The sequence below is a fragment of the Ochotona curzoniae genome, unplaced genomic scaffold (assembly GCF_017591425.1).
Source record: "Ochotona curzoniae isolate NIBS_2020 unplaced genomic scaffold, NIBS_Ocur_1.0 patch58, whole genome shotgun sequence".
Taxonomy (NCBI): Eukaryota; Metazoa; Chordata; class Mammalia; order Lagomorpha; family Ochotonidae; genus Ochotona; species Ochotona curzoniae.
The window spans coordinates 356,675-645,032 of record NW_024467037.1 but is presented as its reverse complement, the minus strand read 5'-3'; the positions used below and the strand labels follow the sequence as shown (position 1 = coordinate 645,032).

Below are 288,358 nucleotides of genomic sequence, written 5' to 3'. Positions count from 1 at the left end.
CAAAGAACACAGGAATTCAAGATGGATGGAGTTGCTGAATTTTCAGTCCTTTTTTCTTTTCTCTTTTTTTTCAGAAAGGAAACAGACCAGAGAGCTGTGGCCTGAAAAACTGTGTGCTCCCCAGATCTGTACGTTTACATTCTCATCACCACAATCATGCTGTCAGGAAGTAGGGCCTCCTGGGAGGTGAAGAGGTCAGAATAGGGGGAACCCTCATGAATGGGGTCAGTGTCCTTCCTTTTTTTTTTTTCAACATAAAAATTTTAAGAAAAAAGGTACAAAAATGAATATGTGTTGAAATATACTATTTTCCAGGCACAAAAATAACTTTTTAAATTCAAAAATTGAATAGTGACATAGTTTGGGCAGGGAATCTATTTTTTGCTAAGGGCTAATTCATAGATTACTTTCCATTATATGTATATACATATATAAACATATATAAATATATGTTTAATAAATAAATAAATATATGTTTATATATGTACACACATATACACACATATACAGACTACTTATATACACACATATACACACAGACTACTTTTATATATACACACATATACATACAACTTTTCCATTATATATAATATATAATAAAATATAATAATACATATATTATGTAAAATTATATATTATATAATTTCTCATTATATATATAACTTTTTAAAATTTCATTTTATGACACAGTTTCAATAGGCTCTGGGATTCCCCCAAATTCTCCCCGCAAGTATCAGTGTCCTTCTAAAAGAGGCCCAAGACAGACCCTTGTCCCTCCCACATTGTAAGGAAAGAGCCAGAAGGTGCCATCCATGAGTCAGAAAACATAGGCCTGAGCAGACACCAAGTGGGTCTTGGCCTTAAGCTTCCCAGCCTCCAGATGCATGAGAAATAAACTTTTGTACTTTCTAAATGAACTCATTAAGAGTATTTTGCATTATAAGCCCAAATGGACTCAGATAAGAGAGAAATACTATTTATATAAATAGAAATTTACAAGGATGGGCTGGTAACAGTGGCTCAATTGGGTTATCCTCCATTTGCTAGTGTTAGCATCCCATATGAGAGCTGTTTCTAGTCTTGGCACCACTTTTGAACTAGCTTCCTGCTTATGGCCTGGGAAAGCAGTGGAGGATGACCCAAATCATTGAGCCCCCGGCACCCACATGGGGGCATCCAGCGGAGGCTCCTAGCTCCTGGTTCCTCGCTTCAGATTGGCTCAGCTCCAGCAGTTGTGACCATTTGGAGAGTGAACCAGTAGATAGAAGATCTCTGTCTCTCATCTCTGCAATTCTGCCTTTAAATTTTTTTAAGTATAATCACAGAAAATTTATCATGGCAACATGTCCAACCCATAATACTCATTCAATTTAGCAGTTTCTGCCTAATTTTTTCCCCAGTACTTATCATCTGTTTTATTCTTCCTAAAGATTTATTTATTTGTGTAAAGGGGAAAGTAACAGACAGAGACAGATAGATCTTTTATCTGTTGGGTCACTCCAAAGGGTCAAAACCTGAGCAAAGACAGGATCCTGGAGCTCCATCCACATCTCCCACATGGGTACTTATTCCACCTCTGAGCTTAGCCCTTTGTTCCACAACAGGGCCCCAGCACTTACCACCTTTTAACACACTGGCATTTTTTATTTTTATGCTTATAGGTCTCTGTCTCTTACCCACTGGGGGAATACACATTTTGTGGGGGTGGAGATTACAGGTCAGTGTCTGGTTGAATCAACAAGCAAGACCACAAACATGTGAACCCAAAGATCCGCTGAAAAGAATCAAGAATCACTGCCTGTGGAGTGAGGAAAAGGAATGATTCATGGGTCAATACAAGAAATCATTATTAAAACCTTAAAAAAGAGCATGCAGTCCATCCTTAAGAGCTAGGCCAAGACAGACATGAGGAGGGAAGGAAGCAGGCAAGAGGCTGTGCTGTACTGAATATCCTGATCTCTTGCCTGTCAGTGGCTTCCCACTCACATTGCCTCCCCAGTAACAGTGGCTGGCCTTGCCCATGCTTGACTTTTGTGTGTTCAATAACACACCCAATGATGCTACAAGTTCCTGTTGTTGGAGATGTCTAAGGAGCTCCAGGAGAATGGCCTCCCCAAGCCCACCTTGGCTGGAGCAATATGCCCTGAGGACCACTCAGGCCCTATAGAAGTGTGGCCAATCCTCAGATTTGGAATCCCCACCTGGTTCTCAGATAGGAGCAGGTATATAACAAAACAAAGACTGGATTGGTGCCAGGAGGGATCTTGCCAGCTGTCAGTTTCCCCACCAGTGGCATGGGCAATTCCAGAAGAGCTCTGGAAAACACAAATTCTTCAGCCTGACCCCAGTGGAAGCTCAGCTGCAGAAGATCTTGGGGCACACAGGAATGCATTTTGTTTTTCAGTTCCCCAGGTAACTGTGACCCATAGCTGCCCACTCCCCAGCTGGGCTCTCAGAATGCCAGTTTGTCTTGGGCCAACTTGGCTCCCCTGCTGGGGGCGGGAGCAGGAAATCCTTGCTTCCCTCCATCACCCCACTGGGAATGCTGCAGGGGGCTTCCGGGCTCCAGGCCTGGGGAGACTCTGGGTGCAGGTGGGCAGAGATAATGGACCCAAACACCCCCTCAGCCCAGCTCTGGTATCAACATTCCAGGCCCACCCACCTGGCCCTTGGTCACTAGGAGACCTCACGCGTACACACAGGCTACAACCTGCCCCAGCCCGGATCTTTCCCAAGCTGCTCGCCAAGCCTGTGGTGAACAAAGGCGATTGTTCTCCTAGGAATGTACAGTGGGGAATTCTTGGTCCATCATTTCTCTCCCTCTCTCCCCATCACTCCTCTCTCTGTGCCCATCTTTAATGCCTGGGAGGGAAGCTGTTCTAACAAGGACGGCTCTGGACTACCTTTTGCCTCTCCCGGTGCCGGCCAGCCACCCCCCAAACACTCCCTCCTGCTGGAGCCTCCTCCCCGCCTGAGAGCCACATTTTTGCACGCGGGAGATACAGGCAGAGCAAGGATTTTTCTTTCTTTTTTCTTTTTTTTAAATATATATATGGAGTAACTGACCATCCTGGGGGAAGGATCCTATTCTTTAAAAAAAAAAAAATCCATCTGTCCCTGCCCCCACCTGATACAACAGTAAATTGTAACAAGAGAATCTGGCCAAACAAGTTTCCGATTCAAACTGTTATCTTGTGGACAAAGAAGCCTTTGAATATGGCTTCTGTGTTTGGCTGGCTGCTAGTGATGGAGTGGAAAGTTGAGTTTTCACTGCCACTGGAATTCTCTCTTCAGCTGTGTCCCACAATGTGGGGGAGGGAGGACACTGAGGTGGGGAATGGTGTGAGGGGGTGGACCTCCCTGAGCATGGGGGCAGGGCAGCCACGTGGCAGCAGCGCTTCGGCCGGGCCACTTCCTGCCCATTCACACATGGATATTGATCATATTTCTCTTTGGGAAGCTGCCATGGATCCGGTCTGCCTGCCCCTTTCAGGTCACCATGTCATCAGTAAGCAGAAGCCTTCTGAAAGAATTCATAACCCAAACACACTGGGGTCAGGTGATGGATAAAAAGCTCCCCTCTTAAAAGGGGTCCAAACCTAAACAGAATGTGTCTGGTAACTGACACAACTCCATTAGCCTCTGCTGGAGAACTCCCTCCCCACCCCCCCACGACTGAATGCCAAGTGGGAGTCACAGACCCGATAGAAACTCAGCCACACATTCTCTGTGATTATTCATGGTGAGTTTAATGTTGTTATATGTTTGTCCCAATCTGGTGCACTGTGTAAGTGATTATTTTTATATCTGTCTTTTGGTTGGACACTGAAGGTCAATGTCCAATAGGCTCTGAATGAAGACCCCCAGAGACCCAGGTTCTTTTTTTTTTAAGATTTATCTATTTTTATTGGAAAGTCAGATTTAGAAGAGAAGAAAAAACAGAAAGATCTTTCATCCATTGACCCACTCCCCAAGAGGCTACAGTGTCCAGAGATGAGCCGATCCAAAGCCAGGAGCCAGAAACTTCCTCTGAGTGTTCCATGCGGATGCAGGGCCCCAAGGCTTTGTGCCATCCTCCACTGCTGTCCCAGGCCACAGGCAGGGAGCTGGAAGGGAGCTGGAGTAGCCAAGACACAAACTGGTACCCATATGGAATCTGGCACATCCAACGCAAGGATTTTACCTACTGAGCCATTGTGCCGAGGCCCTCTCTATATTTTTTTAACTCTCTCCTCTGGTTTCTCCATAGGAATATGATAACCAGGCTGCCCAAGAGAGGAAGAAAAGATAGAAACTCTCCCCTGGGTTCTGAGGGTCTCTCCCCGCCTCCCAGGGCCCAGCACATACTCTCATTCACCTTTCCTTGCCCACGGAAGCAAGGCTAATGCAGCAGAAAGAGGAAAAAGCCGTGGCAGATTTCATATCAGCCGACAAGGGATCCCCAGATCCAGGAGATATCAGCAGCATTTCTGCTTCAAGGCAACACAGCCATGGGCTCTGAGAGGGAGCAGAGGTGTCAGCCTTCAGGGGAAGAGGGAAAAAGCCACCTCTGGATTCCCAGTGCCTGTTCGCTGGCAAGGGAGATAGAAATGCTGAGACACAGCCTCCAGAGAGGAGGGGAAGCCCTCCCTGCATTGCGAAAGACAAAAGATGGTGTACCAAAAGTGCTGCAGCCCAGAAAGGAAAGAAAAAATCTGTGCCTCCAGGTGCTTCCGACCCGGGAGTCTAGAATTTCCAATTCTGCGGGTTGTATTTGTGAAGCGTTCAGCTGGAATGATGGCCTCCCTGGAGACCCAAACCTCAACAAGAACGCCCCTCTCATTCCTTTGAAGCTGCTTGCGAAATCCCTTTCCGGGAAGGGAAGCGTTCCTACATCCTCTACACCCCTCTTGGTTACATCTGTGGATGCTGGCCAGCAAGGCCAGCTGGACCCCGCCTCAACCCTGTTCAGAAGAGAGATGTTGCCAGCATGGCGTCGTATCTGGGAGAGACTGGATTCCAATCAATGGGTTAAGGAGGTACTCTAGGGAAGGTGTGCATCCTGTCCTCTCACCCCCGTTGTGCACCCACCCCCCACCTCCCAGCAGCAACCTGGGTGTCTTCTCAGGAGAGCAGCACGGTGCACGCAAGGCTGCAGGTTCCCAGGACTTGGCAAGGCTGCTCGGCTTCAAGGCAATAGCCTTTCCATCACACTGTCATCACGGCACAAAGAGCAGCCGGAGCAGCCCAGCTGCAGGACTGCTGTCAGCATAGAGCTGACCGCACAGAGGGAAGGTCCTCGCCAACCGCCGAGGGCCCTCACAGCCTTCCCAGCCCATATCTGCAGCATTAGACCACCGGCTTGTTCCAGGGCCCTGGCAGGTCAATAGCCACCACACTGGACAGCCCCATGGCGACCTTGCACCCCCGGTGTTGCCAAGATGAACTCTGGCACGTGACCCTTGCCATGGTCACCAAGGCCATATGTCCCTTGACCACCCCTAGCATATCCAAGAGTCCTCTCATACCTTCTCTCAACAAGATTGGCATTTCTTTTTCATTTTTTTTTAAGATTTATTTATTTGAAAGTCAGAGTTACAGAAAGAGAGAGGGAAAGACACTGGTTCACTCCCCAAATGGCCACAATGGCCAGAGCTGGGTCAGGAAAACAAACTCACAGGTAAAATCAGGAATTGCTGCAAATCGCAGTTTTATTGCTTAGTCTTTATGAGAGACTCAGCCATTGAACATCTCTGAATTCAAATTTCCTCTTTTGTAAAATGACAATAGTATGCCTTTCTTATGGTTCAACTAACTTATCTTCTGCCTGCCAAGATATCCCATATGGACATTGGTTCATGTCCTGGCTGTTCCAGTTCCCATCCAGCTCCTTGTTTATGGCCTGGGAAAGCAGTGGAGGATGGTCCAAAGCTTTGTGACCCTGCATCTGCATGGGAGACCTGGAAGAAGCTCCTGGCTCCTGGCTTCAGACTGACTCAGCTCTGGCAGTTGCAGCCATTTTGGGAGTAGCAGATGCAAGATCTTCCTCTCTGTCTCTTTCTTTCTGTAAATATGCCTTTTCAATAAAAATATAGAATAACATAGAATATAGTATAGAGAGAATATATATGTATATATATGTTCTATATATATAGAATCTATATATTTATATAGAATAACATACCTTCTCTTTTTTAAAGATTTATTTATCTCTATTGAATAGGCAGATATGCAGAGAGAAGAGACAGAAAGGAAGATCTTTCATCCATTGATTCACTCCCCAAATGGCCGCAATGGTCAGAGCTGAGCCCATTTGAAGCCAGAATCCAGGAGCTTATTCCAGGTCTCACATGCAGGTGCAGAATTCAAAGATTTGGACCATCCTCTACTGCTTTCCCAGGGGGCAAGCAGGGAGCTGGATGGGAAGTAGGGCCACCGGGATTAGAACTGGCGCCCATATGGGATCCCAGCATGTGCAAGGCAAGGACTTTAGCCACTAGGCTACCACACCGGGCCCATAATAGACCTTCTTAACTGATGTTTATCATCATAATGGTGGTTTTATGAGGGTAATTAAAAAAGCTCATGGAAAACCAGAGTTGAAAGTATGAGATTAGGGAAAATCAATGCTGAGCTATAGCGCACTAATCTTCTGCCTGCAGCACAAGCATTCCATATGGGTGTCAGCTTGAGTTCCAGCTGCTCCATTTCCAATCCACTCCCTTCTAGTGACCTGAGAAAGTGTGGAGGATGGTCCAGTGCTTTGGGCCCCTGTACCCACGTGGGAGACCCAGAAGAGGTTCCTGGCTCCTGGCTTCAGAGGGGCTCAGCTCTGACCATTGCTACTATTTTGGGAGTGAAACAGAAGATGGAAGATCTCTTTGTCTTTTCCCCCGCTCTCTGTAATTCTGACTTTCCAGCAAAAATAAATAGTAAAATCTTTAGAACAAAGAAGCATATGAGTTTGTGGGGTGGATATTGGCAAAACATCGTTAGCATAACATCGTTAGCATGCCACTTGGGATGCCCACATCCCAAGGTGAAGTTCCTGGGTGCCAGTCCTTGCTCTACTCCCAGGATCCAGTTTCCTTTAATGTACACCCAAAGAGGTATTGAGCGATGGCTCAGGTGGTTGGTCCCTACCACCAGCAGGGAAGCCATCCATTGACTTTTTGCTCCTGTTGTCACGGACATTTGGGAAGTAAACCAGGGGACGAGAAATCAGTCTCCCTCTGTCTTTCAAATAACTAAAAAACACAAAGTATGAGTTGATTTGGGTGCAAAAAAAGCTTTCAAAATGTATGAGAACTGCATACCATAAAAGAAAAAATTATACATAGATTTTTTTTTAAATTGGCACCAAAATAAACTCATGATTTTAAAAAGAAATGTATTTGGGAGAATGAGAGACTTACATGCCAGTTCAGCATATTTCCATCTTTCTTGCACAGAAAGAATTTAATTTTTTAATATATTTTTATTTTGGAAATTATGTGGTACAATTTTGTATAGGCTGGGATTTCCCCCAAAACTCCCACCCCACAACAGATTTTCCCCATTTTACTACAATAGTGTAGTCCTTCATAAGGAATCATAATTCTATTAGTCTCTTATTTAAGAATTTAATTTTTAAATAGAAGCTCTAGTTATATATTCTACCTGTTTAGGAATTTGTTCTACCAACACAGCAACTATAAAGCAGTTTTTATAACATTCACTTTCAGATTTTGGTGTTGGCCCCAATTTACAATTCAAGCACAGTTTCCCCCTTTTTATTGCCAATACGTTGAGTCTGTCTATTTCCTGTTGTTTAAATCAGATGGAGAAATTTCATCTAGAATTATTTATTTTTGCTCTTTAATTTGAATTAATGGGCCTCTGGAGAATGTATCTTTTGTGAGGTTCTGTTTCCAAAGCCTAAGGAAAACAGAAGACAAAACGCTATTGGCTAAGGTCCTTTCAAAGGTTGCTTGCAGGGGTCTCTCTCAAACTTTTTTTTTTGGTAAGTCATATTTCAAGTCTTTGATCTTGGCAGCCTGAAATATTACCTTGCAATTACATCATAACTATGAAATGACTTGTATTAGCTTGTGACATGGCTTTTTTTAAGATTTCCACTAAATATACAAATATTACAGTGAAAGGATGTCAGAATATTCCAAATGATTAGTGATAGTATTAAAATTGCCAGTATTGCTATATATTGTACCTCTAAGAAATTCAGAATATTTATGACCAGGCCTTAATCTAAAGAGTCTGACTGTTTTGTTCTCCTTATAAAAACAATTGGTAATTTTTTCTTTTAGCTGTGTCCACATACTTTGCTGTTCCTTTTAGACATTCAAACTGTTGGGGTTTCTTTTTCGAGAATGGGGAAAATAGCTTATAATCAGACAAGAAGCAGTACAATAACAATAAATTATATTAATTTATTCATTCAATAATTGTTCTTATAACATCTCACAAGAATGCTTAAAAAGTTTATAGAAAACTGCAATGAAATGATAAGCACATTTTGGTGCAAAACCAAAATCATGTATGGTGTTTTTATAATATACATTTTCCATTAACTTTTTTAAGCCCCCTCATTTCTTATTTTTATTTATTCACTCAAGAGGCAGAGAGACAGAGGAAGACAGAGGGTGAAAAAAATCTCCTATCCACTGGTTCATTCTCCAAACACCTGCAAGAGCTCAGAACCCAGTTCCGGTCCCCCCAGTGAATGACAGGACCCAACTACTTGAGCCGTCACTGCTGCCTCCTGGAGTACAAGTTAGCAGGAAGCTGGAATCAGAAGGGGAACCAGACCTCCTACGTAAGCATTCCAATACACAACATGGGCATCTCCAGTGGGATTTCACCCACTGCATCAAACATTGATAGGATAATGTGGCCTTAAAATCAGGGCCAGTCAGGCCCGGCAGTGTGGCCTAGCGGCTAAAGTCCTTGCCTTGAACGAGCCTTGCACGCCCGGGATCCCATATGGGCACAGGTTCTAATCCCGGTGGCTCCACTTCCCATCTAGCTCCCTGCCTGTGGCCTGGGAAAGCAGTCGAGGATGGCCTAAAGCTTTTGGACCCTGCACCTGTGTGGGAGACCTGGAAGAAGTTCCTGGATCCCGGCATAGCATCGGCCGTTGTGCTCACTTGGGGAGTGAATCATTGGGCGGAAGATCTTCTTCCCTGTCTCTCCTCTCTGTATATCTGACTTTCCAATAACTAAATAAATCTTTTTTAAAAATTAAAAAAAAAAAATCGGGGCCAGTCATTTCCTCTGGTTCACAATCTAAAACCAAACAGAATGAAATAACAGTCGGATCCTTTGTTGGAAAAACACCCAGCTCTGTCAGACTTAGTAAGGCCTGTCCCTGTTGTAGTCTGTAAGCTACTGAAGGGTTTTTTTCACAGATTATCTTGATTACAAGGTTTATTTTCCCTATAACTCGAGGAGGATGCTCAATGCAGTGCATTCATTAAAATGCACTGGCTGTATACTATGCTCACCACTGAAATTTTACAGGAGAAATTCCCGAGCACTTAGTGATCACTTCAGAGGCGTAAGCACAAGGTTATACACACACGGATGACATGAGAATAAGCCACATTGTTGTAGAGTGGACCAATCTAGAAATGTCCTTTTCTAGCCTAGACTTATGAAGAGTAGATACACATTGTAAAAGTAAGATAAAATAGAAATTTGTTTTTAATCTTAGGAACTAATCATTGCTACAGTTGGAGATGTTGGTAGTGATGTTGGTGGTAATTTTTTTAGAACAAGTTTATGATTTAAAAACAGAAGTATGTAAAGGCAGAAGAGCCTGTGTATTTGCTGATCATTGGCTACTTTGATTAGTGGAAGGCTGTCATCCAAACACCTATAATGTGTATGTATGGGACAGTCCTGAGCCACAACAGCAAACATTCACTACTGCACACTCGCCCGTGCTGGTTCACTTGCTTCTCGTCCCACAAGAGGCTCCATTGCACAAAATGTGAAATGCATCATGCCAAGCATTTGCCCCCTAATTGCTGTAATGAGGGATAGTTTCAAGAAAAGCTAGCACACCTGTTTCTAATTCAGTTCATTACTCCCTTAAGATGATACCCTGCTTGAGCTAGCTCTACCCCACCACTCCCAACACCACCAAGAACAACAACAAAAAAATCTCAATATTCTCTCTTTTACAGTTTCACTACTTTGCAAATAAGTGATCCAGGCAACAGCTGCTCCCATCCCCACCCCAGGCTTCAACTTAAGTTTGATTCAATCTCAGAATAGGCCTTGTTTAAGCAACCAGATTCCCTAAGAGTTTAGAAAATTACATCATCCCATGATCAGGAGAGATGCCAGAAACTTGCACCCAACCCCAAGTCTCATCCTTCCCTCTCCCCATGTGGAATCAGGTGGAAATTGTAAAGGTCATCTGACACACCACCTTCAAGTTGACTTTTTCCATTCAAGAGAAATAGGGGTAACAGGACAAGACCATGACTTTTAGAAAGAGGGCCACCCTGCCTGGGGAGAGTGATGCTGGAGAGATTACAGCAGATCTAAGTAGCTTTGCTTCAGAACTACATAGGGGGGAAAAATGGCAGGAGACACCAAGAGTAAAAAGACTCAAAAACTCACTTGCCCTGTTTAGGATCATTCAAGCTGCCTGTGCCAGATGGCAAATCTGCACATCATTCTTTTAATTGCCTGCAGTTCTTAAATGAGTTTTCATCATTTCACTGGTCTGGTGACAAGCATGCTCTGAACACTACAGCACAGTGCTATCCCGGGGATACCTGGTGGGTAGCATCAGCTAAGAGGAACTGAAGGAAATTGGATGAATACAGTGGTTAATAGTTCTGGAACAAGTCACAGAGTTTGGGGTTTTGTCTCCTCCTCCCACAACATAGGAGTGACTGTCCTCTGACGTGACGACAAATTGGAATCAGGCTCTGGCAAGGGAATGAATCAGGCTCTGGCAAGGTTTGCCCTTGATCAACAAAACTCTGCACAAGGAAGAGTCCCATGCTGCCCTTCCTGCTCTGTTCATCCCTACGCAAAGTACCTTCCTTTCTTCAAGCCTACTAGTCACCTTCCGAGGTGAAAAGCCTTCGATGAAGGCTCCCGTTGCCTGCTGGAGTCTTCAGTCTGAGCTACACATATATCCTTTCTGTGTCTTCTCCTCGGCCATTGGCTGCTGTGCTCCTCTGCACACACCCCAGCCTACGCAATCCACATGACTGGCCCACAACTCCCTGTAAAGCACTCAGCGGAACCCTGGTGTCTCGCTGCAGACTTTGCCCCCAGCTTTGGGTGTGTCCGTTCCCGTCTGAACTTTTCACTCTTTATTCAAAGTCATGGGTGCATGAAACTGTCCCTGGATGCTGCTGGTATTTGAAGCACTGCCTAAATAAATTTGACATCAAAAGTTTGGGGGAAAAAAATTTAAGAAGGAAAGAAAGGATTGGAACTGTTAAAAAAAAAAATCTCTAAAATTCTCTAGCTCTGAACAAGTCCTCCCTGAGTCCCTGGACTTGGCATTGCCTGCAGGAGCCTTGGAAGTTTTCAAGTCTTCATCCTCAGCAGATGGAGGCTGCAAAGCAGAGTCCTTACTGGCTAGCTATTTAGTGTGTCCAGGGCCAGGTGAGGCCCCAGGAAGCACAGGGAGCCATAGGACCCAGTTCCTGCCCTTGATAAGGTCACAGTCTCACGGCAGAGCCAGGCACTGAGGGGCCCAACCCTGGGGCTGCTCTTGAACGGGTGCCATGGTTGCTAGGCAGCTGGCTCAGGACAGTTACTCAAGTCAGGAAGTCAAGTCCTGCTTTTAGCTCTGCAACTTGACCTATGAGATAAGTCACTGGCTGTCTCAGGATCCTCTGCCCACAGTGTAATATATATAATTAGGGAATTTCTTAACTTTTCACCCAGAATGAGCATCAGTTGCACATGCTCAGACATACTTTCATGATTCAAATGAAAACAGAATGCAATTCTGTAACCAGGTCTCCTTGAGTAAAATCTAAGCATCACTTCCCATCCGCTTGTAGCTCCAAAGTACCATTTGGAGCTTTGAGAATAAACAAGACTCAAGAATCTCTCTTGTCTTCCCTTACTACAATGTCTAGCTCTCTCTCTTTTATACAATTTATTTTTGTTTCATTTAAAAGACAGAGAGATAAAAGGAATTGTTCTTCCATTGGCTGGTTCACTCCCCAAATGCTCACCTTGACCAGGCCAAACTCAGAAACCCAAAACTGAATCAGAGTTTAACACATGGATAGCAGAGATCCAAGTACTCGAACCATCATTTGCTGCCTCCAACAATGAGCATTCATTAGCAGGGAATTGGATAGGAAGGGGACTAGCCAGGACTTTAACCAGACACCCCAGTATAGGATATGGGTATCCCAAGTGGTGACATAACTGCCAAGTCCACCCCCAATGTTGAGTTCTTAAACAACTATGCCTTTCATTTTTACGGACATCTGTTGTTTGTGTCTGCTCAGCATCCAGTCCCCTCTCTCTAGTCAGAGCTCCTCCTTTGCCTTTGGGAAACAGTCACTCCCCAATGGATGTAATCACAGTGCATCTTTTATACCATTCCTAGCTAGGCTAGGTCAGAAACACCACATCAGAATTTCAATCTGTTTTTTTAAGGCTAGGAAGGTTATTATTATTATCTGAAGAGCAGAGAAAGAAAACATACTCCCATCTGCAAGCTTATTCCCCAAATGTCTTTAATGACTAGGGCTAGACTAGGGCCAAAGCCAAGAAATAATCCATGTATCCCATATGGATGGAAGGAACCCAATTGCCTGAGCTATCTGAGCTCTCTGCATTCCAGAGTTGTATATTAGCGGAAACTAGAGTTAGGAGCTAGAGTCAGGAATTGAACCTCAAGAACTCTGGGATAGGGGATTGTAAGCATCTGAATTGGTGTCTTAGCCTCTAGGCTAAATGTCCACTCCCTGCAGTTTCAAATTTGAATGGTCTTCAAGTGATCAGAAATCTACTGAAACTATAGAAGGTGAAGAGGTCCTGCAGCTCTCATTCCTGTGCCCTCTCAGCCTGTATTTGCTGCTTTCTTTTATTTCTATGAGCTACCAGTATAAACTTACAGTAAATATGTTTTTGTTTAAAATAACTAGAGCTAGCTTCTGTTGCTTGCAATGGAAGTCCTCTAACTGCTACACACATACCTTCCAAAAAAGAAAAAAAAAAGTCCAGGTCACTAAACTAGGAAACTAAAATAGAAATTTTGGAGGAAAAAAAAAGTCTTCAAGATCTAATCCAATTCTTTTTCTTCTCAGACTATCTGACCCACAGAAGCACAGTGGCTTGACTAAAATCCTACCATTGGGTGGTCAAAGTCAAACTTGGCACCAGGAGGCCCAGCTTCATATCTAGAAAAGCTTCTGCTTTTCCACTCTATTTCCTATCCTCAGATCTATGCTTCTAAGGTTATTGCCATGGCTACTTTTGTGTTACACCAGGGGAATTGAATAGGTGAGACAGAAGACATATAAAAGAATTTTTAAATATTTGTGGAAAAATAGAATTTAAAGATGTTTATTTAGATGCAAAACATTTTTGACACACATATGTACAAATTATGGCTTTTCCTAATTCACATTTTCATAAACTTTATAAAGACCTCTCATACACAGATTTTACATTTTTTGCAACCAAAAAAATTTTTTATTTTCATTTTCCATGAACTTTTTGAGCTACCCTTATATTAAGGACATTAAGCCTAAAATATTTACTACCTAGCCCATTACAGAAAAAGTTCTCTAATACCTGCCATTTCCCATAAATAAATGAATAAGGGTGCTTGTGTTCCAATAAACCTTCACTCCTTGTCTGTAACTCTGCCTTGCCAATAAAAATAAAGAAACTTTATTGATAGGCACTGACATGTTAACTTTATAAAATTTCCAAGTTTCTCAAAGAAAAATTCTTCCGATTTTGTATAAAGATTTGAAAATGTACACACCATGAACTATATAAAAACATGTGGCAAACAGAATTTGACCTACAGGGTACAATGTACCCACCCTTGGTTCACATCAGTTTGAGTTATAATTTCTGCTGCTTACAGTTAAGTGTGACCTGATACAATACAGTCACCCATGTATTTGCTGATTGTTCTCTATGTATGAGGCATATAACTAGGAGTAACAAACAATTCAACTCCTTCCCCTACCCATGAACTTCACAACCTAGTTAGGGATTCAAGGGCCTCCACAGTAATCACCACCATTATTAAGCACCTATTCCAGGTGCTACCCACGTTGCCCTTTAGATGAGTTATGTCATTTGTTCTTCACTAACAATGCTATAAAATGACTTATTCCCATGTGACAGATGAGGATCGTGAGATTCAAAGAGAACCTGTACCTGGATCCAAGTCAGTTGACCAGCAAGTAGTAGAACAAAGATTTGCCATCAAGTTGGGCTACTATGAAACCTGGGGTTCCAACCCCTGTGCCAAGGGAACTCTCTCCAGTGGGCCAGTTGGGACTCCCATCCATGCCAGCTTCCCATTGTCCTTCACCTGTCCCTCTCATCCAGTCTTCCACCCACAGCAGGATACACAGAAACACTGCTCTCACTATCCCAGGTCATCTACTCTCTACCTTCTCCTTCTGCTCACTCACCTTGTGTTTAGGGTATAAGATTTTGATTGTTACTTGTCTTTTCCTGATTGCTCGGTCTTTAAGCTACACATCAGCATCAGCTTCTTGGCAGTACTTAGAGGCAAATCGGCAGTGAATTCCAGTCTAGTCAAAGTTTAAGACTGAAGGAGACAGCAGACAAAGCAAGATGCGATTCAGAACCAAAACATGCAAGGTCTGGGCCCAAAGATAAACTCAGACAATAGTTAAGGGGGCCATAGACATTGTAACATATGAGAGCATTTGGGAAACACACTGAGTCCTCCTCAATATGGAGAAAAGGTAAGGCGGGGAGCGGGGGAGAATTACATCCATTCACTTATTCAGAGACAGGCAGAGTTCCCATTCACTGCTTCACTCTCCAAATGGCTAGGGCTGGCTGAATTGGGAACCAGGAATTTAACACAGGTCTCCCATGTGAGCAACAAGGGCCCATCTATTTGAGACATCATTTACTGCCTCCAGAGTCTATATTAACAGGAAGCAAGAATAGTTTTGTTTGTATGTGAGATTTTTTTTCTTATTGGAGAGGCAGATTTACAGAATGGGGAGACAAAGATCTTCCATCCATTGGTTCACTCCCCAAGTGGCCACAACGGCCAGAACTGAGCCAATTTGAAGCCAGGAGCTTCTTTCACATTTCCTTGCAGGTGAAGGGTCCCAAGGCTTTGGGATATCCTTTACTGCTTTCCCAGGCCACAGGCAGGGAGCTGGATGGGAATTGGAGCAGCCAGGCGACACCCATATGGGATCCTGGCACATGCCACTTGGCCATCATGCTGGGCCCAGAAGGCAGGAATAGGAATAAGAAGACAGCTATCAAATACAGGTATCCTAATACAGAGCATCTTATACACTATGCTAACTGGCCTTTAAAAAAAAGTATTTGATAACAAAGCACAGCCAATTTAGACTGATAGAAAATTAATTATGTGAACATCTTGATAAGAGGACTGTCAGTAAGCATTGAATCCAAATAAATATAGAATGCAGACTAAATCTCTGAAGAAACAAACTAGATGCAAATCAGAATGTATACTCTACAAACCCAAACAAATTTTAAAAATCAGAGCAGTACCAAAAATTGGGAGTCCAAAAGAATGAAAGCACTAAATCATTTTATAACTCAGAAAGAAGTCCATCCAAACCACTCACTCAGCATTTCCATCAATTTTTTTTTAAAGATTTATTTTATTTTTATTGGAAAGGCAGATGTACAGAGAGGAAAGACAGAGAGGAAGATCTTCCATCCAATGATTCACTCCCCAAGTGAGCGCAACGGCCGATGCTATGCCAGGGTCCAAAGCCAGGAGCCTCTTCCGGGTCTCCCATGTGGGTGCAGGGTTCCCAAAGCCTTGGGCCATCCTCAACTGCTTTCCCAGGCCACAGGCAGGAAGCTGGATGGGAAGCGGGGCTGCCGGGATTAGAACCTGTGCCCATATGGGATCCCAGGCATGCAAGGCAAGGACCTTAACCACTGCGCCACCACGCCAGGCCCTCCATCAATTTTTATTACCTATTGTATCTTTCTAGTGCTGCAGGACAGTGGTGAAGCCACTGCTTATGACACTGACATCTCACATCACAGCGATGGCTTAAATTCTGGCTATTTCACTCCTGATGCAGATACCTGTTAATGCACCTGGGAAGGCTGCAAAAGATGACCCAAGTCTTTGGTCCTAGCTCCTAGCTTCAGCTTGGCCCAGCCCTAGCCATCGCTATCATTTAGGGAATGAATAACTGAATATAAGATCTTTTTCTCCCTTGTTGTTGCTCTCCTTTTGAAAGAAATAAATGTTAAAAAGAGAAGAGGGCATTGTGGCACAATGGGTAAAGCCACTGCCAGTATGCCATATGGAAGTGGGTTCAAGTCTTGACTGCTCCACTTGTAGTACAGTTCCCTGCTAATCTGCCTGGATCCCTGCACTAACATGGAAGACCAGAAGGAACTCCTGACACCTCACTGTGGCCTGGTATCACAGTTGTGGCCTACTGTCACCAGTTATGCCCCCGCCCCCAGCAGTTGTGACCATTTGGGGAGTAAACCAGCAAATAGATCTGTCTTTCCCCTTCTCTCCACAACTCTGCCTTTCAAAAACAAAATAAAAAGCAAGAAATATATCTTCTCATTCAGGACCCAATATTTGAAGTTTATTAATTTCACCTAAGTTTCTTTCTTGTATTAAATTCAGGTAAAACCAAGCCTATTATCTTAATATTTTAATATTTCAAATGTATGCATACTATGATCATGGTACTATGAAATTAGAGAAAGGGGTTTGGAATACATATATCAAGTATAATACACTGGTTATTTTTGGACAGTAATAGCAAAATGGTTAGCTTTTTAAAGATTTATTTATTTGAAAGACAGAGGGACCGAGAAAAAGATGAAGAGATATTCCATCCCCCGTTCTACTTCCCAAATGCCCACGACAGTCCATGCTGTGTTAAGCCAAAGCTGAGAGCCAGGAACTCCATCCAGGTTTCCAATGTGGGTGACAGGAGCCGAAGTGCTTGAGTTATCATCTGCTGCCTCACCAGAGCATTAGTAGGGAGCTGGATCAGAGGCAGAGGAACCTGGACTTGAACCAGCACTCTGATATGAGATGCTGGCATCCCAAGCAATGACATAACCCTCTGTGCCACAGTACCTGCTCCAGCTAATTCGTCCATGTGTGCCAAGTATTGTGTTATATTCCTTACCGTGTTTCTACACATTTATTTGTTCAAACACTATCAAGAGGTACATACTATCAGCACACCATTTTTCAGATGAGGAAAATAAGGCAAAAGACTGCTTGTTGGAATCACACAAAAGGTCAGTGGGAGTAGTAAGAGCCAAATCTGGGAATTCAGGTTCCAGAGTATGTGTTCCTAATCACCACCCAGTACAGCTTCTCTGCACAAGGGTGCACACATCATTTGTGGCTTTCCTTGTACATGAATGCTTAATTGAGGAGATGTGTCTTTTTTAAGTCATTACCAGGAACTATGCTTTGGTATACTGAGCAAAGCTACTGCCTGTGATGCTGGCATACCATATGGATGTCAGTTTGTACCCCAGCTGCTCCACTTCTGATCCAGCTCCATGCTAGGGGCCTGGGAATAGCAGAGGGAGATGGCCAAGTGTTCAGGCCCATGCTACCCACATGGGAGATCTCGGTGAGGTTTCTGGCACATGCAAAAAATTCTGGTTTCAGCCTTGCCTTGCCCTGGCTGTTAAGGTCATTTGGGGAGTGAATTAGTAGATGAAAGATCTCTCTTGCTTTCTCCCTCTCTTTATCTTTCAAATATATATAAGTAAATCTTAAAAAAAAAAAAAAGTAAAGACATTACTAATAAAACCAAAGCACTCCTTTTTGGAAAACAAGATAACTAATCTCAGATATTGCCAGCCCAAGAGAGTGGAATCCAAACCATCCTGCCTTCCCGTCTAATCTAGGCCAACTTCTTGGAACAGGTATGATTGTGACACGGTGGGGGGTGGCGGTGGTGCTGGTAGCAGAGGAAGCTTTCACAGGATTAACTCCATAACAACCAGCCCAGGCTTTGGAATAATAGATGGACAAAACAGGAACAATGATCGTTGCAAAAGAGCGATTAGAGATTTGAATCAACCTATCTGTGTTTTATTGGCCATGGGCAGATTAGCCTGAGGAAACAAGCATGCTAACCATCACCTCTGGGAGAGAAGAAATTGTGCAATAAAACATGAGGTCCCAGAGGGCACAGGCATAGGCTGCCAACCATCCTGTACCCACAACCTGCACACATGACTGAGTGCTACATAGAAGGCTGATGGTGATGAACATCTCCCAGGATGATGGAGGAACAGCTGTTGGTGGCACGTGGGGATGGCACTGACCTACAAGTCCCCATCTCTCTTGCCAAGATTCTAAAGTTCTCTTGTCATTGTCCCTTATTCACCAAAAGAATGACTAAAGGGAAGAAGGAGAGGAAATGTCTAGCCCCAGAAAGAGAGGGACAAAGCAAGTTAATAAATAAAACAAGAGCCTGAAGGGAAGAGCTGCTTTGTCAGAATATAAATATTTCCCTTCCCCTTTTATCTTTAATGTAGTGTGAGAAGCTTATTAAAGAGAAACGCGGCATGGTCCCCGGGGCCGGCGCACCAGCCTCTCGGGGAGCTGCCTGCAGAATGGCTGGCCCAGCACTAGCCTACCGGTGTAAGCTCAAAGTGCCCCAGCAATCAGGAAGGGAAGCCGTTGTGGTCATTAGGATGCTTATCTGGATGGGCCGGGTGTCAGGTTATGTTAATGGCTGGCAGATGCTGAGAGACAGAGCAAGACTGCGCAAAGGTTTGGGCCGCATTCTGGGACTCCCGCTTTTCTCTCCATTCTGTTGGCAAAGACAACATCCAGATTCAGACAAAGGGGAATTTGTCCAACAGGGCAGAGCTGCATACCTCCCATCTCCCAGAAGATAGCCAGCATGGGCAGTCCCACAGCCACCAGAATCCTGCAGCACAGGAGATGTCAACCTCTTAACAGCCCTGCAAAGAAGCTGATTCACTGAGAGTCTGCATTGAGCACAGGCTGGCTGGCACAAAGTCTTGCCCATGCCAGGTGCCCCAGGAGTTTGAAAGCCAAGAGGCAGGGACTGCATAAGGCTGGTATACTACCCAATCTGCTGGGCCTGGTCTATGTGACTTCAAATGAATGAATGAACACATATATTTGAACACAAGGGAGGTTTTTTTTTCTCCAGAGGATCTTCATTGTTAGCCAAGATTTGGTTTCTGCCCAGCCTGGGGGCTGTCACATGGTTACCAACCCTTTGGAAATAGTCAGCCATAGGATTATGCAGGGATAAGCCAGTCGCCAGGTGCTGCCCTGGGTGCTCTCATGTCTACCTGTCACATACCTATGCTGTTCTGTCCTCAGCCCCCAAGGTAAGTAGTGGACAGGAGAGACTTTTTCAAATCTGAAATTCCAGCTCTTTTTCTTTTCTTTTTTTTAAAGATTTATTTTATTTTTATTGCAAAGTCAGATATACAGAGAGGAGGGAGAGACAGAGAAGAAGATCTTCTGTCTGTGGATTCACTCCCTAACTGACCGCAACGGCCGGAGCAGTGCTGATCCGAAGCTAGGAGCCAGGAGCTCTTCCGGGTCTCCCATTTGGGTGCACAGTCTCAAGGCTTTGGGCCATCCTCGTCTGCTTTCCCAGGCCACAAGCAGGGAGCTAGAAGGGAAGTAGAGCAGCCGGGATTAGAACTGGTGCTCATATGGGATCCCAATGCGTTCAAAGTGAGGACTTTAGCAGCTAGACCATCGCGCTGGCCCTTCCAGCTCTTTTTTCTAACAGGATTAGGATATTGCTTTATTCTTTCTCTTCACGAGGTCAGCCTCCACATCAGACCCCTACGCACCAATATAAACATTCCTGCTACAGAATCTTCTGCACACACACACACACCATTTTCTGCTGTCTGTCCTGCCCATTTGGACATCCTTTTGGATTCCATTCTCACACTTTTTGCCTTTTCTATTAGCCCCATCAGGTTGGGATAAAGACTAGGCCACAAACCAGAGGGCTCCAGTCACTGCTATTTCACTGTGTTCCCTGCTTTCAGGACCAATGACGTCAAAGGGCTGTGTCTATGTTATGGCAAGTGTGGGGTGCGCTGGTGGTGAGCCACTCCCCCAGGGAATACTGCACCCAGCTTCGAAGTAGTGCCTCCTAGTTGTTCACAATCCCTGATTTATTATTCCATCTCCTGCTTAAGCCCCACCCAGCTTCCCTCTGCTGCAGCCTGCATTTACTTTGGGGGCTTGGAACCTTGAGAGGGCCTGTTTCCAGGATTCTCACCAACGGTGTGGAGGGGGAGGCTGGGGGCAGGCTGGCATGCAGGTGTCTGAGGGGCGGCTGCGTGGGAGCAGGATTAAATGCATACTGTGCAGATCAATGGAAGCCTCAGGGAGGCCAATTTCAGTTCAATTTGATGAAGGACTTTCTGACAATTAAAGCTGTCCAAACCATTCCATGGGAACCTTTACAGAGAGCCGCATCTGCAGGGTTTCAGGCAGAGGTGAGATCTTTCCAGGCAAAGAAGCTCAAGAGCCCAGGACACAAAACCCAACAGGTGTCCAGTGTAGCCAAGTGTCCTCTCCAAGTTCAAATCCCAGCCCTCACAGATACTAGCACCATATAGCAGCTGAATTAGCCTCTCTAAGTCTTCAGTTTAGCATCTTAAAAAAAAATGTAAATGAAGACAGAGAACACAGGCACCATAGTGGGCAATTATGAGGGTTTTTAAATGTTAATCAAAAAGCAGCTGGGTTTTTTTCAACAGTAAGATGGTACCCTAAGCCTTTGGGTACCAAAAGCCATTACTGGGTTCTAGAAATTATCAAAGAGAGGCCACCAATGTTCTCCTTCTATGATCTAGAACAACAATCTTGTAATTAATTGGTTTGGGTGTATTAAAAAGTCATCTGGCAGGGCGTGGCACGGTAGCCTAGTGGCTAAAGCCTTGCACACACCGGGATCCCACATGGGCGCTGGTTCTAATCCCTGCAGCCCTGCTTCCCATCTGGCTCTCTGCTTATGGCCTGGGAAAGCAGTCAAGGATGGCCCAAAACTTTGAGACTGTGCACCCACATGGGAGACCTGAAAGAGGCTCCTGGCTCCTGGCTTCGGATTGGCACAGCTCCAGCCATTGTGGCCATTTGGGGAGTGAATCAACAGACAGAAGATCTTCTTCTCTGTCACTCCCTCCTTTGTGTATATCTGACTTTCCACTAAAAAAATAAATCTTAAAAAAAAAAAAAGAACAAGTCATCTGGCAGCCTTTATTCAAAGGGATCAGGAACTAGGATCACCAAAGACCATGCATTGGGGTCTGCAGCCAAGGCTGGCTCCTGTAATTGTTATTTTACATACACACATAATCACACACTGCAGTGTCTACGCGCTCAGAAATTAGGATGAGGAAACCTATGTTAAACCGACAAATTTAACTGCATAAGGTAAGGAGGCAGAAAGCAGTAATTTATGTATACAACAAATAAACACCCTATGCAAACATTCTTGGAAATACAAATAGCATTTGGACATGGACATTGTCTGCTGGGGACTTGCCAGGTAGCAAAGAACTGCTACCAACCCTCCCACCTTACTAAAGTGTGCAGTGTAAATCTAGAAATGTTCTGATGTTCACAGACTCTGCAAATCTAGAATGTTCTTAAGGAGGGAGGGGATGGATGTTGAATTAGCTTGTGATACAAATGAAATGGTCAGCGTAATAATTCAAACAAGGTTGAAAGATGATGGTGTTGAGTCATGTTAAAGGATTTAAGGGAGACTTAACTCTGTTCCCTCTTTTGCATCAGAAGTTACATTGGTGAATTCTGGGTACCTATCGCCCATGAAAGACAGCAAAAGGTGTTTTATGTTGGTTGGTTGGTTGGTTGATTGATTGGTTGATTTTGTCCTCCCCCCCCACTTTTATACCTAGCACAATCTTTGGTTCTGAAAACCCTGTGACTAAAGGATATTTCTCCTTTGGGTGTCAGCATCCAGAACACGGAAAGCTAACCTTCCACTCAACAGCCTCTGTGGCCTGCAACAATTCATAACATCCAGCGGCTATCCATCATTATAGTCCATCATTAGAGACATTCAGATAAAAACGCAACTTTGCTTTGTCCCTGCCTTTCCTGCAGCCAAGCTACAGCATGCATGCTGAGAGCCTTCTGAGGAAGCAGCTCAGCTGCCACCTGCCTAGGTCTAACAGCCAGCTTTCCACTGTCAGCAGTAATGATTATTCTTTATTGAGCACTTACAGCATCGCTGGTACCAAGTCCATGATCATATCCCACTTGATCTTCACAGTCCCAAAAAGCAGGTGCTGTAAAAGGTTATCACCCATTTTATAGATGAATAAACGAGGTCCATAAATGTAAAGTTGCTCATCCGAAGTTCCTTAACCAACAAGCCACTGAACCAGGATTGAAATCCACAAAACCTGGGCTCTCAGACATGCCTCTACAGAAAACGGAGCAGGGTGGCCAGGATACTAAAAAATAAGAGCTTTCAAAAATGGCCACCAGAGAAACTCCTGTACCACTCCTCTCAGCCCACTGAGAAGTGTGACACAGGCACTGGGGGAGGTGGCCTCCACACCTGGCCCAGCCTCCCACTAGCATACTGGCCCTTTCCCACCCTCTGGGACAGCTGGCTGCAGACCAGTGCCAACTCAAGCAGGGCCCTCCCATGGAGGCTTCCATGGAAAACACAAGCTTGCCCCATCTGTTTGCTCTAAATTTCTTCCCCCTTCTTCCTTTTCCACAACTATTTTCTCTTCAAAGCAAGAACTGGCTTACACGGATTTGTTCTTTTACTTAGCACCTGTGTGCCCTTGGGCCTGGCCAGATCTTGGTTTCCCCAGCTGTACAAGTTGGACGAAATAAAGCGTAGCCACCTTAGAGGGTTGCTTCTGAAGATAAAGATGCAAGGAACCCAGGTGGAGGATCTAGCACTAGCCCTGCTCCTGGGCCACACTTGCAAGATGGTAGCTACTAACACAAATAGTTCCAGCTCTGACGGACATACACTGGCTGACTCTGTACCACTCAGCTGGCAGCCCCAGCCCTGGGTGCCCAAACCCCACAAGGCCAATATGGTCCTCAGAACAAGGGCTTTAGAACAACAGGCCGGACTGGTGTCTCTACAGCCAGGGGAAGAGGAGGAGTGAAGTTTCGCAGGGAAACCAAAGGCCCGTTTGCTGGAGTGACAAGTCTGTCGCCTGCTTACGTTTATCTCTCCTCTGAATCTTCCTGGCTGTTTTTAAAACTGCCCCCTCCTCCATTTTGGTGGCACTTCACAAGTTTGTCCGACGACCAGCCCACACATCCAAGGCGCTCCCCTGCAGCCAGCCCTGGGCAGGGGAGTAGAGGAGGGAGTGTCAGGGAGGCAGTCCTGAACCCTCTTCTCATGCTATCCTGACAAGGCCCAGCTGTGAAGATGGCCTGTGACCCACCAACCACAAACAGGGAGAGCACCAATTCACCAGCTTTCTCATGGGGCTGGCAGACACTCATCTCTCTTGGCCTTCCACAGTCATCTGAAGTGAGCAGGAAGTACAGAAAATATAAACAGGCCACTATGGGCAAGGCTCTTGGATAAAGCAGAGGCCCAGGAGGCTAAACCTGAGAATCCCAGTTCCAGTTCTTTCTGTAAGCCTTTTGACAAACCATTTCACCATCCTGGGTTGTGGTTGTCTTTTTTTTTTTCCCCCACCTCTAAAATAAAGGGAAAGCATTACTGAAATCTGAGATTTCACCTGAAAAATAAATCCCTGAACTACATTTTTTAATGCTTACTGATTCATTTTTATTTCTTTGATTCACACCCAAATGGCCACAAATGACCAGGTGTGGGCCAGGCTCAAATCAGGAGCCAGGAATTCCATCCAGTCTCCGCTATGTGTAGCCCGGACTCCAGGAGTTGAGCCAGCATCTGCTGCCTTCCACTTGCCTTAGCAGGAAGCTTGGATGGGAAGTGGAGATGAGAGTGGATCCTGGGAAACCTAAGCGGCAGGACTTAGCATGCAGCACCACAAAACCTGGCCCATACTTCAACTCCAAGCCTCCTTTCTCACTCCCAGGAGATGCAGGCTCCTAGCCCAGGGCCAAACACCTTCAGTCAATCATTTTGAGACAGACTTGAAGTAATCACACACAAAAAAGAAAGATTCAAGTATCAGTCAATCGCAGGGGCATACATTACCAGCATCTCCTAGAGTATTGCACACAGGGCATGCTGCAAATGCATTGTTTGCAAGTAAACAAAGGCCATGCGGGTAAAACTTGAACTGCGCCCTATTAATTCACTCAAATCAGTCTTGGAGCATTCACTCTGCTTCTCATTGCAGTGTTACTGCACCGGGCTTTAAACACCTGTGACCACTTCTCAACAAAGTATAATTGGAGATGGAGGTAGGGAATTAGATGCAGAAAGAGTTCTCAAAAGGTTAATGAGAACTTGGTTAGCAAATAAAGGCTTTTCTGAGGTGGCATGGTAAGCTAAGCCTCTGCCTGTAACACCGGCATGCCCTATGGATGCCAGTTTGAGTCTCAGTCCCAGGTATTTCACTTTTGATCCAGTTCCCTCATTATGGCTTAGAAAAGCAGCAGAGGCTGGCACAACTCCAGGTCTCTGCCCCTACATGGGAGACCTGGAAGAAGCTCCTGGTTTCTATTAGGCCCACCTCCAGCCATTGCAACCATTTGGGGAATGAATCGGTGAATGGAAGATCTCCCTCTCCTTCTCTCTTGGTAACTCTGCCTTGCCAATAAAAATACGAAAAAAAAAATTTAAGATTTTTTATTAACAAAACAAAGATTTCTCATTCACTCTCTTTCCCCGCCTTCCTCCTACTCCACCATGCCCTGACTTCTGATAGCCAGTTTTTTTTTTTGTTTTGTTTTGTTTTGTTTTTTTTTTATGAAAGTCGCCTTAACCAGCCTTACACAGTCAAGGTCAAAATTCACACCTTCCAGCGGAGGATCCAGATAAACTGGGCAGGTAAGACTCCAGGCAAAAGAAGGTTGCAGCCAAGACCTCTCTCTTCACCGCCCCCTCAACTCCACTTCAGGCTGCCACTTCGCTCAGGGACCCCACCAGGTGGCTCTGGCCTCAGGTGAAGCCGTTCTCAAATTAAATCACAAAAAGGGACTGGCAGTCTGTAATGATCTGTGTTTATTTAGTAAATGGGTTGATTGCCCTCATTTGGGCAGATGAAGGGTTCATTTCCCAACGCAGAGCGAACTGATTTCTTGAAGGGCCACCCCAGATAATTAAGAGGAAAAAACAAAATTCAAACACCTCCCCCACCCCCCAGCCCACCCACCCGCCCCTTCCCAGCCACTTTGGCCTTTCACTGGCCTCCCTGCCAGGTAGCCACAGGCCGGGGGTTCACCGAGGCTGGCAGGAAGGATTTGGTAAACAAAGGCTTAGGAATTCTTTAGGTGCCTTTAACTGACATCTGGCAAATTCGAGATCAAGTAACAGTTTCTCCTCCTCCTTCCACTACCCCCTCGCCAGCTTTGAAAGGCAAATGTTTTTGAGGTTTGTGTTTTCTCCCATTCATGGAGGTTTTAATCAAGTGGAGTCAAACCACTTTGTCTACACCTTAATTGAAGGGCCTAGCTCTAGAGTTCAACATGCTATTTGTAATAATAGGGGAAGATGCAGGCAGAGGAAGAGAGAAGGGGGAAAGGGGGCTAAGTGGAAATGTGAGAGGGGAGACAAGAGACAGGCAAGTGGCCCTCAAGGGTACATTCCAAGTGGGACCAGCAAGCAAACCGCAGCCTCTGAGTCCAGTTCAGGCTTGGAACTGCCCAGGCCCCAGCGGCACTAGGAAGAGACCAGATGGCAAACAACTAGCAAATCCCCACTGGGAGAAGTCTTCACCAGGCAAGGAACTCCTGCACTAAGCCAGGGGCTATCACAGAGCCAGCCCCCTGGGCCCACAGAGCTGAGCCAGCCTGCACAAGAGGCTCAGTGGCTGGGCCGAGGTTGTAGATGTCCTCTGCTGCTCCCGCCCCCGCACCCCGCCGTGCCTGAACCTTCTACCACTGGAGCCTCTCTGAACACAAATGCCCCAGGGGCCCATCTTGCAACAAACAGACTTACACACAATAGGCAATCCGGGAAGACTTGGTCCGTATCTCTCCCAAAGTGATACTCATACTTTCACCTTGTCTTCTCACCAGCTATTTCAGATCCTGGCTGCATTTTAGATTCACCTGAGGAACTTTTAACAGACTCTCCCTGAGTGAGGCCCAGGAAGTGGGTTTTGGGAATTACCACCACCCTCATCTGGGTTACCTTACATACTGCATCCTTGGAGCCACTGAATTGAGTCTGTAACCCAGGCTTATGTCAGAGTGATGCACCATTTCCACCTGTTTGGCTTGTTTATCACTCATGATCCCAGGGTCTTTTGTTTCTAACTAGTCTTTCGTCATGCTGCATCTCTGCAAGTTATATTTCATCTGATTGGTGAGTTGCATGATTTGACTCAGAAAAGCACGAAACTTCAAGAACCTTGCAAGTGAGCTGGTGAAAGAAACTGAATGTTGATGACTATCTACTGTGTGCCAGGCACACTATGACAAAATAGAATGAGGTTTTGCTGTAAAGCATAGCAACATTGAGAATTCTGTTGGCTTAGATAAGACAGTAATTCAATCTCATATTAAAGAGTCCATGGTAGGCTAGCAAATGTGAGGGAACCAGGATCCTTCTAATATTTGCCCCATTACTGACTTCCCATGGCCAGAACACAGTGATTGCCATCAGGGAGAGTAGAAAATGGGATCTTAGATCCCAGCACAACAGCCTAGTGGCTAAAGCCTCACCTTGCATCCACTGGGATCCCATATGGACGCCAGTTCGTATCCCGGTTGCTCCACTTCCCATTCATCTCCCTGCTTGTGGTCTGGGAAAGCAGTAGAGGAATGTCCAAAGCCTTGGGATCCACATGGGAGACCCAGAAGAGGCTCTTGGTTCCTGGCTCCTGCCTTAGGATCAGCTCAGTTCTGCCATTGTGGCCACTTAGGGAGTGAACCAGCAGATGGAAGATCTTTTTCTCTGTCTCTCCTCTCTTTAAATCTGCCTTTCCAATAAAAAAAAAAAAATACATTTTAAAAAAGAAAAAAAATTGGATCTTTATTCCAGACAGTCACATGTCAAGCTAAAGACTGGCAGCCTGTATCACTTTAGAAAAAGAGGAACATGATGTTGGAGGCCCCAGCCACGCTTCTGTGGCACACTGAGCACTTGATACAGGGTTCCTGGACCTTTAGAGGTCATTCTTGTCTTGCAATACTTTGGCAATCACAATTGGCTCAACATCAACTATGGTTCTGAAGCAAATTTCCTGATTCATGACTCTTAGAAAAAGAGGAACATGATGGAGGGGCTGCCTGCCTGAGCCTTGTTGGTCAGCCCTGCATGAACGCCTCTCTCAGCTGAGAGCTGATCCTTTAACTCAGCCTCCTGAAGCTGTGAGCCAGCTGCTCCCCCCAGGGTGGGGTTAGGGAGACTCAGAAAACACTTATGTTTTCACCCTCTTTTAGACTTGGCACTGTGGTTGATAAGGTTCTCTTTAGTTCTAGCAATAGGCAGTCAGGCAGCTTCTCTTATGAGGGTGGGAGGATTCTGAGGAAGACAGCTAGGAGACAGCTCCTATGGTCCGGACCTTTTGCCTTCTGCTTTTGAAACAAGCATTCCTTCTCTCCTTACCTCATTCTTCTCCCTCACCCTCTCCTTCCTCCTTTCCTCTGCTATCTTGTTTTTCCCTCTATTTCTGAGACCATCACCTTATTGCTCTCCACTCATGATACCTTAGCCTCCCAGTTCTCATGACTCCCAAGCTGCTTTTGCTTCCTGGCTTCTGCTTCCTCCCTTCTCCAATTTCTGAGCTTCCGCAAGTCAATTATATACCCAGATCCCCAAATAAAAGTATCTAATAAGGTGACCACTCCGTGTCCAGCAGACACACTGTGGGAGGAACAGCTGTTCCATTTCAGGATAGTCACTGTGAACTTGTAGCAACCCAACATCACATCATTCAACCAGCTCCACTCTTGTAACACACACACACACACACAATTTTACTTCCGTATGGTTCTTATTATTTCCATCCTTGAGTTCAAAATATAATTAAGTAGAGCAAGGGACCGTATGCTGGACTTCAAGGCACTCAACAAAGTAGCTGTGACATGATGCCTTGCTTTGGAACATAGTTGGGATCAGTGGTTTCTAAACCTGATTAATTCACAAGAATCATCTAGTGACTTTTACAAATTACACCCCATCCCCCAGTCTCATGCCAGAGATTTTAACAGAACAGGTAAGAAAGGGGATCAGCCTTCCTAAATTTCCTTTTCTTCCTTCCTCCTTTCTCTCCCCTCTCTCCTTCTCAGGTTCTCCTAATGATCAGCTTTAGCTCCCATCTGTACTCTTCTAGAAGGTTCCTGGGGGCTTTCATCACTATTGAGAGCATGGTTCCTGCAGTTTCTCCTGGTGCTTTGCTGACTGCCATAGCCTATCAATATCCTCTTATAGGAAAAGCCTGGTATATCATCAAAACTCTACCTGCCCCACATCCCCTAATTTCCAGATTTCCACCAGAACTATTTCTACAGTAGGAATTAAATTGTCCCTTGGGAAACTAGAGAAAATAAACAGACTCTTCCAAGTGTAGTGTTTGAAACCTCTATAGATACACACTATTCAGGGGATCATGACTAACCTGACTTGATATCCCAAATCTGGAAATTCTAGTCCATCATTACAATTTTGTAAGGCTTTTGATTAGACATGGCGCAGGCACGGAGCTGGGCTTCCATCTGCCTTCCCATAAGGATACTGGTTCAAGACGCAGCTGCTCCATTTTCCATCCAGCTCCCTGCTTGTGGCCTTGATAAGCAGTAAAAGATTGCCCGTGGCCTTTGGACCCTGCACACATGTGGTAGACCCACAAGAAACTACTGGCTCCTGGCTTCTGATCAGTTCAGCTTTGGCAGTTACAGCCACTTGGAGAGTAAACCAATGAAAGGAAGACCTTTCTTTCTGTCTATCCCTCTCTCTGTAAATCTGCCTTTCTAAAGTAATCTGAAGAAGATAATCTCTAAAAATCCAAAGGTGTTTCTGAGCCAAGTGTTTGGGGAACTGGTTATGTGCATCTTTTACAAATTCCGAGTTCAGTGATATTACATGGGCATGAAATTGGCCTTACACCACAGGAACTGGCAGATGTAAAGATCAGGGCCTCTTTCCTAGAGAACTGATGGTAAACATTTATGAATACAACACTGTTAAACAAATAAATAAATAACAGCTTTAGCAAAGAGCCAGAGCCACAAATTCCAAGGCTAACTTGGCCTTTAGTTTTATTTCCACGCTTTGCATCCATGTAACCATACAGGAATCTGACCATGTATGTAACCATACAGGTGATTTTTTTTTTCTCAAGGACCACAAAGTATATTGTAAGTACTATGCCATGAATTCTCACAACACACTGGAGGAATAAGGCACACACTGGAGGGGAATGAGGGAGGTTAAGTGACTCACCAGGGCCAGAACATGCACATGGATGGTAAAAAGCAGAACAAAACTAGTTTGCATTCACCTCCTCTGTAGGTGTGAGCAGTGTGGTGAGGCAGGTTAATCTGTTGTTTCGGACATCCACAGACTATATCACAGTGCCTGAGATGGAGTCCTGTTTGCTTCTGTCTCTGATCCAGCTTCCTACTAATGTACCTTAGAGGCGGCAGGTAAAGGCCCAAGTAATTGGGTTCCTGCCAGTCACAAGAACAGGATGGAGTTCTTATTTCCCAGCTTTGGCTGGCCCAGCCCCAGTTTTGCAAACATTTGAGGAATGAACCCACGGATGACAGCATTTCTCCCACTACCTACTACCTGTAATGTAGTCACTCTACTACCTGTGTGTCTGTCTTCCCCTGCCCCCGTTATCACACCGCCTTTCAGATGTCATATCATGAGTTGCTTCATGAGAGGCTCACATGGCAAGGAACTGATTTGACTGATAACTGTCCATATCCTTGAAGCAACTGTAGATCCAATCAACATCACCGCGCTCTGTGACAGACCAAGCAGGAGGCCCCAGCTAAGGACACACCTTCCTGACATACAGAAACTATGGGATACTAACTATTCATTGTTTTAAGATCCCAGACTTCCAGTTGTTACACTATAATCCATTTTTAACAAAATGCTCAACAATAAAGAGGTCAACAGATCTAGTGGCCAGAACCTACTAAACAAAGCATCTCTATAGAAAGGGACCCATACTCCTCCAGTAATGAAAACATGGCTCTCCCGGTCTTCAATCTGGACACTTCAGACATTCAGAAAACTTCAAGCTGTTTTGGGGATAAGAATGTTCCCCTCCCAAGGAATGATCAACACCCTACAAAACAATGAGCTCCAATTAGTGGCAACCTGCCATTAATTGACTGAACATTCCAAGTCCTCAAGGTCAAAATGGTCTGGTAAGGGAGGCTGGAATGAGAAGCCCTGTTAAAAGCTAAACTTTCTGGTCATACATGAGTCATTCTTGCAGCTTAAGAGTTTCATTACCACCACACAATTGTGGCACTAAGGAGGTGACCATTTTCAAATCTGACCTGACATCAGAATGTAGATAAACCTGGGATGTGGCCAAAATAAGTAGCATTTGGAAAACCGGAGCCAATGAATACCAACACTTTTCTGTGGAACTCTATGAACAGATGTGAAGAAATAAAGGCCTATGTTATTTTAAAGGGCAGGGAGGACTGGAAGTTTTTTGCTGCAGACAGTTACAAAATTTTCCACCCTGGGCTCTCCAAAGAAGACAGGAATGAGTGGCTTTGGGGGCTGGGTGTGGTAGGCATTGCTTGGAAATAAAGAATTCAGCAGATCCTGGACAGAGAGCACACCAATGTGGCTACATCTGTTGTGGAGCTGCAAACACACTATTTAGCCCCTTATACTGTGAATTGACTTGTTATGATATATTCTCCTTCTTTATGCCTTGAAATCACAGCATTCTATTCCACGCAAAGCATGGATAGCTATGGTACCCACTCACAATCAGCAAAGTCTAATTTGGGGTAGTAATTTTACATGAAGGTTTAGGGGGAAAAACCATCTTTGAAAACAAAACAATCTAAAACAATTTCTCTTAGTGCATATATTTGTGACATTTACCATCTGGGATGGGGTTTCTGTATCCTCTGTGCAGATTTTTTTTTTTTTAAATATCTCATTCATTGTACTTTTAAAGGCTCTCTTTTCTCTTAGTCCCCTTACACTTAACAGCGGTGGGCTTTGGGCTGCAGCATGAGGAGTCCCCGTTCATCAGCTACACTGGTTGTCATTGCACTAGAGACAGCATTTTAGCTGTCAGTTTTCGTTTTATTGACGACAGTGCTCGCCATGTCTCCCTCCCTAAGCAGAGATAACTTAGATCAGTGGCCTGATGAATAAGCACGAAAATCTGATTCAGAAAGGGTGACTACCCTGAGGCTCACGGGGAGAGAAAAGGAACTTGAGGCTCTACCATACACACTCGCAAGGACAAAGCAAAGGGGCCGCATTGTCTTTTAAACAGCCCCCTCTCACAAAATAGCAACGCTCCCTGAGGTTAGGGAACCAAGGTGATAGTTAAAGGAAAGTGGGGTGGGGGGATCCCGTATTACTACTCCTTCATATGACCTTGAGGCAGACATCCCCTCTCCTCCCCCGCAAAAAAACAGTCTGAGACTGAGGGGAAAGTGATGCACGGGAGTGAGAAGGACACTGTTCTGTTTGGGAGAGGGCGAGGAGGCCAGCAGTCTGGCAACCTCGCTGGATTCAAAGCCTGAAGCTCTGTGGATGGATCGGCAGGAGTGGGAAGCGACAAAGAACCGTCAAGTGGGCAGGCTGCCCAGCAGACGTCAGGGATCACAGAAGACAGAGGAAATTCGAGTCTGCTATGGAGGGAACTCCGATGAACACGGTTGAGATTCCAGAATCAGAAGCCGCGCACTGGGGTCGGCAACCTCAGCCGCCGCCCGACTCGGTCAGAAGCTCCTGGGACCCTCGCCAGAAGAAAGAATGGAAAGCAAGGGGTTCTACAGAGAAAGAGCGGCGGCGGGGGCTAGCTTTTCTTCCCCACCCCGATTCTTCCTCAGCACATCACTTACGTAACTTGCCTGCAAGGGATTCCTGGCATCCCCTGCTGCCCCCCCAAAAAGGGGAGAAGCCCCCTCGCCACTTCCGACCCCGCCAGCGCGTGAGCGCCCCCGAGCAAAGTGCAGGAGGCAGATTTGTTCGAGAACAAAAGAACGCTTGCCAATCAGGACGCGCTCCCGGGAACAAGGGGGAACCCCTCTTCGGGGATTTGGAAACACTTTTCTTCTTCCCTTGAGCGATCGTACTGGTGTCTGACACACGCATGGCAACTTTTCTGGGCAGATTCCAAATGCTAAATCAGACTCTTCTCCTTCAACGAAACGGGCTCCCCACAGGCCGCAGGCCCGCAGAAGTTAAGGAGCACCGGGCCACCTCAGAGGCTGTGGGAGGCGGTGCGGAGTGTTCCGAGCACTCGGGCTCAGGTTATTTTCATAACTCCCCCCCACCCCACCCCCCGCGCCGTCTCGGTCTCCTTCTGCCGCGCTCCGGCCACATCAGCGCGGCAGACGCTGGGCCCGGCCGCGCGTGCGGGCGGAGCGGCCTAGGACCCGGGCCCCCCCTTCCCGGCTCTCTCCTGGAGGGTCTGCACTTCCTGCTGCTTTCCCGCGGCCCCCTCGGCCAACTCCGGTTTCTCCTCTGAGGCCGCCCCTCCTCCCCTCTACAACTCGGAGAGGAGGAGGGGAGAGGGGACCGCGGCCTCACGCGGTCTGTTTGGGTTTGGGGTGGAGCGGGGTAGGGGGCTAAAAAGCCATTCTCAAGACGCGCCCCCTTCACATCCCGTCTCGAACCGCACCCTTAGGATTCCGCTGCCCCGAGCCCCCCTCGGCCAAAGCCCACGTTTTCAGCCGGGACCGGGACTGAGGTGACTCCGGGTTCCAGTAGTTCCCCGACCCAGGCGCGGCGTTCTTCTCAGCTCTCCCCGGCAAAAACCCTGTGGCGAACGATCCCTTCTGCCCAGGAGTGTGTATTCAGTGCAGTTAAAAGAGGGACAAATCTTTCACGTAAACTCTCCTTCTGGTGCGTTTTTCTCCCCCTGAGTGAATTCAGGGTAAAAGTTTTTTCCAACTTTTCCCTCCCGGTCCCCCGCCCCTCCCCTCAGGAATCCGCCCAGAGCACCGCAGTCACCGTCCCCACCCCGTTCCCTCGCCCGCCCCTTCCGACTTCCACCCAATCCGGAGGCGACTCCAGAGAAAACAAAGACTGCCATTGGGCTTCTAGGGGGCGCGGGCACCGCCCCCCGGAGTGGTTTGTGAATGGGGGGAGGGGAGGGGGCGGGTCAGCCGAGTCCCGCGAGCCCGACGCTTCTTCAGGCCACCGGCGCGGCTCCCAGGCGTTACTCGGCGCTCCTTCTCGGCGGCCGGCGGCGGCGGGCGGGCGTCGGGACTCCCGAGGGCCAGAGCTGCGCGAGGCCGGAGAGGCCGAGCTCAGGCTGCGGGCGCAGGGGGCCCTCGCTGCTTCAGACGCCGACGGACTGCGCTCCCCCACACGAGTCGCCGGACTCCAGGCTCTGAGGCGCCGGTGGGACTCCGCGAGAGCCAGCCGGTGGGGCTGAAACTTGGGGCCGAAGAAGGGCGCGGGGCGTGGAGGAGGAGGAGGAGGAGGAGGCGGCGGCGGGGAGCCGAGCCTCGAGGCGAGGAGGCGGAGCAGCACCTCCGAGGCGGCGGCGGAGACGACGGCGGCGGCGGCGCCGGCCCGGGCCTGGTGGGGGCCGGACTTGGTGCGGGGGGCGTGCGCGTCACTGTGCACTGGGGCCGGGGGGGGGTGTCGAGAGACTTGGGCAAACTTTGAAGGGGAGCCGGAGACGCTTGTTGCTCCTCGCCGCGGAGAAAGAAGCCGCACCGTTACGTCTCGGCAGAGAAGGCCGGGCCGCCCCCTCCAGCTCCGCGCCCCCTGCCCAAACCGACGAGTTTGGGGGACCCCCGGCGTCGCGCGGGTGCCGGGCGGAGGCGGCTGCGGCGTCCCCGCGGCTGGCGGGCCTCGCCCCCGCGACGCAGGCACCCCAGCGGCAGCGCCCTCGGCTCCGCGCCGCCCACGGCCCGGCCCCGGCGCCTGGAGGACTCTCATGCGCCGGGCGCGGCGGCGCCTCTCCGCAGCCAAGCCTCTCCCAGCCGCCTCGTCTCACTCCCTAGACTGAGAGCGTTGCTGCACTCGGGGCCGGCGATGCGGGGCTCCGGCGCGGCCGTGTCACGTTCGTCCCCGGGCCTGTGCGCCCTGCTGCTGGCGCTGCTGGGCGCTCTGCCCGCGGGCGCCGGGGCGCAGCCCTACCACGGCGAGAAGGGCATCTCGGTGCCGGACCACGGCTTCTGCCAGCCCATCTCCATCCCGCTGTGCACGGACATCGCCTACAACCAGACCATCATGCCCAACCTGCTGGGCCACACGAACCAGGAGGACGCGGGCCTCGAGGTGCACCAGTTCTACCCGCTGGTGAAGGTGCAGTGCTCGCCTGAGCTGCGCTTCTTTCTGTGTTCCATGTACGCTCCCGTGTGCACCGTGCTCGACCAGGCCATCCCGCCGTGCCGCTCTCTGTGCGAGCGTGCTCGCCAGGGCTGCGAGGCGCTCATGAACAAGTTCGGCTTCCAGTGGCCCGAGCGGCTGCGCTGCGAGAACTTCCCGGTGCACGGCGCCGGCGAGATCTGCGTGGGCCAGAACACGTCCGACGGCTCCGGGGGCCCGGGCGGCGGCCCCACCGCCTATCCTACCGCACCCTACCTGCCGGACCTGCCCTTCACCGCGCTGCCCCCAGGGGCTGCGGACGGCAGGGGCCGCTCCTCCTTTCCTTTCTCGTGTCCCCGCCAGCTCAAAGTGCCGCCCTACCTGGGCTACCGCTTCCTGGGTGAGCGCGATTGTGGCGCCCCGTGCGAGCCGGGCCGTGCCAATGGCCTCATGTACTTCAAGGAGGAGGAGAGGCGCTTCGCCCGCCTCTGGGTGGGTGTGTGGTCCGTTCTATGCTGCGCCTCAACGCTCTTCACCGTGCTCACCTACCTAGTGGACATGCGACGCTTCAGCTACCCAGAGCGGCCCATTATCTTCCTGTCGGGCTGCTACTTCATGGTGGCCGTGGCGCACGTGGCGGGCTTCTTGCTGGAGGACCGCGCCGTGTGCGTGGAGCGCTTCTCGGAGGATGGCTACCGCACGGTGGCGCAGGGCACCAAGAAGGAGGGCTGCACCATCCTCTTCATGATGCTCTACTTCTTCGGCATGGCCAGCTCCATCTGGTGGGTCATCCTGTCCCTCACCTGGTTCCTGGCGGCCGGCATGAAGTGGGGCCACGAGGCCATCGAGGCCAACTCCCAGTACTTCCACCTGGCCGCCTGGGCCGTGCCCGCCATCAAGACCATCACCATCCTGGCCATGGGACAGGTGGACGGGGACCTGCTCAGCGGGGTGTGTTACGTGGGCCTGTCGAGCGTGGACGCACTGCGGGGCTTTGTGCTGGCGCCGCTCTTTGTCTACCTGTTCATTGGCACGTCCTTCCTGCTGGCGGGCTTCGTGTCGCTCTTCCGCATCCGCACCATCATGAAGCACGACGGCACCAAGACCGAGAAGCTGGAGAAGCTCATGGTGCGCATCGGCGTGTTCAGCGTGCTCTACACCGTGCCCGCCACCATCGTCATCGCCTGCTACTTCTACGAGCAGGCCTTCCGCGAGCACTGGGAGCGCACCTGGCTCCTGCAGACGTGCAAGAGCTACGCCGTGCCCTGCCCGCCCGGCCACTTCCCGCCCATGAGCCCCGACTTCACGGTCTTCATGATCAAGTACCTGATGACCATGATCGTAGGCATCACCACCGGCTTCTGGATCTGGTCGGGCAAAACCCTGCAGTCGTGGCGCCGCTTCTACCACAGACTCAGCCACAGCAGCAAGGGGGAGACTGCGGTATGAGCCCCGGCCCCTCCCCCGCCCGCCTCCCCCGGAGGGGGAGGGAGACTGCTGCTGGGGGCTTGTTTGGGTCACCCCTCGCCCCTAAACCCCCAGCCCAGAGAAGTGACCTGGGTGGGAGTTATTTACAGATTTGGGGGAGGGAGTTTGGAGGGGTTGGGGTAGGAGTAGGAGTTGGAAGGGAGACCTAGGTGGAAAGTGGTTTGGACAAAAAAAAAAAAAACACTTGTGGCCAAGACTGAGGAAGACGATGATGATGGCGATGAGGCCTCTGATGCTGTGAATGGTGAACGGTATGGCCGGCCTGGGCCTCAGCAGACTGACACTAGTAGAGACTTGTGGGGTTCCCGGCTGCGGGCCCAGCGGGGCCCAGGGCTGTCCCCCGCTGCAAGGCAAGTGGCCTGTCCTCACTGCGGTGAGGCCTGGGGGAGAGGCGCAGCCCCCGCCCTGGCCGGCTGCTTTGTTGAGAAGAGGGAGGGCCTCCTGCAGCGTTCTTGTCAGGCGGTGGTCAAACCATAATCTCTTTTCACTGGGGCCAAACTGGAGCCCAGATGGGTTAATTTCCAGGGTCAGGCATTACCCTCTGTCCCTCCCCGCCCCCTCCCGCCTGTCTGTGCTCCCCGACTCCTTTCAAGTCTTGTAAACCGAGAATGTGGAAGTACTGGGAGGCCTGCCTGGCGGAATCCTAATGTGAAGATGCGAAGGAAATGACAAGAAGGTCTCAGGACGAGCCCGGGGTAACGGAGTGCTTGGGGACATTCTGCTACTTTGTCATCTTTTGGGGAAAGGCAGGAGACTGAAAAGAGGGTGTTTTATTTCCTTTAGGACCCTGAAAAGATGTGGTGACTTGTTGCTTTTCAAAACAGGAATGCATTTCTCCCCCCAACCCCCACTCCTGTCTTTGTTGTAAGAGACAAAAGAGGAAACCAAAGTGTCTCCCTGTGGAAAGGCGTAACTGTGAAGACCGCAACTTTTACAGGCAAAGCAGCGCAAACCTGAGGTTTCCCTTTGGTTGTTAATTTGGTTGAGATAAACATTCCTTTTTAAGGAAAAGTGAAGGACGGTGTGCGTCCACACCCGGTTCAGCCAGAGGTTCTGACTTGGCTGAAGGAAACCTAAGGACGTTTTATTGTTTGTTTTAAGTCAGTTTAATTCAGAACACATGATCCAACAAGCTCTGCTCACATGTTCAGGGAAATCTGCCCCTTCGTTTCTTCCTGCTATAAGCCTACGTGTAGGTTTTCCAATTCCCCCCCCCCTTTCTGATTTGGATCCTTCAAGATAAAAGGAAAAGCATCATGCCCTTCAGCATCATAATCAAAGAAAAGATTTTCTTAAAAAAAAAAAAAGAAAAAAAGCTAGGGAATCAGTTTATCTATTTTATCCTGGTTTCATAAATCTGTTTATAGAACATTGAGTGTGTGTGAGAGTGTGTGTGTGTGTGTGTGTGGACCCCGCCTGCCTCTGCAGTTGGATGGATGTAACTGCTGCAGAAATGCTGGCAAACAGAGACGAAAGTTTGAACCCGGGACCCGTTTTTTATAAAAAGTCATTAGAAGAAGGTAAACTTCAAAGTGATCCTAGAGTTCTTTGAAATGTGCTGGGAGACTTAAAATTTATTCATCTTAAATCATGTACTTTCTTTCTTGGTAGTAGAACTCAGATTCTTTTGCATAATGGTGTCAATCTGAGCAGAGAATCATGGGAGTTAACCTTCCCCCCCACCTTTGACACTACCCTCCAATCTTGCAGGGCTATCCTGTTTCTTAAATGCCAAATCAGAGGGTACTGCCTACGGAACAAGTTACTTGCGGTACGGAGCGCTCAGTTGAGTGGAGCTGCTTCCATATTCAGCAGAGAAAATGGTCTTGTGTTTCAAAGATTTTCATAACTGTCTCGTGTCAGAATTTTTAAACTCCCACTACACCAGTTTTTATCAGCTTTTGCGTTATATCTCTTAAGGTGCATGTGAAATTTGTAAAATAGAGACAAGTGCAGTATGTATATTTTGTAAATCTCCCATTTTTGTAAGAAGATATATATTGTATTTATACGTTTTTACTTTGGAGTTTTGTTTTGCCTTTGAAAGTCTACAATGAAGCCCCACTTTATCACGTGTACAGATCACAAATAAAAAATTTTTTAAATACAAAGTGAACGTTTATTCAGTTTGTTAGTGAACCGAACTTTGTGTTCTGGAAGGAAGGCATGGAAGGACACTACTGGGTGTGTCCCCCAAGAAAAGGACATAAAAGGATGGTATTGATTGTTGAGGTCTTTTCTCTCTGCCTCTTAAAGCTCAGAGCTTAATGAATGCCTGGACTGTCCTTTATTTTATTTTACTTTTTATGTTGTAGATGTTTCCTGTCTCCCTGCACACCACCCCACCACACACACCCCTAACACCCCTAAGCCTTTTCACATCCTGCCTATTGAAAGTACTGAATAAGCATCCCTTTTAGATGCTGTCTGATCTGCGTGTTTACCACCCTTTGGAGAGGGAGTCTGTATTTGAAAGAGGATTTAAAGACGTTTTTGCTATTTTCTGCTTTTCAGGTGTTGTTTTTTTCCTTGGGGAGAATTCTGTGGGTTTTTTTTTGTTTTGTTTTGTGACTGATTGTTTTTGTATTGTTTTTGTGTCCTAACGTGCCTTATCTAAATTGTTAGCTCAGGTGATGGTAGAGGTTTCCTGAGAAGCATTTTTTAGCTCAAGGCTTCACTCTACCTTCTAGGTAAGCTGAACCAGAGGGCAGGCAGCTCCTTGGGATGGCAGTGACTCAGCAGCTGGGCAGGAATAGACTCCACGCCTGACCCTGGCATGGCCTCAGAAGCCACTGACGCTGCCGTGTCCTCTTGTAGAAGAGGCTAACTTTGGAATCAGATTGGGCAGGGAACCACGGCACTGTCCAGGCGTCTGATACTAAAGCAGTCCCTCGGGGAACTGCTCAAGGCATTTGAATACTGGGCAATTTTCTGTCAGCCTTAGGAGCACGGTATTCACCCAGGAGCCTATGTGTCCCACGGCCTCTTGCCATGGTTTCCCTTGCGCCACGTCGACTGGAAGTTTCTGGATTTTAAAGCACAGCAGAACACAGTCCTGGTTTTGTTTTAATTAACAGGCGCACACACCCGGCTGGCATGCTTCACAACCGCGTGCAAAGAAAACCAGCAGCCCTGCACTTCTGTCCAGGAGGGGGAAGCCACAGGGCCAAGAAGCCCTGGGTTTCTTGAAGATTCCCTGGGTTTCCAACATCACAAAGGCTGAGAAGTCATTGTACCCTAGCAAGAGTGTGGCATCAAGGAAGGGAGGGAAAAAAAACAATAACCTCACTTTAGGTTTTGTGGGGTTTATTCAGTTTTTGCTCATAAAATGACACCTTTTAGTCCGGGAACACTGCTTATGTTTGCTTTTAAAGCAGGTGGGAAGTTCCCAAAGGGTTGCTGTTGTTTTATTTTCTTGCAAATGAACTACTGAAGGTACTCAGGCTCTTCCTCTGGGAGCTACAGGGTGCTCACTCAGACAGCAGGTCAGTGTGCCACAGGGGGAACAAAGCCAGCCTCTGAATCAATTGCCATCCCCTGTGTTTTGTAAGAGAAACGTGATCTGTATAATTCCCTTCCCATCGAGGTGAGCTCTCAGACAGGCAATCCTCATCTAAGCATTCTAGAAGATCCGGGATTTTTTTTTTTAAGCACTTGCATCTCGGGCAGAAAATAGGTGTGGAACAGTGTTTGTGAAAGGGCATGTGTAAAGTTTAAGAAAAACATTGGCAAGAGTTTGGTGTTAATCCCCAGATAAGAAGCTGAAACACTTGTGAAAAATTTCTGCAGTTTACAAAACAAAAGCAGTCTACACAGCAACCCCCTATGGGACACCTAATCTTTTTAAGTTAGGTAGGTGAGAAATCTTGGCAAAAAAAAAAATAATAATAATAAAAAGAATGTCCTGTTAACATCTAATCTTTTTAAGTTAGGTAGGTGAGAAATCTTGGCAAATAAATAAATAAATAAAAAGAATGTCCTGTTAACATCTTATCATGAAACAAATAGCTTTTCAGAATGTGCTTGATATACACAGTGATATTAGAACTCCTCTGGGTTGGACCACAGTGGTCTAACAGCTGTAGGTTTGAGCCCTGTAATTATGCTGGGAAAAATCTCTCCTAACTCTGCCATCTTTAATTTCACTGAAAAGGCAGGTAGCTATTTATAGATGGTATATTTTTATATATGCATATGTGGATGGTGAATAGCAGTCCACAGGGCTCCAGGAAATCCTAGAAGGGACCCAAACCACGCCAGTGTGGACTTAAATAAACAAGTCTAGGTCTGTGCTCTTACTTTCTCCTTAGCGGCATTGAACTGATTTCATAAAAACTTGATTTTTCAGTTCTTCTCCATTTGTGACATTTCTTATATCTGAATCTATATTCCTCACATTTCATGCAAAGAAAATAGTTTTAAAGAGTAGGTTTAGAATGGTAGCTCTTTGATAAACCACACTCTATGCCTCCTATTAATATGTGTGTGTTGGGAGAGGCATATAGCCATGCAGAATTTTCTCAATTAGTGCTTCAGTGATGGGAAATGGGGAAGTTGGACCAAGATAACGCTGGCTTATTCTAAGTGAACCTGTTCAACAAGACCAAGGCACCACTACACAGAAGGCCCTCTGAAAGAGACCCAAAGGACGACAGATGAAAGGAAAGAGACCAAATCCACGAAGTAACTCTCGTCGTAGTTCAGAGTGAGGAAGGCATTCCCTGGGGAGGAAAAAAGCAAGTACCTCCACCGCAAGACAGAACCTGGCAAGTATCATATTTAAGTACACACACCATTGGCATGATATTCCCAGGAATTGGGTGGCATTTATTGTTTTTCAAAGCCCCTTTCACAGTCTCTGTTTTCCTCTAGCCTCACAGTTAGCCCAAGCCTGAAATGGGGAGTCATCTGTGCTTTAAAGATAACGGGGCTGTGAGAGGCAAGATTCAGTGGCGCGGGTGGAGGCAACAGTGAGCCTCCTGCCCTGGGTCTGAACCCAGGGTGGGGCCTGGAATCTGCGGGCCAGGGCTCCTGCCCAAGCTGCTGGGCAGGTGCAGCAAATGGGACGACCCATCCAGCAATGAAGAGGTGTCTAGCAAGAAGGTGCTCCCAAGATCCCAGGTTCTAAAAATCCAGTAGGCTCTATGCCCTGGTAAGGCAAAGGCCTCCCGTGGACCCCAGCACCAGTGTTGCAGGCAGTCCCAAGTGGGGGACCTCCAGCTCTCGGCAAATCCCTGTCAAAGCTCTCATCAAATCCCTGGTTGCTTGTCTTCTTCCCCCTGTATAGGTCAGTAAGGTCCACTCTCCAGTTGGCCAACCCAGTGGATGCTCAGTGAAGGAAAAGGAACTTTACTACTGGCCTCTGCAAGTCCAGCTCAAGGGCAAAGTCACCACTGGGCTACTGTCTGCTGAAGCCAAAGCTTGGTGTGTGGCCCTGTCTGCCTGGCTACACCTCCCTCTGCCGGCTCTTGCAGCAAGTGTATTCCCCCAGCTGATAGATCATTTCCCTCAAAACCCAGGGCCTCTCACTAACAGGGATCTTCTCAGGTTGTCTCCAGGACTGTGGCTGTATCTTAGCCAGGTGTGGCCACAGCCTCCTTAGCTCAGCATCTCTGTTGCTAGGGAATTTAGCACCAAATCTGCACTTGTATTGGCTGAAGTGATAGCACAGAGGTTTGGGGTTAGCAGCAGTGATTCTCTCTCACTCTCCCTCTTTAAAAGATGTATTTATTTTTATTGGAAAGTCAGATTTACAGAGAGAAGAAGAGACAGAGAAAGATCCTCCTGGTTCACTCCCTAAGTGGCCACAATGGCCAGTGCTGAGCCAATCTGAAGCCAGGAGTCAGGAGCCTCCTCCGGGTCTCCCATGTGGGTGCTGGGTCCCAAGGCCCTGAGCCATCCTCTACTGCCCTCCCAGGCTTTAAGCAGAGAGCTGGAAGGGAAGTGACAAACCAGGATTAGAACCGCACCCCCATGGGACTCTAGCGCATGCAAGGCAAGGACCCCAGCCACTAGGACTACCATGTGGGGCCCAGGAGCAGTGATTCTCAAAGCAAGAGCTTTTCTAGGATCCTAAACCTTTTTCCCCGAAGACTTCCTGGCCACAATGTAGATATTGTGCTGGGAGCTATAACGGTGGTTCTGCTTCACTTTGGAGAATCCTTTAGGGAGCTCAAGTTCACCTCTTCAGCTGGCTTCCCTTAACACTCCCACCTGCAATGCTCCTTACACTGCAGTTCCGGTACCAGCTTCAGCCCAGATTTTGAGCAGGGGTCTCTAAGAGGTTAATGAATCAGGAGCCAGAAAGGACATTTAGGAGGCAGGGACAAAAAAGGATGAGGAACTAATGTTCCCTGCAACCCACTCGTAAAGACAGGTGTTCAAGTGATCCCACCCAGTGCTACCCAATGTCCTTAGGAAAGGTGATCCCAAGAATTCAGCTGGGCCTAGCAGATTCCAGGAGACAAATTAATCAAAGGAAAAAGTGGGTGGGGGACTGTATGGTGGGACAGGGAATAGGAATTATTAGCAACAATGGAAGAATGGTAGCATAACCAAGTGCCAATTTTACTTTTCCAATTTCCAAGGGGAACACAAATGACACCCAGCATTTCATTCTAGTTTCCAGGAGTGGAGTAGCCGCAAAGAGGGGTGGCTGGCTCCCTGAATGACTGACTTGCTGCTTTGTTTTTTGTGCTTTTTTTAACTTGCTTAGTTTTTAAAAGTTTTGAATGGCTTTGCAATGGCTATAGACAAGTCTTAGAGCTAAAATCCTGAATAACCTCCAGCTCCAGCAGGTGGATTCTCGAGGCTCTGCAATGAGCCAGATGCCAAGCAAGCCCTGTCTTGAGCACAGTGGCTGCTGGGACCTGGTGTCCTGGGATTGTACCAGGACTGCATACAACAAACAGTGCACCTTGCTGGCTGGGCTCACAAGAGATGCGTGAGGAGGGTACGATAACTTTGTGCTTCACAAACTCTTTCTTCACAGCATTCTCAGGAACTGGCAAATGGGCAAGCAACGTCTTTGTCACATCTCGACAATGAGGAAACCAGGTCTGTGAGGCTAAAAGCAGCACTGTTCTGTCACAAGGAAACCCTGGCCAAGCCACAGGGAGGGATCCACCCAGGTGTTTGGTCATCTTTTCCTGCAGAGCAGCAGGATTTGAAGATGTGTCAGAGGCACCTCCGGGGGCACTCCAGCTACACAAGGTGACCTGGAAAGCAGCGAACTCTAGCCTGTGCCCCTAATCACCATGCCACAAACATTTGCTGAGGTCTTAATGTCTTCCATTCTCTATTATTCTTTTTAATTTACCCCAGAACCATTCCAAAAAAGATGGAAATGATTTACATCAGAACAGAGTGGAGTTCACGAGGAAATTTTCAGTGCTAGTCCCCAGGAAGTATTTTGGGTTTTTTGTTTGTTTTTTTCTTAGTGAGAAGCACAAGACTCATAAATGCTGTTTAAATTCTGAGACCCAAACATGGCTTGTTGCTTAGCTGGCCCCCGAGGTCTGGTAGTAGAACGAGCTTGGGGAGATGATTCCCAGATGCCCCTGCCATTTTTGAGGGATTGGCCTAGAGTCCCTGGGAATCTTCATCCCCATTCCTCTGGTTCTGTCCCTGCTGGTTGCTGCCCTAAAGCCCAAGGCAGTCTCCCAAGGCTAGGCCAGGGGCTCAGCAGGAAAGTTCATGCAGCTGGCACATCAGGGCAGGCTGCCTTCCCCCTGGAGGATCAATGGAGTGGGAACAGGAGGCAAATGAACCCCAGCCCCACAGAAACCTGTCTCCAGTGCATGACAGAAACCATTATTGTTCTCACTTCACAATCTCTCAGGAGGAACTTCTGGGATCCTAACCAGCCTGTGAGTCAGACATTGGCTTAACAGCTTAAGAGGGAGCTTTGTGAGTGGCCTGCCCTATGCACCCTTCTAATAAGCCCCAGTTTACAGAATTGGCCACTGAGGCACAGAGAAATTTGTGTGGCCTTTAGGAAGCAGAATGAGGAATGGGAACTGTATTAGATCTGCTTCCCCTCTTTAGTCAACAAGGAAACCCTTTTAGGGAAAGAGTAAAGAGTTTTAAGAATAGAGTTAGGGCCCGGCGCGGTGGCGCAGTAGTTAAGGTCCTTGCCTTGCACACCAGGGATCCCATATGGGCGCCGGTTCTAGTCCTGGCAGCCCCACTTCTCATCCAGCTCCCTGCCTGTGGCCTGGGAAAGCAGTCGAGGACGGCCCAAAGTCCAAAGTTTTGGGACCCTGCACCCGCGTGGGAGCCCGGAAGAGGCTCCTGGCTTTGGATCAGTATAGCATCAGCCGTTGTGCTCACTTGAGGAGTGAATCATCGGACGGAAGATCTTCCTCTCTGTCTCTCCTCTCTGTATATCTGCCTTTCCAATAAAAATAAAAAAATAAATCTCTAAAAAAAAAAAAGAATAGAGATAAATCTACCTATTTTGCCACTCCTACTCTAAGAATTCATACTCTCTGAAAACCACACTTTCTATTGTCATCTCAAAAATAATAACAAATCAGGAAATAATTTCAGGCAATTCAACCAGAAATCCAGTGCATTTGCAGAGAGGAGGAGCATTATCTTTTCTCCTGAGGCCATGGTGACACAGCGTCTTGTCCCCAGGCCCTAAGCATGTCCCCCTTCTGCATTTATGCTTTTGCAGGCTTATGGATGTTCACTACATGGTAACTGGGCTTCCAAGAAAGGGAAATTTTCAGGCACAGGGGACTCTTAGCAGAAATTGGTAAGCCAGAAACCAAAAGGTTTGCCTGGTTCAACTGTCTACTGATTTGCTGATTAAAAACTGATGTTGGCTACCATCACGGGGAACTAGACTTTGCTCTTCAGTTCATCCAGAGCTGAAGGGAGCTGTGTCAGCTTAGGAACTCTAGATCCACACAAATCAAATCATGCACAGAAGAAGTGGAAATCTGGTGGGGTGCATAGTGTGTCTGCATATCCATGTGTGTGCAGACTGTTTTAAACACAAAAAGATGTGCCCAATGTAATAGCCTATTGGACAAATCCTTACCTTGCATATACCAGGATCTCATATGGGTGCCAGTGCATATCCTGGCTGCCCCACTTCCCATTCAGTTCCCTGCTTGTGGCCTGGGAAAGCAGCAGAGGATGGATGGTCCAAAGCCTTAGGACCCTATGCCCACATGGGAGACCCAGAAGTTCCTGGCTCCTGGCTTCAGATCACCTCAGCTCTGGCCATTGAGGTCACTTGGGGAGGAGTGAACCAATAAACAGAAGATCTTTTCCTCTGTCTTTCATTTTCTGAGTAAATCTGACTTTCCAATAAAGATAAATAAATAAATCTTTAAAATAAATGAGTCAACACAAGGAGTCTTGGGTGAAGGGAGGAGGTATAGCCCAAGCTGAATTTTGCTGATCTCACAGCGGTAAAAGGGGAAAAATACAAAAAAAGCAAAATTTTGATTTTAAAATCTTTCTTGTTTCATCCAAGATTCTTACACAAGCATGCATCAGTCCATTCTGTCAGTTCCCCTATCAACACTGAAATGAAATTGCACAGTTACAGCTGTTACTATTTGAAAGGCAAAGTGACAGAAGGAAAGAAAGAGGCAGAGAGAAAAGAAGGGATAGAAGAAGGGAGAAAGAGAGAGAGATGACTTTCACTGGCTCATTCCCCAAATTCTTGCAACAGCCAGGGCTGGGCCAGGTTAAAGCCAGGAGCCAGGATCTCCATCAGCCACAAGGGTGGCAGGGACCCAAGCATCTGAGCCATCTTTTGTTGCTTTCCCAGGTGCATTAGCAGGAAGCTGCAGAAGTCAGGACTTGAACCAGCACTCTGATATGGGGTGCCAGCATCACAAGCGGTGGCTTAAATGGCTGCAATTTAACAGCAGCCCCTACATTTCTTCTTCTTACCTATTTGATTTGTTAAAAAAAAAAAAATGAGAAAACTTAACCCAGGTACAGCTATTTTCACTATTATTTGCATTTTCCATTTCCAAAGATATTTGAATTAGTAAGCAGCACTCTGTTCGGGAAACTCAGTGCCACACCAATTTGCCACCAGCACGGCTAGCGTTCGGACTAGCATGCATATGCCAGGGCTTCTTGTAGCGATCTCCAGAAACCAAATGGTTTGATAAAGCCAGAGGGGCCTCAGGAAAGGAGAACAAATGTTTTCAACCAAACCATCCTCTCAAGTCACAGAGAAGCATCATTTTACTGTCACCCTAAGGGACTGAAAAAGAAGACTAACAGCTTGACTTGGTGAATTCCCCACCTGGAGTCCACTGAGGAGAGTTCCCTCTACAGAGTGGATTCATGTTTCAGTTAAGGGAGGAATCATTTCACTGTAGGAGTTAAGTGAGGCATGGAGGAAATTCAGTTAGTCCACCTCTGATGAGAGGAAGGCAACATATAATTCCCCCATTCACCTAGTGGTTTTTGGTCTACAAGTATACAAAATGTTTGCTTCGGATAACCAAGTCCCCTTTCAGTGCAAGTCCTCCTATTAGACATTTATAACTGCCCAAGTTGGTCTCCCAGGATTACTGAAATCTGTCTGAGCAGTTGAAGTAACTACCAAAAAAGAATCCAAAATCTTACCACTGCTGTTCAATCAGAATGTTACCTATATGCCCTTGTATTATCTTTAATGACAAGACACAATTTCTCCTAGACAGAACACCAGATTTGGATAATTTGGAACATTCAACAGCTTCTGCCTCCAAGACAGTGATTGCAAGGGTCTGTCTCTTAACCCTGGCTATTTGATTTGTAAAATGAAAGAACTAAACCTAGCTACAGTCTTTTGCCTGGGATCAGCCTTCAAGAAACATAGTAGAGCCAGCCTCACTTTCTTTGGGGACACATCTTGTCACCTAAAGATTCTGGAGATATTTCCTCTAACCTAGGCATCCTTCTTAACCTGCTACTGTGAATCAAGAAAAAGGAAGCACAATGAAGGAATGTGGTTTTTAAAAAATCAAAGAAAAACCCCAGTGAGGAAATAGAGCACACATGATAGTGAGAGACAGCTGAATGGAGCTTTGTTCCAGAGCACTTTTATTCAATCATTCTTTTGACGACTATTAATTGACTTCCCATCATTCCTCTTATTCCCTGAACCACAGAGTTACAGTAAGTGGTAGCATTCATAGGGAGTTCTGATGTACCAGAAACATATGTAATGTGTGTGCTAAGCACACTGCACAACTTACTTATTTCTCTCAACCACTATGAGATAATGCTGGTCTTAATACTGTTCTGCCCCTTTTAAAGATTGGGAAACCTTGGTCCAGTGTGATGGCTCAATGGCTAAATCCTCACCTTACAAGCGCCAGCATCTCATATGGGCACCAGTTCATGTCCCAGCTGCTCCACTTTCCCATCCAGCTTCCTACTTATGGTCTGTGAAAGCAGTGGAGGATGGCCCAAAGCCTTGAGACCCTGCACTGTGGGATCAGCTCAACTCTGGTTGTTGCAGCCACTTGGGGAATGAACCAGCAAATGATTTTTCTATGTCTCCTTCTCTCTGAAAATCTGCCTTTCCAATAAAAATAATTTTAAAAGACAGACACTAACACATTAAGTAACTTGCCAAGGACCCCTTGATTTCAACACTGTATAGCATCCCTATTCTTGATATTTCTTCCCAACTATGACTACTGAATTGTTGGTATCCAAAGAATGACCTTGTTTCAGTGATCAGTTCTCCTTGTGATTCAGATCTGTTTATTCCAAGTCATGTGTTACTTGTTAGTGGAAAATTAGATCCTGCTTTTTCCTGACCTATGTTTAAAGTGTGCTAGTCAGAACACTGGGGTGTTACTGCAGGGGTGACAGAGTGTCAGCCACTACTGACAGACAGGAGGATCTCAAGATGGTTCGGGTTTGGTTTCTTTCCTATTTCTTTCTCAGGAGTCCCAGGGGAGCCTGATAGAAGACCTTCACTCCAACCCTGGGGCAAACTGACTCCAGAAGGGCAGGGGCCAAGTCCAGATGACTCACTTGTCTGTGCTTTCCCACTGTCTCCCTCCCCAAGTCCAGTCTCCAATTGGCCCCTGAAGATGGGGAAGATGACAGACACCCTAAGGAGCTTGGGGGTTGCTTGGAAACACTTCTTCCAAGAGTGAAACAAGAGATCACTTGCAGTTGGGGAGACATCTTCAACTCAGCTGTTGAATTGATGGTGCTAAGCTGGTCAAAGAACACCCCACAGTCTATTTGGGCTCCTGCACTCCACAACTTGGGTGCAAGAACAGATATGCTGAAAACTCTGTCAGGGCTGTGGGCAGGCAGCTCACCAACAGAGATAGAAAAGATGGTTCCTTCTAAGACACTTGTATCAGGGGACAGGAGGCAGGTTCTGAGCCAAAAAGACAGTTATGCTATTCCCAATCCTGTCAAGAGTGTGCTGGTTGGTTCCCCCGTGTCCCGTGCAACTCTGTAAGCTCTTGGTGTTTAAGAGGCATGGACTGCTGGAACAAGATGAATGGTGTGGGGTCTGACAGCTTGGTGCAATCTACTTTCTCTGCCAGAAAAAATCATTCATCCTTGACTCTATTTGCGCCCTCTACTCCTACCTTCAGTCAACCACATTAGAGTCTGGATTCTATCCCCTCAAATCCCCTCCTGTGTAGATCACTGTCATGGTCCCTAACTGATCTTGCTCCTTCTATTTTAGTTCATTCTCTAATTCATCCTATACTCATGCAGAAAGAGATCATGAAAATGTGACTAGGACCAAATTTCCTCCATGTTTAAAATCTCAAAGCATGGAAGTTGGCATGGTTGGCTCATCTGCATGCACTGGCATATCATAGGCACTTGTTTGTATCCTGGCTACTACAGCTCTCTGGCCTGGGAACAGTGGTGGGTGGTCCAGGTCCTTGGGCCCCTGCACCTATGTGGCAGACCCAGATGAAGCTTCTGGCTTGAGATTTGCTTAGTTCCAACCATTGTGGCCATTTAGAGAGCAAACCAGTTGTTGGAAGATTCTCCTCTCTCTCTCTCTTTCTCTCTCTCTGTTTTTCCTTCTCTCTGTAAATTTGCCTTTCAGAAAAAAAATGTCTTATAAAAAAAAAACAACCTTAAGCATGGCCCATAAATCTTCCATGATTTCTTTCTAGTCATCCAGCCTCCTCTTCTACAATTCGTCCAAGGTGGAGAGCACTCTTGGTGCTGATCAGTTACAGTTGCCCTTCTCTTCATGTGTCAAACAAGCTCATTTTTTTGGATGAAAGGGAGAATTTGTAGCTGTTTTAACTGTGGAAAACTAATTAAGCTCCTTGCTGGATGTACTCCAGCTCTCTTGCTCCCTATGGAAATGGGTGAGAATGTAAGTCCAAACGCAAATCAAAGAGAAATCTAGACCTCTGATCCTCTTGCATCATTATAGGAAAACTAAAGGGTTTCAAGAAGGGGCGCTACTGGACATACAAACTCAAAAGTGAAACCAAAAGATTAAGTTTTGTTAGTGCCTAGAGAGCAGTGATGGGTCTCACGATTAGTTTTGATGGATTCCCCCTAAATTTCATGTCCTTTCCAGATCCTTGGAATGTGATCTGGTACAGAAAAAGGAACACTGACGATGTAATCATTTGAATTGAGGTTATATGGAAGCAGAGAGGCCCTTAATCCCATGCTCTTGGACTGGGAGGACACCACATGACAACAGAGACAGTCTGGAGTGATGCATCTACATGGCAGGGGGCACCAACCAACCACAGGAAACAAGGAAGAGACAGGCATGCTTTTCGCCTGCTTTCAGCAACAGCAGGGTCCCACTGACACCCTGGCTTCAGATTCCCTGGACTGTCACGGAATAAGTGTGTATGGCCTGTAATTACCCTCACTTGTGGTAATTTGTTACATCAGTCCCAGGAAAGTAATACATTCAGTACATTTTTGGAGGGGGTGGATACATAAGGGAGTGAACAAATGGGTCATCTGTGCAAACTTATTTGGAACCAAGTATTAGCACTCTTAGAAATGTGATGTACAGATAAGTATGATTTAAAGCTAAAATCACTCTCTCCAGCCCCAGGATACCATAACTGTATTAGAGCTGAACATATGGTCGAAACTCCAAATACCAGCAGAGAAGGTAGAAGCTCTGTTATCCACAGAGTTGGGGAACATAACAAAAAGCGCAGAGATTCTTCTCAAGAAATCCTCGATCTTTTGGGATCAGTTCCCAGGGGAAAAAAATGTAAGTACTGGCACCCCCAAACCCACACCCAGTATTTGTAGGGGGGGTTGGTTCCAGGCCCTAATACTCTTGAAGATCTGAAGCTGCTTTGAGCCTGGCACAATGCCCTAATTAGCTAATCCTACCCTTGCAAACACCAAGATCCCACATGGGCACTGGTTCCTGTCCTGGCTACTCCACTTCCTATCCACCTCCATGCTTGATCTGAGAAAGCAGTAGAGGATGGCCCAAAGCCCTGGAACCCTGCACCCTCGTTGGAAACTCAGAAGAAACTCCTGGCTCCTGGCTTTGGATTGGCTCTGCTCTGGCTGCTGCAGCTATTTGGGGAATGAACCAGCAGATGGAGGGTATTTTTCTTTGTCTCTTCTTCTGTTATAAATCTGTCTTTCCAATAAAAAAATGATAAAATAAATCTTTTAAGAAAAATTTGAAGTTGTTCAATCCTTGTATAAAATATAAATACCCTATATAAAATAGGATAGTATTTGCAAGTATTTGCATGTAACCTACATACATCCTCTCTTACACTTTACATCATTACAGATGACTTTTAATACCTGATATGATATAACTGCTATGTAAACAGCCATTATACTATATTGTTTAGGGACTGACATCCAAAAGCCCAAATATAGTCAATTATAGATGCAATTTTTTTTTCGATTATTTTTAGTCCAAAGTAGGTTGAACTCATAGAGGTGGTGGAACTCATACAGGGCTGATACTGTGAGTAGAGCGAAATGAACAGATTGTATCTAACACTTTCTGCCTCTCACTCCCACCACACAAAACTCATTGAATCAAGATTAAGAATTCCCAAATTTGAGGACAGATTTTTGGTGCAGTAGGTAAAGCTACTGTTTGTGACACCAGCATTCCATAAGGGCACCAATTAGAATCCCAGCTGCTTTACTTCGGATCTAACTCTGTTACTGTGCCTGGGAAAGCAGCTGCAAAGGACCCAAGTGGGTTTCCTAAAAGATCTAGAATTCTTTAAGAATCTCTGCGCTTTTTGTTCTGTTCCCCAGCTCTGTGGAAACAGACCTATCTTCTCTGCTGGTGTTTAGAGTTTCAACTGTTTGTTCAGCTCTAATACAGTTACAGGATTCTGGGGCTAGAGAGTGATTTTAGCTTTAAATCATATTTACCTATACATCACATTTCTAAGAGTGCTAATACTTGGCTCCAAATAATTTTGCACAGATGACCCATTCATTTATTACCACCAGCATGGGAGACCCAGATAGAGTTCCAGGCTCCCAGCTTTGGTTTTGACCAGCCCTGGGCTTTGAGGCCATTTGGAGAGTGAACCATTTGTTGGACAATCTCTGGCTCTCCCCACCTCCTTCTATAACTCTGCCTTTCAAATAAATAAATCTTAAACAAGATGAAAAAAAAATGGCTGATTACAAGATAACTGGTAGAATACTGAATATTTTCACCTTTTCTATTGACTTCCTGAAAACAGAAAATAGATATTAAGTTGCTTCTGCTTTTGAAGTCTGGCCACATTACAACATGAAGCCCTCATGCTTTGGAATAAGCTCCAATGGCTCAACAGGGAATGATGCTGAATGACAAGGGGACCCAGGCCTAGACACGCAGGGGCTTGAATTCCAAATCCTGCTTCCCCATTTAATTCTTTTGTTCTTTCTCTGTGTTCTATTCACTCCCAGCCCATCAAATGTGGACGCTTTTAGGGTCAGAGGGTAGGTTAATGAGATAATGCCAGTAAAGCACTTTGCTCCAAGGAAAGGGCTCCTATGTAAACATGAGATATGATTGGACATTGTCAGGCTTCAGCTGTGCCTAAACCCAGTCATGGTAGTGAGTCCTCTTCCTTATCTACTGTTTGGCCAAATTGGGCCCTTTCTCTAAGACAGAGAGTGTGGGAGGTCTTCTGTTGGCTGGCGTGGGGACTCTGATAAGTGGCCCCTATCACCTCCCCTTGAGCAGTGCAAACAGATAATTTGACTGCGTTTGATGAAAGGCGGGTCCTTTGCTAACAGTGGGTCTCCAGGCACTTTGTGTGTATGTACTGAGCCAGTAATCTTCAGGGAAGGCTTTCTTTACTGGGTGTGTTCACTTCAATGTAAATTCAATATGAAAATTTATCAACAGGAAAATCAAGCTCACATCAAGTTTGAGTACTGTGCCTTCCTATTAGCTCTTAGGAATGATTTCCCCTCTATTTCTAGTATTCTTGGCCAATTAAAAAAAAAAGGGGAGGAAAATATGATACCACTGATCTCCAAAGACATTGGTTTCAGAACTTATTAAAAGAAACAAAAGGAAAAGACTAACTTCTGTAATTAATAAATGGCCAACATACCATCAAACAGAAATATTTCAAACTAAGATACCCTCTTTTAAAAAAGGCAAAAACCAAATAAACAAAAACAACAACAAAAGAATTGCTTGAATTGTATACCAATTTGCAGATATTTTTTAAATCTCAAAGCAATCTTTTTTTCATTGTCACTACTGACAAGGACAGAGTAAACTGAGAGAAGCCACAAGCAGCAGCAATAATTCTAATCAGGGAGGAGATGACCCAGAATCGTCAGCCAGCCCCTTAAGGAATCCCACTGCAAAGGAGAATTCAGCCACAATTACGCACCCTCGAGCCCCCCAAGGGTAGCTGACATAGATGTTGGTTAGCGCTCAGCAGTAACTCAAACCACGTTTCATGTTTCACCAAGTTTCGGCAGTCACTTTTTCTAACCCAAAGGCTGGCCTTTCCAGGACTGTTGCATCCTAATCATGTTGAGTATGAAAACTCACTTCCTTCCTTCCTAAACATAGATAGACCAACTGTTGTGTGAGTAACACATTCTATTATCGGCAGGATCTGTATCTACACCCTTTTGTGACAGATCTCCATACTGTTGGAAGATGAACTGCACCTTGGGAAGAAGAAACAGTTTTTGAAGTGTGAGAGAGAGAGGGAAGGAGGTGGATAATTGTAGGTGATTACATTTGGAAGTTCCTATTTCAGACAAGTTTGGAAGGCATAGGTATGATCCACTCATAGTCTTGCCACTTCTCTTTCTCCTTCCAGTGGACGAAATATTTAACAGTTACTCAGAACCACTTTAAATGACCACCAAGTCTAGCCTTTATGCTCTACGTATTTATATCACAAGCTAAAGTATGAAGGTGAGATTGTTTTTAAAGATTTATTTATTTGAGAGGCGGAGTTACAGAGAGAGGAGAGACAGAGAGAAGTCTTCTATCTATCTTCTGGTTCACTCTCCAAATGGCCACAATGGCTGAGGTTGGACCAGGCCAAAGTCAGGATCCGGGAGTTTCTTCTGGTCTCTCAGGTGGGCGCAGGGTCGCAAGGACTTTGCCCATCCTCTGTTACTTTTCCTAGCATTTGCAGAAAGCTGGATCAGAAGTGGAGCAGCCAAGTCTGGAACCTGCAACTATATGGGAAGCCAGCAGCACAGGTGAAGGCTTAGCCACCTGAGCCATGGTGAGATGTTCCAAATCTTTTCCTCTCTAAGTACTGTGTACTAGCAACACCCATGCCTCATGAAAATGGAGTAAGGATGAAGGAAAAACCACCCCAGGAGGCTTCAAAAATGACATACATTGATGTTTAAATATGCCTTTAACATGTACCAAAAATTGTTCTGATTGCAGGAGAAAATTAATTAAAGTAGATGAAAAGCTTCTAATCAGATTTATTCTATCTGATCACATAATGAGATCTGGCTTTCAGGCCATTCTAACACATTTATTTGAAAAGGAAGAGAGATCATTGTTTATTGGAATGGCAACAATTTAGGTCTCTTTAATTGACTCCTGGTGTGAGTACCTTGATGCCTGCTGTTCTCTAAGAGGTCTTATAGAAAGTTTCCAGAAAAAGTTCACATTCCAGGGCCAACTTTGGAATCTACTTTCCACTGCAACTCAAGTCAGTCATCACCCCTATTAACAGCTGCCAGTTTCCACAGGGAGCCTCACCAACCACCTCCCTTGTCCTGGTACAAGGGACCAGGTGTGGAATTCAGCACTGAGCTGGCCCATCATGATAATGGAGCATATTTCTAAAATCCTACGTTCCCAAGGTCACCAAAGATTGTGACTCTAACAGTGATGGCTTGGAATCAGCATTGACATCCTGAAATTAAGTGAGCCAGAGTGAGGCAGCAACGAAGTGGGAGGAGCTCAAAATATGTCTCCTCCCGGTGCTCCCAAATGCCCCAAAGTAGTATTGCAGTTGCTTGCAAAAATTAAGTACATTTCATAGGAACTTAGTAAGGCATAAAGTAAAGCCATCCATAACCTCCAGTTTTGAAGTTCCTCAATACTCCAAGTTCCAATAAACTGACATTTTCTTTATGGGAAACTTGAGGGGAACAGACAGGTAGAGACTGAAAGTCCTGAACAGAAAGTGGAGATTGTAAAGTCTGATTCAGTCCTGAAATCCTAACTGATGTGTGCCCACACCTTCTCCCTCTCTCCCCCTTCCCTTGGTGTGTAATTGTGACTGAATTCTCCTTTGCAGTGGGTTTTCCTAAACGATCTGGGTGATAATTCTGGCTTATCTTCACCCTGATGAGGATTATTGCTGCTGCTATTTGCAGCTCCTCTCAGTACACTCTGTCAGTGGTGAGAATGAAAAAAAAAAAAGATCGGTAGATGGGAATTTCAATAAGTTCATGTGAAAATGTAACTGAGGGCCTGGCACAGTAGCCTAGTGGCTAAAGTCCTCACCTCGCATGCACTGTAATCACATATGGGCACCTATTGTAATCACGGCAGCCCTGCCCATCTAGCTCCCTGCTTGTGGCCTGGGAAAGCAGTCAAGGACGGCCCAAACCCTTGGGATTCTACACCCATACAGGAGACCCAGAAGAAGCTCCTGGCTCCTGGCTTTGGATCAGTTCAGCTCTGGCTTTTGAGGCCACTTGGAGAGTGAATCATCAGACAGAAGATCTTCCTCTCTGTCTCTCCTCTCTGTGTATCTGATAAAATAAAATAAATTAAAAAAAAAGAAAATGCAATTAAAATATAAATTTCATTTTTTTAGCATAAGTTTTATCAAGTTCAAGATGTTTGGGGGTTTATTTTTTAATATTTTTTAAAATTTTTATTTCAAAGTCAGATTTTACAAAAAGAGAAGCAGAGATACAGAAGGTCTTCCATCTGCTAATTCACTCTCCAAATGGCCACAATGGCCAGAGCTGAGCTGATCTGAAGGTGGGAGCCAGGAACTTCTGGGTCTGCCATGTGGGCACAGGGTCCCAAGGACTTGGACCATCCTCTGCTGCTTTTCCCAGGTCATAAGCAGAGTCAGGGATGCTGGCACCATAGGGTGGAGGATTAGCTTCCTGAAGCATGATGCCATCCCCAAGATGTTTTTCTGAGCTATAACATCAGTTACTTTATCCATTCATAAGGAATGGAGGGTTCTGGGCCTGGCATGGTAGCCTAGAGGATAAAGTCATCACTTTACTTGTGCTGGGATCCCATATGAACACCTGTTCTAATCCCAGAAGCCCCAGTTCCCATCCAGCTCCCTGCTTGTGGCCTGGGGAGGCAGTCAAGGACAGCTAACAGCCTTTGCGAACCTGCACCCACGTGAGAGACCAGTAAGAGGCTCCAGGTTCCTGGCTTCAGATCAGCAAAGCTCTGGCTTTTGAAGCCACTTGGGCAGTGAATCAGTGGATGGAAAATCTTCCTCTTTGTCTCTCCTACTCTCTGTATATTCAACTTTTCAATAAAAATAAAATAAATCTTTAAAAAAATATTGTACCATAAAATTCAAAATTTCAAAATAAGACTTTAACAACAACAAAAAAGGAAATTGCCTCTGATTTTTTTATGTACGGAGGATTAGTAGTGTATTTCCATAGTCAGAGAAGTAAAAGCATTTAGAAGTAAATTCAGTGCTTCTGTAAACTAATTGTAATCATGTTCTTAATGAAGACAATAAAAAGAGGTGTTATTTAAAAAAAATAAAATAAAATAATGGAGGGTCCTGGGAATTTTATTTATTTGTTTGTTTGTTTGCTATTTTAAGCTAAAGAATCAAAAGGAAGCCAAAGGAGCCAACTCAGGATCATAATGTAAATGCCTCATTCTTTCCTATAGAAACCCTCACATATTACCCTTGTTTGAGAAGCGAGCAGGGGCACCATCATGGTGAGGAAGAACTCTCTGGTGACACCTACCCAGATGTATTACTGCTAAGCTTTGTCTAACATTCTTAAAACATTCTCTTTCAAAAACAAGGTTATCATTGTTTGGCCTTGTGGAAAGTCAACAAGCAAAATGCCTTGAGCCCACCAAAACCTGTTGCCATGACCTCTGCTCTTGACTGTTTTACTTCGGCTTGGACTGCAACATCCCACCTCTTGGTAGCCATTGCTTTGATTGTGCGTCATCTTCAGGATTGCACTGATAAAGCCATGCATCCTCTCCTGTGACAATTTTGAAAAATTCCTTCAGGGTCTTGAGCCCATCTGTTGAAACTTTCCATGGAAAGCACTCCTTTGCACTGCAACTGACATGAGTACTACAACACTGGTACCCATGGAACAGAAAGCTTGCCCCACTTTAATTTTTCATACAGAACTCCGTAAGCTGAATCAAGTGAAATGTCTGTGGTGTTGGTTATTGTTTCCTCTGTAAATCATGAGTCCTCTTCAATTAGAGCATGAATAATATTTTTTTCTCTGTAAATTGATGCATGGTTGGGATGCTACCAAAGATTTAATCTTTAACATTGTCTTATCTTTTCTAAGTTAACCTTTTTTCAACTGTTGATTTTGGTACTAGTTTGGGGAACATGCCATTGTTTCCATAAACTTTTTGTATAATATTGATGATTTTCCCTATTCTTCCACCCAGTCTCCATTGTCAATATGATCATTGCTTTGACTTCAATTTTAACACAATTCACACTGCTCAGACAGGGGCTATTTTAAAACTGTTATGTTATTTTTCTATTCTTTTTTTTTTAAATAAAAGCTTTTTTTTTCATGTTTATTTTATTTGAAAGGCAAAGTTAGAGATGAGAGGAGAGGAGAAAGAGAGAAGGAAGGGAGGCAGAAAGAGAGAAAGAAAGAGATATCTTCCATCCAGTGGATTTCCTAAATGGCTGTAACAGCTGGGTCTGGGTCAGGCTGAAGCCAGGAGCATGGGGCTCCCTCCAGGTTTCCCATGTGAATGTAGGGGCACGAGCACTTGGGTCATTCTCCGCTGTTTTCCCAGATGCATCAGCAAGAAACTCAAGGGAAATAGTGTTGCTGAGACTCAAACTTGTGCCTATATGGGATGCCAGTGTTACACGTGGCCGCCTAATCTGTCAGGCTACAACACAAACCCATGAACTCTTACTCTTTGTACTGCCTCACACTAGCTATTGTTCAAACATGCTATAACAAATTAGCATGAGTTTATTTTGGTGAAAAAGATCCATGCATGCTTTTTGTAATATATACTTTTCCATAAACTTTTTTCCAATATTTATTTATTTATTTATTTATTTATTGGAAAGGCAGATATACAGAGAGAAGGAGAGAAAGTTCTTCCATCTGCTGGTTCACTTCCCAAGTGACTACAATGGCCAGAGCTGAGCCAATCCAAAACTAGGAACCAAGAGTTTCTTCTAGGTCTCCTACACGGATGCAAGGCTCCAAGGTTTTAGGTCATCCTTGACTGCTTTCCCAGGCCACAAGCATGGAAGTAGGTGGGAAGTGGAGCAGCCGGGACACATACTGGTGCCTATATTGGATCCCAGGGGATATAAGGTGAAGATTTAGCCACTGAGCCATCCTACCAGCCCTTCCATAAACATTTTGAAGACCCCACTTATAATAAGTGCTTTGTTTTTCTGTGGCACATACTATGCCTTGACTAACCCTTGCAACTACCTTGCAAGGCTAACAGTATTATTCTATTATGGAAAATGATTTCCCTAGGGATTATATAACTGGTCTAGAATCCTGGGGCAGTTTAGCAAGTAGTTAAGTCTGACTCAGTCTACTGCCATCCCAGAGCACCACGGATCAGTCAAGCCAATTGGGGACCGCAGTGGCAGCCAATTATCCCTCAGCCAATTATCCCTCTCAAAATCATTCTCTATTTCCTATAGCTCACTCACTCACTCACTCATCATTCACTCTCTTATTCTTCTCTCTCAGGGACCTCCTCCTCCTTGTTTTGTTTTGTTTTCTTTTTCCTCTCCAAATCACCACCAAACAACTGTCAGAACACACATCCCTAGTTGTCCCACTTCCATCAGTTAAAGATGAAACAGGAACCCCCCAAAATTTTTTTGAAAGAGAGAAAGCAAAGTCTTCTATACACTGGTTCACTCCCTGCCCACAACAGCAAGGCTGGGCCAGGTCAAAGTCAGAAGCTAGGAACTCAAAACTGGGTCTCCCAGGTGAGTGGCACGGGCCTAACCACCTGAGTCATGACTTGCTGCCTGACAAGTGTGCATTAGTAAAAAGCCTGAATAAACAATGGAGCCAGGACTCAAACCGAGGCCAGGATGGGATATGGACATCCCAAGCAACACCTGAAGAGCAAGGCCAAATGCCCACCTCCACTACCTTCTTAAAGCACAAAGCCCATTTCATAGTCCTCTTATTGGCTCACAAGCTGCAATTGCTCTGGTTTCTATCTACTCACCCATACTCATCTCTCCCTACCTTTTCCTGGCCTATGTCCTCCAGCCACACTGCCCTCCATCCAGCAATCAAATTCACCAGGCTCTCCCTCATCTTGAGGATTCATTCTAGGAATGCTGTTCCCACTGTCTTCTTCCCCTAGCCACACAGGTTTCTTATCTGTGTATGGGTCTTACTTAGAATGGCATATATAAATAAAGATGTATTTACTTTATTGGAAAGGCAGTTAGAGAAGGGAAGAGATAAATAGAAAGCTCTTCCATCTGCTGCTTCACTTCCCAAATGGCCACAATGATTCAAACTGATCCAATCGAAAGCCAGGTACCAGAAGCCCCTTATTGGTCTCCTAAAATTGTGCAGAGTCCCAAAGCTTTGGACCATCCTCCACTGCTTTCCCAGGCCATAAACAAGGAGCTGAATGGGAAGTGGAGCAGCTCAAACACTAACTGGTAGCCATATGGAATGCTGGCGTATGCAGGTGGAGGATTAGCCAACTGAACCATCGTGCCAGCCCTAATTCCACACATTTTTATTTTTTCTTTGTATACTGTCTGTTACTCTATCCAGGCTCCTAGCATAGAATCCAGCACATACTGTATGTCCCAAAAATATTTGTCAAATGACAACAGGCTACCTCCATGAATCATTTTATTTCTCTTGACACTATGGCTACAACAACCAAAATTAAGCATATCTGATGTATTCTTTCAAAAATGCCAATATACAGAAAGGCCAATATGTAATTAAAGGAAAAAACTCATGTCTGGTGACAGAAAGTAAAAATTTCAGAAATATACTTCTTTGGGACCAGCATTGTTTCTGCAATGTTTTAATGATGAGTTTGTGTCAAGTAGCCCTGGGGACTCTGAACTCTCGAAGAGCTGTAAAAAGGTTTTGCTTATATTTTATATCCAAAACACAGCACTAGTGCCTGACATGACCTGATCCATAAATGTTAGGAAGGCAGGAAAGGACAAAAGGAGAAAAGAAAAAAGGTAGAGATGGTGGGAGGAATCTCCAACTTCTAAAAAACGGTGGTAATTGGGAATGGGTGAAAAACAACACAAAAAGTGCAGATCTGGGATACTTGCTTTGCATCTCTACAAGGATTGGGATCCAGGAAGCAAATACCAAGACAGGAACAGAGGTGCACAAGATTTACTGGGGGAAAACACCTGTAGAGAAAACAGAGGGAAGCAGGGAGAGCATCTGGCTAGACACAGTTTGACCCACACAGGAAGGAAGGCAGGAACCACAGTCAGCTGGAAGTCTCTGAGATGGCAATGTACATGGTCCTAATGAAGTTTTACAAGGCCACCAGGAGTCCTTGAACCATCACCCATCAGAGGAGTCCCACATCTGAGGCATCTCCAAAGATAGCATCTGCCTGCTGCAGTACCTCAGTCATCCATCAGGTGCAGCCCAGTGGAAAGCTTCCTCTCAAGACAAACGCCTCAATAAATTTCAGGCTCCAACACTCCAGTCAATTTTGTTCCTCACATCTGGAAACCTATGAGGTGCTTTTTCATGGACACACACCCTGTCTCTTCTCTTTGCCTATCCCCATGTCATTCCTTTATCTTCAGCATCCATCAGAAGGCCACATGCTCCTCTGCTCTGTTCTGCACAATCTTTAAGGGGGCCATCACCCCTGAATTTTCAGAGTATTTTCCTCCATATTCTTAGAGTATTATCCCACATCTGCACACCTCCTATCTCACATTATTTTCTTACAACCCTTTCTTCTTCGCACTGTGAGTGTTGGATGCAACATGCTCTGGTACAAAACCCCTGAAAACTATTCTGGAAGAGTACCAGTGTGGGGATGGAGTTTGTTCACTCCATTTATTTACTTCTTCTGAGCACTGGAATTTGAGCCTAAATACTCAGGTTGGGCCTCATTTAGAGATCTGCTTTATTCCTTTTATTCTCAGACCTTTATTTGTTTACATTTCAACATTTCTAAAATTGGGATGCTGCTTATAACTTATGTTAAAAGAAATTTGCCACCTGCTGGCAAGAGAGTAAGTTGAGACAGAGTTATTGTTATCTGCCCATGGGAGGACTTAGCAAGGCGTATTTACAATAAGTGAAGCAAATATTTATTGCTGAAGGCATGACTGCCCTTTCATGTCTTCTAGCAAAACAACAGCAAAGCACATCAGGGGACACTGGAGAAGAACTGTCAGACCATAAAATGGGCACTGTAATTATGTGCAATAAAAATTGATGGCTATCTCAGGAGAAATAGCAGAATTTAAAAAATTTGGTATGATTAACTCACTAATTTGCAAAGTCACCTTCGGGTACCAAACATTGTTCAGAAGCTTTCTGGGTGACTTTCAAAAGAAGCTGTTTGCCTTCTAGAAATGAATAATCTAATTAAGGGAAGGACAGAACTTCAAGTTTCAGAAAAAGGAGAAATACAAATAAAACGCCGGGATCTACAATTTGCCTAACAATTAGACTGCCTTACCCAGAACTCTGAGGCAGTGCAGATCACTAGCCCTGGGGATGAAAGACAGACTCCCCAGGATGCTCTGCCACTGCCCACAAATTCCCAAGAATTCATAGGCTGAAACTGAAACAGGCTGATTCTCAAACACTGAAGGGAGGAGAAAGAATATATGGGTAAAGACATTTAAAAGGGGGACATTTGGCATAGAGGTTAAGATGCTGCTAGAAACACACACATCCCACATCAGAGTGCCTGGATTCAAATCTTGGCTCTGCTCCCAATTCCAGCTTCCGCCTGACGTGCCTGCTAAGAGGTAGCAGGTGATGGCTAAAGTGAGTATGTCCAGCCACCCATGTGGGTGGCTTAGACTAAGTCCCAGGCTCCTAGTTATGGCCTGGCCCAACCTCAGCTGCTGTGGGCATTTAAGAAATCCAGCAAGTGGAAGAAGCTCTCTGTCTTTTCTGCCCTTCAAATAAACAGAAATAAAACTTTTAATATAACATTTTCAGTCTTCCTATTTATTATAATGGTGGGCCTCCCCTTCAAAAATGTTATTAAATTAGCATATATTTAAAAATCAGTAACAATTTCAAAATTGAGGAACTCGGGTAGATTGGTTTTTCAACTTTCGATTTTAGATTGATTCCAAAAGGATTTGTTAAGAATAATGAAATCTGGCCCTACGCCATAGCCTAGTGGCTAACATCCTCGCTTTGCATGTGCTGGAATCCCATATGGGCACTGGTTCATATCCCAGTTGCTCCACTTTCCATCCAGCTCCCTGCCTGTGGCCTGGGAAGGCAGTTGAAGACAGCCCAAAAACCTTGGGGCCCTTCACCTGAGTAAGAGACCTGGAGGAAGCTCCTGGCTCCTGACTCCAAATCAGCTCAGCTTCAGCTGTTGTGAATTCTGTGTCATTTACAGCATTGACTTGCCAATGCTCAGTATATGTATCACAATCCCATCTTCCTGGCCTGGCTATAGAAGACATCACTAATCATCCATGGGACTCTACAGGCTAGGACCCCACAAACTGATTCCCAACCAAACATTCAAGGCAGCCTCTGCCATCAAGCAGGATTCAGTGAATCTGAAGCCTATTTGCCATTGCTATGCCATATTTTTATATAGACTTTAATTCCAAGAAATATATAAGGGGTTCTAACATTTAGGGTTTTTTATCAACCCCCAAAATTAGTGAAAAGTCACAATAGTACAGCCAAAAGAACAGTTTGGGGATCAATCTGGAATTCTTTTGGCAGAATCTGGAATTTGGAAGTCTATTGTTTTATATTGCTTTGGATGACTCCATCATGTTAGTAACCACAAAAAGTTCCTTGTTTATATACTTATGTAAACTTTAAGTACCATGACTTTCTCCATTGATATATTCAGGAGATGTTCTGTTATTGACTATTTTACTAATGAAAATAGCTGTGAAATTTCATAAAATTTAATGCTCTAACCAAGAGTTCTGTCTTTATTCTTTTGATCTTTAAACAGCATGCTATCCTTTGTTGGGAAAGGTAAGAATCACTTTCTTCTTAGAGACCAAGCTCAAAATGAGTTCCCCGTTTCAGAATACATCGAAATTTCCTGTGTTACATCATCAAGATTCCCCTGTGAGAGAAGTGCAAAGTATTCTTGTGATCAAGCCACGTCCTCTGTTACGTGGGTTCAAGCTGCCATTGTCTTACTTTACCTTACCAGACTGAGAGCTTCTTGAACCATTATTTACTTACTGATCCATTTTTTGAAGATTTTTTTTTTTTATAGTAAAGTCAGATACACAGAGAGGAGGAGAGAGGAAGATCTTCCGTCTGATTCACTCCCCAAGTGATCGCAACAGCTGGTACTGTGCCGATCTGAAGCCAGGAGCCAGGAATTTCTTCCAGGTCCCCCATGCGGGTGCAGGGTCCCAAGGCATTGGGCCATCCTCGACCACTTTCCCAGACCACAAGCAGGGAGCTGAATGGGAAGCAGGGCTGTTGGGATTAGAACTAGCACCCATATGGGATCCCAGCGCTTTCAAGGTGAGGACTTTAGCCATTAGGCCACCGCACCGGGCCCTTGTAGATCCATTTTTAATAATAATTTTAAAAATTTGATTGATTAAGACTCACTTGGGAAGGACTCAAAGGGGAAACAAAATATTCCTCAGGTCCTATAAGCTCTCATATTGATGCTACTTTGTAAATTGGCTCCTGTAACATATCTGACCAGCATGTGATGGTACACCAACACCAGTCTTTACCCTGTTACACAGACAAGCCTGGGGGTAAAATTCAGAGACACCATCCCAGCAGTGGGTCTCTGCTTGCTTCCACAGCTCAGCTCAGCTTCCCAAGCAAAGCAGTCACAAGCCCTGTCTCTCAACTGTTGACTTTCTCATGGCATCTCAGCACCACAGCCCAGCTCTTGGGAAGCAGGCTTGAGAACACCCACACAGGGCAGATAGCCAAACCCAAAGCCAAGAGTTCCTACCAATGGGACCATGGACAGCTAGACCCAAAGTCAAGAGCTCCTTCTAATGGGATTGTGGATAGCCAGGCCCAAAGTCAAAATTCCTATTAATGAGACATTTTCATTTCCTCACTATACTCTACACTTAGATTTTTGTTAGTATAAACACATGAGATAAAACTTTTCTTTAAAAAAAAAATGACAAGGAGTGGTTGTTTCGCTGAGAAGTGAAGACAATTGCATCCCATATTAGAGTGGTGTGTTTGTTGCTGAAATCTGGCTACTGAATTCTGGCTTCTTGCTAACAGATCCTGGGAGGCAGTGGTGATGGCTCAAGTAATCGGGTGGGAGACTTGAACTCGCTTCCTAGCTCCTGGCTTCAGCCCCAGCCCTGTCCTAGCCACTGCTCAGAATTGTAGAGTGAATCAATGAATGCGAGTATTCTCTCTCTCAAGTAAGTTTTTAAAAATTCAATAAAATCAAATTTAAAAGGCAGACTGAATTAAATGGGTTGACACAGGTGAAGTGAGAGTGAAGCCTGCTTCTTCCTCACTTCTGCTTGGTTGCTCTCCATTGTATTTATTCCCCCAGACAAAACAAGAAAACTCAGAGATTCCCAGTGAGAGACTTCCCATCTTTGTGAGACAGAGAAGCTAAACAGTCCACGGAGAACTGCTTTTTCCTGCAATTCTCAGCCAATCTGGAGCTGCTGAGACTTCTCGGGGAAGGCTGGAACAGCCGCCAGACTCCTGAAGTCTTAAGGCAGGCTGGCTCCTTCCCCGGCTTGTTGCTGAGTGCAGACAAGCCTTCCCACAATATGGATTTCGTTGTCAGAACTCTCAGCTCAGCACTGCCCCTTGTCAGAGCACACAGCCACAGTTCCATCAGAGATCAGCCCCGGAGACAGACAGTCATGAATCACAGATACTCATGGATTTCTGCCGAACAAAGAACGCCAGCTCTAGGAAACTTTCTGGCCCTAGTCTTAACTCTTATCCAGTGGAAAAGCAGGTAATTTCCCAGTAGCCTTGTTTAAAAAAAAAAAGCCACAAAAAATAACAGTGCAAGGATCACACAAGGCAGGTGTTTTCAACCGACCTCACTTGATCTTCTTACGTCCACGAAATGCTATTTTTCATACCAGCTGCATCTTGAACACCGAGTTAAGATGGTGATTAGTAGTGGTGGTGGGCATCTCAGTAGGAGCTTTCTTAAGAAGAAAGGGCTTTGATTGAGCCAATGAAAGCTGTTGCCAGGGAACCAGATGCCATGAACAGGCCACTCCAGCAGCGCAAGAATACAAGCCGGGAGTGCTGGACTGAGCATTAAGTGTACTTGGCAGCTGAGTCCTACAAGGCCTGTTAACCCTTTGTGCACCTAGCTGTGTCTAGACAGTGAGTCAAGAGAAGGATTATCGTAAAAATCTGAAAAGTCATGCAGACTCCTGCTTTGGTTGCTACCCCTGGAACACACCGTTTCAATGACAACCTCCCTGCTTGACTAATATGTCCCCTGGGCACCTGCTGCTGGCATGCAAAGTGAGTATGAGCCAGGGCTGGCTGGGGGCTCAAGGCTCTAAGGAGGGCGCTGTTTGTGTCTGATCATGCTTGCAGTGACACTCAACTTGTAGCTGAGTATTATCTGGTCTTTTGGCTCCTGGTTATCCAGGTAGTTCTGCTCTGTGACATAAGGGACAAATACTTTTTATTTTTGTTAAAACAAACAAACAGACAAATTTATCTGTTCGAAAGGTAAAGTTACAGTAAGAGAGAGGCATCTTTCATTCACTGGTTCACTTCCCAAATGGCCACAACAGCCAGAGCTGTTTGAAGCCAGGAGCCAGGTCTCCCAAGAGTTCAAGCTCTTGAGCAATCCTCCACTGCTTCCCCAGGTCATTACCAGGGAAATGGATTGGGAGTGGAGCAGCCAGCTATAAACCAGAGCCTACATAGGATTCTGGCTTTGCAGGTGGTGGCTTAATCAGCTATGCCACAACATCAGCCCCCAATATCTCCTTTTTCCTAGAATATGTACTTTTAAAAATCATCTTTTAAAAAAAAGCAGAGTTACAGAGAGAATCAAAGGGAGAGGGAGAGAGGAAGGGAGAAAGAGAGAGAAATTTCAATCTCTGGTTCACTCCTCAAATGGCCACAGCGATCAGGGCTGAGTCAGGCCAAAGCCAAGAACTTTTTCCAGGTCTGCCATGTGGGTGCAGCATTCCAAGCACTTGAGCCATCCTTCACTGCTCTCCCAGGCCACAAGCAGGAAGGTGGATCAGAAGTAGAAAAGCTGGAAATTGAACTGGTACTGTAGGCAGAGGCTTAGTCTGCTATGCCAAGGTGTTGACAAGCTCCTGGCTTCAGACCCAGCCCAGCTCGGGCCACTGTGAACAAGAAGGTTAAGAATTCTCTGTCTCTGTCATCTCTAACCCTCAAATTTCTTAATGAGCAGTAAGTCTGAACAGATAACATAATGGCAAAAAAAAAAAAAAAAAAAAAAAAGAAAAGAAAAAGCGTTCAAATCACTAATCATTAGAGGGATATAAAAAAAAGTGAGGGGGCCCGGCGCGGTGGCGCAAGTGGTTAAGGTCCTCGCCATGCACGCCCGGGATCCCATATGGGCGCCGGTTCTAATCCTGGAGGCCCCGCTTCCCTTCCAGCTCCCTGCTTGTGGCCTGGGAAAGCAGTCGAGGACGGCCCAAAGCCCAAAGCTTTGGGAACCTGCACCCGCGTGGGAGACCCAGAAGAGGCTCCTGGCTTCGGATTGGCATAGCATCGGCCATTGCGCTCACTTAGGGAGTGAATCATCGGATGGAAGATCTTCCTCTCTGTCTCTCCTCTCTGTATATCTGCCTTTCCAATGAAAAAATAATAAAAATAAATCTTTTTAAAAAAAAGTGAGTTATCACTTTAGTTAGAATGATTTTTATGAAAAAAAGCCACTGTGGAAAATGATATGAAGATTCCTGTAAAAGTAAATAGAATTACCATATGATTTCACTATGAGTATAAATTCAAGGGAAAACAAATCATTCTGCCAGAAAAACGTCTGCTACTCCATGTTTATTGCAGCATTATTCACAATAGGCAACAAAAGAAACAACCCACTGATGAATGAATGGATAAAGAAAATGTGGTACATATACAATTGACAGAATATCATTCAGCCATAAAGGGGATGAAATTCTGTCATGGATATACCTGGTGGCTATTATGCAAAGAGAAACAAGCCAACATAGAAATACAAATATAGTCTCACATAGGTGTGGAATTCAAAAAGTTGATCTGGGACTGGTATTGTGAGGTGGTGGGTTAAGTCACTCTTGTGACCCTGGCATCCCACAAGGAACTTCAGTTTGAGTCCCAGTTGCTCCACTTCCCATCCAGCTCCCCGCTGATACGTGGAAGATGGCTCAAGTGCTCGGGCCTCTGCCACCCATGTGGGAGGCCAAAATGGAATTGCTAGCTCCTGGATGTAGCCTAGTCCAGCTCTGACTATTGCTGTCATTTGGGAAGTGAACCAATAGATGAAAGATCTCTCTCTCCCCGTCTCTCTGATGAATGAATAAGTGCATTTTTTTCTGAAGTTTTAAAATTTGATCTTTTCAAAGCTGAGAGTAGAATAGTGGTGGGAGCAGCATTGTGGCATGAGTTAAGCTGCTGCCTACTGTGCCAGTATCCCCTATAGGTGCCAGCTCATGTCTTGGCTACTCCACTTCCAATCCCGCTCCCTGCTAATGCACTTGGGAAAGCAATAAAGATGGTCCAAGTCCTTGGACCCCTGCTCCCACATGGGAGACCTGGATGAAGCTCCTGCCTATCTCCTGGCTTTGAACTGTCCCAGTTGCGGTTGTTGCAACCATCTAGGGAGTAAACCAGTAGACAGAAGACCTCTCTGTCTTTCCTTCTCTTTGTAATTCTTTCAAATAAATAAACAAATCTTAAGAGACAGAGAGATTGAGAGAAAAAATGATGCTTATCAGAGGCTGGAGAAAGTAGAGGGGAGGGCAGGATAAAACAAAATAGATATAGTTTGATAGAAGACAGTTCTGACATTCTAAGACACAGTACAATGACTATAGATAACAATAATGTTCTACATTTTTTAAAAGAAAGCAAAAGATTATTTGAATATTTTCAATATAAAGAGATAACTGATTGAGGAGCTAGATATCACTGGCTTAAACATCACACCATATATACAAATATCAAAGTACCACATGGGCCTGGCACGATGGCTCAGTGACTAAAATCCTCTCCTTGCACACACCAGGATCCTATATGGGCACCAGTCTGGATCCTGGATGCTCCACTCACTTCCAACTCCGTACTTGTGGCCTGAGAAAGCAGTCAGGAACAGCCCAAAGCCTTGGGACCTGCACCCATACAGGAGACCTGGAAGAAGCTCCTATTCGCTTCGGGTCGACTGGTTCAGTTTCAGCTATTGCAACCACTTGGGGAGTGATTCAGAGGATAGAAGATCTTCCTTTCCGTCTCTTCTCTGTAAATCTGACTTTCCAATTTAAATAAATCTTAAAAAAAAAAAAAAGAATCCATGCAGTCGCAATGAATGACATCTGCTTGGACAGTCCCTGCCCCTGATGGTGCCTATACAAGCTTGCCACTTTTACCAGCCAGATGGTGATTAATTTTCCCTGTGTTATGAAAGAGCCAAGAATGTATGACTTTCATTTCTTCTACACACTCTCTCTCCACTGTAAATGTAAAGGTTTGCAATTACAGTGAGTGCTCTACTAATACAATGAACTGTTCAGCAAAGGCATAATTAAATATTTTAGATTCCCAAAGTAAATCCTTCAGAAAGATCTAAAATAAAGAAACTTCCAGTTCTGTCCTGAACGAGACAGGCCATGTGGCCATAATCTACACATAAGGAGAAAAATTAAACAGGGAGTAAAGGCTGACATTTCTCCTGTGCTATGATTCTAGAATATTCCTTATTATTTTTTGCATTTTCTTTCCTTACACTTGACTTTGGCCACATGAAAAGCTAACAGTACTTTCTAAATAGACCACATACTTATCTTTAGCAAATCTGTGTTTCTTTCAACAAGTTAAAAGGCTTGTATCTTCCTCATTTTTAGTATTTGCATCTTCTGAATCTTTGTATATTGAGCCTTGGATTGGTGGCAGTCTTTAGTTTATGGCTGAAAATTTTGTATTAGAGGCAAATTACCAGCTACTAAAATGGGCCTTAACTTAATTCTCTTCTTCCAAGCATTTTTTCTTCTCTCTCTACTTTATATATCTAATTATTTATTTTTTATACTCAAGAGGCAAAGCAAGAGAAAGAGAGACACAGAGAGAAGGAGAGAGAATCTTTCATCCATTGGCCCACAGCAGCCAGAACTGAGCCAGGTCAAAGCCAGACCCTGGAACTCCATCCAGATCTCCCATGTGGGTAGCTGGGGCCCCACAACTTGAGCCATCATCTGCTGCCTCTCAGGCACATTAGCAGGAAGCTGGATGGGAAGCAGCGGAGCTGAAAAGGGGCCCTGATTTGGGGTGCAGGTGGGCGTCAGGAATGCTCCAAGTGGCAGCTCAATCTGCTGCACCCACCCCTCCACAGTTCTTTCACACCATCTCAAACACAATTATGTGCCTCTCTAGGTGTGCTAACAAGCAAACAGTAAATATTCATTCAGTTGTTACTTCTACAAAGGGTGCAATAGGGAGATAACAAGAATTATAAACCACAGTCCCTACATTCCAAGTAATTGGAGGGTATAATATACAAGCAAATGCAAAGACTCAAGATGCTACAGCTTATTATACCCATGTCTCATATTATAAAATGGTTATGCTTTAGGCCTGGCGTGCTGGTCTAGTGTCTAAAGTTCTCACCTTGCACGTGCAGGGATCCCATATGGTTCTAATCCCGGCAGCCCTGCTTCCCACCCAGCTCCCTGCTTGTGGCCTGGGAAAGTAGTCAAGGACGGCCCAAAGCCTTGGGACACTGCACTCATGTAGAAGACCCAGAAGAAGCTCCTGGTTCCTGGCTTCAGATCAGTTCAGCTCTGGCTTTTAAGGCCACTTGGAGAGTGAATCAGTGGAGAGAAGATCTTTCTCTGTGCTTCTCTTCCTCTCTGTAAATCTACCTTTTCCAATAAAAATAAATAAATCTTAAAAAAAAAAAAGGTCATGTTTTGACTCTCCCAAATAACTTGTCTTTATATGAGATAACTACTAGTCTCACTCTACTTTCCCTGTAATGCAAGAGGATAGATGAATACAGGAGCAGGCACTGTGATATGCAAGGTTGATCCTACTAGAGGTACCTACATCCATATTGGGGTGTCGGTTGGAGTTCCGGCTCCTCCACTTTGAATCCAGCTTTAAGCTAATGTATCCTGAGAAGCAGCAGATGATGACTCAAAAGGTTGGGCCTGTGCTACTCATGTGGCAGACCCAGATACAGTTCCAGATTCTTGTCTTCTACCTTGTCCAGGCCTGGCTGTCGTGTTTCTTTCTTCTCTCTCTTTCTCTTTCTCTCTCTCCCCTCTTGTTCTACCTCTCAAGTAGATGCAAATAAGCAAAATATACTTTTTCTGAAAAAAAAAAAAAGATAAAAACCATTTCTGGGCTTCCCTTGCAATAAGATTTTGCAAGGTAAAATGAAGTGACGGAGTGTTTGGAGGTGGCAACATAGCTAGGTCAAGGAGCCAGTGCCCTGTGACCAGCTTAGAGACTGAAAGTGCTGCCATGGTAGCCACAGTTACGGCTGCCTTCTGACATCAGAGGAGCAGCCATGATGGAGCTCCTTATGGAAGCTCACTGCTCTACTGTAGATGTGTACTGGGCAACAGGCTGGAAGTAGAAACAGAATGAGATTAGGTCCCTTTTCATCTCCAGTCCCCTGAGTGATTTTGTGTAAATCAATTAAACCTTCTAGGTACTGATCTTTGGATAGCTAGAGCTACATGAATGACTCCTGTTAAAGATTTTCCCCCCAAATAATAGGATTACTAGAAAATATAGTCACACTTTTTCTTAAATGAGGAAGAGAATGTGACACCTGCCCAAGGACCCCTTCTACAGAGTGGCATCCAGTTACCAAGCAAGGGGAAACAAGGGGGAAATTCCAGAATGCACTAGGGATGTGGCCATTGAATAGCATCAATTTTTTTGTGCTTGTTTCATGTGGTTTCTATTTATTTACAGACTGCCATGGTTATTCATGATGCTCTACAAACCATGAAAGCAAGGTCTCCACCCTATAGAATTTACAGTGCAATTTAAACAGACACACTGCATGGGCTGACAGGTCAGACATGCCAGGGGATGGTGTTGGTGTTGTATAACATGGGTGTGGAGGGTTTTTTCTTGAGTTATAAATACTTTCCAGTTACAAGGGCCTTTCATCTGGGCTCCCCAAGCACTTTAGAATAGCAATAACCTCGATTGCTTTCTAAATGCACTTTCCATAAACTGTTGTGGAGACTGAGTAAATGCTTTTAAATGTCTATTAATTGATCTGTGGATCTGTTCATTGTCTGTATTAAACAGCAAGGATGTAAACACGATGGCTGTCCAGAGATTACAACCCCACAGAGGCTGGGTAGCCTGGCCACAGCCTTGGGAGGTTCAGAGGGATGCCCGGGTATTTTCCCAGGAGAGATGCTCACTTAGAATGATCACTTCCTGGAGCCCTGCTTCCTCACTTATGGGAAAGTTAACATTTCAAAGTCAAGTGAACTCAGGGAAAGAATTTCCAGCCAGGACACTGGAGTCATTCCTCAGCTAATGGTTCTCATTCAGATCCAGTCACTTCATCAAGTTCTTAGGCTGCTTTACTTTCTTAAGCACCATCTTCTTTCTGTCTCCCTCTCTTCTTTCTTCTTTCCTTCTTTTTTTTTAAAGAAAAAAAAAACTTTTTAATGTTCATTTTATTTGAAAGGCATAGAGACAAAGACAGATCTCCTATCATCTGGTCCACTCCCCAGTTGCATATCACAGCTAGGGCTGAGCCATGCCAAAGCCACAGAACTCAATCTGAGTCTCCCACATGGATGGTAGGGATCCAAGTGCTTGAGTCATCATCCACTGCCTCCCAGGGTGCATATTAGCAGGAAGCTGGATCAGAAGCAGGGGTTCTGAGACTGCATCCTAGGGAATCCACTAAGGGAAACAGGTGTCTCAAGTGGTTCAGCCTATTACACAGTAACACTTATCCTTTGGGCAGGATCTTAACCACTCTGAGCAGTGGCATTTTTTTATTATTATTTTTTTAAAAGATTTATTTTTATTATTTTCGTATTGGAAAGGCGGATATACAGAGAGGAGAGACAGAGAGGAAGATCTTCCGTCCGTCCGATGATTCACTTCCCAAATGAGCGCAACGGGCCGATGCTATGCCGGTCCAAAGCCAGGAGCCTCTTCCGGGTCTCCCACGCGGGTGCAGGGTCCCAAAGCTTTGGGCCGTCCTCGACTGCTTTCCCAGGCCACAGGCAGGGAGCTGGAAGGGAAGCGGGGCTGCCAGGACTAGAACCGGCGCCCATATGGAATCCCGGGCGTTCAAGGCGAGGACCTTAACCACTTGCGCCACCGCGCCGGGCCCTTTTTTTTTTTTTTTATTGAGCAGTGGCATTTTCAAAATGGCAATATTTATACCTCCTTGTAGATGGTGTGGAGTTTTCACTTATATTCTCACTCAAAGCCCACTTCGCAAATTATTATATTTAATCCATTTGACAAACTGGTTCAAGTCTGGCCCAAGTTGAAAATCCAGGGAGTTTACCCTGAGGTTTTGAGATGAGCATCTTACCTATCCCACATCCATCAGCTTCCAACCTGGAGGGGCTAATGTGGTGGTATAGCAAGGTTAAATTCTCCATATTCAGCACTGGCATCCTATATGGGCACTGATTCATGTCCCAGTTGCTCCACTTCTGATCCAGCTCCCTACTAATGGGCTGGGAAAGCAGCAAAGGATGGTTCAAGACCTTGGGCTCCCTCAACCTGCATGGGAGACTCAGACAAAGTTTCTGGTTTTGAATTGGCTCAGCTCTGGCCATTGAGTTCTTTTGGGGAGTGAAAAAATAGATGGAAGATTTTTCTCTCTCTCTCTCTTTCTTTCTTTCTCAATCTCTCTGTCTTTGTAAATCAGCCATTTCAATAAAAATAAATCTTAAAAACATAAAAATCCCTTTAAACAACTATCTAGAATTTCATCCCTGTTCTGCTTATTTTTTTTATTTATTTATTTTTTATTTTTTTAAAGATTTATTTTTATTATTTTTTATTGGAAAGGCGGATATACAGAGAGGAGATACAGAGAGGAAGATCTTCCGTCCGATGATTCACTCCCCAAGTGAGCCGCAACGGGCCGATACTATGCCGATCCGAAGCCAGGAGCCTCTTCCGGGTCTCCCACATGGGTGCAGGGTCCCAAAGCTTTGGGCCGTCCTCAGCTGCTTTCCCAGGCCACAGGCAGGGAGCTGGAAGGGAAGTGGGGCTGCCGGGATTAGAACCGGCGCCCATATGGGATCCCAGGGCGTGCAAGGCGAGGACCTAACCACTTGCGCCACCGCGCCGGGCCCATCCCTGTTCTGCTTAAAAGATCCCTCCTGAAGAGGAACATCCTTGATGTTTCAACAGGGGAGATGTGATCTCTGGGGTCTTGACCAACACACCTGTCTCTCTCTTCCCATCTATGTCCATATGATCCATGGTGACCATATCAGAAGACCCTGGAAAATGATTTGGACTATACATTTATGGAATTTGGTCTCATCTGCTGTGAGGAAGTCATTCCATGATAATGCTGTGGTTCTGAAGTACTAAATTTAGTTTTTTGCTATATATTTGTGGAAATGTTTCCTGGATGGGGTGTGTGTGTGTGTGTGTAAAGTTACTGTTTTAGTGGTAGGCATTGCAGTCAGCAGATTAAGCCACTGCTTGTGACCCCTGCAACCCATAATTGGAGTGCCAATTTTTGAGTCCCAGGTATTCTGCTTTTAATCCAGTTTCTTGCCAATGCGCCTGGGAAGCAGCAGATGATGGCTTGAGGGCTTGAGTTTCTACCACCCACAGGGGAAACCTGGATGGAGTTCAGGCCTCCTGGCTTCAGCCTGGCCCAGCCCTAACTGTTGCAGCCATTTGGGAGAGTGAACCAGCAGACGAAAGATCTCTTTCCTGTCACTCTGCCTTTCACATATTTTTCAAAATCCCATTTTAATCATTTCAAGGTCACAGTTTAATTGGCATTAAGTGCATCTACATTGTTGTGAATCCATCTCTCAAACTTGTTCATCTTCCCATATCAAAACTCCCACCAATTAAACACTGTCAAACATGTCCTGCCCCCAGTCCCTGGCAACCAGCAATCTGCTTTCTCTCTTGATGAATTCGGCTTCTTAAAGTACCTCACATAAGTGGAATCACATAGTATCTGTCCTTTTGTGCCTGGCTTATTTCTCTGAGCATACTGACTTCAAGGTTCAGCCATGCTAGAACACCTGTCTGAATTCCCTTCTACTCTTCAAGCTGAATGATATTCTATCAGAGGCAGGTACATTCTACTCATTTGTCAGCGGATTTGCATGTTGCTTTCACATCTTAGCTCTTGCGAGTGATGTGCTACTAGACATCTATTTTTATTGGAAAGTCAGATTTGCAGAGAGAAGGAGATACAGAAAGATCTTTCGTCCACTAGTTCACTCCCCAAGTGGCTGTAATGGCCAGAATTGAGCCAGTCAATTCAAAGCCAGGAGCCTGGAGCCTTTTTTCAGGTCTCTCACACCGGTGCAGGGTCCCAAGGCTTTGGGCCATCCTCCACTGCTTTCCCAGGCCACAAGCAGGAAGCTGGATGGGAAGTGGAACATCTGGACACAAACTTGTGTCCATATGGGATCCTGTCACACGCAAGGCGAAGACTTCAGCCACTCAGCTACTGTGCTGGGTCCTCTGCTTTCCCTTCTTTCTGGACAACAGTCAGAAGCAGAACAACCGGATCATACAACTCTATGCCTAATTTTTCAGCAACTGCCATACATGTGCTAAGGAGGCTCCACAACTTTACAACCCTGCCTAGAGTGCCCAAGGGCTCCCATTCCTTCACATTCTCAGTGACACTTGGGTTTCCTGTTAGCCATCTTCACTGTTGGGAAGCAGTATCTCATGGGGCCTCTGCATTTTCTGTGTGGATTTCCCACAACAAATGCAATGTCATTTTACAGCGTGATCTCTATCCTTCCTCAGTGGTTGAGCCTGCCCCTCAGCAAATGGATCTATAAGCAGCTATGTATTTCCTCACAGGGGCCAAAAGGGGGCACTCTCATGAGGCTGCCATGGTAGGTGAAATTGGGAGTTTGCTTTTCCAGGTCAAAGGAGGGTTCTGGGATCACTGACCTTCTTCCCTGTGCCTCTCACAGTGTCTACATCAAAGAGGACCACAGAGCCTAGGCCACAGCAGTAGACAACACAGAGGATGATATCATGAATTACATTTAGCAGCCTGGGCCTCCATTAGAGGACAGCTTAAATTCTAACAACCCAAACACCACCCACCTATACTTCCAAGGTGCCCTCCCCTAAGCTTTCTCCCTTCCCCCACAAATCAGGGATGAGAGCTGCCCAATAGAGAACCAAAGAGAACTGGAGATCTCAACTCAGGTAAAGCAACAATGACATAATGAAGCATTACTAAAGACTTGTCTAGACCAGTGGGGGTGAAGCTGGGAATGCCCAGCTGAGGGAGATACCACAGGAGATCTGAGGTGACCCACATGATGTTCACAGCTAGCTGGCAATGACAATAGAGAAGGCAAGGCATTCTAAAAGCAAGATGAGCACAAGAACAGAACAAACCCGCTTCCTCCTGCCAACAGCCCCCACGACCAGGACTTGCAATAGGAGCCTAGTCCCTTCAGCAGTGTCCCTTAGGCCGCACTCCCACACCCCTGGCTGCTTTGGCTTGGCTTTGGCTGGGTTGCAGGCCTTGGTGGCCCTGGGCTGCCATAGCAACCAGGAAACAACCACCTCTCACAATGAAGAGGTTGGTGCTGTGGCACCGGATCTGTAGACGCACGCGGCCCCGTAGCAGAGCAACCAGTGCCCAGGAACAACAGGGGCCCATGGGTGGGGAGTGAGAAGCCGCCCCAGAGCAGCCTCTGTGGAGCTCAGGGAGGCCAGGGATGTGGTTTCTGTTTTCTCTCCACAAAGATCCACACTGTCTAAGTTGTGAGGCTGGTTGTTTTTCAGAAATTGCTGTCAGGTGAGTATGTGTGTATGTGTGTGTGTCAGGGGACAGGAGGGGGATGTCTTCCATAAAAAAGGCCCAGTGTTTGTGGTCTCCTCGAGCTTGCTGCTGAGTTGTGGAAACCTTGAGGTGTGACCAGTGTTCAGCTGTCAGGACCAAGATGAAGTATCCTTGACAAGGGGTGGTCGCAGGCGAAGCATGTTGCCGCTCTCCCTCCTGAGCCGGGGACATGGGAAGTTGGTCCAGAACAAACAGAAGCTAGAAGTCTACTTGGAACCGGAGGTGAGTCTTACAGCTGACTAAAGGCACGCTTTGTGGGTGGGGGTGTGGGAATCATCTGTTTTTTTCCCACTTGGGGATCAGCCTGTGTGTCTTGGTTTGTGCTGTTAGGGAGCAACAAGGCTCTCTCGTAGCTTTTCTGTCCTCTTTCATGAAATTGCCACCTACCTTCTTTCTTTCTCTGGTTGCTAACTTCTGTGGACCTCTGTTGGGACAGAAGGAGACTTCAGATCATCTGGAATTGGGACGGTTTGGTTCAAGACCAGAATTCCCACCTGGGTTCTGGGCAAGCAAATGGCTGTTTGGCTTGCTGAAATCGTGTTCTGTGGTTGAAATGCTGTGTGTGTTCATGCCATTTCGATGGCTTCCTTGAACTTTCTGGAATTCAACCCACAGGACTCATATTTTATACAGGCCAAAGAAAATCTCATTCTAGAAGATTTTAAAGAGGTGGCAAAATTACCTTGTTGTACTGGAATTTTATTTCTTTGACTCCTGCCAGGAATAAGAAATCCATTGGGGGTATTTTGCAAATTTGGGGGTCATACAGAGATTTCCATTGTCATGGTAGTTTGTAGTGTTATTTGACCTTTTCTGTGTTAAAAGATATATAAAGTTTCAAAGGCGTTCTCTCTGGCCAAAGGCATTTACTTACTTATAAGAAATGTAGTTACTTTATAGGCTCACAAATAGCCAAATTAGGTAATGTAACATAGCATGTGGAATGTATAGAAATTCTCCCTGTGTTCAGCTAAAGTCGTGGTGGGCTGGAATAGTTTCCCTCTATTTAAACTGCCAGCTAGTTCGGGTCTAATTTCAAAGTTATCAGCTGCCCTTGATAATTCTGATTACTTACTTGCATACCAGCACACTTTAACTGGCCTGTAACCCCACTCCACCCCAGCTGAACCTCAGGCACGAATGGCTCTCCAGAAAGCTGTAAGCAGCCAAATGGAACTGTGCCCTGGGTTCTATGAATTTTGAGATGTGGAGACAAAAGTTAACTGCTTGAGTAGAGCCGTTATGTTCCATCACACCTTGTGAACAACTCAGAAAAAACCAGGAGCTAGAAAAAAAAAAAAGGCATCCAACACTTCGCACAAGCAGACTTTGCTCTGGCAGAGTCTCCTGTGGGGGCTCAGTCCAAGTGGTGTCTCCTCCTTACAGGATTACTTGAATTGGAAATCCCCAGAAGACTATGTCCTGGCCAGCAGACCTCAGGATGAGGACCATGCCAACCAGCACTGCTGGAGCCTCTTTCTTCCTAAAACATTCAGCACTAGGAAGGGGGCCTTGATCCTCTATTCAGAAGGGTTGGCCCTGTCAGCATGGACACGCAACAGGAGGAGCAGAGGACTCTCCCACCCCAAAGGCCCCAGGAAGAGGCCTGATCTTGAACTGCACACACTCCACGACCTCAAAGAGGCCATCCTGGCATATGGAAGAAAGCAGGTAAGCAGAGCAGGGTCTCGGGTTTGGAGGAAGCATGGGCCCGTGTCTGCACATCCACTTGTGGCTTGGGTACAACTTGTTAGACCTAGCCCTCTATTTCTTCCACAGGGTCCTTCTTTTGGCCATATATGCCACACACCCTTGTCACCAGGATTAAATGAGACAGTGAATGTCAAGGGGCACTGAAAAGCATCAAGCACTGGGTCATCACCACCTTGTGTTTTTCCTTCAGTCTCCAGACAGATTTAGGCCAGCAAACATTTCCTCAAAACCCTGAAATCCTGCCTCCCAGCCGCAAACATCACCATGCACCTCTGGTGGTCTTGGCTTTGTGGTGAGGAGGGAGACATCATTTTAAATATTTACCTCAAGACAGTCAATGTCTGCAGGATAAGCTAATGACTTTTCCCACTCTGAATTTAATGCAAAGGACAAACTCCTGTGTTCGTTTTTCTGACTCACGCTTCCTTGTGCCTCATGGGATCCCTCCCACTGCCACTTAGTGTAACCGCATGTCCTAGCTTCCCCAAAGGCCATAAGACCATCTAAGAAGATAGGTCACTCTAAATCTAGGTTAGAGATGGAAAGTCATTCCCTAGTTTGAAACTGTCTGCTGCCTATTCATTCTGCCCAGGATAAAGCCACAAGCTTCTGACCCCCAGCCATTCATACAGTGGCTTTCTCCTCCACATCTAGTCACGTGTGCCACTGTTGCCAACACCACTTCAACCATGGACTCCTTCAGCTTTTTGCATGTGACTAGTTCATTCCCTGATATCCCACACCCTTTCCTGACCATCCTCTTTCATAACTTCATATGGTTGTCAAACTCTTGTTCACCCTTCAAAACACAGCTCAAACATCATCTCCTCATTGAAACTTTCTGCATTTCCCAAGTTCCCTCCTCTGCGCCAGTTCCATGTCATCATGCATTCAGATTTAGTTCTTCAATCATCTGTTTTTCACAATGGAATAACATCACCTTCAGGGCAGGGAGCATGTCTAAATCATTGCCAGAAAATAGTGGGTATACATGTATGTCTATAGAATAAATGAACTAATCCTACAGGATACTTCCAATGTTTCTTTATTTTTATAGACATTTTAAACTATTTCTTTTCCTTTTATTGGAAAAGCAAAAACAGAGATATAAATGGAGAGAGATCTACCATCCACTGTTCCACATCCCAAATGCCTACAACAGCTAAGGCTAGACCAGGTTGAAGACAGGCAAACAGAACTCCACATGGATTTTTCATGTGGGTGTCAGGGACCCAAGTACGTGAGGCACCATATTTTACCTTCTAGGGTGAACATTAGCAGGAAACCAGACTGAAAGTGGGGTAGACAGGACTCGAACTAAAAGACTCTAATATGAAATGCTGACATCAGAAGCACTAATTTAAGCAATGGATCATACACTTGCTCCTCCATGCTTCTTAAATTGTATTCCAGTATTATTATGGAGAAATTTATCATCTACTCTCACCCTAGGCAAAGGTTTCCACATTTCAAAATAGAGACACTTGAGACCACAACAAAATGCCAAATTGTCTTTTGTCTTAAAAATCAAATATTCTTTTTTGTTTTTTAATTCAGGACCACTCGTGTGGCACAACACATTAAGATGCTGTCTGTGTTGCTAGCATCCCACATAGGTGCTGGCTCAAGTCCCGGCTACTCCACTCTTGATCCAGGTTCCTACTAACGTTTCCTAGAAAAGCAATGAAGATAGACTAAGTCCTTGGGGCCATCCAGAAGAATCTCCTGGCTCCTAGCTTCAGCCTGGCACAGTCCCTGCTGTTGTGCTCAAACGCCAGGGCTGGGCTAGGCTGACGCTAGATCTTCCAGATGGTTGCAGGGGCCCAAGCATTTGCAATACCTTCCACTGCCTTTCTAGAAGCATAAATAGCTCTGGCTTAAAATAGGTTTGTTTGTTTGTTGTTTGCCCCTTCTGCAGAAACAGAGGTGCTAAGTGACTTGCCCTAGGCCAAAAAGCTGGTAAATGCCAGGATTCAAACCTGGAATCTAGCATTCCTTGCATTTTACCTTATTGTTGTTGGACTTGGAAGTAGTTCTAATGGCTCCAGATCACTCTGACTGATCTCAGCCTGTCAGCTCTCAGAGCCTTCCTGTGCTCGCTAATGGGGCTAACCACAGCTACATATAATTCCACAAATCTGTGTGCCAACTACCTTGAGACTGAATTCATCAATGGGACCTCTGGGGAGAGTGGAGAAGGAAAGGGGGAAAACCAGAATGTTTCCCCTTCTCACTCTGCTGCAAGTGACAAGTGCATCCACCTTTCTTCTGAGGTTCAGGTCCCCACAGACAGGCCCAGTGTGTCCCCCGAATCCTCCCTCTGTCCTCATGGGAGACTCCAGCTCCCCAGTGTTATAGATCTCAGTGTTGCTTCACCCTCTGGTGCCTGAATATGCCAATCCCCAGTGTAACCAATTCTCTAAATACCTTCTTTGTTTCAACATGTAGAGTGGTTTTTGTTTTCCTGCTGGACACTGACTGATAGGTAAGTTAACTTCCTGCTCAGCGTAGGAGTATCTTCCACAATTCTCAGATACTTGTCTAGGTGCCTACAGGCTTTGGACAAAGGGGAATCTTACTTGTTTATATAGTAGATGAGTCCATTTTTTTAGGACAGCTTCGTTTTTGGTTTGCTTTAGTTTCCATGAAAATAAGTTCTTCTCTTCCCTTGGTTCCACCCATTAGATTATTAGCTCAAATTTGTATAAAACAGATGCCATAGTCTAAGGGTATGGGAAGTGAAATGGCATCGAACCAGAAAGGAAATGTTTGTAATAGTAACAGGATAGGCCTTTAAAACTAGGGGGTATAGATTAAAAGAGAGGGGCAAGAATTTAGTAACAGCAGTCAGGTCACTGTTTGGGACAGCTGCATCAAACAGTGGAATCCCTGGGTTGAAGTCCCTGTTCTATTTCCTATTCTAACTTCCTACTAGTATGCTAATACACTGGATCTACCCCACCTCTGGCTTTGGTGAGCATCTGGGGGCTGACTCAGCTGATGAAAGATTAATTGTTTGTCTGTCTCTCTCTCTGTGTCTGTCTCTCTCTCTGTCTTTCACTAAATAAATAAGGAGGCAAAGCAATTCAAAAGGAATGGAAAGCATCAGGTAGTTTGTGAAGATGAAAATCACAGACTGGCAAAGAATTTTTAAAATCCTAACACTCAGAGCTGGGAGGGCAGTGGGGAAAGCCAAGCTTCACAGATTAAAAGCACAAAATCACATGATGTTTCTGGAGGGCGGTTTGGCAAAATCCTAAGAAGGGTTGGTGCTCTTTGATTTAGCATTCAACTGCTGTGAACTTGCCTTAGGAAACAGATTTATGCCCAGGAACATTCACTAGAGGATTATTTATTACTATGCAAAACACTGAAAACAATAAATGTCCAACAATGGAACACCAATTAAATGAATTGCTCACATAATAGATTTTGGGTCAGGCAATAAAGTCATGTATTAGTCATAAGTAATGCAAGAAAATATACAGAATGTATTTTCTTAATCCAGTTACAAAAGAGTATTCATATAATAAAAATACAATTGTTCACTAGCAGTTTTTGAGCAGTTAATATATTTCTGCTACTTTTTCTGGTGTTTACCAAATATAATTCATTTATATTTTCCCACAATCATGGGGAACAGTTACTGTTAGAAGTCCCATTATAAACCTAAGGAAACTCAAACACAGATAGGTTGAGGAACTCACTCAAGATTATCCAGCCAAGTAGATCATTGTATCAGAATTCAAGACCATATATCACAGAAAACATCACCTCTCAATACAATTTCAATTTTTAAAAAATTAAACATTTTACTAAGGATACATACCTCCATTTTAACTGTGGTTTAAACCATGGTGGTTGGGATTATAAATCATGTTTTTACTTATATATTTATTTTTTATCAAACATAAATTTTTAAAGCCATGGAATTTAATTTTTTTACTTACTTGAGAGGTAGAGAGAAAAAGGGGGGGGAGGAAGAAAAAGAAAGACAGACCTCCCCCACACTGATTCACTCTCCAATTGACCACAAGGGGCCAGGAATTAAGTACAGGTCTCCCACATGGATGGTGGAGACCCAAGTACTTAATCCATCATCTGCCTCCTCCCAAGGAGTGCCTTAACAGGAAGCTGGACTTGGGAGTGGAGCTGAGACTCAAACCCAAGCATTTCAATATGGGGTGTGGGCCTCCCAAGTGGCAGCTCAACCACTCCATACATAACATGTTCACCCAAGCTATGGGATTTTAAAAATAAAATAAAATCCTACCTCTTTGAAGAAGATAGAGTGAAAGGTAAAAGCATGAGGAAGGAAAACAGAATAACAAACAGTATGAAATGGAGCCTACCAAAAACAACACCATCTGTTTCTCAAAGCCAATATTTCTTTGTCCCAAAAGCATAGTGCAAGTGTTAAAAAGTTCCCTACTGAAACTATGGAGGGAGGAAGGGGAATATATCATGGAAAATAATAATTAAAAATAATAATTCTTAAAAAGCCCTCTTACCCACAGTAAAAAACAAACAAAAAGGCCAAAATGGGAAGGAGAAGCCAGAAAGCCAGAGCAGAGGAGGGCCAACCAACATAGTAGTGCTGCTCTGGCTGGATGGTGAAGCAGGAAGCAGGAATCAGGCAGAACTCAGGCTTGGGTCAGAACTCAGGCTGGGAGAACACAGGCTGCCACAAAGAGAGGCAAGCCAGTGTTCCCCACGTCCCACAGCACCTCCAGACAGCTGTGTGGACCTGGCAGCATGCATCTGGCCACTCTTAAACTCACTTGATGGCCCCGCTTTTTAATCAGCAGAGATACACGTCAAGTTTAGAGATCAGACGTCAGACTTGTCAGGCTTCTGGACAGATACGTTGATGGTAGTGGGTCAGTTTTTTAGGGAAAAAGGAACTTTTTCAACACTGTCAAAGTTATTATCCTTCTTGTTGATACCCTTAGTTCACTCACCTTTCCATTAGTGAGAAATCAAATGGTGATAAAACCTAGAAAGTCATCCTATGGGTTCTTTTCTAAGTGAGAGTCTCAGCCATACTCTTAAAGTATAGCAGAAACATAATGTGTTTCTTAATCAGAAACACCAAATAATCTTCACATTGTTACAGTATTTTTTGCTCTCATATTTTTATTTGTTTTTAAAACTAATTGCTTATTTGAAAGACAGAGACAAGAGAGAGAGGGAGATAGAGAGGTTGATCTTCCTTCCATTAGCTCAGTCCAAAATGCCTACAACAGCTGGACTTAGCACAGCCAAAACCAGAAGCTAAGATCTTCATTATATATTGCTTCCCAAGCACATTAGCAGGAGGCTGGATCAGAACAGAAGCCTGATTCCCTCTAGGAACTCTGATGTGGATGCTGGCATGCCTAGCAAGAACTTAACCAGCTGCCTCATAATGCCAACCCCTGCTAATCTTAGTATTTTATAAATATAGTAGTATTTCCTAAACGTCTTTCTTAATCCACTTGAAGCTACTGCAATGGAATACCACAATTTGAGGTAATTTTTAAAGGACAGACATTTGTTTAACTTACAGTTTCAGAGACTTGGGAATGCAGGGTCGTGACACGGCATCTGCTGAGCATCTGGCAAGGCCTTCTGGCTGGATCATAACACAGTAGAGGGCGTCACACAGCAAAGCAAAGGAAGTGTATCAGCTCAGGTCTCTGTTTTTCTTCCTGTAAAAGCATGAAAGTCATCATGGACTCCCTATCCCCATGACCTCATCTAACCCTAATAGCCCCCCAAAGGCTCCATGTACAAATGTCGTTAACATATGAATTTGGGAATTGAGTTTCCAACGCATGAACTTGTGAGGCACACATTCAAACCATAAGTTCAACACTGATAAAATACTACATTAAAAATACTTCGTTTTAAAATTCAACTAATAAGGCATGCCACTTCTCCATTCTGTTGAAGAAGAAATAGGGTTTAGGTAACTATAGTGGATATCCACCCAGGTTGTATTGCTACTGCCATCCTCATTATAAAGTAAGCTACATTTAAGAACTGCGCTAGCTTGTTTCACAGCATAGTTCCCCACTCATTCTGCACTGTCTAATTTCTCCCTACATCTTAATACTAAACACATTTATCCTTTTGGTTGATGTCTCAAGCCAAGATCCTCAGGTTATTATTTTATCAAAAAAATATTATCAGGAGCATAAATATATCTTTTGAATTTAGCTCATTTTTCCAACCTATATATTGACTCATCACACAAAATAGAAAATACAGAAATGTATGAAAAACAAATTAACAAATTATCAATTATGTTTATAAAGATTAGGAGGAATAAGTTTCTTTGAAAGTATTTCTCAAATTGCCCCCTATTCAGCAGACAGTATTCCTAAGACATGAGAAATGCTATGACAACCATTAACCAAGGGTTAAGTGAGTGCCAAGGTAGCAAAGAGGAGAAAGGGTGACACTGTCAGGTCAAAGGGAATGTCACTAATTGCTAATGCTGGTAAATGCCAGGCATTTCTCTGCACCTCATTCAGTCTGCATGGGCCTATGAGCTAGGTGCAAGCCCTACCTCCATTCCATAGCACAAACTGGGGCTTGACAAGAACTCATTTGCCTCAAGTGCACACATATGCAGTGCAGCAGGAATTAGAATGCAGGCAAATGATTCCCAAGCTCCATGCTCAACCCCTAGGAAGTATGGTTGTGAAGACCCTAAATGCCTCAGAAAATAAAAAAGTATTTCTCCACTCCCAGTAACACGTTTTTCTTTAAGATTTATTTATTTTTATTGGAAAAGCGGATATACAGAGAGGAGAGACAGAGAGGAAGACCTTCCATCCGTTGGTTCATTCCCTTAGCGGCCACAATGGCCAGAGCTGAGCCAATCCAAAGCCAGGAGCTTCCTCCAGGTCTCCCACACAGGTGCAGGCCCCAAGGCTCTGGGCTGTCCTCAACTGCTTTCCCAGGCCACAAGCAGGGAGCTGGATGGGAAGTGGGGCCACCGAGATTAGAACCGGTGCCCATATGGGATCCTGGCGCATGCAAGGCAAGAACCTCAACCACTACACTATCGCACCGGGCCCAATAACACATGTTTTTACAAAGTGGACTGGGGTCTTCCAACATATCTCTCAAATACTTCATAATTCTAAAAAAGCAAATCGGGTTTTCATTAAAATCAATCTGAGCTATGGGTAGCATTTGCATGGTAAGCTGTATATATGACCCAGCAGGCTTGATTTTGAAGGCTTTGTGTTCTTTATCTATTGATTTCCTGATATAACTAACAAATAATAATTTTAACAATGGCTAACATATATGTAGAATTTTCCATGTATTGCTTATTATATCAGTGGTCTAAGCCCTTCGATGTATTGGCTCATTTAATCCTTACATCAGCTTTATAAATATGTACTTTAAAAATTTTCATTGTAAGCACACCATATGTTGGCATTAAGTATGTTCACAATGTTACACAACCTTTGCTACCAGCCACTTTCAGACATTTTTCATTTTCCAGAACCAAGAGTCTCTACCCTTTAAACACACTAACTTCCAAATCCCCCTTCATCCCAGGCTCTGGCAACCACTTTTCTGCGCCTGTGCATCTGACTGCTCTAAGTACTTGGCATGAGTGGACTCATACAATGTCTATTCTTCGGAGACTGGCTTATGTCTCTAAAGTATCTGTCTTCAAAGTTCATTCATGCTGCACCATGTTTCACAATGTCTTTCCTTTTTAAAGCTGAATAATATTCCCATGTGTGTAAATTGGGCTGCTGTAACTTTTTGGCTCTTGTGACTTAATGCCCTAGGAGCGTGGGTGGACAAGTATCCGTTGGCATCCTTACTCTTAGTTCTTTTGTATTTTTCTGCAGGAATGAAGTGACTAAGATCACAGGGCAATTCTATTTTTAAGACTTTCAGGAGCCACTAGGTTGCTTTCCAAAGCAGTTTTACTATCTTGCATCCCCACCAGCAATACACAGGGGCTCCAATTTTTCCACATCTTCATACTTGTTATTTTCTGAGTTCTTTCTTGCTTTAAATTTTGCAGTAGCCAATCTACGAGTGTGAAGTGGTCTCTCATCATGGTTTTGATTTGCATTTCCCTATTGACAAATGACAATGACCATCTTTTCATGTGCTTATTGGTCATTTATGTCTGCATTTTTTGAGAAATATTGGTTCAAAACCTTCATTTTTAAAAAAGATTTATTTATTTTTATTGCAAAGTCAGATATACAGATAGGAGGAGAGACAGAGAGGAAGATCTTCCATCCGATGATTCACTCCCCAATGACCTCAACAGCTGGCACTGCGCCAATCCAAAGCCAGGAGCCAGGAGTTTTCTCTAGGTCTCACACATGGATGCAGGGTCCCAAGGCTTTGGATCAACCTCAACTGCTTTCCCAGGCCACAAGCAGGGAACTGGATGGGAAGTGGAGCTGCCAGGATTAGAACCAGCGCCCATGTGGGATCCCAGCGCTTTCAAGGCGAGGACTTTGGCTGCCAGGCTATGGCACTGGGCCCTTCATTTGTTTTTAAATTAGATTGTTTTGTTGCTATTGAGTTATAGGAATTTTGAACTATTATAAATACTAATCTTTTAAATGGTTTATTTTCATTTTTATAAAAATGAGATCAAGAAAGATATCTTTCATCTTCAGGTTTACTCCCCAAATATCCATCAGCAGCCAGGTCTGAACTAGGTGGAAGCCAATAGCCTGGAATTCTGTTTCCCATGTGAGTGACAGGGACCTAAGTAATTAAGCCATCACCTGATGTATTCCAGAACTCAAAACCATGCACCCCTATATGGAATGCAGTCACCCCAGAGGCATCTTAACATTGTATCAAATGCCTCTTACATATTAATCTTTTATAGATATAGACTTTCAAACAGCTTCACCCCTTCTACGGGTTATCATTTTACTCTGTTGACTGTATTCTTTGAAACAGAAAAGTTTATAATTTTTATGAATTTCACTTTTTTTCTGCTTGTTGTTTTGGTGTCACACCCGAGAAATGTTGCCCTTAAGTTTTATATTCTAGCTCTTATATTTAATTCTTTGTTCCACTTTGAGCTAATTTTTTTAAAAAAGATTTATTTAGTTGAAAGTTACACAGAGAGGGAGAGATCTTCCATCTACTGCTTTAATCCTTAAATTAATGGCCAGGGCTGAGCAAGGCTGAAGCCAGAAGCCTGATCTGATTCTCCCACGTGGGTCTAGAGGTCCAAGCCCTTGAGTCATATTCTGCCACTTTCCCCTCACCATTAGCAGGGAGTTGGATTAGGAGTGGGACAGCTGGGATACAAACCAGTGCTCACATGGAATACTGGAGGTGGCAGTACCCACTACACCACAATGCCAGCCCCCCATATTTTGAATTAATTTGTATGTATGTTGTAAGGGTCCAATTTCATATTTTACATATAAGGAATATACTCTTGTCAACCTCGTATGACAGAAAAAGACACTGAGGTATGCATGGGTGAAGCGATTTCACCAACGTCACGCAGCTATAAACCATGAAGACAAACCCGGGCGGACTGCGTTCTTAAAGGAAACGGGGTTTCATTTCAGCTATTGGCAATTCTGGCCCTTGAGCCTTTATGTCTGTGACACACAGCGGTTCAAGTCTTTGAAGCTGATGGGTTTAGTCAGGAATCAAGCCTCATTACAACATTGCCTTAACGAGACAAACGCAAGCCATTTCGTGAGGCACTTCTTTATGGGCCGGAAGCAGGAGCGCACGGTCGCCGAGGGTATCTCGTAGGAGAGGGATCCTCTTTCACAGACATGAAGCCCACGCGGAAGGGCTGGCTGGGAGACGCCATGTTGGCATAATGCTGAACCTCCTCAGGAGGAAGCCTTTTCTGGCTCCACCGCTGCCAGCGGCCTCACAACAACCCCCTCGCCCCCTGCCCCCACGCTACTCCAATTACACTCACCTGGCAGACGCCAGGGCTGGCTCCTGTCACACCTGCACAGGTGTGACAACAATGAGCCGCCGTCCCTCTCAGTTCTGAGGCCTTTGCCAGACCTCAGGAAGCCCGCCAGCTCCGTTCCCCGCGGCTTCCCGGCGGCAGCCAGCGCCTCGGGGCCCCGGGTGGGGAGAGGCCCCCGCCCCGACGGGGTCCTCCTCTCAGCGGAGGAGCCGCGAGGGGCAGCGGGGACAGGAACCGCCAGGGCGAGGCTCTCACCTCTCCAGTGCCGGAGCGCAGTCTGGCGAGGAAGGCGGGAAGATATCCCCATGCACTTGACTCGAGGAGCCTCGACCTGAGAGAAGCTGGGCTGCCATCTTGGAACGCGCTGTGCAAATGTAGAGAAGATGAGAGCTTGTGACTGTTCTGACCAAAAAAAAAAGTCTAAAGCGGCTTCCAGGAGGGGCTACGTGAGGCATGGACAGCAGGTCAGCAGGTCAGGGTGATTAGGCACTCGGGGCGGGGCAGGGGGGTGGGGATGGGGGAGAAGGCTGCCACTGAAAACACGTGAAGAAGCAACTGAAGGGTGATTGGTGGGGGGTACTGCTGCACGTCCTGGAATGTGTGTGTGTCTCTCTGTCCACCTCTCTGCTTGACCCCTGCGCACAAAGCTTGGGCCAACCTCTGCAGTCAGGGGACAGCTGGTCTTCCAGGCCTTCCTGGGCACTCTGGCACAGGGCCACTCCCTGTCTGCTGGGAGTGAACGCAGTGCCGCCCCCTTCCATCCTGCCAGTTCCCCGGGCAAAGAACGGTGTTGGAGACCCCATAAGGCAGCACATACAGTGGAATGTGGCTCCCAGGTCACTCTCCAGGCTAATTACTCCGGTGAATAATCCGAGAAGAAACCTGTAGCTGGAGGTGACTGACAAAGGCCAAGGTGAGCCTGAGCAATTCGCGCCCATCGGCTTCAGTCAGCCTCCTTCCTGCGACTTGCCTGTTCCAGAAACTCTCTGGCTCTCCTCTGTCTCCTTTTATGTTTTAGAGTAACATTTGAGCAGAGGGTGGGTGAAAGAAAACCAGGTGGTTGTAAACATGTTTTCTGTTGATAAAGGTAACCTTAGCTGTGTTGCTGAAATCTAATTTCATAACAAAGAATCACCTGTAATCTTATAGCCAGTGTCGGCACTTTGTTTTGTCCCAGTGTTTCCACTGTGGTTATGCATAAGTTAAACACACTTTTGTGAGGTTGTGACTGTAACATACATGCCATCTTAGATCTGGTCTTTTTCCACTTGAAATATCACTTAACATTAGAATGAATAAATAGATTTGCCCCTGTTTCCCAAGAGCTTTGCCTTCTCCAATGTGATGTGACTCTACTTACCAATTTCACAAGCAGTTTTTGAGTTGAGAGAAACCTTTGAGACTGGAGAAAAATGAGAAAGCACAAAACAAAGAAAAAGAAGCCATAATGGGCAGAATAATGTATCACTACCACCACAATTAGCTACTTCCTAATCCTTGGAATTTGTGACTGTTAGTTACATGGCAAAGAAAAGGTCGATGGAAGATGAATAAGGCTATATCAATTACAGGCCTGAACCTGGCTCAATGATCTGAGTTTATTTGGATAGGCCCAGGGCAATGACAGAGATCCTTTAAAGTAGAAGAACCAAAGAGAGAGCAGCATGAGAAGCTTCAACCCAGTGTTGGCAGCTGTGGAGATGGGGGATGAGGACAAGGAGCATAGACTGCCAGTGAACACTGCAAGAGGGCAGGGACTGACTTCCCCTGGGGCCCTTGGAAGGAACACAGATCTACCAATACCTCGGTTCTAGCCCAGTGAGACCCTCTCCAAATACCAAGTATGTAGTACACTTCAATTACTATCCAGGGGGACTGGTTGCCCAAGACTGATACCCAGGGATGTCCAAGTTCCATCTATCAGATAGCACTGCATTTGCATAGAACCTAGGCTCCCGTTTATGTGAAAGCATTTCTAGATGACTTATAATGCCTGGTATAAATGCTCTGGAACAGACACAATTGCTAAAACAAAATATTTTCCACCTGTGTTTGGGTGAATTTCCAACTGCAAAACCCATGGGTATGGAAGCCTGACCAACTGGTTTGTTACAGCAGTGACAGGAAATGAATATGAGGAATCTTCTGAAAGTTCATGGAAAATGCACATTATTAAGGAAGTATTTTTGAGTTTCCCTTTTTTTTAATACCAAAGTAAGCTTATCATTTTTATTCATTTTTCCATGAGCTGGCTAAAGCACCCTTTTAGAGAATACAAAATCAGCTTTCAGACTCAGCAACAACATATGGACAAAGCCCAAACTCCAGGCCAAGAAATTCTTTAACTCTGATTGAACACCCCCTGCACCATTGAATAAGCTACCCAGTCAAGCTGCAGGAACAAGCTGATGCATATGCAGAGACAGGTCAGTTGAAAAAAGCTTGGCAGGAAAGAAACAAGATTCTGCTTCACCTAGAAGAGGCTTTAGGGGATCTTAGTCCTCAGCTTAGTCCCAGGGCCTAATGCAATGCCTGATGAACAGAAAGCTCCTGCCAAATATTTATTGTGTGAAAAAGGGAAGGCTGTGGAAGTGTCACTTAGCTTCCTTGTCCTCTCTACAGTCCTCACTTTTATTTCCTCTGGAAAAAATTCAAGACTACGTGGGGGCCAAATTGTCCGGATTCTTTGTCCTTGAAGTGCTGACCACATAAATTGTCAAGATAGCAACAGATGCTCCATGTTTGAATATCAAGTATTCATTTAATTTATAAATTCCTAAAAAGCAAAACCCATTGAAAAATCGGTTTTGTGTTCTTTTATCTGATACTCATTTTATTTCTTAATCATTCCTCTGTCTCCTCCATCACTTTTTGTCCAGTGCTTCTTCCACAGCTCTTGAATCTGGAGCTGCTCACCTCTTCAAATTCACATGCTGCAGCTCAAAGCAAGAGGCTTCATGACTGTCAGCAATTACCAGTGGCTTAAGTCAAGCATCAGCACATAGCTTCCTGGCCAAATCTTGCTCACCATTTTTTTGTGCAAATAGTTTTACTGGAATACAAGCATGATTATTTGTTTACCCATTGTTTGTAAGTATTGTTGCACTACAGGGATAGGTTGAGTAGTTAAAATAAAAGTCACAAGGCCTGCAAAATCCGAAGTATTCATTATTGAGGCAGATGTTGTGGTACAGCAAATTAAACCACAACTTGTGGTTCTAGCATCCCATACTAAAATGTGGATTTGAGTCCCAGCTACTCCATTTCCAATCCAGCTTCCTGCTAATATGTCTAGGAAGGCAGTGGAAGATGGTCCAAGGACTTGGGCCTCTTCCAGGGGGAATACCAGGATGGAGTTCCTGGCTTTAGTCCATTCTTGGTTATTGTGTGGCCACTTGGGGACAGAATCAATGAATGAAAAATCTCTCTTTCTCATTCTATCTCTCCTGCTCTCTGTGTTAACATGTCTTGAGTAAATAAATCTTTTAAGTAATATTACCTAGTTCCTAAAGATCGCCAAACCCTGATTTATACAATAAAGAGATTTAATTATCTCTAGGGTAGTATTCTCTTTTTTCTTGTTACTGTAACAAAATGCACGAGACAGACTAACTTTATAAGGCAAAGAGGTTTGCTTATTAGCTCACCATTTCTAGATCCAAGGGCACAATGCAAGCATCAGCTCAGCTCTGGTGAGACCTTCATGATAAATGGCAGGAAAGCATGACAGAGAATGGTCACTGTGCCTAACAAGAGGCCTGAGAAGCTCGGAAGCTAAAGTACCCTATGTCTCCCATTGACCTGATGGCTTCACATTGGAATCCCTTTCATAAAGATCCTCCCACCACTGCCACTCTGAGGACCAAGCCTAAGGACCTGCCACATCCATCCCAGAGTTTGGAGACAGGGCTATCATGCTTGACCAGTTGGCATCCAAAGTCATAGAGGACTTGAGTTCTGTCCATTTCCTCCACCATCCTTGGAATGTTATAATTTTCCCCCTGGATTCTTAGTGCATGCTGACATGATGGCTCTCAGGCTTTCAGAGACCCTGTTTGGGTTCAGAGCAGGAAGGAGCTAGCAAGACATCCTTGCACAGCTGCCCCTTGTCAAAGAAGCAAGGATGCCCCAGCAGCTCCTTAAGTCTCATGGGTCACAACTAGGTCATGTTGTCCCTTCCAGCAACCATGGAGTCTGGGAAAGCCAGTGTCTGGGATATCATAAAACTGGGAGATCTGTTATCAAAAGGAAGTGAGGATAAGGCATGTTGTGGCAGTAACATAGTCTCCTACGCACTGACTAGGGGGATAGAGAAAAATTCCAACATCTTTTGACCGCCTCCTATGTGCTAAGTATTGAATATGCGCTTTACATCCCTTAGCTAATTGAATCCATCCACTGTGGACATTAAGTGAAATTGGAGAGTAGTGAAGTTGCTTAAGGACACATACCCCACCACGGTGGGATTGATCTCACAGCCTCTGCTCAGTCTTCTCACTGGGTTCTCCTGGCATCTCACTGGGAGCGTGGGAAATGAGAAAACACTTCCATGTGTATGAGAAAGATAGGGAGGGAAGGCCAGAAGGAGGGAAAGACAGATTGAAAAGGGGATTTAAAGGGCTTGGGGAACATTAAATTTATTTTGGTGCAAGAATTTTTGATATCTGTACGTAGCTTCTTTTTCGTAATAGGTGTTTTCTGTGAACTTTTTGAAGACCTTTCATATTTCATGTATACGATCAAAAAGCACCACGATGCAAGGAGTCTGTAATGCAGATAGTAATATCATTTTGGCAATTGACAAGGGGTGAGGCTAGCATTAGAACTACTCATTCAGTAGGGCATGGAGTTCTGAGTGATGCGCAGACCCTGTTATGTGTCGGACTGTATGAAATCAGACTCTTCTGGTTTTTGTTACAAAATTCACAGATTTCCCCCACCTTAGCTGCTTTTTTAGAGAGAGATTCTGAAAGGTCCCAAGGCTCATCCCAGATCCTGAAGTCTCTATGAGGCAGAACAGGCCTCAAATCCAAACATGCTGGTCCTTTCCAGGCTTTCTTACCAGACTTCCTACTTCTCTCTCTTGCTCACACTTTCTGGATGTACTTGGTGTTCCTGCTCTGTGCACTTTTAGGCTCTGCAGGCCTTTAAGCCAGCATAGATTTGGTAACTATGGATTGGTTTTCAGCATGTCAGAGCCATCGAAGCCCTGAATTAACCAATCCTGGAACTCACCACCCTTTGGTCCTCCTGCTATAGCCCATAATCAATCACCTTTTTCATTGCTTCAGCTTGTTGATTCATGTCTTACTGCATCCCAGCATGTGAGGAAATGCTAGCCTCTCCAGCCTTATAGTATCTATCATCTGGGTCACCTTACTGAGGCCCATGCTTTGAAATCATTTTTGCTTCTGGCTCTGATGTCAAGCTGGTTCATGGGGTTAAGTCCTGGTCCATTGATGGAATGACAAGTTCTGGAAGGTTAGGAAGGCTTGCACTAATACAGATTTTGAAGCCCTGGATTCCAGTTCCAACCCCTCAACTGACCAGCTGAACCTTTTACTCTGTTATGCTTTGAATGTGTCCTCCCAAGTTCATGTGCTGGAATTTAATCCAACACAGCAGAGGACCTTTGAAAGATGTTTGGTCCATGACAGCTTTGCTCTCGTAACTGAAGAATGCTGTTGCTATAGGAGTGATTTCTGATGGAAGGATGTGCTTCACCCATTCCTTGTGTAAGTGTGTGTACATGTGTTTGCATGTATACTCTTGTCCTACCTCCTACCATTGGATAACACAGTCCAAATGCCCTCCCTTCATTCAGACCCCTTGATCTTGGACTGTCCAGTCTACAAAATCAAGGATGAAATCAATCTGTGTTCATTCTGCTATAGTAGGAAATAACAGACTAAGCTCTCCTCTATATTCCCAGTCTATGTTATAGCCTTGGGGGGGGGGTGCTTAACCAAGCGTAATGAAAATGAGTTTTAGCTCTTGTGCCAGTTCCTGCTTGCAGATCACTTCCATGCAGTTTCAGAGAATGTGTGCTGCATGTTTCCATGATGTGAAGTGCAAAAACAGGAAAAGTAGTGCATGGTGCTAGAAACCCAGATAGTGACTGTGAGGTGGCTGCGAGAACACTGGAAGGGGCATGAGGGGGCTTCTGGGCTGAGAAAGTGTTTTCTGTGCTGGTTACAAAGCTATATGCAATTGTTCTCCCTTTCTCAAATTTACCTCTAGCTCTGTGCATGTTCTGATTTATAAATTATGCCTTAATTTAAAAAAATTTAGGAGCTGGCACTGTGTTGTAATATGTTAAGCTGCTGCCTGTATTACTGGTGTTCTGGTGTTCCAGTTCAAGTGTTAGCTGCTACAGTTCTGACCCAGTTCCCTGCTAATGTGCCTAGGAAGGCATCAGAACATGACTTAAGTCCTTGGGCCCCTGCACCCATGTAGGGGACCGAAAAGAAGGTCTTGGCTCTCAGCTTCAGATTGTCCCAGCTTTGGCTATTGAAGCCATTTGGGGAGTGAACCAGTAGATGGAAGAGTTCTCTCTCATGCTATAACTCTGCCTTTCAAATAAAAGTAAATAAATCTTAACTCCATTCTTAAATAGCTGCAACAGCCAGAGCTGTGCTGATCCAAAACCAGGAGCCAGGAGCTTCTCCTGGATCTCCCACATGGATGCAGGGGCCCAAGGCTGAACCATCCTCAATTACTTTCACAGGCCACAAGCAGAGAGCTGAACTGAAAGTAAGACAACCAGAACACAAACCAGCACCCCCACATGACATACTGGCTCTTTAGCGGAAGATTAGTTTGCTGAACCACCACACTTGCCCCTAAAAGTTTTACAGGGAAAAGAGATTCAGATCATGTTTCATTCAGCAGCCAAGAATGCTATGATGGATTAGTGATGTCTGCCATTAGCAAGCAGACAGGTGAGAGGTGTCAACATAGGTACTGTATGCTTGCCATTTTTATGCTTAGCCAATTAGCCCATGGATTTCTGCGTCACTTAAGTGGTGGTATTAATTCAGTCCATTCTAAAGGATTACAAAGAGGTATAGGTTCTAAGGATAGTGTAAATCCTTAGCCACATGTAAAATGTTATTATTCACAGTGACTCCCCACAATGTCATGGCCAGTGGGGTAGGGTCCCCCAAAATTCTTTGCAGTTGAAATGAAGAGCAACAGGGCCAGATAGTCTCAACATGCCAGGTTTCCCCTGAACACAGACATGGTTGTCTGTTGTGTTATTATTCATCTTACAAACATTTGAGTGCCAACATGCATACTGGCTTTCCCATTGCCCTCCAGGGCCATCTTTGAGGGCACTAAAATCATTTCCACAGGCATTTATCCTGCCTTAAGGGTTTATCTCAAGATGGGGGTCTGGAATTTTTCATTTCTTCTTCTCCTTCCAATTACAAATCTGTAGGGGCCTTTCAGAGCTTCACTCTGTGGACTCTTGGTTTATGTCTGTTAGCTGAGACTATTTTTGGTGCCTTCTGGCACCTTCCAGGACTTTCTGGGTTACTGTTGAGGATTGTGCTACCCACCCCCCCATCATTGGGACACTCAAGGCTCAGCAGTGATGCTGTTTCCTGACCGATGTCCCTACAGAGGGAGGAGGACAGAGCCTGGCAACCGCACCTCTACTTCCAAAGCCAGCCAGACAGCCAGGCCCGGCGGCAGATCCAGCCTGGGTATTCAGCCAAGAGATACCTCCGAAACCTCTTGCGGGCATGGCCCCCAAACACCATGTACAAGTTCCAGTGTGCAGGTCAGTGGGGAAAGCAGGGCAGGGGGGCCCTGAGCCATCCTACCTCACATTCTGGTGCAAGACAATACTTCCTACCAAGGACTGAAACATCAAGATTTCAGACTCAGTTTGGGGTTAAAGCAAGGTCAAGGTCCCCATACCTGGTCACTTCATAAACCTCTATCACTGTTCTTGCCCCTTTCCTATTCCCCATCCTTGGGGAAGAAGGACAGTCTAGCATCTTGTTTTCACTCCCTCTTTCCAGACTCCACACCTGAACCTTAGAGTATTCTTCCCATCATCTTTCCCCAGTCAGAGGCCTCAGGGGTCTTTCAGCTCAGTCTCACCTTTTAGGAGATGAAAGAAAAAGAAGTCCAATGAAGCAAAGTGAATTGTATCCAGGGTCATCCAGCCAAAAGTAGAACTGGAACCAAAACCCAGAGCCCTCCCACACCCACAGCTCAACATCGCCGCAGCATTCCCTAGTTCTCTCCATTCAAGGTGATCTCAGGTCTTCCAGGAAGTGGCAGTGTTAACATTTCCTGCTAGGGACTCTGCAGCACAACCCACATGAGAAATGGACACCACTCTGTTGAACGGAGACCCCAGATGCTCTCCGCAAAATGAAAACAGGAAGTGGTTGGGAATTAGAGCTGCCAGATTTAGCACAGGTACAACCATACCCACCCCCAGTAACACTTGCAATGTTTAGAACATACTTCTACCAGAAAAGTATTCATTGTTGACCTGGAATTCAAATGTAACTGGGCACTCTGTGTTTTATTTGGCAAACCTACTGGGGATGAGAATGGGGGAGAAGTAAGGTTTTCCAGTACTGGCTTGGTTGTTTGCCATTTCTTCAGCACCAACAAATAGGCAGGACCACAGGAAATAAATAATCCTCTCCCAGTCACTGGTGACTTGAAACAAAATGAGACCTGGGCTTGTCTGTCAGTCCCACAATGATCAGCAGCTCCATTTATTTAACCCTTATGAGGGAGAACCTCTTAAGCAAACATGTGCTTACCTTGGGTGTGGTAAATGGTGAATGTGCCACTGCTCCCACAGAATGGGCCCAATGACTTCAACAATGGAGGCCCTTAATGGCATCAGTAAAATCTCAGACCCCCTGCATGAGAATCTTGTGGCCCCTTCCGTAGAAAACATGTATCCTAATGCATGGTTTAAGAAAAGACTTCCATGTATGCATTCTCAGGCTTCTTAACATCCTTCGTCTCCAGAGCCCCTGTTGAAGGTGAGGTCCTCAGGCTGGGGTCCAGTGGCCCTTGCCTCCCTCTCCCGCCATAACTCAGAGCTCACTGCCTTGTGATGCTGTTGTGTTCCCTGACCCTCCTTTTCATTCCCAGGGTGAGTCCTTCCCACCCTTCAAGGCCACCATGTCTTTGACAAGGGCTTCTCTGACAACACCAGTCTAGAATGAGCTCCTATTTCCCGGCTCTGTATCATGCAGATGTTCAGGGTAAAAAAGTTGAGCCTGGTGCTTTGTCTCTGTAGTAGGCTATGAGTGTGTTGTATCTCTCCTACTGCCTGTAGGAGAGAGACCCATTGATAAGTCCTCTGCAAATACCTGGAAGATGGCGCAATTGAAAAGGCTGTTGACCAGGAGCCAAGAAAAAAAAGTGGATCCACCCACCCTCACTGGTGTCTCCTGTGAAGTGGGTGAGCCTCGCTCCCACCCCACATGGAGCAGCTATGTGTCTTCCTCCAGAAAGAGCCACTGCTCAGAAATGGTGATGTAGGAGCAGCACGCAAGTGGCACAGGACCAGAAATGCCCAAGGTGGTAGAGGGAGAAGCATCTATGGGTTCTATTTGATTTTTTTCCCCATCCATCCCATATTCTAATTGTCTCTCTTATTGAGTGCTATCCAAAGCCAAGGCTAGTACAGGTGGGAATCCTTGTCGTTATTGCCAAGACCTCTAGGTTAACAACCGGTGTTTCTCCAAGTAACTCCTGACATATCTCTTCAGGATACATCAAGGACTCTGTGCTGCTCCAGGACAGTCAACCTAATGTACCAAAGAATCTCATACCTCAACAAGATCTTTCAGGTGTACCCCCAAAATACTACCTCCTGCCTGTCTTCCCTCCACTTTGGAGCCAAGAAGGAAAATCTCTTAAACAAGGTACATGTTGATCTTATGACAAGTTCTCAAATATTTGTACTATTTTTTAACAATGTATTTATGTATTTGAAAGAGTCACAGAGAGAGAGGGGGTGGGCAGAGAGAGAGAGAGATCTTCCATCTGCTGATTCATTGCTAATGGCTAGGGCTGGGCCAGGCAGAAGCTGAGAGCCTGAAGCTTCTTCGGAGTATCCCAGTAGCTACAAAGGCCCAGTCATTTGGGCCATCTGCTGCTGCTTTCCCAGGTGCATTAGCAGGAAGCTGAATCTGGAGTGGCTGGATTCCAGCTGCCACCCATATGGGATGCCAGTACCATAGGCAGCAGCTTTACATACTATGCCTCAGTGCTGGTCCCTGGATTTTTAAAAATTAGTATTTTTTAAATGTTTATTACAGAGGTGGGGAGGTTGCAGACCCATGTGGGCCTCTGATTAGGGTGGAAAGGGTTGGAAGAGGGGGAAGATGAGTAAGAGAAATGTTTCTGTCTTCCCTCCCATGTCCATGGGATGGGGGTGTTGGGGGATAGAAGAAGTTATGCCACTCCTTGTTGTCAGACTACATTAATGCCAGGTGTTCCCTGGATTTTTTTGAAGTTGTATTTATTCAAATGAAAGGCAGAGTGACAAAGGGAAACATGTTTTTCCATTTGCTGAATCACTCTCTAAATGGCCATAGCCAATATCAGACTAGGCGGGAACTAGGATCCCAGAATTCCTTGTGGGTCTCCCACATGAATAGCAGGAACCGAAGCTATTGGACCACCCTCTACTCCCTTTGCAGGCACATTACCTGGAAACTGGTTGGGAAAAGTCAAACCAATACTTTAATATGAAATGTGAGCAAGCAGCAACTTAACCAAATATGCCACAACACCTGCTCTAGAGTTTACATTTTTAATATCTTAAATTAAATAGGAGTTCCCCCAAATTAGGTCGAGTCTGGATTTCATGTTCCTCATCTGTAAAGTGAGAGGATTGGTTAGTCTAGCACTGTGCAATAGTACTTTCTGCAATGATGGAGTATTTTATCATTACCATTCAATATAGTAGGAATTTAGCTTCATTTAGCTTTTGAACACTTAAAAATATAGCTTATGCAACTATCTGTGAAACTGAATTTTTAAATTAATTTATATTTAAATAGCCACATGAGGCTAATGGTGCTCTGCAGGACAGCTCTGGTCTAGATGAGATGTTAGATAATTTCTTAGTCTTTTCCTCTTCATTATTCTTTAATCCTATGATTTTTATGGCAATATTATGTGAAAAGTTTTCTGACTTTGAAGCCAGATATCTGTAGCAATGGCATTCTCTCATTTACAAAATGTAAGATCTTGAGGAAGTCACTAAACCACCTTAAGTTTCTGTTTATCTACTGTGTCGATCTTGGGAACTTGTAGCATTAAAAGCCAGAGTTACTTTGGGGAAAGAGAGGAGGAAATCACTGGAAAGGACAAAGCTGAAAGCATTGGCTGTTAGCATAGCCTTGAGAAAAGAAAAAAACAGGGATTAGCATAATATAGAAGTAATCTTTATGGAATGAATAAGGAATTTTCTAAAAACCATGGTAGTGCTTGATCAAGCCTAGTCTTTGGTGGGGAGAGTCAGGTCAGAATTAGGAGAGGATCTGGCTAGGTGAAGGAATAAAGAACATGGCAAGTCCTCAGAGCTTGGTGCCAGCAAGCACTCCAGCCAACATGTGTGGTGTGAATTGTGACTCTGGCCCCAGCACTGTCTGTCCATGTGAAGGATGCTGGCCAGGCAGTCATAGTTTTCTTTCTAAGTTAATGCTCCCATCTGTACATCCGTCTTTATGCACTTGGCTGGTGTGGATCATCAGCTCTTGAAGCCAGTTGATGCTGGGCTCCTGAAGAAATCAAATGGCCTCATTGGGTTGTCCCTGTGTGAGAAGCTGCTGCCCTTCCCCAGATGGCACACTGTCTGCCCATTGCCTTATCTCCTCTTTCTTTGCAAAATTACTGTCTCCAGTTAATATCCTTAAATGTTGATGCCTTAGGATTCCAACACACCATTGAGGTTAGCACTGCCTATGTTTCTGCAGCTGGTCAAACACTGCCTGTCTTATGGACCAAATGGTGACATATACCAAGGTCACAATCAGGCCGTAGACAGCCATGGTGAATCCCATGGTCACCAACACAGGAGCCTGGGTTGTGTGACCTCCCTAAGCCTCAGATGCCTTGTCTATAAAATAAAACGAACACTCCCACCTTTACCTCAAGGGCTGTATGTGGGAGTAAAGCAGAATGATGTGCCATACCTGGCACATAGTAAGTGCTCAATAAACATTAATTACAGACCTTCCTAGCTTGTGGCTTATAAGCATAATTACTAGCTAATTGCAGCGCCCAATTGTCCATGATCACAGGGGCCAAAGACATGAAGTTTTAAAGAAGTAAAAGAAGCTGAACCAAGAAGCTGTAACTGGAACCCTGTCTGGTTGGCATTGATTTTAACTTTATAGCCCCTTGACTTCTCTCTCCTTTCCAGATACTTAATCTCGAGAAGTAGGAAGAGTCCTGGCTTCAAATCCCAGATCTCCTAACCATGTGATGTTGGCCAGGTCACTTCCGTTCCACTCTGTACACCTGCAAAATGTCAGTAATGAGATCTGGATTCCTTATTTGGATGATCTGAATCCATATTTGAGATAGAAAGAAACTGTCTTATGGTCCTCTTTCTACAACCCTGTTTTTATGAAGCATGAACAAATGAGCCCAGTGATGTTTACTGATGAAAAAAACTATCAAAGTTTGAGAAGTCTATCTCCCCTTGGCTAGAGCCAAAGAGCAAATTGTTTCTCCATTTTCCCCTGCTCCTAACACTCTCTTCCTCCAGCCTGAGATGCATTTGGTTCCCAATGCATCTGTCAAGGAATGGTAGACCTGGAGTCTGATGGACCCCAGAGGATCATTATGTAGTACCTTACAAGGTCTTTAGTGCTGGACACAGGACTTGGAGCCCTTGTGGGGGCAGGCCCAATGTGACCCTGGGCCAGCTCAGATTGAGGGATCCCCCATGCCTGCATCTCTCCTACCAGTTCTCTTGGCAAGACTTCCAACCCAGAGAAACCTTGAGCAGCCAGCAGGGGGATGGAGAGAGAAGGGGTGAGAAGGAGGAAGAAAGGCTACGAGGAGCAAGGAGGTCCGTGTGTGAGCATTGGAGGCTAGACAGAACACCCAGGTGGGCATGATAAAGAGGGCAGTGTGGGAGGAGGCTGGCTGGGGGAGAGGAGGAGGAGCTCCTGGCAGCCCAGTGCTCCCTCCCCATGACTTCCAGAGCCCCCAGTTGACAGCAACCTACTGGGAGCAGAGATGCCCCTAGAGCTTGGCTGCCAACAACAGCAGGTTTGCCACACTGTCTCAGCCCCAAATCCACCCTGAGTGAGTGCTGAAAATAGCTGCAGGACCCCTTCAGCCATCGATGAAAGATTTGCTAACCACACTAGAGTCATCTGTTGACTCAGATCCTCCCTGAGGGCTGCCAACGAAGGAGTTGCGTTGAGGCCCGCCTTGCTGCTGCATTAGGCAGAGGTTTCTCCACCAGCAAGCAGCCTGCAGCAGACTGGGCCATCCCAACAAAACTCAGCAACCCTCACAGTAGGCAAAGGACTGTCACATTCACATCCTATTTGAGCTCCAGAAAACTCTGCAAGGAAACAAGGGCCGGCGGTCAGTGTGCCCATTTTACAGATGAGGAAACTCTCTGAGAGAGACCCACCCATGAGTCTCTTGATCCCCCACTGCGGCCCTGCCTCCACTCCAATCCTTCCAGCCCCAGCTGCCACTTCCATGCAGGTGCTTTCAGAAACAGCAGGCAATAGAAGGAAAGGAACAAGGATCTTTAGCTCAGAGAAGCAAGCAGGGAGGCAGCTTGGAGGCAGCAACAGCACTGAGCTGAGCTACTGTTCACCTTTGCAGGTCACCAGGGTCTGCAGGAAGGGGAAGCTGGGTATGGAGGATGCATGGAGCAGGACTCTGGCGCTGACAACCACAGCAGTCAGGGGCCCTCCAGGCTGCCACTGAGGAAGCAGCCCCAGCAGGAAGAGGCACCCCGAGCCAAGGTACTGCATCCAGCATCTGTCATGCTCTTCTTGGCTTCAGGTGGGATTCTCTCTGCCTTTGCCATTTCCTGGGGTATCCAGAGATAAGAAAGGAGATGGGATCCCTCAGACCCCCATCTCCTAAAGTGTCATCTGTGAAACCTTGGCACTGTTCTTTGCTAAAGGGACCTCACAGATTTTGGGGAAATGCTGCCTTCTGCATGTTCCTTCCAAGAAGTCTCTGTGCATGTTTAGATATGGAGTCCCTCAAAAAGATTCTGGGGGTAACATCAGTAGCTTGATTTGTTTAACTTGGGACTTTCCAGAATGACTTACCCCAAACACCACCCTGACTCTTCATCCCATGTGGGCCACTGCTGTGGTCTTATCCAGGGAAAAGAACTGTTGGCCTTAAGCTTGGAAAAGATAGATTTGAATCCTGTTTTATTTACCAGTTGTGATGAGCCTGCGCAAGAAACCTAGCTTTGAGCATGAATGACCTTTTCTGCAGAAGTAGAGCTGTTGTGACATACAAAGGGACTTCAAGACACTCAAGGAATTCAAAGATAGATTTGTTTGGGTGCCAAAAAATTGATATCCATGTATTTTTGTATATCTCATAAAGTTACCATGAGAACTAAAAGAGTTAAAATGTGGAAAGGCTTCATGAACTGCAAAATGTTTGTTGTATGTGTGGGCATGTGTGTGGATATGCAAGATAAGTTGTTCATGAAACAAAAAATGTGAACTTGCTTGACTCATGAGAAGGTCCTGTGCTGAGCAGAGCAGGAATAGAACAACCACATGGTTGATGGGGAGAGGAGGAAGACGTTTTATGATGGATGACAACAATGAGACCAGCATTTCATTTTGATTTAAAAATCATTTTTGCAAGAAAGCATTATAGGTCAGGTATGATTAAATGTCATTCTTTCTAGCAGCAGTGTAGGAAGTGTTTTATTGTAATAAATAACATCAAAGATCTTGCTATGGTATGTTTGCTATGGTATGCTTGCTTGTCTTCTTCCAAGGCTGTGAAAGCCATTTCACCCCTTGGAACCACAGGTCTAGCCATGAGGGATGACCATGAATGGCACCTGAGTGCTCTGTTTCTGGCCCTCTGTTTACAGCATTGTGTATCTGTTGTTTCTAGGACACGTCAGGAGCATCCCAGGAAAGCCACAATGAAAAGCCCCAGCAGAACTCCAGAACAGCCTCCAGCCAGGCACACATCCATCATTCTTGGCTCCTGGGCCCCACGTCCCATATTACATACTATGGAGGTGCCTTTCCCAGTCGGAAGGCAGAGCTTAGGGGTAAGGAGCCCTGTGTCTCACACTGTGATCTGGGAAAACCTACTAGTGCAGAGTCCATCTAAGAATGCTGAGATATGCTGAACATCACTTCCTTGGGCTGCTCACCTTAGACAGTAACAGAGTCCAGGGTCTGGCGCAGGCTAATTCTCTGCCTGCTGCGCCAGCATCCCATATGGGCACTATTTAAGATCCAGCTGTTCCACTTCCAATCCAGCTTCCTGCTAATGGCCTCAGAAAGCAGAAGAGGAGGATGGTCCAAGGTTTTGAGCCCCTGAACCCACGTGGGAGATCTGGAAGAATCTCCTGGCTCCCAGCTTTAAATCAGCCCAGCTCTGGCCATTGCAACCATTTGGGGACTGAACCAAAAGACCTCTCTCTCTCTCTCTCTCTGTAACTTTAACTTTCAAGTAAAATGAAATAATAAAAATAAATCTTAAAAAAAAGGAAGTAACAGAGTCTGAATGGGCTTGGGAATGGGACTCCGTCAGTCTCCACCTTGCTTCATGCTTCACCTTGCCCATTCTTCAACCTTACTGCCTGGGTTCCAGTTATTCTCCTACTTCCTAGCTGCGAGCTTGGGCAAACTACTTCTGTGAAGGTATTGTGGGAATTGACCAAGTCAATACATATAAAATATTTTGTATAATTCTTTCCCCTATATCTGTCTCTTCATACATTTTTTTTATTATTATCATTCTCTCCATCATCTGACTCAGCTAATAAGAACACAAATGTCATGAGACCGGGAGTCCCTGTGCAGCTGTCCCAGCCAAAGCCACCACTGTCTGTGCTCTAGGAACTCTGCGTGCCTTTCTTCCCATCAGCCAAAAAGGGATCTAAGTTGAGTGTCAACTTCTTCCCCCTCCAGACCTGCAGCTAATAAGTTCTCCTTCCCATCCTTTTTCCACAGACAGAAAAGAGATTGTACAACTCCGCAAGACCAGAAGTGGCCCCCTGTTAGAGGAGCCCACAGCTGAAAAATTCCATTTCCCTCCCATAGCATCTGCCACTGGTTTGGAGAAGCACACCCCAGGGGAAGTAAAGAAGAAAAAGGTATGTGTGAGAGAATGGGTGTGACTTATGCCCCCTAGACACACAATCATACAGAGGGATGTCTCAAAAGAGAACGTGCTTCTCCAGCTTCTCAACTGGCTGGTGGAGCTCGCATAGAGCTGCAGTCATTTGCTTGAAGTTAACAAAATGGCAAAGAATAAGGATCTGGGCTGTCCCTAATTCCACGTTAAAGCCTATGTGCTTATCATACTCTCTTGTGGCAACAAAATCCTTTGTTCTGCTGAGGGGTTGGGAAGATCTGTAAACAGGCAAGGACAACACCATTCAAGTTTGTAAGCAACTGTCCTGGTCAAGCAAGGTTTTGTTCAATCACAGAGTCCTTGGGAAGCACAGGGTAAATTCTCCAAGTTTCCTAACCCCCTACTTCTTAGAGATCTGCTGAATTATCTCTGGCCTACTTCTCCCTTGAAATTCTGCAAGAGTCTTTAGTAGCTTAGAGACATCAGGGGTGAATAGAAGCAAGCAGGGGTGCTGGACTCTTTTGCCCCACAGCAACTGTATGAACATGAACAGAACCTCTTGCACCCCTGAGCCATGGTGTCCTTGTCTGCACTCAAGTTATGCCAACCTCCTAGAGCTGACAGGAAGCTGAGAAGAGGCCATGGGTGTTTAGGAAAGCATTTTATGTCTGTTGGAGAGCTACGGCACTGGCAATGAATCGTTAGAATTCTCATCATCCCAAGTGTCTCTGAAGGAGCCTCAGGTACTCCAGGAGGTTTAGGCACCAACCAGTACAGGAGGTTGCTTTCAGTGTGTTCAGCATTTTCCCAGAGTTCCTGTATTTGAGCTAATCTGAGTCTTTTCATCACATCAGAAATGTCCTTTGGGCCAGAAATAAAATGCAGACCTGACTTGCCAGAACCGGCATGGGCCTAAAAAAAGCCCTCCTCCTCATACCTGGGCCATCCCCGAACAGAGCCAAGCTCACAGGAGAGGCATCCCTCCCCTCAACCCAGGGATACGGTGCCCGAGGAAAGCATCATTTTCCACTGTATTAAAACTCTATGTCAAGTTTTAATTAGAATTAAGAAATTAAGGCGTGGCTTGTGAGTCATACCTCACACAAATCGTCTGAGATTCCGCACAGACTTCTCAAAGCAAACCTTGTTCAAGAAAACACACAAGGTCAGCATTCAAGGAAGGGCATTTAGTGGGCAGCTGGCACCTGGGCAGTGAAGGTCTCCAAGAACATAAAGATCCTATGTGCATATGTTTGGTTAATCATTTTTCTTAATATCTCCAAATTACAAATATTAGCCAGTTTTATTTGGTTGAATTTCCTTCCTCCATCAACTTTAAACACACACAATGCTAATGTGTGTTTCTGATCACTTTTTTTTTTCTTTTTGGGCACTGAAAAAGTAGAGATGGTTTTATGTTTTCCTTCTGTGAAATGCAGCTCTTTGAAACCTAGCACACATACACATTTCATAAAGCAATGTTCATGTGTTTGAAGGTGCCAATAAGAGAAATTTTCAGCCACTTCTAAATGATTAGTAACAGGAAGTATACTATCTCTAATGGCTGTCTATCTTTCTCTATTACAAATCCATATACATTGTATGTGTGTGTGTGTGTGTGTGTGTGTGTGTGTGTGTGTAGGGACAGAACAAAATCTTGGCCAAACTAATTGCTGATTTTGACACACAGTGCTTCTGTTTCAGCTGTGTTCATATAGCAAGTGAGGAGAAGCTTAGCTTTGTTGCCAGTGGCTGTTTTGGCTGTTAAACCAACAAGAAAGGAGACTCTCAAAGTTTATGTACTTATCGCTTGTGGCAACAATAATCCAAGTTCCAAATACTATTGTAATTATGAATACGAACTCAGTTACTCCTCTCCACAGTCTTGTGAGGCAGGCATTATGCTCACTCCTGCTTCACAGAGGAAGGGCAAAGGGCCTGGAGAAGTGAGCAAATCCGGACTCATCTAGTTTCAGCCACTTCTTACCTTAACAGCTGCATGTCAGAGTTCCGCACTTGGCTTGTTGCCACTCACCAACAGAGGCTGTGATTTCTCACTTTGAGTACACATAGCTGGGATCAGCTGTGTCTTTTTTTCCACCTTTTGTCCATTTCCCTGGCTGCAGGAAAAAGGCTCTCTACCCTTTCAAGACCATTAGATTGATCATGTTGGTAAGGCACAGAGGAATCAGAGGCCTGAGTAACACAGGACCTATGCCATGCTCCCAGTAGACCAAGCAGCCCCACCAAAGCCAGATGCAGGTTCCCAACTTGCCAAGTTCTACTTCTTCCAGCTGCTCCTGGTGTAGAGGATATGATAAGACTGAGTATCATTTACTACTTGTGAGCAGTGGGGTTTTGATACCTGACATATTGGTTTTGTATTTCAATTTTTTCCAGGTGCCCAAAGCTTTGAAATTACCTCCTATCTCTGAAGACCCATGCAAGGTCCTATTGCCTTTGAGGAACCAGCTTAAATCCCTTGAACCCCCAATAGAACTCTTCATTTTTCCAGTGGAGATCCACTTCCACACCCGACACCCACCAAAAGACAAAGCCGTAAGAAGAGGTAAGTCCCCTGTGAATGGGTGTCCCCCTGGGGAAACTCAAGTGGTCCAGAAAGGACTGAGATTTGGGGTCCTGCCAATCCATGCTGCTCGTAAATCATGGCTCACCTTCCCTAGATTCTTCTCAGATAATGTTCCGAAGGAAGGGGAAAAAAGGGTAGGATAAAGAAATAGATCTACTCTGGTCACATTCACTTCCATTTTTAAAACAAAGGGCTTGTTTTGATTTGAGAGATTGATTCACGGGGACACAAAGAGAGGAAACGACAGAGAGGTCTTACATCCACTGGTGTATTCTCCAAATGGCTGCAATAGAGAACTGGGCCAGTCTGGGAGCCAGAGGACTCTTCAGGGTCTCCCACATGGGCACAGAGACCGAAGAATCTGGGCCATCCTCCACTGCCCACCCTACTATGTTAACAGGGAGTTAGATCAAGAGTGGAGCTGCCAGAACTCAAATCAGTGCCCACATGGAATGCCAGCACCACAGGTAGGGGCCCAATGTGCAATGCCATGGCACCAATCCCCCACTTCCATTCTTAAAAATATTTTTTTGAACTTTTTATTAACCAGTACTATTTGCTGAGCTGTGAAAGAGAAAGGAAAATAGGCATACACATAAATGAATTTGGCGCACTGTGAATATGAAAACGGTGCAAGAATATTTCGGTCATCATGAACCAGATTCCCACACACACAAAAAATAAAGTAGGAAACAAGACCACTATCCCTGAAATACAAGCCAGTTAAGGGTTGGGGGCGGCAAATGTTGGCAGACATCTGGGATTATTTCACTGCTATAAGTAAGCAATGAATTTAGCTGAATTTTCTGACAACTAAGGTGAAAAGGATATTTGGATTTTCATTTTATGAAACAAAGATTAAAAAAAAAAAAAGCTGGTCCAAAGCATCATTTTCCTGCTGTTCTTCTGTAAGGGGTCAACACTACAGTAGTTATCAGGGTAAAGAGATTTTGTATTTCCAAGTGAGTTTCTAAGATATTTGGGGCACAAGCAGAATCAGTTCCAAAGGGGAACTTGGAGAGGCTTTCTCAACAAGGCCTCACCTTGTGTCACAGGAGAAATGGTTTCTGACTTTCCTGTGTCATTCAATCCAAAGTACCTTTTTCTGAAATACATCCTTGAGCCTTGCATTCTCTGAGAACTCAAAGGCAAAAGATGACTTCAGTTACCAGGGCAGTCTAGTAAAATTTTCTAGAAGCTTCAACAAAAATTGTCACTGAAATTTTAAGAGCTTTGACTCTTGGAAATCACACACACAGCCGTTTCATCTGCAGCTGCTTGACATTCTCTCTCTCTGAAAACTGTGCCTGACTAGGGTAAGAGCAGTCCATGGACAGGGCTCGAAGAGAAGAAACACTCCACATCTTGGTTGTTGGGCACAAGTTTACATCCATCAAAACTCTGCGAGCTAAACTCTTCAGATCTGTGCGTTTCATTCTGAGTTTACCTTTCAGAAAACTTGGTCAGACCTTTAAAAGAAGCACCATGGTGCTTTAACGTGTACACCTTGTTAGTGTCCTAGTATGAGGAAGCCCACAGATCCATCAGGAGCCTGCTGCCACTGAAAAGGCAGTTTGTTAATCACAGCCCAGGAAGATGGGGCTTGCCACACCAGGCAAAGTCACATGGGGCAGCATCAGGCTCTGTTAGCTGGAGAAGGGAAGGAGAACCTGGGTGAGGGCCTTGGTGATAGTTTTAGCAGAAGGAATAGGTGAGGCAGGGAATATAAACTAAGCCAGGTTAGAGTTGGCATATGGTATGGCTGTGGTTCTCTGGTACAGATCCTGGGGTGATTGGCATACAGGGGTATCAGCCCAGAAATGTAACTGTTATTATTGAGGAGGTAGCTGATGATGAGGGACTCTAGATTGGTTGATTGGTGTTTACATGTGTGCTCATAGATGAGTCATCTCCTATCTCTAGGAGTTGGCTCCCGTGGGTAAGGGGGGTGAGTGGAGGGAGGGGCAGAGGACCACAGTCACCTCAGGGTCAGTTAAATTCCAGATGTGAAAACATCACGATGAAACAGATGTCATATGGAGATAAGGCTATTCACAAGACTGGGTTAAATCTAATTTTTTTTTTAGATTAATTGATTTTTATTGCAAAGTCATCTGACAGAGAGAGAGACAGAAATATCTTCCGTCTGATGATTCACTCCCCAAGTGACTGCAATGGCCGGTGCCAGGAGCTCAGATCCTCTTCCTGGTCTCCCACACGGGTGCAGGGTCCCAAGGCTTTGGGTCATCCTCAACTGCTTTCCCAGACCACAAACAGGGAGCTGGATGGAAAGCAAAGCTGCTGGGATTAGAACTGGTGCCCATAAGGGATCCTGGTGTGTTCAAGGCAAGGACTTTAGCAGCTAGGCCATAACACTGGGCCCAAATTACTGTTTTTGACACTGGTGTTATGGCACAGTGGGGTCAGTCCCTGCATATGAATTCCTATTTTTCCTTCACATTCCATGTGGGTTCCACTTCTGATCCAGCTCCATGCCTGGGAGGACAGCAGAGAATGACCCAATGGCTTGGGCTTCTGCTCTCCATTTGGGAGATCCAGGTGGAATTCCTCACTCCCAAACAGCGGATAAAGAATCTCTCTCTCTCTCCTTCTCCTTCTCCCTCTCCCTCTCCCCCCAACTCTATGGCTGGCATTATGGCATGGTAGATAAAACTGTAGCTCACAATGCCAGCATTCTGTATGGGTATATGTTCATGTCCTGGCTGTTTCACTTCTAATCCAGCGCCCTGTTAATAGCCTGAGGAAAGCAGTGGAAAATGGCCTAAGTGTTTGGGCCCTGCCACCCACATGGAAAACCTGGAAGAAGTTCCTGGCTCTTGACCCAGTGCTGCCCATTGCAGCCTTGTTTTCCATGATGACTTTTACATGAATGTCACAAGATCCTCATGAACCAGATATTTTATTTTCTGAAGTTTTAATTTTTCTCTTTTTTAAAAGCTTTTTAAATTTTTATTTGAAAGGCAGATTTAAAGAGAGAACAAGAAAGACACAGAGAGATCTTCCATCTGTTGATCCGCTCCCCAAATGGCTATAGTGGCTGAAACTAGGCAGTCTGAACCCAGGAACCAGGAGCTGCCTCCAGTTCTTCCACATGGCTATAGGATCCCAGAGCTTTGGAGTATATTCCGCTGCTTTTCCAGACCATAAGCAGGAATCTGGATCAGAAGTGGAGCAGCCAGGAAACAACCTGGCTCCCATATTGGGATGCTGGTGGCACAGTGTGAGGCTTACTCCGCTAAACCATGGTGCCAACCCAAACCAGATTCTTAAAACTTGTAGCTACATTCATCTTGCCATCATGTCATGAAAGGAAAAAATTGGAATAAAATTCAAAGAAAGCTAGCTGAGGGGTGGAGAGGGTGCTTCCTCCCCTTCCTTTCCTCCACAACCCTCAGAAGCTTCATGCAAACTGAGGAAAGCCAAAATCAAACAAAATCCTCAGCCAACTCCAGGACCAGCCAGATCAGAATTTGTCATCAGGGCATAGGTCCCAAATGAAACATCATATCAATACGTCAGTGACAGTTTTGCTTTCTCTGTTTCTCCTAGGTGCTCCATGCTCTGAGTCAAAACCAGAAGTGGAAATGGGGACCAGGTCTGCACAGAGGCCTCCCCTGAAGCAGGCCCTAAGACCACGAAAGTTAAGGGTGCATCTCCCAGTGGACACAAGCAGGGCCATGCTCTCACCTCAAGGTAGCTGCTCCCACATCCCACAGCAGTTTGTGAAAGGACACACAGCACAGCACTTGAGGGTTGTCAGCCAAACACAAGGCTGAGAGAAAGGACAGTCCATCTCCAGCCTCTTGAAGTGGCTTTTATTCAGGCAGCCACTGCCTCAGCCAGAGTGCTGGAGTAAAGTTAACTTGATGACTGTGTTGTAAATGATTCAGTCATGAATTCATCCCCCTGGTAGTATTTTCTAGTTGCAGGTATCAAAAGATACCAACTTTATTAAATATTTTCTGCATGCCCTATGATTAATCCTGTGTTTGGAAACAGTGGAATTTGATTCCCAGTCTGTTGTGGGTAGGTAGTCACTAAGCAGTCCCAATAGCAATGATAGCTTTCATGCCCTTTTTTTTTTAAACTTCATGGAAACACTTGAAATCATAGATGCATCCAAGTGTCTATTTTTATGTGTTAGATCAGTTGGAAGTAATGGGCTGTCTTTGGAAAGCTCCCAGTCTCAGAAAGCTGAGCTTCTTTTCTGAAAGGTGTGTGAGGCAGCAGGCCCATCCTGTCAAGTGACCTCTGATGGGATGCAGAGGGATAGAGTCCTCCTTCCCGGCCAGGCTCAGCTCTGAACTTCTAACAAGCAACATCTTGGATATGCTTCATGACAACCCCAGCAATCTGAAGCCCTGGCAGAGAAGCAGTCTGTGGATGTCACACAATTCTGAGTGGCCTTGAGAGGACCAGAGCTCAGGCTTTGTCATGCCAGAGTCTGTGTCCTTCACCATTATATTGCATGGCCTTTCAAAAGAAACAAGTTGGTAAACCCAGGTCAGGACATCCTTGAAATATGTCTGTTTTGAGAACATCCTTTGGTTCCTGTGGCAAAGGTTAATTTAGTCTGTCTCTCAAGTCAGTTAGTCCTCTGAAAGACTTAGAAGTTTCTCTTTTTTACAAAATCCAGGTATGGGCAGAGGTCACAGTGTGTGCCAGTAAATAAGAAAGTGGCTTTCTCATCTGTGGGCCTAGGCAGGCAGGTGCACAGCCGGAGCCATGCAGTACAACAACAACACTCTGAATTCCATCCTTACTGTTATTCATCTTGCCCAGCTGTGCACTTGTTTTGAGCTGCCAGGCCCACCCACAGGGATGGAGACACCAGCTAGAGTTTGTCTCTTGCCTGTGTGGCAGGAAGAAGGTGGCCTAAGAAGTTCCAGAGAACTTGGGGTAAATTTGCATAGTATGTTGACTCAGTCTAGTAATAGACCCATAAAGAAAGAGATTCAGAGAAGCAGGGATTTTCCTGGAAGTTGTTCACACATTGAGGTCCCTAGTGCAAGGGTATTTAGAGTTAACAAGACAGGCTGTGCCATCCCCTTACAGACTGGAGTCTTGTCCCTGGATTCTACTGGGCACTACCACCGAGGGCATTCTCTGCCAGCCCTGGCATCCTGTTTCTCCCTGACATTGCCCTAACAAAGCTCTCTGCAGTAGCTCTTGCTTCTGCAACAGGTCTCTGCTGCTCCACCATCCCAGTCAGGTTGTCTGAAACCAGGCCTCAGAACAGAGATGGAGACCTCACTGTCTTCACTGTCTCCATCCACGCGGCTGACTGCATGCCATGCAGTGACTGTGGCTTTCCATTGTGTATAATACACACAACTGGCAGCTTTCTTCTGTGGGTGTCTGCCAGTCACCCACTTCTAAACCTACTTCTCCCTTTTTTTTTTTTTGGCTATTAGCACTGACCCTGCTTCTTGGTACTTATTCTGTTGGCAGCATTTTGTCACTATAACAAATACCTGAACCTAGCAACTTGGGAAACACAGAAGGTTTATTCTGTGATTAAGGTTTATTCTCATGATTTGGAAGGCTCGTGGTGTAAGATCAGGTAACCCCATAGGTCTGGTGTCTGATGAGGGCAGTGGATGACCAGCAGCAGGCAGTGGGAGAATCACATGGTAAGTCAGGAAGCACACACAGAGGCCAGGATTAAAAACCTACCCTCTCAAGAGAACTGGATTCTGAGGTACGCCCCCAATGACCTCAGGACCTCCTAGCAGGTCCAGTTCCTAGACACTATAATTGGGTCAAGCCTGTACTCTAATTCATGGTTCATTATCATTAATTATTAATTACCTTAAGATTTTGGGGACCAAGCCTTTAGCACATATGCATGTGGGGGCCAAACTAATATTCAAATCATAAAAGATATCACCTAGCATTGCAGTGTAGATGGCCACATAACTGCTCATTCTATTACTTCCCTGACCCCAGACCACATAATTGTCTTCTTTGGGAAAGAGAAGGTAAATGAGTGCCACAGCATTTGTACAGCAACCTGGGCTGTCACTGTGGGGACCCACATGCCTCTGCCAAACTTTGGGCCAGCCCTGCTGAGAACCCAGGCATTCCTCAGCCAGTGCAGGTGTCTTATGTGTGACCCCTGTGGAAGTAAAGGCCAAGGCTCCTACCACCCCAGCCATGACAGACTGTCGGCTGCCACCCTTGCCTGTGTTGAGGGTACCCATGATGGACATGCATCCTTCTAACTGAGAGAGCGTCTCAAGCCCCACTGTCATTGCCATTGATTACAGTGGAACAAGACACAGGGAGTCCCAGCCATTGCTGCCACCTCGGGAGTGAAGCAACAGATGACAAAACTCTATCTGTAACTCTGTTTTTCAAATAGATAAATCTTAATCTTAAAGCATATATACACACAACTAAAATGTCAAAAGTGTGAATATCAATGTAAAGACATGGAAAATATGAAAAAGCAAAGCAATAAAATGCCCCTGAAGTGTAATAGTTGTTTCACAAAAAAGGAGACAGAACTGGCCAACAAAAATGAAGAAATATTTCATATCACTAGCATTAGGGAAACCACAGGAGATATCATCTCATTACAGTTAAAGTGATTGCCACAAACAAGAAAATAATACTTAAGAGGTTGCAGGAAAAAGGAAACACTTGTTTGCTATTGGTGGAAATAGTATATTAGTACAGCCATTTTGAAGAATAGTTATGAGGTTTCTGAAAAAAGAGAGAGAGAAAGAAAAAATAGATTACTACATACCAAGCTATTTCCCTACTGAGGAGAGATGGAGAAAGATTTTCCATTCGCTGGTTCACTCCCTAATCTCTAAGGAACCAGAACTTCTGGGCCTCCCACATGGGCAGAGACCCAAAGAACTGGGCTGTCCTCTGCTGCTTTCCCAAATCATTAGCAGGGAGTTGGATCAGAAATGGAACAGCTGGACTAAAACCATTGCCCATATGGAATGCCAGCATTGAAGACAAGGATTAGCTACGCCATGCTACACCACCACAGATATATATTTAAAGAAAATTTACCCAGCCTATCAGAGAGATAGCTCCACTCCCATGTTCATTTATGTACCAGAAACAATGGTCAAAACATGGAATCTAGCAAGGTGTCCACTGTCATTGCATGGATTAAGGAAATGTGCATAATGGCACATAATGGCACTGTTCGGCCAAAACAAAAGGAAACTCAGACATTTGCAGCAAAGTGAATAGAACTTGAGGCCATTATGTTAAGTTAAATAAGGCAGAGGTATTAAGAGAGATACTATATTTCTTCTGTTAATATGGAAAGTTAAACAAAGTCAATTGATTTCTAGAGGCTAGGAAGAGTAGAGGCTGAGGAGTACAAGGAGGTTGGATAACCAGTACAAAGCACAGTTATTAAAGTAATGCATTCTAGTGTTTAACAGTAGTGAGTCAGTTATAGTTCACAATAAAGTACTATATACTGTAACAACTAACTGAAAGACAGGAGCTGGGAGACTCCAAACATGAGAGATAAGGAACTGAAAATAATAATTGACATTTGATCAGGTTCCATTGTGCACATATGTTTAAATTTGGTACAGGAGCTCACAAAAATACGTAACTATCACTTTTCTGAAGATTTATTTTTATTTGAAAGGTAGATTTACAGAGAGAAGGAGAGACAGAAGGAAAGATCTTTCATCCACTGGTTCACTCCCCAAGTGGCTGCAACAACCAGAGCTGAGCTGATCTGAAGCCAGGGGCTTCTTCCAGGTCTCCTTCCTGGATGCAAGGTCCCAAGGCTTTGGGCTGTCCTCGACTGCCTTCCAGGGCACAAGCAGGGAGCTGGATGGGAAGTGGAACAGCTAGGACATGAACCATTACCCATATGTAATCCTGGTGCTTGCAAGGTAAGAATGTAGCCAATGAGCCATCTTGCTGGGTCCATCCTAAAGCATTTTTAATTAAAAATTGTGTCTGTGCTAGTCATATGCAGCCTCCTTTCTCTTGCCATTATTCCCTAAACAATACAGAATTAAAACTACATGGCTTTTATTGTACTCATATAGGTATTATAAGTAACTAGAAATGATTTAAAGCATGCAGAAGAATGTACAGAGGTTCTGTGTAGATAGTGTAGAGAGTTATAAATGAAACTTGAGCACCCATGGATTCTGGTATTAGTAGTAGAGGAACATTCTGGAATCTGTGCTCCACAGATACTGAAAGGCAGCTGTACTTTGAATCCTGAGGAGGAAATGTGACCACTGGCTCTGTGGTCAGAAGCCAGCATTCAATGATCCCATGAGCGCCCCAGCCGGGGTCTACCCTAAACAGAGCTTTCCAATTGGAGGCAGGAGGCATCTGCAGTCTCCCCATCCCTCTTTGGCTTGCTTCCAGGATCCGAGCCTCGATATGAGAATACCTCCCTGCCACTACTCAATCCTTTCCAGTTCTTGGCAGTTCCCCAAAGGAAGGGTCACCTGCTGTTCTGGCCAAGAGTAATTTAATCTTGACCACAGGAGACATCCAGTCTGCTCCTTGGCAAGACTGGGCCAGAGACAGACTGGAGAATGGGTGATGCTAAACACAAACAGCCATCCCCTGGCCTAGAAAAGAGCTATGTTCTCCCTCCTGTCAGTTCAGAACTTATCTCACTTGTGTTTGTGTCCCTTCAGCTTTTGAAGATGACAGTGTTCCATCCCAGAATGTGGCCTCGCTGGTGGAAATTCTACCCCTGATTAACAGGAGAAAGAGTCCAGGGAGCCAGGGGACATTGGACAGTCCCAGGACATCCGGCCATAGCAGCCCCAGGAGTGCCACAAATATGAGACCTCCGGCAAGGACACTGCTAACAAAACAAGGTAATCATTCCCCAGTGTGCAAAGATGTCCCTAACCTACTGGCTCATATGCAGCTTGTTCTAGAGTTGCAAGGCATCCATGATGAGATTTCCCATTGCAAAATGGGGAACCAGAGTATTTCCAATAATGCCAGCCAGATGCCCACTCGCCATGCATGTTCTTAAAGATTAGTACATGTTCTGTGGGCCTGCTGCACCAACATGCATTGCCAAGCTGTGCTGGCCTCACACCTGGCAGCAGCATGTGGTGACACAGCTCTCAGTGTTCCAGAGCAACCTGTGCTACTTGGCTGTTTTAGGCCTACTCAGCCCAGAGCATGATCCCCCTAGCCCAGGGCAAGAGCCTCTGTGACCCTGTCAGTAGAAAGAGTCCCCAGAAGGAAGTCACTTTCCAGCCCAGGATCCAGCAAGAGGCCCATTCACAGAGAGGGAAGGACCCTGGGTTTCTACTACCTGCCCTATAACTTAGCCTCACCTGCAGCTGAAGAGGGGCCTGAAATGCTGATACAACCCAAGAGGCCTCTCTGTGAACACAAGAGGACCTGCGAACCACTAGCAAAATAGATAGCACAGCCCAACACAGTGGCGCAGTGTTTAAGGTCCTCGCCTTGCACTCCCGGGATCCCATATGGACGCCAGTTCTAATCCCAGCGACCCGCTTCCCATCCAGCTCCCTGCCCGGGAAGGCAGGTGAGGATGGCCCAAAGCTTTGGGACCCTGCACCCGCATGGGAGACCCGGAAGAAGTTCCTGGCTCCTGGCTTCGGATTGGCATAGTACCGGCCATTGTGCTCACTTGGGGAGTAAATCATTGGACAGAAGATCTTCCTCTCTGTCTCTCCTCTCTGCATATCCACCTCTCCAATAAAAAATAAAATAAATCTTTAAAATAAATAAATGAATAAATAAAAATTTTTAAAAAGAAATAGATAGCACATCCTGCATCTCGGACTCACCCAGGGACAGGAGCCCCTACTGTTTCCATCACCCTCCTCACCGACACAGCACGTAAGGTTGAACTCTTGTAAAAAAATAAGTGAATCCTATAAGTCACTAATCCCTTACTGTGTTTGCAGCTTTTCCGTTTAAGGCTGAGATGGTCCAAATCCAAATCCAGTCCCGCTCATTCCCAATTCTCTCCTTCCTTCTCTAGCTTCTACATTGGAAGCCTCCTTTCACAATGTCTCATACCCTTTGCACTCAAGTGGCTATGATGCTGTTTTGATTCTGATAGACAGAAATCAAATTTGAGGTGCTGCCATGTCAGCATTCACAGTGTTCCAGGAGGTTGCACAGCCCAGGGCAAATGCTGCCATGCACACCCACACAGCTTCTGGGCATCCTGGGGCAGAGAGAACCCAGTCAGAACAACTTGTCAGGGTCATTATGACAAGAAGACAGCTAGAACCTCAAGTGATATGGTGGCAGCATGCATATATGTAAGTGAACATGTGTGTAAGAACATGTATGTCTCTGAGTATGTTACAGTGTCTCTGAGTATGAGTCCAGTATGTGCGAGAGTGTGTGGTTGAGTGGTTGACATGTTCATATAGACACATAGGCCTGTGAATGAGTGCCTGTGTCAACATGTGTCACTATTTATGTAACAGGCACATATGTGTGATTATGCAAATGAATGGACATGGATGCATGTGTATACTAAGTATGTATACCTCTGTATGGGTAGATGTGTGTTTGTATTGTTGCAAGTTGCACACTGGTGCCTTTGTGGTATGTGAGTGCATGTGTGTGTATTCACAGAAGCATCCACTTTAGCTCATGGCCTGCCCACTCCTGACCCCTTTGTCTTGGAGAGGGAAAGGGACGTATGGTGTTTGTCCCTGGTTCTTCTTACAGACCTGAAATCCACGGCTTTTCCAGAGGGATGCAAGGTCCTTTGTTGTCATAGGGAGCACCTCTGGTAACACTGGGGAATTTGTTTTGATCCTTATGCTCTATAAATTTTAATTTATTTTTACTTATTTGAGAGGCCAAGAATGCCAGAGATTCCCCATCTGCTGACTTGCTCCCCAGTTACTGCTAACATCCAGAGCTGGACCAGGTTGAAGCCAGGAGCATGCAACTCAGATGTGAGTGATAGGAATCTACTGACTTGAGCCACCATGGTGTGCATTTGCAGGCAGCTGGGATCAAAGGGGGAACCAGGACTTGGACCCGCACCTTCTATATGAGTTACAGACATCCCAAGCAGAATCTTCACCACTGAGCCAAACACTTTCCTCAACAACTGAGTTCTTGCCAAAGAGATGACTTGGGGCTAGGCCCCTAGACAACCTATGGAGGACCAGTTACCAGAAAAACCCAGTGAGTGAAGGATTCAAGATTTGTATTGCCAAGCCCTCAGAGACAAGGAGGATGGGCTGAAGCCCAATATTTATAAAAACTGTGCATCTGCAAGAGTGTTTCTTAGTTTCTGAAAATGTGGAGGTATAGGCTGGATGGCCCACTCAGAGAGAACCTGTGAGCTCTGCAGGTACCCTCACGCACCCTGCTGGTGTCTCTGGCCATCTGCTGCTTATCTATAACATCTTTTACCGTAACATAGTCCATGTGTTTCCCAAGTCCTGTGAGCCACTCTTGTACATTACCAAGCCCAAGGAGAAATAGAATCCAAATTCATGGTGGCCCATCAGGTAGATGGGTCACAGCCTGAGGATTGTGGCCAGCATCTGAAGTGGGGGCAGTCCTGTGGAACCAGGCAGCACTGTGGGAAGTGAATTAGATTGGGAGACCATCACCTGGCAGCATCTGCTATCATGGACAGCCCTTCAGTCTGTACACAAGATGGAGGCAACTCCAGCATCCTTCTCCTCCAGGGCCCGACCCTTTGCAGTCACTGCACAGTGCTAGCAATCTGGTCCCCACAGCACAGCTGGACCTACTTGGTGCTACACAAATGCATTAGAGAGAGAGGGACAGTGAAAGAGGGTGGGGTGGGCAGGGAGGTACTCTGGCCAGGTGCACCCAGGTGCTCCTGCCAGCTGAGCCCTGGCCTTGAGGTCCCCAGAGGGGCCCCCTTTTGCCAGCCCTTCACTTAGGCATGATTTAGGCCACACTGGCAGCACGCCTTTCTGCCCCTCCTACCTGACTCACAGAGGATAGGATCTGAACCATGGCCCTGCTCCGTCACATCCCTGCTCCCGTCACCCTGCCCTTTGATGGCCTCTGAGCAAGCACAGCAGCATTCAGGCACCTTGAGCTCAACTCCTGACCTGCACAGCTGTTGATTCTGCCTATGTACTGCTTTTCCAGAGGAGCCCAGAGAGCCCATGCTGGAATGCTGCAGGCCAGACCCTCCTGGAGAAGATATCTGCCCATGCCCCCCAGAGCCAACTCTAACATTGGAGCTGCAGCCAGGAGAAGGTAAGACTCTACCACGTCCCAGGCCAGCCTTGCTGCCAGAAGGCAGAAGTTATACCTACAGCTTCCCAAGTTTCCATGCAGCAGAGACTTCATTAAAACCAGATGTGAGCCGCCCACTTTCTCCCCTTCTCCCGCCAACACAGAGGTGCCTCTGTAGTTCACACACAATCGCCCACTGTTTGCACAACAAGTTTCCTCTTGCTGGAGCATCTGGGGAGAGACACTCCCGTGCCATAGCTGGGAAGAAGTCTGCTTGCCATGGCTCTGTCTTGATGAGAATGATAAAACCCTGTTGGTGTTTGCCCAAGCTAAACACTACTGTTTTCTCTTCTTTCCACCTGCCCTGCTGAGCTGGAGGTGGCTAATTGGTAATCCAATCAGGTGCTCTTGTTCTGTGCATTGGTTCATTGCTGTGAATCATCTGGCTCCTGGCAGAAAGCAAGGCAGTTTCCAAAAACTCTCCTGGCAGGTTCACTTTTTGGAAACAGGATGCTGGCTCTGGGCAATAGTCATTTTGCAAAAGGAGGAAAGAAATGAAGTCAGAGGATGATGAATGTCAACCACCCAGAAACCAGCCTGATGCATACACATGAGTTTGTCAGCCAGTAGGCCCTTGGTGAGAGAAGATGAAAAGCGGCACTGATTTGGAGGGTTATGTCACCACTGGCTTCATAAACAGCCTGAACTCTAAACCAGGAGACCTAAGCAGCCCTGGCCTGTCCTCTGTGTGCCCAGGCCCTAACACTGCCGGCCTTACCCCTCCCTGCACCCCTTGAACCCCCTACACCCCTTTGTCTAAAGAACCTCATCTGAGAGGATTGGCTCCCCCACAGGCAACTCCTGAACTATCGCTGCATTTGATATCTTGTCCATCACTGTGGAATAAACCTCCTAGTATACAGATTGCCTGGAAGTGCAATACATTCAGTTCCCAATTCACTGTCAGAGAAATCCCATCCCTACTTGGGTTTTGCCATGACCGGCATATAAAAATATCTCAGTTCTAAACTGGCGGAAGCAAGCGTTCGACAGGTGGAAGCCAGCATCAGTGTGACACAGCTGGTACAACAGCTGGAAAGCAAATGATTCTGGTCACCTGCTGCCCATTTGTCCACTGTGTTCCAGTTGAAATAGTTCCTCTTTTTATAAAGCAAAAGCCAGCAGCAGTAGAAGAAATATTTAGCTTTAAACTTGTGTCATCATTATCAGCATGATCCAACGCTTCTGTCACTTCAATATCCTTGGCACCTATCACAGCCCTTGACATATACACAGCAGCACCACAGCAAATGTTCATTGAGGCATCTTTCAGCCACTTCCATGAGAAAGACACACAATGAGAAATAAGATATGTGGTGAAGAAATGGAGACTTGCCTGCCCATGGACAGTGTATTTAATCCTCTTTGTCTCTCAAGTCTTTTGTTTTTGAAAGAATTATTTATTATTTTTATTGAAAATGCAGATTTAAAGAGAGACAGACAGAAAGATCTTCCATCTTCTGGTTCACCACCCCTCTTACCCCATGAATGGCCAAAATGGCCAGAGCTGGGCTGATCTAAAACCAGGAGTTTCTTCCAGGTCTCCCACATAGGTCAGGTTCCCAAGGCTTTGGGTCATTCTCCACTGCTTTTCCAGGCCACAAGCAGGGAGTCGAATGGGAAGAAAAGCAGCCAGGACATGAACCGTTGCCCAAATGGCATGTATAGTCAGAGAATTAACCAATTGAGCCATTGTGCCATGCCTTGCATCTCCAATCTAAAGGCATCCGCTACGTACTTGCTGGATAAAGGAATCAGCAATCAGACAGCTACTGACCTCTCTCTAGTATTCCTTCCATGTACCTGTGAGGTGACTTTCAGTCATTGGGAAATGGATGGTGTCTTAGAGGATACCGAAGGATCTGAATCCCACGTCTCCTTGTGAGAATCCACAGAACAAATCTAGCTTTCTGAGAGTCTATAAATGGGAAAGGGGGAGAAGAGGTTGTTTTGGTTTCTAGGTGTATTGCAAAGGATTTCCACTAATCACACAGGCTCATTGGAGCTCCATCAGCTCAGAGCCATCTTGATCCCCTCTCTGACTTCTCCCAGTTTCATCTCCCACCATACTCAAGGTCACCCTTTCCATCCTTTTCACGATTTAAACATTCATTCACCATTCTTTTCTCTCCAAGCTTTGGAGAAATAGTTGCCCACAAATATTTAGAATAACTTAAAGAGACATTTTTCCGTTAAAAAAAGGCACCTGATATCACAGCACTGCCTAGCCAGAGCCTCGTTGTGTTTCTCTCTCAAGCCCACATTTGTGGTTATTGCATTTATTTGCATCTGTTTTCTGTTTAGCTCCCAAATATATGAGTCCCAGAGAATATCTTATCTTTATCTTATGTCCAAGAAATGCTTGTTGATTGACTGGATACCCCAGGTGCCACCAAGGAAAGTTCTTTGAGGATTATTGTTGTGTTTTGTTTAACCCCCCCAAAAAAATTGTACGTAGAAGAGGTAATATGATCTGTCTGATCTTCCTGAGACTTTCAGACTCTGTCAACAACTATTTGGAAATAAATTCTTGGGCAATTAGGTCACGGTATCTTGCGTTCAGACAGCAGAGAGAAATGAATACAAACCTTCAGGAGAAGAAACAAAGATGTGAAGACTGGAGTTGGAACTGGACTCTCTTGGTCATGTTGGGATATTGCACCAATTAGAAAACTCAAAGGCTCCAGAAAGGAGAAGCTGACTTGGAAGAATGCAAGTCAGAACATTGGACATGCTCTCTGCATTGCTTATTCTCCCCGCAGATACTCCGTCTGTCATCACAGTCAACAGTGCCAACAATAGAGAATTTTTGTCAGCAGTGCCTTTACTCAGAAGTTTTCTTCTTTCAAGAAATTTAAGAAATCAATGCCAGTGGTTCAGGTTGGGACTTCAGGTCACATGGAAATATAAATTCCTGGTCCCTTTCAGAGATTCTAACTAGTATTTATTCTTGTCCTAAGTGGTTTTTAATACTCAGGATGTTTTTTTATTTTTTTTTTTTAGAGGATGAAGGAATCATTTAATCAGCATCCTTCCCTCTTGCAGCTTGCTACTCTTTCTTGGTGTGGTAGCTTGAAAACACACTCCAAATTTTGTGAAATATCTCCCCTCAAAAAAATACATCAAGGGCTAGCATCATAGCATAGGAGGTTAAGCCTCTACCTGCAGTAGTGACATTCCATGTGGACACTGGTTCGAGTCCTGGATGCTCCACTTCAGATCCAGGTCCCTGCTAATGTGCCTGGGAAAGAAGTAGAGGATGGCCCAAAGCATTTGGCTTCTGCAATCACATGGGAAACCTAGAAGAAGCTCCAGGCTCCTGGCTTCTGTCAGGCCCGACTCTGGCCATTGCCAGACCAGGATATGGAATGTCCATGCAGGTCTCTCACTGAAGAATTTGAATCATCATCTGCTGCCTCTCAGGGCCAACAGCAGGAAACTAGATGATAAGTGACATACCTGGAACTCAAACACACACTCCATGGTACCATAGCATCCATCCATTTATATTGCATTGTGTGTGTGTGTGTGTGTGTGTGTGTGTGTGTGTGTGTGTGTGTGTGTGTTTGGAAACAGTAACACAGAAGAAGACACACAGAGCTTGTCCATCTGCTGTTTCACTGACCAGATGGCTGCAACAGCCAGTGCTGGGCCAAGCTGAAGCCAGGAGATTCATATGAGTTTCCTACATGGGTGGCAGGACCCCAAACACTTGAGCTGTCTTCCACTGCTTTTCTCAGGCCATTGGCAGGATGCTGAATTAGAAGTGGAACAACTGGGACCTGAACTGGTGCTCATAGGTGATGTCTGTATCACAAGCAACAGCTTTACTCACTGTACCACAACACTGGTCTTGAGTCCCTATAACTTTTTTTAAAAAAGATTTATTTATTTTTATTGGAAAACCAGATATACAGAGAGAGAAGAGACAGAGAGGAAGATCTTCCGTCCAATGATTCACTCCCCAAGTGGCCGCAATGACTGAAGCTGAGCCAATCCAAAGTCAGGAACTAGGAGCTCTTCTGGGTCTCCCATGTGGGTTCAGGGTCCCAAGGCTTTGAGCTGTCCTCGAATGCTTTCCCAGACCACAAGCAGGAAGCCGGATGGGAAGCAGGGCCGCTGGGATTAGAACCAGAGCCTATATGGGATCCCGGGGCACGTGCAAGGCAAGGACTTTAACCACTATGCTCATACGCCAGGCCCACTGTTCCTATAACTTTGATTAAAAAGTGAGAACCTAACCTCCACTCCCACCCCCCGAGTGTGAGTGTGAAACATAATGATTCACTTCTAATAAATATGGACAACAATTTGTGGTGTCTGAGACTGGAACATAAAAGGCACTATGGCATCCCCCTTGCTCTTGGTTTACACACTTGGAAAACCCAACAGCCTAACAGCCAGGGGCCTACATGGGAAGGAAGTGACAGCCTCTGCTAGCCTCCAGAATGGACTTTCCAGGTTCCTGAGCCAGCTGCCTTGAGCAGTGATGCTCCATGGTCACTGAAGTCTTCAGATTAATGTGATGCCACCACCTTGGGAGACTCTGCACCAGGACCACATACCCACATCAATGCCACAGGACCCATGTGAGGCACAGCTGAGGGTTAATGCTATAAGTGACTAGGTCTGTGGATAATTTGTTCTGAAGTCCCAGAACACTACAATGCTTTGTGTCATTTCTGAATGGTCTGTGACTTGGTAAACAGAAAGGTGAAGGGTCATCTAATAGGTCACCTGGTCCTAAACTACTCCTGACCTTTGCTTTCCCAAAGCATCATGTGGATCTAAACAGTGTTTGGAACACATTTTGAAAAATGCTGTACTGATGCTTTCTACGCTCATGCAGCTCTAACCCTGCATGCTTCCAGCCATGCCCCTTTTCCTAGGGAGACTCCAGAGCAAGGGGGAATGGGAAAGGACAGTTCTATTGTCAAAATCCTAAAGCAGGATCTCCACCATTGAACCACTGATGACTGTTCTTGTTTTCATACTCCAAATATTAGTTCTGAATCATGGTGTTCACAATCCATCTGTCTCTGGCTGGGAAGAAGCAGAGGAGAGTAGGAGGAGGCCCATGTGGTAATGATTCCCATGGTCCCTTTTGCCAGTCAGTGTTGGTTAAGAACCCATAAGAAATTGTGTTGCCAAGACATTTCTTGTTCCTGTGACCTCGGGTCAGATGTTCAAATTAAGAAAATGTGGTTGCCTGTAGTCATTGGATGCCGAGAATTTCTTTTCCACATGCCTGTACCAGAAGGCTAAAAACTACATTTCCCAGATAACCTTTGCAGCCGGGGTCTGGATGCAAATGACGTTCTGCCAATTAGATGTGCTTGCATGAGATTTGGAGGGCAGAAACAAGGCAGGAAAGTTTGGGGCCACTTACACTGCTGGCACGCCAGCTCCCAAGGATGGGGGATGCCGGGGGAGGTAGTCGCTGTAGTTTCTAGCTCTCTGCAGTGAATCCATCTCTCCAGGAAATGACGGGATGGGCTGTTCTGTGCAGAGCCCAAAGCATAAGCTCCCCTGACAGAAATACTGAGTGTCCCACAAGGCTCGGCCCCTGGTCAGATTGGGCTGCTCACACCTAGCGCAGTGCTGAGTGGCTCCAATGAGGCAAGCTCTGCGCCTGGCCTTGATCTGAGTGCACTTGAGAAAGAAGGTCCACTTCCTCCCCACACGAAGCCTGCAAGGCCTCTGCAGCCTGCACTGGCAAACCTTCCCATGGCAGCCAGCACAGAGCTACTAGAAAACACTGAAGACACCTTTCTTTCCTTTGACAAACACTTCCTGTGGTTTCCCTCCACACAAAACCTCCCGATTCTTGTTTGGCTAAGACAGATTATCATTTCATAACTTCCAGAGGAAAAAAAATACAAACTACTTTATTCTTGATCCATAATTCCTTTTTAAAAAGATGTATTACTTATTGCAAATGATATCACTTGTATCTTTTTTTTTTTAAGATTTATTTTTATTATTGGAAAGGCGGATGTACAGAGAGGAGAGACAGAGAGAAAGATCTTCCATCCGATGATTCACTCCCCAAGTGAGCGCAACGAAGCCAGGAGCCTCTTCCGGGCCTCCCACGTGGGTGCAGGTTCCCAAAGCCTTGGGCCGGCTTCGACCGCCTTCCCAGGCCACAAGCAGGGAGCTGGAAGGGAAGCGGGGCTGCCGGGATTAGAACCGGCGCCCATATGGGATCCCGGGCGTGCAAGGCAAGGACCCTTAACCACTTGCGCCACCGTGCCGGGCCCATCACTTGTATCTTTTTAAGAGAATCTGTGAGACTATGAACAGCACAACTGTTGCTTTTGCTCCATTTCAAAGAATCCTGAATTTGGGTAGGGTCTAGGTACCATTTTCATTACCATTCAAACAAAGGGAGAATTTATCAGACTTACTGAGAGCTCCAGTAGATAAAACAGACTAGAGCAGAGCTGCTGTGCCCCTCCCAGCTCCCCTGTAGACCAGTTTTTCCTTTGCCTCTTAAGATGATTTCAGATTTGAGTGTAGGGGCTGTCTACACAGGACCACTTGAGCTGAGGGAGCGCCACAGCTTGAAGGCCTCACTTGAGAGATAAGGATGCTGAGATCCAGAGAGTGTGACTTGTATATACAGCTTCTGCGCAGAATGTCCAAGGTTCTCACCCAGGTCGCCCTATATATAGTTGGATCAGAGCTCACCCAGGCCTCGGGGACCAGCTCCAGTCCCACTGCCTGGGAATGCCTGAGCCGATCATCCTTAATGCCTGCGCCTCTTACCAGGTACCCCCTCACTTCCTTTATCTTTTTATTATTTTAATTTTTTTAAAGATTTATTTATTTATTTATTTATTTATTTATTTATTTATTGGAAAGTCAGATATACAGAGAGGAGGAGAGACAGAGAGGAAGATCTTCCGTCTGATGATTTACTCCCCAAGTGGCCACAGTGGCCGGTGCTGTGCTGATCCAAAGCCAGGATCCAGGAACTTCTTCTGGGTATCCCACGCGGGTACAAGGTCCCAAAGCTTTGGGCTGTCCTCAATTGCTTTCCCAGGCCACAGGCAGGGAGCTAGATGGGAAGTAGAGCTGCCGGGATTAGAACAGTGCCTATATGGGATCCCAGGGCGTTCAAGGTGAGGACTTAAACCGCTAGGCCGTGCCACTGGGCCCCTTTTTAATTTTTTTTTTACACTTTTTAGTTTTCTTTCTCCTATATTTAAATTTGCTGTAGATTAATTTCCATCCCCCCACATCTACTTCATTTTTTAAAAAGACCTTTTCATTTTTACTGGAAAGTCAGATATACAGAGAAGAGGAGAGACAGAGAAGATCTACATTCATTGGCTAATTTTCAAAGTGGCCACAGCAGCCAGAGCTGAGCCAATCAGAAGCCAGGAGCCTCCTCCAGTCTCCCACACAGGTGCAGGGTTTGAATTTTTGAATTATGTGGTACAATTTCATATAGTCTGGGATTCCCCGCCCCCCAAACTCCCACCCCCCGACAGATTTTCCCCATTTTACTACAGTGGTATAGTCCTTCATAAGGAATCATAATTCCATCAGTCTCTTATTTAAGTGTACCCTGACATTGCTGGTACAATGTCAGATAGTCCAGCATCCCATTGTCTACACATGTCCAACAGTTTCATTGGGAATCCATCTTTCATCTGGAATCAGGGATGCATGTTACATTATACCCCTAGATCTGGTCATGGTAGACCCCAGTACTCTATCACCATACATTTCCATAATTAAGTAGCCATGAAATAAGGTCAACAACTGGTATGAGTTAGAACAACAGCCTCAACAACAACAACAACAACAACAAATTACAGCACCATGAAAAAACACGCCACTGAGTAACCAACACATGGGTGACAAAAAGGAAACACAAAAGTCTCTTGGGAAAAATGATGCCACCATGTAATCCATGAGCCAGCAATGAATTTGACAAGAGAAAAGAAAGTATTTGGAATAAATAAAACTGAAATTAAAAACATCAAAACACATGGGATACAGCCAAAACAAAAAGCCCAGTATGAATCAGATTATTGAAGTTACACTTTCCATGCTGGTTTCCTTATCTAAGAGAGAACATATGGTATTTGTTCTTTTGTGACTGACTCATTTCACTGAGCATAATGGTCTCTAGTTGGGACCACCTAGTTGTAAATAGAATAATTTCATTCTTCTTAATAGCTGAATAATATTCCATGGAGTAGATGTACCACAGTTTCTTTAACCACTCTTCCTTGGACACACATCTGGATTGTTTCCATGTCTTTGCTATTGTGGATTATGCTGCTGCAAATATAGGGTTGCAGATCCCCTTCTCATATGCAGATTTCACTTCTTGGGTATATTCCTAGGAGCAGGAAATCTCAGTCACGTGGCAGATTTATTTGCAATTCTCCAAGCACTCTCCATACTGATTTCCACAGTGGTTGTATTAGCCTACACTCCCACCAGCAGTGAAGGAGGGTGCCTTTCTCCCCACATCCACACCAGCAGGTGTTATTAGTTGAGTTCTGAATATAGGCCAGTCTCACTGGAGTTAGGTGGTACCTCAACGTGGTTTTCATTTGTATCTCTCTGATGGCTAGGGAGCCTGAGCATCTTTTCATATGTCTGTTAGCCATTTGAATCTGTTCTTTTGAAAAATGTCTGTTCATTTCCTTTGCCCATTTTGTTACAGGGTTTTGGTTTTTTGTTTGTTTGTTTGTTTTGCTGTCCCTGGATTTCTGAAGCTCTTTTAAAATCCTGGATATTAGTCCCCTGTCACTTGTGTAGTGTGCAAAAATTTTCTCCCATTCTGTTGGTTGCTTCTTCACTTTGTTAATTATTTCCTTTGCTGTACAGAAGCTTTTTAGTTTGATGTAGTCCCATTTGTTCATTTTGGCTTTGATTGCCTTTGCTTTTGGCATCTTTTCTAAGAAGTCTTTCCCTGTTCCTATATCTTGGAGTGTGTTTCCTATGTTTTCCTTTAATAGTTTGATGGTTTCTGAGTATAGATTTAGGTCTTTGATCCATTTAGAACTGATTTTCGTGTAATGTGACAGGTGTGAGTCTTGCTTCTTAGTTCTGCAAGCTGCTATCCAGTTGTCCCAAGAGCATTTGTTGAATAGACCAGGTATTTTACCTGGATTGTTTTCTGTTTTCTTGTCAAAGATTAGGTGAGTATACATGTGTGGATTTCCTTCTGGTGTTTCTATTCTGTTCCACTGATCTTCTTCTCTGTTTCTGTGCCAGTACCAGACTGTTTTGATAACCACTGCTCTGTAGTATGTCTGGAGGTCTGAAATTGTGATTCCTCCAGCTTGATTTTTATTCTTCAGGATAGCTTTGGCTATTCATGGTCTTTTGTGATTCCAGATGAACTTTTGTATTATCTTTTCTATTTCTGAAAAGAATGTTGTTGGGATTTTGATTGGGATTGCATTGAATCTGTGTATTACTTTTGGTAATATGGTCATTTTGATGATATTGATTCCTGCAATCCAGGAACATGGTAATTTTCTCCATTTTTCAAGGTCTTCTTCTATTTCCTTTTTAAATGTTTTATAGTCTTCCACATATTTAGTTAGCTTAATTCCTAGGTATTTAAGATTCTTCTCCTCTGTTTTAAAGAGGACTATACTTACAATTTCTTTCTCATCCATGGAATTATTTGTATACACTAGTGCCATCGACTTGTGTTCATTAATTTTGTATCCTGCTACCCTGCCAAAGTCTCTTATGAGTTCCAGTAGTCTCTTGACTGAGTCTTTTGGTTCTCCTACATAGAGAATCATGTTGTCTGCAAATAGAGATAATTTCATTTCCTCTTTTCCAAAATAAATAAATAAATAAATCTTTTTTAAAAAGGATATCACTGGAGCTGAAAGAAAAAAGGTTCTCGACAAGTGTGCTTAAGTACTTCAACACAAAGTACTGAACACCTACCATGTACTAGGACATGAAAGGATATTTTTGGGGCAGCAGAGACTCGGGCACTGTGATACGTGTGTCATCCCATTCCATCATCCCAATAACCTTATGGAAGATTTTCATTCTCATGTCATAGGTGAGGAAGTTGAAACACAGGCAATTAACCTACCTGATAAGGGCAAGGGTAAGATCTTGGTCCCAGGCCTATCTATTCTCCTTACCCTAATTCCGAAGGCTCACATTAGGCCTTGTGACATCTGCCCTCAGGGATCTCAGACAGTTCTAGTGAAGGGTTGTGTCAGTCAGCTTTTCATTACTGCAACAAAATGACCGAGATAAAGTATTTATGAAATAAAGAGACGTTTATGGAACTCCTAGTTTTAGAGTTGGAGTCTGCAAGGCCTGGAGCAGGCTTTGGCTCTGGGCAGGGGCCCATGCAGACAGAACAGGTACACAGGAAAGATCCCAAGGTCAGCTGGGTGGCTCAGAGACTGGACCCAGATTCAGCTTCTGTAACAACCCTCTCAAAATATCCATCTCCAGAGGGCATGTCCGGAAGAATGAAAGGACCACACAGGCCCCACCTCCCAAAGGTTCTACCCCAGGGATGTTCAAGATTCAAACTTGTATCCAAATTGTAGAACTACCAGGCTGTAAGAAATGAGTGCACAGCCAAGACCTAAGCAACATAGCTCAGGGCATTCAGTGAATGAAGGAAGGAATGATTAACTCCAGTCCTGGAGACTAGAAAGGATTTTTGCAAATGAATCTTGATTTGTACTGACCTTTGAGACTTCAGTAGATATGGATCAAGAGGGAAGGGGAGGGAGAAGCATGCAGCTGAGGGACCTGCAAGAACAAAGACAAAGAGGTAGGAAAGTGGAGCATGTGGGAAACAAGCAGTAGCCCAGTGTGAATGAGTAAGAAAAGAGCCTCATAGGGGCAACTGGGCCCAAAAGGCAGGTCAGGGCCTGACCAGAGACTGCCTTGTGTGCCAGTGGAGAACCAATATGATGCTTTTTAGACAACAAGGGATGACATGTTTGAGGAGAAATGTCACACAGCCCAGTGTCCAAGCAAGAGGAATGGCGGAGAATTCTGGCCACAGCAAAATCACCCAAACAACAGCTGATGAAGCCCTGAATGGAAGGCAGTGGGCAAAAGGGAAGGTCCCCAGAGCTGCTAACTTGAAACAGGCTTTCAACCATGTTCCTGGAATCCCAGCAACCAGTGGCCGCCCTGCTGGTGTTCACCACACACCACTGGCTTCTGCTCCTATCTTTGATCTTCTACTCAGGGTCCCTTTATTCCCTTTTTACTTTCAGTTAAGCAGATTACTTTGGGGGAAGGGATTTGTGTGTTGTCATTAAGATAAAACAATTAAGGTCCAGGAGTCCACATGTCCCTCAGAGAAACACCCATGGCCCATGGCTCCGGGGGCCTCAACTCTTTTTTTTTTTTTTAATATTTGTTTATTTTTATCTACTTGAAAAAGGCAAAGAGGGAAAAAGATTTTTCTACTTGCTGGTTTATTCCATAAATGCCTGCAAAAGCCAAGGCTGGGCAAGGTCAAAGCCAGGAGGTCAGAACCCCATCCGAGTTACCCACATGGATGGCAGGGTCCTTGAATACTTGGACCATTATCTGCTGCCTCCTAAGATGTGTGAACAGGAAGCTGAGTCAGAAACAGAGGAGCTGGGACTCAAAGCAGGCACCTTGACATGAAATGCAAGCATCTCAAATGATAACCTCACCCCACTATGCCATGCACACCCACCCTCAAGCTCAAATCTCCACCAGTACCCCCCAAAATAAAAAAAATGAAACTGCAGTGTCCTGGGCCTCTTGGCTGGTAGCTGCCATGTGGTTGTTCTCTGGCTTGTGTGCAGTAGGGCGGTGGCTGAACTTCCAAGCAGACAACTGTGGCCAATCATGGCAGTGCTGAGGCAGATCTGACAGCAGCTTTCTCGGGAGTTGTGAGGCAGTGATGGAAAGTGTTTGTCTAACCCTCCTATCCCCTCTCGCCCAACACACACACAGGGTTCTCTTTCATGACTGTTTGAGCCTCGCTTTTCCCTTTCAACCACCGACCACTCAATTCTTTGAGGGAAAATTAACATTCATTATGCAATTTATCTCTCTCCTTTTAATCCAGAGTGTCTGTCTCCAAGGTCCCTACTCAATAATTAATGTTTGTTCTCATTTTCCATTCTCCAGAGCATCTATTCTTGAACTGTAGGGTCAACAATTAACACGAATTATGGCTTTTCCTCTCTCCAGTGTTGGCTCTCAGAATCCCAGGTTGCCGGCTCAGCCTGGTACTGTCGGGTACATGTGGGCACCTGTGTGCATGCCGAGACAGGAGCGTACCAAGAGGCAGGCCTTCCTAAGTCCCACAGCAGCCAGGAAGATTCAGGAAATTCAAACATCCTTTTTTGGCAACCTCTCTAGTATATTTGTTTTCACTATTGAGATGTGTAGGCAAAAACAAATACATCAGCTTGGAAAAAGAGTCTGGAAGTTCCCTGAATCTTTTTGGCTCTGAGCTTTATTTTGCATTTTCTGTGATTTTGTCTCTATTACTACCTGCTTAATACTCTCTTCCCCCCTCCCCAAATTTTCCTTCAAAAACTGCTCTTCCAGGACAGGGGTTATGGCCGTGTGGGGTTAAATTGCCACTTGGGGTGCCCATATAACATATCAGACTGCCTGGGTTCAAGTCCTTCCTCCATTTCCAATCCAGCTTCCACCTACTGTACATCTTAAGAGGCAAGAGATGATGGTCCTAAGTGCTTGGGTCCCTGCCCCCCACATACGAGACCCAGCTGGAGTCCCTGACTCCTGGCTTCAGGCTGACCCAGTCCTAGCTAATGTATACCTATGGAGAGTGAAGCAGCAGATACAAGAGCTCCATGTGTCTCTGTCTCTCTGCCTTCTCAAAATGTTTTTGAAAATGCTCTTCCGGTGGAGCACACTCAATGGACTTCTTAGCAAGTGCACCTCCCTTACCTGTCTCTCTCAGGTCTGTCATCCTCACTCTCTTTAGCGTTGCTTCAAGTCACATTCACTATGATTGACTAGGACAGTGAGGAGAACACTTCTCACCCTGGGTGACTCGAACAAATCACATACACACACATACACAGAGTCGGGGCTGTAAAAATGTCTTGTAGCTGGAATTCGATGAGGTTCCTCCTGAGTCCCCTGGCCCAGTCCCCGCTGGAGCCGGGGCTCCTATGCCATCTGTCCCTCTTGCCCCCACAATGGCTGCAGACTCCAAGGCCCCACACACCACACATCTGCTGCTGTACAGATCTGGGCACCTCCTCACAGCTTGGCTCAAACATTAACTGTTTCATGCTCTTGCTCTGTCAGAAGTTCCCCTGGCAGGATTTTCTGGCCCTGCCCTGTTTCACCTTTAAATATCATTCATAGAAACATTATTTCCCTGAGTGCGTTTTGAAATCCTGCATCAGCCCTCCCTCCATAATGATGCTAAAGGATTTTGAAACCATCCAGCTTGCTATCAGGCTTAAGCAAGCAGGCATCTACCTTGAAGCCGGAGATGGATGACAGCCCACTGTCTTGGGAAAAGAAGGAAAGAAGTGGTTTTTCAAAAGATGGTTTCACCTTATCATTATAATTATTATTTATAAAATGAGTAGATTTCACACTTTCCTAGAGCCAGATTTACAAGCATGGGGATTCCTCCCTCCCCAGCCCACCTCCTCCTTCCCTGTTTCTGCCCTCCACCATTATTTTTTCCAAATTACTATAATAGCATATTCATTTGCTTCACATAAATAAACTTAACTTTGTAGTATATAAAGACTCCATGACATACAAGCAGAGAAAGAAGAAAATTATATAAATAAAGCAAAATAGAAATGGGAATCCTGCTATTACGAGTGTAGGGGCTGTGTACAGCATTTAATTCCCAGTAAGCTAATCTCACTCACAGGGATTATATTTTTGTGCTCTGTGTATGAGTTGTTATAGCTCCGAGAGGATATATGATATTTGCCTTTTGAAGACTGACATGTTTCACCAAGCATAATGGTTTCCAACTGGGTCCATTCTGTTGCAAACTGTTAAGATTTCATTCTTTTCCATGGTCGATAGGATTCCAGAGTGTAATTTATAGCACGTTTTCTTTATCCAATCATCAGTTGACCAGCATCTGGGTTCGTTCCATAGCATAATTACTGGGTTTCACATCTTTGAATTAAGTTTTCCATTTTGCTTTTCAGCCCGTGAATCTGTCAGCTCAAGTATCAACCATACAGAGCAAGGATTTAGTATTCAGTCATTCCTGAAAGGTAAGCTTTTCTCTTAGAAAAATTGCCTCTACTTATTGTCATTTGACTTGCAAGTGTGTTATTTCACATCTAGTTCCTCCTCTGGGCTTCCCAGATGGGTACAAGAACCCAAGGACTTAAACTGTTTTCCTCTGCCTTCCTAGGCCATTTTCAGGAACCTGAATTGGAATTGGATTCACCAAGACTCTATCCAGTGCCCATATGGGATGCTAGTGCTTCAGGCGGAGACCCAGCATGCTATGCCATAGCACTACCCTCCACCCTGTTTGTTTGGATATAACATTGCTCGGAACATGCCTGATGTTCCCAAAATGAAGTACAAAGAGCAGTCTAAGATATCTGTCAGGGCAAATGCTTGGTACAGTGCTTAAGACGCTAGCTGGGAAGTCTGCATCCCATCTCAGAGTGCTTGGGTTCAAGTCCCAACTCTGCTCAACTCCAGCTTCCTGCTGATGCACACTTTGTGAGGCAGCAGATAAAGGCTCAAACAGCCACTTGTCTGGGAGACCTGAATTGAGTTCCCAGTACCTGGCTTTGGCCTGACTTAGCCCTGGCTACATTGAGCAGGAGACAGCTAGCTCTCTCTGTCTCTGCCTTTCAAATAAACAAAAACAAGTAAATTTTTTAAAACATCTATTCATTAGAATAACCTGTATGGCTCTTTACAAGTATTTGGTTTTTTTGTTGGCCACTTGGCTTTAATGAATGCTTACATAAAAAATGACATCTAAATTTAAAAATAAAAAGCTATTTAGGGCCTGACATGGTAGCCTAGCGGCTAAAGTTCTCTCATGTTGCACATGCTGGGATCTCATATGGGCACTGGTTCTGATCCCTGTGGCCTCACTTCCCATCCAGCTCCCTGCTTTTAGTCTGAGAAAGCAGTCAAGGACGGCCCAAAGCCTCGGGACCCTGCACCCGCATATGAGACCTGGAAGAAGCTTCTGGCTCCTGGCTTCAGATCAGCTCAGCCCCAGCTGTTGTAGCCACTTGGGGAGTGAATCAGCAGGTGGAAGATCTTCCTCTCTGTCTCTCCTCCTTTCTGTGTATCTGACTTTCCAATAAAAAAAAATTACCTAAGAAGTCAGACACACATATCAATTGTCATTTTACAAAAGCATGAGGGAAAAAAAAGAACATTTTAAACAGCCCTAGAAAGCAAGTCAGCCACTAGAGTCAAAGAAGGAAGTAAGAGAAAGTGGCCTACCAAGTTGATGATTCTATGCCCACAAAGTTTTATGAATTGCTCTTCCTTTTTTTTTAGAGTCTCATTAAAGAAGCTCAGGAACTCCCTTCTTTTCATTACCCTCAGTTCCATGGTAGTCACAAACCCAAGGAGTCTTCAAATGCTCAGGATGCGTCCTCCCCAAGGGCCCAGGATTGACAGCTCACTAGTTGCACCTTGTGTGTGGTGTGTGAGGGGTTGGGCAACCCACAGTAAAACATTTTAGACAAACCTGGATTTGTTGGAGGGGCAGAGGAAGTTGTATGTCACTGCCATCTCTCAATCTAGAATTAGCTTTGCAAGATTAATTTTTCTCCAAATGATCAAAAATGTAATTCAATAATCAGCAATTCATCGATGTGATTTTCCAAATCAACCGTCTAGATGTTTGTGTTATCTTCTCATTAAAAACCATAAAGAAGTTCGGGCCGGGCGCAATAACATAATGGTTAAGGTCCTCGCCTTGAACGCACCAGGATCCCATATGGGCGCCAATTCTAATCCCGGCAGCTCCATTTCCCATCCAGCTCCCTGCTTGCAGCCTAGGAAAGCAGTCGAGAATGGCCCAAAGCTTTGGGACCCTGCACCCGCATGGGAGACCCAGAAGGAAGTTCCTGGCTCCTGGCTTCAGATCAGTGCAGCACTGGCCATTGCGGCCACTTGGGGAGTGAATCATCGGACGGAAGATCTTCCTCTCTGTCTCTCCTCCTCTCTGTACATCTGCCTTTCCAATAAAATAAATATTAAAAGAAAAAATAACCATAAAGAAGTTTGAGATGTTTAATAGAGATTTTTCATCCTTCTACTTTCTCTGACTTCTTCCACATGTCTGCCTGTGGTGTGGGCTGTTAGAGGCCTGTGTTCACTTGAAAGTTAGTAACTAAGAACATTATTTTCCAGAAATTGAGACCACTCTGTGACTCAAGTTGTATACCTTTGGTCCTTTTTTTTTTTTTTTTTACTAAATAAGAGTGTCTACTCTCACCTTTATAGTATCGGTTTGTTTTCTTTTGAGAGATAGGGAGACAGACAAACTCCCCCCTGTAAGCAGTTTTATTGCCCAAATTTCTAGGACTAGCCCAAAGCCGAAGCCAGGAACAGGAATGCAATCCTGGTCTCCCACATGGTGGCAGGAACCTGATTCTATGAGCCAACACCACTGCCTCCCAGCGTGTGCACTGGTGGAAACTTAAGGCCGGAGCTGGAGCCAGGAACCAGAACAAGTTACAGCCGAGCCCTCAGCCTCCTCCCTCGATCCTTGATCCTATTGTGAATTTTGATTGACAGCTTCTCAGGCAGTTGATATATGTGTGTATATATATATATATATATATATATATTGCCTCCCAACAAAACAAATTCTGGCATTTAGCTTGGCTTCCATTTGGGGCTTGGTGAACAGCCATGCACCTTCAGACCTCTCCATAAAAAGTCATTTATAACTTGGGAGAGGAGTTGGTGTTCCCAAGGCTCAAGCCAGACCCCTGAGACCAAGCTAGCCTTGGTCTGAAAAAACTATTATTTCAAACTAGAAGACAAACAATGCCTTTGCCTTTACTAGGCATTTCCTTATTTAAATTCAGATTGACTCATACTTTCTACAACTGTCCACAAGGCTCCTTAATTGGCGCTCCCAGTGATATGTGTGTAACCTGGAGATTTTCTCAGGTCTCTAGCAACTGTTTGATATGCTGTCTCACTCTCATACTCATCCAGGAAAATTTAAAGGGAAAATATGTAGCATAAACAGGGTCTTAAATCTTGTCCCAAGAATTTGCTAATGACAGTACCGGAGGCCATTCGGGGTCTCTGTCATCTGCATTAAACAAACAGAATCAAAATTTATTAGAACCCTACACATACTCTATAGGTCAGAGGTGTCTTGAGTCACATCATATAAAATAAAGTATTTTTAGATATTCTTAAGAAAAGGTCAGCAGGACTAGAATTATCCTTTTATAGCTAAGCTTGTAGTGGAAAGAATTTTTTGGTAACAATCTGACATTTGAATTTGTATTTTCCATTTGTGACCCCACGCACAAAACTATGGAGGTACCCGGGCTCACATGTAAGGCCTTTGCATATAGGCGTCTGTGCCAAGCTATGAGAAGGCTTCCTGAGAATGGTCTGGCAGCAGACGTGTCCCCTATCTCCTACCCTAGTGATGGACCATCAAAGGAGGTGCCACTCAGAAATGGCATATGTGACAAAGACCCTAAAGAGGTTGATTTCAAGGAGCTTTCCCAGTGTAACCAAGTTGGCCATCTGGAGCCTCCTGACCTGCTGTTCTTTCCCAAGAGCTGACATGCTCAGGTGGCCCACCTGGCCTGATAGGTAACTTTCTGGAGTCAGATTATCTGACATCAAATGAGACCCCCAGAGTATCCATTGCCAGGAGACTTAAGTGTTCTGGGACAATAAAAATAATAGAACTGTGTTTCCGATGTCCTTAAAACAAGGCACAGTAGCAGCTTGGGAATTAGTTCACACTGATTGAAGTGGAAGGAAGCTGAAGGGGCTATATTCCACCCTAGAATCCAATGCTTTTTAAGTAGTGAGTGTTTGGTGAGGCATCCCATGATGTGGAGGAGGCAGGAGAGGTTTAGGATGAGGCACCATCAAGGAAAGGGTCATCTCTGAAATGGCCTGGTTATCTGGTGGGAGTGCTATCTCCTTGCTAAAAGCCTGCGGTTAGATGAATGCCGGCATTTGAAAATCTGCTCAGGCCGGCCGGTGGGCCGCCGGGGAAGGAATGCATTTTCTGTTTATCTCTCCCATGGCATAAGCGTTCATCACAGGCCATGAGCTTCTCGCTTCGGGCCTGAGTTGAACAGTGTGTGCTCTGTGGCTGAGCACACCCTGACTCCTGAACAATGAGCATGAGCTGGGCCCTGCATTCACAGCCCTTTGTCTGGGAGGGTTGATAGCGTAGTCAGTTTCTTTGACCTGATAACGGGTGGATCCTGCCATATTGTTCCAAGAGGAAGTCTGACCACTCCCGTTTGCTTGCGCTCCCAGGAATGCAGTTTGAGTTGTATCTCCTCTTTGACAGCTTGGCCATCAGTACATTCCCAAGGTCTTGACCCAAGAGATGGAGAAGTCCTAAGTGATTTTTCAGTCTCCTATCTAAAAATGGTGTTTATGTTTCCTGAACTCTGGCTGACTGATTCATTCTCCTGGTGTTACAAGCACTTTCCTCCTGCATTAGAATTTATAAGTTTTGTTTCTAAGAGAGCCATGATTCCTTCCAAGCCACAGTGAAGTGAACCACATCACAACACAATTCTGCCGGGCTGGATCTGTCCAGAAGATGGCCTGTGGCCAAACAGCTGTGACATGGCAAGCCCAAGTGAGGCTGTAGAGGAGATGGCAGGATGTGGAGGGGAGTGTATAAGACATCTGGGTCCTGGGTCCTGGCTGGGCATTGTTTCATGATGTGGCATTGAGCCAACAGCATGAACTGTTCTCTGGGCCTCAGGTCAAGAAGACCCAGAGACAGAGGGCATCAGAAGCTCTCACGAGAGCTATTTAGGAGTACCGGTTATGGACAGAACTTTTTTGTTGAACACTGGTTCCCTAGAAGGGACTAAAAGCCTTGTCAGTTGGGGCATGTACCTAGTCAAATCTTAAATTTCCCCTGATAATTTGTTTCCATGGGAAGGGGAGACTGCAGTAAATCCTATCTTCTCAAACCATCAAGTTGGCAGCCTTGGGCTCACCAGGACCTCACCAGGGGTACAGCTCCTGGTGCTAGGTACTCTATGCTGCAACCCTCAGCACAATGGAGCATTCCAGGGGGTGCATGCCAAGCCCACCTCGGGTCTGCGTGGCACATGCCTCATAGCCGGACCCCTGAACCCTGCAAATCCCTCATCCCCTGCACGCCCCGCCCAGCCCCAGCTTGGCCTCGGGCTCTGCTTGGTATTCCTGCCTCTGCTGCTGCCCTCCCCGCTAGCAGGGGAAAGGCAGATCTCTCTATCTGGAAGGTGGCAGGAGTGTTTTGCCACTTCAGTGGAGTACGAACATACAAAATTTATATCTACCAGCATCAGCAGATTTTTTTTCCATCAATATTTCCTTTTTAATTTCAGCTTTATCTGAATTTTAATAGCACAAAGGATTTACTCTGATTTTTTTCAAGACCAACTGAAACCAGAAATATGTCAATCCAAGGAGAAGGTTTGAGTGTGCTACCTGTACCTGTAGAGGTGACAGCTGTCGCGTGGGTCCTTACTGACAGAGGTGTCAGTGTGTGTAGACGCCTTAATGTGCATATACCGGCCATGTAGGTATATGATAGAAATAAAAATCCATGAGACCTAGAGCTGAAGACCTTACTGCATTTTCTCTCTGATTTCTTTTTCCCCCACAGCAGACACTGAATCCAAAAGTAATCTCCACATGACTCTGTCTGAAGCCTTGCCTCTGAGCCCGACAATGGAGATGCAGGTACAGGATCAGCTCTGAAGGAGCCTGAGACTTCAGAATCCAGACTCCTGGGCTCTAGTCCCAGCTTGCTGTGTGACCTCCGTGGGGCTCTGGAGGGAGGCCTCTCTGGGCCTCACCTGCCTAATCAGTAAAATGAGGCAATTAGACGACATCATCACAGTAGTTGTTTTACTCTTGAACTTGGGATATCTGAACTTGACTTAGCGTAGTTTTCTGTTATCCATGGGAGTGTGCTGCAGGCCCTGCAGGGAACGCCTAAAACCATGAAGAATATCTAGATGCCTGTATGCTATGTGTTGTCTGAGACATCCAGACTTCTCACTTATTAAAGAATGCATTTTCTGTCCTCTCTCTGGCATCTCCAAGCTGCCAGCTTCAGGATTCAGGCACTCTGAGGCGACTGTTTAGTAAAATAAGGGTTACTTGACCACAAGCCCTGCGATCCCTTGACAGTGGATCTGATAAATGAGAAAGCCACCAAGTATCCATCGGGCAGGTAGCACACAGGGCAGAGGGATGACTCATGGCCTGAATGGGACCCAACAGGACAGCCTAAGACTTCACCGGGTAACTCAAGATGGCACACAATTTAAAGCACGTCGGTTATCTCTGGAATTTTCCATGGGCAACTGAAATCACAGAAAACAAACTGAAGGCCAACCAGGCTTGACTTTTGCAGGAGTCACATATCAGGTCAGGAAAAAAAAACAAGGCGAAGGTCCTGCCTTCCGTTCCTAATGGGAGAGGAGATTAGCCATCAGGAAAAGAGAGACAAGAATAATCATGAAGAAAGAAAGAAAATGCTTTCCCCGGATGGGTTAGGAATATCTATGAGTGGTTCAAAGGCCTGTGTTCACAAATATTTATAAGTGTGTGACTTCATTGGCAGCTTTGAGCCTGTCTTCAAATTCTCTTTAGAAAGGGCCCTGGGGGAATTCCTAGAGCCGCAGCCAGGGTCTCAGAAAACCTGAGGCGGGCGCAGCCGCTTGGCTCCAGGGACCTCCCAGGTCTCTCCCCTTGTTGCGTGACAGTCTCCAGGCCGCCCTCTCCACTCCTCCTTCAGGCCCAGTTCCCTGCTGCACATCATACTCCGCCTTTCTCCAGTTCCCTCCAGCTCATGACTAACGGGAACTTGTTTTTATCCGTGTGCCTGACCTGGGTCCTAAGGTTCCAGTTGGACGCCCACAGTGGGCAGGCCAGGTCCCCTCTGAGGTCAGACACAGACATGAGTTTCCCTCGCTGCTGCTAATGGCACACAGCCCCGCACTGGCACCCAACAGGCATCCCTGCGAGGCTGTGGCAAGCCTGCTGGGCAGGGGTGGGGACCTCTCTGGGCTGAGATGGGCCTAGTTCTCCCCAGAACCCGAGAGTCTGCTCTAGTCCCTGTCGATTTAGTGCCTTCAGAGAGAGGCCTGGCAGGACAGGCAAGGGTAGAGGACACAGAGGTCCCCACAGCCCAGACTCAGCGGGCCAAGCTGGGGGCAGAGCCAGGGGTCTTCCTGGCCTCCCTCACCCCCTTCCTTGACTTCTCCAGACTAATGGCCCTTTATTAGATTAATCACTGGCCTTGACTTTAACTACTTCCTCAACCTACTCCATGCAAATGACTAATTTCATGTTTACTATAAAGCATCTGGAAGGGATTTAGAAACAGCTCTCCGCCTAGCCAACTTCATTCACTTCCCTGCCTTGATGGGCCACAGGCGAACGCCACAGACTGCTGTCCCGGCCAGCCCCACCCAGCTCCATCCAGCAGCAGGCGAGGGCATGGCATACCGTGGACCTTTGGGGGGACCAGCAGTGGCCACTTCTGCTCCCTCTTTCCTGTAGGGAATCCCCTGCCTCCTGTCCCCATCTTCAGGGGGTCTGTCTAGCCCTCCTAGGGACTCAGCCCTAGAAAATGCCTTTTTTTTTTCCTTTATCACAGTGCCGGCTGCGAGTAGGTAGGATAAAGGACACCGAGATTGCAAAGGTGCAGGATTTTGATATCGCCATTTTTAAGGAGAAGGCGCAGGCCTAAATACGGAAAGCAGTGTCTAACCGCGGACTTAGCCTAAGACACTGGGTCCCTGCAGTTGCCCAGCGTTGCAGGCCACCTCCGGGTGCCCCCTGCTGGTGGGACTGGAGACTGCGGCCCGGTCTCCTGGCTGCAAGTCTGGAGCCGGCACTCCAGATGCCCAAGCACGAGGGTGGCAGGGTCCCCAGGCAGCCCTTCCACGCCTGACCCAGGGACCCTGGCCGCAAGACCAAGGGAAATCCGGCAGCAGCAACTGAATCAGCAAACTTCCCGGGAGTTGAAAGAGAGGCTGAAGTTGGTAGGGGGAGAAAGGGGCGGGGTGGGTGAGGGGAGGAGGGGGAAGAAAGCTACAAGGGAAATGTGGAGATGAAAAGAGCAATGAAAAAAGAAAAAGGAGACAAGCAGACGTGTTTCAACTCCAAGCTCCCATTTCCTCTTTCAAATGAACTGCCTCCCCACTGTGACCAGAATCAAGTATTTATGAAGGTATTTTTTGCATGTTAATAGCTGCACGCAGAGCGCAGCCAGCTCTAAGTCCTGGAGGTACAGTGCCCTTTCTTTAATGCAGGTCTTCCCAGCTCCTCGCCCAAGGTGCTGTTCTCCCTCGGATTTATTTTTCTTTCTGCCTTGTGGCTCCTCCTCAGGCCTTCCGTTTGATTAAGGGAAATTAGATCCCGGGATGGCTTCTGAGTTGAGTCTTGCTCCTGCTGGGGTCGCTGACACCCACTGCCAGACAAGCTGTTCCTCTTCCAAGGGCTTTTCCGTGTAGAGGCTGCAGGGAAGGGAAGGTGACCAGCCCGTGAATGGCATATTGAAAGTGTCAATGAAAACTCCAGAAGGATACCTGAACATAGCTATGGCCGTGCTGGAGAGAGATGCATTGACTTGTACAGTTACTACCTATACACAGCAAAGGTGACATTCCATTTCAAAATTCAAACGTGCAGACAGTCGGAAAAATAAGCAAATGACATAAGCAATCCATGTCAAAAATAAAATGAAAAAATAAATAGGAAAAAAAGTGTTCCTCCCAAGTAGCGGTTTGCATGCCTACTGAGGCAAACTAAAGATGCTATTTTTGAACTTGAGATTGATGCTTCCTCCCATGCTTTTAAGTGGTAACACCTGGTGGTGCCAAGGTCTGGGTGAAACTAGGACACTTCACACAGTTCTGGCAGATTGTCATTTGGAGCAATCCATTTGCAATGCAACATGGCAGTATGACTCCTGAACAGCATTGAAACGTGGAAACGTCCCCACATCCAATGATTCCATATTTCTGACTTCGAGGATTTATCCTAAGGAAATCATTGAGTAGGGGAGGACTAAATGAAGATGTCCATTACAGCATTATCTATAGTGGAGAAAGATTAGGAAAAGCCTAGCGATCTGACTTTGGAGGAATGCAGCCTTGATGCCAGCACATCCCTCTCCATGAGGGGTTTAATTCAACCAGGAGAAAAGGAGTTATTGGCCATTCTGGAATCTGATGTTAAGGTAATTATTTAACAAAGAGTTCCTTGGTCTCCACTCCTCTGACATTTTGGCCCATGTGTTCTTTGCTCTGGGAAGCTTTCCTCTGTGTTGTAGGAGGTTGAGCAGTATCTTTGGCCCTCCCCAGTTTGATACCATCCCCAGTGTAAACATCAAACATGCTTTTGGACCTTGTTAAATGTACCCTGGGGAACAAAATCCCTGATTTAATATTTTAAAAGTGGAAAACAAAGTAAGTCAGTTGTAACTTCAGTTATGTAAAAAGAGAGAGAGAGAAAGGAGTTCAGCTGTTCTAACTAGAAATTATGGATGGGTTGGATTGAGCATTTGCATTTTATTTAGCTTTTCCATTGGTTGCCTATTTTCAAAATTTTCCGTTTGAGAAAAAAGGGTAGCTCCTGAGAGGAAATGGTTTTAGTTGAAGTCTAGCTTACAAAGATCAGGCAATCACAGCATACTAGCATACAGCAAATATGCAATACACAGGCTCAGTCTAGCCCTAGCATGATGGGTTTTTAAACTGAGTACTGCTAACATTCACTAGGTTTTTATTACGCTGTTGAATCGGGCAGTCAGAATTTGCCTTGTAAGGCTCTCACTGTTTGTTGTTTTTTTTTTCTCAACATTTTGCTCCTCCTGTTTCTGCCAAGTTTTGAATCTCAGTGTGAAGGTGGCTTTATATCTATGTCAGCCAGGGACCAGAGCAGCCAGAGCCACTGACCTGTAGGAGTGTCAGGCCAAAGAAATGGTCCATAAAAAAAAAAAAGTGGTCTAAAAAAAAAAACACAATCTTCATTAGTTTTTATAAGGATCTTTCTTTAAAATGAGAAAGGAAACATCTCACCAGTTTTCACATTATGAGTTTTCTCCCTCTGTTCCAGCTGTTTCCAAGTTAGGGAGAGTCAGCATCCTTTCCCACGTGCTTTATCTTAGGTTCTGTGTGATGGCTTGGTGGAGCAAAGGCCCAAGACTTCCATTAGAATGGAATCATGTCACCTCTTCACACAGCCACTTCTGTCTGATCTTATTCTATCTCATGAGGTCAGGTGTCATAAGTTTGTGACAGTAGAAAGTCATATGCCATCTTATGTTTCCTAAATATGCTCTCTCGTTGGATTTCAAAGAGTAGTCTGCAATTGTACCACACTGGGATTTAGGTTGAATCAGCCTGTGTTTACCCCATCTGTTGCTTGATGGTTTGACAGGTAGTGTTCATATCCCTCTCAGCCTTCCTCCTTCAGGACCACCCCCCCAAAAAAAAACCACCTGTAGATACATTAGTTTTGGGTGCAAGTGTACAAAATAAACTTTTGTTTCAATGTCTTAAGTCATACAATCTCTTGCTCCATTTAACTGTTGGGTTATTGTCTAAAAAAACAAGGTACTAGGCTTGGGCAAGCTGTGGACTTACTTATTCTGCCTCATTCACATTTGTGTCTCTTGTATCCAGTTCCTGGCATGTGGTAGTCATGCAAAAACAGCCAATCAATAAATCTTTGATTGCTGTTACAGTAATGTCCTGGCATGCCCACAATTCTCTAAGTCAGATTTATTTCCAGCAACAGCAATGGGGTGAGGGTAGGGGGGTCAGCTGACATTTGACTGACAGCCCCCACAATCTTTTTCTTTTCTTCATATTATTATTTTATTTTGATGATCTTTACATAGGTGATTAGGGCGCAAAGGGTCAAGGGCTACAGGGAAGTGGGTAAGACCGTTGTTTCCACATTCTCTCTTTTTCTTCCTGTATCTGAGGGAAGAGAAGAGATAGAGAGAAGCCCCTCCCAGCCTCCCAACCATCCCACGGTCTTCAATGTGGGGCATGCTCCAACGGTCTTGCTCAAGTGGTTTTGATAGTTCAGCAGTTCTAAATTGCTGCCAACCTCGCCATTCCAATTACAATGGAATCTTTCCAGAAAGTACACACGATCCAAGAGTACTTCCAGGTCTTTGTTGTCTTCTGTGTTTCTCTGATGTTACTATAACAGAACATCCGAGGTCTGGTACTTTACAAAGAAAAGAGGCTTAGCTAGCTCATGGTTTAGGAAGTTGAATGTCCAAGATTGGGCAACCTGTTAATTTTGCCCCTGGAGAGGGTCCCATGTCAAATGATAGTCTGATAGGTTCCTGCTGATGGGCTCACAGGGTGAGGCAGAAAGCCAGAGAAGAAGGAGACCCAGACTCAGTCTTTCCTCTTTCCTACCTTTGCTAGCCCAGTGTGAATTCCTTCTGAGTCCCACGAAGCCTGGACTGTTACACCTTCTGCTGCCTCCCAGCATCACTGTACTAGGCCACACTTCCAGCTCTAAGCCCTTGGGGGATCCAGTTGTACACATTTGCAGTTGTCACTGGCCTTCTTCTTGGAGTTGTTGGTGAATCTTGGAACTAGCATTGGGCCTCAGAGGGGTGCCTGGAAGGATTGCCTGTCTGCCTTTCCCCACCAAAAGTGTTCTTTCTTCCTCACCCTTCCTTTGCATGTCATTTGTAAAGCCAGCTTTTGTTAATACAACCTCTGGTGCCAGGCAGGTATATGCTACCTCCAGCTCTCCCATCCTGCTTTTGTTGTAGAATTTGATTTCAACACTCTTCAGCCATCTAAGCAAACCTCATTTTTCAGTTCAACTTTGCCCAGGGAATCACTGTCCATCTCCACACTCCCTAAACGGAGTGGGTGTTGGGCACAGCAGCTGTTACTGGGAGTACCTGCAGCAGAATGCCTGGGTTCAAGTCCCTAGTCCAACTTCCTGCCAATGTGCCCCCTGGGAAACAGCAGGTGACTCAAGTACTTGGTTTGCTGCTACCCATGTTAGAGAGCTGGACCAAGTTCCCGTCCCTGCTTTTGGCCTGGCTCTACCCATGGCTGTTGTGGTTATCTGGGGAGAGAACCAGTGGATGGAAGACTGGTCCTTATCTCTCTCTGTGTCCTTTTCTACCTGTCAGATAAATATTTTTTGAACACTTGAGGAAATAAGTGAAAGAGGTTTATTTTAATTACAAAATCGAGGCTTTTATTTGTTGAATTTTCACATCTATCATGAGACTGCTGAGTGCCAGTGACACACAATCCCAGCCTGTTTCTTTTTAGTTAAGGAAAATATTAAACCTCTATGACATACAGAGGACTTTTTTTAAAAAGTATTTATTTTTATTGGAAAGTCAGATATACAGAGAGAAGGAGAGACAGAAAGATCCGTCCAATGATTCACTCCCCTAGTGGCCACAATGGCCAGATCTGAGCTGATACGAAGCCAGGAGCCAGGAGCTTCTTCTGGGTTTTCCATGTGAGTGCAGGGTCCCAAGGCTTTGGACTATCCTTGACTGCTTTCCCAGGTCACAGGCAGGGAGCTAGATGGGAAGTAGAGCAGCCGGAACAAGAACTGACACCCATATAGGATGTCAGTGCTTACAGGTGGAGGATTAGCCAGTTGAGTCATCATGCCATCCTCTGGAGAGAACTAGTTTTGTAAAGATTTACTTCTTTTTATTTGAAAGGCAGATTTACACAGAGGAGAGATGAGAGAGAGAGAAAGAAGAGAAAGACTGAAATCTTATGTCTGCTAGTTTACTCCCCAAATGGCTACAGTGGCCAGAGCTGGGCCAGTCTGAAGCTTCTTCTAGGTCTCTCACATGGATGCAGGGACTCAGACACTCAAGCCATCCTTCACTGATTTCCCAAGTCATAAGCAGAGAGCCAAATCAGAAGTGGAGTAGCCAGGAATTGAACTGGCACCCATATGAGATGCTGATACAGCAGACAAAGACTTAGCCTCCTGTGCCACAGCTCTGGCCTCAGAGAATTATGTTGGGGACTCCATGTACTTAACAGAAGCTATAATATTTATGTCTTTAATATCTGGAGAGTATCTTTTTAAATTATAGTAACAACTGATTTTTTTAAGATGTATTTATGTATTTGAAAGAATTACAGCCAGAAAGACTGAGACAGAGATCGAGAGAAAGAGAGAGAGAGGAGGTCTTCAACCTGCTGGTTTACTCCCCAGGTAACTGCAATGGTCAGGGTTGGGCCAGGCTCAGACTAGGAGCCAAGTGCTTCCTCTGGGCCTCCCAGGGGCCCAAGCATGTGGGCCATTTTTTGATGATTTTCCTGGGTGCATGAGCAGGGAGCTGGATCAGTGGAGCAGCCAGGACTGGTGATACCGGCAGCAGCGTTATCAGCTATGCCACAGCACTGGCCCCAGCTGATACTTTTTGAGGTTTACTATGTGCTGGACTTTACATTGTCTTCCTTAACTCTTGTGACATCCTGGGAGGGGCGTGCAGTTACTGTCCCCAACACACAGATGAGAAAACAGGTGTCAAGACCTACAGGGCCCATTCGCTCCAGACCTGTGTGTGCAAAGAGCCCTGGTGACTTGGGAGTCCTGTTAAACTGCATTGAGATTCATTGTCTTCCTTCCTGGCTGGGTGGCCTTCAGCAGCTTGCCTAACCTCTCAGAGCCTCCATTTCCTCTCTGTAAAAGGAACACAATCCTTGCCTCGGGAATGACAAGGATTAGGTGCCACAGCCACAGCACTTGGGAAAATACCAACACGAGGCTTAGCACTTGGCAGCCCCTATCCTGGATAACAATGTTGGTTATCACCTTGTCCTGCTATTGTAGACTTGTGCCTGGAGCATGTGTACAGTCTAAAGGCTCTACCGAGGGAAGAAGGAGATTGAAAAGCAGGAAGGACTGCGAAAACTTTGAGCCCATCTACCAACCTTCTCCCCTTCCCCCCTCCCCAACTCCAAGCTGCCCCCTCCCTGGTCTGGAGCCCTAGCTCTGGTTCATCACTTAGGATTCTGCCTAGTAAAGGTAATTGCTTAAATGGTTCTGCCTGTACCCTGGGGAGCTGAAGGCCTGGGGAAGAAAGGGAGGCAGGGAATATGAGCCAGGTCAAGGGGTCCAGCTGGCCCCACCCCAGGGCACAGCTGCCCATGAGGGGGTAAGAGGGCAGAAGACAGGACGCCTGATAGAGAAGGCAGGGCAGTGAAGGGGGCTTAGCGGGGACAGGAGAGAAAAGGAAAGGACATTTTCTTTTCATCCAGCCCACTGTGGTGCCAGCAGCACTACAAGGCTGATTCAATTCCACTTTCTGGCTAGATTACAGGCTAGATCAACACTGGGGGCCCACCTCGGAATCAAAGCACCACAACGACATTCTCTTCTCATGCAACCAGGAGCTTTCAAATGCCCACTTTACAAGGGAATCGGTTTCCAAGGTGAGCATCCCTTGCCTGTCAGCGCTCAGACTGGAAAAGCCAGGTCAGGCCCAGCACAACAAGGAAGTCTCACACCTTGGGGTTCAGCCTGGGGTCCCTTCCCGTGCCCCTCCCTGAGAACAGCAGGTCGCTGCCTCCCTTGGGGCACAGGAGATCACTCTTGGCTCTGAGTTCCTCCCCAGCTCCTGCTGATCCAGAGAGAACTCCGCTGTGTCCACAAGCCTATAATTAAACGGAGGACTGTATCAGCTAGCAGCATGGCTAAGAACCCCTCCCAGACATGGTCCATGTCCCGTCGCTCACAATCTCCCTAAGGGCAGCAATGACTTGGCCCCATTTTCATGGTAGGGAAGCTGAAGTCCAGAACAATGACTAGCATGGCAAGAGCCACCAAACGCAGTCCCTGGCGCTAGCTAGGACTAGACATTTGCTGCATTGCTTGGCTTAGGCTATTGCATGCCAGCTGCCTTGCTGACCCCTCAGGGGAATGGAAAATCTCCTTCCATAGAGCAGAGGTGTGAAAATGGCTGCTGACCAAACGCTGTCTCCACCCCGCCTAACTAGAGGAGCCTCCTGCTGCACCGCACCCACCTCACCACCACATTACTTTGCAGCTTTAAGAAGTGCGCCAGGGGCCCACAGGGAGTGGCCAGAGAATGGTTGGGGCACCTTCAAGCTGCATGGGGCCCCAGGAGAGCTTGAGGTCCCCTCTGCTCTCTGCAGGGGCTAAGCCGGCAGGTGGGGGGTTAGAGTGGAGACCCTGAGTGTGCCTCATCCCCCTCCCAAGCAGCTTGAGGTGAACAGTGCAGACAGAACCCCCATCCCCACCCCGGCCCACCATCACCCTGCCCTCCTTCAGGCATCCTGACCACAGCAGAACTCCAGGTGCCCTCCAGCCCCACCCCTGCCCCTTTCTGCTGCCCACTTTTGGGTGCCTAGGCTGCCATGGTCAAGAAATAGCAAAATCTGAGAGAGCCAGAGCAGCTTCTTGAGCTGTCTGCCCTTGCCAGGGGCTGAGAGAATCCCAGCCCCACTGCTTCCTGTCCCCACCACACCTCTCTCACTCCCCCACCCCAGCTCCATCCCAACCCCATCCCACACAGGCTGTGCAACTCAATTTCTGAGATCTCTGTCCCTGCTGGAACCCCAAGGGAGATGCAGAAACACTTCTGGCCTAAAAGGGGAGCCTGGTTCCCAGAAGGGAAACCTGATTCTTCCCTTTATTTGCTCATAGAGATACACGTCCTGTGTACGCCCATGCAGGGGCTTCAGTGGCAGCCTCCTTCCCGTGTACACTATTGCCCCAAGACTAGCACTAGTCCACTCCTGGCCACAGCAGCCCTCCTTCCCTCAGTGGCCTCCCTGCAGCCCAGCCTGCCCACAGGTTCCCAGGTACTCTTGGCAGCTCGCTCTCCAGCAAAAAGAAGCTGTGAGCTGTGTGGGAGGCACTTGGCTAGCCAGAGTGTTGCCACGGCCTTAATGAGGGACAATAGCTCTTCTTGGAGCCATTAAGCGGCAGCTACAAAGATGGGGAACCCCAATTAGAAAGGAGTGGGAGAAGGAAAGGGGGGAACCTGCAGGATGCCTCCAGCACAGATCTGTATCTTTGGTGGTTCTGTGGGGCCCATGGGTGGGGACCTAGTCTTGAGTTTGGAACCTCATGTGCTTCTTGTGGCGCCAACCCTGGCAATGGCCCTACAGAACACACAAGCTGGGAAAAAGAGGAAAACTGCTGGGGAAATAGGGTTTCTTCCAAGACTGGGGTTTAGCTCTTAGAGTCCAAGCATAAGGAAGGAAAGGGGAAGGTACCCATTTAATCTGAGTGGAAGTCCTCCAAGGTGCTACATTGTGTGTATGTGTTTATGCACAGCTGATAGCTCTCTTTTGATGGCTCAACTAAATCACATGATGTTTACAGCAAGATAATAATCCTGGATTTTCCATGGCTCACTCGGTCAGAGTATAAGATTAGCTCTTGAATTCATTAACAGTTGTCTCCTTTTAAATGTCAGATAACTTTTTAAATGCCAAGCGCTTGCGCAATGCCTTCTGTGCAATCCAAATCAGCTTTACCAAATTAGCTCATTAATCTTTATTGTTTCATTTACTAAAGGGAAAGGCTCCCAGGTGTCTTTAGCAAAGCATAAAAATATTAAAGTATTTACAATACCTTGCAGGTGAAGGGATGAGTTTTGATGCTCTGCTAAACATTTCACCCTTCCATCAGTTTTTTTTTTTTCATCATTCCCACGAAAATCTGCACATAAAAGGAAAAAAAAAAGTATTGGCATCTCTGTTTTCTTCCGGCTTCCTTCTACTTCACCTTGTTTTTCCATCTCTGTCCTCTGCCCACAGAGCCCTGGACTTCTGGCCACTCTCTGTTCTGCTGTGCTAGGTCTCTGCATACCCAGGAGTGTCGGGTGTGGCGGCTCAGCCACTCAGAAAGCAGGAGGGACGCCTCCCAGAGTCAGGGATGAGGTCCAGGAGGCCAGGGCAGAGTCAACCTAGAGGTCAGGCGTTCTGCTTTCCTTTGCAAAGAACCCCTGCCTGGGTTTACCTCCAAGTGAACCGCCCACAGGGACCTGGGCTACACTGATTGCTAAACATAGATCTACCCATGCCTGGCTCCCTCTGGTCATCCAGCCCTCTGTTCCAATGTCACCTCCTCAGACAGACCTTCCCTGACCAGCAACAGGCAGGTCGCCACCACTCCCCACTGCCCTTCACCCTGTCACCACTGCGTTGTCTTTCTGGACTAGCCACTGTCCCAAGTCATCCCGCCTATGTCATTTGTCCAACCCTCACAAGGCCACTCAGTACATCCCAGTGTAACGAGTGAAGAGTCACCATGCCCAAGCCTTCCTTTCCTGGTCTCAGTATTTCTATTACCTTTTACCATCACCTCCAATCCTCTCTCTCTCTCTCTGTTTCATGTTTTCTTTCTTCCCCACAACCCCTCCTCCTTTCACTGTCTTTTTTTTTCTAGAACACTTGAGCACAATAAACAAACCAGCACTGTACATTCTCCCAGCTATAGTGCCTTCTCTGAAAACCCCATCCAGCTAGAATTGATGGCCTCCTGGACATCGGGGAGATGAGCCATCCTGGCGAGGGAATTGTTTCACAAAGATTTATAGTTTGAATGGTTTAGAAGGACTGCTCTGAGAGCCCCTCTACTCCCCACTCCTCCATCTGGGCCCACGCCCCAAGCCCGTAAGGAGTTAAAGTAATTCCAGCCAATGCAATGGATCCTGGCTAGGCCTTTTGTTCTTGCAGCCTAACACAAAATCTTCTCCTGGGGATGATGCAGAGATTTCCTTCAAAACAGCATCGTCTGATTGCTGTTATTCTACTCAGTGATTCATGCGTGGTTGCGAAGGCTAGAAAGCTTGGAATACTTTGATTCTCACTTGGACCCAACTAAGCTTTCATTTGGTCTACAAGCAGGGAGGGGCTGCCTCACTCCGACAAGTTTATCAGATATACAGCTGGGATGACCCAATACGGGATATTTATGTGTCCGGAAAAATCCCTAGCCACATTTCGAAACAAAGGAAAAGGGTGTGGATGCTCACTGGAATCATGGCCGCCTGTGGGACCCCCGCCAATGGCTAATGCATCACCAACACTCACAAGTAACAGAAATGTAGCGGAAGGGAGAGCTTCAGGCTGCCTGGAAAGATGGCCAGCTGAGAGCTAGCCTTCCAGAAAACGGGGACGTGGCCAACTACACACCCAGGGTGATTGCAGGGAACATAGCAAATCCAGCATCTTTGGGAAGGAGAAACACACACACCCCACTCCCCTACCATCCTCACCGCGCACCGCCCCGTGAAGGCAGTGACTATGGTGGGGCTCCTGTCTCCGGTGCTCTTCTGTTCTGCAAATGGGTGTCCAGTGTGTGTGTCCTGGCAGTTACTGTCAGGGAGGAGGGTGTGGGAGCAGGAGAGCTGGGCTGCCTGCCTCAACTCAGTGGGAAGGAGAAATGGCTGCTCACCCTCAAGGACCCTTGTGGCAAGGAACAGAAAGCGCTCAGGTCTCTGGGACATCTCAGGGACCCAGGCAAGCCAGAGCTGAAGGCTGAGGAGGTGCTGAAGGGGAACAGTGTTCCCCACAGAGGAAAGAAAGGAAGGCCTGCCCCTTTGAGCTTCTCTTATGTGCTAATTCTCACCTTCCTTCCCTAGCCAGTGGTTAGGCGTGCACACTGCAAGGGCAGGAGTGTTCACCTCCTGTCAATGTGGACTTCTCTATTCTGCCTGGCCAAGCACATGCACCCTGCTCAAGGTGTGCAGTGACTGGCCAAGGCAGGAGAGAGAGTCCAAAGCTGGGCAAAAAGGGCTTGGTGAACCTTGCAAGCCAGCTGGCCTCCTTCCTGAGGGCTTTCAGTAGGAAGGGGACCTGGTCATTTGCATTTTGAAAAGATGCACTCCAAAGAGCAAACCCTTCCCCCTTCTCTGCCCCCCCTCCCCTCCCAAGCTCCTCTGCTAGCCCGTTCTTCCTTCCTATCCACGCCACTCACTCAGTCAATCTTCCTTAAGCACCCCTCACAAGCTCAGCTCAGAACTAGCCCGGAATCTTGCCATACCTTAGCTTCACCCAGGTGGGGCAGTAAGCATGAGGGAGCCATAGAAGCATCCCAGTGATCTCACTGCAAAGGGAGGCTTAGGCAGATATGGGACGTGACCACTCCCACATATGCAATAATGGCTTTAGGCAAATTGCTTAACCTCCTGGAGCCTCCCAGTTTCCTTATCTGTGAAAATGGGGGTAACCATACCAGCCTCCCGGAGTTGTCATGAGGTTTCAAGGAAATCACTCCAACCTGAGACCCTCTCCCCACTTTCCCAGGTATTAATTATTAGCCAATCTCAAATCTTTCCCTCTGGTCCACCCCCCCCGACACACACACACACACACACTACATCCCGGATGGTACAAATTGGTGCGGTTATTAGCGTTCCAATGGTGAAGAATTGCTTTCTATAAATATTGGGGGCTGCGGGCTGCTCTGGTTGCACCAGGTAGCCTTCCTGTGAAAGTTGAGCTCTCTGCCTGTCTTCACAGGGAGCCCAGCAGTCCTTGGAGGCAGCGGCTCAGAAGACGGGAGAGCCTCAAAGTTGTATAAATAAAGGGCCGATATGTTCAAACAGCAAAGAATTTTCCACGCGCAAGCTGCACATCGACATGACGCCGTTCCTGAAGGTGGTCTCACACTGAGCCGACGAGGGGTTTTATAGACACAGACACAGGAATGCCAGTTAATACACTTCTGCATGGTACAAAAAAAAAAAAAACAGCCTCAGAAGTCCCCCAGAGCTCTGGCTTTATCAGAAGGGACAGAAAATAGGCAGTCTGTAGCACATGAAGAAAGAACAAATTAGGACAGTAATCACAGCCAGCCATCGGGGACAAATCAGTTGGGTGTCTGGTTTGGGTGGCGGGGGGGACATGGAACAGAGAGGAGAAAGAGTAACTTTGAACCGCCTCATGGCACTGGCACATGGAATTCATTTGCTCTCATAGTCGTTGAAATAATGGGGTACTGCTCTACCCCTGCAACTCGGTGGAGCCGGAGTCCCACTGTGGGGAAGACAGATTCTTCTTGGGCTAACTATTTAGAAGTCGTCAGCTGCGAATTCTCTTCCAGGAGGGCTGGTCTTGTCTTCTATTCTCTAAGAGCTCATTGATCTCCTAAGCTCCACTTCACTTCTGCGTAAGGGTACAGAGGGTCCCTGTGGGGAGGGTGCCGTTTGTCTGTCTTTGCAAGCCTGCCTCCTGCACTGGTACATGCCACATGAGAGGTGCCCGTTGGCCCACCCTTGTCATCCCATAGTCCTTTGATTTAGGACCCCCCTTCTTTGCCTTCCTCAGAGGTTCCTGGACTGGAAATAAGCAGCCATAAATCACTAAGGGGACCTAGCCAGGCCTGGAAGGACCACAGAGCCTTCCTATTATCCCAAGGGCCACCATCACAGGCCTTTGATCAGAAGCGGCTCAGACAGAAACAGGGAGAGGTGACCAAACCCTTGTGGAATTCCTGATGGTGGTGCTAGCTAGCAAACTGGTGGGAAGAGTGCAAGTCTTAGCATCAGGCTTTAGACCTCAGCCAATCCAGACGTCTTGGGTTTACCTTCTCAGGGCTTCCCCCATTCCAGTTTCACAAGGTGTAGCTTTGGTCAACAGCCATGCATCTGCCTGAATAGCCTGTTTCTCCACTGAGCCCTGCTTTCCTGGGCTTCACTCAGGGAGGCTTCTCTCCAGCAGGACAGTCTGGCAGCAGCCCTTCTTCCCCAGGTTACTCCAGAGCAGGAAGCTGGACCTCCTGGCTCCCATGCCCAAGCCCAAATGTAGCATCATTGGCCCACCCGGGAGCCACACAGTTGTAGAATAGGTGTCTCACAAAGGAAATAGGGCCTTAAAAGTGCAAAAAAGAAAGAATCATTCTGAGCAACAAGACAACTGATGTTTGTTTCAAGTATTCAGAAAGATAATATGGCCAAGCTCTATTACATCAGTGGAGCCCTCCCAAGCAATAGATTCGTTCTTCCCTTAGCACTTAAAAGAATGATGGTTGATTTTTTCCTGAAGAGGTGATGTCATCTCCTGTACTGTTCATTCATAGAACCAGTATTTGAGCACCTGCTACTTACTACGTGTCTCGCACATGCTGGGTCCTTGGAATACATCAGTGAACCAAATAGTCCGGGAGGCCTGACTTGCCCTAGGTTAGTGCAGCAGACAGACACTGAACAGATCATTAAAGTGTAGAGCATCTTGACAGTGACAGTTGTGCAGATAGGGATATGAGATTTCTACTTACAGCATCCAAAAACCGTAGAATTCAGAAAAGGCAATTTTACAATAATTTTTCAATGCAATTTGTGTTCACCTTTTGTTCAGCAACTTTGACGCAGCACTACAGGAGGGAAGGGAGTTGTCATTTCTCAGCCCCATTTTCCAGCCTACCCTCTTGAAGACATGGACATGATCATGTAGTATGACTCCACAGGGCTCTCAGAGCTTGCACTCAGCCTCCTATACCCCTGGTCAGTCCCTGGCTGAGAGGCCACAGCTCTCTCTGGGGCATTCAGTGCTTACAGCTCTCCTTATGTGGCAGCTCCCAGGTTCTCAAGGATGGCTTGGAGAAAGGCAGTCTTGGGGTCGTGCAGGCAAGGACAATAAATGCAGAGCAGAGCACATGGGCTGTCCTTCCCCTGCAGGGCTGGGCAAATGCATGTCATCCATATGTTTCATTCATGCATCTCCTGCCCATCCACAGAGCACTTTATTTTTGTCTGTGTACAGATCAGAAGCATGGCATGTCACAGGTGACAGCACACAATAGGAAAGATGCAGATAGAGGAAGGAGATGGGAAAAGATGCAGATTACCGTAACTGCAGCTTTCTGAAGCTCTTGTTGCATGCCAGGCTCTGAGTTTCATATGCATGCACCCACTGAACTCTTGTGATGAATGAAGAAGCAGATGCCTTTGTCCTGTTTCATGAGAAAACTCAACGGTCAGATCTTTTGGTGAAGATGCAAGTTGCTGCATGGCAGAAACAACACTCAAAGCCAGGCAACCCAGCTCCGGAGCCCACACACTCAGTCCAAAACCAACAGCTAACAGATTTCCAACTGGAATGCAGCCAGCAGAAGCACTGCCTTCCTTGTCAACCAAGCATGCAGGCATCCCTCAACACTACCACCCCTGTGCATGCGTGTCTGCAGTCAGCTGGCAGATTCACTGAAACTTGGAAGTCTCTGCTAGAACTCTGAAGAGTTGTCTCTCGTCTCTCCAAGATATCATCCATTTCCCTTTAGCCAGCACGTATGGAGCATAGTCTACATATCAGACATGTGCTAAGCTCCAAGGATTGCAAGCATGGATCATCTCCACCCTTGACATTCTGAAGAGCCTATGTTCTAAAACTGAACAATGAAATGAGCCATATCAACATAGGAGGTGTGGAAGAGGTAGGTAGAGGTGGCTGTGGGGGAGACTCATTCATTTCTCACTCAATCATTTCTCAGTTGCAACATATGAAGTTTAAGAACCTCCTTACAAGGCCCGGCACAGTGGCTTAGTGGACAAATCCTCCTCCTGCAAGTGCCAGGATCCTATAAGGATGCCGGTTCTTGTCCTAGCTACTCCATTTCCCATCCAGCTTCCTGATTGCGGCCTAGGACAGCAATAGAGGATGGCCCAAAGCTTTGGGATCCTGCACCCACATGGGAGACCTGGAGGAGGCTTCTGGCTCCTCAGATCAGATCAGCTTCAGCATTGCGGCCACTTGTGGAGTGAACCAGCAGATGGAAAATCTTCCTCGGTGTATCTCCTCTCTATAAATCTGCATTTCCAAGAACAATAGATGAATCTTAGAAAATAAAAAAGCAATAGAAGAACCTTCTTAGAGCACTGAAGGCAACATGACTCGTCCATGTTAGAGGACACCCTGCTTGTATCAGGCATAGATTTCAGTAAACATAACTGATGCCAAAGGGACATGGGTTATGCCCAATGTGAGGAGGTAGATATGAGTGTCCTACCACGCAGCTGTCACAGGCAGGCACATATGCCCTCAGCTGCAGGGTGGGCAGAGAAAACTGCCTGAACATGGGCATGAAAGCTAGGTATGCCTGCACTTAAAGCATGGAGCTGCCTGTTTTTGAGTCAGATTGGTCTCGGGTTTTGCCCAGGCAAGTAAGTGCCAGTACATGGCAGCAAGCACACAGGATGGCTGCCACTGCCACTGGGTCTTGGGTCACTTCAGGGATGCACCACATAGGTGGTAAAGACTGAAAGCAACCCGGAAATAGTGCTTGGCTTTGTGGTCCAAAGATGGAGGGCACTGCTGCTGAGCTAAGTTCTGGTTCCCAGCATCATGGAGACTTGCTTTGTTGACTAGCTGGCAGACAGTTATAGAGGGATCCTGGGCTGCTCGCTGGACCTAATGAATCCAGGAGCACAGTATACCATTTCCAAGAAAGGGCCTCGGGATATCGAGTCGGCTGCATTTCCTAACAGAGGCCCGGCATTAAGTGGTGCATTCTCTATCTTAAGGTGCCTGACCAGTAGTTGGTAAAGCCCGGGCTTTCTCTGACCCTGAATGACCTTGTCGCTCCCTAATAAAGCAGAGATAATAATACTGGGACCTCCGTGCCGGCCTCTCACCAGTGAGGTGAGCCTTCTATGAAATCAGCATTTTCAAAGACCGTTCACATCTATAAAGAACTCAATTCACAAGGGAGAAAGGAACAAACAGCCACTGATGCCTGCCACGGGCCAGGCCCTCACAGATTGAAGATCATTTCATCTTTTCACCCGCCTTTCTGGTTACTGTGCCAAACCCCACGGTGCAGATGAAGAAACTGAGGCACAGAGATCGTCGGAGACATGGCTGACAGCGGAGGGAGCTGGGATTTAAAGCCACAGAGCCCGAGGCACCTGCTGTCTCTGGGATCTATCTGCTCGATTCCTAGGAAGAATTTAATTACACGTCTTTGTTCTGCCTTCAGAATGCGATACGAGAACCGAGAGTTGATGATGTATTTCCATCTTGATCTCACACAATACCTTAGGATTCTGCCAATTTTCTTTTTTCACTAAAGACGAGCCACGGGGCCTGCATGGTAGCATAACAAGTTAATCCTTAATCTGTGGCAGCAACATCCCATATGGGCCATTGGTTCATGCCCTGGAAGTCCCACTTTTGATCTAACTCCTTACCTATGGCCTGAGAAAGCAGTGGAAGATGGCTCAGGTCCTTGGGTCCATGCACCCACATGGGAGACACAGAGAAGTTACTGGTTCCTGGCTTCAGATCAGCTCAACTCTGGATGTTGCAGCCATTTAACTAGTGAACCAGTAGATGGAAAATATCTGCCTCTGTGTGTGTGTCTTTCTATCTCGGTAAGTCTGCCTTTCCATATAAAATAAACAATTTTTTTTAAGTCCATGAGGTCTTTTGAAAACTTACACCACCTGAAGTTGATACATTCAAATGGGATATGATTTTCTTCCATTATTAAGAGAGCATAGTCGTTTATGTGTGTGTGTCATGCAATCTGTTACATGGAATTTCCAAAGGTATTTTCCTGGCTAAGCCTTCCAGGAACTCAGTGCAATCTTTGGCACCACTCCCATTTCACAGACGAGGAAGCTGAGCTCCAATGATAAGTCATGCCAACTAGCTGGAGACAGGCTGGAATCCCTCCTGTTGATTTCTGCATCCTGCACTACTCTGACCTCTGGGTCTCTCTAGGCTGCTGTGGGCCTGGAGTTTTCGAGGGATGCTAAGTGTGATGGTAGAGGTTTGGATGGTGGGATTGGGGGCAGGGGACAGTAGACAAGCTGAGATTCAGCTGTTCAGTAACCACTAGGATACACAGCATGTCAAGTGCCTAAGTTAGGACACCTGGACAGGATCTTACTCCCAGCAGCTCTAGAACCAGCATTCGTATGTGCAGTTGGCAGAGTAACAGCCTCCCCCTGCTCCGGCCTGTTAGACCGCGCTGCCGTGGGTGCTCTGTTGAAACCTAGTTTAGTCCTCCCACTGGTTTGCCAACACTCTTCAACACTCTTCACCATATCCCCAAGACCTTCCCACTATCAACGATGTATTTTTCTTCCAAAGAAAATATCTTTTTAAATGCAGAGTTAAAAAAAAAAAAAACCTACAAGCTGCAGCTTGCAAGATGTGGGTCTTATCAAATCCCCACTGCCCACACATTACAGCCACATGTAAGTCTCCCTCACCGACATGGCTGCTTCCTCTGCTGGGAACAGGTCTACCTTCCCTTTGCTGCAAGGCTCAGCACTGCCTGGCAGACACCTGTTATTGTCTGCCTCCATATTTGTCACACTGCATGGCCACTGTGAAATTTCTTGTCATTTCCCCAGGGGTCAGGGAGCTCGAAAGACACAGATCTGTCATCTTTGTGTGCCCCTTGTGGTTGGCATGATGCAGCAGGCCCTCTATAAAGCTCGTCAGCTGGATGAACAGAAGATGGATGTTAGTGAGGTTCCTGTTACTGCAATGAAATACCCGAGGCCATTAACTTTATGCAGAAAAGGGTTTACTTACAGCTTTTGAGGTTTAAAATCCCAGATCAGACAAGGTGGGCATTGGTTTGTCCTGGAGTGCAATGGGGCATGAGTGTGTGTGAGTGTGTGTACATCACCATATGTACCTCCCACCATGCACCACTACCCCCCCCCCACACACACACACAGGTCCTGCTTCCTCCCAGTAGCATGCCCTAGGGACTCCACTCCTAATCCTGGACCCTTGGGACACCTAAATTATCTAAACCACAGTGAAGAGCCAAGCGACAGAGCTAGAATTTACATTTTCACTCTCTCCATTTCACCCTCTCTCCAGCTACTGCACGCTCAGCGTTCCTAATCTGAAAATCCCAGACCTCTTGAGTACTGTATGACTCAAGTGGAGAATTTCACATCTGATCTCACACTGCAGTCAACACTCACAAAAACCATGGTACAAAGTCACCAACGCACCATGTGTGTAAAATGTTTATGAGATGGAAATGAATCCTGTGTTTAGATTGGGGCCCCATCTCCAAGATGTCTCATGTATATGTAAATGTTCCCAAATCCATGAAATCCCAAGTCACTTCTGGGGACAGCATTCAACTTGTCTTAGCGCTGTTCCAGTCACTTGGGTTGTGACTGCATTCGTCACTCATATAAAAAAAAAAATGACAGGATTCTGTTTAGCTTTGGTTTGTTAAATCCAAATTTTGAGTCTGAAAGAGTCTCAGCAGCTTTTAAAATTTTTGAGTATAAAACAGGGAATGTCCCAGTCGCTCAGTTCCCTCAGACAACCTCTCTTGCCAGGGCCAGGCTTTCTGCAGCTGTGCGATGCATGTTTTCATGGAAGCAAACACAAATGCACATTTTCTGCACATGTTTGCACATTAGACACATTGTTCAGAATCTTACAATTTTTTTTTTGGCTTGGTGTTTCCTGGAATTCTTTCCATATTAATCCATAAAGAAAAGTCTATTTCTCTTGAATGGCTACATAGTATCCCATGGTATAAATTAGCAAAGTTTTCTATAGTCCTCAGTTGAAAGGCATTTAGGGTTGTTTCCAATCTTTAGTAATGAATGGATGCGCTTCAATACAAATTGCTTCACACATGTGTTCATATAGCTCAAAAGTAAGAGGTTTTTGATATTTTTCTAAGCAGCATATAGCTAAATGGATAGGATATCAAATAAGGATTTTTTTTCCTAACAAATATTCAACTGAAGATTCTTTCCGGATCCCTAACTTTTTCTGCCTCTATCTTCCCGACTGGGAAATGAGACTGTGAGTCATTTCCAAAGGAGCAGGAAGGTATAGGCATTGGTGCAGAAATGGAGTCACTGCTGGGGACACCTGCATCCCAGATGGGAGTGCCTAGCTCAGGGCCAGGCACCTTGCTTCCAGTCCTGCTTCCTGCTAACGCACATCCCGGCAGGCAGCACGTGATGGCTCAAGCACCTGGGTCCCTGCCACCTACATGGGAGACCCGGATGGAGTTCTGGTCTCCCGATTTCAGTCTAACCTGGCTCTAGCTGGCTGTTGCAGGTGTTTCAAGTGAACCAGCTGATAAAAACTCTTTCTGTGTCTGTCTCTCTCTGCCTTCCAAATAAAATGACAATAAACAAATTGATAATTTTTTTAAGTACATGAAAAAACATAATTAAGTGCTAAGTTTATTTCAGTGCCAAAAAAAAATTGCAATCCCATTTTCAGAATGCACGTTTTCCATGAATTTTTGAAAGATGGCCATTGTTCTTGCTCCCAGAAGCTGGTAGATAGCTTTGAGTTGCTGAGACTCAAGGTTTATCCTTCTGGACTTCAAAATTCCTGCAAGGGATGAAGCCTGCTTCTCTCTTTTCATCCAATTTCCTTTCAGATGAAAAAACTTTATAAACAGGGACTCTCAAATATTTGTTCTCTCTTCCAGGCTTTTGCATAAGTAATTTACTGTGACTGAGGCAAGTTTCCTTGCAATATTTTTTTTCCTTAAATATTTCCATTTCTTCTAAAATGGATCTGGTTTATGCCACAACCAAATTGGCTTTGTCTCCAAAAGGAGAAGCCCAAAGGAAGGAAAATTATTGACCTACTGTAGCTTTTGTACATCAGTGGCTCACACTAATCAAACCAGTGAGCAGCATCCTGGGTAAAAAGGTGGCAAGGGCAGGAAGTCGGAGGGGCCTAGGGGCTAGGAAAGGCATGACCCCTCGCAATGTAGGATGGCACTTGGTGAGAGAGCAAAGCTGTGATTGTGTCTAGAAGAGCAGGGTGACCCAGCAGAGATGCCCAGAGCCCTGCATGTTACAGGCCAGATGTGTCACTGTGGCTGGTGGGCTGAGTGACATGAGGGAAGCCTCATCAGATGCATGGTGCTGTTCTGGGTCACCAAGTTCACCTGCCATGCCACCTAGGCTGCTAGGAAGCTGTTCCCATCCCAGCTCCATGTTGGATCACCTCAGAAACTTCACCCCACTTCCAGAGTCTGATTTTGCTTCAAAGATTTATTTTATTTTCATTTGAAAGGCAGAATTAGAGAGAGAGAGAAGGACAGAGAGAATCATCCATCTTCTAGTTCACTCACCAGATGACTGCAATGGTCAAAGCTGGACCAGAGCAAACCCAGGAGCAAGAAACTTCTGGGTCTCCCACGTGGGTGCAGGAGTCCAAAGATCTGGGCAGTCTTCTGCTTTTCCAGACCAGAAGTGGAGCAGCCAGAACTCGATCCATCGCACATATGGGATGCCGGCACCGCAAGCAGAGGCTTCGTTTCAGCACCAGCCCCCAGAGTCTAATTTTTTTGTTGTTTTGTATCACGTTGAGGGAATCATGTTGTTTCATAAAGTCCTTAAATTATTTGAATGGGTGGCCAGGGTTGAAAACTGTTACAGAGACTTCTGGGTGGTGACCCTGTGGTCAACTTGCAAGCTGCAGGAGAAGGAAGACAGCACCAAATGTTGAGGAGAGATACAAGCTGTAGTCCCTGAGGCATGCAGCGAAGAGCCTGACTGACTCCAAAGCACCTGACCCCGTGGCTGCCTGTCCTCAAGCCTCAGTGCCTTCCATGGGTCCTTCAGGCAAAGTTCCAAGTCCTAACCTGTGGGCAAGACCTTTGGAGTCTGAAACCCTGCCCCACTCCCCATCTCTCAATCTGCTCCAGTCATGCCAGACTTCCCAGGGATTCCAAGAGGTGCCCTGCTTCCTCCTGCCACCTGGCTCTTATTCCCACCACCCAGTAAACTTCCACCTCCTCTGGACCACCATGCAGATCAGTGAGGCAAAGACCCATCACTTCAAGTACAGCCAGGAACCTATCAGTAGCTCCCTGAGGCCTCCCTGCCCACTGCAGGTGGAAAATGGGGACCAAGCAGATGGAGCAACTAAGAAAGCTGGGTCCCTTGAACCCGGGGCCTGGAGTACAGCAGCACTTGCAGTTGTTGGGGGTTCTCATTGTTGTCTGCTGTGTGCTAACCCAACAGGGCAGTGGAGAACTGGGCTCTCAGGACGAAGCAGGAGGACCCCTTGGAGAAAATGACCCAAAAGGCCAAGGTAAGAGGCAGTCGGGCCATGGTAGGGGGCAGAGCAGAGTGGGGGCATACTGTCAACGCAGCCATTGTCTAATAAGTTCTGTTGCCTGTTGGGGTAGGGCAGGAAGTGGAAACATGGTCACTGATGGGAGGATCCCTTGCCTGCCAGCTATTGCGAATTGATGGAAAAGAGAGGAGACTTTGGGGCTCTTAGAGACAGCCACCGCCAGGCATTTGCACCTCTCTTTTCGACTGAGGGGAGAGGGGAGGGGAGGCGACTTGTCTATGATATGCATGAGGGTCCAGCCTATGAAGGACATGACCTCTAGACACCCGGCCTATGTCACCCACAGTCCTGGGTAGCGAGGGCTTCTTGGTGCTGCTTCCTCCCAAACAGGTATCGTTGCATCTGAGGCTATGAACTATTGGGTCTGGAGCCTCTGGGTATTTTGTTCTAGTTGACTCCCCAATCCCTGAGGTAGACTCTGAGCCCTTTCCTGGGGACACCTAGATGTGCTGTGTAAGGCTTCTTTTGACTTGACCCAAGTAGCCAGAGAGACTGGAGGTGGCCAGAAGCAGGGACTGGACAGACCTGGGCTTGTTCCTGCTGTACAGATGCGGCCAACAGAGCTCTTCTGGGGACTCCAGCTGGTGCTGTGCACCTGAGACCTAGGCTGCATCCACCAGCACAGGACCCCTTTTCTTCCTTGGCTCTCCCACTAAAGACAACACCATGGGACCCCAGTAGACTAGCAGCAGCAATGCTGGGCTACTCGATTGAGAGCCTGGGCCCTGGCGTTGAGCTGCTTCTGCCATAACCTCTCCATGCCTCTATGACTTCATCTGCTCACAATCTCCCCCTCGTGAAGTTGCATGAGGAACAACGAAGTAATACACATCGAGTAGGTATTAATGAGTATTCATCTTGCATATCGCAGTGAATACATGTCTACCCTCCCCAGTCACTGTTGACCAACCTCTGAAAGATCACTCAGACTCCCTTTATCTCCTCTTGACCCTGGTGGACTTCGGGAGACCAAATAGGCAAATGAGATTTTGCCTTAAACTTGATCTTTTTCTGTTTATTATCTGCTTCTTTTCCTTCCCATTGAAGTCCTAGTCAAAAATAGCCACATTTTATACCAATTTTTACATGTTTACTTATTTACTGGAGAGGCAGAGAAACAGAGGAAGAGAGCAGCCAAGTTCATACACACTAATTCACTCCCCTTCATGGCAACAATGGCTGAAGCCAGGAGCCAGGACCTGGTCGGGAGACAGGAACCACTGCAGGAGCCAACCCTGTTGCCTCCTAGGGTTTGCATTACCAGGAAACTGGAGTCACAAGCCGGTCACACCCAAGGACTAACGGGCATCCTAAACAGTATCCTGCCAAGCCAATGCTCTATCCCCCAACACTACTTTTTAAACACCTCACTGTTTCTGGATTCAGAAAGGGAACAGGCAGCTTGGCAAAGCAGTTAGGATGTCGCTTGGGACCCCACATCCCTTATCCGACAAGTGCCTGCCTCTGCTTCCAGTTCCAACTCCGGGCAGCAGCAGGGATGGCTCAAGTGCTTTGGTCACCTCCATTATAATTAATTAATTTTTTTATATTGCAGAGACAGAGTTACATTAAGAGCACAGGGAGGAGAGGAAGGGAGCGAGATCATCTATCCCCTGGCTCATTGCCCAAGCGGCCACAACAGCCAGGTTTGGGCTGCTCAAAAGCCAGGAGCTTCCTCCCAGGTCTCCCATGCTGGTGCAGGGACCTAAGGAGCTGGACCAACCTCCACTGCTTTCCCAGCACATAGGCAGGGAGCTGGGTCAGTTAGTGGAACAGTTGAGACTTGAACCAGCACCTATATGGGACACAGGTGCTACAGGCAGAGGTTTACTCTGTTCTACCACCGTGCCAGCCCCTGTAGTCTCCATTTTCAAAGCTGAGTGACACTTTCTAGGGAAATGCATTCCAGTCTTCAGCTCATCCCTGTTGAAGTCAGACATGCAGAAAGTGGACACAGCCGATGCTTCCAGGTCTTAACCAAGTACAGTGGAGGCTGCAGGCAGCACAGAATGTGGTGAAACTAAGCAAGGACCAAGTCAGTCAAGACAGGCTTCCTATCTCATGATAAAAAGGCAGTCTCTGGCTGAGTTTCCAAAAGGTTGTTCAGACAATTTTCAGGGCCATGAAATGACACTGCAGAAAATTAAAGAAGGCATTTGCCTGTCCTGAATGATAAATGCTAATGTTTAAAGAGGATTTCAAGTCTTTGAAGAAATTTTTTAAAAAGAGGAAGTACCAAGGAATTTAACTATTTAAGGATCACTTTCTCCTCCCAGAGCTTTAAGGCTAGTTGTCATGACTTTTTTTCCTACGCTGAATTGGGCTGTAATCTTCCAGGTTAATCATAAGCAGCCAATAGCACCTCTGGTTTTGGATCTGGTGAGAATTCTCCACGCAAGCTTTACCAAGACAGCTCAAATCTGAAACCTCCAAGTAGACAGTGATTTGGGAAATACCTCCTGTTTTAAGTACAAAACTTTCTCCCAGGAGAAAGGGACATCTCAATTCCTGCCTCCGAGGCCCAGCGTGCTCCAACTTCAGCATATATTAGAGACACCTGGAAGGTTTCTTTGGCAATGCACCCACCCCACAAGTCTGTTTAATTAGGTCTGGGCTGAGGTTGGGCAGTTGGTGTTTTAAATAAGATCCCAGATGACTGTGAAGCCTGGCAATCCCTGGGAGGCCCCATGGATGGCCCCGCTAGTTGGGTCTCGGCTACCCACATGGGAGACCTGGCTTGAGCTCCTGGCTTCTAGCTTTCACCTGGCCCTCACTGGGCCTGGCTCCTAGTATTTTATTTCTCTGAATTGGTCAGTGACTCAATTTAATCTATTATTTTGAAAATAATGGAGGGGGAGGTGAAGGCAAGGGGTTGATGAATAGGTGCTATTGGAAGCACCTTCACTAAGACTGAGAGACTGAACATGGGGCAAATATTTGGCACAATGGTTAACACATAACTTGGGCCACCTGGAAGCCAAGGTGGAGTTCCCGAGTTTTCGTCCTGATCCTGTTCCTAGCTTCCGGCTAGTGCACACCCACAGAGGCAGCACGTGACAGATCAAGTGGTGGGGTCCCTGCCACCCACGTGAGGCCTAGATAGCATTCTTAGTTCGTGGCTTTGGCCTGGCCCAATCCCAACTGTGGCAGGTACTGGGGGCATGAAGCAACAGATGGACGGATCTCCCTCCCAATCTTCTTTTAAATAAACGGGAAAAAAAACTCTTAAAAGTACTGTTAATGGGGTCTGATTGCCTGCATCCCAACCACAGCCCCAGCACGTAGGCAGCATCTCTGATCGTCCCCCTTCATCTGTACACAGGAAACACTAGTAGTTCTTGTTTTGTGTGGTTGTGACATGCAGTAGCTGATCCATGTGACCACGCTTGGAACAACAGCTGTCAGTCACAGCTGAGGTGCCCAGGAGAGGGCTTGCTCTCCGTCTGGGTTTGAACCTTAATTATCATAGCCGCAATTTGCCCCTTGTCAGACAAGTTTTGTTCTAAGGCAGTCACAAAAGACTTCTTTTGAAACCAGTCTTGTTTTAGGACTCATTGCTTGCGCTTGGGAATGCATCTAGTCCTTTACTTAAGTCCAGGTGGGGGCAGCAGACCCAAAAGGAACAAGGCCTCCTACGGCCTGCAGAACAGGAGACTGATGCCAATCATGGACCCACAGTTGCCTTTGTTTATAAGGTTGAGTGATTTATCAATCTGAATTAGAGAGCTTCTATCGACTGGTTCACTGCCCAACCCCCTCCCTCCTCCACAATGGCTGTAACAACTAGGGCTAGGCCAAGCTAAAGCCAGGAACCTGGAGCTTCATCCAGGTCTTCCACTTTGATGCAGGTGCTCAAGCACTTGAACCATACTCAGCTGCTTTCCCAGGCACATTAGCAGGAAGTTGAGTTGGAAGTGGAGCACCCAGAATTCAACCCAAGTGTCACAGGTGGTAGCTTTACCCACAGCACCACAATGCTAGCTCCTCAGGAACTGCACACCACCCTCTGCCCCCATCCTGGGTTCTTAGCCAGCTCCAGGGGAGGCTGGGAGAGTCCGTATACCATGCTAAAATTGGGTGGGAGGGGGTCTGCTACCCAAAGGGGAGAAGCAGTGGATGTCAAGGGTCAGCTAGCAGCCTCTACCACACAAGCCAGGTGCCGCTGTGCCAGATGTGACCATTTCCCTGTTTCACTCCTTAGGCTCAGCCTGTCTTGTCTGTCTGAATCCAGTGCCATGCCTGCCTGGCTGCCAATTAAGTGGCTTGGCCAAGACAAGAGGTGGGAGCACCCCCACATCCTCCATTGCTGGTCTTTATGACATCAAGGCAAGAGGAAAAATAAATATCTCTTGCATTTGTGAAAGTGCCTTATAACTTTTAAAGGTACAAAGCCCCGGGGGACTCCAGGAGGTATAATTGCCATGGACACTAATGGGAGCTGCCTTGGGAACCAATGAAAATCGGCCCCTAGTTAGGAAGCAGTCAGCTTGGCAGACTCCTCATTGCACGTCTATATCTTGATGATGCCCCTCCCTCCCTGAGAGCCCTAAGTCAAGTTCACATGTGTGTGCCAAGTAGCCACTGATGTTAAGAAGGCCTAGTAAATGCTCCACGCATGAATGGCTGAATGAGCATGCTGAGAGTTCACGAGACTCAGGGGTGTCCCAGCCAAGTTCCCTATCCTCTAGCACCTACGGTGAAGGTGTCAGCTTTGGCTGTGACTCACTCTTGTGAAGCGTCAGAGCCTGCAGGAATTCCTGATGTTGCCACAGTCCTGCATCCCGACAGGTTCACAGCCACTAGCCAGGAGCTGCATCTCCAGCCAGACTTGGAAGCAGCCAACAGGGGTGGCGCTGGCCATGGCTGGGGGAGAAAACAGGCTGCTGGCCCCATCAGCTGGTGGGTTAATGAGTGGCTGGGGCACCAAGTGATCGCATCACGGTGCAGCTGGAAGTTTTACAAGAATCGCTTGCATAAAGCCGTTCTTGCTGGAAGCCAGAGACTTGTTAGACAGAATGTGGGGTCTCATCCAGCACTGCCCTGATTTAAGAAGCCGATGAGGTGATTCATATGCCCATTATGTTCTTGAGGTTCCAGAGACCAGGGCTCAACAACCTCTCCTTTGAGATCTGTAGTCCCAGGCTGTTTCCCTTTGCCATAAACCATGCTTGACCTGGGTAATCTCAAGGGCCCCATCCCACCTTCACACTCGGAGCTTTTGTGACTGGCCAGGCCCGCCTGAGACAAGCAGTAGCACCAGGACACCAACCCCCCAGGGACAGCCAGTCCACCATATTCACTGTGATCCTACAAATAAAGTTCAGCCCCACCCATCCCGCCCTGGGGGAACAGTGACATCGACAGGGCTGTGATGGGATTGTGACTGGGCTCACCAACACGTGCAGACAATGAAATCTCAAAGACTTGAATTAGTGGTGCTCTACAAACTGACCACTAGGCCCAATTATAGGGATTGGTTGGGTTATTGGGGGTGTGCCCTCAGAAGGTTGTGGTTACAAAAGCTGCGTTGGGAGTTCCCGCCCTCTTGCCCTGGCCCTCCCTGTGATTGGTTGGGTTGCTGCGCATGTGTCCTTGGCAGAAGGTGGCTATAAAAGCTGAGTTGGGGGGGAGGGTCACTGCCCTCCCTTGCCCTGGTTCCGTGTTTGGTTGGGGGACCTGCTCTGCTGCTTCCAACAGTCAACCCAACTGGTGGCATCACACGCCATCTTGCACTGTGAACTTCCAAAACCGTGAGTCAAAATAAGCTTCCTTCCTTTGGTTGGTGGCTTGTCTTAGGGACAAAAAGCTGGCGAATGCAGGTAGCCCAAGAGGAGGTCTGCAGTCCTGCTGCCTTGTGAGAGCCCTGCCTGTGGGGCAGCAGCAGAGAGTGAGGCCCAGGGGCGGAGAAGGAGGGGGCACTGCTTTGCCACCACCTGCCTGTGAGGCCCCAGTAAGCTGCTGGCACTCTCCAGGTATCCTCACCTGAAATGAGTAGAATACACTGCTTCTCATGATTCAGTAGCCTTGGGTTTGCTTCTTGAGGGAGAGAAGCCGAATGGAACCAGAGAGGCCTACCAGGTCTCTAACCTCTGGCGACCTGCAGTAAAAGTTTCCCTCATGTCACTTAGCTAACAGTAGCGAAAGCAGGGCCTAAGTCCCAACCTTCCCTGGTTGGACGAGGCAACTTCCACACAGCTGCCCCCACCTGGGAGGAGGATCCTGGCACGAGTGCAGGTGGTTCCAAGGCAGGGTGATGAGCCCAGAACACAGAGGCCATGTGAGCCAGCCTAAGGTGGGAGGGCTTTCTGGAAGAGGTGGGCCATGCGGCAAAGGAAGGACTTTAGTGAACCAGAGTTGATGTAGCTTGCAGGCCTCAGGACAGGGGCAGCTGTGCAGTCTGTGGGTACCCAGCCCCAGGCTGAGCCTTCTCTGCAAAGTGGCTCAGTCGGCTTTTCCAGAGGAGTACCTATTGTCCCTGTATATCACAGAGGCACACAGATGCTGGGCCTGCATCACTGAGCAGGGATGTTAGCGAGGTCCAGGGCCCTCCCCAGCTGAATGCCTCCCTGGCTGGTGCCAGCTGTGAAAGAAGTGTCCATCTGGGAGTGCACTCACATGAAGGGGGAGGGGCAGCAGAGATTTAAGGAATGGCTGTGCTCACTCCCTAAGTGGAGAAACCTGAACAGAAGCTCTTCAAGCAGGGCTTTGAAAGAGAAAGTGGAAAAATATTTAAGGACAAAATGGGCCGGTGGCGGCTGCATTTGCAGCCTGGGATGCCACCTCGCCCTGGAGGAGCTGTGCCTTCCACACCTAGGTGGCGATCTGCAGAGCCGGGAGATGCAGTCTCCCAAAGGCAGGCAGGAAGGCAGATCCTGCAGAAAGGTGAGAACAGGTGCACCCCAGGAGCGCCACCCACGTGATTTAGCCGTTTCTGTTTCCGCAGACTCCCTGTGGCTTCCACACCTGGGCCCGTGTGGGGTGAGAGGGAAGTGACTGTTGGCACTTACTCTAAAGTGAGATGTGGGCTTTGGTGCTTTGTGTATGTTTATTTGGCTTCATCCCTGCTGGCTCCCTGTAAAGGAGCATGCCCAGATGAGGCTCAGAGAGAATAGCCACGCAGCCAGGGAGTGGAGGAGCTGATACCAATCTCGGGTTCTTTGGCTCTAAAGCCCTTAGCACTTCTATCATTTTCTTTCCTTTTTTTTTTTTCTTTGTTTTTTTTTTTTTTTTGAAAAACATATTTACAAGAGAAGGAGAGATAAAAAGAAAGCTCTTCCATCCACTAATTCACTCCCCAAGTGGCTGCAATGGCCAGGGCTGAACCAATCCAAAGCCAGGAGCCAGGAGCTTCTTCCGAATCTCCCAAGCGAGTACAGGGTCCCAAGGCTTTGGGCCATTCTCAACTGCTTTCCCAGGCCACAAGCAGGGAGCTGGATGGGAAGCAGGGCCACCAAGAAACAGACTGGAGCCCACATGGGATCCCAACGCATGCATGACAAGGATTTGGCTATTAGGCTTTCACACCAGGGCCAGCCTTTGGCTATTTAAGATTTGTAATACCACCCATGCGTTTCTAATCACAACATTAAGAATGTTTTCTTTATAGGAGACAGGTGTTTGTTTTGGTGGTTAAGGTGCCAGGAAAGGTAACTTCATGCCACATCAGGTTGCTGAGTTTGATAGCTACCTCTGGTTCCTGACTCCAGCTTCCTGCAGATTGGACCCAAGGAGGCAGCAGGTGATGGGTCTAGATATTGGGTCTTGGCCACCTATGTTGTAAGAATTGAATTTCTATCTTCCTGCTTTAGCTGTTGCAGGCTTTTGGGAAGTAAAGCAGAAAATGGGAGCTCTCTTTACCTGTTTGTTTCTGCCTCTCAAAATAAAAAAGAAAAAAAAGTACATATTTATTTGCAACACAAAGTCACATAAAGAGAGAAACAGCTCTTCCATCCACTGGTTCACTTTCCACAATGACTAGTTTTGGACCAAGGTAAAGCCAGCAGCTCCCTCGGGGTCTCCCACATGGGTTATGGGGGTCCAAACTCTCAGGTCATCTGCTACTTTCCTAGGTGTGTTGGCAGGGATGGGAAGTAGAGCAGCTGGAACTCAGCCAGCATGCATATAAGATGCCATTATCACAGGCGGTGGCTTAACCCTCTGTACCAAAATGCTGTCCCCAACATAGCCTACTTTAAAAAAAATTTTTTTTTTCAGTTTGAAAGGCAGAGTTGGAAAAGTTCATGCACTGATTCACTCCTCAAATGGCTACTTGGCCAGGGCTGAGCCAGGATCGAGCCAGGAACTCCATCTGGGTCTCCTACATCGGTGGTCCCAAAAACTCGAGCTATCCTCTGTTACTTCCCTAGGCACGTTAGCAGGGAGCTGGATTGATAATGGAGCAGCTGGGACTCAAACCAGCTCCCATATAGCGTGTTAACTCATGACAGCCAGCAGTTTAACCTACTGTGCCATGGTGCCAAGTCCCAGGACAGCATTCTTGAGCCAGTGTGAATCTTGGAGATGATTTGGAATCTCTAGAAGTCATGGGTGAAGGAGCATGAGGCCTACAAGTCAGAAGAATTATGCATACAGCAGATGACCAAAACCAAGGCTCAAAGCGCTGCCTGGGTTGGTGTGGCTCCAGTTTGGTGCAGCTGAGTTTCATTCCAAGCCTTCCCAGGAGAACACTCCAGCTCCAGGAATAGACAGCTGTGGAAGAAGCGAGGCTTGTGATGGTCCAGCCAGCTGGAGAAGCTGCCCTCAAACTGTGGACACAATCAGGAGTCCAGCAGGTGGGGTCCTGGATCCTGGGCTGGGCCACCTGCCAGCGTCTACAGCATCAGGATAGACCAGGGCCCTATGCCCTGAGCAAACCCTGCCCCAACGCAGCCCTTCCCAAGGCCCTGTTAGTTATAGACCACAGCACTGGCCTGAGCTTTCTATGTTTCTTACTAGAAAGTGTGCGAAAGTCTTCCATAGCAGAGGAGGAGGAAGTAGGTGAGCCCTGAAGCTGTCTGGTTCCTCCCCCTCAGCCTGGAAAGCCCCACAAGCACCGGGGTCCTGGAACCCAGCTCATGTGGGCCCTGAACTCATCAAGCAAGCAGCTAAAAAACCACAAGCAAGGGCAGAAAGAGGAAGGATAGAGGCCCATTTCACAGACACAAAACTTCTGAGTATTAGTCAATCAGACCTCTCTGTAAGCTTGTATTTTACAAAATAACAGTAAGCTGACTCCATGTGACTGATCACAGGAATGCAAAGATCTAACATTTGAAAACCTGTTTATAACTTGAGTTTACAATAACAGGTTCCGGGGTATGAGGGTGGTTGAGGCTCTTCCTCTAAGTGGCCTTAGGGGAATCTGTGAATTGTTAGGATTTCCTGATTTTTTTAAAAAAGATTTATTTATCCTTATTGGAAAGGCGGATATACAGAGAGGAGGAGAGACGGAAAGATCTTCGGTCCGATAAGTCACTCCCCAAGTGAGTGCAAGGGCCGGTACTCACTGATCTGAAGCCAGGAGCTCCTCCAGGTCTCCCACGTGGGTGCAGGGTCCCAAGGCTTTGGGCCGTCCTCAACTGCTTTCCCAGGCCACAAGCAGGGAGCTGGATGGGAAACAGGGCCGCCGGGATTAGAACCAGTGCCCATATGGGATCCCGGCGCGTTCAAGGCGAGGACTTTAACTACTGCACTATTGCGCCGGGCCCAGGAGTTCCTGATTTTAATAGTGTCTGCAAAAAAAACATACAGTAAGCATCCCATTTTAATGTAGAACTTTAGAATCCTGCTCATTGGGCAGGGACTGGGACATCGGTGCCCTGGCTCACATTCTGTTTGACATAGAGCGTTACTTCACAGGAAATCTGGAGCTGGTATGGTAGTCCGCTGGACTAATCCTCCAGCTATGGCACTGGGATCCCATATGGTTCAGTCCCAGCTGCTCTACTTCCCATCCAGCTCCCTGCCTGTGGCCTGGGAGAGCAATAGAGGATGGCCTCAGCACTTGGGCTGCTGCACCCAAAACGTTGGGAGACTTGGAATAAGTTCCTGACTTCTCAGTTTAGACTGGCCCAGCTCTGGTTTTTGCAGCCATTTGGGGAAGGGAATATCTCTTTCCCTTTCTCTCTGTATCTTTTTCAAGTAAAATGAATGAATTTTTAAAAAGATTTATTTTTATTGGAAAGTCAGATATACAGAGAAAGGAGACAGAGAGGAAGATCTTCCGTCTGATGATTCACTCCCCAAGTGAGCGCAATGGTCGGTGCTGCGCCAATCTGAAGCCAGGAGCCAGGAACTTCTTTCCCGGTCTCCCACGCGGATGCAGAGACAAGCAAGGAGCTGGCTGGGAAGCAGGGATGCCGGGATTAGAACCAGCGCCTGTATGGGATCCTGGCATTTTCAAGGCAAGGACTTTAGCCAGTAGATCACCACATTGGGCCCAAATAAATGAATTTTTAAATTTTCTTAAATATTTAATTATTTTTATTACAAAGTCAGATATACAGAGAGATGCAGAGAGGAAGATCTTCTGTCCGATGATTCACTCCCCAAGTGAGCGCAACAGCCGGTGCTATGCCGATCCGAAGCCGGGAACCTGGAACCTCCTCCAGGTCTCCCACACGGGTGCAGGGTCCCAAAGCATTGGGCCGTCCTCGTGGCCACAAGCAGGGAGCTGGATGTGAAGTGGAGCTGCCGGGATTAGAACCAGAGCCCATATGGGCTCCCGGCGTGTTCAAGGCGAGGACTTCAGTCGCTAGGACACACCGCTGGGCCCAATAAATGAATTTTTAAAAACAAACTCTTAAAATAATTTTACATGGGAAATCCAAGGGACTCTGTAGTTAAACCTTTAAGAGATAAAAGAATTCCATGAAATTATTAAATATAAGCAAAAGCCGTTATGGGAAAGCATAATGCTTTAAGACATAAAAGGCAGGGGCAGGCCGCCAATTGGGGAGTCCACGTGCCTTACTGGAGTTGCTGATTTTGAATCCTGACCCAGCTTCCAGCACAGCAACCCACAGATGCTGACTCGGGGAAGGCAGCCGCTGGTGGCTCGGAGTGGAGCCCTGCCACTCCCTGGGGGATCTGAGTTCTAGTCTCCTGGCTTCGGTCTGGCCCCAATCCCAGCCTAGAGGGCATTTGTGAAGGGACCCAGAGGACTGGAATATCATCCCGGCTTACACTCTGCCAGATGTGCTGTCCTGTGTACCTGCTCACTTGTGCTCTTTTAAGTAAATAAGGCACAATGATTAAAAATGGCCATAAAAATAGTTGTTGTTTAAAAAAACCTCCAAACCTGCCCAAAGGTTGTCAGAGCAGCGCAGTGACTAGCCGTCTCTTGGCCGCTGTTGCCCTCCGCCTCCAGCACCTTCCTCTCTTGCATATTATCAGAGTACATTTGAGGCTCATTATTTTACCCACCCACAATGGGGATGCCTCCCTGAGGGATAGGAAAGGACTTTCCTGACATTCTTTTTATAATAGTATTACATCTAACATTAACACAATCATTTAATCTACTTGAATATCCTATTGTTCTAATTGTCTCCTAATTAGCATATAACTGCTTAGGAATTTGCTTAAACTCTTTTGGCCTCAATTTATAGGTTCCATTCGGCTCTCCCCTTTTAATTTATGTTTAGGAAATTGGGTCACTTGTCCTGTTGGGTTTCCTATAATCAAGGTTTTCTGATTACAGCCTCATAGTGTTATTTAACACTATTTCCTGCAAGCTAGGACTTGGGACTGGCGCCTTGATCAGCTTCAGGCCTGCCTTTTCCCCGGGCCAAGATCACAGCAAGGGCACCGTGCTGTCCCATCAGGAGGCGCTCTGCTCAGGTAGCTCTCTGTGAGGCAAGCAGCTGCGCATGCTTTGGTGCCTTAGCAATTGTTAAGCAGGGCCCAGCACTGTAGCCTAGCAGCTCAAGTCCTCACCTTGAACGCGTCAGGATCCCATGTGGGCACCGGTTTTAATCCTGGCAGCTCTATTTCCCATCCAGCTCCCCGCTTGTAGCCTGGGAAAGCCGTCAAAGACTACCCAAAGCCTTGGGAACCCTGCACCCATGTGAGAGACTCAGAAAAGGCTCTGGGCTCCTGGCTTCGGATCAGTGCAGCTCTGGCCATTGCAGCTGCTTGGGGAGTGAATCATCAGATGGAAGATCTTCCTCTCTCTCTTCTCCTCCCTGTATATCTGCCTTTCCAATAAAAAATAAATAAATCTTTTAAAAATTATTAAGCATTCGGGGAGAGCATAGTGGCATAGCAAGTTAATCCTCCAGCTACAGCACCAGCATCCCATATTGTTCAAGTCTTGACTTCCACTTCTGCACAGCTGCCTGCTAATGATCTGGGAAAGCAGCAGCAGGTGGCCCAAGGCCTTGGGCCCCAGCACTCATGGGGGAAACTGGAAGAAGCTCCTGGCTCCCAGCTTCGGACTGACCCAGTTCTGGTTGCAGCTGCCATCTGGGAAGGAAACAGTAGATGGAAGAGCTCTAACTCTGTCTCTGCTTCCTCTTTGTGGCTCTGCTTACACACACACACACACACACACACACACGTAAAATTGCTAATTATAATGAAATTTGCTTTTTTTTCTTCCCTCACGAGTTGGGAAACTCCTCATCCATTTAGCTAACCAGTAACACTATGTGAGTAGGTGGGACAAAGGATACATAGTCTATTTATAGTTTTCACAGCAAATCTTTGCTTCCCATGACATCCTCCCATAACAACCTCGTTACTTTTAAGAATCCTTGCAAAGTTATGGATTAAAATATGTAAAGATATATTTTAAATATGTTATATGTTATAATAAGCCTACAAAAAGGTTGTATGAGACTTTGTTGAAGAAATTATAAAACATTAAGTGTTGACCTGAATGAATATAATGTACTTTTTTTTAAAGATTTAGTTATTTTTATTGGAAAGACAGATTTACAGAGAAAGAGATAAGTTCTTCCATCTGCTGATTGACTCCCCAAATGGCCACAATGGCCGACCCAAAGCCAGGAGCAAGGAGTGTCTTCTGGGTCCCAAGGTTTTGGGCCTTTCTCTACTGCTTTCCCGGGCCACAAGCAGGGAGCTGGATTGAAAGTGGAGCAGCTGGGACACGAACCAGCACCCATATGGGACCCCAGTGCATGGAGATGGAGGTTTAGCCAGTTGAGCCCTTGCACCGGCTCCTCCACAAAATGTCCTGTATGATACTCTACATAATATTCATAGGTCTGACTCTCACTGTCCTCAAACAGATTCTCCCTACAGCTCAATCTTGAGGCAATTCTGCTTTTGAAATTCTCAATAACTTTTCTGGTGAGACATAAGTTGATTATAAAATTCACACAGAAGGGGTTGCCATGGCCTGAAGATTTGTGTCTGCCCCAAATTCATGTGGTGGAAGTGAGCCTTTCAGCAGCGACGGAGTCCCTGAATGGGATCGGGCCCTCATCAATGCAGTCCCTGAACTGCCTTGACCTTCAGCTGTGTGCACACAGTGAGAAGGCACCCCGAGAGCCATCCGACTCTCCCCAGACACCTTGCTCTCCAGCTTTGCAGCCTCCCGAACAGTGAGAAATGCATTTCAGTTTTGTCCTGTGTTTCAAGAAGATTGATTTATATGAAAGGCACAGTGGCAGATCTCCTTAGCCCCTGGGATGACTGTATTGGCCAGGCTGGGCCAGCCCCAGGCCAGGAGCCAAGAGCCCCAGGATGACCTCGCAGGTGGGTGGGAGGGGCCCAGCACGTGAGCAGGAGCTGGTTCAGAGGCTGAGCAGCTGGAATGCAACCCAGGGCTCTGATCTGGGATGCTTGCATCCCAAGCAGTAGCTCAACCCTGTGCGCCACCACACCAGCCTCCAATCTCTGTTCTTTATGAGCCACCCAGTTTATGACATTTTGTTACCAGCAGCACCTCAAACAGAGTAAGACAAAAGCCAGTGCACTTTAGAAGAAAGGCAAAGCGGGAGAGGCTAGCCTGCCAAATACTAAAAAACAAACTACATGAAGGGTGATAAGGATGATTGCTATTGGCTTAGGGATAGACGAAGAGAACAAAAAATCCAGAAATAACACACTGCTAGGTGGAAAATTGATACATGGCTAAAGTGACATTATAAAACTCCAGGAAATGGTGAGCTTTGATTCATTATTTAATTTCGAGATAGATGGTTATCCAACTTGAAAGTCCTTTCCTTGCAAAACATTAAACATTCAGGGTTGAAAAAGCAACCTGAAGTGGGCTATAGTTCAGCGTTTAAGTTGCTCATATCTCCTATGGGAATACCTGGGTCGGATTGCTGGCTCCCAGCTGTACTTTCTGCCACGCAGCACTGACGCTCTAGGAATCGCCTCCGTGTGGCACAGCTGGACTGCGTGCCTTGCTCTTAGCTGTGGTCCTGCTTCTTGCAGGCATTTAAGAACGAGTTCATCTGCTCGTGTGTTCTCTCTCCCTGGATTCTTCTACCTTTAAAAGGGAAAAGGCACAGGGCCAACATTGCAATCCAGTCATTCCAGCCACCACCTGCAAGACTGGCATCCCATATGGGCGCAGTCTGGGAAAGCAGGGGGTGAGGACTCCAGTACCAGGGCCTTGCCACTCACAGGGCAGACCTGGAGTTCCAGACTTCTAGCTTCAGCTGGGCCCCATTACAACTTTTGTAGTCATTTGGGCAGTGAATCAGCAGATGGAAGACCTTTGTCTCTTTCTCTGGGACTGCCTTTTACATATTTTTAAGTTTTTGACAGAGCAGCATAGACAAAGATAAAAAAAATCACAGGAGCATATAACCAACTAAGAATTTGTTTTGACAGCTCAGCAAGAATTTCTTCAGATAGGGGAGGAAAATGCTCGAGAGTGTGGAGGAAAGCTGAGCAGATGACATGAACAGGCAACTAGCAGAAGAAACCCGGATAAATGACCACGCAGAAAGTTCAACCTTGCTGCTGATCAGAAACATCCAAAATTAACAAAATATCATTTCAAGGCCTATCATAGCCTAATGGCTAAATCCTTGCTTTGTATGTGTCGGTATCCCATTAATGCACAGGTTCATGTCCTGGCTGCTCCACTTCCCATCCAGCTCCCTGTTGCGGCCTGGGAAAGCAGTCGAGGATAGCCTGAGGTTTTGGGACCCTGCACCCATGTGGGCTACTCAGAAGTTCCTAGCTCCTGGCATCGGGTCACTCAGCTCTGGCCATTGCATTTGGGAAGTGAACCAACAGATGGAAGGTCTTTCTGTTAGTCCTTTTCTCCATAAATCTGAACTGCCTTTCCAATAAAATAAATAAGTAAATAAATACTTAAAATAACAATAAATGGCAGATACATGGACCCTAACAGTTCCAGTCCCATGTATGCCTTAGAGAAACTTTCATGTATGAACAATATGTGTGTGTTGTCTATAATTATAAATAGAAATTGTGTCAGCATTATCTATAATCATAAATAGAAATGGTCAAAATTTCTATCAGCAGTAAAACAGATTTAAGATTATTTTTATTGAAAAGGCAGATTTACAGAGAGGAGAGACAGAAAGATCTTCTGTCTCCTGGTTCATTCCCCAAGTGGCCGCAATGGCCAGAACTGAACCGATCCAAAGCCAGGAGCCCTGAGCCTCTTCCAGGTCTCCCACATGGGTGCAGGCTCCCAAGGCTTTGGGCTATCCTCTGCTGCTTTCCCAGGCCACAAGCAGGGGGATGATGGGATGTGGAGTAGCTGGGACACAAACCGGTTCCCACATGGGATCCTAGCACATTCCATTGAAGATATAGCCACTAGGCTATCACACTAAGTCCAGTGAAACATATTTTTAAAAAGATTTTTCATTTATTTGAAAGGCAGAGTTACTGAGGAGAGACAGAGACTCTTATACTTACTGGCTCACTTCCCAAATGGCCATGGCTGGGCCAGACTGAAGCCCAGGAGCTAGGACCTTCCTTTGGGTGTCTCTCATGGGTGCAGGGGCCCAAGTGATCTTTCCCAGGGAGCTAGATTGAATGTGGGATGTCAATGTCACAGGCAAAAGCTTAGCTTGCTATGCTACAATGCTGGTCCCTAAAGCAGATTTTAAAAACTGTCATACTTAAGCTATGAAATACCATACAAAAGCTTAAAATAAGTGTTAAAATTGTATTAGCAAAGGTTTGTCTCCATACATGCTAAACAAAATCAAGTCGCAAAAGTGATACCATCTATATTAAGGTTTTTTTCTTTTTCACCAGGGCGTCACTATATTAAGTTTTATTATGTAAGCTAACACTATATGTTCATAAGTGCATTTATTCATAGTAAAGACAAAAAAGATATGAAAAGTAATACATATCCAATTTAAAAGCCCGAGTTCCCCTGGCAAGAGTGGGGGCAGTTAATGCCATGTGTCTGCATCTCTTTGGAACTGGTGCAACAAAGTCGAGCCTGGGTAGCTCACTAGGAACAAAATAAAAAATGTCACTCCACCACCCTGGAGGTGGGAGAGCCCAGCCTCAAGGTGCCGACGTGCTGAGTGTGCCCCTTCCTGCATCCACACCTGGGAGCAGGTAGAAAGGCAGGTGTGTCCTCCCCTGGCAAACAGCTGAAAGAATGAGTCCACTCTTGCCAACCCCTCTTATCGCACGTGAGTCCAGCCACGAGGGCAACCTTTCAAAGTAAGATTTTCTTGTTTGAAAGACAGAGGTGTAGAGAGGGGAAACGAGAGAGAAGGATCTTCCATCTGTTGCCCACTTCCCAATTGACCAGGAGATGCAGGGCTAGGCCAGCCGGGTGCCAGGCGGGTGCCAGGCGGGTGCCAGGCGGGTGCCAGGAGCCTGAAATTCCATCCAAATCGCCATTGTGCTTTCCTCGATGCTTTAGCAGGAAATGGGATCAGAAGTGGAGCAGGCAGGACCTTTGGGGGCTTAACCCCCTGTGCCCCTATAGGATATTTTGGATACTCTGTGCCTTTAAAATATTTTATACGTTTTTTTAAAAACATAGGGCCCAGAAGAATGGTTCAATGGCTAAATCCTTGCCTTGAAAGTGCTAGGATCTCATATGGGAACCGGTTTGTGTCCTGGATGACCCACTTCCTATCCAGCTCCCTGCTTATGGTCTGGGAGAGCAGTCAAGGATGGGCCAAAGGATGTACCTGCTTGGAGACCCAGAAGAAGCTCCTGGCTCCTGGCTTTGGATCGGCTCAGCTCTGGCCATTGTGGCTGCTTGGGGAGTGAACCAGCAGATGTGAGATCTTTCTTTGTCTCCTCTCCATAAATCTTTTCAATAAAAATTAAAAAGCCTTTTTTAAAAAAATGTATAGTTACTCAAAGTACTGTTCTGATTTCCTGAAATACTTCCTGAAATACTGGGTTATTTTACAAGGAACAACAACAACAAAAATCTCCTTTCTATGATCTGCTTTCCAAAGTTGACTAGGTTTCAAAATGGTGAAATCTGCTTTTGGAAAAGCCTCAGCTTTTGTCAATACAAAGGCGCCCTCTGCTGGCTCTGCTGTGCCTTGTTCCTAAGTTTGAAACAACTGCAGAGTTGTGAAACTCAAGGCTGAGGCAGTTTTCTCCCAGCCAGCCCAGGCTGAGGAAATCCTGCCACAAACACTTCAGTAAGTTCTCCTGTTAATGTTGCGGGGTTATCCATGACAGAATAAGTTCTGAGCTGCAACTGCATCAACCTGCCCAGTGAGCTCAACCATCTTACGAGTTACCAGGGAGTCTGGAGGTTGATGAGACGATGAACGCCTCCTGAACGTGTGAATGGCAGCATGGAACCCACACTGCAGAGAGACCCTGGGAGTTTGGGGGCCGCAGTCACTTGAGTCCTGGAGAGCAGATTAGCTACAGTCTTGAGGGAGTGGATGATGTTAGTGGGATGCTGGATGCATGCTTTCTATCACTTTCAAATGAACGAAGAGGAGGAGGAATAACGACGCCAGAGCTCTGAGTGCTCAGAGGGAGAGACAGGAAAGAGCCTTTGTCTCAGCATCGTTTTGAGGGTACAGAAGCTAACTTAGGGGTGCATTGTTACACACATGTCGTGCCACTTGGAGTGCCCACGTCCCATGCAGGAGTCCCTGGAGTCCAGCTCAGCTCTGCTTTTAATCCACATTCCTGCCAATGTGTGCACGCAGAGGCAGCAGCTGATGGCTCAAGTGTTTGGGCCCTGGCACCTGTGTCAGAGACCTGGGCTGAGTTCTGGTTTCCTGGCCCTGGCCTAGCTGTTGGTGGGCATTTGAGAAGTGAACCATTGGATGATTTATATATTTTTTAAAAGATTTATTTTTATTGGAAAGGCAGATATACAGAGAGGAGAGACAGAGAGGAAGATCTTCCGTCCGATGATTCACTCTCCAAGGGAGCACAATGGCCGATGCTATGCCAATCTGAAGCCAGGATCCAGGAATTTCTTCCAGGTCTCCCACGCGGGTGCAGGATCCCAAAGCCTTGGGCCATCCTTGACTGCTTTCCCAGGCCACAGGCAGGGAGCTGGATGGGAAGTGGAGCTGCCGAGATTAGACCTGGCACCCATATGGGATCCCGGGCGTACAAGGCGAGGACCTTAACCACTGCGCCATCACACCGATGGCCCGATTTACATTTTTTTAAGTGAAAATTAAAAAATAAAACTTAGATTGTATCCTGTATGACCAAGATATGGACAAAGGGTAAATCTTTTAATAATGTTCCATATGAGGGTCTTAAAAAAAATCTTACTGCTTTTCATTTTTTATATTGCATGTTGGCCAAATTGTGGGTAATACTAGCCAAAAGATGGCATATATTGTTGAATATTTACTTATATGGGAAGGTTCTAATGATATAGAAGCTTAAAACTATATGTGCCCAAATTGAGTTTATGAAAAGATGATTTTGCTGATACATGACAGTAATTACACTAAAATACTTGCAGGAGTTGCACTGTGGGGTTGGGGTGGCCATGTGTTGCACTATTTGGGGCCCCTGATTTGTCTAATATATTCCCTGCTGAGTTTTTAAAATACTTTGAGGGATAATTGACACTTTTTAAAGCACTTTTTAAAACTGTACAATTGGATAAGGTTGGGCATAAATGTATAGCTCTATGCAGACAGCCCCCGGTGCACTAAAACACGGACCGTGTCCAGCACCCTCCACGGGCCTCCCCCTCTCGAGGCCCTCCACGCCCAGGCAGCTGCTCACCTGCTCTGTCGCATTCTTTTACAATTTTGAGTAAATGGAATCATTCCACATGCTTTGTCTGCTGCTTTCACTCAGGTTAATAAGAATCCTGTGATTTATGCTGTGCTGTCAGGTGTATCGAAAGGCCTCTCCTCCTTTACCACTGGACAGCACTCCTTTACACAGTAGGGCTGTGTGCAGACCCAGTTCACCCGTGGATGGATATGTGGGCTGTTTCAAGTTTGCTTTTTTTTTACCATTACTAAAAGCTGCCCTGACCATTTGCGTTCAAATCATTCTATGAATGTGTGCGTTTCATTTCTCTTGGATCAGACACATAGGAGAACAGGTGAGCAATCTGGCATGTACATGTTTAACTTCTTGGGAAATTGCCACTCCGTCTTCTCAAGCGGTTATGCCACTATGCCTGGCAACCAGTAATAGATGAGAATTCAGGAGCCCAGTGCGATAACCTGGTGGCTAAATCCTTGATTTGCATGTGCCAGGATCCATATGAGCACTAGTTTATGTCCTGGCTACTCCGTTTCCCATCCAGCTCCCTGCTTGTGGCCTGGGAAAGCAGTCGAGGACAACCCAAAGCTTTGGGACCCTGTACCCATGTGGGAGACCCAGAAGAAGCTCCTGGCTCCTGGCTTTGGATCAGCTCAGCTCTGGTCACTGCAGCCACTTGGAGAGTGAACCAATGGATGGAAGATCTTTCTCTCTGCTCTCCTTCTCTCTGTAAATCTACCTTTTTAATAAAAATAAATATAAATCTTTTATTTTAAAAAGAGTACGGATAGTTTTGTGTTGCTCATAAGAGGTTTTTTTTTCATTTGGATGCTTATTTATGATTTTCAAATTTTCTGCAATGAAATACAGCTTCCATAGTCACAAAAAAATTGTTTAACTGGAGCACGCACAGTAAGGCAGCCTGTTGCCATGCACCAACGGGGTCTGGAGAGTCTCCTCCCAAAGGAGCCGGGAGGGCTGGCTGTGCCACCTGCAGAAAGTCCCCTTCAAATAGAAATCACTTATGGGAACACAGAGTGCCAGAAAAACAGATTCCCCATCCACTGGTTCAACTTGCCAGATGTCCACACCAGCTAGGTACCCAGAACTCCATCGGGGTCTCCATGTAGGTGCAGAGCCCCAATCATCTGGGCCACCTTCACTGCTTTCCCTAGGCACTTTAGCAGGGAGCTGGATGGAAAGTAGAGCAGCCAAGACTCAAACTGGCAATTCTAATATAGGATGCCAGAAGCACAAACAGCGGCTTAGCCCCCTAGACCGCAACTCCAGCCCCAATATTAATTTTGTTTGAAAGAGTCCAGGTAGTGGGGGTAGAAACAGAAAAGTCTCTGCTGGTTCACTCCACAAATGGCTCCCACAGCCAGATCTGGTCCATTTATCTGGTTCTCCCACATAGGTGTAGAGGCCCTAGCATTGGGGCCAACTACTGCTGCTGTCCCAGGCCTAACACCAGGGAGCCGATGGTGAAGTGGCGCAGCCGGGACTCCAACTAGCACTCATATGAGATGTGTCACAGGAAGCAGCTTTACCCACTATGCCACAATACCGGCCCCTTCCCTAACTCTCACCTTTACATCAATTTGCTTTTCAATGCTATAACCACACTGAGGCTGTAAGAAAAGGTTAACTACACACAAGCCTCCTCTTGTTCTAGCATGTGTCTCCTTGCTCCTTGTCTGTTTCAGCCCTTATCCATCCAGAGTTCAGAGTTCTTACACACTATTCTGTAGTCTATATCTTTATCTTTTAAACATTTATAGGCCCGGTGCAACAGCCTAGTGGCTAAATCCTCACTTCGCATGTGCTGGGATCCCATATGGGTTCGGGTTTGTATCCAGCTGCCCTGCTTCTCATCCAGCTCCCTGCTTGTGGCCTGGGAAAGCAGCAGAGTGTGGCCCAAAGCCTTGGGACCCTGAACCCGCATGGGAGACCTGGAAGACGCTCTAGGCTCCCAGCTTCGGATTAGCTCAGCTCTGGCCATTGCAACCATTTGAGGAGTGAACCAGCGGATGGAAGATCTTTCTGTCTTTCCTCTCTGCAAATCTGAGTTTCCAGTAAAAATAAATAATCTTATATAAATATAAGATTTTTATATATAATTTATTATATATGATTATTTTTTATATATGAGTTATTATAAATATTATGGCAGAATTACAAAGAGAAGGAGAAACCAAGGGAGAGGGCTCTGCTGACTCACTCCCCCAGATGTCTGCGATGACCAGGCTGGCCCAGGCTGAATCCAGGAGCTTCATCTCTCACATAGATTCACAGGCCCAAATACTTGCACCATCTTCAGCTGCTTTCCTGGCCGAATAGCAAGGAGCTGGACCAGCAGTGCAGCAGCCGGGACTCGAGCTAGCCCACACCTGGATGTCAACACAGCGGGCAGCAGCTTTACGTGCTACGCCACAGTGCCCACCTCTGTTCATCTTTTTTAAAGATTCATTTGAAAGAATGATAAAGAGGGAGACACAGAGAGAACTCTATCTTGCACCTGCTGGTTCACTCACCAGAAGGACCACAACAGCCAGCCAGGGCCAGGCCAGGGCCAGGATGTGGAATTCCACCCAGGTCCCTCATGTGGGTGGCGGGAGCCCAAGCACTTAGCCATCACCTTCCGCCTCGCAAGGTGCATGAGCCGGAAACTAGCTGCGAAGCCGAGGGGGACTAGGACTTGGCCCAGTGCTCCAGGGTGGAACGCCTGCGTTCTCAACAGTGGCTTAGTCCAATGCATCGCATGGCTACCCTAAGTATATTTTTTTAATGCATTTTAAAAAAAAAAATAAGCAGTCCTCAACTGCTTTCCCAGGCCACAAGCAGAGAGCTAGATGAGAAGAGGCACTGCCGAGACACAAACCAGCACCCATATGGGATCCCAGCATGTACAAGGCAAGACCTTTAGCCACTAGGCTACTGCACCAGGCCCCCTATGTAGCTTTATAAAGAATTTTGTTTTTTTTAAGATTTGCTTATTTTTATTACAAAATCAGATATAAAGAGAGGAGAGACACAGAGAGGAAGATCTTCTGTCCGATGATTCACTCCCCAAGTGAGCGCAACGGCTGGTGCTGTGCAGATCCGAAGCCAGGAACCTGGAACCTTCTCCAGGTCTCCCACACGGTTGCAGGGTCCCAAAGCTTTGTGCCGTCCTCAACTGCTTTCCCAGGCCACAAGCAGGGAGCTGGATGGAAAGTGGAGCTGCCGGGATTAGAACCAGAGCCCACATGGGACCCAGGCGCGTTCAAGGAGAGGATCTTAGCCACTAGGCCACGCCGCTGGGCCCTATAAAGAATTTTGTGCCAACAGTTGTATCATAAATTATTTTCCAAAATCTCTTGTGAGTTATTACCAAATTAGTAATTATGACACGTTAAGTTTGTTCCCCCCCCAAAAGCCTGTTATTCTTTCTAAATGTTTCCTATGATGAATACCCAGGAGTGGAATTTCTTGTCAAAGGCTAAAACATCCCAAAGGATGGGATAATGAAAGGAGAGGAGAGGAGAGGCGGGAAGGGCGGTGGAGGAGAGAAGAAGGGCAGGGTTGAGAGGCTGAGAGCAAGCGGGCTTCTTTTCCCTGGCTCAGTCCACCTCTGTCTGGGTCTACCACACACCTGAGTAGTAGAGGATGCTGGGCCAGCCTCTGCTGTCTGCGCAGGCGCATCAGCGCCTGGATCAGCCAGCTGGTCCACTGCACGCAGCTGCCTTCACGCACAGCAGCACAATGGCTCCCCCTACAGGCTGCGCTGATGTAACGGTAATGTCACTTTGCCAGGTGCCAGCCGCAGTTTGTACTTCCTGTGCATCCTAGCTTGAGCGCCCCTTGTTCTGACTTGCAGGATGATCTGCTGTCTGATTTTCTCCGGGATGTTCTGACCCCACTGCGCTGAGGGAGGATACTCTTTGTTTTCACAGAGCCTGGGGCCGTGACCCTTGACCCTCTCAGCGCTTGCCTGGCTGAGCCCATCCAGACCCCTGTGGCCGATATTGTAAAAAATACGTAAGTGTTCGAAACAGCAGCGCCAAGGACTTGTCTGCTTTCACTGTATTTTTCTTTCAACAATTTAGCTTCTATTCCCCACCACCACCCCCCGCCGGGACACATGAGCATTCTCAGCATGTTGGGACAGCTAGAATTAAGAGAAACAGATGGGAATGATTAAACTATGATCTACTGCATTGTGTGGCTGGGGTAGGTGGAGAGCCGAGTGCAACTCTGACATGCGGAAGCAGCTATGTCTGTAACTTTGAGGTTTATTGAGAGGCCTGGGAACCTGAGGTCAACCTGCGTCTCTGTTGAGCATTCACTCAGCTCTGGGTGATGGACCCGGAGAGGCAGCTGCAGCAGCAGATGCTAACGTGTCTGCCCTGTGTGCTCCCTGGGAGCTCGTTGCCCCAGGTGCCTTCTGGCTGCAGCACCAGGCGTGATCTTCCCTGGCTCCCCCTGGAACTAGAGCCCATCATGGCCTCCCACGAGCCTCGGTGGCTTGAGAAGCGGCCCACACCTTCCCAGTGCAACAAGGATTGCTGCTGGGGTCCAGAGCTTTCTCTTTCTGCAGGAGCAGAGAGGGAAAGGCACTTGCATGACCCAGACAGCCACTGGGGAAATGGTGCTGTTTGGTTTTTTTCCATTTTATTTTCATAGGGAGTAATTTTTCACAATGAGTTTAACAACACCCCAACACCTCCCCCCAAATAATAAAGAAATAAAAATAATTTTGGAAAACCCCAGGAGGACAAATATATATATAGGCACTCCATAAAAGTCATTATAGCCATTGAGCATAAATTTCAGACTTGACACAGGCACTCCTGAGCGTGAGCGTTTAAAAAGCAGAAAAAAAGGCAACACACTCAGGCTTGTCGTGTTCGCTGGTCGCACACTTGTTCCTTAGGGAAGAGCAAGGTTTGCTAGCACTGACGTCATCAGGGGGAGCAGGGGTGGTTAATTGGGTGACATTGAAAGATTTAAAGACTCATATATTTATAGGAAATTGCACTTACCTCATTCAACAACTATTTCTCAAGTTTCCACAGCAGGGCCCTGAGCTGGCATAGGCCCGACTGAGCTAAAAGGAGAGACGCTTGGGCACAGGCATGGCACCAGGTACATGCACACTCCTGCTGCCGCCACCATTAGCAAGACCAGAGATGGTATTCAGTGGCCTTCTTACCCCCCCGGAGCACAGCGTCCATGACAATAGTTCCACAGCTAACAGCCTGTGACCTTCCAGCAACCGAATCTGATCTAGAACTCAGAGAGCATCAGGGAGTGGACAGATGTGTTGCATGTTCCTAAGACAGTTTTTTCCTTCAGGGTTCCTTTCCTTTTTCCATGGAAGACATTTCAATTAAGTCACTCTGCATCATCTAATGAATCCCACACTTGAGGGATTGCCCTTGAGGAAAGCCCACAGGACAAAGCTGATTTTGCAGGTGTTGAGGGAGATGGCTGGCTGATCCTGTCAAGTGGCCTATGCAGGGCCTGGCAGAGAGCAGGGGCTCAATTAGGGTCACGTGCCCTCCTCCTTTCCCACCAGGTCTTTCTAACTCACTCCCATTGGTCCGTTCTTTCCACAGAGGCAGGGATAGCAGCAATGTTTCCCACCTGCCCAGAGGACTTCCCAGACACAGACCTGATGCACCAAAGCGCTTGGGCAAAGCGGATGCATCTCTTCTGCCAAGACTGTCCAGCCAGCAGGCACCTGCCAGCCCCAGACGTGTGAGTGAAAACACCCAGGAGTCCCATCTGAAAACCCTCCCCAGACCCCAAGCAGGCCACCAGGTGCCATGGTGAAGACTGCTCACCATACAGACTTTCGGGACTTCCAAAAATTCATGGAAGGTGCATATTTTGAAAACTATGCATGGGTTTTTAAATTGTTCTGCAACAAAATACACTCCTGTTTTCATTCCACTTTCCATGAATTGTTGGAAGTACCATTGTATAAGATCGTCTGTCAGAGTGGCCACGGGTGGGGCCCAGATCCAGCCTGGATTTGCTCTCCAGGTCTTGTCCTGCTATGTCCTTCTGCAGGATGGGGTGTCCATTTCCAGTCCCTACAAAGATACCAAGAGGGTAGCATGACCCTCCTCTGCCATCTGCTCTTAGGAGAACATCTGTGTGGTTTCAGTGCAGGAGAGAAAGCAGAGACTAACATGGCTGTCACCATCTGCCTGAGGTTTCATGGAAGTTAGTAAATGATGCAGCAATGAATAACACTGGCTTTCACTTACAACACGGGTGACAGGAGTTTGGTCTAGTAGCTTAAGCTGCTGCTTGGGATGCCTCCATCCTACAGCAGGGTGCCTGGGCTTCAGTCCCTGCTCCTCTCCCAATTCAGCTTCCTGTTCGTACACATCCTAAGTGGTAGCAGATGGCTCACATACATGGTTCCCTGTCATCATGTGGGTGACCAGATGGAGTTCCTGGAGCCTGGCTTCAGCCTGGCCTAGCCTCAGCTGTGCAGGCACCTGGGGAGTGAACCAGCAGATAGGTCATCTCCCCCTGTGTTTCTCTATAGAAAAATATTTATATTTGGATGGATACGTATATATTATTTGGATAATATATAATATAATGTACAAGATATATATATTTGGATAATATATATATATTTGGATGGATGGACGGATGGTTGGACAGATTGACATCTAGATCAGATATCAGTTTCTCTTTCTCTATGTATACTTAGAGAAAGGCATCTCCCTGACTTTCAAATAACATAAATGTTTAAAAATCAAAATACTCAACCTTAGGGGTGGCAACATCAATTTATCAAAGGTAAAAACTGCTTCACTTTAATCTAGCTCTGTAGGTCACAGATTTGGGGATTTTTATTTATTTTTATTGGAAAGGCAGAGCTACAGAGAAAAAATAAAGAGAATATTCCACCCACTGGTTCACTTTCCAAATGGCTGCAATGGCCGGAGCTAGGTCAGTCTGAAGGCAGGAGCATGTTTCAGGTCTCCCACGTGGGTACAGGGGCCCAAGGACTGTGAACCATCCTCTGCTGCTTTCTCACGTGCATCAACAGCTGGATAGGAAGTGGAGCAGCTGGACTCAAACCAGCACCCATTTGGGATGCCAGCACTTCAGGCAGAGGCTTAGCATAACATACCATAGTGCTGGCCCCTGTGGGTCATAGTTTAGCTTCCCCATAAAGTATGTCATTTTTTCTTTCTCCTCCTATAAAACTAATCCTGGAATTTTTTTCCTAGAATTATTTTTAATGATAATTTACTTGTTTTAAAGGCTGAGTTAGAAAAAGAAATTTTCCATCTGCTGTTCTACTCCTTAAATCGTATCAGCAGGCGGGCCAGGGCTGGGCCCAGCCAAAGCCATGAGTCGGGAGCTTCATCCAGGTGTACCACCTGGGTGCAGGGGTCCAAGCACTTGGACTACCTTCTGCTGCTTTTCATAGGCCATTATCAGACAGGTGGATCAGAAGTGGAGGAGCTGGGACTCAACCCAGCATCAACAGGCAGCCTAACCCTCTGTACCACATGTCAGCCCCAGCTCCCAGCACTTTGTAAATGCTGAATCTTCAAATCTCCCAAACGAGGTCCACAAAGAGTGACTGTCCTGCTGGATTTGGAACCCACACAGGTTCCCTTCAAGCCGTTCCTTCAGCTTGGCCGGCAGTCTTCCTCTGGTGGGTTTTTTGGTGTCCTGCATGAATCACAGTTCCCTTCTTTATGTCTCCCCTTCAGGGGAAGGAGCTGACTGCCAAGGTCAACAGAAGAAGAACCCAGGCAGACGAGAGCCAAGCCCCAGGAAGGGAGCAGGAGAAAAAGGCTCTCAGAGGAGCCGAGGCTGCTGTGGGTAAGAGAGCGTGTGTGTGAGGAACAATCCAGAAGGCTGCCAGAGCGGGGACGGGGGACCAGCCTGCATCTGAGCATCGTGGTCTCCCCATGTCATTAGAGGAGGCCCTAGAGACCTGGGGTCATCCAGCTGCATTGGAGCATATGTGATCTCATGGAATCCTCCCAGCACCTCCATGAAATAGGAGTCACTACGACCACACGCAGCAGCTGAGGCTGAAAGAGATTGGGTGACTTACACATAGACCAAATACAGCAGGGTGGTGAACCCACTCCTGGTGCATGCTCTTACCACTGCCTTGATGGACTAATACCTGAAAAACTGAGCACCTGTAATCCCAAACTCTGAAGTGTGAAGGATTCTAAGAATCTGAAAATGGGAGAACTGACGTTATGCTGCAAACAGGAAATCCCAGACCTGCCTCCCGGGACAGATCATAGTCAAAATGTAGATCACGGTCAAAAAGGTGATTTCACCGACAAGGCAGACTCGCTTTGCAAAGCACGATGCTAACTCAGTACCTGGTTCTGACCCTGACCCCAACTTCCTGCTAATGCAGACCCTGGGGGGCGGAGTTACAGAGAGACAGTATCTTCCATCCACTGGTTTACTTCCTAAATGGCCACAATGACCAGGGCTTGATCAGGCCAAAGCCAGGAGCCTGAAACTTCTTCCAGGTCTCCCACATGGGTGCAGGGTCCAAGTACCTGGGCCATCCTGCGCTCCTTTCCCAGCACACTAGCAGAGCAGCCAGGTTTTATCCCATATGGGATACCAGCATTGCAGGTGAAGGCTTAGCCTGCTATGTCACAATGCCAGCCCCTGGATTTTGTCTTTTGACATGAGTCCTATTCCCCAAGATATTTCATCATATAGGCATAAAGAGTAAAAAAAAATCTAAAATCTGAAACTTTTCTTTCCAAGTACTTTGGATAGTGGACATTTAGCCTGTCTGTCATACCAGAACATTGAGGAGCGATGGCATCATGGACAGGGACCGGACGTAACCTGAGCTCTGAGCAGTCCTCCCCACCCCCTCATTCCACCTCCGCTGCACCTCACCAGGGAGTCAGAGTCCCGTGCTGCTGAGGACTTAAGCTGTCTGCTTGGCGCGCAGGCCCTCCAGCCAGAGCACATGCTGGAGGGGGCACTGCTGGCTACCCTCCGGGCCCTGGTCTGTTTTCAGCATTTGCTTTGTAAACTGAACTTACATGTTTACAGCCCACAGCTTGGGCAAGACTGGACAAAGGTAAATTCTCGTAGTCCCCAGAGCTGCACCAGGAAGAGTCCTTAGGGCCACAGAAAGCTTTGCCAGGTTACAGGGCCACAGACGCCAAAGGCTATATCTTCCAGCTGAGCCTCTGGTCTCCTTGTGCAAAAGCCTTGTCCTCACCATAGAGCAGGGTGAAACAGAGCTGTTATATTTGTGCTGCCAAGGACAGTGGGCCCCAGTAGGGATAAGGCAGTTTCACAAAGTGTGGTCTGAAGAGTACTCTTAAAATACATGGGGTGCTTGCAGATACCCCCTGGGACAGTGTGAGAAGGTGGGGCTCAGGACTGTACACCCTGGATGATGCCACTGCAGGTGAAAACTCAACAGTTGCCATAAGGGGTGACAGAAATGGCATTCGCCTAAACCTATACCTCTGTCCCTAATTGTTCTCCCCCAGGCAAAACAAAGCCCTCAAAGGCTGAAAGGAAATCGGAGCTCACTTCCAAAGCCAAAACAGCAGGTGTGAAGAGGGGCAGGCCCCAGAAGGCAAGGGATGTGGAACTGGCGGAGTTAGCTGGGCCTCATGGCCCCGACTCCAGCAGAACAGAAGACACAGGCAGAGGCTGCTTCTCGGCCAGCCCCATCTTAGACGGCCCTTGGCTTGCTCACAAGTATGACTTTCCGGAAACCCAAGTTTCTCTCGAGGGAAGATCATCGCCCAGCCAGGCCACAGCTGTTGCTGGTCACGTGGACCCTGAAGGAGAGAGAAGCCCGGAGGAGCCACTGCAGGTAGACTGGCTATTCCCACCTGGGGCATCTTCAGAGGGGAAGGAGACAGCCCTCAAATTGTGTTGCAGAGACTGGACTAGCCGTGCAACACACTGGTTCTCTCTGTTCCACTCTGGTTAACAGACTTACCGAGTAAAGCACTCAGACCTAATCAAGGACACGGGGTGGTAGGGTCCCACTGCCGTGATGCATCCTAGGAGGCCCTGAGAGTGCCGGGGAAGGCCTGGGCAGCCCGTGCAATGCAGGAAGTGGGGGCCACACCGTCTGGGAGAGGCGCGCTTCTCCAGGACACAAGGAAAGGGGGGCTGAGTCCTGGGATGGACCTGGGGCTCCCTGAGTGCTTGCCTGCCACAGACTGTGGAAATACCTACTCTCCTCAGCTGCCTCTTGGGCATCCACAACTGGACCCGAGGCAGCTTCAGTACAAACACTGGCCTTCACTAGGTGCTTTTCCATGCCAGAGCCGCTTTGTTCCAGGACCTGGATTCTCATGTGGAGGTCTGAAGAGAAAAGCTGACGGTTAAAGCAAACTACCCTGAAAATCCCTACAGTGCAGAGAAAACACACCACTCAGATATGTCCTCTCAGCAAGACCAGCAGAACCTATTTGCCTCTGGAACAGGCTACTGTTCTGTTTTCGTTATTTTTTTTAAAGATTTATTTTATTTTTATTGGAAAGGCAGATATACAGAGAGAGACAGAGAGGAAGATCTTCTGTCTGATGATTCACTCCCCAAGTGGCCACAACGGCCAATGCTATGCCGATCCGAAGCCAGGAGCCTCTTCCGGGTCTCCCACGCGGGTGCAGGGTCCCAAAGCTTTGGGCCGTCCTCGACTGCTTTCCCAGGCCACAGGCAGGGAGCTGGAAGGGAAGCGGGGCTGCCAGGATTAGAACCGGCGCCCATATGGGATCCCGGGCGTGCAAGGCGAAAAAGAGGACCTTAACCACTGCGCCATCGCGCCGGGCCCTGTTTTTGTTATGTTTTTAAAAATACTTACTTGCTTCTTTGAAAGGCAGAGTTTACAGAGAGAAGTATCTCATCTGCTGGTTCACTACCCAATGACTGCACAGCCAGGGCTTGGCCGGGTGGAAGTCAGGAGCCAGAAACCCTACCCAGGTCTCCCATCCATGGCTGGGGCCAGCTTCTGCTGCCTTCCAGGTGAATGAGCACAGCAGGGAGCTGACCAGGAGCAGAGCAGCCAGGACTCGAATCAGCACCCATGTGGGATAGTGACATGGCTATGTCAGCCCCTATATTTCTTCCACTGAAATAAAGGTGTGAGTGGCATTTGGAGGCATTATTTTAAAGAGTATTTTAAAGTCCCACTTCCAATCCAGTTCCCTGTTAACACGTCTGGGAAAGCAGCAGAGGATGGCTCAAGGCCGTGGGCCTTGCATCCACATGGGAGAACCTAGAAGCTCCTGGCTTTGGGCAGGCCTGGCCTGTTGCAGCCATTTGGAGAGTGAACCAGTAGATGGGAGATTTCACTTGATCCTTCTCTCCATGTAACTCTGCCTATCACTTTTTAAAAAGTGACTTGAAACACTGAGCCACTATAGTTAAGCTCCCATGAGTCAGCTGTGTGTAGTGCACCTGTCAAATCGCTGGTGTCATAACCACACCTGGCCAGCCCAGCCCTGGCCATGGCAACCATCTGGGGATGCGAACCAACGGAGAGAAGATACCTTTTACTGTCTCCTCTGCTACCTCTGCTTTTTAAATAAAGAAATCTTTTTCCTTTTTTAATGTTTTATTTATGTTGGAAAGGCACATTTACAGAGAAGAGAGACAGAAAGCTGTTCCATCCACTGATTCACTCCCCACGTTTCCACAACAGCCAGAGCTAAGCTGATCCGAAGCTAGAAATTGGGAGCTTCTTCTGGTTCTCCCATGTGGGTGCTGGATCCCAAGACTTAGAGCCATCCTCCACTGCTTTCCCAAGCCATAAGCAAGGAACTAGAAGGGAAGTGGAGCAGCCAGGACATGAACTGGTGCCCATATAGGATCCCAGCACTTGCAAAGTGAGGATTTAGCCACTAGACAATTGCACTGGTCTCATAAATCTTTTTTCTTGAAAAAAAAAAAAATAAAAGGGCCCGGCGCGGTGGCGCAAGTGGTTAAAAGTCCTCGCCTTGCACGCCCGGGATCCCATATGGGCGCTGGTTCTAATCCCGGCAGCCCCACTTCCCTTCCAGCTCCCTGCCTGTGGCCTGGGAAAGCAGTCAAGGACGGCCCAAAGCTTTGGGACCCTGCACCCACATGGGAGACCCAGAAGAGGCTCCTGGCTTCGGATCGGCATAGTATCGGCCCGTTGTGCTCACTTGGGGAGTGAATCATCGGACGGAAGATCTTCCTCTCTCTCTCTCCTCTGTGTATATCCGCCTTTCCAATAAAAATAATAATAATAAATCTTCAAAAAAAAAAGTTTTAAAGATTTGTTTTTTATTGGAAAGGTAGATATACAGAGGAGACAGAAAGATCTTCTGTCTGATGGTTTACTCCCCAAGCAGTTGCAATAGCTGGAGCTGAGTCAGTCTGAGGCCAGGAGCCCAGAGATGCTTCCAGGTCTCCCATGCAGGTGCAGGGTCCCAAGGCTTTGGGTCATCCTCAACTGCTTCTCCAAGCCACAAGCAGAGAACTGGATGGGAAGTGGAGCTGCTGGGATTCAAACTAGTACCCATATGGAATCCCAGCACATTCAAAACAAGGACTTCAACTGTCAGGCTATTGCACTGGGCCCAAAATAAAACAAATCTTGAAAAAAAAAAAAACAAAACCAGAAACTGAGGTCCGTCCATTCAATCCGGGTCTCTCACATGGGTGGCAGGGACCCAGGTACTCGAGCCATCTTTTGCTGCCTTCCCAGGGGCTGCAATTCGGAGGAAACTGTGATAGAAGCCAAAGCCACGGCTCATTCTGAACCCAGGTACTCCACCATGGGTATCTCCATTACATGTCCAGGTGTCTGGCCCCACGTGCCTTATTTCAAGGAACCCTGCTAACAGCCCCACAAGTCAAACAGTATCAGGAGAAGTGCATTGTGCTCCCCAAATCCCAAAGCAAAGGTTAGGAGGGTGATGTCTGTTCCTTGGGCTGAGTGCACTGTGTCTTCTCAGGGCCTCCTCCCTAAGAGGGAGCAGCAGCAGGCGCAGGAGCAGGTGCTGGCTTCCAGGGACAGGCTGCGAATGGAGAGGGCAGAGAAGAGGCGGCTGGAGGTGGAACGGAAGAGGAGGGAACAGGAGGAGCAGAGGCGGCACCAGCAAGAGGAGCTGGAGAGAGCAGAGAGGATGAAGGAGGAGCTGGAGCTGGAGCAGCAACGCTACAGAGAGGAGATCCGGTGGGTCTAGCCTCCCCCCACCTGCCCCAGGGAGACCACGGCCATGTCAGGCAGCAGAAGGTTGGCACTGGCCTTATGAGGGGTGCAAGAAACCACAGGCTCCTTGTCCCCTCCTCTCTTCTCCCAGGAACAACTGAGATAGAAGATGCAGAGTCTGGCCCATAGAGTTCCTAGAGATGGGGAGGCTCTGAAGTGGCATCCAGCAAACACTGGCTGAACCCTCGCCCTGTGGCTATGCCATGCAGGCCCCACCAACCTGTGGAGCATGAGTTTCAAAAGTCCACTGTGTAAGAATGGGGACATGAAATTTTGAGGACTTGAGACCCAAGAGCACAGAGCTGACTACCGAAACTTCCAGGCATCTGGTCCTTGGCTCATCCATCAGGTTCTAGCCCTTTTCTGCACTCCTGGCTGCACCAGGAGCCTGTAGGTGGCCACACTTCCCTAGCATGCTTGTCTCACAGGGGAGGCCGGTGTTTTCTCAGCTTAAGGAAACAGAGACTGGAGGAGCAACAGCAGCAGCAGGAGGCAGCGGCAAGAAAGCAGCGGCTGCAGATGCAGGTGGCCCAGGAGAGAGCCCGACAGCAGCAAGAAGAGTTCCGGAGGAAACTGCGGGAACTACAGCGGAAGAGGGAACAGGAGGAAGCCGAAAGGGCTGGTGAGAAGATGCTGGGGCCCCTTGCTTCTGTCCTTGGGCACAGGGATCTGCATCCCTCTGTGGGCCATCATTTACTCCTAGCACCTAGGGCTGGTGTGTGAAGCCCTGTGGATGCACATGCTGGTTTCTTCCAAAGTGATGACTTGCGGTGACTGCACAGTATCTTGAGATCAGACTAAAGTAAGACTGACCTGAGCCAATGACTCCAGGCCTGCTCCCAAGTTCATAACCTCCTGAATAGAGACCTCCCTGTCCACCCTTTGGGGCCACCAAAACTGGAGCCATCGCCCTGCCCCCTGCTTCCTTCTCTAGCAGATGGGCACAGGCATCCAGAGAGCTTCCAGTACATTCTCTCCAGCCCGCTTTGTTTCTTCTTTTGTTCTTTCTAGCCTGGTTTTGGGGGAGAGAGCAGGAACTTCAGCAGGTAAGACGACAGCCACTTCCTGCTTCTGCCTCTCAAATGCTCACCTGGGCGAGCACCAAGTTTTTCTGGACTCTGATTTTATACTAGTCCCCACTGCCTATCACACCATAAACACAACAGGCTCTGGAAAATTCTCCCCCAAATCTACAAGTTGCACAGTACATGGGACACAGCAGGTGCTCGATGGACTCAAATTAGTGAATTACCTCTGCCCTCCCCTAGGTAATCACAGAGGATCTCTAAGTTCCTCACAAGGAAACCCTAGGAATCAAACTGGACAGTTAGAGCAGCAAATTCCTTTTCCCAACGATGCCCCCTACCAAGTCCAGCCCTTGTCTGTTCTGCAGAGGCTGAGAGGCAAAGGCAGAAGGAGCTGGAAATGCAGTTGGCAGAAGAGGAGAAGCGCCTGATGGCAATGGCTGAGGAAGAACGGCTGGACTACCTGAGGCGCAAACAGGAGGCAGAGGAGCAGGCCGCGCGGGAGGCCGAGCAGAGGCGGCTGAAGGAGGAGGAAGTGGCAAGGCTGGCTTCGGAGGAGGCCCTGCAACAGGCCCAGGAACATGCCAGGTACTAGGCACTTGGGGTGCCTATTTAGGGTTTAGTAGCCTGGGCACAGCCCTTTAGACAAGCAGCCTCCCCACTCCCCACAGGCATGGTTTGCTGCAGACATCACAAGTTCCTTCGCGGTGTGGAGAACTTGCCTTGGCACTTTAGAGCTCATTTAGCTCAGTCTTCTGGTTTCCAGATGAGAAAAGCCAAGTCCCAAGACAGGATTTGGATGAGGGCCAAAGGGAGAATTGGGGGCACCCCACAACTAGACCTTAAGACACCACAATTCCAAACCCACTGTTCCTCAAAGTATTGTGTACCATGGGCCAAGCACTGCTAGCTTCTGGGAACTCCAGAGTGAGCAAGACAACGTCTCTTCGCCCATGGTGTCTATATTCAGGGAGCGGGCATGGACAGATGCTCATTATTCTTCAGCTAGCAACAACGAAATACTACACAGAAAATTTAAAACATGCAATAGGGTAATAGAAACTTATTTTAGACTGGTTTGTCACAGCAAGACCTCTCAGAAGAGGTGTTACATAATGAACTCCTTGAAGGATACGGAGCTAGCCCCATAAATATCAAGAGAAAAGCGCTCCAGCAAATGGAGTGCACAGGTTCAAAGAAGTGACACTAGCATGTTCAAAGGATCAGCCAGCAAGGCAGGGAATGAAGTGATCAAGGCACAGGAACTGTGTCCACCTGTGGTCAGGAAGGTCGGACTAGATCTAAGGACGCCTTGTTAGAATACACGGGACCGACACCTTCCTCCCCCTCCTCCTACAAAGTCATTGCATTTTTTTCCATGAACAGAATTTTAGTCACTTGGTCTCTACTGACCCTCTAAACACTAGGGCCTCTGCAACTGTTATACTGGGAAATTGCCCTCCTCGGTGAAAGCAAAGGACAGCCATTCCCTTTCAGAACCATCAAAACTGAAGGGTCAGAAGGTACAAGCCCAGGGGTGGGGAGCGAGGATTCCAACCTTCACCATAAACACGTTTTCCCATAAAATGTGCTTTCCACAACATAAACAATCTAAGAGGATACTCATTAGGCGACTAGGAAAAGGCTACCAGAACAACTCTGCTACAGTTTATCACTACCCAGAGTTGTTCCTCAGCTGTTGAGTACCACAAAATGGATTATCAAAATATTAATTTCAGAATTACACAATCCATGTCCTGTAGCAAGCTATCAAGAGGTCTCCCTTTTACTTAAAAAAAAAAAAAAAAAAAAAAAAAAAGCCACTTTAGTGAAAACTGACCAGAAAAGCAAGGACATAAAAGCAGAGGCAAAGCCTGATACAGCCTGATTTGACTGAGGAATGGAAGCTGGTGGCAACTGGCCTTACTGCCTCCTGTGTGACAGGAGTCCAGATATGCCAGGCTGCTCAGCCAGGGCGCCTGCCACCCTAACAATGTCAGCTTTGGTTTTCACAAGGCTCATGACAATCAATGCATCTTTTGTGAAGTTACTAAATGAAGAGTACAATCCTTCACTAAAACCAAAGAACCACTGGCCCAGTCTGATGAGCACTCAAACCAAACTCCCGGTTTATAACAATTTCTAGGTTGCTTACCCATGCTGGTAACTGGGGTGGTTCTCTCCTCAGACAAAGAGCTGCTTTGGAGAAACGTCGTCTTTTCCATCAAGAACTCCAGAAGGAAGCCAGTGGCCTGCAGTGGACACACAACATCTCTCGACCCTGGGTTTACTCTTACTTCCAGTTCCTACAAATGCCCAGACCTTAAGACTAGCAGAAAACAGAAAAAGTAAGTGGGGACATACTTGCTTTATAATCAGATTCTGTCCTGGGCCCAGTCTGGTTCACCTCAACCCACAGCTAAGATGTTCTCTGCTTTGTAACCTCCTTTCCCACCACCTCTCCAGTACCACGCTTCAACAGTCACTTCTTCACTCAATCCTTTGCTTTTTAGAAACACATAAATAGGTGCCTAAAACTGCCCATGACTTCATAATTCGCTTTAAGCAGTAAGATGGTCTCAGGATATTCAAGGTGTTTCACTTTCATGTGTCTGAATAAGCTAAAAGTAGCATTTTAAAGGCAAACAGTAATTTTCAATTTGCTGAGAGGAAGTGATTCATACTCGTTTATTCGCATAACATTTATTGTAAATCTCTTTATAAAGCAAAACTAAGCCATTTCATTCTAAGAATCTAAGATTTAATGTCTATTTAAAACAAAGTGTTTATAAATCCCTTGATGAACAGAGTTGCTTCATGAGATTCATGTCCTCAGACTGCAGAGCAGCGTTGGGAAGATACCTGAACAGTCACATGTAGCTAAACAGTCTGTCGCACTAGCCACTTTTTAGTGCTCAATGGCCAGACATAGTTGGCAACTACTATATAACAGAGACTTGCATTAGCAAAGTTCTATGGGACTGAATTATTCTGGAGCCCTGAAAATTAATTTCTTTTTTTGTACCTTCCTGTGCCTTGAAGAATCAGTGATTCATATAATTTCCCCATCTAGGGGTGAACATTTGGTACAGTAGTTAAGACACTGTGTGGGACACTCATGTGTCAAACTGGAATGCCCAGTTTGAGTCTCAGCTCCTCCACTTCTGCCCAGCCTCCTGCGAGTGTACAATCTGAAAGGGAGCTGATGTCTCAGGTACTTGACCTCCTGTCACCCATGAGAACCATGTGGAGTTCTGGGGTGTTGGCTTCAGCCTGGCCCAGCCCTGGCTGTGCCAGTTATTTGGGGAAGTGAAGTAGGAGGCAGAAGATCTTGCTCCCTGCCTTTCAAATGAAAAGAGGACCAAAAGAGTGTTAAATAAGATAAAATAACTGAGCCTAAATTCTCCTTTGGCATTACTGTACTTCTTTATTCTCCACAGCTAAGAAGCCGACAGGTAATCTGCTCTAACTTTTCAATAATATTCACAGGCATTTACTTTCTAAAGATCTGCTACAACCCAGAAATTGTACTTATTTTGGATTCTCTACTGCTATTATTAGACCTGCTTAGATCTGATGCTTACTTTAACTCCTTGTTTTTAGGTAAGATGAAGTAGAAATAAAATGAAAATACACAAAATGCTAGGTATCAATCCTGGTGAATTTAAATACACAACTTCAACCTTTTCAAGCTTGCCAACCCTACTGGAACATTCATTCAATAGTACTTCATCAGATAAGAAAAGAGCAGCTCAAACAACCCAAGAACAGAATAAGCAAAGAAAACATCCTTGTGGGGAAAATTACCATTATTCACTTTATTTTCTCCCTCCTATTACAATCTCAGATGTTCTAGTCAAGGACGAGAGAAAGTAGCTATGCCAAATGTTACTCGAGGTCTTTCCAATCAGATACCCAGCAGTACATTTTTGCCATGAAACTCCTGTTTTATGAGCTCTATAATACCTGATAAGCATTTGTAAGGCAAACATAGCAGGGTGCAATGCAATCTGAAGAATGAAAAACTAAAAACGACTCCCCAGAACTTAAGTAAGTGCCACCACCTAAATGCTAACAGCCTTCATACACTTACAGTCCCAAACAGAATTAAAGCTAGCAATTCATGCAATGTGGATTAACTCAACTAGCCAGTGTGGTTTGTTATTCAATCTCTCAACAGAAGTACACAACTCAAAAGGGTTTTTTTTAAAAAACGGACCTAATTCCTAATCACTAGAAAAGAATATAATTGCCAGTTTGAAGCTTAATTTATACAACTAATTTTTCAACTACAGTCAAACATAAGAATGTATAACATTGAGTGAATCGGATTTTCAGCAGGTGACTTGAATAGCTGTAAGTTTGTAAAATGCTTTCAAAATATGTTCAAGGTCAATTCTCTAAAGTACTCTGCTGACATTCTATTAGGAGTAAAATGAGCTGAGTTATGTCTGTATAGGTATACTGAACTTGATTCATGAAAGTTAAGAGGAAAAAATCAAGTCCTCTGATAAGAACAGACTAATGTGTGGCATTTTAATTTCACAGTGTTTAGATATTTGACATAAAGAAAAGGAAAATAAAACATACCAAACCTTAACTAAACAGAATGTCTTACAACTGCTGAACTGAAATAACCAATATGAATCAATTTTTCGTGTGTCCATTTATTCAATACGATTGAGTAACTATTCCATACATGTACCATATAGGAATATCAAGTTGTTAAACAGAACTCTGAGTATTTTGAAAAGGTATTGTGGCCTTAATTAAATCCTTGGTTGAGAAGGCACTTCAGTAACTTTCAGTGCTTCAGAGTTATTAACACCACTGTACAGTACTGGAGAAAATCCTATGTGCAAACAATTTCCAGTATTATACAAGAAAACCTTTTCTGTTCTTTTCAATTAAAATAAAATAAGCAATAGTACGGTTTTTACAAATATTGTTTATTTTAATGAAGCTGGTACAGACAACGTCCATTTAAAACCCATATCCCAGGCCAAAAAGTACAAATAAAATCAAAAGGAGCAGTGTTCTGTTGTACGCACTTCCGCATGAATAATTTTTTATTATCTGGTTATGAAAACCAGAACTTTTCTGGGATCTTCTGACAAGGTTTTTTTTTTTTGAATCTTAAAATGCTTTCTCTTCAAGTGATGCCATCTTTGGAGTTAGTCATTTCTTTCACCAAATCTGTCATCTTGACTCCAATCTGATCATCTTTTGGTCCAGATCCTCAGATTTTTAAAAGTAGCTTCAAGTTAAAGGTCATTTTTCCACAGTTCCATTCTCTGAAAAACTTCCATCTCCCACTGAAAGTCACAGTCCAGGAGTGAAGCCATCACCTGGCAGAATCTCAGGGCCAATTAGGAACACTGGCGTGGGTCGCTCTTACTTAACCCCACAAGCCTGAAATGCACAGTCCTGAAGGAGGAGGCCTCTGTGTACACTGATTTTACAACAGCGGGCCCGAGGGAGGGGCTAAGGCTTGATCACCCAAGATCAGCACAAAGGAAACAATGAGCAGTGAGCACTAAAATTCAAATTACCAGATGTTTGAGAGAGATGGGGTGCCAGTTTTCAATGCCATTTTGAACACATTACAAAAGAACTATTTTTAAAAATAAAAAAGGATTAAGGGAAAAGCAAAAAAATAAAAATTATCTAAATCGTTGAATGACCACCTGTTTGTTCCTGATAAACTTCAATCACATCTTCTTCCTCCATTCCCAGCTGTAAGAGGAAAGAGAAATGAGTAAATATAAAAACATTTAAATATTCACATTTAATATTTTTAAATGAGCTCTAACTAGGTAGCCACCATTTTAAAAGCACTGAGGTGCAAATGTGACCCACAGTTACACCCGGAAGATTTGAGCTTTTCTTAAAAGATTTTCAAGATCTGGCTTCCTAATTCTGTGTACTCACTCCTCTTTACTCACCTGAATCCATGTGACTGCCATATTCATTTGCTGTACACAACTGAAGTGTCTTTGACAAGTATATTAAAGTTGGAAATCTAATGAAAATCAATCGCTGAATGCTTTGGTTTTTAAAACACATTTTACTTTTAAAAGCATTTAAGTTTTTGTCTCCTTCCTCAAAAAAGAGACCCTCTCATTGGTTCTCTCCCAAATGGCTCTGATGTCCAGAGCTGGGCAGATCCAAAATCAGGAGCCAAGAGTTTCTTTGAGATCATCCACATGGGTGCAGGGGCCCAAGGACTTGAGCCATCCTCCGCAGCTTTCCTAGGCCTTTAGCAGGGAGGTGGATCAGAAGCAGAACAGCCAGGAATCGATTTGGTGCCTGTATGATATGCCAGTACCACAGGTGGAACATTAGCCTACTATAACAAGATACCCAGCACCCGAAGTGTCCTTACTTGACAGAATACCATCTCTATTAAAAAAAAAAATTAAAATGTGATTTATAAAAACAGGGTCCTGGGCCTGGCACGGTGGCGCATGTGGTTAAGGTCCTTGCCTTGCACGCCCGGGATCCCATATGGGCTCCGGTTCTAGTCCTGGCAGTCCCGCTTCCCTTCCAGCTCCCTGCCTGTGGCCTGGGAAAGCAGTCGAGGACGGCCCAAAGCTTTGGGACCCTGCACCCGCGTGGGAGACCCGGAAGAGGCTCCTGGCTTCGGATCGGCATAGTATCAGCCGTTGCGGCTCACTTGGGGAGTGAATCATTGGACAGAAGATCTTCCTCTCTGTATATCCACCTTTCCAATAAAAAAAATAATAAAAATAAATCTTAAAAAAAAAATAAAATTCCTTCCTTTGGGGCCATCACTATGGTATAACAAATTAAGTTTTCACCTACAGTGCTATATTCCACATGGCCACCGGTTCTAACCCCAGCTGCTTCATTTCCAATCCAGCTCCTTGAATATAGCCTGGGGAAACAGCAAATAATGGCCCAACTGCTTGGGCCCCTGAACCCACATGGGGGACCCAGCAGAAGCTCCTGGCTTCAGACTGGCCCACCCCCTGGCAACCTTTTGGAAAATGATCAAATAGATGGAAGATTTCTCTATATCTCCCTCTTGCTATAGCTGTACCTCTTTCAAATTTTGAAAATAAACTTAGTGCTCATTAAAAAATACTTGGGGGACCCGCGGCGTGGTCTAGTGACTAAGTCCTTGCCTTGAATGCACTGGGATCCCATATGGGCACCGGTTCTAATCCCGGCAGCTCCACTTCCCATCCAGCTCCCTGCTTGTGGCCTGGGAAAGCAGTTAAGGACGGCCCAAAGCCTTGGACCCTGCACCCATGTGGGAGACCTGGAGGAGATTCCTGGCTCCTGGCTTGGATCAGCACAGCACTGGCCATTGTGCTCACTTGGAGAGTGAATCATCGGACGGAAGATCTTCCTCTCTACCTCTCCTCCTCTCTGAATATCTGACTTTGTAATAAAAATAAATCTTTAAAAAAAAAAGGATTGGGATGAAGAGAAAAATAAACACACACACATACAATAAGCCAAAGTAGCAAAGTGTTACATAGGTGGATCTGTGGAAAATACATGCATAACTTCTGTACTGCTGCAACTTTTCCATAAGTTGGAAAATTTCCATTAAAACCAAACATTAGAACAGAGTGATTTGAAAGGGCCACAACTGACCAATACCTTGAAGGTATTCAGACAATTTAAACAATAACAAGGGATACAGTGGATAAAGCGATTATCACCTTCACCAAGTATCCAAAGTTAACACTGGCCATAACAAGACAGACGGACATCCTGTACCCTCAGATGTGGTGATACTCAGAAGTACAGAACTTCCTGGGGGCAAGTGTAAGACAGCTTGGGACGCCTGCACCTCACAAGAAACCAGGGCTTCAAGTTCTGCCTCCTGCTACAGGCACGTCCTAGGAGGCCACACACCATGGGCCAAGCAAGATTTATTTATTTTTATTGGAAAGGCAGATAAACAGAGAGGAGGAGAGACAGAGAAGATGACCTTCCATCCTATGGTTCACTCCCCAAGCAGCCGCAATAGCTGGAGCTGAACCAATCCGAAGCTAGGAACCAGGAGCTCCTCCGGGTCTCCCATGCGGGTGCAGGGTCCCAAGGCTTTGGGCCATCCTAGACTGCTTTCCCAGGCCACAGGCAGGGAGCTGGATGGGAAGTGGGGCCCCTGGGACTAGAACCGGCGCTCATATGGGATCCTGGCGCATGCGAAGTGAGGGCTCCAACCTTTACGCCATTGTACCAGGCCCTCTATAAAAGGGCAGGTATGGGGTTAGGCACCGGAAACCTGAGGTTCCACATCAGTTCCATATCAAAGAGGCCACAGAGGTACAATGAATGGTCAGAATGCATATTTTGGGTGAGTCTGGTTAAAACATGGATAAAATCTACCTTAATTTGCTATCCAGTAATACTGTGTCTCTGTTAAAAATATAACTGAGCTATTGTTAGGAGATAATGTAGAAATGTTTAGGGTCACATCTGCAATGCTCAGCGGTGATGACGACACAGATCACAGCACATATGTGATGAACCCAACGAAAAGGTATACAGAATACAACACTAGTCTCAAAATTCAGTAAATCTGAAATGCTTTCTAAGTAAATCATCCCCACATTCAGAATGTTATTTTGTATAAGGTGGAATCTACGTACACACACACATACATACACATTTTACTTCAAGATGCCTCTATTTAGCGACAGGAGTTGGGATATATAAGAAAACAGGTTATGCACAATAAAACAATTGAAGACACAAAAAGACACTGGGCTCCCGCTACCCTTATCAGAGACCTGGATTAAGTTCTCAGCGCAGCCTAACTGCAACCAGAGATCCTGATGGCATTCAGGAGTGAAGTAGCAGCCAGGAACTCTCCTCTATGTCTGTCTGTCTGTCTCACTCAATTTTTAAAAATTTATTTACCCAGGCCTGGTGGCGTGGCCTAGCAGCTAAAGTCCTCGCCTTGCATGCACCAGGATCCCATATGGGCGCCGGTTCTAATCCCAGTGGCCCCGCTTCCCTTCCAGCTCCCTGCCTGAGGTCTGGGAAAGCAGTCAAGGATGGCCCAAAGCTTTAGGACCCTGCACCCACGTGGGAGACCCGGAAGAGGTTCCTGGCTCCCGGCTTCAGATCACACAGCACTGGCCGTCGCACTCACTTGGGAAGTGAATCATCAGACAGAAAATCTTCCTATCTGTCTCTCCTCCTCTCTGTTTATCTGACTTTGTAATAAAAATAAATAAAATCTTAAAGAAAAAAATTTATTTACCTGAAAAGTCAAGAATTATCAAGAGTGAGAAAGACAGAGAGGGAGACACAGACATTGCACCTGCTGGTTCACTCCCCAAAGGGTCAAAATGACCAAAGCTGGGTCAGTCCAAAGCTGAGGGCCAGAGCTTCTTCCAGGTCTGCCATTTGGGGGTACTGAGGCCCCAGGACTTGGGCCATCCTTCACTACATTCTCAGGCCACTTGGCAGAGAGCTGCATCAGAAGCAAAATAGCAAGGACTCAAACTGGCATGCATGTGGGAGGCTGGATGCCAGTTTAAAAAGTATAGGGCCAGCGCTATTCTACAGATAAATCCACTACTCACAATTTCAACATTCTAAACGGGCACCAATTTGGGTCTCAGCTGTCCTGCTTCCTATCCAGCTCCCCAATGGACCTGGGAAGGTAGCAGAGGATGGCCCAAGTGCTTGGGCCCTGGCACAACCCACACAGGAGACCAGAAGAAGCTCTAGGCTTCCACCTGACTGGGCAGGCCGTTGTGGCCATTTGGGGGGTGAATCACTGGATGGAAGTTCTTTCTCATTATCTCTGTAACTTAGCCTTTCAAATAAGTAAATAAATCAACAAATAAATAAGAAATGTAGTATGTGCCCTACAAGACAACTTAAGTACTCTATTCCCAGCTTTCACCTCTTTTTATTGACACTTTGAAAGTATTCTGTAAGTTCAATCCCCAAGATTTATCTTCCCTCTGGCAAATAAAGTACCAAACTGTTAAAAAGAAACTTAAAATCTTCCTAATTCAGAAAGAAATTATACTCACTTCTTTTGGAGTATGATTATCAGCAATTCTCTGACCTTCGAAGAGAAACCTGAGTGAATTCATTGGAACTCCCTAAAATGGGTTAAAAAAAAAAGTATACAAATATTATAACAGGAACTTTGAGGCACAAAAAATAAGCATGAAAGCTTTACACAGAACATTAGACAACTGATGCTATCATACTTACCATATCCTGAGCACCAACTGTTTGCTAAGCTACCTTGGTACCAAGTATTTTACCATAATCACTGACATTCAGGACAATGCTAGGAGGCAGCATCGCCTTATCTTTATAGCTAAAGAATCCGAAGCTTGAAAAAAACACACAAGCTAGTCAAGAATTTAAGCCCCAATCTCCTCCTAAGCCTGTGTTCTTGATCACTACTCTACATTCATTTCCTCCTAAAGCTTGTGATCTGACAAGAAACACGGTGGCACAGCCAGTTGTACTATCACCTGCAAAGTCACTATCTCCTATCAGAGCGCCTGTTCAAGTCCCTGCTGCTCTGCTTCTGATCGAGCTCCCAGCCAACAGATGTGGGAAGGCAGCAGAAGTTGGCCCATAATTTGGATCTCACTGCCTCTAGAGGAAGATGTGGATGGCATTACTGGCTACTACCATCAAACCATGTGGAAAGTTAACCAACAGATCTCTTTCTGGGCCTGGTGTAATGGCTCAATGGCTAAATCCTCACTTGCAAACGCTGGGATCCCATATAGGTGCTGGTTCATGTTCCAGCAGCCCTAGCTCCCATCCAGCTCCCTGCTTATGGCCTAGGAAAGCAGCAGAGGATGGTCCAAAGCCTTGGGACCCTGCACTCGCATGGGAGACACAGAAGAAACTCCTGGCTCTTAGCTTTGGATTGGCTCTGCTCAGCCCAGGTCATTGCGTCCACAGAGGGACTGAACCAGCGGATGCAATATGTTTCTATCTTTCCTTTTCTCCATAAATCTGATCTGCTTTTCCAATGGAAATAAATCTTCAAAAAAAATTATTTGTTTCTCTTTTTATTTTGACCTTCAAATAAAGTGTATTTAAATAAAGTTTTTACAAAAACCAATTTCTAAAATACAATGGCAGAATTACAGGTTAGCATGGTGGCATAATGGATCATACCACTCCCTTGATACTAGTCTAGTATCCCATATGGGTGCTGGTTTATGTCTAGGTACTCCACTTTGATCTAGCTCCCTGCTAGTGCACCTGGGAAAGTAAAAGATGAACAAGGGAGTGGGCTCTTACATCCGAGAGAGAGATCTTTGATCTGTTGGTTTGTTTGCTAGATGGACATAATCAGGAGCCTCACCTGCCATCTCTCAAGTGGGTGCAGGGACCCTATCCCTGGGCCACCTTCTGTTGCTTTTGCTAGGCCATTAAGCAGGAACCTGAATGAGACGTGGAGCAGCTGGGACACAAACAGGTATCTATACGGGATGCCATTGTCTCAGCAGCTAATTTACACTCTGCTTAATGTCAGCCACTAGATATTTATGTGCAACTTTTCAATATTCCACTCAAATACATAGTTTAAATTTTTCTATTCCTTATATATCATTAAATCAAAGAAAAACTGATATTTGTAGAAAAAGAATATTTCTAAAGACTAATGCATACATTCTGAAGCATACAAAGATACTTAGAAGAGACTCTACAGGGCCTGGCGCAGTAACCTAGTGGCTAAAGTTCTCGCCTTCTTTGCACTGGAATCCCACATGGACACCAGTTCTAATCCTTGCTGCTCCACTTCATCTAGCTCCTTGCTTGTGGCCTGGGAAAGCAGCAGAGGATGCCCAAAGGCTTAGAACCCTGCCACTGCATGGAAGTTCTAGAAGTTCCTGGCTCCTGGCTTCAGATTGGAGCTCAGCTTTGGCCACTGCAGCAGCATGGGGAATGAACCAGTGGATCTTTCTCTCTGTATATTTGCCTTTCCAATAAAAGTAATTTTTTTAAAGATTTATTTATTTTTATTGGAAAGGCAGGTTTATAGAGAAGAGAGTGTCACAGAGAAGATCTTCAGTACGATGATTCACTCCCCAAGTGAGTGTAACGGCTGGAGCTGCGCATATCCAAAGGAAGGAGCACAAAGCCTCTTCCAGGTCTCCCACACAGATGCAGGGTCCCAATGCTTTGGGCTGTCCTCCACTGCTTCCCCAGGTCACCAACAGGGAGCTGGATGGGACGCTCAGAGCTATCGGGATATGAACCAGCACCCATATAGAATCCCAGTGCATTCAAGGCAAGGACTTTAACCACTGGGCTATCATGCAGGGTCCAACAAGTAAATTTTTTAAAATGTGATTATACATTAACAAGACTAAACCGATAGTTTAATTCTTTCCCCAAAACAAGAGCCTTCAATTTAAGGTAGCTTTGTGGTTTAGCTCTTTACTTCACACTGTTTCTCTTCAACAGTCAGTTCTCTATTTACAGAGTGAAAAGACTGCATCAATTTTCTTTACAGTTTGAAGGATTAAAATAATGTATTTCAAGTACGTACAACATAATGCATACAATGAGTACATGTTCCTTTCCATAGGTGAAGTTCCTCTCAGTTTTAGCACCCATCAAAATTATTACTAATCTGAATTGGCTGAGTCTCATTTAACGAGATTTTACTGAGTTTAACAATTAAAATCCACATAAAGAGACAAAACTGTGACATAACACTAAAAAACACTTTCTTCTGACAAAAATTACTTTGTATTAACAAATTTCAACAAAAAAGCAAACCTTCTAAACTTATGAAACCTATAATACATTAATATCATGTGAAATAATTTAAATCATGATTTCACCTAAAAAAATATTTATAGTTATATAAAATTCGTTCCAACTACACTTATTTCTAAAATCTACCTTATGATAATGATGATAATGGGTGCTATTCACTGAGCACGGCTGGGCAGCAGGCAGAGCTTTACACAGGCTATTGCATTTCATCTCTAAGACATAGTGCTAACACAATATTAATATTTTATTAACAAGAACCCAAAGCACATACTCGTTAAGTAACTTGCCCATCACAATAATGCAGTCCAAACTTACACAGATTAAAGAATTAGTTACTGGCCAAATCACCTAGTACATGAAATCACAGAATCTGTGAGGATTTGATGTTAAAAAATTAACAAGATTTTCTTAAGAAATTTCTTTAAACAGAGAAAATTCCCAGTTTTGCCAAATGCAATTAGCAGTCACAGGTACTATTGTGCATAAAGACAACCTGCTAATAATATCAGTACCTAAATTTAACGATGACTGAACACCCACAGTTGGAAGCACAGGGAAATTTCAAGTAATCCCCAACAAGTATTCGCCTTTAGTTTTATAGACACTAGAAAGACATCAAGATGGAAACATTCACTTGAGATGTCTTGGCAACTTGGATTATTCTTCAAATTAGTTCCACATCTTAAGAATTCAAACTTTGAATCAGGCCTCAAAAGAAAAAAGGCAATTAAATAGAAGAAATGATAAAATCAGGGTATTTTCTTGACTTGCTAATGGTGAAAATAAAAGGACCTTTTTTTGGACAACCGTCAGTAAAAGAGAAATGTGTAACAAAACACTTTATTTAAAAATCACAATACACACACCTGTCTTTGACAGTATGATTCTTTGAGTTTCTTGAGATGTGTTGTCATTTTCACTTTGAAGTGAATCTCACTGCTGTCCTAAGGGGACAAGAGGGAAATAATTATCCTCCTTTGCATAAACTATTTGCTTTGGTGGAGCGAAATTTAATTACACATATATAGAGCAATGAGAAACATAAAGCTTAAAAAAAAACCATAAACCTTGATATCTATATTTTTCCACCAAAACATACCTAACATTTCGAACATTATAATAAGTGTATAAATATTAATTATTATTATTACTCAGCGGCAGGCATCATGGCACAACAGGTGAGCTACCCTGCAGGACTATCCACATCAGCGCGCCACGTGAGTTTCAGCTCCTCCGCAGGTTCCCGTCCAGCCTCCTGCTAAATGTACCCTTAGAAGCAAGAGATGATGGGCCCGAGTGCCTGGGCCCCTACACGCAGGTGAGAGACCTGATGGAGGGTCTGGCTCCTGGCTTCCAGACGCTTTGTAGGCACTTAGGGAGTAAACCAACAAACATTCAACTCTCTCTCCCTACCCTGTGTCTATCCCTCAAATAGCTAAAAGTAAACTTTTTAAAGACACGAATCATTTTCAAAGTGGCTCTTACCTATTACAAAAAAAAAAATTAACAAAGATATTATCTTAGGTATTAAAATTATCAATACAAGTAAAAAGTCTGTACGTCAAGGAACGCATCCTTCCTTACTGCACACCTATTCTATCTGTCAAAAGATGAACTATCACAGACTCCAAACAGCAACCCCAAAACGAAAAGTACTCCCTCCCAGTGAGGTATCGGAGACACAGGCCACTAGCCGAGGGGGAAACACTCCTCCCGTAACAGTAAAACGAACAACCACACGACTCTGACCAGCTCATCTGGAGGGCCACAGACTGCTTTCCTCTACCTGCCTGCCTAGCAAATCACAGCACATATATATCTATACACAAAATGCACTGGCATGCTATATAATTTCACCCTTACAGATATAGATCATGTTTACAAATCTATATTAGCAGAAATGTCATGGCTTAAAATTTTTTTTTTAAATGGGAAAGTCAGATATATAGAGAGGGAGAGAGACAGAGAGGCCATCCATCCACTGATTGCACTCCCCAAGTGGCCACGTCGGCCAGAGCCGAGCCAAGCCGAGCCGAAGCCAGAAGCTTCTAATGGGTCTCCCACGTGGGTGCAGAGTCCCAAGGCTCTAGGCCATCCTTGACTGCTTTCCTAACCCACAAGCAGGGAGCTGGATGGGAAGCAGGGCTGCCAGGATTAGAACCGGCAACCATATGGGATTCTAGTGTGTGAGAGAACTGTAGCCACTAGGCTATCATGCTGGGCCCAGCTTAGAACTTACTTAAAGAAAGAAAAATCTTTTTTTCCCCCAAAGGCAGAGTTAGAGAGAGAGAGATCTTCCATCCACTGGTTCACTCCCTAAATGTCACAATAGCCGAAGATGAGCCAATCCAATGCCAGGAGTCTCTTCGGAGTCTCCCACATGTATACAGGGGAACAAGGACTTGAGCCATCTTTTGATCCAGGGAGCTCAATCAGAAGTGGAGCAGGTGGGATTTTAACTGGTGCCAACATGGGATGCTGGCACCACAAGTGCTTAGCCTACTATGCCACAGCACTAGCCCCAGAAAATCTTTTATTTTATTTGTTTTTAAAGATCTATTTATTTTTATTGTAAAGACAGATTCAGAGAGAGAAGGAGAGACAGAGATTTTCCAACCACTGGCTTATTCCACAATTGGCTGCAACAGCTGGAGCTGAGCCAATCTGAAGCCAGGAGCCAGGGCTTTTTCCACATATCCCCTTTGCAGGCACAGGGATCCAAGTCTGTGGGTCATCCTCTACTGCTTTCTCAGGTCACAACCAGGAAGCTAGATGGGAAGTGGAAGCTAGATGAAATGCAAAAGCAAACAGCAAACAACATGAACCTGCGCCTATATGGGATCCCGGTGGTTGCAAGGCAAGATTTTCACCACTAGGCTATCGTACCAGGTCCATAAACAAAAATTCTATTTTTAAATAACTTGACTTTCTTCAAAATTTAACATTTCTTTTATTTGAAATAAAGAAAGAGAAAGAGGCTGACTCTAAGAGAGATCTTGTATCTATAGGTTCATTTCCCATATGTTGCTAACAGTCCCCAACCGGGCCAGGCCAAAGCCAGCAGAGACCCAAACATCTGAGCCATCACCACTCCCAGCCAGATGCTTTAGCCAAAGCAGGCACTCCAGCAGTTCACCATCTCTACAACATCCTCCCAACTTGTCCAAATCCTCTGAAAGATAAAGCATTATCTTTCCTATGCACGAGAGATTATTCATTCTTTGGAGAGGCAAAGAAAAATAATAAAACTCACCTGTCCAATGACTTTGAGTTTAATATATTCTCCTTCCTTCTTATCCCCTAAGTCCTCAGTTGAAGGTTTTGCCTCCTAAAAAAAACAAAAGTACATTTCAACATAAAACTTCCTATATTTTAATTACTAAAGTTATAAATATCTATTATTTTCCCTCATAATGCAAAAATCCCTGAGAATACCAAGAGCCTTATTTTCCCTACCAGTCAAGCAAAAGATGGCCTACAAAGTACTATCCCATCACACTTCAACAGCAACCAAGAAAGGGATGTCTTGGTCATATTCGGCAGGAACGGTCTGATTTTTACCATGCATCAAAATCACCTGCGCAACTTGTTAAAACAAACAAAAAAAGTGCTGTGCCCCACCTCATGTTTTAGTCACTAGGTCTGGTGTAGAGCTGACAATTTGTTCCTAACAAGTTCCCAGGTGGTGCGGAAGCTTTCTGGACATGGTTGTCTTACAGTCAGTCCCCACCATGAGTCTTAGCCACACCTAAAGGCATCACTTTCTTCTCACTGCCTATCCTGAGTCAACAGTTAAAAGAAACTGTACCGGCAAGTACAAATTAAAAATATTTGCACAAATAAAGGCTATTTGGAAAACAAAAGCAAACAGCAAACTACTGACCTAATGCTCAAGTCAAACAGTTTTATATTATCTATTCTTTTTTCAAACTACTCATTTATTTATGTGGGAGAGAGAATAACAGACAGGGAGAGATGGAGACATGGAAGGGATTTCCCACCTGCTGACTCACTCCCTAAACACCCAGAGAGCTGGGAACAGGCTGAAGCCACAGCTACAAACTCCATCCAAGTCTCCTACCTAGCAGGCAGGACCTCTCCTGGGCCATCATCTGCCGCCTCCAAGGCACTGAGCAGGGAGCTGGAGCAGAAGCAGAGAGGCAGGATCAAGCCAGCACTGTGACATGTGATGGGGGCCCTCGGAGCAGCAGCTTGGTTCAGTGCACAACAAGGCCTGCCCCTTTCCCTATTACTTTTTTTTTAAGATTTATTTATTTTTATTGCAAAGTCAGATATATAGAGAGGAAGAGAGACAGAGAGGAAGATCTTCCATCCGATGATTCACTCCCCAAGCAGCCACAACAGCCAGAGTTGAGCCAATCCGAAGCCAGGAGCCAAGAGCTTCCTCCAGGTCTCCCACGCAGGTGCAGGGTCTCAAGGCTCTATGCCATCCTTGAGTGCTTTCTCAGGTGACAAGCTGGGAGCGGATGAGAAGTGGAGCCTCTGGGATTAGAACCGGCACCCGTATGGGATCCTAGCAGGTTCAAGGCAAGGACTTTAGCTGCCAGGACACTGTGCCAGGACCCCCCTATTACTTTTAAACTATGTGAGGTACATATTCAAGATTAGAAGTTAAGGCTTGGCTGGGAAAAAATTAAGGGAACTGTGTTAGAATCAGGGAAAAAAGCATACCCTGACAAGCAGGAAGAGGGAGACTGCAGGGAGAGACAGAAAATCAAGAAAAGGAGGCTACAAAATAATTCAAATAAAGGAATTTTGAAAGCAAAATTAATAACTACAGAGTCCAAAACTTCACCATGAAGTATCTCAGTAAAAACAGAAGTACCTTGAACAATCTCCCAAAAATGTGGTAAAAACAGCTTTTCCAACAAGTACTCCATATACTTTTATTATTCAGACTTCATAAGAATATAACCATACTGTATTTTACAAGTAAAATAAGCCATTACTTATTTATCTCATACCAGTGACTTAAAATTACTAAGCTTTATTATCATCATTATTACTATATTGTAAAGGCAGATTTACAGAGAGGAAACAAAGATCTTCCATTCCCTGGTTCACTCCCCAAATGGCCACAACTACTACAGCCAAGCTTATCTGAAGCCAGGAGGCCCATTGGGGTTCCCATGCAGGTGCAGGGTCTCAAGGCTTTAGACCATCCTTCTCTGCTTTCCTAGGCCACAAAGCAGGGTGCTGGATCAGAAAGTGGAGCAGTCAGAACATGAAATAGCACCCATATGGGATACTGGTGCTTGAAGGTGGAAGATTAGCCAAGTAAGCCAGTGCAAAGTCCTTTAAACATTTTAATATTTAAAAATTATCAGGAGACGGTGCAGTGACCTAGCAGCTAAAGTCCTCGCCTTGAATGTGCCGGGATCCCATATGGGCGCCAGTTCTAATCCCAGTGGCCCTGCTTCCCATCCAGCTCCCTGCTTGTGACCTGGGAAAGCAGTACAAGACAGCCCAAAGTCTTTGGACCCTACACCTGTGTGGGAGACCTGGGGGAGGTTCCTGGATCCTGGCTTCAGATCAGCGCAGCACCAGCCGTTGCAGTCACTTAGGGAGTGAATCACTGGTCAGAAGATCTTCCTCTCTGTCTCTCCTCCTCTCTGTATATCTGATTTTGCAATAAAACTAAAACAAATCTTTATTATAGGTACAGACAAAATGAACTTTCACTGAGACAGTATTTCACCTGAAAACCAGTATTTCACCAGAAAACTGTCTTCAAACATAATCTCACCACTACATTTCTATTCATTTATATTCATAATGTATAGCTGTTGCTGCTTTTTATGATCTAGAGAGCGAGACAGCTTATTCCGGACAGTGAATGGCAGTAAACAGCAGCCAAGCTGGGAGTCCTGCATGACTGGAAGGGGCAGGTGGGGGGATCGCTTTGTGGAAGCATCCTTGCAGCAATCCATCTACAGCTACAGGGGTGATTCTACTGCTGTGCTCCTAGACAGGGTAGCTATAGCATCTACTCAGAACAGAAACAATGCTCTCCCCTCCCCAATCTAACACCCACAGCATTTCAGAACCCTCCTTCCAAAGTACAGCTTTTCTGATCAAAGCACACATGGGGGCCCAGAGTGGTAGCCTAGCGGATAAAGTCTTCTCCTTGCAAACACTGAGATCCCATCTGGGTGCCAGTTCATACACCAGCCACCCTGCTTCCCATCCAGCTCCCTGCTTGTGGCCTGGGAAAGCAGTCGAGGACGGCCCAAAGCCTTGGGACCCTGCACCCCTGAGGGAGACGTGGAGGAAGCTCCGGGCTCCTGGCTTCTTATCAGCACAGCTCCAGCCACTGCAGCTGCCTGGGGAGTGAAACAGTCAATGGAAGATCTTTCTCTGTCTCTCCTCCTTTCTGTAAATCTGCCTTTCCAATAAAAATAAACAAACCATAAAACACACAGTCTTCACCATCCAGCAGCCATTTCCTCCAACAACACTAAAAGTCTCGTTTTCTTCTCACTATTCACTTCACAAACCCAAGAATTCTGTTAAACCAGACCATTTGCTGTTTTGCAGACATGTCCATTAGCATCCTTCCAGTACAGGTGCTTTTATACCTCAGTTACCTAGAACACAATATCCTCTCTCTCACCCTCTCCTGAAACCACCTCAGGGGTATCTATTCCAAACTTAAATGAAATCCAATACTTTCAAGAACTATTCTATAACTGCAACACTCCACAACCTTTCAAATAAAACTAGTATTATTACAGCTGACACGATGCCTCAACGGCTAAATCCTCACCTGGCAAGTGCCAGGATCCCCTATGGGTGCCGGTTCATGTCCCAGCTGCTCCATTCCCATCCTACTCCATGCCTGAGGCCTGGAAAAGCAGAAGGGGATAACTCAAGGCCTTGGCACCCTGAATCCCTGTGGGAGACCTGGAAGAGGCTCCTAGCTTCTGATCAACTCAGCTCCAACCATTACAGCCATTGGGGAGTGAATCAGTGAATGAAAGAGTTCTCTGTCTTTCCTTTTCTCTGTAAATCTGCCTCTCTAAAAAAAAAAAAATTAAAATACATATATATAGATATACATATAGCCTTAAAACTAGTGTGGTGGCTTAGTAGGCTAATTTTCCATCTTCAAGGCCAGCATCCAACCTGGGTACTGGTTCTATAGCTCTGGCTGTTCCACTTCCAATCCAGTTCCCTGATAATGGCCTGAGAAAGCAGGAGGATGGCCCAACAGCCCATTGCCGTGGGTCCCTGTACCCACCTGAGAGACTCAGAGGAAGCCTCTGGCTTTGGACCGGCCCAGCTCTGACAGTTGTGGCCATGTGGGAAGTGAAGCAGCAGATGGAAGATGAACTGATGCAATTCTCACTTTACCTCCCCTCCTCCCTTCCCCTCTCTGTAAAATTTTAAAAATAAAAAAATTTACATGTATGGCCTTAATGCACTGATATCATCCTCACTTCCACTCCCAATCCACTGGTTTATGCCCCATTTCACTTAATTTTCACTTGACATTGCTCTCACGAAGGGTTCCCAGTTGGGACTCCCTATTGTTAAACCAAACTGACACTTTCAAGTATCTCTCTAAAACGACACTAATAACTTCTGGAAAACGCTTTACCTTTGACTTACAAATTTCATTTTCTCCTAAGTCCTTAAATGCTGGTCATCTCCTGAACCCCATGTCTCCAGCCTCTCTCTCTCATTTCCCCAGGTGGGTTAAGCTATTGTTTTAAGGACTCCTCAGCTACTAACAACTCAAAATTCTTCTCTCCAACCTGACTTCTCTGAGTTACCTACTCATTTATCCAAGTTCCCAAATTATCTACACCCAGATATCACAATGTTAACATGTCCAAAGATAAATGCATTTTTTAAAGATTTATTTATTTTTATTGGAAAGGCAGATATACAGAAAGGAGGAGAGACAGAGGGGAAGATTTTCTATCTGATGGTTCACTCCTCAAGTAACCACAATGGCCGGAGCTGTGCCGATCCAAAGCCAGGAGTCAGGAACTCTTCTTGGTCTCCCACACAGGTGCAGGGTCTCAAGGCTTTGGGCCATCCTTGACTACTTTCCCAGGCCACAAGCAGGGAGCTGGATGGGAAGTGGAGCCGTCGGGATTAGAACTGGCGACCATATGGGATCCTGACATGTGCAAAGAAAGGACTTTTAACCACTACGCTATCACGCCAGGTCCAATAAATGCATTATTTTTAAGCTCCTGTTGCTTTAATCTTCTTCCCAAAAACCAAAATGAAAACAAATGGTAACTCTTTAATTCCCAATTACTGTAAATGCTTACCACATACTCAGCTGCCCCAAACAGACACATTGGATTACTTCTGGGTGTTTGCACCTTTCACCACTCCTCACTCTGACAATGCTCTCAGTGGCTCCCAAGCCCATCCCATCCCTGCACTCCACTTCATTCCATGCAGTCACTGTTGCTCACGAACATTACTGCAGCAGTATGGACACTCCAAGTCTTGCTTCCTTCAAATAATTTACACTGCCACCAGAGTTTTCTGTTTAAACTGCAATCTGATACGTTCAAAATCTTCAGATAAACTCCTACTGACAAAACACTGGTTTCATGGTGGTTCCAGCTTAGTAATGCATCTTTATTCTCCATTCTTCTCTTTGAAAAGATCATATTGTTCAAGTCCATCAACAAAGCATCTTCTTATCTTTTTATCTCTGTACTGATCAACTCTACAACCTATTCCCCTATGTAGACCACTCAAACACTACAAAAAGATCGCTCTTAGCAGCGTTGTGGTATGGAAAGTTGACCCACCACCGGCAGTGTCAGCATCTCTTATGGCTCAAGCCCTCACTGCTCTAATTCTGGTCCAGCTCCCTGCTAATGTGCAAGGGAAAGCAGCAGAAGATGGCCCAAGAGGTTGGCCCCCACCCACTCACATGGGGAAATGCAGCTGGAGTTCTGGGCTTCTGGCTTTGACCTGAATCAGGCCCTGCCACTGTAGCCATTTGGAAAACCTACCAGCAGATGGACGATATCTGCTTGAGGCAGATAAACAACTGCCTTAAAAACTGATTTTAAAACACTAATACATTTTTACTGTAGCAGATTTTTATTTTCCCTACAAATTTACAAGGGTCAGGTTCAAGTATTTCCAACTTTATAATCTCTGTAATGCCAAGCACAATTAATAACAGCACTATTTTCCTTATCATGCCACAGAATCTTACGCTTCAAACCTGTATACAAGTCACATTTTTTTTTTAAAATTGGAAAGTCAGATATACAGAGAGGAGGAGAGACAGAAGATCTTCCATCCACTGATTCACACCCCAAGTGGCGACAACGGCTGGAGCTGTGCCGCTCTGGTCAGGAGTCAGAAGCCTCTTCCAGGTCTCCCACGCGAGTAAAGGATCCCAAGGATTTCCCAGGCCACAAGCAAGGAACTGGATGGGAAGCAGGGCTGCCAGGCTTAGAACCAGAGTCCATATGGGATCCCACTGCATGTAAAGCAAGGACTTTAGCACTAGGCGACCACGCTGGGCTCAATAGTCAATTTTAACAAAAATCTTTTCAGTTTTTTATATTCATAGCAGGGCATTAGAGATAACTCCAATTTCCTAACAACAAGTGAACACTTGTGTTTGAACTTCGACTATTACTTTGAACACAGTAACAGTCATGTTACTAACTTCATGTTTAATGTAGTCTTCCAGCTTCTGGCTGGTACTTTTTCCTCTGACAAAGTAGCCTGGAAATTGAGAAGATCCCAGACAAAAAAGGTCAAAGTTTGTCTGCAGTGATCTCCATGGCTTTTGTGTGCCTCTTTCCTTCTCCTCCCTCTCCAAAGGAAAGTGTATAGCGCACTAGTCACAAAACAGTGCAAGCATTCAGCTCTGGGCCTGGGACGCTAGCTCATCCAAGAAAAGAGAATCCAGGGAGGACAGGCTGAATCAGCTGAAAAGGGTCCACAATGCCAGAGCAAAGACACCGGTGATGGAAAGAAAACTGAGTGTGCATGAAAGATGAATGAGCCTACTGAAAACTTCTCCATTTTCAGCTCTGGATCATTCACAGTGCAAACCCTGATAACTGCAGGGGCAAAGGGAACATACTAGACACAACATACTACCAACTTGGAAACAATGGCTGGATATGCAAAAAGAATTAGACTGGAAAAGATAGAAAATAAAACAATTCTTGCAAATGTATGAGATTAATAAGAAGGGTTTTATTGTGCCATTTCAGTCAAAAAAATAAATAAATAAAAGACATTCACAAAAACTGTGGCAATTAGTTACGTTGACAATTCAGTCCCAGGATGTACCATTTATCCACCCTTAATCCATCAAATGACCTTCCAACTACACAGGGATTGTTCATTCTCAGGGAAGAAGGATCCTGGGGAAACCTAAAACCTACAGTCCAACTCTTACTCGATATTACAAATTATTACACCATTTTTAGCACAGGCTAACAGTATGGTGATTTTGTTAAAACATCTTTTTCTTTGAGACATGCTGGAACATTTACAGATGAAATAACACAATGGGATTTTTAAAATAACATACGATGCTGAAGATAAAAGTAAGACAGGCCCAGACAGCTACACAGAATTCATTATATATATATATATTAAGTAAAACTGCATTCAGCCAAGGGTAGGTGCTTTGCCTGTCAGTTAAAATGTGAGTTGTGACACCAATATGCATTCTCAGAGCGCCTGGGGTCAATGCCTGGTACTGGCTCTTGACCCTTAGCGTCCCACTAACACAGAACTTAGGATGTAGCAGTGACAGATGGAGGAACTGGGTCCCTAACACCCAGGAGAGAGACTCAAAATGAGCTCCTAGCTCTGACCCAGACCCAACCATTGCAGGTATTTACGGAGCACACTAGCAGAGGAATACTTGCTATCTCAAATTTTTAAACAAAGTTTCAAAAAATTCTACATACATCAATTTATTCATTCCCTAATGAAGAAACCTTGAGAAGGACTAAAATGGACATTCCTAGCACTTATCTGCATTAATCAAAGATAAAAGTCTAATATTGACAATAGTCATTTCCTTCTTATTTAAATGGATTTACCAAAATCTTAAAAACATGAAACTCAAGTTATACTCTCATCCTCACCCGGCATTATGTTCAAACTTCATTAGATAGTACTAGAGATCTGGAACAGAACTGACCAGATTGAACACCGTAACTGCAAGGTTGAAGTGCAGCCTGTCAAGATACTAGGCCTGTTTATTTACATTCAACACTCCACTGTGGTTAAACACTTGACAGGCAGTTTCTCAGGCTTTAAAATCTGCAATTGAAAATGTTGTCAGTTGTGTAAACTCTGAGTCTTGAACACAGGCTTATGCAAAGCCTGGAACTGGCTTATGTATAAACAAAAGTATTAACAGAACTGGAAGTACTATTCAACATCTATGTTCCCTTTCTTCCTTTTTTTTTAAAAAAAAACTTTTAATTTTATTTTTAATATTTTTTAAATAATTGAAAGACATGCACACCCATGAGCATCTCAGATTAGGGTGGGGAGGGCTAAGGAATGGAGGAAGGTGGGTGGGACAAATGTTCTAATTTTTTGCCCCTGTGTCTGTAGGGAAGGAAGGAGCAGGGATCAGCCTTACTTCTACACATAACAAAAGGTGTAACTTGTCCAGATTAAAAAGCACATGCCGGGCCCGGCACGGTGGCGCAAGTGGTTAAAGGTCCTCGCCTTGCACGCCCGGGATCCCATATGGGCGCCGGTTCTAATCCCGGCAGCCCCACTTCCCTTCCAGCTCCCTGCCTGTGGCCTGGGAAAGCAGTTGAGGACAGCCCAAAAGCTTTGGGAACCTGCACCCGCGTGGGAGACCCGGAAAAGGCTCCTGGCTTCGGATCGGCGTAGTATCGACCTGTTGCACTCACTTGGGGAGTGAATCATCGGATGGAAGATCTTCCTCTCTGTCTCTCCTCTCTGTACATCCACCTTTCCAATAACAAAATAATAAAAATAAATCTTTCAAAAAAAAAAAGCACATGCCCAGTGGTCAGCACTGCAGGGCAGGCTGGTAAAGCCACTGTCTGCTGTGTTGGCATCCCACTTAAGCCCTGGCTGCTCCATTTCTAATCCAACTCCTTGCTAATGCACCAGAGAAAACAGTAGATGGCCCAAATAGTTGGGCACCTGGATTCCAATGGGACACGTGAAGACGCTCCTAGCTCCTGATTTTGGACTGACCCAATACTGGCAATTGTGCCCATTTGTGGAGTAAATAACAAAGTGTATAAAACAACAGCAAAGGATCTCATGTGGGCCCCAGTTCTAATCCTTCCCACCCACGTCCTTCCCTTCCAGCTCCCTGCTTGTGGCCTTGGAAAGCAGTTGCAGATGGCCCAAAGCCTTGGGACCCGGCACCCGCGTGGGAGACCCAGAAGAAGCTCCAGGGTTTGAACTGGTCAGCTCCAGCTGTTGCAACCATTTGGGAAGTGAATCAGTGGACGGAAGACCTTTCTGTCTTGCCTCTCTGTAGATCTGGATCTGCCTTTCCAATGGAAAAAAAACACATCTTAAACTAATAATAATAATAAAAAAGTCCCAGTGTTTTTTATCATTTTGTGATTCAATGCTGGTCATAACATACAGTTAACATTCTCTTTTCCTTTGCCTCTCCCTTTCTCCTGTCAAAAACACAGAGCATCGTGCACACACGCATGTGCGTGTGTGTGTACACGTATGGATACGCCTGTACCCATAGGATGAAAGGCTATATTATGGGTACAAAAGGAAGACTATGAAAGCTTGCATTGTCCCACCAGCTCTTGGCTACTTCCAGAATTTGTTTCATGAGAAAAACTAACACCCTACTTGTTTACAATATCAGATATGCCATTACTCAGTACAAAAGTAATTCTGCCACAGAACGTTATCTTAGGCGCAGCACTATGGCTCCATCGGCTAAGGCATCCCCTTTGGGTACCAGGATCCTAGCGTCCCTGTGCTCCACTTCCAATCCGGTCCCCTAAAAGCTTTAAAAATGACTGGCCCCAGAGAATAGTGAGTTTAGAAAGCAGCCTCTCTGGGGCTTTTCCCTTTGTTTCTCCCCTGACCCCAGATACAGGGGAAAAAATGATATTAGTGTGGAAACAATGGTATTACCCACTTTCCTGTAGCCCTTGACCCTTTGTACCCTAATCAACTAAGTAAGATTATTTAAAAAAAAAAAAAGAAAATAGAAAGCAGCCTCTCTTCCTTCAGATTCTCATTAGGTCAGAAAAGGCAACTGCAAAATGAATAGTCAGAAGAAGTCACAAACATGACACATCTTAAGTAGATATGTCATGTTGCAGGTATATCCAGTTCAACTATAAAATTGAAATACTAGGGGCTAATGTAGTGTAGCTCGTAAGGACTCCACCAGTAATGCCAGCATCCCATACGGGTGGCACTTTGAGATCACAGAGGTGCTCCACTTCCGACTCTGCTCCCTGCTAATGTGACTGGGAAAGCAGACGTCCCGAGTGCTTGGACCTCTGCACCCATGTGGGAGACCTGGAAGAAACTCCTGGCTCCTGACATAAACCTGGCCCAGCCCCAGCCACTGGGACCATTTACAGAGTGAAGCGGATGAAAGAACTCTAGTTCTCCTAATCATTCTATAATTCTGCCTTTCAAGTAAACTTTTTAAAAATTGAGGTGCAGGGCCATGGCTCAACAGGTTCACTCTCTACCCTGTAGCACAGGCATCCTATATGGGTGCCACTTCATGTCCTGGCTGCTCCACTTCCCGTCCAGCTCCCTGCTTGTGGCCTGAGAAAGCAGTACAGGAAAGCCCACAGCCTTGGGACCCTGAATTCACATGGCAGACCTGGAGGAAGCTCCTGGCTCCCGGCTCCTGGCAACAGATCAGCTCAGCTCCAGCTGTTGTGGCCATTTGGGCAATGAACCAGTGTTTGGAAGACCTGTCTTTCCTCCCTGCAAAACTGCCTTCCAATAAAAAAAAAAAAATCTTCCAAATAACTACTAGAGTCTGTTTAAACTTTTACCATAAGACTTTTTAAAATATAATTATTTATCAAGAAAAATATAATTATTTTAGGATATTCCAAAATAGAATGCTATAAGATGCCTTAGGAGAAAATAACTTAAAACAAATCCAATGTCCTAGAAGAAATAAATTACTCAGTTTTAGAGTCGAAGTTATCAGGTGTATTGCTAATAAATATAAAGATCAAGACCATTCCACTGCAACCAACCCTTCCTCTACAGAACAGATCTCGGAATCTGAAAAAGGAAGGTAAGAACAGCTGCTTCATGCTCTCAGGTGACCTTCTATCGTAAGGCCTACAACGGTGCTGAGAAAACAGTGACATTCAATAAAAACATGTTGAATACATTAACCTGACTGTTCATTCGTTCAAAAAAGAAAGTAAGAGGAGCTGGCACTGAAGCACAGTAAGTTAAGCACTGCCTACAGCACCAGCATCCCACATGGGCACTGGTTCCAGTCACAGCTGCTCCACTTCTGACCCAACTCCCTGCTAGGAGCCTGGGAAAGCAGTGGAGGACGGCCCAAATGCTTGGGCTCCTGCACCCACGGGAGAGCCAGCACAAGCTCCTGGCACAGTCACAGCAGCTGCAGCCATTTGGAGAGTGAACCAGCAGACAGGGGACCTCTCTGTCTCTAAATCTGTAACACTGCCTTTCAAATAAATAAATCTTTAAAAATTAGTATTTTTTTAAGACTTGTTTTTTACTGAAAAGGCAGATTTAAAAAGAGAAGGAAGAGACAAAGAGGATTAGGCAGCTGAGCCAGTGGTTCTTTGTTTATCTGAAAGGCAGAGTGATAATGTTGGGTGAGAGGAAGAGCTAGATACCCACCTTTCATCCACTGGCTTACTCTTCAAGTGCCTGCAAAAGCAAAGGCCAAAGTCAGGAGCCCAGAACCCCATATGGGTCTCCCACATGGCTGGCAGGAGCACAAGCATTTCCGCCATCATCCGTTCCTTCCCTAGATGCACTAGCAGGAAGCTGGATTGGAAGCGGTACAGCCAGGCCTCAAACCAATGATCCAATACAGGATGTGGGGCCCCAAACAGTAATCTAACCCACTGCATCAGCACACCTACCCTGCTTCATAATTTTGAAATTACAACTACTCAACTAGTCTTTTTTGGTTTTTTGCACAAAATTAACGTTTATTCCAGCTTTGTGTCATATTCCGGGATCCTTCACCAGTGTTACATAAGGAAAAAACAAAAAGACAAAAATAAAACAAATGAAAACTGAAATCAGAGTCACTACTGTTATCAAATACGGAAACAAACTAAAATCTAGCAGCCATCCCCAACTAACCTTAATGAGGACTCTAACCATAACAATCACATTCAGTTTTCACAAGACAAATTTTGTATGGGTGGGGAAGGTATTTGGCCTGTCGTTAGGATGCCCATCACAACGCCAGCATCCCACATCAGAGTACATGGGTTCAGCTCCCAGCTCTGGCTCCTGGCTCTGGCTTCCGGCTGATGCATGGACCAGGAGGCAGTAGTTAACTGGTCTTTCGTCACTCATGTGGAAGAACTGAACTGCCCATCTTGCTCCTGGCTCCAGCCCCAGTCCAAACTGGGAAGTGAATCAGAGGTTTGTACTTCTCTCTCATTTTTCAAGATTCATTTTTCTTGGAAAAGTAGATTTACAAAGAGAAGCAGAGAGAAAGATCTTCCAGCCGCAATGGCCAGGGTGAGCCGATCTGAAACCAGGAGCCAGAAGCCTCTTCTAGTCTCCCATGTGGGTACAGGGTCCCAAGGCTTTGGGCCATCCTCTACTGCTTTCCCAGGCCACAAGCAGGGAGCTGGAAGGGAAGTGGAGCAATCAGGACACTAACCAGAGTCCATCCCAGTGCCTGCAAGGCGAGGACCTTGTCCACTAGGCTATAGCACTGGGCCCTTTTATTTGTGTTATTTTATGACACTCTATATGTCCAGTATCCCCTAGCAGCAGGACAAAGAGTATTATCACTCCTCTCCCATGGGATGAAATGCCTAAAATAGGCACCAGCACTGCAGTGTAGTACACTAAGCTTTGGCCTGCAGACCCCACAGGATCTCATATGGGTGCAGGTTTGTGTTCTGGCTGTTCTGCTTCCCATTCAGGTCGCTGCTTATGGCCTGGAAAAGCAGCAGAGAATAGGGGAAGTCTTTGGGTCCTGCACACATTTGGGAGACCCAGAAGGAGCTTCTGGTTCCTGGCTTCAGATAGGCCGAGTTCTAGCCTTTGAAGTCTTTCAGGCGGGACGTTAACCAGCAGATGGAAGATCTCGCTCAGTCTCTCCTTCTTTCTGTAACTTTTTTTTTTTAAGATTTATTTATTTTTATTGGAAAGGCAGATATACAGAAAGGAGGAGACAGGAAGATCTTCCGTCCAATGATTCACTCCCCAAGTGAGGGCAATGGCCAATGCTATGCAGATCCGAAGCCAGGAGCCAGGAACTTCTTCTGGGTCTCCCACGCAGGTGCAGGGTTCCAAAGCTTTGGGCCATCCTCAACTGCTTTCCCAGGCCACAAGCAGGGAGCTGGAAGGGAAGCAGGGCCACTGGGATTAGAACCGGCGCCCATATGGGATCCCGGCACATTCAGGGCGAGGACTTTAGCCACTAGACCACGCCACCAGGCCCAACTCTTTCAAATATTAGATAAGTAAAATCTTTAAAAAGAAAAAGGTTAAAATACTGATATTACTACCACAACTCAAGTAACAGCTACAATTTAACATACATATGCTATGACAGAATAAGTGCTTGAGAACTTTAATATGTCATTTCCTGGTATTCTGTTACTTTAACCTAAGTTATCAAGAACAGTAAACATCAACAGAGAACTATAAAAAACACCAGGAAGAACCGTATCACCAAAAAAAATAAATGTGGTAGATTAAAGGAAAACTTCCCAATGAGAAATAGAATCTAATATGGCTCTCTCTGGGCTGACCAAAAGAATGCAGAAGTGAGGGTCCAGCGTGACAGCTTAGTGGCTAAATAATCCTCCAGGCGGCCAGGATCCCATATGGGCACCGGTTTGTATCCTGGCTGCTCCACTTTCGTTCCAGCTCCCTGCTTGTGGCCTGGGAAAGCAGTCGAGGACGGCCCAAAGCTTTGGGACCCTGCACCTGTGATGGAGACAAAGAGGAAGTCCCTGGCTCCTGGCTTCGGATGGGCTAGGTTCCAGCCATTGTGGCTATTTGGGGAGTGAACCAGCAGATGCAAGATCTGTCTGCTTCTCTGTAAACCTGCCTTCCCAACAAGAAAACATATTAACAACAATGGAAAAGTACAGAAGCAACTTCCAAGGCTAGGCCTCTAGGCCAATCCTAGGCCTCTCGCTATTTCTACCCAAGTTATATTAAAACATTCACTCTCAGTGAGCCTTGGACTCTGCTTCAGAGTGTAGGTCAGGTCCCAGGTACCCCACCCCCAGTGATTCCAGCTCCTGGCCACTTGAGTCACCCTGGGCGAGGCCCAGTGCACTGAAGAAAAGAGACGATTCTAACTCAGAACCATAACAAAATTGAAGATAATGAACAAAATAAAAGACTATCTTAGTTAGTAAAATTAACAAATTAAATAGCAACTGGTAACCAGAACTACAGAAAGCTTCCAAATCTTAAACTAAACATAAAAGGAAATCATTCAATCTCTTTCTAGAATGGGATTGGGGAGAGCGAACCTCTTTGTTGAGGATTCAGTTAGGCTGAAGCAAACAGTCGTACAATTGTTAGAATTAACAGACAACTGCAATCCAAGCCAAACCGGATGACTGGATATTTAGAAAATTTGTTGGTACAAATTATCCTTACCCTTTGAATATGATCATGCCTCTTGCTGTAACATGAAGTTAGGCTAGCACTTTCTGTTAACTGTTTAAAGAATGGTCCTTTACATTTTGCAGGGACCAAGTACCCTCATGCCCAGTACCTCATAAGCCCTTTCTACTCCCCACCAACACCAAAACACACACACAAACATTGAACATTCTCAACAATTTCCACGGCTTCTCTGCCATGAGTCTAGGTCCCTCCCATTTAGAAACAGTTGATAAGATTATTGATAATGGTTCCAAGATTCACTAGCACAGGAACTGTTAAAAACCTATTTCACCCAAATTTCAAAACTAATGATTTTTCACTACTCAATAGACAAATCTTCAATTCAAAGTTCACCTGTTTTAACCTGAAAACTATTGGTCAACTTCATTTTCCTTGCACCTCATTAGAGCAGCCTTAGAAGACAAACATATTACTCTAAAAGAACTTGTTTTAAATCAAGGTTGTTCTCCAGAAGCTGAGGTTCAGTTTCACTGACTTTACAGTGGTAAGGTGGGATCCTTGCTCTCACGTACAAGCCTCTTAAAGTCACCTGCTTAGCTTCACTATCTTTAAATCTCTAGCACTGAACTTAAACTGGACCCTACCACTAACAAGCCCAGTCAGTAAAGCAACAGCATCAAGCTGTTCATTTCATAAACTTTCATATGCTTAAAAATCGTTTAAAACGCCATAACCCTTCTGTCAGGGTAGTTCTACCTATCGACAATTACAGTACTAAACATTGAAACTGGGCCCGGCGCGGTGGCGCAAGTGGTTAAAGGTCCTCGCCTTGCACGCCCGGGATCCCATGTGGGCGCCGGTTCTATTCCCGGCAGCCCCGCTTCCCATCCAGCTCCCTGCCTGTGGCCCGGGAAAGCAGTTGAGGACGGCCCAAAGCTTTGGGAACCTGCATCCGCGTGGGAGACCCGGAAGAGGCTCCTGGCTTCGGATGGGCATAGCATCGGCCATTGCGCTCACTTGGGGAGTGAATCATCGGACGGAAGATCTTCCTCTCTGTCTCTCCTCTCTGTATATCTGCCTTTCCAATAAAAAAAATAATAAAAATAAATCTTAAAAAAAAAAAAAAAACATTGAAACTGAGAAATGTTTTTAAATATTTACTCATTTCCATATAACAATAAACTTGTTTTTATTTCAAAAATTTTTCTTCAAAACAAAATTAATGAGTGGCACTGTCTCACACTTTTGCCAAGCTGTTTAATGTCTGGCTTAATAGAAGGCAGCTGGATTTTCATATCTGCTTCCACTTTTCAGTCTGTTGCAGCTATAGCACTAATCGGGTGAGTTTCCAGAAAACTCCAATTAGCAATAATGAAAGAATAAGAGTGAAAGGGAGCATAGCAACAGCTCCGCCCTCAGACACCCGGGAAGGAATGTTTGTGCCCTGTGTCCTTTATGTCTCCCTCCTACCACCTGACTTCAAACTCTCATCTGCCTACAGCAACTTCCCATGCGTTCTAGCCACTCGTAAGCATCAAAATAAAAGGCTGGTGAAACCAAGCTTTTACACCTGTTCCTTCCTCCCTGGTAACCAAGTAAACAACTATCCAGGGAGATATTTATAATGCCATTCCCACAGCAACTTGGGAATTAATCGAGATTATCAGGAAACAGATCTATCCAAAACTAGACTTGTCAGGCTTTAAAAAAAAAATACGTGGGTACATTTTGTCCAATAGCACAAATCGGCAAGAAACCTCACTTGCTCTCACCAAGCTGTACAAAACTGGGTTAAGAGCCAAGGGAATTCTTGTGTTAAAATTAAAAGTATGGGTACTTCGTGGAGTTGCATGAAAAACCGTTTTCTGAATAACCACTGCTAAACAAGTAAAAAGGCCAAAAACATTCATCCAAGTGAAAGCGGACAGAGCAAAGACCCAACAAGAACTTTAAAAAGTGGCCATTAACATTGTTAACAAAAACAGTATGAGCAAGAAAAATGTAGCAAGGGGGCAAAAAAAAAAAAAAAAACACTACCAAAACCGAGCGTAAATCTCAAGGATACTTGTAATATATAACACGTCAAGGGAGCACATCGCAGGAATGGGCAACTTCCGACAAAGGCTGGGCAACACAAAGTTTTCCTATCCTTTTCCTCCAAGTCATCTTCAGCCGCTACGTTTTCTTTTTTCTCGCTCTAGCAGTTTTGTTCCACGTTGTTTCTGAGTTATTCTGAGTGTTCTCTCGCAACTGAAGGCATGAACAAATGGGAAAGTACAGACGAGAGGGACAGCTCTGCACCCCCACACCGGAACAAAAAAAAACTAGAGCCGGAGCTGCCCGGCCCTAGCCGCTACCCGCACGGAACGCACCGTCCTTTCTAGATTCCCAACATCAGATAATGTCTCCCTCGCCGCCCAAGCAGTGGGGTGTGGGGTCCAGCCCCCTCGCCAAGGCCTCGGGAGGCTCCTGGTCAGGGATCCTCTCCCGTTACATAACCGGGGCCTAAGGCCTGGCTTTGGGAGCAGGAGCCGGCCGGATCCCCCGGGGCAGCCTCGGGAGGCGGTGGGAGTGGGGCCGGGCACCTGGTCCACCCGGGAGAAGGCAGCGGCCGACGCCGGGGAGGCGCCGGGGCCCGGGGCCCGGCGAGCGTGGCCGGGCAGGGGGGCGGGCCGGCTGCCGCGGCCCCGCGAAAGGCCCCGACGGCCCCGGGCCCCGCTCGCCGCCCTCCCTGGCCGGCCCACTCCCCTCCACCGGCCGCTCCCTCCCCCAGGCTGCGCTCCCCTCCCCCGCGCCTCCATCCCTGGGGCCCTCGGGGAAGGTGGACCTGCGGGGCTCAGGCCCGACCACCTCGGCCGCGGGGCTTCCAGCCCGGTACCTGGTCAGACATGGTGACGGCGGCTTTCCCCAGGGCTTAGGGGACGGGGCGGTCTCCGTACAGCAGCGGCCTCCGGCAAGCACAACCTCGCTTCGGGGTTTACAAATCCTTCTCCCCGGCCCCACAGCACAACACCGCGGCTACAGGGACTTCCGCTATGTGTCGCGTCACTTCCGCTGGGCTCCGGGGTGGAGGACTGGGGAAAGAAGAGGAGAGGGGCAGGCGGGAAAGTGAGGCGGTGGGGGGCGGGAAAGCGACGGCCGGGAAGGAGGGAGGGTCCTAGAGAGACTACAACCTGCGGGGGAGAGCTGGAAGAGCCGCCCCTCCAAGCCCCGAACGCCATCCCCCAGCGGGGACGGTCCAGGCTGGCCCCTCCCCCGGCAGCGTTGGAGCCGAACGGACCGCACGGACTCCTCCCTCGCCGGACCCTGCGCGCTTCCCAGGACACGGCCGGGCCGGCTCTTTTGTCTCCGCTCCCTGCCTCACCCGTCCGCTTCCCTAGAGACGGGGCTGGAATGCCAGCGCCGAGAGGCCCTCCTCTGGCCGCCCAGCATAAGACCTTGTGGAAAAGCATGGACGCGCTCTGGACGCTGTGAACTGGAGCAGAGGCGCGGCCGATCCCCGAGCCCTGGGACCGGTGTGGAGTTAAAGGAGGAGCCCACTCCTGTTTCTCCTTTACGATACAACGGCCCTGATGGCGTAGGCAAGTGATAGGGGGTCGGCTGGACGGCCGCCCGGGAGAGAATAGATTCACTGAATCTCTATCTGACGACATCAGTGAAACGAATGTTTTTTAAAGATTGATTTATTTTCATGGGAAAGTTAGATATACAGAGAGGAGAGTCACAGAGGAAGACCTTCCGTTCGCTGACTCACACGCCAGGTGGCCCCAACGGCTGGAGCTGCGCACGATCCGAAGCCAGGAGCCTGGAGCTTCCTCCAAGTCTCCCATGCAGGTGCAAGGTCCCAAAGCCTTTGGGTCGTCCTCGACTGCTTTCCCAGGTCACAAGCAGGGAGCCGGCTGGGAAGCTGGCTGCCGGGATTAGAACCGGCACCCAGATGGGATCCCCACATGTGCAAGGCAAGGACTTTAGCCACTAGGCTACGCGCCGGGCCCACAACATAAGTGAAACTAATTTAAAATGGATTCAGGGTCTGTAAGAGCTAGAATTATTAGGTGAAACACTTCACTTGGGTAAAAACACACTCGGAAATCCCACCACTTGGTTGAGACCAGCACTTGTTAGCATAGCCAAAGGAAAAAAATTATGAATTAGATGTTATCAAAATTTAAATCCAATTTTTACCGTTAAGAGAAAAACTGTACATGGAAAAAAATACTTAAAAACAATATGTCTAATAAAGATCTAAGATTCAGAATATATAATGATAGTTTTTAAAAAGTCAGGAAGCTTTACAATGGACAATTGAACAGGCATTTGTCCAAAGAAGAGATATAAATGGATGTGAGAAAATACTTAACATTGTTAGTCATTGAGGAAATGCACATTAAAACCACAAAGAGATAGCACTTCATACCCTCCAGGATGGCTATGCTCAAAAAGATGCTAATTGGGCCAGGCACAATAGCCTAGTGGCTGAAGTCCTCGCCTTGCTAGTGCCAGCATCCCATACGGGGCGCCACTTCGTGTTCAGGCTGTCTGACTTCTGATCCAGCTTCCTGCTTGTTCCCTGGGAAAGCAGTCAAAGACGGCCCAAAACCTTGGGACCCTGCACCCATATGGGAAACCCAGAAGAAGCTACTGGCTCCTGGCTTCGGATTGGCTCCAGCTGTTATGGCCACGTAGGGAGTGAACCAGGAGATGGAAGATCTTTCTTTCTCTGTAGATATGTCTTTCCAATTAAAACAAAGTATTTTTTTTAATAAAAAGTAATAATTGTTGACAGGGATGTGAAGAAATAAACCTCCTACCTTGCTAGTGGAAATATGTTTTGGAAAACTGGTTGGTAGTTCGTCCAATTGAGTCAACATATGACCCAGGAGTTCCACTCATGGGTGTGTACAATTAAGAAAGCTGAAAACATAGGTCCAAACAGAAACATATTTTGAAATATTCACAGCAGCATCATTCAAATGGCCAAAACAGGAGGCCTCAAATAACTCCCCTCCCCATCTCTGATCCCTCCTTTCACTCTCCTTCTCCCCCCCCCCACTTCCTCCCCTCCCCCTTTGCTGCTTTCAGGAGCGTTCACCCACTGACCCTAGCAGGCTCACTCGCTCGCTCTCCACTCCGCTACCAAGGTCATATTATTTTCTTCTCTGCCTATGTGTCCCTCTTATAAAGACTCTGTGATTAGAGCCCGGCGCAATAGCGTAGTGGTTAAAGTCCTCTCTTTGCGAGCGCCCGGGATCCCATATGGGCGCCAGTTCTAATCCCGGTGGCCCTGTTTCCCATCCAGCTCCCTGCTTGTAGCCTGGGAAAGCAGTTGAGGATGGCCCAATGCCTTGGGACTCTGCATCCATGTTAGAGAGCCAAAAAGAGCTCCTGGCTCCTGGCTTCAGGTCGGTGCAGCACCGGCCGTTGCGGTCACTTGGGGAGTGAACCATCAGAAGGAAGATCTTCCTCTCTGTCTCTCCTCCTCTCTGTATATCTGCCTTTCCAATTTAAAAAAAAAAAAGACTCTGTGATTACACACTCAGAAAAACCAGGATATCTTCCCCATGTCAAGTTGTGCAATTATCTACAAAAGTCCCTTTGCCATGTAAAGTAAAAATTCACAGGTTACCCTGAGCATTAGAGAGCATATTTTGGGGAGAAGCCTGACTTAACCTACATAATTAACTTTTACCATTAAGTCAAGGAAAGTGAGAGTGGCTTTGGTGAAAGTGGTGCTTTTTTTTTTTTTTTTTTTACATCTCCAATGCATCACAGTGGAAAATAAAACTGTCACTCTATAAGCCGTGCTAGCAGTTTAGCAGCCATTCCTTTAACATCATCAGTGCTAACCTCAAGCTAGAGAACAAAGCAAAGGCATCTAGGTAATCACTATGAAAATAGCTTTGACTTTGTATACCTCCTGAAAAGAGCTCTAGTCCTCCATCAGTCCACAGATCATATTTTGAAAACTATTAAGTGGGCCCGACACAATAGCATAGCAGTTAATGTCCTTGCCTTGAACACGCCAGGATCCCATATGGTCGCCGGTTCTAATCCTGGCAGCTCTACTTCCCATCCAATAAAAATAAATAAATCTTTTTTTTTTTTTTAAAAAAAAAAAAAAAGGTTCCTTTGCAGAAAACCTACTAGACCACATTATTTCAGTGACTGAATCCCTGGAAGAAATGGCATTGGAAGTGGGGCTCTTCAGCAGGGAGAGTGAGACTATCAGGTGCAGAAGCAAAGAGACAGAAAGTAAGTCTACTGCATCAGTGATCTTGAAGAAAAAAGCAACGTAGGAGTTGGATGATATTAGAGATGTGAATAGAGATATGGGTGGTTGATTAGATTCTGGCTTACATAAATTGTTATAGTGATATCATTTACAAATTGATAGGAAACCTTGGAGAAGGGAAGTAAGTTTTCAAAGGAAAAATAAATTTTAGACAGACGTGTGCAGTCTTGGAGTCCACCGCAGGGAAGGATCCAGGACACACAGGTTTCTGATTTTAACCACTTAAGGAAACCTGGGCTGAAGATAAGAAATTGTAAGCCATTAGCCTATAAGCAACGGAGGACATGGTAAAAATGTGTTGAAAGACAGACCCTCCTTTAAGTACTGTCATTTACTGTAAAGTACTAGTACTATTCTCCCCTTATAGAGAAGAGACTGAATGACTCTCCCAGGTAAGTGATACACTCGGGATCTGAACACTGGCGACTTGACTTCAGATCAGCTAAGCCTCTGAGATTCACAGAAAGCCCTAGAAACTGTCTTCTTCCCTCGTCCCCTGAAAAATCACTCCAGAATAGACCGCAGTGATCTCGGGGGCTTATTTCATACCCCAAGTGTGTTTATGACAGTGAGAGCATGGTTTGAATTTGACATTTCAGAGGAAAATTCTGAGTGATAATTTTGAATATGAGTGACTAAAGGGTCATGAGAAATGAGAAACTAGAGGAATACAAGATTAGCATGTTGGATAAGCTATTACGTAGAAATTGAAGTCACCTAGAGGGAAGCAGGACTTGGGATTATAGAATAGCCAGTGCACCAAGGGGTGAGTTTGTTGGACAGCCGCACAGGAGGATAGGTTACTAAATTAAAGAGAAACAAAAGCAGAATTAGAGGGACTTGGAAATGTGAAAAACTTGCCCTAACATTTCTCAAGTTGAAGATTCTTGGAGAAATTAAATTGAAATGTAACCTGATTGTCTGTTATACATCTATGACCTCTGCCATGCTCTTATGGTAATATCCCCCTTCTCATCTCGAAGGAAGGAATGAATGAAGGAAGGAAGGAAGGAAAGGGGAGGGAAGAAGGGAGGAGGGAAGGAAGGAAGGAAGGAAGGAAGGAAGGAAGATAGGTAGATTCATAACGTGCTTTCCCACATGAGTATGGCACTATGAATCAAGTCTGGTACTCACAGAGAAGCTGGAACAGCTGCTTGTGACATGTGCAAGAGTAAAGCCCTATCTATGGGAGTCTTGGGTAATCTGAGAACCTTTATAAGAGGTAAAAGTACAGACAAAAATAAATTAGAAAGATTGGAAGACTGGTAAGGAGATGTCCTGTATTAGAAGTTTTACTTCCTTATTTCGCCTTGATGCCTTCCAAGAGCAGAGTGGCAAATGCAGAGGTATGGACATATTTGCCCTGGCAACGGGCTCCGTAACAGAACCCAGGCCTGGGTTCAAGGCCGCTCTGGGTCCTGACTCCAGCTTTCTGCTAATGCGGAACCTGGGAGGCAGTAGGGATAGTTCAAGTGAATGGGTTCCTACCTCCTATATGGGAGAACCAAATCAAGTGTCTGGCCCCTGGCTGTCGGTACAGGGGCTATAGGCATTTCAGGGAGTAACCCCGTAGATGAAACATTTCTTTCTGTAGATCTCTCTGTCTCTGACCTGAAATAAGAAAAATAAATATTTTTTCAAAGATTAATTTATTTTAATTGGAAAGACAGCTCTACTTACAGAGACAGAGAAACCATTTGCTGGTTCACTTCCCAGCTGGCTGCCACAAAGACCAGAGCTGGGCCAATCTGAACCCAGGAGCTGCGAGCCAAGAACTTCTGCATCTGCCATGTGGGTGGAGGGTCCCAAGGCTTTGTGCTGCGAGCTAAGGAGTTGATTAGGGCTGTTAGGCTGGGCAGGAACAGGAACTGGGCTTGTGGCTAAAAACACTAGACTAATTGAACTCATTTGTATCCAATTTCCTGGCTAAATTAGGAGGGGGTCGGATAGTATATGAGAAGAGGTGAAGGAGAATAGAGACTTGGCAGAGACTTAATGCCATCACTGGTCTCCTGTGGGTGCTTCATCCCCCGACCCTCTCCCTCTCCATGTTACTGGCTCTGTTGGTCGCAGCAGCTTTGGACTGTCCTCTACTGCTTTCCAAGGCCACAAGCAAGGAGCTGGGTAGGAAATGGAGCAGTCATAACACACACCGGTGCCCATATGGGATCCCAGCACCTGCAAGGTAACAATTTAGCCGTTGAGTTAGTTGAGTTATTACATCGGGCCCAGCTGCTCCACTTCTGATCTAGTTCCCTCCCAAACCATTTGGACAGGCAGCAGCAAAAAATAACTGAAGTCCCTTGGTCCCTGAACCCACATGGGAGATTTGAATAAAGCTCTGGCTCCTGGCTATGGCCCAGCCCTGGATACTGTAGCCACTTGGGGAATGAAGAAGCAGATGGAAGATCTCCTTTTTTTCTCCCTCTCTCTGTAACTCCAACTTTCAGCTAAGTGTTTTTCTCAAAAAAAAAGGAAAGAAAATAGTAACTGTGCAAGATTAGAAATTCATGTAGGCTACAGCCTCCACACTCATGCTTTCTGTTTGGAAAGAAATCAGTAAATGGAAAAGATAGTTTTGAAAACTGAGCCAAGGAAGAGATATGAAGGGCCCAGTGTGATGACCTAGAGGCTAAATCCTTGCCTTGCATATGCCGATTTCACATAGATGCTAGTCTGTGTCTTGGCTGCTCCACTTCCCACCCAGCTCTCTGATTGTGGCCTGGGAAAGCATGGGCCAAGGCCTTGGGACTCTGCACCTGGGTGAGACTGGCTTAGCTCTAGCCCACTCAGTGGCCACTCAGGGAGTACATAGGCGGATAGAAATCTTTCTCTCTGTATCTCCTCTCTGTATATCTGACTTTTGAATAAAAAATAATAGTTAATTTTTTAAATAAAAAGAGATGTGGAATGAAAATTTTCACTTCTTACTGTAATTCTTTTCAGCCTAAACAATTTTTGCTTTCTTTCCCCAAATTTTTCAGTGGACATATTTCCCCATTGCTATTTTGTCCTGCTGCTGGTCCTCACAGGAACTTTTCCCATGAATTTTGTTTTGTTTTTGTTTTTGTTTTTTTCCTGGCTAGCCTCTGTAGCAGTTCACTGAAGTCTTTTATCATAGAGGTCCCTCCATCTTAAGAGTTTCTGTTTCATGAAGAAAGAGACTATTGATCTTCTGAAAGCAAGCCTGGGACAAGTCTTCCCTTTTAAGCCACTATGTGTCCTGCTGACCGCTTTTCCTTTGTATAGATCACACCCTCCATAACCCTAAAGAGGAAAGCCCAAAGTCCCACGCAGCCAATAGAGGCGGTTCAAAGTCTACCACTCTCTGCAGGTAATTCCCCAGTTTCCTTCCTCAGGCTCAGAAGTGATTTTTTTTTTTTTAAAACAATCTGGTGACCTATGAACTTAGAAAAAAAAAAAAAAAGGTATTCTGCCCAATACAGATGCATACCCATGACAATGCAACCAAGAGAAATCTGTGAGGAAGCCTCATTCTCCAATACAGAACGGAGGTATACATTGAGTATTCTCTAGAGCATGGTATTTCCAAAATCCATCCCTTCTCGCATAAACGTGGTGGAAGCCCCACGTCCATGAGTGAGTCGACTCTGCTGCAGGCTGTTTCATACTAGCCCACTGTCCCACGAGGACACTCTCACTCCACGCACGCGCCCAAATTCTGTGCTAGCCCATGGTCTGCATGCATGTCCTCACACTCCACTCAAGCACTGACCCCCCTCGTTGGTCCTCTGCTTCATAGGATACCCTCCTTACCCCACTAAGGCTGCGACCTTCCCATCCACTTGACACCTTGTGGACATTTATTCAAGTCAACTCCATCCAGTGAATTTAGGATTGAATTGTTCAGAAGAGAAAAAAGTGAAAGGAAAAAGAAAAGCTAAAAATCTTTCTTAAGTATTTTCTTTAAAAAAAAAAAAGAAAAGAGATTTATTTTTATTCAAAAGGCAGATTCATAAAGAGAAGGAGAGTTGGAAAGTAAGATCTTCCATTCACTGGCTAACTGCCCAAATGATTACAAAGGATAGAACTGAGCCAATAGAAAGCCAGATCCAGGAGCCAGGAGCTTCTTCCAGGTCTCCCATGCAGGTGCAAAGGTCCAAGATTTTGAATCATTCTTCATTACTTTTCTAGACTACAAGCAAGGAGCTGGATTGAAAGTGGAGCAGCTGGACTCAAACTGGCACCCATATGGAATACAGGTGCTTGGAGGTGGAAGATTAATCAGTTGAGCCATGACCTGTAGCACCAGCATCCCATATGGGTGCCAGTTCCAGTCCCAGCTTCTCTACTTAGGATCCAGCTCACCACTAATGACCTGAGAAAATCAGCAAAGGATGGCACAAGGCTTGGTTCCCTTCACCCATGTGGAAGACCTGGATAAATGTCCTGGCTTCAGCCTGGCCCAATCCTCACTATTGCCACTATTTGGGGAGTGAATTAGCACAAGGAAGATTATTTTCTCGGTCTCTCCCACTCTATATAACTCTGCCTTTCAACTAAATAAAATAAAAAAATAAAAAACAATTGCTTCTTCCTTTCTACGTATCTCCCCGCTTTAGATAATGACCTTTCTTTAGATAATGAACAGCATGTCTGTCTTTTTTTTTTCCAAGATCTAAAAAAATTATTTGAACACAGAGCTACAGAAAGAGATGGAAAGACAGAAAGAGGTTTTTCATTTGCTGGTTCATTCCCAATATGATGAAGTCAGGAGCTTCTTCCAGGTCTCTCACATAGGTTACAGGCATTCAATCATGTGGGCCATCCTCTGCTGATTTTTCCAGGGCATTAACACGAATCTGGATCCAAAGTGCAGCAGCCAGTACTTAAACGTGTGCCCTTATGGGATACCAGCACTACAGGTAGAAGATTAGCCTAAGAAGCCACTATGCCAGCCCCTTAACTCTTTTAATAAAAATAAATATTTTTTTAATCAAATGGAGTACATAGCCACAGAAATAAAAGTGAATCATTACAAAAGCTACCAATCAGGCCCGACACAATAGTTAAATGGCTAAGTCCTCACTTTGAAAGCACATATGGGCACCAGTTTGTGTCCTAGCTATTTCACTTCTCATCCAGCACCCTGCTTATGGCCTGAGAAAGCAGTGGAGGATGGTCCAAAGCCTTGGGACCAAATATCAACATGGGAGATGCAGAGAAGCTCCTGGCTCCTGGTTTCGGATTGGATCACTTCTAGCCATTGTCACCATTTGGGAAGTGAACCAATGAATGGAAGATTTTTCTCTGTCTCTCCTTCTCTTTGTAAATCTGATCTGCCTTTCCAAGAAAAATAAATAAATCTTAAAAAAAAAAAAGGCAATCTTTTTCAGAGAGGGGGTAGGCTTTTCTCATCTTTACACTGAAAGAAAACCTGTAACATGAGTTTTCCAACTTCGGTCAAGGGTTAAAAAGAAGAACTCAAAACTCACCAGTTAATTACGGCAGTTCCAGTTCTCAAAGAGTGTTTTCTGTTCCTAGATGCATACGGTATTTTAAAAAATACTTTAAAATGTATATTTATTTGGAAGATAGAAAGCAAGAAAAAGAACTGCTAGGCACTCTTTAACTCCCCTCAATATCTGTAACAGCCTGAACTAGACAAGCCAAAAACCAAGATATGGGAATACATTCCAGGATTTCCCACATGTGTGCTAGGGACCCAGGTACTTTAGACATCATATGCTGCCTTCCCAGCGTTTGCATTAGCCGGAAGCCGAGCCAGGACTGGAGTCAGGTACTCCCATATGGGATGTAGACACTCCAAGCAGCTGCTTATCCCTGTGCACCACAGTGCTAGCTAGCAGTCTTATCAAAGCAGTCCACAGCCAGGACCTGAGCCTTATAAATCAACACATCCACTCAGAGTTCATTAGTTCAGAGGAAATGGCTTATTTTGTTCCAGCTCACAATTCACTGAGGGCTGAATAAAACCAGTCAGAGATGAGACTCTGTTGAGCTGCTTTGTGTGGTTAGGCGATACACCTCACCAGACGGCCTCTGTGTTCTCAAAGTAGACTAGCCTCCAAACTTATTTTTGGTAAAGACTTATTTACTTTAATTGGAAAGGTAGATATACAGAGAGAAGGAAATACAGACAGAAAGATCCTTCCATCTGCTGTTTTACTCCACAAGCGGCTGCAATGGCCAGAGCTGAGCCAATTCGAAGCCAGGATCTTCTGGTGAAGAGGCCCACATCTTTGTGCCATCCTCAACTGCTTTCCCAGGCAAAAAAGCATGGAGTTGGAAGGGAAGTGAAGCAGCTGGGATGTTAACTGGTGCCTGTATGGGATCCCGGCACATGCAAGTCGAGGACTTTAGCCACTAGGCTATCATGCTGGGCATGATCCCAAACTTTCATTCAGGAAATACTTTAACCCAATAGGAATTAGAGTAAAACAGACACCTTGTATTAGCACAGGAACCAGGGGTTATAGTGAAGGAAGACTGTGAGGCTCATATGAGGACTGATCTGATGGGAGGAAGTTCTCAGGAGATGCTGGCTGAGAGGACCTAAGAGGAACCTTCATGCATCCAACTGCATGAGCCGGAACAAGTAAGAACGATGGATGGTGGAGCAGGTGGTGGAACTCCCAACCCCCAATAAATGCCCTAATTATCTGTTTCCTCTGAGCACCCATGAACTCTAAAAGGAATAAGCTATGAAAAAAGTAAAACATACTTCACAAAAGACCACACCTCTAAAGACAAATCAGGAGACACAAAAGCTGCTTCCCTGGTGACCAAAAGCAAAAGTCCCTGAAAGCTTATAGTGTGCAAAAAGTGAGCCAATAGTTGCACTCAATAAATTGATCCAGAGATGGATGGCACTGCCAGCGGATATAAGAGAAATGAATTACAGACCTCTAGGCAGCAGGCCAATCACTGTGTCCCAGGGGCCAGCACTGTGGTAAGGCAAATAGAATTGCTGCCTGTGATGCCAGTAACTCATATGGGAACCTGTTGGAGTACTGATGCTCCAATCCTGATACAGCTCCCTGCTAATGTGCCTGGGAAAGCTATGGAAGATGACCCAAGTGCCTGGGCCCCTGCATATGCATGGGAGACCAAGAAGAAGCTTCTAGCTTTTGGTTTCACCCTTGCCCAGCCTCAGCTGTTACGGCTACTTTGAAAGAGTTAGCTAGCAGATGGAAATTCTGTCTTTCTCTGTCTCTCTCTCTCTCTCTGTCTCTTGCTTTCTTGCTCTCTCTTTCCCCTCCCCATCCTTGTAACATTGCCTTCCCAAAGAAAATTTACACATAAAACTTAAAAAAGGAGGAGGAGGGAGCGTATCTGGCATGATTGGCTAAATCCTCATCTTGCATGCACCAGCATCCCATATGGGCACAGGTTCATGTCCCAGCTGCTCCACCTCCCATCCAGCTCCCTGCTTGTGGCCTGGGAAAGCAGTCGCAGATGGCCCAAAGCCTTAAGACCCTGCCCTTGCATGGGAGACCCAGAAGAAGCTCCTGGCTTCTGGCTTTGAATCAGCTCAGCTCCAGGCATTGCAGCCACTTGAGGGGTAAACCAGTGGATGGAAGATCTTTCTCTCTGATTCTTCTCTTTATAAATCTGCCTTTCCAATAAAATAAAATGAACCTTTAAAAAGACATTAAAGCAGGGCCTGGCAGCATGGCCTAGCGGCTAAAGTCCTCGCCTTAAACACACCAGGATCCCATATGGTCACTAGTTCTAATCCTGGCAGCTCCACTTCCCTTCCCATCCAGCTCCCTGCTTGTGGCCTGAGAAAGCAGTTGAGTATGGTCCAATGCTTTGGGACCCTGTACCCATGTGGAAGACCTGGAGGAGATTCCTGGTTCCTGGCTTCGGATCAGTGCAGCACTGGCTGTTGCGCTCACTTGGGGAGTGAATCATCGGACGGAAGATCTTCCTCTCTGTCTTTCCTCCTCTCTGTATATCTGACTTTGTAATAAAAATAAATAAATCTTTAAAAAAAGAAGACATTAAAGCTATTATAAATAAAAATATTATATACATGAGCAAGCCACAGAAGTTCAATTAAATGGGGGTCATACACAGTCACTCCAGTACAGTCATGATGTTCTGAGCACATCTGGGATACACTTCCACCTCAGCACCTTTGAACACGCATCTTCTCTGCTGTGCATGTTCTTCCTTTGGATATCCTAACTGCTGATTCCTTACCTGACCTCTGTCTCTCCTTCTCTCTGTATATCTGCCTTTCCAATAAAAATAAAATAAAAATCTTAAAAAAAAAAAGAATTTGCCCCCATGCCAGCATCTGCCAGCTGATGCTGTGGCAAAGTCCAACCAACCCAAACCTACTCTGACATGTACCAGCAGGTATAGTCTGCCCAGCCTGGCTTTCCCCCAATCCAGTTTATATACAGACCAACAGGTGTTATAGCCCTGCTCGGCCTGGTCTGCTCCCAATCTCAGCTCTTACACTCACCAGTGGAAGTAGTGGCCCAGCAGTGGAGCCCCCTGTAGTCCCTCTACTGGGTTCGCCCCTTCTCCCCCTGGGTCTCACGTGTGCTGGTTGGGCGCTGCAGCCCAGTCTGGCATGGTCTGCCTCACCTTGGCATTTGTCAATGGGTGCTGTAGCCTGGCCGGACCTGACCCACCCTCAGTACCAGCTTATGCTGGTGGGGAATACAGCCTAGCCAGCCCAGCCAGCCCAAAGGCCTGGTCCTAATGTGAACTGGTTAGTATTACAGCCTGATCTGGAATGATCCTCACTCCATTCTGGCTCTCAGATTCGCCAGCCGGTGATATGAATTAGCCCAGCCTGACTCGCTCCAGACCTGAGCCAAAGTATGCCTGTGGGTACCATTCCTTGACCATGGTCTGGTCTGCTACTTTTCTTGGTTCCTGCACACACCTGCAAGGACTGTGTCCCACCAGAGGAGTTCCCAAAGCCCCAGCATCAGAACCTCTCCCAATGCCAGATCTTGCATGCAATGGTGGGTCCATGCATCAGCCCTATTTAGTCCACTTCCTGTCCCAGCAGGAACAGTAGCCTTTCCTGATTGGCCCTCACCCATTCCGGTTCTTATTGTTGGGTGCTACAGCCCAGTCAAGCCTGGTCCACACCCAGACAGAGCCAACATGTGGCTCTGCAGGGGCAGTGACTTAGCCCAGCCCATCCTATACCCACCCTGGTTCTCACAAGTACCAGTAGGTGCTGGAGTGTAGCCCAGTCTGGCACACCCCAGACCCAGTCCACACCCATGCCAAAGGTCATTGCAGCCATGTCCAGACCAGATCGCAGCCCCTACTCCGGCCCCCGCGCTCACCAGTAAGAACCACAACCCGGCCAGGGTTGTGTCCTTAGCTCCCCAACCTAGCCTGATCCTAGCCAGATCTCGCACATGCCAGTGATTGCTCTGACCCATCTTGGCATAGCCTCTCCCCTGTCTTGGCTTTTGCCTTAGGATGCTGCAGCCTGGCCTGGCCCAGTTAGCCCACAGTCCTAACTCTCACTGGCAGGTGCTGGAACCTGGCCCTGCTCAATCTGCTCCCATTCCTGGCTCATGCAAACTGGTAGGTGTGACAGCTTAGCCTGGCATGACTTGCACTCCATCCTGGTTTCTGCACTTGCCAGTGGGTTAGTGTTTGCTTGGCCCTACCCCGTCCACCCCCTTCCAAAATCAACTCACATACTTGCCAATGGATAGATCTACCTTACCCAGCCTGTTCAACACCCACACCTGGACCACGTGCTCACCAGTGGGAGCTATAACCAACCAGAGGAGTTTCCCAAGTTCCTCCATTAATTCCACTTCCAGACCCAGATCTCACATACGCCAGCAGGTGCTAGACCCTTACCTGGCATGGCCTGCCCCATCTGTCCCAGCCTTTGCATGAGCTGGTGGATGTTGTGACCCAACCCACCTTACACCCTGTTTAAAGGTGCTCATGCAGGTGCTGCAGCCTGAACCTGCCTAGCCTGTTCCTAGCCCCAGTACCTGTGAGTGTTGGTGAATTCCATGGTCACACCTAGCTCAGCCCATCACCATCCCAACTCTTAAGCTAACCAGCAGGACTTGTAATTCCATAGGGTTGGGCCTACATATCTCCCACAGAATCTATCCCTGGATCTGGTTCTCTTGCGTGCTGGTTGGTGTCGTGTCCTACTGTCACCCGTCTGTCCCCTGATCTGACATTCACTGTCAGGTACTGGGATCTAGCCCTGCCAGATAGGCCCTCAGCCATAACTGGTGTGGCCTTGTGTGTGGTGGTTAGCAATGTTCCATGCTAACAAGCTCAGCTCAGGTCTCCCATGTAGGTTGGTGCATTGATCTAACCCATGAAGTTCTTCTGGTCTCACCCCTCCAAACCACCAGGTCTCAGTCCTCTCGCTTATCTGCAAGTACAGTGGCCTTGTCATTGGAAGTCCCTCAGGAGTTAGTCCTCACCTACAAGATACTCCCAGGATTGTCTCCCTTACTGCATATCCCCTTGCACCTTTGCCTAATCAATCCACAATTTTTTTTAAGTTTCATCTTATTTATTTATTTTTAAATATTTATTTATTTTTATTGGAAAGGCAGATAGACAAACAGCGAAGAGGAGAGACAGAGAGGGAGATCTTCTGTCTGATGGTTCACTCCCCAAGCAGTTGCAATGGCTGGAGCTGAGCCAATCTGAAGCCAGGAGCCAGGAGCTTCTTCTGAGTCTCCCATGCGGGTGCAGGCTCTCAAGGCTTTTGGACTGTCTTCAACTGCTTTCTCAGGCCACAAACAGGAAGCTGGATAGGAAGTGGGACTGCCAGGATTAGAACCGGCACCCATATGGGATCCCAGCACATTCAAGGCTATGCTATCGCGACAGGCCCCACTTTATTTTTTATTGAGAAGTCAGATAAAAACAGAGGGGGAGAGACAGAGAGGAAGATCTTCCATCCACTGATTCATTCCCCACATGGCTGCAATAAAGGGAGTGGAGCTGAGCCAAAGCCAGGAGCCCCAAGGCTTTGGGCTGTCCTTGACTGCTCTCCCAGACCACTAACAGGGAGCTGGATGGGCAGTGGTCTGCCGGGAGTAGAACCACTGCCCATATGGGATCCCAGCATGTGCAAGGAAAGGGTTTTTTTGTTTTTGTTTTTTTAGTAGCCAGTCTTTGTCTTATTTATTTATTTATTTAATAATCTTACATAGTTGATTAGGGCACGATGGGTCAAGGACTACAGGAAAGTGGGTATGACTATTGTTTCCACACTAATATAATCATTTTTCCCCTGTATATGGGGTCATAGGAGAAACAAAGGGAGAAGCCCCACCCAGCCTCCTACCCATCCCAGGTCCCTATTCTAGGGCATGCTCTGAGGGTCCTGCTCAAGCAGTTTTGATAGTTCAACCGTTTTGAATTGCTGCCCATCTTGCTGTTCTAATCACAATGAAATCTATCCAAGATGAAATCTATTGGCTGACATAGTCTCTTCATGGTTGGGGTTCTGAGATCAGCAGTTCAATAGGAAGAGATCTACAAAGAAACTTCGTCTGAGGCAAGGCAAGGATTTTAACTGCTAGGTTATTACACCAGGCTCCAATTCACAATTCCTGTGCCCAGGAGTTTATACGTTCTCCAGCCCAGCTTTTGGAAGCACAGTGGGTGGTGTGCTGGTCTGGTGTTCTGCCGCGCACCAGGGCACATACGCTGGCCTGGAGCCTTACCCCTCCACACATCCAAGACCCACTGAAGTCTCCAGGCCTGGTTCACCAGCACATGAGAGCAGCGTGCTGACCTGGGGATCTTCCCTACTCTCTCCTCACCTTACCCAGGACCAAGCACATGAGGAAATCCCCAGGTTCACTCCACCTGCCTAGAGGTGAGCTCCCAGGTCCCCACATGCCTACCGCTGCTATACTCTTTGTCCTTCCTGGCCCCAAGCCTTCATCCACAGGCTCTCAAGGGTTCCCCACCTCTTCCCCTTGGCTGGAGCACACAGGCACCTGAGAATGGCAGTGGGTCACTGCCTCCCGCCTCCCATACTAAAGGTTTAATGAGATTCTATTTCTTGAGTAGTACAGCATAATGCTCTATATGGATATAGGAAAGCGTAAAATACAGACAACTCTCCAGCAAATGTTAAGGAAGTTAGACAGAAAAATATCTTGAAGTTAAACAATATTGTAAAACCATCTATCCTCCTCTTACATCTATCCATTGCTTTCTCTTGTCTTACCGATCACACTGGACTACGGCTACAGGTGTAATCAGTTGTGCTGCTGTCTTCACCCTAGACCCCTCCACACCTTTGCTATAGGTGGCTGTCAGAGAGCCACCGTCATTGCATGAGAAGAGAATTTCAAACATGAGACAGAAAGCAGCAGCAAACATGCTAGTGAAACTTCAAATAAAATTACTTATTTGAAAGGTGGAATTATAGAGATAGATCTTACAGGCAAGAAATAGAGCTCTTTCATCTGTGGGTCCATTCCTCCAAATGACTGTAACAGCCAGGGCTGGGTTAGGATAGTTAAAGCCTGAACATGTAGTTCTCCCAAGTAGTTGCAGGTGCCCAAGTACCTGGGCCATCCTTTTTTGCTTTTGCAGAAACATAAGCAGAGAACCTATATCAGACATGGAGTAGCTGGGACTCAAACTGGTGCCCATTTCACAGTGCAGGCCGAACTAGGAAAATTTTTCTTTTAAATATTTCTTATTTGTTTATTTTTATTGGAAAATCAGACGTACAGAGAGGACAGAGAGATCTTCCATCCTCTAATTCACTTCCCAAGTGGCTGCAACAGCTGTAGCTGAGCCAATTCAAAGCCAGGAGCCAGGAGCTTCTTCTGGGTCTCCCATGTGGGTTCAGGATCCCAAGGCCTTGGACTGTCCTCTACTGCTTTCCCAGGCCACAAGCAGGGAGCTGGATAGGAAGTAGAGCAGCTGGTACGGGAACCAGTGCCCTTATGGGATTCCAGTGGATTCAAGGTAAGGACTTTAGCCTCGAGGCTACCACACCAGGTCCCAGAGTAGGAAAGTTTAATCAAAAGAATATATCCTATGGGCCAGCATGATGCCTTTCTTAACTGGTCTTCTGCCCGCAAATGCAGGCATCCCATATAGGTTCCAGCTATTGTAGACATTTAAGGAGTGAACCAGCAGATGGGAGATCTTTCTCTCTGTCTTTCCGCTCTCTAAATCTGCATTTGCAATAAAAATATTTGAAATAAATAAAAATATCTGTCTATATAGGTGATATATATCTATATATAAATACACCTAACAGATCAGGTAGACAGCTTTATAAAGAACTAAGAGCCAAACCTGCTTTAGACTGTAGAGTTTTGTTTGAAAGACAGTGATACAGAAAAAGAGAGAGAAACAGAATTTATCTATATGGTCAGGAGCTTGAAATTCCATTTTTTATCCCCAGTAAGCAGCAGTGGCCTAGGTACTCATGTCACCTGTTGCTGCTTTTCCCAGACACACTAGCAGGGAGCCGGATCAGAAGTGGCATGGCAGGGCCTTGAACCAGTGCTTACTTGTGATGCAGCCAGCAGCTTATCTCAACACCCAATGTTCAGCCCCCTATAAATGAGTGTGGCCCACCATTTTTTCCTTCCTCTTTTTCTTCTGGGATATTAGTGGATAGAGGTCTTTCTGGGCGTGAAATCTAAGAAATTGCTCCCAGGACATGACTAGCACAGGGTCCCGTACCTCACACACCACCTTTGCAGTAGGGTCCAAAAGATTGCCCTGAACTGCCCTAGGGAGCAAGGTGGGATTGACCTTTACATGGTTCTAGAACATGAGCAATCCTTTTGAGCACAATTGCCGGTCCAGCTCCACAGTCTGCCTCTCCATTTCTTAATTCATTCAGGAACTCAGAAATTCCCATTTTGATTCTATAGCTCCTCTCACATGCTTAAGTTAATTCCTACCCTGCTCCTTAACATGTTAATTTCCTTCCGCTTTTAAAACGTATTTTCATTAATTTAACTAATTAATTTATTTATATTTGAAAGGCAGATTTTACAGAGAGAAGGACAAGAGATCTGTGCTTCCCACAGATCCACTCCCCAAATGGCCGCTATGGTCAGGCTGGTCAGATGCCAGCAGCCAGAAGCTCCTTCCGGGTCCATCACGCGGGTGCAGGGTCCCCAGGACTTGGTTTATTCCCCCTGCTTTCCCAGGCCATAAGCAGGGACCCGGATGGGAAGTGGAGCAGCCGGGACACGAACAAGAGGCCACAGGGCTTAGCTTGCTGCGCTACCGCGCCAAACCTTTCCCTCACTTTTTCCTGTTATTCAGTCCAGGATTTCCTTTCCACTCCATCCCAGGATGGGGATTTTCTGTCAAGAATTAGTAAGGCCGGACAGACGACACTCACGAAGATGCCTTGCAAACACCGCCGCAGCCATGACTTTATTGCGCATGGCCAGGCGACGTGACACTCGGCTCCACCGCTAATAGATCTCGCGATGTTTTGGAGCTCCAACTCGCCCCCTTTCGGCGGGAACATTCCGGAAGAGGTGGGACGCTCAGCGGCAGGCTGCTGTCGGAAGTGACGTCAGCTTCCCAGAAGCCGTGGCGAAGGAGAAGCGCGTTCTGGTGTCCCACATGCCGTACTGTGTAGCAGCTCCGGGCTACGCGGTGTGATTCCTGTGGGGGAGACGTGCGCCTTCGCGTTTTGCCCGTCGCGGCCCAGCGGGCTTTTGGGGCCGCAGGTTCGTCTTTGTTCGTCGATATCACGGTGTGACGGGCGCTGCGGCCCCCTGAGCCGGCTTCACCATGCTGGTGCTGTTTGAGACGTCGGTCGGGTACGCCATCTTTAAGGTAAGGTGGGCGATGAGCCGTGGGGGCGGGGGAGACCCGTTTGGACAGGGAGAGGAGAGGGTGCCTCCAGGGGAGGGTGGAACTGCCTAGGGTCGCACGGGTGCCTGGTGGGTCCCCGGCTCTGCATGAGGACGGGTCAGCGGGCGCCGCTAGGTGAGCACGTGGCCCCGGCGTGTCTGCGTCCCAGGGTTTGGCGCGGTTCACCTGTGAAGACCGATCGAGAACTTCAGGGGGACCTGGTAGAGCGTGCCGTCTTCCCAGGGACGCTGGATTAAGCGGGGGACCGAGACTGGAAGGAAGGACGTTATTGCGCGAATGTGGCAGGGTCGGCTTGCTGAGCCTTGGGGCTGGTGGGGGAGGGAAGCTGGTAGAGGGATTTCGAAGGTGGAACTGAGAAGTACTAAGGTGATGGAGCGAAGATGTTGTGGGAGATCCCGCGGATGTAGGGCTGGGGCTGTGGGAAGCTTGGACGGTAAAATGCAGCTGTGTACATCAGGCAGTTCGATGTTTCAGATTGGAAATCTAGGGGAGGAATCGGGGCTGGCGGTAACGATTTGAGATTTGGTTGTTTCTTTAGGGGAAGTTTGAAATTAGCTTAAGGATTCAGCCAAGCAATGGCCGGACCCCGGGTTCTTCCTGTAGTGCGTTGAGGTATCCGAGATTAGGAGGCAGCCTTGCCTATCTTTCCGAGGCTTGAAACCCGTTATTAACGGTGTTGGCAGCTTTAAGGTACTGTCAGCAGTAGTTACTTTTAGAACTCTGCAGCTTGTGTATTTCACTTTTTTTCAGTTTTCGGGAATTTTACCTAATGATGTAGATTTCTGCATATTCTGTGAGCCGGTGTGGTCTGTCAGTATTTTGAGTCGGGATTTATCAGTGAATTTTTTTCATTATAACTTCATCGTTGTTACCGATCAACACGTTACTGTTCAAAATTAGGAATTCTTTATGTAACATCGAATATTGGATGAGTAAGTTGTGTTTCAATACCGAAATGTTGATTGATGTGTAATTGGAGTTGATGTTAATGCTTGCTGAGTAAATAGACACAGTATTTTAGGATTAGATGGTAGTGCTTGGGCGATGTTATGAAAAAACAACAGTACATTTAGAAACAAGTGTGACAGTATGTGAGCTAAAGCAGGTGGAAGTGCACCTATTGTACAAGGTGATTAGCGTCCCTTTTCATAGTTTGAAATGCACATATCAGATTATATTGGTTCCTTGAAAACCATTGTTTGAGAGTGCTTTTTTCACCTCTAATTAGGTGTAGGGTATACATGGTTATAGATTCAAAAAATGAGACTAAAGTTTTATTGTTCACTGACACGGTTGTATGTTGTCATGTTATGACACATAGGCTAAGATCAAGACAGCCTTCGTTCATGCCAGACTTCCAGCTGTGGTTTGGCAGCACTAGCCACATACAGTTATTTGCCCTGCAAATGCGGCTGGTGTGGCTGTGGAAATCAGTTTTTATTTATTTTTTAAAGATTGATTTATGTGACTATTTGAAAGGCTATTGTCACAGAAAGGTTTTCAGTACACTAGTTAGTTCCCCAAATGGCTGTAATGGCCAGAGCTGCACCAATCTGAAGCCAGGAGCCAAAAGCCTTCTCCAAGTCTCCCATACCGGTGCAGGGTCCCAACGCCTGGGCAATCCTGGACTGCTTTCCCAGGCCACAAGCAGGGAGCTGGATGGGAAGCAGGGATGCCAGGATTGGAACCAGTGCCTATAAGGGATCCAGGCGTGTACAGCTGCGAGGCCACCACTCCAGACCCAGATTTTAACTCATTTAAAGCTTGTATTGTACAGTGTGGCAGTGTTATAACGTTTTTTTTTCCCTCAAGGTTTGGAATAATGGAATTGATGTGTATGTCAAATATTCATATTTATTATTGAGCAGGATATTACATGCTGTGTAACTCATCTCATGTTTTAGCAAGATTTGTACAATTTTGCAGTCAGTTTTACAATCCAGTTTTTTTTTTTTTAATTGGAAAGCCAGATTTAGAGAGAGAGAGGTAGGTAGGTATTCCACCCACAGATTCACTCCCGAAATGGCCACAGGGGCTGGAGGTGGGCAGGTTTTGAAACTGGGAGGCTTTTCCAGGTCTCCCATGTGGGTGCAGGGACTTGAGCCGACCTCTGCTTTCCCAGGCCATCAGAGGGAGCTGGATCAGAGGTGGAGCTGTTGAGACCCACCTGCAGCTGTAAGGGATGCCAATACCAGAACTGCAGGCAGAGGCTTAGTGTGATACCTCAGCTTTTTCTATAGTTTTGTTCTAGAAATTTCATGTTAGTGGTATTTTAGTATTTTGTAGTAAGTTTTTTTTTTTTTTCCACTTAGTGCTTTGGAAGTTAATCTCTATTACAGGTGGTTTTTTTTTGGCAGTTTACATTTTAAACTGTTCATTTATTCATGCTCAGATAAGTTTCAGAAAACATTATTTGCCCCTTCTGTCTGAAGTAAAATTTCAACATTAACTGTTTGAATAAAACAAAATTTCAGGTAACCCATTAAAATGAAATTGGGCAGATGTTTTTTGGTATGTGGCAAGTTGGGGCTCTTTTTGCTGTAGATTGGAGGGTTTGTTTGTCACTGTCGCCAACCCCTGTGTGCTGCTGTCACTCCTGTTCCGGTCCACTTTGGTGTTAGAACTCTCCTATCCCCACTGCGTGCTTGTGAAGCAAATTACAGCATTTAATCTTATCTGTAAATATTGAGTATGTGTGAAATATGGACATGATTTGAAACCAGCCATTAATATAAAAGTTGTGTTCAGTGTGGAGGCCTAGTGCCTAAATCCTTCCTCGAAACCACCAGGATCCCATATGTGTGCTGATTCATATCCCGGCAACTCCACTTCCCATCCAGCTCCCTGCTTGTGACCTGTGAAAGCAGTAGAGGGCGGCCCAAAGCCTTGGGACCCTGCACCCACATGGGAAACCCCAAGGAAGCTCCTGGCCCTGGCTTGGATTAGTTCAGCTTTGGCCTTTGTGGACACTTAGGGAGTGGATGGAAGATCTTTCTGTCTCTCCTTCTCAGTGTAAATCGGCCTTTCCAATTGAAAATGAATGATTTTTTTAAAAAGATTTATTTATTTTTATTACAAAGTCAGATATATAGAGAGGAGGAAAGACAGAAAGGAAGATCTTCCGTCCGATGATTCACTCCCCAAGTGAGCGCAGTGGCTGGTGCTGTGCCAATCCAAAGCCAGAAGCCAGAAACCTCCAGGTCTCCCACGCGGGTGCAGGTTCCAAAAGCTTTGGGCTGTCCTCCACTGCTTTCCCAGGCCACAAGCAGGGAGCTGGATGGGAAAGGAGCTGCCGAGATTAGAACTGGCTCCCATATGGGATCCCGGCGTGTTCAAGGGAAGGACTTTAGCTGCTAGGCCACGCCACTGGGCCCGATTTTTTTTTTTTAAAAAAAAAGACATTGTGGCCTGATACAGCTAAAGTCCTCGCCTTATACATACCAGGTATGTCCTGGCAGCCCCACTTCCCATCCAGCTCCCTGCTTGTGGCCTGGGAAAGCAGTCGAGGACGGCCCAAAGCCTTGGGACCCTGTACCCCTGCGGGAGACGTGGAGGAAGCTCCTGGCTCCTGGCTTCAGGTAGGCACAGCTCATGTTGATGCAGCCATTTAGAGAGTGATTCAGTGGACGGATCTTCCTCTCTGTATGTCTGACTTTGCAACAAAAATAAATCTTTTTTTAAAAAAATTTACGGATAGAGTGAGAGGGAGATCTTCACCTGCCTGTTATTCCCCAAATGGCCACGAGGTCCAGAGCTAGACCAGGTCAAAGCCAGGAGCTAGGAGCTTCTTGCAGGACTCCCACGTGAATACAGGCACCCAACACTTGGGCCATCTGCTCTTTCCTGGCTATTAGCTGGAACAACAGTGGAGCAGTTACCACATAAAGCAGTGCAATATGATGTGCTCGTGTTGCCGAGGGTAGTTTTATCCACCATGCCACAACACTTGCCCCTTAAAGTTATAAAATTCAGAATTGCATTTTGTATATAAATGCTTCCAAGGTTTCTGTGAGAAAATCTGCAATTAAAAATGTTAGAGAGACGAATATTGTGGCATAGCAGTTCAGCCACCCCCCTGCAGCATCAGCATCCCATTTGAGCACTGGTTAGTGGTCCCGCTGCGCCACTTCCTATCCAGCTCTCATAATGTGCCCTGCAAAGCAGCGGAAGATAGAGTGCTGGGATCATGAGTTCCAGCTCTTGGCTTCCAGCCCTGGTTTTTGAGACCATTTGGGTAGACCTCTCTGCTCTTTCTCTGTTTATCTCTTCCTCTCCTTTACTATGCCTTTCAAATAAAAAGCTGAGTATTAGAAAAATGTGTAGATAACTGTAAAGCAGAAGGTGTGGTGGTATCTCATTTTGTTGTGACTGCCTCCGACATTAATGTTTTCCCAAAATGTTGCAGCTTGGTTTTGTTTCGTTAGTCATAGGAAGGTGTTAAAGAAGTTTGGATGGGCTGAAACACTGTGATTTTCTGGCATTTCCTTTGCTGTTTTAACTTTAGTTTCAGAAGGTTGATAATTACAAATATTATCGTTAAAGTCTAAAGCTTCATCACTATTATTAGCTTGTATATTTTGGTGCCCTATACAATGCTTAACAGTTGTTTATTTCATTCTTTATTCCTCTGTTGAAGATTAATTTATTTTTATTGGAAAGTCAGATATACAGAGAGGAGAAGAGAGAGGAAGATCTTCCATCTGATGATTCACTCTCCAAGCAGCCACAACAGCCGGTGCTGCACAGATCAGAAGCTGGGAGCCAGGAGCTTCTTCCTGGTCTACCATAGGGGTGCAGGTTCCCAAGGCTTTGGACCATCCTCAACTGCTTTCCCAGGCCACAAGCAGGGAGCTGGATGGGAAGTAGAGCAGGGCCAATGCAATTAGAATGGTCACCCATATGGGATCTCGGTGTGTGCGAAGTGAGGACTTTAGCTGCTAGGCTACTGTGCTGGGCCTGTTTGGTTTATTTTGATAAGCTTTTCTAGTTGTGTATATGTATCGAATCTAGCTGTGTATGGTATCAGATTTAGACAAAGCACGTTCTTTACTCATTTGATAAACTAAAGGTTTTCTACAACTTGCAATATCGAGTTCCTCTCATTGCGAAAGAGTGTATTAGACTACAAGGAGATAATAAATATTTTTATGTGTTCTATAAAAGTATTTATCTACAAGGTGTTTTTAATTGTTTGTAGTGCTTGTGCATGCTTTGTGTCATTAAATTTCATATACGAGTTCAGCCTGCTGTCAATTTTAAGACATGGGGGTATGCAGTGGCTCAACTGGCTAATCCTCTGCCTGTAAGTGCCGACTTCCCATGTGGGCTCTGGTTTGTGTCCTGGCTATGCCACTTCCCCTCCAGCTCCCTGTGTGTAGCCTGGAAAAGCAATAGTGGATGGCCCAGAGCATTGGGCTACTGCCACCTGTGTAGAAGACCCAGAAGAAGCTCCTGGCTCTTGGCTTCAGATCGGCTCAGCTGTGGTCATTGTGGCTATTTGGGCAGTGAACCTGAGGACAGAAGATCTGCATCTTCTCTCTGTAAATCTGTCTTTCAAATGAAAATGTATTAAAACAAGACATTTGAGGTTCAGATGTGGTAAATATGTAGGGTGGATGCGTTTTAGGATTGGTTGCATCTTGGACATTTGACTAATCTCAGGTGGATTGATAAGGGTGTAGAGGACAATGAGAATTAAAAAAATTTTTTTTAATTTATCTTTACTGGAAAGTCATATTTACAGAGAAAGAGAGACAAAGATCTTCTGTCTGTGGTTCACTCCCTAAGTGGCTACAGTGGCCGGAACTGAGCCGATCCATTGTGGTTTATTTGGAGAGTGAGTCAGTCAGTGTACACACACTTACTCTTTACTTTTCAAATAAATATACAGTCTTTTATTTTTTGAAGAAAGTAGTTGATAGTATCTGTCAACACAAACTGTGCAAATCCTAGATTATTAATTCTACTTCCAGTAACTTTTCCTACAGAAATAATATATATGCGTATACAAAGTATTTCCTAAAACATTAAAAAAATAGAAATATTTTAGATATTAGTAATGACTATTCTACATTGCAATTCTAGGTGGTTAAGCCCTCTAAAATACACTTCTGATAAGTGCGTTTTGCTGAAGTTTTGCATTAAATGTTACCACAAACATCCCAAGAGTCTTAAAGGATCTATACCTATAGATTAATGACAACGGATGATTGATTAGCTATCCCCTCTTTTTTTTTTTTTTTTTTAAGAATTTATTTATTTTTCTTGGAAAGGCGGATATACAGAGAGAGGAGAGACAGAGGAAGGTCTTCCCTCCAATGATTCACTCCCCAAGTGGCCGCAATGGCTGGAGCTGAGCCAATCCGAAGCCAGGATCCACGGGCTCTTCTGGGTCTCCAACACAGGTGCAGGCTCCCAAAGCTTTGGGCCATCCATGACTGCTTTCCCAGGCCATCAGTAGGGAGCTGGATAGGAAGCGGGCCGCCGGGATTAGAACCAGCACCCATATGGGATCCTGGTGCGTTCAAGGCGAGGACCTTAACCAATATGCTATCTCACTGGGTCCTATCCCCTCTTTCTGAAGGATAGAGTTGGAGAGGAGGTACGAGAGAGGCTTATCATCGGTTGGTTCACTCCCCAAGCATCTACGGTGGCTGGGTTTGGGTCAGACTGAAGCTCAGATCCAGGAGTTTCTTGGTTTCCCATATAGATGTAGGGCCCCACCTTTACCTGCTGTACCACAGTACAAACACCACCCTCTTTTCTTCTTTATTTTAAAATTTGTCACAGATATAGCTTAGAATTGATGGTATATATAAATGAGAAATTAGCTTTCTGTTTTAGTGAGAAAAATAGCTGTTACCACTCCATTCTGCCTGTATGGTTGTACTTGAGGAGTTAAGTGACTTTGTTGTTTAAAGCATGCTTTTTTTTTAACCTCAGGTTCTAAATGAGAAGAAACTTCAGGAGGTTGACAGTTTGTGGAAAGAATTTGAAACTCCAGAAAAAGCAAATAAAATGTAAGTAATCTTGAAAATAATGATTTAGTAAAAGCTTATTTGTCTTGCACGTTTTTTTTACTGTTTCAAGGAAAATACTGTTATGGTTATAGATGTTTCATGTGTAATATAGAGTATTTCTAATAGTTTTGTTAGTTGCATGCTGGATTGAACAGCACCCCAGCATTCCTATTTTACAGGAGATTTGGAAGCACAGATTAGGAGTTAAGTATAACTTCTTCTTGAAAGGTTGTTAATTATTCGAAGCATGGAATGATTTGTGCTTTCTGCTATTCTGTTTTATAAGAGAACCAGCAAGATGTGGGAGTTTCTCCTTGGCATGAGATGCAGTGTAACTTTGCCCAGACTATGCCTTGAGTGGTGGGACATAGCTGACAGCTGAACAGTTGAATTAGCTCATTTGGTGAATGTGGTCTATCCATGAGGCCTTGGCTGATCTGCTTGATGCTTGTGGCTTTGGGGAGATCCATATCTAATTATGTTCATTGATGCCAGCGAGTGTTTGATAATTAACCTGTTGCTGCTGCTGGCACTAAAGTAGGATTCTTAATCTCATGGGGAGTGTTAAAACCCAACTAAATGGTAAACGAAGCAACTACAGAAACAAAACCATGGAGTTGTAGCATTTGCACAGATAAATATTCTACAAGAGCCTAAATACGTCAGTGGTGATGCTGCTGATACAAGTAGGGAGTTGAACGAACTTTCAACCCATTTAAGTGTGTTACTTAAGGAACCACCCCTGTGCTCCCTTACTACTTAGGAAAACTTTGTTATTTTTTTTAAAGTTTTATTGCAAAGTCAGATTTACAGAGTAAAGGAGAGGCAAAGAGAAAGAATCTGCTGGGTCACTCTCAAAGTAGCTGCTATGGCCAGAGTTGAGCCAATCCAAAGCCAGGAGCAAGCAGTTTCTTCCAGGTCTCCCTCCTGTATGCAAGGGTTCCAAGGCTTAGGCCGTTCTACTCTGCTTTCCCAGGCCATAGCAGTGAGCTGGATGGGAAATGGAGCAATCAGGATACAAATTGGTGCTTATATGGAATGATGGAAATGCACAGGACTTTAGTCACTGGGCTACTGCGTTGGGCTCAAAGGAAACCATGTTTAAAAATATCACTATACTTGGCAAATGGAAGACTAGTTTTTCTTTTATTATGATTGTTTAAAAGGCTGAGTTAGATATTCTGTTGTCTGATTTCCTTCCCACATGACTGCAATGGCTGGGACTGGCCAAGTCAAAGCCAGGAGCCTGGAATTCTTTCCAGTCTTCCATGTAGGTGGCAGGTGACCAGGAATACAGACTGTCTTCCACTGGCCCCAGTTCTTCTTTTGAAAGAGTTACATGCTTTGATTCATTGTTGTCGATGATGTATTGTTGGAACTGAATCCAAGTGATCTGACTCAAGCATTCGTCACTACCACTGAGACAGCAATGAATTAACTGGGAAATGTTGCCGTGAACTTAACATATCAGGAATAAAAGGGGTTAACTGGAATCTGATCTAACTACATATATATATATGTTTTTTTTTTTTTCTTGAGTGAATTTTATGCTATATGTTAAAACTCTTCTGTGTGTTCCTTACTTTTGGCCTAAGTTACTTGCAAACTTGTTCAGACATTACTGGCGTAACATTTGGAAAACTTGGTCATGTTATAAAGAAGTTGTAACCTTGCCCTGACAACCAATGGTAGACAAATTTCTGTATTGGTGTGTGCTTTGAAAAACATTCAACACTGCTTTTCCAGCTAGGTAGCTTTTGCAGAAATCAATGCATGCCCATAACTTGGTTCTTTCTCTTTTTAATTTTAGAGTAAAGCTAAAACATTTTGAGAAATTTCAGGATACAGCAGAAGCCTTAGCAGGTAAAGTTAAAGATTAGAGGCTTTTTGTTTTGTTTTGCTTTTGAAAACTGGTTATTGGTTTGCTTGTTGAACGGTGTTTGATTCAGTTACCTGAGTTAATCTTACTCAATGTTGTCAATGATGCATTCTCAATGGAACTGAATTTAAGTGATCTGACTCAAATTCGTCACTACCACTGAGACAACATTGAGTTAGCTTTTTTCACCATAGGGCTGTTTTCCCTCATGCGATGAGAGGTGAGCAGTGGTTAATTTGATCTCCCTGTGGAAACCAATAGCATAATGCTGAAGCACAATTCAGTAAAAGCTCTTCTGCAAGGGACCAAGGTAATGTGGGCAAGTGCACGGCTCTCTTGTCATTGGAGTCCAGGAATACAGTTGAGAAACGCTATAATCACGATTGAAAACTGTTAGCCGAGAAAAATCAATAGTAAAAAGGAAACTAAAAGAAGTTCTTTCAGTTGATTGGCTGGCTGCAATTTTAATAAAAAGGTGCTGAAAAGCTCAAGAATTTTGTTGATCTAAAAGGATGTGATTGTTTATCCTTCAGCTAGATTTATAATTAATTATAGTAGACCAAGTGTGGGATAAAATAGCAAGGACAGATATAAAATCCAAATTATTAGCTTCTTGGTTTCTTAAGTTCTGAATCACAGACCGGTTAGTTGGTAGTGTAACTTGAAAATAAAAAAGTATGAGGAAGACTTATTTTAAACTAGCCAAGATTTTGACAAATGTAAGTAATTGTATCCATCCATGGGAGGGATATAGTTTCCAGTGTGAAGACTGGGAATCCAGCTAAATATTCTGGAACACTAACGTGCCTTAGCAGAGGGATCAGCTGAATGTAGACCCAATTATGGGGCCTGTTTCTTTATTCTTTACGAATTATTATCTGGGGCTCCTTCACCAACACATCAGCAGTTACAGCCACATAGGAGCCCTAAGTATGGGTGAAATCACAAGCAGGAGTGTATTAGCCATGTTTTAGCTGTAGGGGGTGCTGTCTACATGAAATACATTAAGAACAACTGGAATTTTGAAGAGCTGTAGCACTGATAATTGGGCTCTTGTAAATTCCTTTTTCTTCTATTTGGGACATTTCTTTCTTAAAGATACAATTTATGGGTCCGGCACAATATCCTAGTGGCTAAAGTCCTTGCTTTGCATGTGTCGGGATCCCATATGGGCACCAGTTCTAATTCTGGCAGCCCCACTTCCTATCCAGCTCCCTGCTTGTGGCCTGGGAAAACAGTCAAGGCCGGCCCAATGTTTTGGGACCTTGCACCCACGTGGGAGACCTGGAGGAAATTCCTGGATCCTGGCTTCGGATTGGATGAGCTCTGGCCGTTGCAGCTGCTTGGGGAGTAATCAACAGATGGAAGAGCTTCCTCTCTGTCTCTCTACCTCTTTGTATATCTGACTTTCCAATAAATAAATAAACCTTTATATATATATATATACACACATACATATATACATATGTATATATATAAAAATCATGATTTATTTGAAAGACAGTGACAGGGAAGAAGTAACAGAGAAAAATTGTCTTTTTTTAAGATTTAATTATTCATTTGAAAGGTAGAGAGAGGAGAGACAGATCTTCCACCTGCTATTTGACTCCCCAGATGGCCCATTGGCTGGAGCAGGTCCAAAGCCAGAAGAAAACAGCTTCTTCTGGGTCTCCTGCGTGGGTGCAGGGATGCAAGCACTTGGGCCATCCTCTACTGCTTTACCAAGCAGGACAGTGGGAGCTAGACAGGAAGTGTAGCAGCAAGGTGTTGAACTGACGCCCATGTGGGATATCATACTGGAATCACATATTTTTTAAAAGATTTTTTTTTTTTTTCATTACAAAGTCAGATATAAAGAGAGGAGGAAAGATAGAGAGGAAGATCTTCCGTCTGATGATTCACTCCCGAAGTGACCAGAACAGCTGGTACTGTGCCTTTCCAGAGGCCGTAGCCAGGAACTTCCTCCAGGTTTCCCGCACAGGTGCAGGATCCCAAAGCATTGGGCTGGCCTTGACTACTTTCCCAGGCCACAAGCAGGGAGCTGGATGGGAAGTGGAGCTGCCTGGATTAGAACCGGTGCCCATATGGGATCCTGGTGTGTCCAAGGCAAGGACCCAAGCCGCCAGGCCACGACGCCGGGCCAAGATTTATTTATTTTTATTGGAAAGGCAGATATACAGAGAGGAAGAGAGAGAGGAAGACCCTCCATCTGATGCTTTACTCCTCAAGTAACTACAACGGTCAGTATTGCGCCAATTGAGCCAGGAGCCAGGAACTTCCTCCGGGTCTCCCACGCGGGTGTAGGGTCCCAAGGCTTTAGGCCGTCCTCGACTGCCTTCCCAGGCCACAAGCAGGTAGCTGGATGGGAAGTGTGGCCACTGGGATTAGAACTGGCACCCATATATGATCCCGGCAAGTTCAAGGCGAGGACTTTAACCACTATGCTATCATGCAGGGTCCAATAACTTTTTTTTTTTTATTTCGTTTATTGGAAAGACAATATACAGAGATAAGGAGAGACAGAGAGGAACGTCTTCTGTCCATTGATTTACTGCCCAACTGGCCCCAGTGACCGGAGCTGTGCCAATCTGAAGCCAGGAGCCTCTTCCAGGTCTCCCATGCGGGTGCAGGGTCCCAAGGCTTTGGGCCACAAGCAGGAAGCTGGATGAGAAATGGGGCCACTGGGATTAGAAGTGGTGCCCATATGGTATTGCAGTACATACAAGGTGAGAATTTTAACTACTAGACTACCTGGCCAGGCCCAATAACTTTCCTATATTGGTTCATTCTCCAAATGGCTGCAATATCCTGGACTGGGCCCTGCCCAGTCTAGGAACCTGGACTCTGGGGCTCATGTACTTGGGCCATCTTCCACTTTTTTCTCAAGTACGCTATGGGATACCAGCATTGGAATCAGCAGCTTTACTTGTTGCACCACACTGCCATTCCCCGTTGAAGATATTTTAGACCAATCATTTTATGTTGAAAATAGGGCCCGGCACCGTAGCCTAATGCCTAAAGTTTTGCCTTGCACACACTGGGATCCATATGGGTTCTGGTTCTAATCCCCGTGGTCCTACTTCCCATCCAGCCCCCTGTTTGTAGTCTGGGAAAGCAGTGGAGGTCGACCCAAAGCCTTGGGACCCTGCACCCACATAGGGGATCTGGAAGAGTCTCCTGGCTCCTGACTTCAGATCAGCACAGCTCTGGCTGTTGTAGTCACTTGGGGATTGAATCAATGAACTGATCTTTCTTTGTGTCTCCCCTCCTCTCTGTATATCTGACTTTCCAATAAAAAAGTAAATCTTTTAAAAAATGTAAAGATGAATGAGAGTTCATTCGTGAAGTGGGTTTTTTTTGTTGCACTTATGCATTTATTTACCTATTTTCTTTCATTGTGTTTGAAAGGCAGACTGAAAAAAGAACCTGCATCCACTTCCCCTAAAGGATAGGCCAAGCAAAAGCCAGAAACCTAGAACCCCGTGTGGATGCCAGGGTCTGGGAATACTACCATTGTCCTTTGCAGCCTCCCAGGATGGACGGAAGCAGGAGGATAGGTTGATAGCAGAGAGGGAAAAAATGACAGAGCCAGAAGTGAAAGCAGGCGCTCTGCGATGAGTCAGTGTTCTGTACCAAGCACTCACAAGTTAGTATTAATAGCTCCTCTATCGTCCACATATTGTTGTCAGATTTGTGCTTATCACTTCAAGCTTGTCATTTAATTCTTGACACAATCCCAGAGATCTGAATCATTGAATTCCCCTTTGTAACTTTTTTGTGTTCTGTGAAACAGGTAAATGGGAAAATTACAAACTAGGTGAGAATTTAAAGTCAAACCACCTCAGCTTAAGTTTTGTGAAGATAGAGGTTGTATCATAGTCAGAACCTTAGTTTCTAACACAGTAGTGATAATAGTAAATATTTCAGTATAAATGAGAAAGACTGAGCTCTTTCAAGAATCTAATAGAAATCTCTACAGTGCGTGTTCCTGTTTGTACCATAAAAATGAGCATCACTAAGAAGGCAGAGTTCTTTCGTAGGAATCAACTTCCCGTTTCCTCTATATGGCAGTTGGGACATGATAAAACCAAGGTAGCAGTAGTTGGCTTGGTACATGACTTCATCCATGTAGTTTTGGGAAGAATCTGAGTGTGTTATGTCAAGAATGGGTCTTAGTGGCTGGAATTCATTTGCCATTTATGTGGAAAAGTTTATTTTGAGTCCTCGTATTTTTTGTATTATGTACCATAATTAACTATTTTTTAAAGAAAATGTATTATCTCATTTCAAAAATATATCTTTCTCAGGGCTGATCTATCATATTTTGTCTTGGGAGACATTAAATACGAAAAAATTTTTAAAGGAAAAAGTATAAATGTAAGAAAGGATGTAGAATATACATTTTATGTTTAAGAAATACATTTTTTAAACAAACCGCTTATTTTAAAATTACTTTTATAACCTTTACATAATTGATTAGGGCAAAAAATGGTCAAGGGCTATAGGAAAGTGGGTAAAACCATTGTTTCCACATTCCCTCCTCTTTCCTTTCTTTTATCTGGGGTGAGATAAAGGGAGAAGCCCCACCCCACCTCCCAAACATCCCAGGGTTCCCAGTGTGGGGCATGCTCTGAGGACACTGCTTAAGTCGTTTTCGTAGTTAAACAGTTCTGAATTGCTGCCGATCTCACCATTCTAAGCACAATGAAATCTCTCCAGAATCCCCTGGCTGAAGTAGTCCATAGATGATACTGGAGATTAAGAACAATGAGCAAGAAGTTGAATTTTAATACTTTAATTTTTGGAGCATGCATTTGGTGTGGCAGTTAAGGTACTGTTTAAAACACTCACATGTCATATGGCGGGGAGTGCTTGATTTGAGTCCTGGCTCTACTTGCAGTCTTTCTTCTTGCTAATTTGCACCCTAGGATGCAATGGTGTTAGCTCAAGTACTTGGGTCCAGAGCCCCTATGTGGGTTACTTACCTTGAGTTCCCCATGTCCTAGGCTTATAAAACACAAATTACCTCACAAGTTATGACTTTTCTTCCTGCCAGGCATACTTTAACCTCAACCAGAAGCCAGACAAATGTTATCCCCAGATGAAAGTTCAGAAAATGGAAGCATTGCTCTAAGGAAGAATGAGAGGTATAAGTTAGTACATTGTTGATCACTGGAGGTTTACAACTCATCTTTGTTGGAGATTATATACATAAGCCCGTGGAGCACTCTGGAAGAGCTCACTCCGTTTGCCGATTTTAATATTTTAGCATGTTTCACAATCTAGAGCATCAAGCCAGTCTATCTAATGTGACGTAGGAAAGCAAATCTGTCTTCTTTGAGTAGATGATTTCTAACAGTTCATAATTCTCTGAGACCAGGAGGTTTTGTTTAGCCCAGAGGAAGGAACCCTGAGCTTGCTTCCACCCCTGGCTCTGGTGAAGAAACAAGGGTAGGTCAGTGGGGATTGTATAGTGTGCACCTTTACACGTTTCAGAAGCAGTGTAAATTTTGGCTTTTTCAAAGGGCACATTTTAACCATTTTATTTTTGATGATGTTTGTATAGCTCATTATTATTTTTATTTTTCAATTTAAGATAAGCCATCACAGTTAAAATCTGAGTTAACTCTTGTTTCTTTTTTTTTCCTGAAAAGCATTCACAGCTTTGATGGAGGGCAAAATCAATAAGCAGCTGAAGAAGGTTCTGAAGAAAATAGTAAAAGAAGCTCATGAGCCTCTGGCTGTAGCTGATGCTAAGCTGGGAGGAGTCATAAAGGTAAAGTCATGGTTTTTTTTCAGGCCTGCTTCTTAGAGCTCTTGTACAACTGACTTGAAAGTTTTGTCTTTGTAATAGGCTGCTTATCATAAACCTTTATCCTTGTTTTTTTCTCCTTTAGGATAGACAATAATTAATTTCTACTAAAATAAGTAGAATGAAGCACATAATTATGCTTATTCATTCTAGAATTAGCATTTTAGAAAGAAAGCAGACCTCTTAAGTATTGTATGAACTAAAACATTCTAATTCCATATCAGTGTAGCATATATACATTATGTACAAGAGTAACAAAGTCTGAGAATGTAATTTAGATATTAGTGCTAGAGTGAATGTGTACATATGTGTTAATCACAGTTACAGAAAGATGTGTTGCTGAATGGTGAGTTTGTTGTATCCACGTTTTTTCTTTGCAGCTTCTCAGTTTTAAAAGTATGCTTGTGATTTGTGTAAGAATTTATGAACTGGGGCCCGGCGCGGTGGCGCAAGTGGTTAAGGTCCTCGCCTTGCACGCCCGGGATCCCATATGGGCGCCGGTTCTAATCCTGGCAGCCCCGCTTCCCTTCCAGCTCCCTGCCTGTGGCCTGGGAAAGCAGTTGAGGACGGCCCAAAGCTTTGGGACCCTGCACCCGTGTGGGAGACCCGGAAGAGGCTCCTGGCTTCGGATCGGCATAGTATCGGCCCGTTGTGCTCACTTGGGGAGTGAATCATCGGACGGAAGATCTTCTTCTCTGTCTCTCCTCTCTGTATATCTGCCTTTCCAATGAAAAAATAATAAAAAAAATTAAAAAAAAATAAAAAAAGAATTTATGAACTGCTAAATATTGTTCTTAAGCATAGTGAAAAGTATAATTTGCATGTTCATTGTATATGTAAAGTGAAATTAAACTATTTAAATCTTAAACACTCTTTAAAGGATTGTGGTAGAGTGGGTTAAACTTGCCTAAAGCAACAGCACTCCATCTGGGCACTTGTTTGCGTCCCATTTGCTCTATTTCCCATCCAGCTCCTTGCTGGTGTTCCTGGGAACGCAACAGAAGATAGATGGCCTGGTGTGTAGGCCTCTGCACCCATCTAGAAAATCCAGATTCTACCTGGCTGGAGACAATCAGCAGATGGGAAATCTCCCTGCCTGCCTCTGCAACTGCGTGTTAAATAATTTCTTAACTTATAAAAGTGATCAATGTGTATACATTACCATGTGTATGATTTTGGAAATAATTAAGGGATGCTGTATTGTAGAGAAGGAGCCTGTTATTTGAATCTTACTCATTTAATAACTGGTTTTTTCCCATTTAGTAATCTTGTAAGTAGTTCTTTGTAAATATTTCCTGTGTGAAGTATTTTTAATTAGGTATTCATTTATTTTCACCTACTGAAAAACTAGAAGAGAGAATGAGCTGCTTTCGAGTCTCCCATGTGAGAGACTTTGGCCATCTTCTGCTTTCTTGGGTGCATTAGCAGGGAACTGGATTGGAAATGGAACAGCTGTGTCTGTAAGGGGTGCTGTGGTTGCAGGTGAAGTTTAACGTGCTATGGCACAACGCTGGTGGGCTTGTTCTTTTATAGCCTAGTTTGTACACTCAAGGTGTCTTCGGGGGAGCTTATATGTGCTCAGGTGTAGCTTGTAGAGACCCATTACATTTAAAATTTTGTCAAACAGATCACGTGTTTAATGCTATTTTAATATCTGGTAATTCCAGCAAATTTTTAAAAATAGAAATGTTTTTGTTCTTGTAGGAAAAGTTGAATCTCAGCTGTATCCACAGCCCTGTTGTTAATGAACTCATGAGAGGAATTCGTTCACAAATGGATGGATTAATCCCTGGGGTAGAACCACGTGAAATGGCAGCTATGTGTCTTGGATTGGCTCACAGGTAAGAATGACTAGATATTACAGGTTTGTTTGTTTGTTTGTTTGTTTAGATTTATTCTATTGGAAAGATAGATATACAGAGAGGAGGAGAGACAGGAAGATCTTTCATCTGATGATTCATTCCCTAAAGGACTGCAACAGCAGGTGCTGTGCCTATCCGAAGCCAGGAGCCAGGAACCTCTTCAGGTCTCCCACACAAGTGCAGGGTCACAAGTCTGGGCCATCCTTGACTGCTTTCCCAGGCCACAAGCCGAGCTGGATGGGAAGTAGAGCTGCCTGGATTAGTAGAACCGGCACCCATATGGGATCCCTGTGAGTTTAAGGCAAGTACTTTAATTGCTAGGCCACCATGACGGGCCTGAAATTAAAGTTTTTTTAATCCAAAAATGTGTTAGGCACTGAACTAAAGATACCTGTAAGTGTTAAATCTGCACCAGCCTTATTAAATAGCTGATGGTCAAGATCTGTGTAGCTAGTGGGGATCCGCACATGGACCTACATTCTGATAAGCTCTGTGTAGAATTCCCAAAACTGTCCCTCCTAAGTTTGAATTTCCCTTGGAACAGGCATTACTACTTTGCTATGAAATGCTCTGTAATGAAAGTGAAGAGCTAAGGGCAGACTGCTTCAAAGCAGTGCAGCCTGGCTCCTGACTGCAGTTTCCTGCCAAGCCTGGGAAGCAGTGGTTAAGGCTTCTAGAACTGGGTTTCTGCCGCTCACGTGGAGGTGTTTGTATAGCTCCCAGCGTTTGCCTGATGGGCCATTATGGGCATTGCAGGAGTAAGCTTGGAAATGACAGCTCTTTCTGTCAGTCTGTTCAGTGAATGAATAAATACTACAGTAAACAAAGCTGTATACCTGTAAATGTAAAGATACACAAACTCATGAAAGGAACTGAAGTTGCTGAGATGCAGAGGTAAGAGCAGAATATACAAAGGTCTGGAGGAACATGGTAGTAGGCATTACAAGTAGGAAAACTGTCAAAATCCAGAGCTGTGATTGATTGGTTCAATCACTGCAGTCATGTTTCCTTCGCAACATTTGATAATGACCCCAAATGGAGGTAGAGTTGATCAGCCAATAACATCTGTGGGGCAAGGTCAATGATATTTGTGAACATGGGCAGCTCCTACAACTATCCCAGAAGTACTCACAATACTGTTTCTGGATGTTAGAGTGTGACAGTTAGGTGACATAAAGCATCAATGTGCAGGAAAAAAAATCATTAGCTAGTATGGCTGTTGCTAAATTAGGTAGTAGTATTAACTTGTTTTTCATTCATACACAAACTAAACGTTGCAGAAATACAGGCTAGTGGCTGGCACCATGGCTCAACAGGCATCATGTGCCAATATCCCATGTGCATAACAGTTCATGTCCTGGCTGCTCCACTTCCCATCCAGCTCCCTACTTACTTCATTGGAAAGCAGTGGAAGATGTTCCAGTTACTTAGGACCCTATACCCTTGTGGGAGAGCTGGAAGAAGCTCCTTATTCCCAATTTTGGCCGTTTGGGGAGTGAACCAGTAGGATGTTTTTTCCCTCTTTTGTCTTTTCTTCTCCCTGTAAATCTTTTTTTTTTTTTTTAAGAGTTATTTTTTATTTTTATTGGAAAGGCTGATATACAGAGAGGAGAGACAGAGAGGAAGATCTTCCATCCGATGATTCACTCCCCAAGTGAGCACAACGGGCCGATGCTATGCCGGTCCGAAGCCAGGAGCCTCTTCCAGGTCTCCCACACGGGTGCAGGGTCCCAAAGCTTTGGGCCTCCTCTACTGCTTTCCCAGGCCACAGGCAGGGAGCTGGAAGGGAGGCGGGGCTGTCGGGATAGAACCGGCGCCCATATGGCATCCCGGGTGTGCAAGGCAAGGACCTTAACCACTGCGCCACCGCGCCGGGTCCCCTGTAAATCTTTTGAATAAAAATAAATAAGGGGCCCGGCGCGGTGGCGCAAGTGGTTAAAGGTCCTCGCCTTGCACGCCCGGGATCCCATATGGGCGCCGGTTCTAATCCCGGCAGCCCCGCTTCCCGTCCAGCTCCCTGCCTGTGGCCCGGGAAGGCAGTCGAGGACGGCCCAAGGCTTTGGGAACCTGCACCCGCGTGGGAGACCCGGAAGAGGCTCCTGGCTTCGGATCGGCATAGTATCGGCCCGTTGCGCTCACTTGGGGAGTGAATCATCGGACGGAAGATCTTCCTCTCTGTCTCTCCTCTCTGTATATCCGCCTTTCCAATGAAAAACAATAAAAATAAATCTTTAAAAAAAAATAAATAAGTATTTATTTATTTTTAAAGAAATGATCTAGCAGGATGTATATTTCAGAATTTTGGTAATGTACTTCTTACTTAGTGAATCTTTCTAATTAGAAAACTAACACAATGTAATTTGAAAAGCATCCAGAGACCAGTGTGCTTCATTCTCCCAAATGCTTACCGCAACCTGACTAGACTAGCCTGAGACCAAGAGCCCAAAACTCAATCCATGCCTCCCACTTGGGTGTCAGGAAGACAAATACTCGAGCCATCGCCTGTGGACTGCCAGACTGTAGCAAGTAGCTGTAATAAGTGTCAGAGCTAGCTTAAAAAAAAAAAAGACACTTTTTTATAGATGAATATTTATTATTAAATTGTGAAAGCAAAAGCTCATTCACATTTTTCCACTCAACAATGGGAGACCGAATACAGATTGTATTTGCAAAGATTTTAAGAACACATAGCAAAAAAAAAAAAAAACAAAAAAACGTGATTCTGGTACACAGTGGTACTCTCAAGGAAATTCCATAATAGTTGCTGAAAAATGCAGTTTTTAAAAGGTGTTAATTTGGGGCCCGGTGGCATGGCCTAGCAGTTTAAGTCCTCGCCTTGACGCGCCAGAATCCCATATGGGCGCGGGTTCTGATCCCTGCGGCCCCACTTCCCATCCAGCTCCCTGCTTGTGGCCTGGGAAAGCAGTCAAGGATGGCCCAAAGCTTTGGGACCCTGCACCCGCATGGGAGACCTGGAAGTGGCTCCTGGCTCCTGGCTTCAGATCGGCATAGCATCGGCCATTGCACTCACTTTAGGAGTGAATCATCGGATGGAAGATCTTCCTCTCTGTCTCTCCTCCTCTCTGTATATCTGACTTTCCAATAAATAAATAAACCTTTAAAAAAATGTTTTTTTAGAAGTGTTAATTTAAGTGCTTTTTCTTAATACTGCCTTAATGACTTGCTATTTTCTGTTTACAGCCTGTCTCGGTATAGGTTGAAATTTAGTGCTGATAAAGTGGACACAATGATTGTTCAGGCTATTTGTAAGTATGGTATATGAAAAATCTAATATGCTTATCTTTGTGAAATTATCTTATTATTGAAGCTATCTTTTTTTTTTTAATTGAAACTGTTTAAGATAATGCTAAGAAAGATCAGGGCTGGGTGTGATGGCTCATTGGCTAATCCTCACCTTGAAAGCACTGGGATCCTGTATGAATTCCTGTTAATGTCCCAGCTGCTCCATTTCCCTTCTATCTCCCTTCTTGTAACCTGAAAAAGCAGGAGAGGATGAACCAAGACCTCCTGACTCCTGGGCTTTGGATTAGCCCACTTCTGGCCAATGAAGCCACTGGGGAGTGAACCAGTGAGTGGAAGATCTTTCTACCTCTCCATATATTTGGGTTGTCTTTGCAATAAAAATAAATCTTCAAAAAAATTAGCTAGAATATGAAATGAATGGAAGCAAATTGGAGAAACACTACAGCTACGTAGAGTAAACTAGCCATAATTTGACTAGAGATAATGTGAATCACACTAACATATAGGCCACTTTTTTTCTACAAAAAAAGTATATTGTTATGTATTCACTTTTTGCTGCTTGGCTCTGTAGAGGGTTATTATCCCACCCAGTGATTTTTTAGGAACATTTTTGTCCTTAGTTTCCCAATTGTAAAAGTTGTGTGCTAGCAAATCTCTCCTCTAAATATGTTCCCATAAGAGTGTTTCTTTGAATTTTATTTTTTTAAAAGGCAGAGAGATTGGGAGAGAGATCTTCTGTGTGCTGATTTATCCCTAAATGGACACAATGGGCTATACTGGGCATGCTGAAATCTGGAGCCCAGAACTCATTCTGATTGACATGAACCCAAATACTGAGCCATCCAACTGGATGAGAAGCAAAGGAGCCACAAGGCCCTCCCCTTCTCTCCGGAAGAGCTGAGTCGGGCATTCTGAGTAACTATGCCTGTGTTCATAGCAGTAGCGTTTATAGCAGCCAGGTGATCAGGCAAAACCAAAGACTTGGCTCTGGGATTTCCTCCTTCTATGACCTCAATGCCCGCCTGCCCTGATTTGCCCTATATTGTTACAGTAGTATTGTCACTTAATACCTGTTGTTTTAATCTACAGCGTTGTTGGATGACCTGGATAAAGAACTAAATAACTATATTATGCGATGTAGAGAATGGTATGGCTGGCATTTCCCTGAATTAGGAAAAATTATTTCGGATAATTTGACATACTGCAAGTGTTTACAGAAAGTTGGTGAGTTATTTGTGTATTTTCTTAAGGCACTGAAATGAACTGAATTTGATTGAATCCTAAAAAATGAATTAAAGTAGATTTTTCATGAAATTCCCTGGGTCTTTTACAAGTTCTTTGTGTTTTGGGAGATGTGAGCATTTAATGACTTAGACTTCAGAAACAGTGCTTCTGACTTGGCTTTTGGTAGGTTATGCGACAGAGGTTCACTGATTTGGGAATTTTTGTTGGTCTTGAATGTCAGCTGAGGAGTGTTAGTCACTAAGAGAGGGAGCTGTGGACGTGAGCAAATCCTGAGCATTACCAGCCCCACTTTCAGTCCAAAATTCTCTTTTTCAGTTTTGTTAGTCTTATGCTGTCCTTTCTCAAGTTCTTATTGGGTATTATGTCGTAATTTTTAGTTATTTTTTCCAGTGAAGATGGAAGATTTTTGTCTCTAAAGGAAAGCCTTTACCTAAGTACAATACCAGGGCAAACTTGTTCACTTTTTGTTTTGTTTAGGCATCCTTTTCATTGGCTTATCTCTACTTTTTCTTTTGAATATTGTGGCGGATTTTATATAATTTGTTGAAGAGTGATTCTCCTTCATCCTCTGCAAACACTATAGGCGATAGGAAGAACTATGCTTCTGCTACACTTTCTGAACTGCTCCCAGAAGAAGTTGAAGCTGAAGTGAAAGCAGCTGCAGAAATATCTATGGGCACAGAAGTTTCAGAAGAAGATATTTGCAACATTCTGCATCTTTGCACCCAGGTCAGTTAGCCCTGTAGAAAATCTAGTAGTGATACCAGCTCTGTAATACTAATTTTCTGATGGCAATGATGATTCTCCCACTTGGGTTCACCTGACAATCTAAATATGAGGGTGTTCAGTCACTACCTCATCTGATGCCATCTTAGTTTCAAGGACACAAAGGCAAGGAGAGATAAAGTAACAATTTGTGTAAGCATCAGCTATTAATCAAGAATCCATTGGCATTCAAGGAAATAAGGCTTATTTTTTTGGTATAGCCTGTACTATACACAAAAATCCTAAAAATAATGACTCAGTGTCTAACCTTTGGAGTTTTGAAACATAAGAGCAATATTGAAGAAATTATTGAAGAGTGGAATCAAGAATAAATCTACCCAGTGTTGAGCAGCTGGTCTTTGATAAGTCAGGACTCTCCTAATATTGAAGCTGTGTGAATCTGGTATTTTTTCCCTTATTTGTGACTTCTTTATTCTCTGTACTAGGTGATTGAAATCTCTGAATATAGAACCCAGCTCTATGAATATCTGCAGAATCGCATGATGGCCATTGCACCCAATGTCACAGTCATGGTCGGGGAATTAGTTGGAGCACGGCTTATTGCTCATGCAGGTGACGCTTTTCATGTGATTTATAAATATAAGTGTTTGGGTTTTTCTTATGGCTTTTTATTTTAAATCTTTAGTTATTAACAATAGTTTAGTTGATAAAAATAGGTAAGTTGCATATGGGTGTGGGCTAAGGACCAAGTGTTCAATGATGATATTTGTTTGTTTGCCTGATTTCCTTTTGGATAATGAAGGCATCTTTAGTCACTACCTCTTCTGAGACACTTACGGTCCATCGTTAGAAGCTTGTTACAGTTAATTGGAATAGATTCAATGTATAGTTAAATTTTCTGATTCTGATGAAGGTATTACAATGCATTCATCTGGGTATTTAAGACTAGTGTGGCTTTATTAACTGTATTATTTTATAAAATTTTCAGTTAGCTGTCCTGGGTTGTAGGTCTAGAATAGTCTAGGATTCCTGTACTAGCATAGTGTATTGCATGAAGTTGCCACCTGTGTTGCCATCGTCCCATGTGGGTGTTGACTCCTGTCTTGGTTGCTCTGCTTCCATTGAGCTCCCTGCTATTTGCCTGGGAAAGCAGCAAAAGACCACCCAAGTATTTGGACCCATGTCATCCATGTGGGAGAACTGGAAGAAGCTCCTGGCTTCAGCCTGGCACGCAGCTTTGGCTGTTTTAGCCATTTGGGGAGTGTACCAGCAAATAGAAGATCTTTTTCTCTTCTGCCGTTCACATAGCTAAAATGAATCTTAAAATTTCATCTGGTATTAATTACACTGTCTTTTCTACATCTCAGGTGCAGCAAATCTTGTAGCACTATCAAATACACAGATTGACAGAAGTCTGAGTTTGTTGCACTTAATAACACATCAGTAGGGTTTGAGTCCATAGCATTGATGGTGCATGTTTTCTGACAGAGAATGTTCTGTGTAACAACCCAAACAAGCAGTCTCTTGCTGATTAGTATGCTGATAGGTGCAGCTCTTCATAATTTGTATCTGAAACAATTGGAAGTTTGGATACTTAATTAGGTTCTACTGAAGTATCCTTAAAAATCTGATTATTTGTATTTATACTTTTTTTGTATCTATGGCAATTAAATATTTTAAGTCCCAAATCTTAGTAAGTGCTTGGATTTTTTTTTTACGTGTGTGTGTGTGTTTCTGTGCTCATGGAATGTTGAAATGTAAATGCCATCCTTTGGGCAAATCACATCATCACACGGATATTAAGCTCTGGCTTGTATTAATGAAGGAATAACAAATGAAACAAGGATTATCTGGGACTTCTGTACTACAGAATTCTGAATTGTAGGTAATATTTACTTATATGGCAGCTGTAAAAATGATACTGAAACATGGCCTGAGGCTTACCCATGGAGCTTTGAAATGTTTGCAAATGTGTTTTTTCTACCTGCTTCCTTCTTTTGGTAGGTTCTCTTTTGAATTTGGCTAAGCATGCAGCTTCTACAGTTCAGATTCTTGGAGCAGAAAAGGCACTCTTCCGGGCCCTCAAATCTCGACGGGACACCCCAAAGTATGGTCTCATTTACCATGCTTCACTTGTGGGCCAGACAAGTCCTAAACACAAAGGGAAGGTGAGATGCAGATTTATTTGGAAAGGCATGAACGTTAGAGGGAACTGGATCAGAAGTGAATATCAGGCCTGGCACAATAACCTAGTGGCTAAATCCTCACCTTGCAACCGCCAGGATCCCATATGGACACTGGTTCTTGTCTCAGCGGCTCCACTTCCCTGATTTTAACCTGAAAAAATAGTCGAGGATGGCCCCAAGGCCTTAGGATCCTGTACCTGTGTGGAAGACCCAGAGAGGGCTCCTGGTTCCTGGCTCCTGGCTCCTGGCTCCTGGCTCCTGGCTCCTGGCTCTGGCTTTGGATCAGCTCAGCTCTGGCCATTGCAGCTCCTTGGGGAGTGACCCAGTGGACAGATGCCTCTGTCTCTTTCTCTCTGTGACTTCCCCATAAAAATAAATCGTAACAAGTGGAACAGTCAGGACGTGAACTTGGCACGCATGTGGAATGCTGGCATTACGGACAGAAGCCTAGTTTGCTGTGGTGCTGGCCCCGTTTTTCCTGTTCTTCACTGTGTAACATTATTTTTGTGTACTGTCAAAAGAAATTGTTGTAGGTCCTGTTAAAACTAATTTAGGATCCCTGCTGTGACATACCAGTAGTATTCACTGTGGCAAGTTCTAACTGCATTCATGAGTGAAACAATCTGACATTCACTCACTGAATCCTTTTTATTTTTCACTTAAATATTAATTTCAAATATTTCTTTGAAAGAGTCAGAGGAGTGATAGAGGAGATGAAGAGGTCTCCCATCAACAGATTAGCTTCCCAGTGTAGGTTCAATGGCCAGAAGTGGACAGGTCCAAAGCTAGGAGCTTGTGTCGGCCTCCCACATGAGTGCAGTCGCCTACGAACCTGGGTTGTCTTCCATTGCTTTCCCAGTCTGGGAGCTGGATGGAAAATGGAGTATCCAAGACCCCAGGCAGTGGCTTTTCCCATTAAGTCTTAGCACTAGCCCACGTTGAATCCTTTGATAAATCTTTATGTACAATGAATAATTCAACAGAATTTTCTAAAATAAAAGTTCTGTAAAAAAATGTTTATTATTTATCTGGCAATGTGGCTCAGTGGGCTAAGCCACTGATTACCATGAACAGGATATCATATCAGATTACCTGTTCTAGTTTGGTTGCTCTGTTTAGAGAAATCAATGGATGGTTCTAAGTAATTGGGCTCCTGCCACTCACTTGGGAGATATCTGCATATGTGTGTCTTTCTTTTCAATAAAGTTGATGAAAAAGAATTTTCTTCAAAAGGTCCATAAAAATTTTTAAGACTTTGCGAGAGGATAGATTTGCTTTAGAATAACTCTAGGATGTATTACTAGTGTCATTGAATAGAAACTAATGGAAGGCACTGGAATATTATGAGCTGCTTTCACATATGAGCTATTGTAAGTTCTTTCTTATTCACTGAACCATTGAGAGTGAAAAGTAACTGTTTAGCCATTACTTGCAACCTGAAAGTCAAATGGTAGGTGACCTGAATTGTGCAACTCATAGAAATCCTGGGAAAAGTGATGATTTTCTGCTCCCCCCCCCCGATATAAATTATTTCTCATCACTTTTGAATATTCTTTGATTTCTTCAAACTTTGTGTTTCCTATCAGATTTCCCGAATGCTGGCAGCCAAAACTGTTTTGGCTATTCGTTATGATGCTTTTGGTGAGGACTCCAGTTCTGCGATGGGAGTTGAGAATAGAGCCAAATTAGAGGCCAGGTTGAGGACCTTGGAAGATAGAGGGGTAAGACCCATATCCTGCCCATTGCGAATGTTACCTGTCGAAAGTTAGGGGATTGGTGGTAGTTTAACTTCCTTCATCTGCTAAAAAGTAATGTATGATCATGCACTGTAGTATGCTCAGTAAAATTTTGTGTGCCTGTTCAATTTCTCTTATCAAGAATTCATGTATTATTAAACAGTGCTCATATCATCAAGATATGGCATCAGAGGAACAAGAATTGTTACTTCTTGCTGGCCCACTGATTTACTACACAATGTATTATAAAACGATTATGGCTTAGAATTTTATTGGTATTTTCCCGCTCTCTTTTTAGATAAGAAAAATAAGTGGAACAGGGAAGGCATTAGCAAAAGCAGAAAAATATGAACACAAAAGGTGAGTAAATTTAGGGAAGGCTGAATTAATAGTTTCTATGTGAAATTTTAGTTTTTAATCTTCTCTAAATTATCAAATGAAATATTTACAAGCTTTGAGGAGTATGCATTTCTAGAGTGGCTGAATTGAACTGTGTATTGTCATTTTATATGTCCTAATTTTTTTTCCCTTACCATGTAATTTTCCATACACATTTTGAGTTTTAAATTGCACACACATACTAGTTTGAAGAAATTGTTGGTAAATATCTTTCTTTAAAAAATTTTTTTTATTTGGAAATTGGGGAGGGAGAGGGAGAAAAAGAATTTTCCCTCTTCTGGTTTCCTCCCAAATGGCTCTAACTGTCTAGGTCAGGCCTAAGCTCCTGAACCATTTTCCTCCAGCTTTCCTGGTGCCAGGACCTGGATCAGAAGTGGAGCATCTGTCATTCATACTGGCACTCTGATAAAGGATGCTGGTGTTTGCTACTCCATGATACACCTCCCAGAAGTGAATATTTTTCTTTTCATGTTCCCCCTACAGCATGAAGTTTGTTCAGTTAATCTACAGTGAAATCCTTTTTTTAAAAAAAGACTTAAAAGACTGAAGACAAATGTAAAAATGTCTCACAAGTATGAAGTAGTTAGATGTGTCTATCAAATTAACAGAAGGTTTATGGGTAAAGGGTTCTGGTTATTAGTTGGAAGCATTGTTCAGTATTGGTGAAATTGTGATTAGTGTGGTAAAGCTCAATTTGTCCGTTTTATTTAAATGTGTTTTTGTGGATGGTAAAATACGTATCGCCAAGAAATGCTTTCGTATGTTCTGCAAAATTAATGTAACTGTTACATGGGCATCAGCATTTTCTTTGTATCTGTTTTTCCCTTCCAGGTTTGCTATAACCACCCTATATTGTTAAGGTCTCTAATTCACAGTCAACATTGGAAAACTGTGAATCTTTGTTTTAAAAATCATTAATGCTTTTAACCCCTAAAATTATATAATTCATCTACTGGCACACATATGAAAATAAAATGATCTGCAGCACTTCCCTTCCCCCCAAATTTTATTTGAAAGGCAGAGAAAGATCTCTTGTCTTCTTTCTCATTCCTTCTCCAAATGACTGCAACAGCCAGAACTGTGCCAGGTAAAAGCCTGGAACTCAGTTGAAGTATCCAATGTGGATGGTAGGGACCTGTGTAGATGCACCATCCATTGCCTGCTGCTTTCCCATTGCAACTTTAGCATGATGCTGGTTCAGAAACAGTGTGGCAGGGACTCTGGTGTGGGACACGGGCATCCCAAGTGGCAACATAACCATGGTGCCATTTGCTAAGCTACCTATGTTGTTTTAGTTTCCTGTGCCATTATGCTTGTCACTGTTAGTACTTCAAAGGACTAATTTTGAAAATCAGTTTGCATTTTCGACACTGAATATTTCAATATTTTCATTCTGCTACATTAGAACTGAAGGAAATACTGGGTTTTAGGGAAAAGATATCCATGCCTATTAGGATCTTGTGAAAAGGGCTGAATGTATTAAACTGACTTAAATTTTTGTTATGTTCTTTCATTTCATTACCTAATGTTTTTAAAAGTTGTATTGATTTAGTTTCCTTTGGGTTAGTCAGTTATTAAGAGGTTTCTCCATTCATTTTCCCTATTTGCTGATTGTCTTCCTGTACAATAGTAACTACATTGATTACTAAATCAAAATTCACTTAGCTCACCACTTCTTGAAAGTGATTGACCTACTTGAAAAATATCAATGCTTTTATCTTTTGGAAACTATTAGTCTTCATAAACTACCCCAAAGCTACTAAAATGAAACAGCATTGTGTGCTTATGTAAGTATTATCTACTGACATTTTCATTACATCTCTTGAGAATTTTTTCAGTTGCAGGTGTTTGTAGAGATTCTCTAAAGCTCTTTGACTCTTTCAGTGAAGTGAAGACTTACGATCCTTCTGGTGACTCCACACTTCCAACCTGCTCTAAAAAACGCAAAATAGAACAAGTGGATGACGAGGGTGAAGTTACTGAAAAGAAAGCGAAAAAGGCCAAGATTAAAATTAAAGGTGAGTTTGAATGTTTTGGTGTCTCTTGAATTACATACTTGTAACCACTCTGATCTCTTAAAGAATTACAGATTTTGTAAGCCTTAAAGAAATAGTTGTTTTGCTTGGCTGGGAAGTGTTAGGATATTACTAAGCATATCCGACTTCAGAAAGAATCTGACAAATATTCTTGAACATGTGGCTTTGGGTATTAATACTAAGTGTACCAAAACTCAGTTTTTACTGTAAAGGTTATAATATTGGGAATGAAAGTAGGAACAATAAGCATGTCCTTATAAAATGCTTGCTGGCAACTTGATAATTTACTCAATGTGAGTTAAGAATATAATAATTTTCTTTATTGTTTCTCTTATGAACTAAAGAGTGGCATACTCAGTAGCCTGGCTTGTTAATGATAGTGGAAAGGTGCCCACCAATGAGGGAGGGGCTCTGTTGAAATTAGGGTACACTTGTGTTTTTAGCATATTCACATTACTCTAGCAGGAGTAGCACATTAAAGCAACGAGTGAGTGATTAACTTGGTTTCTAAGTAACTTATTGGTCAAAAGTGGTCATTTTACTTCTGTACTTCTACTTCTACTGAAAGCAATCAGATCCCTAAATTCTTTAGTGACATTTGAAACACCAACTTCCAGATTGATGTCAATTCTATATGCAATGGGCTTTTCAAAGTTAACATGCCTATGTGCTTGTCATTCCTAATCTGTCATTCCAAAATTTTCCCTGTCTCAGAAATAGCAGCTCCAGACGTTCTTGAATTTATTTCTTGCTCATTTTACCCTAGTCATACTGGTCTTGCTGGTCAAGCCTTAAATTTGCCTACCGCCTCAACAGACTCCCAGAAATTGGGATTCTACTGTTTATTCTCTACCTGAAGAATAAGTGCATATTTCAATTAATGTCCTCACTTTGCTTGAGTGCCCATATGTACTGCTGTTCCCCAACTGTTCCCTTTCCAGCTTTATTTTTATCCTTAGCATTGTTACTTACCATCATTGAATAGGCCTCTAAAATCAATACAGTTTGTAAAGGGAGTAACAGCTTATTGTAACAGATGTATTGTAGTTGACGATAGAAAGTAGAGGGATTATGGCAGTCCTCAAAAGACTTTTCCAGCTATAAAATGAACATAATCCATTGGATAGTTGACCAGATTAGCAGAAAAAGATTTAGGGTTTGGGGAGTGATGTATGATGTTGATTGATTGTTACGTTTTTACACTGACCCTGTTCAGTTGAAGAAGAGGAAGAAGATAAAGTGGAAGAGGTAGAAGAGGAAACTCCTGTGAAGAAGAAGAAGAAAAAGGATAAAAAGAAACACATTAAGGAAGAGCCGCTCTCTGAGGAAGAGCCGTGTACCAGCACAGCAATTCCAGTATGTACTCACGGGTGGGGGCAGGTTCTACTACCACCCCTTTCTTTTTCTTAAGATCATTTTTATTTGAAAGGTAGATTTTTACAGAGGGAGATACTTTCCATCCAATGGGTCACTCCGCACATGGTCACAAAAGCCAAAGCCTGGAGCCCCTTCTGGATCTCCCACACAGGTGCAGGGAGCTAGATGGGAAGCATAGCAGTCAGAACACGAACTGGCACCCAAATGGGATACAGTGTCACAAGTGGACGCTTAGTTGGCTGCACTGTTATACTGGCCCTGGACTCTCCTTATTTTAATCTTTTCCTCTCAGGAATCAATAGGCATTTAATATTTTTATGATTTCATTACAATAATTGGTTTTGAGAGAGGTAAAGAATATGTCTATATTTCAAGATTGCCCCAGTTTGTTTTCAAGAGAATAAGTTTTGTACTTTATAAGAAAAAAAGTTAATACTCGGCTATCCGCTTGCAGCTTTTTCAGAATATTTTTGTTGTTTGCTTTCAGAGCCCAGAGAAAAAGAAGAAAAAGAAAAAAAAGAAAGATGATGACCAATAGATGGAAACTGTCATTCTCTCACCTGGATACATCACGCTTCCATTAGGAATGTGCCAGAGATGCCATCTGCTATGTTGGGGAGGTTGAGTAAAACAAAGCAAATCATTCATCTATAGCTTTTTAACCCAATCTGTGTCTTGTCATGCATTTGTTAAACTTATTATATTATTTCCTAGAGTCTTTGGTAAACAAATAAAAATATTTTCTTTGTATTTTGAAGCATTTCTGTGATCTCTTTCCATGTTGGATCCAGAGTCTTTGGACTTACTTGGCACCTCGTGATTGCATTGAACATTGTAGAAAAATTGAACATTCAGAATTATTGGGAGTTAGATTGAAAGTTGAACTTTCAGAACTTGGACCAATTTCAAAATCTCACTGCTGAGTTTCTCTTACCTTCTCTCAGTATTTTTCCCTCTTATCTTTCTGCCTTTGTACTTAAAAATAAAGATTTGTTTCTTGTTCAAATTTTGGAGTTAGGTGAGCAGAACTTTTTGCTATTTTCACAACACAAGAAAATGTGCTTATCAGTTTGTAATTTAAAAGGTGCAGCTAGATAATTCTTGATTCTATATGTGATTTAATTTTTAAAGTAGCCTTAAAATGCTGTGCAAAATTATCTTGAGCAATAGGTAATAAAGGGAAACAAGATGAAACAAAATACAGTATCAGTGAAATTAGGTGTAAACCAGACTTAGAGTATCAGAGATAATTTTGTAATTCTGTCTCTGATAGTGTTTAATAAGAAAGCAGTAATGAGATCCTACGTAGTCCTTACAGCCATGTGTTTCATAGATGAGCTAATGTTGTGCCTATCTTTGTACTATCAGCATCAGGAACCCACGTCAGTACTGGGATTATGGACTGGAGTGACAGCAGTTTTGAACTCTGTCAGCTTTTCATGTGCATACAACCAGCAGCCCTACTTCAGCTTTCTTTTCTGTAATCACAGTTACTGGTTAGTTTTACAGGGTTTTGCAGAAAATGAGATGACAGAAATGATTACAGATGTGAATAGATTTTATTTCTTGGTGATTATTTTGAAGTAATGGTTGATAAAATGTAGCCATGCCTGGGCAAAAAGCTGTGAGAGAGCATTGTCATTTTATGTTACCCAATAGATGGGGATGGGGCAGTGGCAAAGAAAACCATTATGTTTTAACAACATTAGTGGAGAATGACCCACACACCTGAAAACACTAACTAGTAAAGTGCCCATTATGAATAGCCTTCTATGGATTTGATGAGAATGAAGTAAAATCTCACTGCTGTAAGTTACAGAGAGATCTTCAGTCAGCTGTTTACTCACTCAAATGGCCATTATGGTTGCAATTGGGCCATGCCAAACAAGGGAGTCTGGACCTCAGCTCGGGTTCTCATGTGGTTGGCAGGGGCCAAAATACTCAGGCCATCTTCCTGTGCTTTCCTAAGTGTGATAATAATGAGCTGGCTCAAAAGTGGAACATCTAGGACTTGAACCATTGGTGTCACCTGCCTTCATTAAAAGGGCAAAAATTGTAGCTGTGTAAATACTGAATGAAAAATATGTTCCAGGTTTTTTTGGTGCTAATAATGTACTGGTTTTAAAGAAGTGCTTTGTGATTTCGGTTTGAAATGCTTAGCTCAAGTTCGTTGTCTATTTGTAGTTTTCATTGGTAGATTCCCTTACAAGGCTTTGGCTAAGCTTTCACTCTTCCCACCTCAGCATTACTTGCAGTTCTCTGTCTCAGAACTTTTGTAGAAGACTGGCCTTGACGAATTCTCTTCAGTACAAGTGTTGCTTCCGTAAGGCCATTGTTGAAAACTCGGCTCTGCAGGCACACTTCGTGTGACATCATGGGTTATGCTGCTGCTTAGGTCCTACATGGGCACTGGGCCGTTCCAGGTAGTCCCCTCCCTGTCCAGCTCCCTGCTGGTTCTCATGGAAAAGCAGCAGAAGGTGGCCTAAGTGCTTCGGCGCTTCCACCCATGTGGAAAACCCCAGTGAAGCTCGACACTACCCTGACCCTTGAGGCTTGGGGTGGAGAGTGAACCAGTGTATGGAAGATCTTTGTCCATCCCCCCTCTACCTGTAACACTGCCTTTCAAATAAATAGACACAGCTCTGGCCCGTCCGTTATTCCAGCTGTGTAATACTCAGAAGAACCGCCCACTGAGCCAGATGTAACTGACGCACACAGGAACTCTTCTGGGACTCCTGATAAAATATAATTGTGACTCAGGTCTGGGCTCGATGCTGAGGCAGTGCTGGATGAAGCCCTGTGCTTAGGGTGACACACGGTAGTCAGAGAAAATAGCTTAATTGATATGATATGGACCAATTCTTTTTTATTATTTCCATCCCCAAGTAGAGGCCTTCTGTTCCCTTCTTACCCATCACTAATGTCTCTGGCATGGAATAGGGTGCTAACACCTTAACACCCCTAGGTTTCTGTGTTCCTTAGACAAATGAAAAAAATGCCACTTTAATTGCCTGCTCTTTGAGAATATTGCCAATTCTGAAGGTCATTTCTGCATTTAACCTCTAGGTTTTAGACTCATAATTCCGTTTTTAATCTGCTTTGTCTTTTGGACACAATTCAGCACTTGTTTGACTTTTTAATTCCGAAAAGTTTTGAGTCTGCTTTGTTGTTCAAAATGACAAACTTTGAGTATTTTAGAATTTTGCTTTTCTTTTTAACCTTTATTTATTTGAAAGTCCGAGCTGAATCTTTTTCTGCTGATTCACTCTCCAAATTACCTAAGAGGCAGGACCTAGACCAAGCCAGACCAGAGCCAGAGCTTCAACAACCTGAGCCATCTTATTCAGTTTTCCCAGGCTGTTCGCAGGGAGCTGGATTAAAAATAGAGCAGCCAGTTTCTGATCTAGCTTCACGCAAATGGCCTGGAAAGTGGCAGAAGATGGCACAACTGTTTGGGCCCCACTACTCTCCTGGGAGAGCTGAGTGAAGCAGTTGGCCTCAGTCTGGCCACTGGTTGTAGTCACCTGGGCGGTGAACCTGCAGCCAGTTTCTGCTTTGATAGGTGATGGCAGCAGGCAAGGGTTTGCATTTTTATTAGTTCCCAGCTAATGGTGGTTGAGGAGACGGCACCTTGAGCATTGTGCTGTTTCCTTTCTTTCTGGCTCAGCTGCGAGAACCTTCTTTGGTGGGAGTGTCCCACACCAGCACCTGGCCTCTGCCACACTGATTTGCTGTAGGTGTTGAGGGGTCTTTAGGGCCACACAGTCAGCTGTGGCCGTTCTCCAACAGCAAAATGTACGTATTTACAGAGACAGACTTAACTGCCAGTTCTTTTCTGATTCTTGTTTTGTATTAAAAGGAATTTTGAAAGAGGCACATGTGATACGCAAACCATAATTTATCCTGATTCCAAAACACAAAATATCTTGGGGACAGTTCAAGACATTCCAAGGCTTTGACTTCGGTTCATGGTAGTGGTGGACTTGGACTTTTTGATGATGTGGTTTTGTAGAAGATACTTGCCTTTGGGAAAAAAAGTAGCCTGGTGGCTATTTTCGGAAGTGCTTTAGCAAAATCTGTAACTAGAACATAGAGGGCAAAATGTTAACAATTGTTAGAACATGTAACAGTTGGGGATGTGGATGTCCATTTTGCCAGTCACCCATTTTTCTTTTCCTAGATATTTGAAACTATAGTAAAAGGTTTCCTTTTTTCTTTTCCTTTCTTTTTAAGCCAAAACTTAGCTTTATATTTTGCTTAGTTCTGAGTTCTTTCCATCAAACATTCTTGATCAGCAGCTAGTGGGGATACCCATTTGGGACAGGCAAGTAGGCACAGCCTATATGGGATCAGCCCAAAGGCACCCGGCAAAGCAGGTCATTTCCCCGCTTGCTGGATCATGCCCTTGGCAAAATCACCCTGTGCCCTCTCTCAGCCTCAGTTTCTTTATAAAGTGGAAATAATGATGTTTGCCCTATGTGTTCCAGAGAGCCAGCCATTCTCTTCTGAACACTAGATGATGATTCCCAGCCTTCCTGGCAGTTGGATGTGGCCATGGGACTGAGCTGAACTGCTGGCAGGTGGCAGTGATGTACCTCACTTTGAGACTTGTTCCATGAGAATGTCCTGCTGCACCCAGTGCTGTCTCCCCTGCTCACTGTGGGTTCAAGCCAAGAGCCAGGAGCTTTTTCTGGGTCTGCAACATGGGTGCAGAATCCCAAAGCACTGGGCCATCCTCAACTGCTTTCCCAGGCCACCAGCAGGGAGCTGGATGGGAATTTGAAGCAGTTTGGACAAGAACCTGCACCCATATGGGATCCCAGCATATGCAAGGCAAAGGATTTAGCCACTAGGCTATCACGACAGACCCCTCCATCCGGATCATCTACATGGGTTTCAAGGGTGCAAATATTTGTGACATCACAGACACAATAGCAGGAAGATATACCAGAAAAAAGTGGGATGCATTTTCAGACACTCCAACGTGGGATGTCAGCATCCCAAGTGGTTGGCTTAACCCACCCTGTCATGTCCACACCCAGAGGAAATGTTTTTAACAGGTACATTTTTCCAAAGAGGAAGGAAACTATAGCATTGTTTACAATAATAAAGCTAAACAACGACCATGTCCCATAAGTATGGCTCAAGGATCATATGTCCAAAAAATTCAACCATTCAAATACATAAAAATCTCCTGGATAGACTCTATAGTTGGAAAAGTCAATTGCAGAAGAATGTGAAACTATTTGTGTCAAAATTTTGATAGGATATGTATTTTTTCTCCTTGGACCTGTGTGCAGGAAAGCATGCATGGAATAGAAATTTGGGGAGAAGGTGAGCAGGCAGATTTGGTTTGTCATTCCTTTCTCTACTGTTTCCTTTTAAAAAGTATGCCTTATTTTCACATGTACTATTTTCATTTCTTAAAGACAATAAATGAAGTTACAGATGGGACTGCAAATCTAGGATACCGGTGATTTGTTTTGCTGTTGGTTATTTGTTTTTTTTTTTTTGGTGAAGACCATGATGGCTACATACTTTTTGTTAATTTTCTGATTTTTTTGGGCGTGGTGGTGCTGCGAGGAGGTTGTGTTTGCTTTTTTGGTAGTCTCCAGTGTAATCACTAAGGCTTTATAATAAAAAAGCTAGGTGGAAAGTGGAAAGACAGATCTGTCCTCTGGTTCACTCCCCAAGTGGCCGCAGTGGCTGGAGCTGAGCCAGTCTGAAGCCAGGGGTTTCTTCCAGGTCTCACACAGGTGCAGAGTCCCAAGGCTTCGGGCCATCCTCCACTGCTTTCCCAGGCCACAGGGAGGGAGCTGGATGGGAAGTGGAGCAGTCAGACAGACTGGCACCCGTATAGGATTCTGGCTCTTGAGGAGAATTAACCAGTTTTAGCCACTGAGGCCTTAAACAGATTATTTGAGATTAATCAATTTCTTGAATATGGTCCTCTGCAAGCACTAAGTTACTGTTCTTTATACTTCAGGCTAATAGATCAACCAAGATGATAAGATTTCCTCATTTATAGCAGAAAAACTAGAATCACAGAATTATGGTGACAAAATCGTAACGCTTTAATAACAGAAGCAAAGTGCTGTCAATTCTAAAATGCAGCTTTATGCTGATGAACTGATTTTAAGAGTTTTTTTTTAAAGATTTCAAAGTACAAAGTAATATGAATAAATCTACTAGTTACTCTTCATTATTTTAGTTATATTTATTTTGGTTCTCCTGGTCTTCCAGCTTTCCTCAACCTCTCACCAATTCTTGGAATGGGAGTTTCCTCGTCTCCAGTCACAGAGGCTTTCCCACCCTCTGGAATCTAGTGACTGGCTGGCCAAAACATGACTCCAATTGTGTTCTTCTGGAGGAAATCCTTTCTTTCACTGCCAGGAATTCAGGCTCCAAACTGGGGGTGGCAGGAGGCGGAGGTTGGTGCCCTGCCAGATAACTGCCTTTTTCCCTTCGGCCCTCTGTAGGCGACTGGCTGGAGCCCTAGGGCTAACAGCCGCAGGCCAGCGGGGTCCTGGAAGGGAGGGACTGCACGGGTCCTGGGAGGTTGAGGTTAGTTCCTTCTCCATGCCCGGAGGACCTCACCGAACAACTTCAGCCCCACTCTCATGTCTTAGGGGAGCAGACGCATAAATCCTGCTGCTCTCAGGTCTCTGTGTGGTACCCTGTCATGGAACCTTTTCTTTCCTCTAAACCTGAGGCTGCCAAACCGTTTGTGCAGAGGACAGGTAAATATCGTGGGGCTTCACAGACCGATCTGTATGGGACAACTTGGCTCTCACTGTGCTGTGAAAGCCACCCTAGCCAATACCAAAGCAAATGAGTGCAGCCCCAGGTGTGGACATAAAAGTGTGAATTTTGTTTAATTTTCATATTTCATGAATTTCCCCCATCCAACCACTAAAATAGCCTGTTCTTAACAATTGCCTCCTGCCCCTTTTTTTTTCATGTGGGTATGATACAGTTCCATAGGCTCTTGGATTTCCACTCTCCAAATTCCCTCTCCCTACTGATTTTCTTTATATTGTTACAATAGTATAGTCCTTCAAAACACAGTCGTAAGTTCCTCATTCTGCTTTTTAAGCATATCCTGATATTGTAGGTATGGACAATGGCAACGAGACTAGCATGCTGTTGTCAAAATACAGTCAACGGTTTCATCGGGAGTCCATCTCCGGTCTGGAAGTGGAGATGCACACTGCCCTGCATCACATCTTGACCTGAGATGTGCCTCTATTAAAACAGCATTTAAGCTCTTGATAGTTTGATGAGCCCCAATCCCATTTTGACAAAGTCCTTTGAGGGGAGGAGCTGGCTGGACTCCTCACCCAGGCTTCCGTTCCCCTTTTCCGGTTTTGTACACTGGCCTCCCAGGTTTTGCTTTATTAGATAAAGGGTTCCATGGCCAAAAGTTTTAAGTCATTAATACAGCCAAAATTCCTTCTTTTGGCAGCTTCATCAGCCCATTTCCTTTTGTGTTTCGCAGTGAAAAATGGGGAGCAGTTGGTTATTCAGCTCAGCTTGGTATTAATTTTTTTTCAGCTTATTTTTATGTGAGAGGCAGAGGCGGCACAATATTATTTGCTGGTTTATGCCACCAAATGCTCACCACAGCCAGACTGTACTCCAGGGAAACTCAGGCCGGGTTGCCCACACAGGTGGCGGAAATGCAATTCTTTTGAGCCGTTACAGCCAACTCCCAGAGTCTGTATTAATAGGAAGGTAGAATTGGGCACTAGAGCCTAATATGCTGCTATAATAGGCTCTGCCACTATGCCACATGCCTGCCCCTGTTACCTACCTCATTTTTAGAATGTCTGAAGCAACTCATTAAGGAATGGGAAAACAACTTTGAGAGTGTTAAAAAGGGATTTCCAGCACTTGGTCATCATCTGCTGCCTTCTTAGGTACATTAGCCAGGAGTTGCATCAGAAGCAAAGATCCAGGACTTGACCCAGTACTCCATTTGGGAGGCTGTTGTCTCAAGCAGTGGCTTAACTCACGGTGCATATGTTGACCACTCCACTCCTGCCCAGACCATCTTGAGTGGACAAGAAGCAAGGTGGGAACCTTGACTGCTTTCTGTAGCTACAAGCAGGGAGCTAGAAGGGAAGCTAGGTTCCCGGGCACCAACCAGTGCGTGCAAAGCGAGAACTTTAGCCACTAGGCTACCGTGCTGGGCCCACAGAGTGCAACTTCTATAGACACACTGTAGCCACTCAGGAGTAGTGCAGATTCACCATATGACCTCAGTGTAGTCTATGAATGTTTCCCTGACACCCACTGTCCACATCAAACCCCAGAAGGCCCTGGCCCTTCCCCTCCCTGTCCTGTTCCCAAGCTCCTTGTCAGTCCCTCAGCCATAAGGCTTGCTAGTTGCAGTCTCACTCTAAAAACCAAACTCTGATCTTGAACAAATACAAAACATGCTGATTTCAAAAGTCACTGAAGTTTCGACTCCCAAGTGCAGGGTGTCACTGCCACCTGATAGTCGGCCTCCTGCTGGACGGGCTAGAGTACGAAGCTATCCGCTCCCTGTGAAGTCAGCTGTGCATGCTTCAGCCTGGATTCTAGAAACAGGCACCCAGACCCAGGAGCACTGCAACTTAGCGCTAAGTGAAGTGTCACAATAAAATGCTGAGGGACAGGAGTTGTAATGCGACTCGTTCGGCAGCTGTTAGGCAACAGAAGACAGTCCCAAGTACTTGGGTCCCTGTGACCCACACGGGAAACCTGGAGGAGTCCCTGGCTCCTGGTTTCAGGCTGGCCTTTTCACAGATTGGTACGCCCAGGACGGAATTCCACCTCTGCACCCATCCAGCTCCCTGCTAGTATGCTCCATGGGAGACAGCCAGTGATGTACTGGGCCCCTGCTACCCACATGGGAGACCTAGATGAAGTTCCTGGCTCAGATGTGGCCCAGCCCTGACTGTTGCAGGCCTTTCGGGAGATTGGGCCAGTAGATGGATGAGGTGTCTCTCCCTCTCTCTCTCTGCCTTTTAAATAAAAACAAAGGAAGAAGCAAAGCAAAATGGAAATAAACTAGGGAAGAGAGTTTTCAGTTCTAATCCTGGAAGCCCCTGTCATCATCCCCGTTGCTGGGCCACATGCTGCATTGCTGCAGATTTCTCCTTTCCTGGCCCTCTGCTTCAGTTCTCACTCTGAAAGCCATCCTCCAAGTCAAGTCATCTTTCTATACGTGTAAGGTCCTGCTACCAACCACCTGCATGTGCCCCATGGTAAACGTGATGAAATGAGCATGACATCACTTCTGCAGTTTTCCTAACAAAAATGCAACATCTGAGTAGAACCGTGAGGAACTTCTCGACAGACACAAGTGGAAGATCATTCTACAAAAGTGGCTGCACTTTTCAGAGCATCCAGGTTGTTTTGTGTGAAGAGACAGAGGAACTGGTCCGGATTAAAGAATCAGAGCACTACAATGCTCTGTCCTGAGTTGGGCCTGAGATGGGAAGCAAGTGGTGGGAAGCCAACTGAAACTGGAACATGACCTGCAGATTAGATAATTGCATTGTCCCAGTGTTAGATTTCCTGATTCTGACCAAGTGTGCCCTTATCTAAGGGAATGTCCTGGTGTTTAGGAAATACGTGAAGTGTATTTAGGGGTAAAGGCACATTGTTGTCTGCAGCTAATGGTGGAGTACAGCATCTCTGTGCGTAGGAAACAGAATGATAAAGACGAATGAGTGCAAAAGTCAAACAGTTGAAGTCAAGGGCACATGAAAAAGTTGCCTTTCCCAAAGCAAAGTGATTGACCTTGCTCACATTTTGTTTTCTCTAACAGCTTCCCAGACACGAAAATGAAACCTCTTAGGAGGACTTGCAAGCTCCCTGAGACGGGCCCTGCCCATTGTCTCCCGGCGGCTCCTTCCGTGCAATGCTGCACTCACAGGCTTGCAGCACATTGTTCTTGCCTCAAGGTCTCTGCTTCCTTCTAGTTGAAATATGGCCACAACTTTTTGATCAATGACAAATCACAGTATATCTGACAGAGTTCCCCAATTTTAGTCAAGCTCAAAAGTTCTTTTGCTGGATATTTTTCCTGGGCCTCTTGGATGTGTAGACAGAGATAGACTTACCATTGTGTGACAATGCTTGTTCAGGCCAGGGGCACATGTGGTAGGTTGTACCATGTAGGGGTGTGTGAGTACACTCCACACTGTGTGTTCAGTGGTAAGCGCCGACCCATTTCTTGGAACACGCCCCTTTCTTCCATGATATGCAAAGGTGCTCTTCTTTTGGTACACAGGATTAATTTAAACTACCTTCCTTTTGCTTTTTTTTTTTAAATTTTTTTTTCTCATTTACTTGAAAGGCAGAATGACGGAGAGAGGAAAAGAGAGATTTTCCATTCTCTGCTTCACTCTCCAAATGGCCATAACTGCTGGGGCTGGACCAGGTTGAAGCTGGGAACCTGGAAGTACATCCAAGTCTCCCCCATGGGTGGCAGGGGGCTGAGCGCTTGGGCCATCTTCTGCTGTCTTTCCAGGCACATTGGCAGGGAGCCGTGTTGGAAACACAGCAGCCAGGACTCCAACTGGTGCTCCAGCTGTGCCACAAAGCCAACCCCTGAGGTTGTATTTCTTGTATTACCTCCAAAGGAGCCTTCCCCAGCCATCTTTCTAACATTCCCCTGTTCCTCCACCCCAGACTCTTCACACCTCATTTCTTTGCCACCGATGTCTGCCTCCTCCAGTGGGCCATACATCTCCCAGACCAGGATCCGTTTTAGCTGTGTATCACCCTCCCTTCTGTGTCTGGTTCAGTATAACAGGTGCTGTTTAGTGAAAAGGGAGTGAATGAGTAAGTGAGCAAACGCGGAAGGAGATGGTGAGGAGAGCAGGGTTAGTGCAGGAAGTGGACCTGTCAGGGCGCAGTCTGGAGTGAGAGTGGTTCAGTCCCTGGCATGCAGCTAGGGAAGTTTCTAGAACCATGAACTCAGCCAGTAAGTAGCTGTGAAGTACAGAGCCAATGATGCTGAAGAGGAGGAAAGGGGGAGTTTGTTGTTTTCCCATTTAGGCATTTGCTTCTACTCATCTTGGAAACAAAACAGTATTTAAGTTTCTGCTGCATTCCTAAACGCTGGAAAATAGCCCAGGGCGGCCCAAACCCTGACTTCATTCATAAACATTAAAAAAAAATCTGGGTTGGGGGAGGGTGGGAAGAAATTGTACTTATGATCTAACCATAGTAAAAAGAAGAAAAAAAAACCT

General features: G+C 45.6%; 4 protein-coding genes and 4 non-coding genes across 10 annotated transcripts; 7 read left to right on the top strand and 1 right to left on the bottom strand.

Annotated features, from left to right (window-relative positions):
- The first annotated feature begins 34,331 nt into the window (after positions 1-34,331).
- LOC121168104 (frizzled-7-like) lies at positions 34,332-38,392 on the top strand. The gene has a single exon (XM_040997883.1). The coding sequence runs from the start codon at positions 34,524-34,526 to the stop codon at positions 36,246-36,248; it is 1,725 nt and encodes a 574-aa protein (XP_040853817.1). The 5' UTR covers positions 34,332-34,523; the 3' UTR covers positions 36,249-38,392.
- A 38,096-nt stretch (positions 38,393-76,488) lies between these two features.
- Positions 76,489-198,207, top strand: LOC121168113 (uncharacterized protein KIAA2012 homolog). The gene is made up of 22 exons (XM_040997904.1): positions 76,489-76,572; positions 77,737-78,021; positions 95,627-95,786; positions 97,756-97,911; positions 101,852-101,994; positions 103,127-103,289; positions 104,200-104,342; positions 106,724-106,892; positions 110,484-110,627; positions 115,592-115,768; positions 133,358-133,426; positions 139,024-139,100; positions 152,900-153,037; positions 162,364-162,433; positions 185,569-185,653; positions 187,234-187,375; positions 189,367-189,478; positions 191,149-191,480; positions 194,599-194,819; positions 195,305-195,477; positions 196,249-196,468; positions 198,069-198,207. The coding sequence occupies exons 1-22, from the start codon at positions 76,489-76,491 to the stop codon at positions 198,205-198,207; spliced, it is 3,402 nt and encodes a 1,133-aa protein (XP_040853838.1).
- Positions 198,208-200,808: 2,601 nt separating this feature from the next.
- Positions 200,809-229,494, bottom strand: LOC121168105 (small ubiquitin-related modifier 1). The gene is made up of 5 exons (XM_040997884.1): positions 229,326-229,494; positions 211,896-211,970; positions 209,509-209,586; positions 205,912-205,983; positions 200,809-201,616 (listed from the first exon to the last, which is right to left on the bottom strand). The coding sequence occupies exons 1-5, from the start codon at positions 229,335-229,337 to the stop codon at positions 201,548-201,550; spliced, it is 306 nt and encodes a 101-aa protein (XP_040853818.1). The 5' UTR covers positions 229,338-229,494; the 3' UTR covers positions 200,809-201,547.
- A 17,820-nt stretch (positions 229,495-247,314) lies between these two features.
- Positions 247,315-278,118, top strand: LOC121168106 (nucleolar protein 58). Of its 3 annotated transcripts, none has more exons than XM_040997886.1 (15): positions 247,315-247,532; positions 254,514-254,590; positions 256,401-256,453; positions 262,124-262,245; positions 263,986-264,122; positions 267,345-267,409; positions 268,497-268,631; positions 269,236-269,381; positions 269,864-269,990; positions 271,383-271,546; positions 273,151-273,285; positions 273,599-273,660; positions 275,584-275,717; positions 276,952-277,091; positions 277,600-278,118. In XM_040997886.1, exons 1-15 carry the CDS (start codon positions 247,488-247,490, stop codon positions 277,648-277,650), a joined length of 1,593 nt encoding a protein of 530 aa, XP_040853820.1. In that variant the 5' UTR covers positions 247,315-247,487; the 3' UTR covers positions 277,651-278,118. The 3 variants fall into 3 exon arrangements, with proteins under 3 accessions (XP_040853820.1, XP_040853821.1, XP_040853822.1); XM_040997887.1 differs by having other exon boundaries at positions 275,584-275,735; XM_040997888.1 differs by lacking the exons at positions 247,315-247,532; positions 254,514-254,590; positions 256,401-256,453 and adding an exon at positions 256,499-256,779.
- LOC121168122 lies at positions 255,939-256,024 on the top strand. Its single transcript, XR_005885693.1, has one exon. It is a non-coding gene; the product is annotated as a small nucleolar RNA SNORD70 (small nucleolar RNA).
- LOC121168121 lies at positions 256,558-256,644 on the top strand. Its single transcript, XR_005885692.1, has one exon. It is a non-coding gene; the product is annotated as a small nucleolar RNA SNORD70 (small nucleolar RNA).
- Positions 269,439-269,524, top strand: LOC121168124. Its single transcript, XR_005885695.1, has one exon. It is a non-coding gene; the product is annotated as a small nucleolar RNA SNORD11B (small nucleolar RNA).
- Positions 270,128-270,211, top strand: LOC121168123. Its single transcript, XR_005885694.1, has one exon. It is a non-coding gene; the product is annotated as a small nucleolar RNA SNORD11 (small nucleolar RNA).
- Positions 278,119-288,358: the final 10,240 nt, after the last annotated feature.

Coding starts and splice junctions, on each gene's coding strand:
- LOC121168104 (XM_040997883.1), top strand. CDS start 34,524: ATGCGGGGCTCCGGCGCGGCCGTGTCACGTTCGTCCCCGGGCCTGTGC.
- LOC121168113 (XM_040997904.1), top strand. CDS start 76,489: ATGTTGCCGCTCTCCCTCCTGAGCCGGGGACATGGGAAGTTGGTCCAG. Junction 106,893..110,483: donor AGACAAAGCCGTAAGAAGAG/GTAAGTCCCCTG, acceptor TGTTTCTCCTAG/GTGCTCCATGCTCTGAGTCA. Junction 187,376..189,366: donor CACCTGCCAGCCCCAGACGT/GTGAGTGAAAAC, acceptor TCTCCCCTTCAG/GGGAAGGAGCTGACTGCCAA.
- LOC121168105 (XM_040997884.1), bottom strand. Junction 205,984..209,508: donor AATCATACTGTCAAAGACAG/GTGTGTGTATTG, acceptor AACCCATTTTAG/GGAGTTCCAATGAATTCACT. Junction 201,617..205,911: donor ATAATCATACTCCAAAAGAA/GTGAGTATAATT, acceptor TTCCTCTTACAG/CTGGGAATGGAGGAAGAAGA.
- LOC121168106 (XM_040997887.1), top strand. CDS start 247,488: ATGCTGGTGCTGTTTGAGACGTCGGTCGGGTACGCCATCTTTAAG. Junction 247,533..254,513: donor TCGGGTACGCCATCTTTAAG/GTAAGGTGGGCG, acceptor TTTTAACCTCAG/GTTCTAAATGAGAAGAAACT. Junction 269,382..269,863: donor TTCTGCATCTTTGCACCCAG/GTCAGTTAGCCC, acceptor TCTCTGTACTAG/GTGATTGAAATCTCTGAATA.